This window comes from Haemorhous mexicanus, chromosome 4 (assembly GCF_027477595.1).
Source record: "Haemorhous mexicanus isolate bHaeMex1 chromosome 4, bHaeMex1.pri, whole genome shotgun sequence".
Taxonomy (NCBI): Eukaryota; Metazoa; Chordata; class Aves; order Passeriformes; family Fringillidae; genus Haemorhous; species Haemorhous mexicanus.
The window spans coordinates 19,326,808-19,581,257 of NC_082344.1; the positions used below are offsets into that span (position 1 = coordinate 19,326,808).

The 254,450-nt window shown below is 41.4% G+C and overlaps 3 protein-coding genes and 1 long non-coding RNA gene across 12 annotated transcripts; 1 reads left to right on the forward strand and 3 right to left on the reverse strand.

Moving 5' to 3' along the window:
• Positions 1–12,552: 12,552 nt before the first annotated feature.
• Positions 12,553–113,324, forward strand: ZNF827 (zinc finger protein 827). 3 transcript variants are annotated; one of them, XR_009486154.1, is made up of 17 exons: positions 12,553–12,806; positions 36,731–37,741; positions 38,508–38,594; positions 41,620–41,792; positions 51,969–52,452; positions 63,983–64,216; positions 75,496–75,735; positions 76,432–76,489; positions 80,972–81,075; positions 99,549–99,686; positions 101,224–101,395; positions 102,880–103,046; positions 105,961–106,152; positions 106,247–106,424; positions 107,677–107,821; positions 108,764–108,928; positions 109,197–109,334. XR_009486154.1 is itself a non-coding variant. In XM_059843972.1 (14 exons), exons 1-14 carry the CDS (start codon positions 12,764–12,766, stop codon positions 110,002–110,004), a joined length of 4,002 nt encoding a protein of 1,333 aa, XP_059699955.1. In that variant the 5' UTR covers positions 12,554–12,763; the 3' UTR covers positions 110,005–113,324. The 3 variants fall into 3 exon arrangements, 1 of the variants encoding a protein (XP_059699955.1); XR_009486155.1 differs by lacking the exon at positions 108,764–108,928; XM_059843972.1 differs by lacking the exons at positions 38,508–38,594; positions 107,677–107,821; positions 108,764–108,928 and having other exon boundaries at positions 12,554–12,806; positions 109,197–113,324.
• A 1-nt stretch (position 113,325) lies between these two features.
• LOC132326154 (uncharacterized) lies at positions 113,326–126,297 on the reverse strand. The gene is made up of 5 exons (XR_009486156.1): positions 125,576–126,297; positions 118,558–118,813; positions 116,519–116,596; positions 115,800–115,929; positions 113,326–114,360 (listed from the first exon to the last, which is right to left on the reverse strand). It is a non-coding gene; the product is annotated as an uncharacterized LOC132326154 (long non-coding RNA).
• A 6,739-nt stretch (positions 126,298–133,036) lies between these two features.
• MMAA (metabolism of cobalamin associated A) lies at positions 133,037–139,252 on the reverse strand. Its single transcript, XM_059843973.1, has 7 exons — positions 139,195–139,252; positions 138,125–138,601; positions 136,977–137,099; positions 135,676–135,846; positions 135,294–135,379; positions 134,784–134,933; positions 133,037–133,560 (listed from the first exon to the last, which is right to left on the reverse strand). The coding sequence occupies exons 2-7, from the start codon at positions 138,543–138,545 to the stop codon at positions 133,273–133,275; spliced, it is 1,239 nt and encodes a 412-aa protein (XP_059699956.1). The 5' UTR covers positions 138,546–138,601; positions 139,195–139,252; the 3' UTR covers positions 133,037–133,272.
• A 15,733-nt stretch (positions 139,253–154,985) lies between these two features.
• On the reverse strand, positions 154,986–198,384 carry SMAD1 (SMAD family member 1). Of its 7 annotated transcripts, XM_059843980.1 has the most exons (10): positions 198,199–198,384; positions 197,310–197,378; positions 184,856–185,082; positions 181,091–181,268; positions 177,424–178,047; positions 165,678–165,935; positions 162,986–163,102; positions 159,953–160,174; positions 157,732–157,988; positions 154,986–156,379 (listed from the first exon to the last, which is right to left on the reverse strand). In XM_059843980.1, exons 5-10 carry the CDS (start codon positions 177,821–177,823, stop codon positions 156,236–156,238), a joined length of 1,398 nt encoding a protein of 465 aa, XP_059699963.1. In that variant the 5' UTR covers positions 177,824–178,047; positions 181,091–181,268; positions 184,856–185,082; positions 197,310–197,378; positions 198,199–198,384; the 3' UTR covers positions 154,986–156,235. The 7 variants fall into 7 exon arrangements, with proteins under 7 accessions (XP_059699963.1, XP_059699960.1, XP_059699958.1 ...); XM_059843977.1 differs by lacking the exon at positions 197,310–197,378 and having other exon boundaries at positions 181,134–181,268; XM_059843975.1 differs by lacking the exon at positions 197,310–197,378.
• Between the last annotated feature and the right edge of the window lie 56,066 nt (positions 198,385–254,450).

Genomic DNA, 254,450 nt, shown 5'->3' on the forward strand with positions numbered 1-254,450 from the left:
GGTATGGTTCTGAGGCACCTGCAGTTGTGAGCTATGTGGGGGCCTCAGTAGCCTAACGCAATTCTGGATTCTGCCCTAAAGGTGAGACTACAAAAAGATCCATTTTTAAACCAATTTATTCTGTATTTGTGCCTTGTGTGATGCTTTCTGTCACATCCAAATGTGACTGCATCAGGAATGCTACTGCTATGACCATCTTAAAATCAAATTAAGAAGCAGAAAGTGCAGACCTGAGGTCAGTGGTAAAAGTACCGATTTTCTAGGTGCTCAGTATATGGTCATCAAAAACATAATAAAAGTGGTAGAACTAAAAACAGGCAAGTAGTAACAATTGAAAACTCAGCTTCTAAATACAGAATGAATTGGCAGAGTGAGTCCTTTATTTTCAGTCTGTGTCCTCCAATTCAGAACTTTGAAAAGTCACTGGTTTATGGTTGCACAGACTATCATAGGCTATTGAGTTACAATGGCATAATGAGGTAGCTAACTGTGTGTTTTTCTGCTCTCTGGCACTTTTGAAGTGAAAGAAAATTATTTTAGTCTAACACATTGTATTTGCCATTACAACAGTTGAAGAGGGTGTGCAAGAACAGTTAGGGAAGCTCAGCCACAATTAAGCCACAATTGCATACTATGTGGGGTCATCTTTATCCTTGATTTTTGTATCTAGCTCTTTCTCTGACACTGCTATGGAATGTGTGCATTTTTGCAGCAGTTATTCTCTGTGCTTGCCTGAGCAGGGGGAACATTCACAAATACTTTGTGAAGAAGGTCTGGGATAGAAATTGCAGAATCAGAAAACTTGTTTTGGCAGTTTGAATGGTTAACAGCAGCAACATTTACATATTTGACTAATTTGGGATTAATGGGTGAAATTCATAACTCCTTTGGAGTCTCATTCACATCTTCTGCATTAATAGTGGGCAGTTCCACAGCTAAAGCCCGAGGAAAATGGCCCAAGTGAAAGCCACTGCTCAAGTAGAACATCTTGTGGGATATTGAACTAGGGAAGCTTCTGAAATGGGGAGGTGTCAAGGGACAGACAGCAGCTTTCGCTTACCAATGATCTAGTAGAGTATGTGGAGAGAATTTAGAAGTGCAGGTGGATGTGCTGTTCCACTGTGCAATTTTCTTTAAAACATTGCTATCCATGTTATAGTTTAAATTAAGCAAAAGGGAAAAGCTGGCTGCTAAACATAATATCTTTGGGCCAATGCTCAAGCACAAAGTGAGCCATGCAAATACACAGCAAACCAACTTGGTTAGTTCTAAAGTGGCATTGATGAAATCTTCTGGCTTGTTGGTTTTTTGTGCCCCCCCCCTAATTCTCTTCTTAGTTTCACTCAAAAGCTGGCATTACTATATGGTAACTGAAGGCCTGCCTGAAATTTTGCTTTAATCATTGAATTTTTAATGATTTGGCATATTTAACTTCAAGGAGTAGAAACAGTAGTGCCACAGACCGCTGTGCGTGTTTCCAGGGGACTTGGTAGGTTTGGGGACAGTTTTTTAATGGTACTTCTCCTAAACACAAAGGAAACAAAGCATTTCCTTTGTTCTGAGTGGGGTTCCATCCAAAGCATGCTAAGAGTCATGGTGGGGTTCCATCCAAAGCATGCTAAGAGTCTGTCGAATCGGCGATTAGGACAGAAGTGAGGAAAGCTTCAGTTAGAACCGGAATCATCTCAGTAGGCTCCAATATCTCAACGGCAAAGCAGGGCAAACACATCCTTAAAATCGCTGCATGTTGTGTGTGGCAGTGAGGTGGTCTTGGCCCCTTCCTCCATCCCCGTCCCGATGCAGAGCGGCCCGGTGCCCACCCAGGGCGGCTCGTACGGCCGGGCCGGGGATGCGCTCCGGGAGCCACACCAGCCGCTCTCTGCAGCCCGCGGGGAGGGATGGGCACCCGCCTGCTCTGAGCGGCAAAGACAGGAGCTGCCCCCTAACCTTGGGAAAAGGATCCGTGGAGCCTCCCAAGCCTTGGGAGAGCAGCGCTGCTCTGGGTGCCCTGTCTCCTTCTGCTCAGGCTGATCACAGAGGTCTCAACAGGCTACTGTTGACATGTCTACTGTCTTGGCCCGATGGAATGGCAGGCTTGTCCTTGCTTAGAGAGATGCAAAAGTTGCTTAATTTGGGCAGGATTTTTTATTCCTCTGCCCATAAATAAGTCACTCTTATCTTCAGTATTGTTAACCTTATCACTAGGAAACAAGTACTGGCCTGTAACCTAACCTTTCTGCACTGGTGACTTTGCCATCCTCTGTGCATTGGCACTGGCTTTTCCCTCAGCAGACTTTCTCCCTTTTGGGAACAGGATTTTGGGTAGAGGTCCCGTCTTAAAGTGCTGGGGAGCAAGGCCTGGCTTTGAGATGTGAGCCATGAAAGAAGTACCTTCCTTCCAAGTGCCTGCTGGCATAGGTGCCTCAGCCTGGAGTCTGAGCAGGCACAGTTCCTTAATACAGACCTCTAAAGGCCCTAGAAGTTTCTTTAATTTTTTTTTTTCTTTCCTAACACTATGGCAAATCCACAAAATGGTGTTACCATTTTGTCTCTAAGAAGGCTTTACTGCACCAGTAAAAACCTGGGGACTTGGTTGTACAGGGAGCAGCTAAAAAGAGTATGACAGTAGTATAGGAAGCCTTGCTGGAGACTGTCACTGAGGTAATAAGGAGACTTTACAGGGCCTGGAGAGGAGCAGTTTGCCAGAGAAGGTCAGTTTGGAAAGAACAGTCAACCTGTTTTGAAAGACACTGGTCAGAAAATATGGTTGCAGTCATACTGCAGGAAGCTGCTGAAGGCATGGCAGTTTGAAGGTGGGAAAGATTTTGGTAAGGATGATTGAATTTTAGTAACAAATTAAGCTAGAAGCTTTGAATTAGATAGGATGGTCAATCAGAGGAAGAATATAAAGCTTAGATATTCTTGTAGGTTAGAAGAATATTCTGGGGTGGGATGAAGGGGAGAGATGTGCCTCAGTTTTAAAGATAAAATGTCAGCAACGGAGCATGACAGTCTTCACATGTTTATATTCTCCAGTGAAGAACATTAGGAGTTCTCAATGTTTTTAAAAAGTTGATGAAGTGCTATGGAAAAGGGAAAAGCAGGTGTGGTGTCAGACTTGACCCAACTTCCTTGATTAGCATACCCAGCTGGACAGCAGAAGTAATTACGTCTGACATGGTATCACAGCTGTTGGGACTGGAGGCTGGTATGAATCATAGGAGCCTGACAAACCCTGAATAGGAGAGTTTCTCTACTCCACTGTGCAGACTTTTTCTTTTTTTTACACAAGTCCAGAAAGATGTTCCACACTGTTTCTTCCTAATCTTGGCTCCATGGTGGTATCCTCTGCAATGCTGTTTTCTCTTGGAAAGCTGCTCTTGAGTATCTTCTTGGCCCACTTCTCAATTGCTTTGCTACTCAGATGATTTTTAAAGCCCCTGATTTTACTTTTTTCCCCATGTAAATGAAAGCACCACAGTGTCTTCCTTCTGAGTTGAAATGATACAGCTCCTGTAGGGTTCATGAGGCAACCAAAATGTTTTGTTTCTGGTTGACACTGTTCTTGGCACACTGGGGGAGAGGCCACCTAACTTAATGGTTATTGAGATCATGGAGGCTTACTCATGTTCTTAAAAGCTACCATTCAATATATTAGAATGAATAAAACCTCCAAACTTCAATAAAGATTTCCAAGAAACCCCAGCAATGACATCTTGAATCTTGCACGAGTCTATGGCCTTGCTGGATCTCTTCTCTAAAAGTCAGTCACCTTGATTTTTCCCTTTTATCTTCTCTCTGATGACCTTTGCAAGACTAAGTGGGAGACCCAAACCTTCTCTGGCTAGGCAGGGAATACTAACTGTTCAGGCTCCCACCTGCTTCCAGTGATTCTGGCTCATGCAAAATGCTCCATGTGGGAAATATGGATAAAAGTACTCCTCCCTTTAAGAACACTTAATCTTCTTTCTTCCCCTCTTGCTTCTTCAATACAAAAAATGTCGTTGTTTGGTTGGGTTTGTTGTTTTTTGTTTTTTTTGTTTTTGTTTTTTTGTTTTTTTTGTTAGGAGGGGGACATATACAAAGAGAGAGACTAGAAAGTATTTCAGTGAATCTCTGTATTCTTTCATTTTCAGACCCTCAATTCTTCATTCATACAGCTGCTTTTTGAGGAGGGAAGCACACAAAGGGGTAACCCCCTGCCCCACAACTCCTTCAACTGTTTGTTGCTTGAGTTGGGGGAAAAGAAGTGTGTGAGAGCGTGTTCCCTGGGACCGTGACTCCATCTGCAGGCAGGAGCATGCCACTCTCTACTGAGAGCCACCACGACCTCCGTGGCATCGAGCCCCTTAGGTCTTGAGTGACACCACTGAAATTCCCCCGGTGTTTCTCAGTGCACAGCAGTATCTCTGTCCCTCCCAAAACCCAAATGAGAGCAAGAGTAATAAGAAGTCAAGTTATAAGGGTACCTCATGAATTTTACTTTTGTGACCTGGGCACCTTTAGTGCAAGCAGACCACATATATGAGGAAATTTGTGTGCTTACTGGTGAAAGGAGAAAATAGCACTAAGGAAGTATGGCTGCAAGTTAGTGAGAAGAGCAATTAAATCCTGTGGCCACAGCACCTACATGTCAGGGATGTGTTGATGATAATGGTTTGCTGGGAACAGCAGCCTTAAAAGTCTTTATCTAGCTTTGTTGGTGAACTACCACAGGCAGAGCGTGTGTCCCCAGCTGAAAGGTGGAGGTAATGATGCTTTGCAAATGTCTAAGAAAAAAGGCAGCCAACTTCCAGTGCTTGCATTTTAGAGGGATTAAAAATACAGTCAGTCTTCTACCTGCTCTGCAGTTTCAAGTTCATTTAGTTTGTATAATCAGGATACTGAGGGAAGAAGAGTGCGGAATTAAAACACCAACCATGAGTTTGGAATGATTAATTAATGTTTTCCATTAAGTAGCTCATAAACCAGTAGCAGTTCTAAGAACAAGTATTTGGACATTAAAGAGTTCTGGATATCATAAGGGTGTGTTTGGTGAAGAGTCCTAGTAGCTAAAAAAGCCCGGTGGAATATTTGTGTTCTGTAAACTACTTCCATAAAACCAGACACGAATACTATGTTTAGGAAACAGTAAATGCTCATGTTACAATGCTTTCACTTATTGGGAGAGTCCTTTTGCGATATCCATTCCAGCCTCAATGCTCAAACAGGTAAGCTAAGTTGTTCAGGCAACCTCTCTGGTCAACCTGTGCCAGTAATGGTAAAAAAAATAAAAATTGTGTTCTTGTGTTCAGATGGAACGCTGGCATTGTGTTATTTGGTTTGGTTTTGGAGCGTTGCTCTGGTTTTTGTTGTTTTTTCCATTTTGTGCCCCTTACCTTTTTTCCGTCAATGGACACTGCTGAGAAGTGTCTGACTTCCTCAACCTCCTTCCCAGCCATCAGGCATTTGTACAAGTGGATGAAGTGTCTCTGAGCCTTCCCTTCTCCAGGCCAGACAGTGCCAGTTTTTCAGCCTCTCCTCATTTAGTATATGCTCCAGTCCCTTAATCATCTTTGTGGCCTTGTACTGGACTCGCTCCAGTTAAGTCCAGATCTTTCTTGTGCCAGCAAGCCCTGAATGAGATGCAGCATTTCAGAAGCAGCCTCACCAGCACTGAGCATAGGTGCAGGATCACTTCCCTCCACCTGTTGGCAGCTGTCTTCCTTCTTGGCTACAAGGGTGCATTGTTGGCTTGTGGTTGCCTTCTTGTTACCAGGATCCCAAGGTCCTTCTTGGAAAAGCTGCTTTCCAGCTGGTAGGTGCCTAGGATATGCTGGTGCCCAGGACTGTTCCTTGTTACTTTGTATTTCCCCTTTTAAACTTCAGGACATTCCTCTGCCCACTTCTGTTGAGATAGTACTTCTGAAAGGTGACACAACCATCTGGTATTATCAGCCACTCCTTCCAGTTTTAAATCATTTGCAAACTTGTTGAGGATGCAATCCTCAGCTTTTTTTGTATGGAAATGAAAGCTGCTTCTCTCCAGGTATTGCTACTTCTCATTTTTTTTCTACTCATGAAGTTTAGTGCTTCTCTATGGGCTTTTTCACTATTATTAGTCTATTTCTTTTGGACAAATAATTTGCATCTTACTGTAAACTCCAGACTTGAAAGAACATGGGTGGTAGGACTGCTGAAAAGTAGGGACCAGAAACAGTATTTCCATCAGTGTTAGCAGGGGTTGAGGAAGCCAGTCTGTATTTCTAATATCTCAAAAGACAAATAACCTTTTTCTTTGTGTTGTACAGCCTGATGGGGAAGTGCCAGTGCAAGGAGAGATTTCCTACAGGCTGCGTGCCTTCATGCTCAGCAGGCTGACTTGCAGCCCAAACCCTTCTGCCTGCCAGTAGGCGATGGCTGATCACTGAGAAAATGAAGCATGGTCAAGCATAGCTGAATTCCCTGTGAATTCATCACACCAGGCAGATGAACTCTGCTAGAAGCTTGATCTCTGCATGGTCCTTCCCTCCCTTGTCCCAATGGATTTTTTTCCCTTGGGAATGTAAAGTCTCAGCACCACCGTATTTTCTTGTCTCCCAAATGCCCTTCTATCTCACCCTTCTTTAGGTATTCCAGAGAGGGCATAGCTGGCATCAGTACCACTGCCATGCCCCTCTGTGCCTGCCTTCCTCCCGCTGTGTCAGAGGGAGATGTGAATGCACAGTCCTGGATGGCAGCTGAGCTCCTTGGGGTCTTGTCAGCTCTCATGGTCCAGCACAGTCTCGCTATTACTCTGGTGTTTGAACAATAGAAAACTAGCTAGTTAATTGAGAAACCAGAATTGATTTCCCTGAGGAATTTGCCACCTTGCTGGTGCAGCAGAGACTCTGCCTTTCAATGTAAATGTAACAAGGTGTTTAAAAACTTGGACACACTTCCATTTAGCAAACAGCTGTGGCTTAAAATGCTGTTGCCTTGCTACTTAACGAAGCTGCAAGACTTCTCACTGAAGTAGACAGGAGGATAAATACATTCTGTTTTGCCAGTTTGGGGGTGTTTTTTCCAGGAGGAGGTAATGCCTTAAACGATGGCTGGTGTTTGCTAATAAGGCTGTGCCTAAATCTTCAGTTAACCAGTGACTAGCAAACTATTAAGCAGAAGCAAAATGAGAGAGGGAGTTCTCTGGGACTTACTCTGATTTACCTTAGGCAATTCTTAGGATGGGGTAAAGCTATTGATTTCAATGCACTTAAATGTAGAATATAAAAATATGCAAAAAGATCAGGATTGGAGCAGATAATTATCCTTTTTTATTTCCACATTTGTAACTGCAGTAGCCCTGAGCTAAGTGTTTCAGTCCTCAGTTGACTAAACAAATTATTTTCATCAGTTCAGAAATTGCTTAGTATTTTATGCTGTAAAATATTAATTCATTTTTTCTATATTTAATCTGTACTGGGTAAGAGGTTGCTCACTCGGACTTGGGGGAGAAATTCTGCATTTCAGGTACCTGTAGGCCTAACTCAAATAGTCCTAGGGTCAGGTGAGTGGTTGGTTATTTTTGTTCAGGTGTTTGGTTGGTTTGGGGGGTTTTGTTTTTTGCAAAATAGGCTTACAGTAAAGGGATGTGAAGAGGTGATATATAGTATATATAATTATGTTATATGTAATAGCATGACATCATATATAAATTATGGAATTATTAAATTGAAAAGCCAACTGCAGTTATGGTAAAATAAGAATCATGAAACTTTTTGGTAACTCTGAAGAAGCATCCTATAGTATTTAAATAGCAACCAAATTATGCGGACACTAATATGTGGTCCTTCTTCAGACCATGAATAAACAATGTATTTCTGGCCTATGAAATCTAGAATTTTATATCAGCATGGGTTTAAGGCCACCAGCCTTAAAGTGTTGATTTTTAAAAACTGAATTTAGAAGATATATCATCTTTCCTAGGTAGTGTACTATTCTAACAGCTGAAAACTATGAACACCATGGTTTTTCTGGAGAAGTATTAATGTGTTAAATTTGCAGCTCAACTAAAAGCATTTTGTGCTAAAGTTTGTTGTAAAGTGATGATGGCTAGTTAATTTGCCAGGATTCACACAAGATTCTGAGAAAACTGGTTGTGTTTTAGCAAAGGGGCACAGGTCATATTGCACTCTTCCTCTTTGATGCCTCTCCATTTGGAGGCTTTGAGACTGTAGTGGAATTCTTGGTCTTCAAGAACATTTGTGATTCAATATGCCCTCCGCAAGAGTTCTTGCCTAGAAGTGGCTGTGTGCCTTTCATTTTAAGAAAGAAAAGGTTAAAAACTTTGTGGAAAGAGAATTTGGTAATCTTTTAAAAAAGCTGAAGCCTTGTGTCATTTAGGATCTGCTGGTTATGTGAGTGCATCTCCCACTGGTAATTGTTTGTTACCAGTCCTAGGATGACACTCATCAGACACCAATGGCTTCTGATCATTGCCATTGGCCTTTGTGGGGCCAGTCACTAACTTATCATTATTAATTATTCTTACAAACCTGTAACTTAATGTTTTTTGTTTACAGAGCAATTGCAAGCATGGATGATGATATCCATGAGCTGTTCTCCTATGGGCATGTTCAGCCATTTATGTTTGCCTTTCAAGTGCTTAAGAGCAAAGAGAAGTTTGTAATCAAATGGTGTTTGAAGGACTGATTCGTAGTTACTGCTGAGCAAGGAAATATTGGCATAAATTAAAGCCAGAGGAGTTTATGCTGTTAAGGGTAATGGCCAACACATGTGAGAGAGATGGTAATTTCAAATAAAACTAGTGGGCCTTGTTGTACATGTTGAAGATACAGAGGCTGTAGAAGGTATTTGCCTATGCTCAACAAAAAACTAACCCAAATACAAGAGCAACTTTAAAAAGAGCCTGTGGAGCCTGAATAACTCTCCACTGCATGCTCAGGGACACACAGAACTGACCTGGCCTTTCTTTTGGTAGGTGATACTTAAAGCAGAGGTGGCTGTAGTTTGGTTTGAGAGGGCCCAGGAACTGGTTAAAATGGTCTCATTTTTCCCCTCAGTGTATTTCTTTTTAAAAAATCTGACCCTGGGAGCAGAATTCTTTAAAGTCTCAAAGAATAAAACAAGCATGCCAGCTAATTTTTAAGTTTCTGTTTAGCAACATTTTCAAGGATTTGGTATGTTGCATAAAGACAGTTTGGATGCTAGATATGCTGCAAAGGTTTTAGGCATGTTACATCATTTATTACTTGTTAAAAACCTTATTTACACAATTTGTTTCATTTTTCTCATGTGTAAGTGAAGAAAATATTTACTTTGTTCAAAAGTGGTTTCTGGAGCTGAACTTAATTCATATGTGTAACTAGGTTTGGTGTTTGGAAGGTGCCATACAATCATTACTTATTAATAGCAGGACCTGCAGAAGCAATGCATTATTAATATTATGTTATCTGTGGAAGACTTGCAACTATTTTCTTGTGTTTGGACTAAAAATGTTCAAAAGTGTGGTCAGCTGACTTAATTTTTTCTTTTTGTGCTATAACATCAAACACATTATTGGAGATTATTTTAAAATGGCATTTTGTCCTGAGTCACCTTCCTTAAATCAATGTGTAAAATAGTGGGAAGTGGGGACTGCTGTGCCCATGGTTTCAGTGGGAAGGCTGGATACTATCTGTTGACCAGGACAAAACCTAGAGTAATGCACTTAGCCAGGATAGAGATGAAAAACCAAGTTGTTCCCAAAGAGAGTATTTCCAGGTGTCGGGCTAGAAACTCTTCAAAGCTAGAGTATATAAAGTTTCTCCCTGATAATTCATTCAAGCGTTGGGATTTCTTTCTCTGCAGAACACTCTTAAGGCTTGGCCCACTAAACTCCTAGGAAAACTGTTAGGATGTCTGTGGAAGCCAAGGTCACCCTCAGAGAGATTTAATGTGTGCCAGTCCCCATGGCCCTTTCAGAGAGCTCCGTTCCCGTGGTGCCTTTTTGCTGCAGCCACCTCAACTCCCCTAAAGGGGGTTTCAAATGATGGAGGGGAAAAAAACCCACACGGCACATTGTAAATTAATGCTGACAATGTCAACATTAATTTATGCCAGAAACACATGAGGAACAGAGGGTGGAAAGAGTGGTAGTGAAGAACAGAGTATTTCCTATGTCCTGTTCTCCTAGAGCACCTGGGGAAGGGCTGCCACAGCTGTGGTGGATCACAGCACAGAGCCAGTACTCTCTCCCTCTGCAATGGCTACTTTGTGGCCTCCTGCACAGACAGGATCGCTGGGTCTCTGCTCACAAAGCTGGCTTAGTTCAGCACAGTTGCCATTAGAATGTATTGAAAAAATAAGTAAGCAGGTCTGGCATTGCAACTCCTGCAGTGAACAAAGTTCTGTTGCTAGTCCCAGGCATGTAGAAATTGAAGGTTGTGAGCAACAGTGGAGAATGCCTCTGATAATTTTGGTTATCACTGCTAACACGGTAGAAATCACCAAAACCAGTATAAGCTGGAGAACTGAGGGAAAAGACAGGACCTAAATCTTCTGAGGGAATCCTGTCTCTGGTACTCTTGGTCATGAGTAAGTGTACGGCAGCTGTTTGGACTCATCCCTACCCCCGAAATCTCTGGTACTGACAGTTACACACTTTGGTTTTACCTCTGGACTAAAAATAAATCAATCTCTCCATGAGAATGAAGTATTTTAGCTGTGTTGTGAAATGATAAATCACCTGCAACCAGGAGAAATTTGTTTTGTTTCAGTAGATGTGTATTCTGTACATGTGGTTCAAAATTCAGAATTGCACAGGCATGGTAGTGAACCTGAGATTATCACATATGTAGTCTTTTAAATACTATTTAGATTTCTTTTTACTTCTGAAAGGCTTGGTGTGGCTGTAAAATGAGTAAAAGATTATGTGAAACCATTCTAAATTGAGGTAATTAAGAGTTTAAATTTACTGTTTAAAAATATTTAGGTTGCTGATTTCGTGTTTTGTGTTTTCCTAGGCAGCTGTTTATTTTTAAGAAATTGAAGTTAGGATGAAAAATAGTGTGACAAAATGATGAGTCAGGTTGTCAAAAGCCAAAAAAAATTCTAACAGGTATACATGCTAGAATAATGCGTATTTTTATTTTTGCAACATCTGACTCACAATCTTGATTATGTATTCCGCTAAGTTCAAAGTTTTCTTATACAAAGAGAGAGCTATATGAAACAACTATGCTTCAAATAATTTTACTTCAATTGTTGTAACGGGTTTTGGAGTTTAAATCATTAACAACCTCCGTGTGAACTTTTATCCAAATGACTGCAAGTCACAAAGAGAGCACTTCTCTTTCACGGAGTACCTTTTGTGCTTTAGTGAGACCCAATCCCTCTTCTATTTTTTTTCTCCACCTTCATGTCTGTCTTTGAAGAAAGATGTGTGATTTGTGAAGTAATGAGAGTATGTATCAGTTAATGAAAGCTGCTATCCTGGCTTCATAATGCACACTGGAATTGCTTCAGGATCAAGCTTCATATACCTGCATTACAGCAGGAAAAAAAAAAGTAAATTTCAGAAGTCCAGATTGCTGTGTGCACTGTAGACGTATCATGTAGCAGTTAAATCAACCATTAGGGGTGACCTAATCTTGATTTCCTCTCCCCTCCACACACTCACACACACACACTCTCAAGGAGTTGTGATTTTCATGCTGCTTGTATTCTTTCCACTTTTTAAAACCTGCACTAAAAGTTGTCAGGATACCAACTTGCCCACCTTTCTTTCTGGCTTATTTTGGGTGCTTGTTTTGGCCTGGAGGGAGTTGTGTGTAAAGCAGCCTCTCCCTCCCACACCGAAGTTTGGCTGCATAAACCCCTTCGGCCCCTGTGCTTTGTGAAGGGATAGCTGAGCCCATCCAAAAAATTCTATGGGGTTAGCTGTGCACCACCACAATTTTGCTTTTCTAACACAGGAAGACAAAACGCCGTAATTAAAAAAAAAAAAAAAAAAAAAATTGATGCAATTATTTTCATTCCCACCATAAACGAGGGGATTACAGTGCGAATGGTCGAGACCCACAAATTCACACACACACCTTTTTTTTTAATTTTTAATTTTTTTTTTAATTTTTTCTTTTTTTTTTTTAAGAGCGGATTGGCAGCGGGTGCAGGAGCGGGGCAGCGCATCCTCCGCCGCCGCGCAGCGCCGCGCCCGGAGCCCGCGGGGAGCGGGGGCACCGTCCCCTGTGCTCCAGCGGGGCGCGCGTGTGTCTGTGCGTGTGTCCGTGCGTGTGCCCGCCCGCCGGGGCTGTGCGGGGGTGTGTGCGGTGTCCCTGCCCGCCCGCGGGCGCGCCGGGAGCGCCGCCGCCGCCGCTGCCCTTTGATCCCGGCGTTAGTGTTAGTTAGGGGCCGGGAGGAGCGCGGGGCGCAGCCCTTGGCACCGCCGCGCCAGCCCTCGCCCCGGCACGGCGCCCGGCGCCCGCCCGCCCGCCGGGAACACATCCCCGGCCGCTGAGGGATACTGCGACCGGGGACAAGCCAGGTGCACGACCGGGTTGCGGGGGGGTGGGGGGGTGGGGGGTGGGGGGGAGAGGAAAAGAAAGAGAGAGGGGGAGAGGGAGCCCTTCGCGGTGGCTCCGAGAAAACCGGCTTCAAGCCCCCTTTCCCCCGGCGAAGAGGGAAAACCCGCCCCGGTTAGCAGCTCCCCCGGGGGCCCCGGCTTTGTGCCCGTCCGTGCCCCCCCCTCCCGGTCTTATTTGATCTCCCGTTAAACCAAGGAGGAGAATGTGAAAAAAGGGGGAAAATGCCCAGGAGGAAGCAGGAGCAGCCCAAGCGCCTCTCTTCACGTAAGTGCCCCCTCTTTTTGCCATTTTCTCCTTCCTCCTCTCCCCGTCTCCTTCCCCTCTGCAGCCGCCTCCGTCGTTTCGTGCATTAGTTTAGGGTTACAGAGGTGAAACTGACAAAGACACAGCCTGGGTTATTCCTCTTTTAGGTCTGAGCTAAGGCAGCCATGTTGGTGATGAACAGCCTTGTGCCCTTTTAATTTTTCCTCTCTCTCCTTTCCCCCCTTCTTTCTTCGCGTCTCTCGCCCTTTCCTCCCTCTCCCTCCCCTCGCCCGTGATTGTGCATTTGTGCTAAGGGGGGGGGTGAAGGGGGGGGCGGTGTGGGTTTCTCTTTGGGGCCGGAGGGAGGGGGGTCTGTTTTACTGGGGTGGGGAGGGGGGCTAAGCACGGGAGGGGAGGGCGACGAGAGGGGAAGCGGCTGCTGGCGTCTTGTGCGGAACCAGCCGAGAGGTCTGTCCCCGGCTAAAGGTTGCGGAGGGGCTGGGCGGCCCGGGAGCGGGGGGTAGGCGGGCAGCGGCAGCGGAGGGGGCCGGCGGGGCACCCCACACCGACCCCAGGGCCACCCCGGAGGGGGCCGTGGCCGCCGCCGGCGGCGTGGGAGGGGGTGGCGGGGAGGCAGACCGTGGCAGGCGAGGTCCCTGCAGAGCAGGGAGAGGAGGCGGCAGCGGGCTCTGGGCTCCTCCTGGCCGCAGTGAAATGAAGGGTCAGGCGAGCCAGGCGAGACTCAGGCTTCGGCGGCGCTGCCCCAGACGAGAGCAGCAGAGCACAGGGCTAAAGTGCATCCGATCCTCCGCCCGCGGGCACCCACTGCGCTCACGCACACGCACACACACACACACATCCCCACACACATCCCCTGACACGGCTCACCCTGCCCTGCTCCTGATCCCTCCCTCCCCCCTCTCTGCCTGTTTTTCCCCTCTTTGCAAAACAGTTAACTTTTCTCCCGCTCCCTCTCCCCCCCTCTCCATGTATTCAGCGCTCGGCAGCTATTGAGAGGGAGGCGGAGAGGAGGGGAAGGGACCTAAAAATACCCTGCCCCTGCATGGCCCCAGGGCTGCTTTAAGGAGAGCGTGGGGTGTATGGAGGGGTCATTTGTCTGTCCCCGACACATCTGCTCGGAGCGTGCCTGCAGCCTCTCCGCGCCGAGCTCGGGGCAGGGCGAGAGCTGAGACGCCGGTGCCGGAGCCGGGCTCGGTCACCGGGAGTTCACCGGGGCGGCTCCTGCCCCTGCCCGCGGGGCGCCGCTGCGGGCGGAGCGCGGCCCGGCCCCCGCTCCGCTCTGCGGGCGGAGGGGCTGGGGCAGCGCTCCCCGCGCCCTTCCCGCACCGGCACACGGGCCGGGATGGGAGATGTGGGCGCGGGGGGCGGCAGGCTGGGGGCGAGGGGGAAGCGCTTGCAGCCCCGCAAAGATTTGTCTCCCCTTTTCCTTTCCTGCCGACTCGAGGCAAGGGCATTAGTTGTGCTGGGCTTTGCTTCGGGAGGGTTGATGTGTGAGGTTGGTTTGGGGGGCTTCCTCCCCCCCTTCTCCCTTCCTCTTGCCGTTTGCCCCCGCACAGCCCTTTGCGGTGTGCTCGCCGGAGGAACTGAGCCAGCAGCCCCGGTTCCTCCCGCAGAGCGTGGCCGGGCTCGGCTCGTGGGGAGCGGCGGGAGCGCGGCGCCCGCCTCTGCAGCGCCCCGGCCCCGGCGCGGCCGGCGGGGGCAGGGGCCAAGCCTGGGCGCGCAGGGGCGGTTCGGGGGGCGGCCGCGGGGGGCCCGGCTCGGCAGAAGCCCCGCGGGGCTCCCGGGGCGGGCGGAGGCGGCGGGGCCGCGCCGGGCTGGCGGCTGACCTTGCCCTCGCCCCCGCCCCGGTGCTGCCCTCCGCCCGCCCCTGGGGCTGACATCAAACCTGGGCTCCATCTTAGGTCGGCCGGGCGCTGCCGAGCGCGGCGGCGGGGGCTCGGCTCGGCTCGGCTTTGCCGGGCCCGGCCCTGCGCTGCCCCCGCCTCCGGGTTGCGGCTGGGGCCGCCCGCGGCCCCGACCTCCTGACCGCCGCGCCGGGGGAAGTCACGGCTTTTTCTGGGCCGAGGAACAATTGCCTCCATTGTGCACATAGAGTTCGGCATGTGTTATTATTTTGATTTTTTTTTTTTTTAAATACACAGCCTAATTTGTACTTCTTTCGGATTAATTTTATAGTTCAGTATATGGGAGGAGGGATTTTTTTTTCCTGGTGTGTGAACCAACCTTCGTCCCACACGAATGCTACCTTTCGGTGGGATTTATTTATTTTAATTTCTTTTGCAACTAGATTGCACTGGATCAAGAGCTATTATCTGGCAATAGTAATAATACTCAGAATAATAGTGTTCTAGATTAAGGAAATACCTTGGAATTCAGTGTGCAGATGGTGTAAATAGTGATTTGGTTTGGATGGGGTTTTTGTTTGATATTTTTGTTGGGGTTTTTTTAAGCAACACGTTGCTTTAATGGGTATTCAGTGTAAAATACGTTTTTATTCTCTGATTCTCACTGGTTTCAGCAATACATTTCTTAGCGGGACAGAGGGTGTATTTCATGTTGAAGTATTAATGGTGGCAGAAGAATGTAAAGTGCCCCATGTGCATCCCAGAAGGAGCTGTCAGCTGCTGTGCTCAACCTTGACTCTGCCCCACTGTGGGCACCGCACTGTGATTCACTCCCAAGTCATGTTACAGGTTGCTGCTCGTGCGTGCATGCTCTCCAGGACACCTAAGTGATGTAGCATCTTCTCAAATCTCCCTGGGATATTTCAGCTTCTGTCGCAATGGTTTGTGAATAAATAGTTATGTGTGGATATGCAGCATAATTTGTGAGTGTTACAGCGTAACTGAGCAAATGTAACTTAGCTTGGCAAGTCCTTGTCGGCTCTAGTGCGGCTTGGCTAGGAAGCCCTGTTCTCTGGGTTTCTAGACCTTCATTAATTCATCATGCATTGTTACATACCCTACAGAGCACCTGAGGATTGCTGTCTCTGCTGACTAGCACCCTGATTTTATACTTCTGCCCACTGACTCCACTGGACAGCCCTCACCTACATTTGCAGGTACTTTCACTTGAGAAGACTGCCCTGCCAAAAAACATGTGATACTGAAGAAGTGCTCTGTACAAGACTTTGCTGGAGATGTACCAGGCTGCTGCAAGAGTTTAATTCAGTTCCAAGGGAGCTGCTAGATAGTGACATCTCAGTGTTTGAGGAGAGAGAGGGGTTGATATTATTAGACACAATAATAATGTGTTTGGGTGGCATCTGCTTAAAATGGCAGAGTTAAGGTTCAGCTTTCAGTCACTGGAGTTGTTTGCAACATAATTTAGTTTGGAAGGGTCCTTTGGAGGTCGTCTGGCCTAGCCCCCTGCTCAAAGAAGGATGAACCTCAGGGTTCAGTCAGATGGATGGGCCCTCTGAGGCTCCAGTATTTACACGTATTGTGAAGTTTTTGTGTCCAAAGAAGTCAAGTTTGGGGAACTGTTTAGTCACAGATGCCAGCAGAATGTCTTCAGTCACACTCTGTGAAACACAAGAGAAAGTGCATCCTTCTTAATTTAAGATACAAATGAATGAGGAAAGGATTTTAGATGTTCCTTGACAGACCATGGCTTGTTCATACCCAACCAGAATGCTTCAGTTGTGTGGACTTGGTTTACAATGGCAGAATTAAGTCTATAACTTAAATTTCTGCCCAGTACATGTGTGTCTTATGATTGCATTTGGATGTGGCTAACTTGGGCAAGTCAATTCACTTCCACTGGAATGTTTTAAGGAATTTTGCTCATTTCTGTGTGTATATGCATTCGGAGTTTTTTTCCCTTTCAGCTACTTTAGCAGTTAGATATTTGTTTCTCACTGACTCAGCATAAGAATCTGTAAAAATACGTGTAGAAACACAACACTGTCTTCTCCTTGTTGCCTCACTTTCCATTCTACCTCAGGCTGTTGTTTTCTTTACCAAGGATTCCTGAAAGTCTGCTACCTCTGAACTCATGTGACTCTGGAAGAGCTCAGCCTGAAAAGTAAAAGTTTTGGGAAGTCTTCAGGCACTCAAGTAAATGTTTAAGATCTAGAGCACTATGTTGCCTTAAGTGCAGCAATCGATACTCCTTGGGGTTTGGTTCTGTCTCAGAGGCTTGTCAGCAATGCAATTTGCGAATGAATGCCACAATTCCATTTATTCAAAGCTTGCATTTATTACAGTCTCAGGCAGAATTAAATGCTACATTGAGAAGTTTGAACTGCTGCTAGTTTCTGAGGAATGCTTTCAGTGCAGGACAAACTGCAGTGGCAGCTTCTGCTGGATTTGTTTTGTTAAAGGAGGAGATGCAGAATTGATACAGTATTAGTTTCCTTATCAAAAGCTGGATATCTGACTATGAGCAGGCGTAATTCTTCTTCCTTCCATGGTCGGGTACAGTGTTGGGTGTTCCAGATACTGTGTTGAAGTGTTCAGCTGTTTCTATACAGTAAAAAAACACTTGAACTCTGTGAAGCTTTTTATTATATTGTGTCTTTATTGCTTGATTATATCATCAGAGGAAAAAAATGCTGTCAAACAAGTAAATTAACAGTGATTTAGAGCTTCCTTCATTTTTTATTTCTGCAGCTCGCTTCATCTGATACTTTCTGATAGCAAGAGAGGATGCATTGGATGGGCTTTTTCAAAAGACGTCCCAATGTCAGGAGTGCTTTTGCTGTTTTTTGGTATTTAAGAGTTGCCTCCAAGACAAAACACTTTTGCCGGGAGCAGGAATCTTTCAGATGAGTTTTTTTGCTTTACTAGCACACATAGCATGTATAAGGGGAACCTTTTATTTATTCTTCTAACATGTTTTATTTATTCTTCTAACATACTTACTATTTTTGACCTCTTACCACTGCAGGGATCTTGATATGGCACATAGTCCACAAGAGAATCCACACAGGGAAAATTATTATTCTTGGTAGGATGAGGGTAATAATTTCAGTGCTCTCATTATGGTTGTCCTGGTGGTGCTGTAATGCACCTCTCAAATAAACAGCAGCCTTTTGGTGGATTGAGTAACAACCCCGTTACTCCATCTGAAAACACTTCTCTCATTTTGTCTATCTTGTGCTAATGAAGTCCTCACAGATTTTTCAAAAATACCTTCTCCCTTTATGAGGACCCTTTCTGACATGAAAAGTCTGTCTCTTTTAATTTGTATGCTGATTTGTTTGTTTGTTTGTTTGTTTCTTACACAAACTAAGTCACTTTTACAAGATCATTCAGTGATAAACGTCTAAAGCACATCAATGGTAGACTATGTCTTAGTGTTGTCTGACAGTACAAAATATGGATAAATCACACTGGAGTATAGATTGGGCTACCAAAGAGTCAGTGTTGTGCTCATTAAGTTAATTAAGTCTTTAGGATCTTATGAGTGAGATTTTAGAGGGGGTAGGGGTGCCAAAGATTTAGAACAAAACCACAAACCTTATAGTTGGCCAAACAGCAAACCAGCAGAGAGAGCAGTGGAATGGGAAATGCAAGAGCATGCGGACAGAACGCATTTTTACTTTTAAAATGGATGAAGAATGAGTATGACTTAATCTTTCTAGCAGAGTGATTGTTGTCTTTTTCATATGTAAGAAGGCAGGAGTAGGAGGAATTAAGTTTAGAAAAAAAAGAAGGAAGAAGAGGAGCCAGGAGGAGCTGGCTGTTCAAAGTGAAGTATTAGTAATTTCCTATAATTTAATCAGACCAGATCCCAGAGCAAGATAATGAGAGCATGACCTACAAAAGAGGACTTTTTGGAAGTTAAAAGGGTTCTAACATGAAGCTTCACAAGGCATGTGATTTGTCATGAAGCACTGTATAGAGGACTTTTTTTTTCCCTTTCACATTGCAAAGAAATCATAATACAGACATGAGTTCAGATGGTTAGGGAGAGCTGATACGTCTTGTGTCCAGAATCCTTTTATTATTGCAGCTTTTCAAGCATGACTCTGAAGTTTTTTAAGAGTATATCTTCTAAATAACAGTTTGGGGTTTTTCCCTAGTTTTTTGTTGCCTAGTTTGCTATTCATGGTACATGATTTGTATCATTTGGGTTTACACATACAAATCCCTCCAGGATGTTTGGAGGCTAAAGTACCATACACCTTTCAAAAATAATAATAATATACAAAATACCTGGACTGCAAAGTAGCCAGCAGTATGTAATAGAATCCAGTTTTCATGGGGACGGGGGGAGTTTTCTTCCTCTCTTTTTGCCCCCCAAAGTAAAACTTATTTTTTCCTACCTTAAATGTCTTCTCTGAACAATACATGCTATGTATTGATATAGGCATGAAGAATAATAAATTATATTGGGGTAAAGGAAAAAAAACCCCAAACCTTCAAAAAGGTGGATAATACCCCTTTCTCCAGGGATTTTCCTTTTTAAATGTAGTTAAATAAAAAAACTCAGACCCATACTTCATTTGAAGGGATATACGCTCTAGGGTACAGACAGCATCCATGCTGCACTTACACACTGCATTGTGGCTACTGCAGTGAAGGATTCAGCAACTTGTACCCTTAAGCTCACTTGAAAGCTTGTCTTTCAGGTTTTCTCTTTTGCAGACTTACAGTTACTTTTATGGTACTGTTATGCTTCCAAAGACAGTTTCTTTTTTCCTTGCTCAGTATCCTTCTTGGTCTAGACACCAAATATTTTGAATGTGCAGTTTGAATGTCCTGTCTAAACCTGGCAGTTTAGGAGTTAGCTCTATTCCTTGAAATGTCTCCTGCCTTTCAAGGGAGTTCCTTGTTTGGGGTGTAATTATACTGAGTATAGGAGTTCCAAGTTAAGCCTAACACTAAGATAAGGCTGCTCCATTTTGCAGGTTAAGAATTCACACAGAGTCCAAGTTAGGGTAATTTGGAATGACACAAAAGTCATGTTTGGGATTTTCTTCTGAGAAGCATTCAGTGAAGAGAGAAAAACTGGACTGCATAAACAGTCCTTTTCCTCATTCTTTTCAGTGCTTAGACAACAGGATTGGGAGCAGAGGGGAAAGAGTGACTAGTGCTGATAGCACAGCAGACCAGGAGAGAGAAGGTTGCATGTGAGACTGATGATTTAGTTGCTGCTTAGAATAAATCCCATTAAAAATTAAAGGGTTACCAAGTGGTAGCAGTCTTTTAATGAGTGATATAATCAGCAGTTTCAGCAAATGAAATTAGATTCCAAACATGTGCACTGGGGTTTTTCTTTCTTTTATTTGGGGTGCTCTCACTAGGATAGAAATGACATTTTTGAAGCAACTCAAAGCTGAGCTATTGTCCTTATCTCTTTGAATTCTGCATGGCCCTACTCTAAGAACTTGCTTCCTCAAGAAGGGCTTGTAGCTCTGCTGGCCCTCACCTGGGGTTTGCAGCTTGGATGTGGTTTTCCTCTGTTGCCGGGTTTTAATAATAAAAAAGTGTTAATATTTCTTTCCCGTATGGTGTCAAGTTTTATCTGAAAGTTTCTGAGAGGGAAAAGATTTGGCACAAGCTTTCTGTAAAGTTACAACTTCTTATTTTGGACATGTCCTGAATCCTGGTGCTTGTTACATTGTGTATCAGGGCAAGTAACTTTTAGAAAAATGCATTAAAAGAGCTGCTGGTTTAACTAAGTGTGTCTTTAGCTTAATGAATCATCCCCATGTGTGACTTTAATGAACACAAATTCTTTGCAAGCTTCTAGACTTCACTCTGATTTGTGTAGTAGGACAAATAATTACTCATCTCAAAAATTAAAATACGAACAGATCTTCCTCAACTAGATGATCATTATCTGGAGTGCAAAGTAAGGAACAGAGAGGGTGGCAGACAAGTGTATTTAGACAGCAGCTGGTGGTGTAGCTGTGTTTGTGTGCTTTCCTGAAGCACAGCCAGAGTCTCTCCCTTTATAAACCACTGTGCCAAATCTAGACCTGGCAACTAATGACTGAGGACCCATTTCTTTATGTGTTTAGAGCAGAACTCCTCTTACTTACCTCTCTGTTTCTGGCACTTTGAGCTGATGAGGAGCCCTTCTCAGGCATCAGAGCAAGCATAACAGCCTAGAGCTGCTCCAATTTCTGCTGCCCCCAGGCTCTCACCCTGCTCCTTGTTCTGGAAAGGAAAGGCTAACATAATCCTTTTGTCAATTCTGCATTGCCAAAGGGAGTTCTTTGCACAGTGAATAACTCTGAAGGGAGCTCTTCTGCCCACCTTGAGGTACTTGAACATTGCCCATAAGATCTAAATATGCTTCATCATAATTGTTTATATTGTCTTCAGCACAGTGCTGTGCGACACTGAGATAACAAAGCAAGCTCTAAATAAGCTGCCTTGTGTGCAGGAGGCTGTTATCACAGCAGTGTGCCCAGGTTAATTCAGCTCTACTACTTGTGAGTATATTCCAGTTGGCTCAGATATCACCACATAGCACTGTGGTATTTAGTATGGACACACTCTCAGGAGAATCAAAGTTGTTGTCTTTGAAGGCTTTTACTGGCCTTTGTAAAAGTTGTTGGTAAAGCCCATGGAGTTCTCAGCCAAGAAATGCGCTTTAGAAAAGTAAAATCAGATTTCACTACCACTGTCACACCTGTTTGTTTGTTCAGCAGAAAAAGCTGGGAATGGATTGGACATGAACATGAAACTTTATCTTCACTTCTAGCTATTCCCCTTTATTGAAATTTTAGGTGGATTTTACACAGAATGTCAAAACACGTTGCTGTCATTTCTGCTGTGCCTGTGCCCTAAATAGCCATAGTAGTAGTTTCTTGTCCTGGGAGCTTGGCACAGAATCCTGACTTTCTTTAAAATAAGATAAGGTCTGAGGAATGTCCACTTCTAATTGAGTGCTTGCACATTGATTATGTGACCTCTGAATTAAGGTTGGAAGCTGAGGTGTAGTTCATAAAACCATGTGTCTGCGAGTGGGCAGTGCCTGTTGCACATGGTCTGCTGCTGTGTGCTCTCCTACCATGATGAGTTGCTTCCTAATCCTCTCCTATCTGGCTTTGCTTGTTAACCCCAAGCAATCCTCTCAGGGACAGAGAAAGCAGCTGTCTTTGGTAGCAAACACGCTACGACAAAACACTTCTTGAAACTTCTCTTAGATACCTTACCGTAATATCATCCTTGTGGGAGGAATTAGAAACTCTGGGAATATAATTTGCCATGTTTTAATCTGACTTTGGGAGAGAGGAAAAGATGAAATTATAGGCAACTAGATTCCTGTGAGAGGCACAGGAAGGAATAATTTCATTATCTAAAATCTAAACTTTTTGTTTCTGAGCCATTTGGAAGGTTAATGACAACAAAACACCTTGGGTGAGTAATGGGGCAGAGTAAAATGGTAAATGAGGAGCCCGTTATTTACCAGAAATTGAGCAGGAGAAGTTCCTTAGAGCAAAAAATAAACAGAAACCAGTTAAAACAAAAAGGGATTTTTGTTAAAGCAGGTGCTCTGATTGTTGTCGCCTGCTGTGGTTGAATATTGCCATCCACACAGTTTGTGAGCTCTTCCCTTTTCTTTGTGACCCCTTGATAGGGGTTGTGAGCACAGGAGGGATAATTACAGACACTGTAGCACCTTGATCTGAGGCTTCCCATGTTCTGTTTATTGCCACCTGCATATTAAGATGACAGGGATTCCTAGTTGGCTTTGTTGTTTCTTTTACTTTGTTAATCCCTGGAACATCTTTAATAAATGTGTTTTAAAGCAACAATTTCACGTATTTTAAAAGTCCTTTTCCAGGAGTCAATGTTTTGAGAGCTTAATGTGCCTTTTTCTCTTTCTGTATGTTAGTAGAAGGGAAAGTTCACAGTGTTTGTTGTTGCTACCTTTCTGACTTCTATATTTAAAATTTAAGATGACTTCAGTGAGTTCCCTTAACATTATTTTTAAAATTGTACTTAATGTCTGTTATCAGAAATGGGCCATCTTCGCAGCCATCTTCTGATCTCCCTTGTGGTGCTAGGGTGATGCAAATGCTATGGAAGTTGCATTGGTCCCCAGATGGGGATTCTTATTGCATGGGGATGTTTCTAGGAGAGGAATAATCCAATTATTTCATACATCTTCATATCACTGCAGCTTGGAATAGGCTGTGCAACAGAGATGGGAAGGGTTAGAGATGAAACCACAGCTGGAATGCATTCTGATCTACTTACTGCTTGTTAAGAGCCATTTCCAGCTGCTGCTGCTAAGCTGATCTCCAGGCTGAGGCTGGGTTAGAAAACACAAGGGACAATCTGAACTCATGCTGTGTTCCTCCTTTGCCACATACCCACGTATGTCACAGGAGAGAATGTGGCCCTGCCTGGAAATCAGTCAGAAGTGTTGGCATTATTGAATATGTAGTGGTAACTATTCTTCTGAATTTAGTGGAATGAACTGCTTTTGCCAGGATGCCACAGGGATTGCTGGGAAATTGAGATGTCTTATTCATGCTCAGAGAAGGAAATAATGAGCTAGCCAAAACAGTCAAAGTAGGCATAGGTCAGGATTTACAACAGCACATCATCTTATCAAGACAGGCAAACACAACCAGTTCTTTGACAGTTTTACAAACTCCAGTGTGTCCTTTCTATGAAGAGCAGCCAGCCAGACACCTGCAGCAATAGAGAGACAGATAGAGAGAGTATGTTCTTCTGCCCTCCCCAGAAGCTACCTGGGTTAACCTTGTGCCTGGGAGGTGAAAACCTCCCTTCATAAACAAGATTATTTTTTTTTTTCTTGCTATTTTTCTGGTGCTGTAAGCTGTAATTGTGTTCCTTAAACAGTTTTGGGTCTAGGAGTTCTCGATTGCAATGACAGAGCTGTTGGGGTATGTGATCATTGTGGGGATGTTTGGAGGCTCAGCAGGATGGTATACAGACATCAGATCTCGCTGAGTGCTTGTTTGGTTGGGTTTTTTTTTTAAGTTGTGGCTCAACAGGAAGTTTTCTTTAGAGAATCTTCACACCTATGGGCAGAGCTTCACACATGGCTTTTTTCAGTTTTAATCCTTGTATAGCAATAGTGCACTGATGAGACCTATTTTTCTTCTTTTTCTCTTTCTTCAAAAACACTTGTGGTGTAATCACTGCTTTTGTTGCTGATAATTCTTCTCTTTTTCACTCTTTGTCAGTCAGTATTTATGATAAGCTTTCTATGCCATCTGAAGAAGATTGGTCAGGAAAAGGTAGGAAAGTAGAGAAAGAAATAGAAATAGCCATTTTTCATTTTGGCAATAGCAGTACTTTATCAGTGTCACACCCTGAGTGCTATTGGTGGTTTCAGAAGTTAATAGAAAGAGAAGTTATTTGGAACTGGTTCAAGAGAAGATACAACATGCCTTTAAGCATCGGAGAGGAGAGGAGAAGTAAAGGTTGCCATTTGTATCATCCCTGACATTTTTGGCCTGCCTTAGGAAATTAGAGACCGTAGTTGAAGAGAAGGCAGATCAGAAGTACCATGTTCTTCTGTAGGACTTCTGATTACTCTTTCAGCTGAATGTCTCCTGAATTTCTATTTTCTGTGGTAGCGGTATGACATCAGAAAATGCTCTTTAAGATTACCTTGTACATGAGAGACAAGGAGATTCTGTTTCCTCCACCTTTGTTGGTAGTGCATAGGACTACAGGCCAGGGAGTTAACCTGCTGTCCTAGGCACATATGACCAAACAACACAATAACTTCAGCCTAAATGACAGCCTGTTTTCTAGTTAGGTCCTGTAGGAAAGATACACTTACTTTCTTGGGGAAGCTGAGCTAAGCCATTTTTTGTGGTTGTGCATCTGTAGAGTAGTTGTCCCTCAGAGGAGCAGAGGTCAGTAGGGAAAAAGTTGAAAAACACGCTTCTTTAAAGGACTAGATGTGTTCTGGATGTTACTGTGTGTTTTGCAGCACTGCTGAAAACTTCTAACAGAGCTTTCTTTGAGTATCAGAGCTGTGCTAGGCTTACATCAGTCTGTCCCTGTACAAACCCTGTTCACAGTTTGTCACCTCTCAATTTCCAAACTTGACTGTGCCTTTGAAGAAATACAGGAAACCAGTTCTATTGCACAGTCTGTTGTGTTTAATAACTTCTGTGTGTAGAGGAAGAAGGATGATACATATAATCATTCTTTTGGTTTCAGCATCTGCACATTAGCTGTTTTCTCTTCTCCTGTTCTGGGAATCTCTTGCTATAACCAGTGAGAAAGAAGGTATGGAAAAGGAAATTTTACTTGAGATCATGTGCATCTACCTCGGCATAAGTTTAACCTTCCATTTTTAGCCCAGATTAGCTCACTGGCAAGGACCATGGCCTGTAGATTTTCAACACTTCTTCCACCTGTGAGAATTGGACTGTTCTTTAGATTCCCACCAGGGGCACTGAAGCAGCTCTGCCTTGAAGATGAAATCAATAATTGCAGTGTTTCAATAGTGTTTGTTTGTCTTTACTTTCCTCTGTACGTTCAAGATTTCTCCCTATTTTATAGACATGAAGTGAGTGCATGGCTTGGGGAGGAAGGTGATTTAGACCTCATAGGAGGAGTTGAGGAGGCTGGGAACCTCCTGCCCCGTGTTTGTGCTCAGCCAGGCAAGGAGTAGCAATGGAGAGACAGCAGCTGCTCTTGCTGTGATGTTCAGGTGGGCTGAGGCAGCTCTGAGGGTCCTACACAGAGCCAGAGTTAGTGTGGAACTAGCAGCCTCAAATAATGACAGCAAGGGAGCTTTATTTTCTGGAACTATCACTCTAAAGGTATTTAGAAACCTTTTTTAAACAAGCCTGTTGTAATCTTGTTTATAGTAATTAAGGATTTGCTAGCAATTTAAATAGTTGGTTTTGGCAATGTGCAGGTCATCTTCTTATAGGTATTGCTAATGTCAGGTTGAAAACATTTACACAAGAATAAAAGCCAAGGAAGCAGGTAATTGACTGATTTATCAACCTTAGCAGACAATTTTTTCTGATACATCGTGATGGCTATGGTAAATTTACTCTGGATTGCTTAAGGGCACAATCCTATATGGTGTGTACAACACATGAGGGCAACTCCTTGGAATGAATGGGTGAAAGAGCAGGTAATCAACCAGCCTGGTTTTGGTACCTCAATTAGCCTTTTGGTCAATGGCTTGTCTCCTAGGAAAGTTGGGAATTGCTATGCACAGCTCAGAACACAGGTGATTTACAGCTTTTTTTGTGGAGATTTTAGATCAATTTTAGTCTTTTGGGTACCATGAGAACTTTTGTAAACTTATGGCCATTCTCAGGCCATATGCCAAGTTGCAGTTGTGATCAGGGTATTATTTATTTTCATTGCAAATAGTCTATATGCAACAAAGTGATATGTTTGAACACTTTTTTTGACTTCTTTTGCCAGCTGCATTGATGCTTGCAACTTCTCTCCTTCCTTTCCACCTGTAAGGGTGACAAAAATCATGTTGCTGTGGTGACCCTGTCAGTTTTAGATGACAGGCCACACTAAAATGGGTCACAGCTATTGATGGTTAATCAGCAGTGCAATAATCTGGAGCACAAATGGATCACTTTGTTCTTGGCTGCCGTAAGTTGCAAGGAATATTTGAGAATTCCTGTGCCTTCTTTTTTTACTGTTGGGGTTGTGAGTGCTGAAGTTTGCAGTGCATTTCAGGCAATGAAGATGCATTTTGTCACAGCAAAGAGCTGAGACAGCTGTCACTGCACCCAGGTCTGGGGAGGTGGCAGGTCAGGGGCAGGCCTTAATGAAGATGAATTGTTGGCTGATGAAGGCACTCAGAGCAGGCAGTTTACAGATGTAGCTCAAGACCAGAGAACAGAGGTATGCAAAATACAGCAGACCACCAAATTTATTTGTTACGAGGTTAAATGAAGATTAGAAAGTAAAGCTTTCCGGTAGGTTTTTTTTGCTGGGGTTGGTTTTGTTTTGTTTTTTGGCACCTAGAGGATACAAAATGTGACCTAAGAAACTGTAGAATTCATAGTTACTTCAACTTTGGTATGAATGCTCCTGTGACCAAGGACTGAACTACCAGTAAGCACGTAGCCATTTGGAAATGAGTAACTGAGCCTTTGCTTTGCAGCTAGACTGTTTAAGATAAGATAGTTTTGTGTTTCTGCTTAGAATTTCCTAATAGAGACGCCAGTTCTGTGTTTCACAAGCAACTTCTTAAAGAAGGTTTCATTAATGACCTGCCAAAGGATATAAAATCTTATTCATGGAGTTAGATGCTATTGAAGGATGGCTTTAAAATATTATGGATTACTATACTGAATATTTGGCATTCATGTGATTCTCCCACAATAATTTGACATAGAGTGGAAACTAAAATTCCTAATTTAGGGACTTTTCTGGTTGTAGCCAGCTTTTGCAAATTGTTTGCTAGAATTGTTTGAGGTTTCATTTTCATTGAAGACCCATGTTATGAAATTTTGGAATATTTCCCCTCCTTTATGAGGTAGGCTGACATGATAAGTCTTGTCTCTGTATGCTAAAGATAAGAGAAGTCTTGAGAATTATCTTTAGCTCTTCTTATTTTGGAGGTGCCAGCATCCCTATTATCATTTGGTAGTTGATATTTTCTCACTGCAGCAGCCTATTGAGTTAGACATCTATCTAGAGCAAAACAAATGAGCAATCAAAGTCAATTTTGGCTAACTAAAAACAAGTTTAAGGAGTTTTAAAGCTTCTTTATAACTAACAAAAGGTAGAATTTTTAATTGCTGTGCTGAACTTTATGTGTGGGTGGCAAGCGTTCACTTATGTCAAGGATACACTGCCATTCCAGGTGCAGGGAATCTCTCTGGATAGACTTGCACATGAACCATTTAAACCACCACAGATTGTTAATACTGTTTCCCACTTCCAGCAGAGCTGTGGGAATAACATTAGAACTCCTGTTAATACAGTTTTTTGTCTACTTTATAATAATCTATCAGAGTCAAAAACTGATATCATAGCTGGTTTTAAAAGACATAGGGAAGCCTGAAAATCCTGATAAGGAACTTTAATCTGGCTCAGAAGTTGCTGCCTAAAAATTGTTTGGTTTTATAGGAAATGGTTTGTCATCTTCTCTGTTTACATAGGAAGAAGAGGTGTATTCTTTTGATATCTTAATGTACTGACTCCAGGTGTTAGGTTGGCCATATTCCTGTAGTGTCTAAGTCAGTCTGATCAGTATCTTGTGCTCTATGAAACATGTGCCTAGCCTCAACTACAGGTTACTATAGGATGCTGGTAAGGGCCTGTGGAAGAAACTTTCAGTAAGTCTGGCTGTGGTATTTTGCTCAGCCTCCACAGAACTGTTGCAAGCACATTGGTAACATAAAATAGGTTTTGCAAGGAACATGATTTTCTATTGTTTTACTGACACTTCATGTGTTTTATGAACGTGTCTTGGGGCTACTAGGCAGCCTTTGCAGCATAAGCTGACCTCAGAAATATTTGTTTCTTCTGAAAACCTCCATCATAAAAATCAACTGTCTTTGTATACCTTCTCTCCAGTTATTCTGTGTGTTGATCACAGAACCACAGAATGGGTCAGGTTGGAGGGGACCACGGTGGGTCATCTGTTCCAAGCTCCCTGCCCAAGCAGAGTCATCCCAGAGCACGAGATGGCACAGGATTGTGTCCAGATGGTTCTTGAACATGTTCAGCAGGGGAGACTCCACAGCCTCTCTGGGCTATCTGTTCCTGTGTGTGGTCACTGCACAGTAAAGAATTTCTTCCTTATATTCAGGTGGAACTTCCTGGGCATCAGTTTCTTCTGTTGCCTCTTGTCTTATTGCCCACCACCACTGAGCAGAGCCTGGTCCATCCTCTTGACCCCCCTCCTTTGGATACTTTTATACATTGATGGTCCCTTCTCAGTTGTCTCTACTCAAGGCTAAATGGGCCCAAGTTTCTTAGCCAGTTCTTGTAAGAAGGATGCTCCAGTCCCTTAAATGTCAATGTAGCTGGGCCAGAGCCCCACATCTCTCTTGTACTGAGGAGCCCAGAACTGGACACAGGCTTCCAGATATGCCTCACCAGGGCTGAGCAAAGAAGTTGGGATCACCTCCCTGGTGAGCAAGTTGGGTCAAGTCAGCTGATGGCAGCTTTTTGTGCAGGCTGTTCTTTTTTAGCGCACCTCCTGAGAGATGATCTTCAAAACACTCCTCTCTGAGGCTGTGTGTATTTTGTTTTGTTTCACATGCATACCTCAAGTTCTTCAGCTCACTGGGCCTGAAATACTGGCAAAATCCAGCTAGAATCAGCTAATTCTAAATTATAGTAAGCAAATATCATACATATATAGTAAGCAAATATCAAATATCATCATGCATTATTATACATGTGTACTATTTATATGTAATGTTGTTATTGATTACTTTATAAGACATACTGCTCTGCCCTCCTACTTTCATGGTTGCTGATTACTGTGCCTCACTGTTAAGGTATTATTTCTGGGTCTTTAGAACTCTTCTTCTCTCAGAAAGATGCTGCCTACCGGTTTTAGAGAAGAGGATTTTTTAATTAGGATCAGAGTGTACGGGGGCCAAGCCAGCTACAGATGTTACAGATGAGGCTTCTGAAGAAGCCTACATGACACTGACTGCTGTGGCCAGCCTGACTGAACAGGCCAGCTCTTCCCTGAGAGGTGCAGTATGTTGTGGAGGTTTGGGATGGGACAGAGAATCCTCAGTTGGTTTTCCACCGACAAGATGTGTTGTACTTTGTATCCCACAAGACTAGAGGAGATAGGTGGCTCAGATTGTTGATTCCACCTGTTTTCTCATTCCTGTCTCCTTTGCATCAATTTTTAGTTGATTTCTTGACAGAATGAGTGGTTTTCTGCCAAATTGGTGAGTTGAAATTGGCTCATGAAGCAGTCAAACAACAGAGCAAGTCTAAGGGAGGGCACGGGACCACCGCTTCTGTTGGCCTTGAGCTTGTATCACCTCGCTGCACTGTTAGGTGATGCCTGTTTCTTTGTAGCCGTAAACATCTGTGTCCCAGTGGAAGTAACCCTACTCAAACACTAATCCACAACTAGTCACTATAACCTCCTGCCTAGAACAGAAGAATAGCTATTCTTTCTTGGAGGAGAGATGTCAAACGTCTGTCATTCTAGGAGTTCTCTTTTGAGCTTGCTTTTGGGGGAGATCAGACTTGTCCTTGTAAGGTCCTATCTTGTGGTCTGTCAACCAGCCCATAGAACCTTCAACAAGTAGTGACAGCTCTTCTCAGAAGAAAAAAACCATGTGTTTCTGTCCCCTTCCATGGATGCTAGCTGGTAAAAGATGGATCTTTTTGGCAGCTAATGAAACACCCTTGGCACAATTATTCTGGGGCTTCTGGCTGAAAATAGAAAGCTGCTCCCTCTGTTTCCCATCTACGACAACTTCTCTCTCCTCTGAGGGGCAGGAAATAAATTTTATGTTGTCTGTGACAAGCTTTTTCAGTAATTTGTCCTGATTCCCTTTTTCCTTGGGAGAGTCCGTCACACCTGGATTCTGCCTTTGAGAGGAAACTGAGATACTGTACATGCATTTTGATAATCTATGGCTGTCTAGCAGTTTGCAAACCTGAATGTGCCCAACATTACAATATTTGGCTACATTCAGTTGTTTGTGTATATAGGCAAAGCATCTTGAAGAGTTCTAGTTACTGCAAAATAACTAACATTCTCTAATCTTTTTTGGCTCTGAGTCCTTTTTCAAAAAAAAGCAGTACTAGAGAAATTGTTGGGTGAATATTCTGGGGTTTTCTTGTATGTTGATTTTTTCAAAGTCACTTTAAGTTAGGGATAAAAGTAGGGAATGTATGCCCTGTCTTTAAAAGCTGTGCCTTCCTTTTCCCCTTTCCTCTTTCCCTCCAGTTAGGAAATCATTATCTTGGAAGATGTGGAGATGAAATACAGAGTCCTACCTAGGGCTTCTTTCCCTGTCTAATTGTGTGAGTATTTTCACATAACCTAAACACAGGGGAGAAGGACAGAACAGAAGAGCTGTGGCTTTTTGGCAGATCCTTCTTGCAGCTGTGCTGCTCTCTTTAGGTCAGCCTGCAGTACAGGAATTTGGTTCAAGCACCGGCAACACTACTAAACCATTTTGTGAGGAGGTCAAGAGTTGAATAATCATCCCGTTGATAAGGAGCGAGCCTGAAATTCCATTCAAAGAGGATGGTGACTTCCTGTGCTGCTTACCTATTATAGGTCACAGAAATCATGAAGGGAAAATGGGGGACCAAGGGCCCTCCAGCACATGACTATTTATGCAACTGTGACTTTTAAGTCTTATTTGCTGCTGTAGATATATTAAAAGGAGTTAAGGCAGGCCTTTGTGTTTTTATTAAAATCATGATTTTCTAGCAAGCATCCCTATGGGAAAATCAACACAGCTGCTGCTCTGGATATACAGCCTCATCAGATGTGGCTGTAAAGGCTTTTTAGAGGTGGAAACTGTGGGTGTGGGTGCACAGTATGCCCCACTTCTTGGAGGGGTAGTTTTACAGCACACACATCTGCATGGTTTGGTGAGTGTGGGAGCCCATAAAAATTGTTCAGCCCAGAGATATTACATTCAACCCTTTTTTTTTTTTTAATTTTATTTTAAATACTTAAAAATCAGCCTGAATGCCAAAAGGGTAGTTTGTAGGCAGGCAGCTAGAGTGAGCAATTTACGTAGGATACCACAGAATAGACTTTCCAGATAGGTCTGTCATTTTTAGGTCTGTGCCTTCTGATTTCTGTAGTACCTGACTGTGAAATAAGCAAGGGCTTATGTGAAGCTGACACTCAGAGAAAATGTGAATTAGAAAGTGATGTGATATTAGCAAGTGGTCTCTTGCAATTATTCCTTACCCTTGCTAAAGTGGTGCACTTACAAAGTTTACCTAGTTCACCTAAAGATATCCATTGTATTTGGTCTTTAGCTCCTTCATTCTTTTCTCCTCCATATTATCTGGTCTGCAGAGGTAAGATGGGGACAAGGGGAGCCTGTGCTGATCTTGAATTAACAGCCACCATGTGATGGGCAAACATAACTTGTTTGGATATGATGGTGATGACAAATCATGATGGAACCTGGGTTACAGCAGGAGAGGGTATACTGAATTGGACTGCCAGGACAGCAAATTCTGGCCTGTGGCCTGATTCCCTAGTCCTCATTTGAGGGTTCTAAGAAAACAATCAGGAAGGACTAGAACAAGAGAACTCATCCTAGAGGCCAGATATGAGCATTCCAGTTCACTACCTTGTCCGTGACTGGTTAAATCCTTTACAGTTATCCTTGCCTTTTAGTTCTCAACTGTTTCTTCTCTTTGCTCATTCCACTTTTCTTGCTGTCACTGATAAAAGTCACCCAAGGCTAAATCCTAGCTTGCTCAGGTATTGTCTCTGCCTTATTTTTGATGCATCTGCCTATTTACTTGGCCTTAAACTGATTGCTCAACCGAGCCAGTCAGTGTTTCCGCAGCACTCCTCTTGGATGGCTTCCTGCTTCATTTAAGTTTAATGCGTTCCTTTAAATTCTTTAGGTATCTTTGCAGAGCTCCTCAGTTCCCTAGTGTAAAGCTATCACTTAATCCCAGCTCTTTCAGTAGGCCTAGGTACAGGGTTCAGTGTAAAATAATCTAAAGGATGGTTTATGGTAGGTACTAGAGATGACAGAGTTGTTGGGGCAGCAAATTAGGAAGATGAGCTGGGTGTCAAATGGACAAAAAACGTAATTGTGACTTTATTTAGATTGATGCAAATTTGAATGATCATATCTGAAATCCTTATGCAAATCAGGGTAGTTGATATCAAGATAATAAAGATGAGGTTTGGCTCTCCTATGTCTTTAAATCTTGGTTCTGTAGGTTCCCAGTTTTTCCTTGAAATTTAAGTGCTGAAAAAAGGGCGATTTTGATTAATTTATTGCATGAGCAATTTTCCTGTGTGCATTTCTTTGAAATTATTTTGCTTCTACCTCCTTTTGCATTTGCTTTAATTTTCATTCTGTAATCCCATCATTACAATTTCTGTATGTTTCCTATCATTGCAGCATATGGATTTCTGTATTGAAGTTCTGTAATTTACTCATTTCAGTGAATGATTAAAGTAGAATTTTGTCCTGCTTAGCATGAAAAATCATTCTCAGGGGTGGGCTCCTTAGCTGTAGCCTCTTCTCAGATAATTTCTAGTGTTGCAAATGGTATTCTTTCCATCATGCTTGAGCTGCCCATGTCTGTTGCTCAGTAACACAACTTTGAGACTCTTCCCTTTCCTGGAGATCCAACTCACTACATTGATATTTCTCCCCTCCAAGTCCTACAAAGCGAAGCTGTGGATCATCTCACACTTGCCACTTTCTGGAATGGCATGTGTACATTGCAGTGTGTACAGTTAAAGTTTCCAGCATTTGAACTGAGTGACTCAGTGTATAAATCAACAAACATGTTTGTCTTTTTCAGTTTTCAGATATAAGTAGTTTGAGCAAGTTAATATTTACATTTCTATTGGTACCAGGGTCAGATTCTAATCAGCACTCTAAATAAAAGGGCAGATGGTCACAAAGTAAAATAACACACTTTGGGATCAATAAGATTTGTCTGTCAAACCGATCTCTTGAAGAGGAAAATGAACTTCTCTGTATTTGAAAGCAAGCAGATGAGTTGGCGAGGGAGGGAAACTGGCACTTCTTCAAACAGTGCTTTCTGCACACATTTGTGGCTTTGCCAGAGATGGGTACATGGGCTACAGCTGTAGCAGCAGTCACCCAGCAGTACTTTGGTGCCTTTTGTCATTGCTGACAAGAGTGGAAAATATTTTTTGAGGCTCCTGGGTGGTGTGCAATGTGATAGTCCTGAAACATGCACGCTGTCTGTAATTCCCAACTGGCCTCTGCCAGTGGCAAAGGGCTTGGGAAGCAGTTCTCAGTTCAGAATCGCTCTGGAAATCAGGAAGAAGCAGTAATGACAGGTCTTGACTCTTGAATCATGATGAGAACAGCTCCATAACTGTGTTGTGAGAGAAAGGAAAAACAAGTCATGCAGATTTCTGCCACAGATGTGAAATACAGCTGAAATTTCTTGACAGACATGTGGAGGTTGGGTCCTGCTTCAGACAAACCTGATCTGGGTGACCCATGAACCCCTTGGGTTCTGAGGGAAGCTTTTATATAATTTGAAATCATAAAGAAGTAGTTGGGTTGATTTCTCCTGGAGTGCTCAAGCTTGTTCAAACTCACAGGCTCACAAGTTAATGTGAATTAAAATTCTGCCCTGAAGGCCTTGAAAGGCAACTTTGCTTAGCAATGAAATTGCCAGGCTTCACTGTTCTGCTTCTAAACCAATTCACTGGTGTTTAAAGGGAGGCTTGACTGAGCTCATGATAAGACACTGATGCTGGCTTTTTCAGCATTAACCTTACAGCCTTCAAATACAGTGGGCTTGATGCTGCAGCAACTGGGAATTACTGAGAAGAGGAAAATTAGAACAGTGTCAGCAGTTAGAGGTCTGATTTCTGGCTACAGAAAGAAGCTGCACTGGTGGGAAAAAAAAAGTATCCTGCTGGCTTTTGGGATAGTGAGACTGGAGAGAAAATTTGCCCTTTATTATAGAAACTGCATGGAGCTTTGAGAGGCCTTGAGTGGTCACAGGTAGATTAGCAACAGGAGAGGGAGCTCTCTGTGTGTTACCTAAAGAGGAGGGAAATCCTGATCTTGGGAGCAAGCCTTAAATGAAGAATCCTGCTCTCCTGCTGCTCCCTGTCAATAACATGGTGGTGGCTGCCCTTTTGTGTAGGCAAGACCAATGGGGAATGTGCATGTCTGGAAAAAAGAAAGAAATTGAGGTACACAGCAAGGAACAGAGAAGTTTGGGGGGTTTGTAAGCCATAGATTTCTCTAAAACAAGAGTCCACTTCTTCTTAGATTCATTTGCACTTAAATATGCCTCAGACTGTAATGTTTGAATGGCTTTCTGAGTGAAGGGAAATGCAATTCTCCCTCACTATGAATGGATGGGAAGTACAGAGACAGAGGGAGCGGGGTTTGCAGGGGGTGAGGAGAGATTGTTTCAACAGACAGATGAGTGGTAGGAAGCAGGCTAGCTCTGGCTCCAGAGCTGTGTAGTGGGCTGAGCTCCAGGCTGTGTCCCAGAGGATGTGCCCTGCACTTGGTGTATGAGTCCAGACAAAGTGCCAGTAAGATGCTTTTTTGGCTTCCAAACTTGTTTGCATCTGGGATGAGGGAATGGATCTCTCATGTGAGTGCACCCAGCTGTACAGACACGCTCAAGTTACTTTTTTAATGTTCATGGGGTGAAGAGGGAATACATTCAGTTCTCCTTTAACCTGCATAAGTGCTGGTTCAACTGATGAGCATCTCTCTCCTTTATTTGAATGTGCATGGTACTTGGCCTTTATGCACATGTTATTGCTGAGCCTGTGTTGTTAACTTTGACAATACCAAAATAATTCTAGATAAGAGCTTGGATGTTTATTTGGCTTTTGCTTGTTTTGAAAAGGGAATATGCTAACCCATTTCTGCTTGAATTACAAACCTAAGGTAACTGAGTTTATTGCCAGCTTCTAAAATATTGGTGATGTTTTTCCAAAGGCTTTTGAATAAAAGAAACTTTTTGTGAGACTGTGCCTCATATTCTATATAACATAAAAAACTACAAAGTCTACTTTCAGAGTGTACATTTGTATCTCTATACTCATGATACGTTTGTCTGAGCTTTTCCTCCTTAAATTCTTTGGATCAAAGCAATAATAGAAATCTAAGTTTTATTCATTAACTTCTCTCCAAGTTTTGTAATTTGCTAGAATTAAATTGGGAATCTGGGAATAATACGTGATCATAGACACAATGCATATCATGCAGGCTTATTTCCAGAATGTCAGTGGAGGGTTATATTAAATACTTTGTTCTTGCTGTAGTGTGATTACAGAGATGCTTGTGCAGCTTGGAACACTGTATCTAAAAGCAAGAAATGTGAGATGTATCTGGCAAGAGAAGATAATATGAATTTAATTCTAGCATTGCTGTTGCTCTTTACTGTGTTTTGATTGGGCAGGAAGATATGCTAAAAAAAAAAAAAAAGAAAGTCTTGGTCACATCTGTATGACTTTGAATACCTGTCAGGAAGAGGGGCAATCCAGGGTCACAGTGCTTTAAACGCTGCCAGTTCTTAGGAGAGACTCGTGTGTTTTGCAGTTAGCAGAAAGGAGAAAATGTAACTTAACCGCAGTGGAACCAACACTTTACCTTTTTTATTTCTTTTCAGCTAAACTAAGTTCAGTTTAGGATGATCTTTAAAACTTTATTAAACAGGGACAAATAAATAAGAGCAACTAGAGTCTGTATATGACAACACTGTGTGTATGATACTCCTTTCCCAAGTAGTTGGAGAGATGAGAGCTTTAGCCTGCATTCATGTATTAGTCAATACAGCTATTCACGAATGAATTGTTAATTATTTGTACAAATTTATTTTATTTTATTTTAGATAGGGGTCACTGCAGGATTGGTCTGAGATTTGAGTAGCTACACACCTGATCTGCCTTTGAAGGCACACCTGTGCTGGCTGTACAAATGGAGAAATAGCCAATAATTTCTGATCTGTTAAATCCCTGCCTTATACCAAAGAGTTCATAATATTTGGCAGGGTGTACAGACTATGCCAAAAAAGAACTGTTTGCAATATACGACTATATATTATGTTTATAGGTATTGTTGCAGTTTTTGCCACTTTAGTTATACAGACTGAAAGATGACAGGTTTGTCATCATTATGTCTTCTAAGAAAGATTTATTCATTTTGAAAAGGTCTTTTTTCTGGTCACTGAATCCAGGCTGATTCCAAGCCTGTGCATTTTAGGGGGGTGTGCTAGGGGACTATTCAGGAGGGTCATGCAGAGGTCAGGCATGCTTCATGCTAAGAAACTGCTTTACACAGATTTGGGAATAATGCTGTTGTACATGGTTCTGCACAGATGGTACCAGACAGGAAGAAGTGGAAGGTGAGCTCAGTGAAGAAGAACGCTGGTTTGGGAATTCTTCAGAAACTCCTTCGGAAGCATCATATGGAGAAGTCCAGGAGAACTTTAAGTTGTCTCTTGAGGACAGAATTCAAGAGCAGTCCACCTCCCCCGATACCTCTTTGGGAAGTGCAACGCCAAGCAGCAACACAGCGGAGCTGGGGTCCATTGAAAATGAGGCACTAAGAGACACACTGCAGAGCAAGGAGCACCTCTCTCCAGATGTGTCCTCTCTGGGTGAAGAGGAACCTCCTGGTCCAAACAAGCCACTGAGCAGTAACCTGAGGCGGCTCCTGGAGGCTGGCTCCCTCAAGCTGGATGCTGCTGTTACAGTCAATGGCAGAGTTGAGTCCCCTGCAAATCTTGGCTCAAACATCTCCTTCTCTCCACCTGCTCACCATGCCCAGCAGCTAAGTGTGCTTGCCAGAAAGCTTGCTGAGAAACAGGAACAAAGTGACCAATACAATGCAGGCAGTCACTTTATATGGAATCAAGGTAAGTGGTTGCCAAACTCAACCACCACCTGTGGTTTGTCCCCTGATTCAGCTATCCTGAAGCTGAAAGCCGCAGCCAATGCCGTTCTGCAGGACAAATCTTTTTCCAGGACTGAGGACACGATACGATTCGAATCCTTTTCCTCGCCCTTTAGCTCTCAGTCAGCCAGCTCCACGTTAGCAGCTTTATCTAAGAAAGTGAGCGAGAGAAGCATGACTCCTGGGCAGGAGCACCCGCCTCCAGCCAGCTCTTTCCTTTCCCTGGCTTCCATGACCTCTTCAGCTGCCCTTCTCAAGGAGGTTGCTGCAAGGGCTGCAGGCACCCTCCTGGCTGAGAAGAAGAAATCACTGGTTCCTGAGGATCCTCTGCAGCTTTCAGAGATGAAACAAGAGAAAGCAACTCCACCGCAGTCTTTGGAATTACTGTTACTACCAGTCCCGAAGGGAAGAGCATCCAAACCCACTAGTACAGGTATGGATACAATCTGAACCACAAAGTAGAATGTATTTATTTTGCTATAGGCTTATATAACATCTCTTTGGTGGGTCTGGATTTGGTTTGATTCCGTGTCTTATGAAAATAAGAAATAGATACTTTAGGTGAACAATAGAAAAGCTTTTTGAAGTACCACTTTGAGACCAAGCTGTCACAAATGTTTCCCTATTTTAAAGGTGTCAGTGTACAGTTCAGTACATTTTTTTCCCCCTTTTATTCCATACAATAGTATTTTCCTCTCTTACCAAGTTTAGAATGTGTCCACAAAAATATTTAATGGAGAAGATCAAAGAATCCCTGTGAGGGAGCTCACAGTATCAGTGAGCATGTACAAAACTAGTGCTTTTGAAATATTGGACAAGGGAGAATTCTCCCTCCTGCTGTCTTTGTCATAAATGGACTTTTGTATAATCGCTTACTATCCTGTCCTAATTTACCAGAGTATATTATTGTGTTGCCACTTTTCATTAATTTTTTTTTTACAATACTTTGTTGTTAACAAAAAAACAAAATCCAACTAAACTGCATTTCTCTAATTTGCTCAACAAGAACCATTTTACGTATCTGACTTTCCTCTATCAGTTCCAGCTGTTGATAGTCAAGGAATCAGGTTTATAGGGAAGAAGAAAAAACTGTCTGGGTAACAAAAGCTTTAAAGAGCTGGCAAGCCATGCAGGGGAATTTAAATGATCCATCTTCAAAATAAGGAAAAATAATTTCTTTCATCTCTTTCTATAAAAAGTTCACATCACAGATTCAAATTTCTGGTGGAACATACGGCTTCAGGTGTCATCAGTGTTCTGCTGCAGAGGAAAAGGAAGCATGGCAGGTATCTTCATGGGATTCGCAAAGGGGTTTAGCATATTCCAGCTTTATCAGGCTGAGCTTTATCAGGAGCACTAGCCTGACTGCACAGGTGTAGCAAGCCAGTGTACAAATCTGAAGCCTGACAGGCATGTTGTGTAATTGCCCTGCTGGTTTTCTGCCCTAACCTCTTTGTTTAGGGGTATCCTGAGGCCCAGTCTGTCCCCGTGCAGCTCTTGGTCAACACTCTTAGCTTAGAAGCTATTGGATGGACAGCAGTGCTCATCCCTCCCTTGGAAGACGAGGAAGAGGGATGCAATGAGTAACAGCCAGTACCAGTTTTTGCTCTGTGTTATACATGTGTTCTAGAAATGCTTAACTGCTGTATTTTGCCAAAGCAGTTAAAGTGGCAGACTATTCTTGGCATGGGCCTGGCCTAAGGTTTTCATTAGTTTAGATGAAGTCCTTCTTGGAGTAACATAAGCTAAAAGCTGAATGTGTACATTTGCCATGAAAATAAATGTTACATATTCCTGATTCCTTTTGCTCAGAGAACCTTATGGCTCAAAAAAAAAAAAAAAAAAAAGGAAAAAAAAAGGTCTATAATTATATAATGCTTTATCTTGTTGTGTCTGTCTGGTTGTTCCTTGAGACTTTTTTTGTCTTGTTCCCAGACAGAAGTATCTTTTCCCAGTAGGTATAGCTTGAGAGGTCTTTTTCCCCATACTCATACATTGAACTTTTACACTGATGAGTTTGCTTTGCTGTTACGGATCTGATTCACTTCCCCGCCAGCAACGTGTAGCTTTGGTTATGAGATCAATACTCAGTGAGATTAATTAGATGTAAGTAAGGAGCAGCAAGGATGGAGGCTATTTAAAGAGGAGTAAGTTAATAACAAGAGCATGCCTGCTGCTCTTTTGTCCACCACGTTGAGCTATTTGCTCAGAATTATTTCAGGCAAGAAGCTGGAGCCATGGCTTATCAAAGTATAGCTGCCTCTGAAATGGCATGTCAGGTTTGGTCAACCTAATAATGACCTGCATGTTTATTATAATAAACTGATACAGAGGAGATTAACTTTTCTATCAATCTGTTACTATTGCCAGTTTTATAAAATGCTTACACATTTGGGATGAAATTGAAAAGGAAGCCTGAAATATGTTAAGTGCTGGTTGTTTTGAAAGAGTGTAGGTAACCTTTCTTTTACTGACTGAATACTTATTTGGTGTAACTTAATGCCTGTGATGCTTGTAATTTTGTTATCAAAACTTCTTTGGGAAGCACTGGCTTATTCTCTCCTCACTGGAGTACTAATGTGATATGAAATAGACATCAATATAAATGAAGGAAACCCCTGATTTTCTTTTTAGTCTAAGCTTCATGTAGTATAGAGCTAACATGGTTGAGGTCTGGAGCACACTGGCACAATTACTGAGTAACACTAATTGTCACTGTTATTGGTGAGGTCACATGCATTCATCCCACTTGTTTGCATATTTTGTAATGTGCTAGATCACTGTTGATTCATGTTGATTGCAGATTTATTATTAAGGGGGTCAAAACCAGGTAATATCTTGTTACATATTTCTCTCCTGGGTGATAGCCAGAGGCTGAAGAAAAGATGTGATAGAAGGAAAATGCACGATAGGTAAAAAAGCCACCCATGTATTTTTTCTGTGGTTTGTCTTTCTCCTGCTTTTTGTGAAGAAAAAAGTAAAAATATTTTAAAACAAACATAAGCAGTTATGACATTGGTTTTGGCCTACTCTTTAGAGAGGCAGAGAGGGGAACAAATTTGATATTTTAAGTGTGATAGAATATTTTACAAATAGAATTTCTGAACTTGCAATAGTACGTGCTTTGACATTATGTCCCTTTCTGTACTTACATAATGACTGCCTAATCAGTTGAATTACAGTGTGTTTGTTTCCTGCTTAATTGCAAGAATTGTATTTTGGGACAAGACAAATCTTTCTGGAGGTTTTTATTACTTAGTTACTCATCAAGGGAATATGATGTTTGCTAGATTCTTATCAGTGATAGTAATGAGATTAAACAGTCTGAGAGAATTTTTGAATAGCAAGATGCACATTGCTGAGCTCTGGATATTTGAAAACAGTCTTGTCTTTTACAGTGAGGAAAAGGACATCCAGTTCCACTGTGATAGTAGGCCTTCCTTTACAATAATGAGAAGAAATTGTTGTGAGAGGATGGATGGATGGAGGTTAGTTGTGCAAAGTCAGCAGCAAGGAATTTCTCTCTCCTTCAACCTTGTGATGGTTCTGCACCAGGAAGTCTAACCATATTCTCCTGATCAAAGCCACCAAATCCTTTATTTAGGTGAATTGGGGCAGTAAAGCAGAGTGCAGACATTTAGGAAGGCAGTAGATTTAAAGCCCTGGCAATTAGAGGAGCAGAAGGAAACCTATGACCTGAAGACCTTTGATGGCTGGTGCTGCAGCAGTATCTGCTTGAGCCATAACTAAACAATTTCAGCAGCAGGACTTCCAAAGTCTTTCAATTCTGGTGTTAAATATATCTGCCATGCAATACCACCATTCTTTTCAGTTAAGTTGTGGGTTCTTCCATGCTTTATATCCTGCTTCCCTGCTGGCTAACCATCACATGTGGAAATGGATCATTTTTTTAACAGTTATGCATATTTTCCAGACTCTGCTACAACCAGCCTTTGGTAGGAAATGAAGCTGAAAAGTGATGATTATGAGAGGCATTCATCTCGGTGCAGTTCAATTATAAGGAACATTAGGACCCAGGTGAAAGAGAGGAGCATCCCCTACTGATTAGTGAAAGGAAGTTTGGAGCATTAACCTTTATAAATTATGATGACCTTTCTTAGAGGGATAATGACTAGATCCAGGGGATCCAAGGTATATGCAGGGGGGAATGGAAACTTCTGGTACCTGTTGTTGTTTAACCAATGTCTCTTTACAGATGAAACTTGAGAAATTATAATCTTGAGTATGTTTACAAGGGGAAAGTATTTGACAAGTGGCTGTAAAGGATCCTCTCTTTTTCTTCCTGCTAAGCCTCAGAAGAAGAAGGGGGAAAACCTTTCCAGTGTCCCATCTGTGGTTTGGTTATCAAGAGGAAGAGTTACTGGAAAAGGCACATGGTGATTCACACAGGTTTGAAGAGCCATCAGTGCCCACTCTGTCCTTTCCGCTGTGCACGCAAGGACAATCTCAAATCACACATGAAGGTAAGGGAAACCTTTACTGACAATCAAAATACCCAAATCATCAGTCAAAAACTGATAGTATAACAAAGCTATTTCATTTGCATTTGCAAGAATAAAATTTCCCTAGTTGTACTACAAATGATGCCTGTACTTAAGTAAAGAGGCCATAAAAAGAAAGAAATAGCTTTCATTCCATTGCTTGCCTTTCCATTTTATGCAACATGGAAACTGCCTTGGGTTATGTCAGTTGGGTACAGCACAAGCTGTGGTGACGGATTCAGTTCCAGAGCTGGAAGCAGCAGAAGCGGGGATGTTGGTTGGGATGTGACACCACACAGTCCTATCAGTGCTACTCCCAGGATGCCAGCTAATAACCGTGCATGCCAGTGTCTCACTGTAAGAGGGCAAACCAACTCTAGCAGGGATCTCTCCATCACTTTCTATAGAGAGGCCTGCAGTTTTAACTTTTTTCTTGCTGTAGCTTTTAACTGTGGGCATTTCAGAAGTGAATCATCCAAACCAAAATTAATGACAGATCATACTGCAATATTTTGTTTTCAAGTTTAAAGTGTATTTTTAACTCAGCCTAAGTTTTGGGCTTAAGCTGAAAATGACCTTCTGAAGGAAGCAACATCTGTGTTGATACAGAAAAATATAAAAACATGAAGAAACTGATTGTCTGCTTAGCTGAAGTACTACAAAGTGCTGAGTCTTGCAAGCTGTAGAATATTCTTGAGAAAGTTAAAATGGAACCTGTCCTCTTAGCCTTTTGATTGATAAGCTGAAGTGAAAACATTTCTCTTGTTATTGCAGTTGAGTTTTATAATAATAGTGAAATGTTTTATTATAGTTACCATTTTGTCTGTTTTAGATGAATGTGTGTAACAGGGTATCAGACTGGTGTGAGGGGGGAACAGAAATGCCTGTTCAGGTTTCATATGAGCTTACTGAACAAGAGTATGGCCATGCGTACACTCAAGAAGCTGTTCCCTTCTGTGTAAATTATTCAGATTCCTCTTGTCACAACATTATATCTTACTATGGTTTAAGTTTTTGCTAGGTCTTAAGTCATGCCCCTATGGTCTGAAGGCTCATTCCTTAACACTTCTGCTGTAGATCAGTGCACTATTCCCAGGCATCGTCAGTGTATCATGCTAATCCTTATCAAGGAAGTTCAGTGCTTATGGCTCTCTCTTTTAGGACTTGCTGTTCCATGTTGACTAGAGGGCACAGATGGCCAACCTAAGCAGAGGATGAATAGATAGGATGGGAACACAGCATGGAAAGAAAGTGTGGGGGTTTTTGTTTGTTTGTTGTCAGCTGCTGACAACCTGCACAGAAGTGTGCATCACCTAGAAGCTCACTACTCCCTGGCAAAGACCTGTTGCTGTCCCCTGCTTTGTAAAGGACATCCCTATTGTTCCCTGCAGAAATAATTGTTCTCTGCATTTTTCTGCCTTACTGGCAAAAAACATTGTTTGAAGGTTGAGGATCTATCCCTTCCTTTTTTCCCTTCTGCATGTGGTCACAGGTAGGATGTTGGACAAAATGAGAGACTTTTTCACCATCTCTGTGTGTTCTCAAAGTGATGGCTTCCTGAGGCCCTTGTGCCTTTTTCTGCTCCCCTCCCAGCATTAATGCTTTCATTAACTGAGCCTGCATCTGCTTAAAACATACTTCCTTGTACAATCATGTAGCATGTAGTGTTAATTACTTGGTGATACTGTGACTGTGACTGGGTAATGCTCAGTTAGAAACCCGAGGGGTCGGAGTCAGGCCTGCTTAACTCAATGTAAGAGATTACAACCACCTTCAGCCTCACTGTGGAGGCCTGATCTGAAGTCTCCTCCATCACTGCAGTCCAGTCATAAAGGTCATGATGGACTTGGGCATCTTTGCTGGCAGAGCTGTCCTTATTTGAGGTGAAAGCAATTATCTTACAAAACCAGGTGCTTTGCTTTTATTTTTTGGTCTTACAGATAGATGCAAAGAATCACAAGCACAACAATAGGAGATAATATTTTACCTTAGTTTGAAACAGTTTCATACACTTTTCTTAACTAAGCCATTAATAAAACTATTTTCTATCACATCAAAACTAAAGCAGGTGAATGAGGAAGGGACGTGTTAGTCTTGTGTCCAAAAGTGTCAAACAGAATTTGAATTTCTTTTGGTGGAAGTATAAATTGATAACAAGATTAAAAATAAAAGAAATACCGGATTTCTTTTCTCATTATTAACAGTGCTGCCTTAAATCTATATTAATATGATATTATAAACACTGGAACATATATAAGCCAACAGCATTCGAAATGGACTGAATGCACACCAGAAATGGTACAGTACAGCTGGGAGCTACTTAGGATGCAGTGTTCTGGTTATGCCAGCTGGGTGTGTTGATTTTCTTATTGGCTTAGTATCCTTTGGGAGCTACCTGGCCTTGTCTCCTTTCTGGCAGGCAGCCCCTGAAGGTAGAGCTGCTTCTGCTTCTCCACCTATTTCTCCCCATGTGGCAGCTGTGCCTACAGGTGAAGACAGATTTTTCAAAACCAAAAAGGCCGCTCAGAACTAAGGTACTGGGCTGGTGTTTGTCATTCATTACAAGCCAGCTTTTATTCCAGGGTGCTGTAACAAACCAAGCTTTTTTCCAGGAGCAGGTAAATCACCTTAAAATCTTTGTTTGTGCTCTTTGGTTTTCAGGGGTTTTTTCTCTGTTGATAAGAGGCAAAATGTGTTTTATTCAGCTGCTGTCCTCAAAATCTGATTATTTTGCTTTTGCATCCTCCTAGGCAACATAGCCATGAGCTTGAGCCACCTTATTGGTTTTTCCTAGCTTCTTGTAGGCATTCTCCACTGAAACTGGTTATTTGGAGATTTCATTTCCGTGAGTAGTCTGTGTGTATCCATATGGGCCTTCCTTACTGTGTCCTTAGGCTAATGACCCATAACAATATAATATATATACACTGCGTAATTTTTATGATAATTGTAACATGTCTAAGTGACTGACCCAGAACTCAACATTGCCAACATTTTTGGTGTCCTGTCTCCTGCTATGGAGGAAATCTTAATAGAGAACTGGAATGGTTCCAGCCCTGACCCACATTCGGATCTGCTTGTGCTACCCACCACATGGATGAAGCTTTCTTCCACTAAGGGCACTTTGCCAGGGCCAGCTCACAACTGGAGGCGAGGAAGTGAAAGGAGCAAGAAGGAAAACAGAAGGAAAGTTTCCACACAGACACACAACAAACAAGGGGGGCTGAGTAGCCTGCCTTTTAAGGCATGGAGTGTTAACTATAATTGTTATATTGTGTTTAGATTCCACAGTGATAGGCACCCTATAAAAATCCTAAAATAGATGCAGTGCAGAATTTTATTAGGTTTTTTTTGGAGGCAAATTGTAGTGCATGCATAACCATAAGTTTGGGCTCTTATTCCCAATAATCTGGGGGGAGCTGATTCTGGTATCACAGTATGGTTTCTAGGGATGCTGAGAGCACTGAACTGAAAATTAAGCTGGACAAAATGAATGGGCAACTGAGAGAGATGTCTTGTCCAAGCAGGCAGCAAATATTATTCTTGAGTCCTTCTCTCTGTTTTTTGAAATATATGGTCAGTTAGAATGTATTTTCTTCTTGAGACAGTATCCTGTGTACTTCTTCTTCAGAAAGCAATGGAAAGTTGTGATGTAATTCAGCAAGATGTAGTCAAGCTTTTCTGGTTTTCCTGGTAGGGATTACATTTTCCTCAGAGCAATACCACAAGCATCAGTCAGATTTTGGCCAATTGCTGCCTTTAGATCATGCATATATCTTCCTCAGCAATATCTTCCTCAGGTGGACAGATAGGCTGTGAGATCATACAGATATGTTCCAAGAAAGCAACAGGATATTAGCTGAGCACTTGGAAGGGGGAGTGAGGAAGAGGAGCTTATGGCCAAAAACAATATCTATAAATGTTCCTTGTGTTGCTATATAGGCATTAGGCAGGAATGGGTGAGCTATCTGTTGTAGCAGTGGAAAAGAAGTTTGGCCTTGTGAACATGTGGTGAAACATGAGGGTTTGATAGAAAATGAGGGAAGGGAAGATGAAGCTTAACAGGAAGGTTCAGTGCAGTAGTAGGCAGGTCATGGGATGCTCAACCACAGGATTTTCCTGCTTGGGGAGAGCAACCATCTCAGTGAGATCCAGATTAATGTTCTTGTCTAATACAAAGAGGGTTATAATCAGCCTTGCAGTTAGGGAGCCTATTAATGATATCACAGCAGGAATCAGGAAAGGTCCTGAGGAATGGAGCCAGGTGTTCAGTTCCCCTTGCCGATTTGCTTTTTCTTCTTTCTTCCTCAGCTAGTGCCAGATAACTGTATAAGCTTTCCTAATCCGTTCTGGTGAAGTATAGGACTGGTTCTTTTTAAAGCATCTTCACCTCTTGGAAGAGGGAGGTTGAATGTGTCTTGTGGGAGGGGGTTTTGTTTAAGTAAACTTGAAGAGCCCTGGTGTTGTATTGCACTGAATAGTTTATTTAGTTGTTGTTGTTGCACTGGTGATGGGCAATTTCTACTGAGCATGTTGGGTCAAGTAGATGGGTTTTCCCCCTCCCTCATCACATGGTCTCCCCCTCACACCCCCCCTGTTACACACATGGTCTGTCCCATAGGTAATTCGCCCCCCCCTCCCCAATGGCATCCCATTGGCTCCGGTCCTCTCTCTCCCGCCCCCATCTCCTAGGGTATAAAACCTCCTGTGTGAGAGTTCCACGCCCTCTTTTCTACCTGGGTGGCCCTGTCACCTGTGTCTTGCACCAAGCCAATGAACAAGATACTTGCACCCACGTGGAGAAGAGCGCCTCTCGTCTTTTACCTTCGTCCAAGCGGGTCCGTGTGGGCTGGAGTCTGAGCTAGCCGGATTGGACTCATATAAGGCCCAGGAAAACCAGGGATTACCGCACCCTGGGAGGCACCTGTGGTTCCATGACCTCCCCAGCAGCTAAGGGGAGCTAATGCAAACTTGCACAGCTTTTCAACACATAAAATCTGTGCCCAGAGTCTCAGACAGGCACCACAAATGACTTCAAGTATCTCCCTATTAGTCTCACTTTTTGCATATGAGACAAGTATAAGAAAGGACCTTAAATCTTTTCAAAAAATAATTTTTTTAACACCTAATCCAGTCCAGCACTCAGAGAGGCCTTTTTCCCCCTTGTTTTCAAGCAAAGCAAGGAAATACTTTAAAAAGGGAAATACTATATAAATAACATCTGTGTCTTGAAGGGAAGGATCAGATCAAAACTAGCAACACAGCACTAAACTTTTGAAAAGGCAGTAAGTATTTTAAGAATGAGGGAATTTGTTGGAAAAGAGCATGAAATGAAAAAGCAGAGGGCACATGCTCGATGTTAAAATGGAAAGTGTACTCAATTTTTAAATAATCCCACAAAAGAAACGTGAATGCCTGTGTCTCATAAGCAGAAAGTAGAGTCTGTGCAAAGCATTACCCAGCTTTAGGGAAGAGGAAGGGAAAAGATCAACCTCAGCAGTACCGCAGAATTGCAGGACGTGCCTGTGTCACCTTTTTCCTCACCCCTACTCTTGTTTTACCCTGTTGGGTGGGATCACATGTATTTGTAACTGTGGTACATCTGTATGGCTGGTAAATCAGCAGGGATGTTGCTTGTAAGTATGAAAAGATGACTTAAGAACTGTCTTATGATACCAGGAAAGTTACAATGTCCACAAAAAAAAAAAAAAAAAAAAAACCAAACAAAACGACAAAAGTAACAGAAAAAGCAGCACATTGATACAAATTATGTGATATGATAGGGACATGTGGTTTCTGTAAAAGAAAATCATGTGTTCCTCTACTAAGATGTTCTGAGCATGTCAGGAAAATCGTGGACTTTAAAATCAGTTAAAATTTATTTTGTCTATAAAAAAAGCCTTTGGCAAAGCTTCTCACAGAGAAGCTGCCAAATAAATTAAGCAGTGTGATGTACTATGGCAAATTAGAAATTCACCAAGAGACAGTAAAACAAAGGATAGGAAGGAATTAGCAATTTTAAGCATGACAAAAGGCTAACAGAGGGGTGTTCCATTACTAAAAGTGAAATTGTGCATATTTTAGCAAATATGATCTACACAGACTGATGTCTGTGGGTAAGAGAATTATAGATGGTGCAACCTTATGTGCATGAATTGAGATTAAAAAAGGCAAAGCTTGAAAGGGAACAAAAGGAGGCTGGCTGCCTGATAAACAGGGGGCAAATGAAGTTATTGTTGACAAATAGAAGGTACTGTACCTTGGAAACCAGAGTCTAATAATGCACCTGCCTGTTGGATATAATGAACTCTAACTGCTCAGGAAAAAATATCTGGATATTGTTATAGACGGTTCAATGAAAACCTTTTCTTGGCATGCACAGCAGTGGTTAAAAAGTACATTAGATATTTGAGTGTCTGGAGAATAAAACAGAAATAACACTGAAAATGTAACAATGTTACTATTAGCATATGGTATGCTGCCACTTCTGGTCACTGCATTAGAAAAGACATGAGAAATAGAAGGGATTTTAAAAGCTGGTAGTGAAAATTATTAGTGGGATGGCAAGAAAGGACTGCCTTTGAAGAAAGGAGCTGAAAAGAATGGGACTGCCAGGAGGGTGAGAGAGGTGTGATCAGAATAATGCTTGATAGAGAAGATGAACTGAATGGCCTCTTTTTTTCTTTCTTGTCATGTGAGAATGAGAAGGCAGCAAAAGAAACTGAGAGAAATAAAAAATTTAAAATTTTGACCAAGAGATAACTTGTACCCAAGTCTGCAAACAAAGCCTAAAGTTTGTAAGGGCACTGTAATTCTGTTGAAAATTACTGCAAGTGTCATAGCAAGCACACACTGAAAAAACTGCAGAACCACAAAATATCATTTGAGACTGGGCAGGCTGCAGGGGTAGAATCAAGAGGATACAAGTCCTTTGCCCAGTCAAGGAGAACATCCCTGGTTAAAGGAAATAAACTCTGAAGCCAGAAGCCCCTAAGTGGTTCTGGCATAAGTCAAACAGCAGTTTTATGGGATTTTGAAAGAAGCATTGTGTATGAGCAGGTTGTGCACTGTGGTTTGTTGCAGTGTAATTCAGAGAGATCCAAATCTGGCAGCAGCTGGGCTCAGGCTGGCACTTTGGGGAAAACCTGCCAGCTGCACTCTTGTCTCCTCCTGCCTGTGGTTCTTGAAGGAAGAGCTTGTTGGAGTCTAAAGAAGACATCTGATGCTTTGGGTAGCATTAGCACAGTATAAGAGCCATTCTTTGCCTCATGGAGGGAGCAGGCAGCTTTTTGGACCATAATATTGCGTGGCCTAAACCTCCCCTGTGGCTTTCTGTGTAGCTCTACGGGGTTTCTTGTTTTTCATTCTGCAGCAAGTAGTTCCTGCCTTGACTCTTTCCCCCAAATGGCAAAGAGTGGCAATTCTTGGCTCTTTTAGCTGCTGCTGAATGAGAAAATAAGGGCTAGATTTTCCTTTAGAGGGATTTTAGCTTAGCTTTAGTGTTCAAATTTTTAAATAAATGTTATTGATTTTTTGAAAATAAAATAAAAGTTCAAATCTTCTGGTGGGAATGGACTCTGGATATTGGGGGGCTTTATGGTTTTTTTTCATTTTTTCTTGGTCTAAAATTTTTCCTTTCAACACTCAAATGATTTGGGTTTGAACTCTGTCGTTCCTTGGCTATGAGTTAGAAATGCTCTTCATTTTATGAGAAATCCATTGGTGATGAAGTTACTGGTTTTGGGCAGGAGAAAAAAAATTCAAATCGAATGAATCAGTGGCTCTTATTTTCATCCATTCTCAAAAGATATTGCAGAGGTGGCATGCCATACTCCTGGGGAGAGGAGGTGGGCTCCCACACAGGCTCTGTCACTTGCCTGCTGCAGTGACAGCCTTCTGAAGGCATGGGATCGATGGTTGTGATAAGGAACTCTGGAAGATGTGGTTAAACACATCGGCAGGGAAATGCTGATTGAAGGGGATCCTGGAGAGAAACCCTGGCACACAGAATCTGTGGGTGTAAGAGATAAAGTTGCCATGGTGAGGGTGCTTGCTGCCCTGAGTACATCTCGGTGTTCTCTGTGAAGAGTGCTCACACTGCTGTGCTCACAGACCATCCTGCTTCCACTAGTGTACACAAGCAATCTGGTTGGCATTTTCATTGTAACCTGCTAAAATTTAGAATTTATTGTGTTGCTATTCTTCTGCAAGGTTGTTTTAAATAAGTGTTAGGTTAGCACTAGCTTCTTTCTCTTTTTTTTTTCCTTTTTCTCCTTGTCAGGTGCAATTATAAAATTCCAGAATTGCTTTGTCTGTAAATGTCATGCTTAGACAGTGTTGAGAATGTCATTCTGGCCAAAAGAAATTTTGTCTTGCTATCTGTCTAGCACGTCCAGAGCCACCAAAGAACCACTGAATGAAAAGTTACACAGCAGTGGTGAAATGAGTCTTCACTGAATGCAAAAAGTATGAGAAGAGTACATCGGGACATCCCCCAGCTTCACATATCAGCAGACCTGAGCTGAGGGTTTGTGTAGAACTGGAAATCCTGGATCTGAGCTCATGACTGAATTCCTCTTATAATATAGAAAATTAATCAGGCCAAGTCTAGCACTATGTGGAACTCCAGCCTGAATTCTGACAGAGCCTTTTTTGGGAAATGCTGCTGTTACCCTGGAGCACTGTGGTATCTGCACCAGGACCCTCAGGATCTAGATCTCAGCTCTGCAGGAGACTGGAAAGTGCTCAAAGCCTTAGCTAAAGCTAGGTTTTCCAAGCTCCCTCGTGTAGATCTGCAGCCCTCAGGGCTTTTGGACTCCTAAGCTGTAGCAGCAAACCTTAAATCCCTGGCACAACTGGCTTCTTCTGAGCCAAGCCCAGGGAGCAGGGGGAAGGAAGAGTGCCTACTCAGTAGTAAGGGAATCACACCTTGTTTGCCAAGAGTTCATCAAACCTCTCCATGTTTCAGGTGAAATATTTTGCATTCAACAAATTACCATTTCCCAACAAAAATCTGTCTCACTGAAATGTTTCCAACCAACTTGAGTCACAAGTGAAAGCGAATGTGTGGAGCTCAGCTGGTGCCAGTGTGTCCTGATCACATGTTCATCCATTAGTAAGGAACAAATGTATGTATTTGCCAGCCTTTTTGCAGGGAGTAGCCTGGAGTGCTGCTGTCAGGATTTTAAATTTATTTGTGAAGCTGTAGCAAAAAGATTTTTCAACAGCCTTGCTGCTATTATGCTGAGCTCAGTTGCTCCTTCTCTTTAATGAGTACTGTATGAAGCAAGAAATTGTATAATTATATGTCTGTAGTTTATATAGTTTAATGAGTGTGTCTGTTCCTATAATATGTGAGCCATTGTGTACGGATGGATGGAGTTCCCTCTGAAAGGTAATCGGGATGGAGCCTGGGGATGGCAGGCATTGCATTCATACTGGAGCATGCAGGCTCCATGACAAAGAGCCTGCAGTCCAAATATGAGGATAGTAAAATTAACTGTGATCCTTAACTGACTGATAAACTAGAATAAATGGCAGACACCATCTCTCATGTTTCTATTGTATCATAAAAGAGCTGTTTGTTTTCTGGTAGAATTAATTTGCAGCAAAGTGTTTCAATAGCTCCTTGGTATTGCCAGGTGCTGTGTTTTTACTCTAATGATACATAAATCAATGATGGACATTGCTGTGTTGGTTGGGGTTTTTTTAGCTGCTCTGAACAATTTTTATTAGTTAGTTTGCACAGAGTGATGTTTGTTTTTTAATCAAGAAAGCTATTAGTTATAGCTTGGAAGTCTTTATGCACTGACAGGTCATCAGGATCTGATTCTAAGGGCTATTTGATCCGAAGCAGATATCGTCATTTCCAAGCTACAGAAACAGATGTTCCTGATTTTTTTTTTTTTTTTGTTTTGTTTTGTTTTGTTTACACTTGAGTCCGATGCTTAAGTACTTTGACTTGTGTGAAAGAATCCTACTGTTCTTGGAGTCTGACCACTTTCCCAGTGCTCAGAATGAACAGTTCACTCATTAGGTAATATTTTCTTCTGGTTTTTTTTTTTTTTCAAACAGTGTGAGAAACAGAATTGAGATTTCTGCAATTGTATTAATCTGCCTGGCTTAATACATGCTTTTGTCTTTCACCTCTTGAACCAGGTTCATCAGCACCAGGACAGGGGTGAGACCTTCCAATGCCAGCTATGCCCTTTTACCTCCTCCCGCCACTTCAGCCTGAAACTCCACATGCGCTGCCACCAGCATTTCCTCAGGACAGAGTCTAAAATGAAGGAGGAAATGCCAGAAACTGAGGTGAAGGGGTCACCACAGCTAAACAGTGACTCCTGCCCGGGACCACAGAGGGAAGGAGTTGGGCCTGAGCTCCCAGGATCGGCATCTGTAGCCAAAACACCCGATGTGGCTGGGCAGCCTTCTGGGGCTGTTCCACCTTTGCTGGTGAAAGAAGAGCCCAAAGACGACACTGGTGCCTCAGCTGCACCTTTTGCCCTTAGCACTGTTGACAGAGCCCCAAACAACGCAAAGCTGAAAGACTCCTCTGACTTCGTGGCCAATACAGCATCAGCACTATTCAGCCAAGACATCTCCGTCAAGATGGCATCAGATTTTCTTATGAAGCTGTCAGGTAATTGAGCAGCAGCATTGGCTGCTCTTTTATGGGCTAGGAGACACTTTGTCTTGGTTTTACTAAGTCAAGGAATTGCTAGGAGCAAAACATTGTAGCTTCTTAACTTATAATTTCTTGTTTCTTTTGGTAGCAGAGGTGTATGGTGAAGGGCACAGGGGGAACAGTGAGATGAAAGAGGGGTTTTGCTGTTTAATTGCTGGGATTAGGAGTGAGAACTGTTTATCCAGGCTTTCACGTTCATTAGCATTTACCTTGGCAAACCTCTTTTGATGCATTTTCCAGGCATGCTGAATACCTATAGTTCCAGTTTGAAATCACTGAGGGTCATCTAAATGCTCAGCATGTTCAAAAATTCAGTTTTTAAGTTTTCTGCCTTTATCCTCCTGTTAAAAAGGACCAGTAAAGGATTGGTCACCTTCCTTTCCAAGCAGTATTTGAGGCCTATGCTGTGAATGCATGGAAAGTGTGATTGTTACTGCTTTTGGGTTTTGTTGCTAACACTTTTAAAAGAACAGCAGTCCTAGAAATTCATGTACAACTTTTAAAAATTATTATTATTTTAATCAAAATCCATATCTAATGAAACACATATTTAGTGCTTTTTCACTGTTAGAATATTTCTCAAAGAATGATATTCATGTGTTAGACTGAAGTGTAGAATCTGTTTAGGGTGGATCTGTTATATTTTATGTGCTCTTTTATTGATTTGACTGACTACTTCAGAACAGTTGATATGCTGGTGAGGTGTTCTATGCCAAATGCTTTTGAAATTGGCCTTGAATTTTTTGAAGAGAAAGAAGTCAAGAAAAATGTCACTCAATGAGCTTCTCTTTCGTAAGGAAATCTCGGTCCCCATGGGAAATTTTAGGCTTTGGAGATAGAAGAAAACCTTTACAAGAGAAAATAATTAGTCAGCTTTCTCCTTTAAATGGAAAGTAAGTTGTCTTTGAGCAAATTTTGTCAGATAAATGAAAGAATTAGTTCTGTCTTAATGTCCAGCCTGGGTGAAACTACAGCCATTTGTTAGGAAAATCTTTCTTTCCTCATCTTCCCAGATCTTTATACCTCTGGGATCACAGTTCTGTGAGGAATTGAGTAGAATGGGTTAATACAAGAGATCAAGACTGAGGCTTCATGGAGCCAGCCAGGAAAAGAGAAAACAGCTGAGGGCAAGCAGGAGGTGAATTGGGCTGGCACAAATGGCTTGCTGTGTTGGTTGGAAGAAGCCACAGGACCTCCCCCTGAAAAAAATATTAAACAATCTGTCAATATAAATGATTATTCTGACTGACAAAAAGCGGGCAGGGTGAGTCTGTTTGGATTTGCTTGTACATTTCTTTGGTTGAGTTTCAAATTGGGACTTGATATGCAATCCATCTGACTGTCCAACAGCTGTCCCACACATGTTGTTGTGCCGATATCGATCTTAAACTCGGGTTGCTGTGCACGAAGAGGCTCTGCACATCAGCAGGGCTGGCCTGGGGAGGGTGGTGCTCGTGATGGCTGCATGGAGCAGGAATGAGAGCAGAGTGCAGGGGGGGGGGGGGGGAAGCCTGAAAGCTGAGAGAACATACGACAATTTGGTGTGTGTCTTTTCATGTAGCAGTTGATGGGAAGCTGTTCACAGTTTGGCAGACGGTCATGTTTTCAGTGTCTGCTCTGCTGGCATCAGAGAAGGGATACAAATGTACATTATTCATGCAAAAGGCCTATGCAGTTATTTTATGGTGACTTACTAAAGGTCTTGAAACCTGACTTGTATGCACTGTTACCTAGCAACATGTTATAAAGTCGCTGGGGGAGTTAGATGTATCAGTAATTTTGTATGTGTGCATATTTGGATTAAAATGTACTGCCAGTCACCAAGTTTGCTATGCAGGAAGAGCAATGTCAGAAGGAAGGGAATTTCTTTTCTTCTGAGATTTATGTTGTGTTACATACATTTGGTTCATGCTTTCCTCTATACAGAGTGCATAAATTTAGAGTAGAAGTAATTCTCTTTTAGCAAGTTGGCTGAGTATTAGCTGCAGTTCTGATGGTTCAGCTCTGATGAACAAAGTTCCTTTGAGTGATTTCTTTATTACGACAGTCTTGTTAGGCCCATCAGAGCTTCAATTATTTGCCCTACCTTTCCAATGATCTAAATCTTTTGACATCTCAAATTGTATATGCCAATTTTTAACAGCCAACACAGATTTTTCGAGACCAAATTATGTCAAAACAATCTAATTTTCTTCTCTGACAGGCCTTGTGGCTAGGAAAGAAGCAGTAAATAGATATATAGACTTTTTGAATTTGGCATTTATTCTTATTGAATATTGATCTTCTAAATGAACATTTATTTTCGCTTGCCAATGTTTATTGCTCCTCTTCTTGCTTGGTGTCAATCTGTGTACCTCCAGTTTCATGGGAAACCTGCTGATGTCCGTTCATCATATCCACATCTCTCCAGTTCAGAGACAAAGGGTGTCACATGTGACAGTGTCAAATGCTTGGCACAAGTCTGCTCTGCCCCTGTCCACCAGTGCTGTAGTTCCACCAAATTTGTCAGGCATGATTTGCCTCTGATGAAGCCACGTAGGCTGTCACCAACCACTTCTTTGTTTTCCATGTGCACAGTTTCCAGGAGAGTGGAGATTAGAGTAAATAATCATAATATTATTGTCATTAGGACAAAAAGTTAAAGGATTGTTTCACCGTAGGATTTCAGTTAGTATTAGGAAAATCTTTCCCAAGCTGAGGTATTTATACCTCTAGGATAGTTTGGCTGGAGAGATTGTGGCATCCCTGCCACTGGGGAGATGTAAAAACAGCTGCCTGTCAGATATGGCTGGTCACATATGAAGCAGTAAGATGGACTAAATCTTTGGATCTCAATCAGTGGACCATAGGAATGTCAGAAGCAGTGGCAAGAAATGTTATCTGAACTAAAACAAGCAGCAAGATGCAGAGATGCAAATTGAGGGAAAATTCACAGATATTTGAAGTTTAGACCTGATTTGGAGTGGGCCAGAGATGAATTATGGTGACACTGCCCAAAACAGCCATTCAGGTTTTTTTCAGAAAGGTTCAGGGGATCTTTAGATTTAAAGAGATTGAGAAATACTGGTGGGTGACCTTTTCAAGACCACTTCATGCCTAATTCTGTGCCATTGCTTGCCAGAAAGATCTTTAGTTACATGTTTTATGAAATAAGGCATAACACAAATCACCAAATGCAAATCTAAACCTCAGAACAAATCTTGATTATTTTTTCCCCCCTAGATTCAATCCTCTAGGTCCTAGTTTAAGGTAGGAGAGGATTTTAAATTCACAAGAAATTTAAAAGGGTTCTCTGACACTTTATTCAGAGTTTTTAGTAAAGACAATTAGCAGATACTCAACACATAAAAAGAAGAATATTTAATCATGGGCATGTTTTTAACTTCAAATCTTGCTCCTCTGATTTCAGTAGGTCTGCTTGTACACTTTAAATTTTTCCAATATTTTGCTGTAGCAGTGCTTTGTCAGATTGTTTTCCTCCCCCAGTCCATTAATTCCATGTTAAAACTTTATAACAGCATTCATGTCTTAATTTAAAGAGTATTTGATTTTCCTGTTTCAAAGATTTCAGTGGCAGACATTATACAACACATGTCTTTAAATACTGGTGTCCTTCCACCCACTTTTCAGGCTTGAGTTTTGGTGTTGGTTTTTTTTTTTTTTACAATGAAGATTTCTTTTACAATGATCCAAACTACAATGGCCAGTGTACCCTAGTGATGTTATTACTGTGCCTACGTTATGTGCCGCAGTAACTTTTAACATTTGGAAATAAATGAATCCCCACAAAATGAATGGGATTCTTGCACTATTGCTCTCCATGGGATTCTGTGTGGAAACAGTAATTGGTACACATCTTTCATTGCTGGCCTCTCTCCCCCACCTCTCTGGGTTTAAACTAGTGCTTTGCTCCAGCAATCAGGTCTCTTCATCTTGTGGAGTGGTATCAAGTGTGCCCTGCCTCTGCTGGTTTTTTTATGTTCCCCAAGTTACTTGCATGGAAAACCTTAAAAGAAGACAGGAGAAAGAAGCTAAAATGCTGAGGGTTTGGGGCTGGCTGTTAAACCAATTAGAAACTGCTTTCTCTCAGTTTGTCGTGTCTGCTGTCACTGTCATGCGCGGAGTCAAGTCTTTATTTTGGGAAATAAAGTCACCATGGGACTTTGGTGACTATCCAAAATATTTGGGCTTTTCATTCATGTTTTATTAGCTGATTCCATTAATGGAATAATGAGAGAGTAAATCATCAGACAGCTACATACAGCATATTAGTAGAAAAGCTAACTAATCATTTAGATTATTTGTTCTGTTTGGCTCTTGAAAATTACTGTGTTCCTTAAAGGTAACACAAGCAATTTGAAATGTTTTATCATTTGCCATTGACTGTGCTGAACTGGCTGGCTTGAACTTTTCAAAAAGCTATTTTTAATAAAATAAAAGCATATCCAATTTAATTGCCATAATTTATGTATTTGAGTAGCAAGTTCCAAAGAAAAGACCAGGCTGTCTATGTTTGGGATTCGTAGTTTATCTCAGAATGTAAAATTTAAATTAGAATATGTAAGTGCACAGGACTGGCAATTATTGAGCCATGTCCTTAACTTAAAAATACTGTGGATTCCACAATGCTGCTGTCAGTGTAAATACCCCTCATGTCATCAAGTTCTCCCTTTGAAGTCTCTCCAGATTCACATTTTCCTAGTTTCCATATAGACCTTTAGCTTGAAGTAAAATTCTGATATGCAATAACACATCTACTTGGGCAAATAAAATCTTGTTCTTATCTTTGCTACTGATATATCATCACCCTGATAATCTCTTTTCAGCAATTTCTAGTCTTGCATCTACAATTTTCTAACGTCCTTAAAATCACAGCGTCGTGTTTTACACCTTGAAGGAACATGTAGAATTTAGCAAGATAAAGCAGTGTAGTCTCTGTTCTAATCCAGCAATTTAAAATGCAGAATAACAAACACCTTTTCTTTGTGTGTACTCAGTCCAATACAACTTAAAAAAAGCCAGCAATATAATTCTGGACCAGGTCTGTGCTTACAATTTAATGTCTACACAAACTCTTACATTAGGAGTATAGGACTGGACTAGGCTAATGGCTCCTCTGTTTCCCTGAATACACCATTACTCTGGGCAGAAGTCTGAGCTCACGAGCCTTTCTCTCTCATCTATCCAAAATGGGATTTGAAAACACTGTTAGTTCAATCATCTCTGATTGTTTGTTTTGTTTTTTGTTTTGTTAAACAAATATAAAGGCCGGTCTGGTGATATTTCTCTCCCCTGTTTTTGCTCCTTTGTAGAGAGAAGACATTCCAAAATTGCAAGTAATTCTTTCTTATCAGCAATAAATTCCTTCTTGCTTTTTTCGCTGCTTCTTCTCTTTTCTCCAGTGTCCTCAGAATCTTACCTGTTCCGCTGCTATTTTGCTTTTCATCTGGAAAGGAGGAAATGTTTTTTAGCAGATGTTACAGCTTTGTTTACCCTGTGGGACTTTGGCTCAGCAGCAGACATCTTGGGGTGTAAGGAGGGATGTGTGGTTCTGCTCCTGCCTTAGCAATTTGCCTGATTCCTTCATTCCACTTGGACTAGAACACAGGGAGATTTTGAGGGCACAGCAGCAGGATAGTCATTCTCCTTTGCTATGTCTCATTGTGCTTTGCTCCAGCTTTCTAAACACAGAGCAGCTTTAAAGAAGATCAGTTTACTTAGCTGGTCTTTCTTAACCTAGGCTTGCAGTTTCTAATGTACCTAAGCAATATGGTTTGGAAGACCTCATGTTTTAAGTGATCTCCTGAAGCCCAGGGGTGCTAGGTTGTGGCATCATATTTGTGGTTGTCTATTCTGCCATTGCACTGCTTTGATAAAAAGAATTGTTGTCATGCTGAGCACCCTTGAGTCAGGAGTAGCTTTTTCATTGGTAATGCCTCTTCTGTCCCTTATAGCCCTATAGGTTAGTTAGGGCAGAGTAGAGAGCTTTAAAATTCAGGTGTAATTGACTGAGAATTCCTAGAAGGGTTGGGTAGCATGAAGTGCTCTGGAACATATTAATACTCCAGGGCAAAAGGCACTAAAAGGAACTGGTAGACCAGCTAGATGTCCTGCCAGAAGAAGAGTATTTCTCCTTTTGGGCCACCTACCATGTATGCAGCCTCTCTGGTTAATCAGATGAACATAATTTATCAGCCCAATTGGATTTTAGTCTGGAGGTTCTCCAACAGGTTCCAATACCATAGATTTTTCTTGCAAAGCAGTTAGCTCACTGGGGGCTGCTTCTGCAGTGTTTGTGGCCCTCTCCCAGTTCTTGAATGTCATCAAATATAAGCCATGGTCTCCATGCAGAATGCCAATTCCTACCTGGACGTTTCAACTGCTTGAGAATAGAATAGTAAATTACTCAAGACACAGCCTTTATTGACCACAGCTGCCTTCAGGGTGATGTGATGCCCACTGTCAAGGGACTTTGTCCTCCAAATACAGCAGAACTGATCTGTCATAGGCCTTTGGTTCATTTTAACCACCACAGCTCAGAGCTTACTGTCTGGGATGGAAGTTTCATCATAGTTCCTTTCAACACAGACTCTGTGGATGCTGTTTCTCATGGCCTTTTTTGGTGGCAGAATTTTTGTTGTGGATTCTGGTTTTTTCTTCATGTTTTTCTCTCAGGCAGATGGAGCAGTGACCAGCTTCTTGCTTATTGTGACTTGTAAAATTGAGCTTGGCTTGGAAGTAATCAGGCCATTTTTCCTCATTCAGTTATAAACATTTTGAGCATTTAGAAATCCTCTTAAGTGGACTGATGGAGTTACTAGCTTCTACCAGAGTGTTTCAGATTAGTGGCAGATGCCCAAAGCTTTTCTTGTGGCATTTGGCAGTTTCAGGAAAGTGTTATAACTTTCATCATCTACTTTTGCCAAATGGCTCAAATGGTTCCAGTTGCCAGGAAGATAAAAATCAGCAGTCTGGAATATTCTTTGATCTGTGTTTTTTCTGGATATGGAATAGAACAAATGGAGCATTATCCACTGTGCTTGAGAGATTCCTGCTTGTTGGTTTCATTTGCTATGTGGGTTTGTTTTGTTTCCTTGCTGTGTATTTCAAAATTAAATTGCTGGGGTTTTTTTATTCAGTGTGCAGACAACACATCCTTCATTCTGTTCTCACTGCTGTTCAGAATGAATGTAAATTAAATACAAATTAGGATATGTGTGTGTATCTATTTTTGTATGTAGATAGAAGATACTCTTCCTTCTGGGGAGTAATAATTTTGTCGTTCAAATATATTTTAATAACATTCAACATATTCTTTTTAATTCTTAAAGCCTAGTTCTAATTTTTTTTAAGGATTCCCCAGTCATGGGATTTTTAAAAACTGGTCATAGTAAAATTTTATTTCCCTTACTTGCAATTTCTTTTCTTACATCTGTTTATTGTTTTCCGTAAAATGACGTGGATGCATCACGCTTGCTATTCCCCATGTGTTAGCAATTTTGTCCAGAGTTGTGGATCCAAGATGGGACAGAGGCAAGAGTGGTGGGAACTTTTTTTGTTTAGGGGGTCTTTTTTGTGTTGTGGGTTTTTTCCCCCTCTAGCTTTTATGTATGAATCTGATAAATGAGACAACCTGCCCTTTTTCATTTGTCCTTCTGTTTTAGCTTCATTTACATTGGACTCTGCTTTAGTATATTTCAAGAAAGAGTAAAAACCATATTAATTGTAGCAATTGCCTTGAAACTGACCCAGTAGTTGTCTGATTATGATTTTATTTTCTGGGGGGAGAAAAATGAGGCAAATAACTCTTCTATTTTTGTGATTTATCTACAATTTAAATGTTTGGTTTTTAGAAAACATCATCAGTTCAAGGAATGTGCTGCCAGTTAATTAAAGAAATAAGACTCTGCTTCTTTCCTAATTTATTAATTCCTTCTTCTGTCCAAAACAAAGCAGGTAAAGCAGGTAGACTAGGCAGAATCAGTGACATGGGTAAGAACAGCAGTCTGGGATTCTCTTCCTTCATGTAATACTGCCAAAGGCAGACCTTCAGGGCTTCCTCTGCATTGGGGCACCCTGACTATGTTATTTTTCTCATTGGTGAAGCATTGTAAATACACAGAGTATTAAAATCTCATGAAGAGCTCATTTAGATTATGTCTGATGCTGTGCTGGTAGATTTGATTTCAACATGGTTTTATCATTGTTACCCTGGATGATGGCTCAGAAGTGTGAGGAGGCAGTGTCTCCTAGCAGCACATACTGACACTGCAGGAGGGATCACATGTGGGGTAGGGACAGAAAGGGAAAGGTGTACAGGGGAAAGGAGGGAAACTTGATTCATTCTGGATCTATCACTTCATGGGATCAGTCAGCTTGGCAAAGACCTCTGAGATCATTGAGTCCAATGCATGACCAAGCACCCCCTTGTCAACCAGGCCATGGCACTGAGTGCCACATCCAGTTTTCCCTTAAACTCCTCCAGGGAAATGACTCCACCACCTCCCTGGGCAACCCATTCCAATGTCTCATCAACCTTTCTGGAAGAAATTCTTCCTGATGTCCAACTTAAACTTCTCTTGATGCAGCTTGGAACTATTTCCTCTTATCTTGTCTGTCTGTCTGTCTGTCTGTCTGTCTGTCTGTCTGTCTGTCTGGGACAAGACAGACATGGCTACAGCCTCCTTTCAGGTAGTTGTAGAGTGATAGTGGCCCCCAAGCCTTCTTTTCTCCAGGCTAAACACCACCAGTTTCCTCAGCCACTTCTCATAAAACTTGTGCTCCAAACCCTTCCCAGCTCTGTTGCCCTTCCCTAGACTCACTCCAGCACCTCAATGTTCTTCCTGAATTGAAGGGCCAAGAACTGGACTATCACTAAACTCTTTAAACTCTGGAATGATCTACCTTGAAATTTTGGTCCTCTGAGCTATTAGAACTTGTCTTCATCTTAGTAGGGTTTGAGGATACCCTGGGATGAAGAGCATCAAGGCACCACCTTACACCTGCCCTTAGACTGGATCACACTGGCTGCTGACTTTTGACTTGGTGATAAGAGGGTTTAAAAAAAATGCTAATTTCTTCCAAAAGCATTCCTTTTGATCTTTTTTCTTGTGATAAGGTAATGCAATAAGTATCTGCCACTGCATACTATAGCAACTAACTCTTGTAATAAGTACCTTGCTTAAGTCTGTGCTATTATCTGAATTCTGTTACATTCTGTTTGTTTATGGATGTTTTTGCCATGGCATATGGTTGCAAACTTACACTGACCTATGCAAGTTTAATATCACCTCTATTTTAAATGGTGGAAGAGTGTAGGCTCACTCAGCTTGTAGTGCTTGCTCTACCTGGCTCATTTTCTGCCCTGGTTCATGGCAGAGACAAGGCTGGGTCCACAGGTTAATGGTTGTTCTCAGTGGGTCATCTTTACCTCTTCACTCACACTCATGCTTCCTTTATTTTCTGGGACAAATTTGAATTAATAACTTTTTGAAATGAATAAATTCAAAAGACCTTTTCTTTCCCCAGTGTTCTCTGAACAGTTCAGGCAGACTGCTCTCTCTCAGTTGCATTCAGATCCTGGTGGAGGTATTTTTCATATCAGCATAGCAGCTGGAGTGGCATATTTTAAAAGCAAAGGACAGCAGAAGGTAATTCAACAGAGAAGGCTTGGGTCTCTTTGTTTTTGTGACTGTTCATCACCCCAGGTCAAACCCCAGAATAGACTGAGGCCAGGATAAAGAAGACAGATGGAATTTTTTTGTTAGTACCTTAGTAAAGTTAAGATTGGCTTGAGAGCTCTAACTTGTGTTTTTATGGTTTAAAGCATGTTTTAATGTTTCATATTTCTGCTTTCACTCTTCTTTGTAAAATAAAAAAATGCAAAAGCAATTCCTAATGCTGGTAAAAGCTCCTATAGGTTATGTTAAAAATTCCAGATATAAGGTAATGTAATTTTTGAAGTGATTGGAACTAATGTGTATGTGCACATTGCTTATGTGTGCACTCTTTATACCAATTGCCTTGATCCTGTTCTTCGGTAATGGCTTGCCCAGCAACATGGAGGAAAATCAAACTCTGAAGTACGGATTGAAAAGATGCATTGTGTTACAGAGTAATGCAGTAGCTCTAAAAATCATTAGCACACCCCCAAAGACAAACATAAAATATTTGACCTGTGTGGAAATGAACAAAGCCTCAAAGTAGCAAATGTGTCTGATTCTGATAACAATGGCAATTGTACCTCATATTTTAGAGTTCAGGTGTCTGGGAGATGGTGAGCACTTCATGGTAGGATGCAGGAATTTGGGTTCTCTAGGAGTTTTGGGGGAATTGCTGAGAAGGAGAATGTCTCAGGAAATAAGCCAAAAAAATGAGGAGACAGAGTAGGTAAGAAGCTGAATTGGAGGAGAAAGTAGACCAAGGGTTTAAGCAGGTGAATGTTGCCAGATTTTGTCTTTTGTGTTTGTGGAGACAGAAGTTTAGAGAGGTAGGAAAAATGTAAACTTGCCAAAGTTAAAGGCACTCAAAGAGTCATCTGCTGTGTGTTACTGAGAATTTAAAGTGACATTTTGACCAAGAAAAGGTCACGAACAGAGAGGGAAAGAAGTATCTCTTCATGGTTAAATAAAAAAAAAAATAGAAGATTTACTTGAAGAATAGTGCAACTTCTTTAGCTTTCTGCTTGTTGTGCCTCTGCCCCTGAATTTATGTTGGCTGGGCTTGGAAGTATTGTTTAAGAGCTGTTCTGATTTTATCCTTTTAACCAAACCCCGTGCAGAGGTTCTGCTGCTGTCAAGAGGTATCAGAAAGACCCTCCAAGCATTGCTCACTGTGTAGATCTTCAGCAGCTCCCCATGGTCTCCTTACCCTCCTCTGAGGCTGTATAGCTGCTTAGGAGGAGTATTCAAAAGGAGTATTTTAAACTTACTCTCTTTCTTTTTATGGGTATAGAGCTTGGAACAGTGCAGAGCTGTCTTCTAAAAATCTCTTAGTTCTCTTCTTAATACAGCAACTTTTAGGAACTCAGAATTTGCTATCTTTTCCCTTTCACTTCCCTCTTAGGTTTTCCATCTTCCCACTCTTCATATCTTGCCTGTCTTCCATGTGTTAAAACCTTAGTATGTCATACCCATGGGCTTTGCCAAATTTGCCCTTAGGTGAAATGAGGTTTTAAACTTCCACCAAGCCTGTAGAAAACCTACAGACCAATGACAAGGGAAGAGCTTTTAGGAGGAGCAGGGGGGAAAAAAGTGAGAGAATGTTCTTCTGAGCTTTGGTACATGCAGTTGTTGTGTTTCAAAACTGCCCCTTTGTAGAAAAGGTGCAGAAGTTTGTTTGTCCCTTGAAGCATGTTTGAGCACGGTTTGATGTGTCTGCTGCCTGTACCTGCTCTAGCATTTCTCAGGTTATGGTTTCTTCCTGTTACTAGCTGTTCCAGGAATATGTATTACACTAAGTCTCACTTCTTTCCTTCTCTTAACAGCTGCAAATCAAAAAGAGCCCTTGACTCCTAATTTTAAAGTGAAAGAGGAGCCTAAGGATGAAGAAGCTGGAAGTTCAGCCGTGTCTCAACCCAGCTATGTGTTCAGCCAAGAGTCTGAAGCCTCAGCTCCAAATGTCCCTGAAGAGAAACTCAAGCCACAAGAAGCACAGGCAAATGTGATGAGGCATGACATGTCAGTCAAGGCAGCATCTGAGCTCCTCATGAAGCTCTCAGGTAGATATTTCATTTAATAATACTGAATTTTAAATTTTTTTTTTTTTTTTTTTTTTTTTTTTTTTTTTTTTGTGTACGTGAGCAGAGTTACCTTGCAAGAAGGTAGGTTCAGCTTTAGTAGCAAGCCAAGGAACAATTGAAAAGGCATGTCTACAAAGTGTCACGTATGTGAAATATCTCAGTTTGGTCTGTAGCCACACTATCTAATTATCTCTGCTCTGATTTTCAAATTAATGACTATGGAATAGGTCAAAAGAAATGATGCCTTAAAGCTTTTAAGTGCTATAATTTTTTTAATGTACCATGTAAATTTAACCATGTTAATACCAATTTATTCACAGGTGTCTCTTCATTAACATCATAAGAACATTTCTGTACTTTACTATACCTGACATAGCTTTATATAATATGACTTTTAAAGCTTTTATTTTTTTCTGGCAATACATTGTACTCAAAATTATAAGATACACTGTTAAAAAAAATTGTGTAAACTGAGCCAGCTTTCTGCATTTAGCAAGACCACTTGAACTTGCTTCCATTGCTTCAGGGATAGATTCTTCTGCCAGACAAGTAGGCAGTGTACACATATAGGCAGTGTTAAAGCTGGAGGGAGTCAAATAAAATGTATGTTCTGCTAATTATGATTTGTCTACCTTTCAGAATCAAGGTTTAAGAGAAAGTAAAAGGGTTGAAGTCTTCCCACTGGGATCAGGTTAAGTGAATGATGAAAAGGCTTTGAATTTCTAACTGACCAGTTTTTAGGACCAAGACATGAAAGTCGGTCTGGCAGGCTGGGTTTTGTGCTTCTGCACCTGAACTGGAGCTGGATCTGATAGATTTTAAGTCTTTTCCAAAACTGGACAAGACTTGTTTTTTTAATTGTGCCAAAGTCATGCAACAAATGCTGGTGGGAATGCTTACAAGTTTAGTAACTTTTGAGATCCCTGTCAAACCTACCTGAAATCAGTTGTCTTGATTGGACACTGTCAGCTGTGAATTTGAGCTCAAACGCAAAAACTATCTGAAAGCCTTGAGCTGACTAGGATCTCCCCCATAAAACATGTCATTAATTCACTCCTCTTCATGTCTTCACATTTTAATTTGCAGAAGAATTTTAATCAAGCCTTCCATGTTAATGGTGCAAAATTGTTTCCCAAGTACAAAAGCCAACCAGAGCACCAGTTTCCAGACTTTTTTTTCTCAGACTCCCAAATACAAACCACTTGGTTATTGGTGTAATTCACAGTTGCTGCTGGTAACTGGTTTGAGTGAGGTGTTTTGGTAACAAAATTTTTCAGCCTAATGAATGCTAAGCTGTGACTGTTTTTCTTGGTGCATAAAAATTTACGTAACTGTTTTTATAAAGAAAGAACTCCATAATTTAATGTTTGGAAAGTACTTCAGAGACACAAGGGTTCTGGATTGTCAGTCTGGAGTTCAGTTCTATTGCTGCCTATTATGTTAGAATATTTGTGCCTTAAACACCTGTTTATATGAGAGAAATCCAGCATATATTAAATCTTGGTCAAGTCTTCAGCTCGTGTTGGGATCTCCCAGGCTTTAAAGGCTCTAATAAGAAATACACCAGTGTATCATTTCTCTTACAAGCTCTTAGGGACTGAGCAGTTTTTGCTGACAGAGGTCTTTTTAGCTAATGCATAGATTAGGATGTGAAGAGTGACTTGGATTTATGGAGCCGGTGTTGCTGCCGTGGGTATTCCCGCATCAGCCAGGGGGTGGTGGGGTTACACCCAGTTTGTCACAGACAGTTTTCAACCTGCACTTCCCTCAATTACCATCTAAGGCAGAAACTGGAGAGGAAAACACTGAGATACAATTTAATGTGGGACAACAAGAGGAAACTCTTAAGATGATTAGCCTCTTTAGTGGTTTATTTGGGGTTTTTTTGAATCTTTACCTTATCTGGTAGAATACTCCCATATCACTGTTGACTTCACAGCCTGCTGTAAGCAATTTTGACTTAGAACTTACTTAAGCAACTTCATGGAATCATAGAAGGTGATGCCTTAAGTTTTAGCTTTCATATTATCCAGATTCTGTACTGCCTTAGTATCTAACTCTGAACTTCATATAAGGTGTTAGCAAGTTCTCCTCACAGTTTAGTTCGCTAAAGCAATCCTTTCCCAGCCTGAGAACCAAGGGCACCATTGCCGCTTCAGTGCAGCCAAAGTGCTGCTATCTTGCAGCCCAAAAAGTACAAACAAGAGCAAATGTGGAGAGCAACTGGGAGGATGGAACTTCATAACCTGAAGCTGTATTTGAACAATTAACCCAAATAAGTAAATGGACCAAAACTTACAAAAGCATGAAAACATGTGACCCATCGTCCATCCTGAGTGTAGCCTCAGCCAGGCTCTTGTGCGGTTTGAAGTGCATCCTTTGAAGGCGTTTTTAATAAATACTTACTTTGTTCCTTTAACACTGTCTAGACTCACTTCTAGGTAGCCTCTCAAGGAATCAAGGGACCTTAAAGATGACAAAATCATTTAGGCTGGAAAAGGCCACCCAGGTCATTCACTCCAGCCACTGACTGATCACCACCTTGTCCTGGGCCACAGCACTGAGTGCCACATTCAGTCATTTCTTGAACACCTCCAGGGATGGTGGCTTCACCATCTCACTGGGCAGCTCGTTCCAATGCTTGGCAACGCTTTCTGTGAAACAGTTCTTCCTGATGTCCAACCTGAACCTCCCCTGGAGCAGCTTGAGGCCATTTCTTCTTGTCCTGATGCTGGTTGCCTGGGAGAAGAACTTCCCCAGCTATAACCTCCTTTCAGGGAGCTGTAGAGAACAATGATCTGGTTCCAACCCCCCTGCCATGGGCAGGAACATCTTCCACTAGAAGATATTGTTTAGAGCCTCATCCAATGAGGCCTTGAACACTTTTAGGGATGAGGCATCCACGTTTCTTCCTGAGCCATGTCTTGAGATTAAAAGGAAAACAAGAACAAACTTTCTCCTTTTTCATGGTACTGGAAAGGAAAAAAAAATGGAACAAGTCTGTCTTGATGTTTTACTCTCTGTGGGAAATCCTCAGTCAAGTGCCCTTGTTAGATTTGATATATTTTATAATTGGGTTTAAGTCAAGTCCCTTCAGATTCTCTGTGCTTGGTAAGGACTGAATGGATTGTGTTCTTGCTTTGTTCTTTTCAGTTTCTTCTGCGTAATGCTAATCACCAAAACCTGCATCACATACAAATTCAGGAAGGAATTTCCAACATAACAGTGTTGTGCTTCCTGCATTCCTGGCATACATGCTGCTGTTATCCTCTGAGCAAGAGTACTGCTGATTGTTTCAACATCATGGGTGGGAGCCAACTGGGATTTGGGCATAGACCTTGCTATTTCCTTCCATGCAAGGGATAAACTGGTTTATATTTTTCACTGGGAAATCTCTTTTCCCAAACAGAAGTGCTGTGTTGCCAGCTCTTAGCTGTACAGGGTAGTGGAAGGCCCTTCCATCTCTGGAGCCTGGTTTGGTCTGGTGCATACTGTAGGGTAGGTTTACTCCAAATCACCAGGCCTTTGTCAGCCCCCATTTCTCAGCTACTCAGAAATTATTCTAGAGCTAGGAAAAGTTAGAAGAATAAACATCATTTACTGTACTAGAACATTAACAGAACATTTGTTTGCTTTCATTGTAGAAGCAGGTGGAAAGAAGCAAGAGAAGATCACACACAGCTATTTTAGGTCTACAAGACAAGACACTCTATTTCAAGCTGAAGGGCTCTCTGGACAGTTGCTTCTAGCAACATGGCCACAGTTTGGGATCAAGCCCTTGCCTTACACATTACTTTGGTGGAATTTGACCTTTTACACCAGTTCTTTCTCTTCCATGTTCCCCTAGGATTCAGGTCTCCTACCCCACAGTTTCTAGACTTGATACCTACTCACACCTCTTCCAAAGGATTATCCAGGCTCAGAGGGCTCATGTCTCTTGGGCATGTCTGGGCAGAGCCCACTTCCCCCCAAACAGCCAGGACAAAACCTCCTAACAATCAAGCTGCTGTTTCAGAATAAATCAAACACCCATTTGAAAGAAATGATGTTTGGAAGTCAACAGGCAAAGTTTGAGCAGATTTTTAACCTCCATTCTACAGAAGAAAATAAAATTACCACTGTGATATGTATGAGTGCACAAAGGTGAGCTGGGAATTCTGTCCATTGCTGAGTCTTGACTGAGACTAGGTCCAATGGTAAGCAAAGAGATTTAAGGAGATAGTGGAGTGGGGCAAATTGCTCTCATCTCTGTTTGGAAGGGTGCCATCCCTGCAAGATTTTAAATTCCCATCAAATATTGTACAAAATCAGTTAGAAGAAATGGGAGTAACGTGCTTCAAATACACCCTTTTTTTTACATTTTTGCCAGTTCTCTTTCATGGAAAAGCTAATTTATTGCTCAAAATGTTTAAGTGGCACCCTCAATGATTCCTGGTCAGTTTTATACACTCAGTCTTGTAAATTGAAAAGTACATTTCAGAGGAGACTGAAATTAAAAATAAATATTTGCATTTACATGCCATTGTTAGGGCTGAAAAACTCATTTTCTGCTGAAATAGTCATGCTGCTGATATGTTTGGGGCATGTATTAACTTCTAGAAGCATACAATGTTTTGTCTTCTTGTCCAGAAATGAGTGTCTAGGTGGGAGAGTATAAAATCTATCCCAGGTAGTAGCACTTTTTAAGTAATGTTTTGCCCAGGGACATTAGTATGTCCTTGTCTTTCCCAGAAATGTTGTCTGAATCACATTTACCTTTATTTCAGATGTATCCTATTCTTGAAATGTGTTCATTTTGCATATAACTCAGGTTGTTTTCCTCCCCTTTTTTTTCCATGGGTCAATTCCCAATGTATTGCACATCTCCTTGTTAGCCCAGGCAAGTGCATGACATTTGTACCCTTTGGTTCCTTTGGATTTTTTGTTCTTCAATCCTCAGGTCACACAGTGTTTTCTTGTAATACATCAGTACCAACAAAGTGTCTTAATTTTGGGTTATCAGCACATGCAATTAGTGCAGACTTACTTCATGACCTCAGCACACAAAGTGAGGTGCTGCTTACAACTGAGTCCAAAAGCATTCCTGATCAGCTCCATTTATAACAGCTAATTATATGATACTTCCTCTTTTAGAACAACTGGTTATTACAGGGGAGGGATGTGATGGGGTTTTTGGGGTTTTTTTTATTAAGTCTATCTCCACTTCAAAATTTTTTTGATAATTTTGTATTTCATGCCTTGTCATTCTTTTTTTTTTTTACATTGAATCATACGTTTAATTGAAATCACATGGATTAGAGCAACTATTTAAAAAGAGTGAAACAAGGAGAAAAGAATGATAGTACAATTTTAGCATAAGGTGAAGATCAGAACTAATCTTGCTGCATGTTTCTTTTCCACAACATTGTGGACTGCTCTGGGAAGTGCCTGTATGGAGTTAGGCTGCTGTCTCTGGAGATCCCTGTTGCTGGTACCTCGTGAGAGTCCCTGCTGCTGGATTGATCGCAGGAGAGCTGTCAAGGCTTTCATCCCTACTTGGAAAGCCTCAATAATGAGCAGAGGAGGGAAAATACAGGGAAGGCTTTTGTTCCTTGGGGCTTCTGTAGGAGCCCAGAACATAAGTGGGGAAATGTATGAGCCAAAATATACTTTTTCTTTGTGGGAGTTAGAGAAATGGCAAACCATGGCAAGTCACATTCCCAGATTAAACCCTGCTACTAGCCAAGTAGGTTTTGTTGGGGCTTTTTCTGGTTTTGGTTTTTTATTTTAACCAGGTTGTTCAAGTAGGGTCTTGCAGGTAACCAGCATCATCCTACCATTTAAATGGAAAGGGCAGCAGATGTCTATCACAACTCTAATTAGTCTATGGCTTCAATTTGTTCCATTTTTTTTCCTTGGATCACATTTCTGTGAAGCAGCTTGTAGTTGCAAAATTCTCTAACATGGGAGTGCAGAGGTTCCACTTTAATAAATATGAGCCACTTCATGATTTTTTTTTTTTTTTAATGCAGGATCCTGTTACATTGATTCATTGACATTGTCTTATATAAAACAGCAGTTTGAAAAAAATACTAGCAAAATAAAGCATCAAGCACAGCGCCCTAGGGAGCGTCAGATGTTCCTTGTTGTGTCTCTGTAGCAGAACCTTCAGGGCTTGCCAACTGTTCCCTACCTCTGAGGTTTTATTTAAGCTGTTTTAGGGCATGTTTATTTATAGCAAATCAGAACAATTAGCATAACAAAACGCCTGATTCTCCGTGCTGAAAGCTTTTGAAGTTGGTACAAGTTGACCCACTATTTACCCCTGTCTACTTCATTGTGGAGACTGGTACATGAGTCCAATTTATGAGACATATGGGAAAGGCTTTCTTCTCTAAGTTGATTCATAAAGTTGATTTGTAAAGCTGATGGGCATTTCAGCAAATACGAGCAACTTCGAATTTTAGTCACAGGGTAAAATTTTAAGTAAAATGGTGGGAAGAAACTGGAATGGTTTAACAAGTATTTATTTGATTTTGGCAATGCAAGGATATTGGACAGCTGTTGTGTCAGCCAAAGCAATATTTACTGCATGACTTGTGTTCTTTATGAAATATATCCCTTATTTTTGACTTCTATCTCAAATAATGGGAAAAGGAGAGTGTGCTGTATTAGGAAGGGTTCAGGGTTCCTTCCAGAGCATGAGTGCTGCATGGAATCACAGAATGGTCTGGGATGGAAGGGACCTTTAAAGGTCATCCAGTCCAACCCCTCAGCAGCAAGCAGGGACATCTTCATTAAGATCAGGTTGCTCAGAGCCCTTTCCTACCTGACCTTGAACAGTTCCAGGCATGGGCCATTTACCACCTCTCTGGGCAACGTGTTCCCATGTTTCAATAATCATATTGTAAAAAATTCTTCCCTTATATATAGTCTGAATCTACCTTCTTTTGGGTTAAAACCACTGTCTCTTAGGTCACAACAGGCTAAACAGTCTGAACTCAGCTCTCTCACAAGCCTGCTTTAAGTACTGAAAGGCTGCTGTAAGGTCTCCCTGAAGCCTTCCCTTCACCAGGCTGACCAACTCCAGCTCTCTCAGCCCATCTCCACAGGGAAAGTGTTCCAGCCTTCTGATCAGGTCCATCAGGTCATGGTTTCCCTGTGCTGTGAAGCATTGGGGGAGCTGAGCCTGTTCAGTCTGGCACAGGGGAATTAAAGGCCAATCTAATTGCAGCCTGCACCTACCTGAAGGAAACTTGGAAAAGAGGCAGATGGCAAAAGAAGGGGTAACAGCTGCCAGATGCAGTTTGGGAAGTTCAGAGTGGACATTAAGAAAAGTTTCTAGTGCTGCATTGGAACAAGTCTTACCTTCCTTTTGAAAGTTCTGCAGGATTAACCTGCAGCTGGCCTAGTGCTGAATGTTCATGAAATAATTTTGTTTGGAGGGGACCTCCAGGGTCATCTATTCCAGACCTTTGCTCAGAGCAGGTCAAGCCAGGCAGGCTGCTGAGGGTCTTACCAAGTTTAGAATGTGTTCAGGGATGGAGAACCCAACTTCTCTCAGCAATGTGTGTCAGCATTTCCCCATCCTGATGGGAATTCTTTTTCCTGTGTATATAAACAGAATTTTCCATGTTCCATCTTGTCTGTTGACTCATACAGTCGTTGTGCATTTATGAGAGAAATCTGACTTGAGCTTCTCTACACCTTCCCTTTATTCCTTAGGGAGCTGTTGACAGCAATGAAGTGTCCCCTTAGTGTTGTTTTCTTGAGGCTGAACAAGCCCAGTTCTCACAGCTGATCTCCTCTTCTGTCTTGCAGCAGCCTTCTGACAACCTTGGTTGCCTTCTACTGAACATGCTCTGGGGATGTCAGTGTCTGTCCCTTACTGGGGGAGCCCCAGATAGGGCACAAAACCTTAAATGCAGCCTCATAAGTGCAGAACAGAGGGTAAGAATCCCCTCCCTCTGTCTGATGGCTGCAGATCTGTTAATGGGGCCTGTAATAGAGCTGGTCTTGGATGCCACAAGGGCACTTTGCTGACTTGTGCTCAATTGGAGCTGGATTGTGATAGTCCCAACTTTCAGAGAGATTGAATAAGGTCTTTCTAGAACTTGCCAGCCTCTGTTCTAGGCTGTAGAACGGTGTTGTCTGAGACTAAATTCCAGAAGTGCTCTTACTGCTGCACCTTATAGAGGTGACAGTGTCAGGCTTTCAGGGATAAATGTTGTACCCTGAGCTTTTAGGGCTTTTAGGCTTTACTCAGCACAAGTGTTGTTCTACGTTTCTGCTATTCTAGGGGTTTTTTAGCAAGTATCACTACGTTGTGATTCCTTACATCTGTGGAACCTGAAAACTGTGGAAGAAATTGCTTCCTCCTGGAACAAGCCTGTCCGGTACTCTATTTTTCATATCTGACGTGGAAAATTGTCTCAATGTGAATAGGATGGCATTCGTTCAGGCTTTCGTAGATGAGATGATTAAAAGTTGCACAGCTCTGTAAAGAAACAGCATCTCTGTGGCTTGATAAAGTACATCCATGTATAAAATAGTTTCCTCTTATGTTGTTAAGGTGTTTCTGTATCACATAGTTAATAGCAGGAAAAGACATATTGGGTGATTTAGTTCATCTTTTGCCCTGTGAAGTGTCTCAGCACTGCCGTGCTCTTATTCTGAGCCTCACCCAGGTTAGTTTTGAATGAATAGCAGACTGTGTTTTGGAGATCGTGGTCTGGATACTTCTAAGCTATTTGAGTCTCTTTAGCCCACAGATTTTGCTGTACTATTACAGAAATCTGACCTGAAGAAAAAAACCTGACTCTCATATACTGACTTCATATTCTGATACATTGCAGATTATTTAACAGCTCACCTATTAGGTCTCCTATAAAAGTCACAGATAAAATTATTTAGATATTTAAGGCAGATGACCTCTTAGTGTACCTGTACTTGACTTAAAAAACTTTAGCTGTGCTATAACCATGTGAGATATCTATGGAAAGAAATAAGGGCTATCACCTTACTCCACAATGAACAGCACAGAAGGGAAAATAATCCTCAAGAAGCTGGAGTTAGACTGCCTATATGGTGAGACGGGTACCGGCATAACCTTAATTACAGTATTTTGCCAGCACAAGATCTAGCACAGCAGGATTTTATGCCTATGACTGCTTCTTGTGGGACAGATTGACTGTGTTTCCCTTTCATTAGCTCTTGTAAAATTATCAGAAACCCTCCTTCAGTCTTCTCTTTGTGTGTTTGCTTTGGGGATTTAGAGTACGACAGAATTCACATTTGGCCGGGACATTCTGTCAGATCAAAAGGGTGCAGCTGGAAAGATAAAGGTCAAAGGAAATGATCAAATATGTAGATGTAGTTAAGGCAATTGCAGTGCTTGCTGATGGTGAGGGAGAGAAGGTCACTGGTATTGCTTGACTCTTGCCTTAGTTGGGGTCCTGTCAGTTTGTCTGATACAAAAGCACTTGCAGGACAGGGAATTAAACTGTGTGGAGCAGGAACAGAAATAGAAAGAATATTTTAAAAGCAGAGAGAGCAGCAAAGGTCAGCTTGGCTCTACACCTAAATTTGGCAGCTGGGTGCAGAGCTCAGTCTGTCAGACATCTGAAGAACTCATTTGTTTGTGGAGTTACCTGAGCTTTTGATTGACACTGTTACCTGATGCGTTCCTTTGCTGCTCTGTGTTCACTTTCAATGCACAGCATGCTATTTTTACACTTTTTAACACAGATGCAAGCTTCTGTGGTTTTATAATAAGAGAGCTCTAAACAAAATTTTAAAAAGAGAAAAATCTTCTTAACAGAGCAAAAAAAAGGCATTATGATATTTCTAACTGGTCTTCAGCTGAGAATTCACTTTAAAAATTTCTGAAGTCTGAGATATATCTGTGGATAGTAGAGGGTAAAGATTTTTATCAATGTTTAGATGTGTCTTTTAAAGGTCAAGAAATGTCATAAGAAAAGATTGAAAGCACTTCATGTAAATTGTTCCTGGAACATATCCAAGGGGCATTTATCTCCTGGCTTCAATTTTTTTTTTTTTTTAAGAGCTGTAGGAAGTAAAGCCACTTTTTCTCTACTCCAGGAATGTGGAGAGAGGCAAAAACAAAGGTAATGTAAAAGGACTTGGTAATACATATTAGTTTAATTTTAGGTAGAATGCTTATGCCTTCATGATAAAGGGATTCTGTCCATGTTTTGCTGAAGGTGACAACATGACACCAACCAGCTGAAGATGCTGAAAACATGTTTGGGGATAACCAAACCATGTTTTGGTGCCTCTGAGATCCATTGGAATATTAGGTAATTGAGAATGAAAGGCCTGAATCTTTCACACTTGGAATAAAATCTGTGAAGCTGACACACTCACATGTGAATTAGAGAGGATGGGAAAACTAGTACAAACAAATTTTGTTGGAATGATTCCTTACCTGGATGGTCTTTCTGGTATTTAACTCTGTTCATGCATTTATTTATGTTCTTGGTTCTCCAGACATATTGCCTTTTTTATGCTGTCTCTGGAGTTTCTAGAAATTGGCTTCTAGACTGTGGTTTTGTTTGCTAGCCCTGGGACACTGGAGAGGAAGGCAAGGAGGGGATGATAGGGACTTAAGAAAACTGTTCATTAAGGTCAATGGACCTTGTAATGCATGAAGGAATATCTGTTAGCCTTGAGAAAAGCATGAGCCCCAGAATATTCCTCTCATCTAGAAAGCTTGTGCAGGTGTAATGAACAGGTTCTTCACATGGTTTTCTGGAATTTTCCATAAAAGAGAAAGAGAGAGAAGATGAGATTTCCTCGTCTGCCCCTATTCCCATACTGGTACTTCTGACTGTTGGTGCTGGTACTTCTGCTGAAACAGTGTAATTTGGAGTTTGTAAAGGGCCTTCAATGCCCACCTCAGGAGAGCTGGGGCGGAGTTGCTATTTAATTTAGTAAATATAAACAAAGCTTCACTAACTTGTGTGTCATCACACACACAGTATTCATAGAAAGTGATGTAACTCTCATATTTGCAAATATGCAACTGTTTTTTGTAAAATTATTTTCAAGAGCTTGCTTCTATTTATAACAGCCAGAAGAATACTGAGGCTGTCAGCTGCTTGCTTCCCTTCCCATTTGCAGGGATGCGGTACACAAATTATAACTCGGTAATTGTGATTTCTGCTTTGAGCACTCTGAAAAATTACAGCCTAATTAAATAATTATGGCAGTTGTTTATTTTTTTCTTTTTTTCTTTTTTTTTTAATACATATTTGCAGCTGAGAGTTTCAAGGAAGCCCAGATGGTAAAGATAAAGGAAGAGCCGATGGAAGTTGACATCCAGGACTCGCAGGCTTCGGCGTCGCCCAGCCAGAGCAGCGGCTACAGCACTTTACTGGGGCGTGACATCGGCGAGCGCAGCCAGAAGGCACCCGAGGGCCGTGTGCTCCCAGAGAGAAACCTCTTCAGCCAGGACATATCAGTGAAGATGGCATCTGAGCTGCTCTTCCAGCTATCAGGTAAATTCAGTGCAAACTGCTCCGTAGCTGAAGTTAAAGAGCAAAATCAGATTTTTTTTGCGTGACCCCAAAGTTCTATGAAACTGTGAGATCACCAGGGCTGAAAACTAATAGGAACCTTCCAACCCTCACACTTGAAACACAGAGGCCTTGCCAAATGTCCCCCATAGTCTGCATGTGCTTTAAAGCACTGTGGCAGCCAGGTCAAGCTCACAGTATTTCAGTTGAGTTGGAAAAGCCAGAGTTCAACTCCTGTATTTTTGAAAGCTAATTAAATAATTTGTGACAACTGCTTTGATCCCTGTAGAGGGGAATCTGCAGATGGCAGTTCCTGGCCTAAGTGGCCAGTGGCTGCAGGATGCAGCACTCCTGGGGCTGCGCTGCCCACTTCTCTTGGCAAAGAAGGTGAACCTCATCTGTCACACAAAGGCAGTGGGACCAGCACTGTGTTCAATGAACACTTGCACTGCTCACTCTGCATGGAGTTCTAACACCGACATGTGGAGCTGAAAAAACTTGTTAGGTGTTAATTTAAATAAAGTCATGCCCATTCTCTAATAATGCTGGAACCATTTAGCCTAAATTACCCTGGGTTATGCTGTTACCTGAAAGCATTAAAATGGTTCTGCTGAATAAAATTTGATAGAGAACATATGGCATATGCTAATCACAAAATTCATGTGTGTTCCTCTGCAGAAAAGGTGAGCAAAGAGCACAACCACAATAAAGATAACACCATCAGAACTACAGCCAGGTGAGTACAGCCCATGGTTACAGCTGCACTGTAAATAGCATTGCCTTCTTTTGCCTTGTGAACTCAAACCTGTCTCCTGATAGTACAAATGTAAGATACTTCCATGAGTAATGGAGCCCATATCTGAAAAGCCACAACTATAGATATGATTGCTTAGGGTTCATAAGTCAAAAAGGCCCAGGGGCTTTTGTCTGTTCTCCTCTGATCAAGTAGTCACACATCATTTTAAGAATTATTTATTCTATTATTTTCAACAAAAACTGAAACTTACAAGAAACTGCAGGGTATATGCAGTGCTTGAGGGAAGACCAGGCTGATGACTGGATTTTAAGGCATGGACCAATGTAAGAAGAGGGGATTTTGATTGTTTTATTGTCTAGCTGGATTTCTTTAGAAAAAATTCAATTTAGTATTTATGTCATCTCAATACATTCTAGAGATTAATTTTTAAAAGTTAGACTGTAAGACAGTGCTAACAAGATGTGTTAAAGATTACAATTACATTATTACAATAATTTAAATTAAGCAGGAGTTAAAAACATGATCCTGTTGTGGCCTGTGCTCTTAAAGAAATGTGCACTGTACAGCACTGTGGCTGCGAAGAAGCCCACAAGGTGTGTATGTGTCCATGAGCAGCAAGGTGAAGTGTCCCTATGGGAAGATTTAAAGCTTTTGTGCAGTAAGTGGTATCTGCAATTGGTAAAGGCTTAGGAGCCCTTGGCAGGGTAGGAGGAGCAGGCAGGAATTGACAAGGATGTATTTCTCACCTGAAAGTTCCCTAATTGTTGTGGATGGATTGGAGACTGAGCACACTGAAGTGATGAGAGTTCATTCAAAGATAGAGTAAGAGCTTCTTGCCTCTGCAGCCCCTTTACAGAAGTTCTCAGTGCTAACTTAAAACAACTTTGCCCAGACAGAAAAGCATTTCAGTTGCAAAGAAGAGGTCTCTGAAATACATTGTACTTAAATTTCTAGGCCTATCCAATTCATTCATGGTAGCTGCAATAAATAACTTTTTTTTAATAAACTGACCAGCTCAGTAAATGTACATTAGGGACTTTTTGATGTTACAAGTTGAAAGATAATTCAATTGAGCTTTTGGCTTCTGGTTACAGTGAATGCTTCCCATATTTGCTAGTGTGGAAATTTATCGGATATGCAGCCTGCACAGCCTTTCTGTGCTGCTTAAAAAGCAGAAGGCTGAGACACCAACAGAGAGCAGTGCACATATTATCCAACTACTCATTAACCATCCAGGGTGCGCTGCAGGGACGGGCTGACAAATAGTTGAAAATAGATTTCAGTGTCTCATGATGTTACCAGCAGCACTGGTGTGAGAATCCAGAGCTACTTTTGGATCTATCAAAGATAATCCCAATTGGAAAGGTTGAGGACAGTTCAAAGATAACTTGCCCTTCTTTTGGCTGCCAACTTTTAAGAGGATGGCACAGTTGGCTGTTGTCAAACTCGTGTTGAGCTTTACTGAGACGTCCTTATAGTGGCTGCTACCCATCAGGGCATGAAATGCTGAGTGCCTGGTTCAGTTTCTCTGGGTACTTTTCTTATCTTGCCTATTTATCAGCAGAAGAAGACATGAATGAGGAGAGCTTCTTAAAGAGGGGAAGTGAGTCAGTCTACTAAATCCTGTGAGTTCAAACAGATTGACTTGAAAGACCTTGCCAAAAAAAAAAAAAAAAACCCCACCCCAAACCAAATAAACAGCTGGAAGTCTTTACTGGTGAGGGTATGACGCCTTCTCAAAAATAGAATGTGATGGAGCGGCCAGTGGAGGATAGAGGCACTTGGACTGCATTAAGAAAACATGTGGCTTTGCAGTTTGGCTCACCAACCCACATCTGGAGTAATGACAGAAAGGCATTTGAATCACAATCGTTGTGTGCAATGTGCTGACAGCTGCAGGGAGCCAAGGTGAGGTCAGTGTTGTCCACCTGTGAGTAGCTGGGAAGCACAAAGATTTAGCTGTGTCACTGCTGAGGCTTAAATCAGCAAACCCCAGCAAGATGGGTACTCAAGCACTTTTTGCTGTCTTATTCCTTATTAGCATTTCTAACTGTCCCCTATCTGTTGCTGTTCCTCATGTGAGTATTCCTGGACTTTGCCAGCATATACTTCCATATGACTTTGCTTAAGCAGCCAGAACTGGGAAGGATCCTCACAGTTCAGTGGCTGAGTGAGATGGTAGAGCCTGCCATCTGTGATGAGAAGACAGAAAGTGGAGAAGCGAGTACGCCAGCATAAGATGCCAAGATAAGTTTCTTTCATCTAGAGAACTGTGTAGCCATGAAACTGGAAAAGTGCAGCCAGAGGAAAAATAAAAAATATCCTAAAGCTTAACCTTCATCAGAAAGGACTTTGCACAGTGATTGAGGACTGTGTAATTTCTTGCTAAGAAGCAGGAGCTCCTCCCTCCACACTTTGCGCTTTGAATCGGAGGACAGATCTGCTGAAATAGGAATAATAATAGGGCCTCCTCTGAAGAGACTGCTGCCATTCTCGAGGAAGGCAGAGAAGAGGCATCCAAGAATGGTTCTGTAATTCACCAGAGGCCAGTGGAGGAGAGGGAAATCCTTGGGATATGACATGATGTGGCCTTCAACAGCACCTGCTCATGATCTATGGCCTAACCTGAAATAGATAAACCCTGCACCATCTGTTTTGCTTAGAAGCAGCAGTGAGCAGTGTCCCAGTGACTGAATCTAAGACACAAGCGGGAAGGCAACATGGAAACCCGAGCAGATTACAGGATTTTGAAGAGTTACAATAGTAATAAAACATTTTTTATTGCTGTTTTTCTTTCAGATCATTATTAAACCAGTGAGAGGAATGTTGTAATAAATCATGGCGTATTTTTATAAAGTATCAGTCTGTTTTGTATTATGTCACCCCTGAGTGGGAGTGTGAGTCTTGGAAGAAGTTAAGTTTTGCACATGTGTGTTGGAGCTGTTTTGGTTTATCCTGGTCACTTGTTTTCTGGAGTATCCTGCATTGTTCAGCTATTGGCATTCACCAAACTGTTCAGGTTTGGGGCAATTTCACACCTTCCCCTTCAGCACAGCCTAATGCTGACTGCTTATGGATGTGTCCAGACTTTTGTAGAAGACCAAAATACCCCATTAACTGTCAAATATGGAACAGCGCAAAATGAATAGTGTCCAAAAAACTTAATAGGAAAGTAAAACAACTTGGTTGCCAAAATTGTTTCACAATCAAGTCAATTAATTACCAGCAAGTTTCCCTGAGGCAGAAGAGATCTGACTAAGAATGCAAGTGACTTGGTGGAGACACCTTGTTCACTCTGCAGAAAAACTGCATGAGGGAAAGCATAGACAAGTGATGCCTTTTGGACAGAAACTTTGGGTATCTGGACTGGTGAGGTCAGCTTGGTGCAGCTGGCACGTACTTTGAGTCTGGACTACCCCCTCTGCAACAGCTTGTAAGGTCTCATAGTAGGTCCTTTATCCTGAAAAGATTCTTGGATTTTATTCCTGAGTAAGAAAAGGCTGCAGAAATGGTCTGGCCTCCTGTTCTGCACCTTTAAAACACCCACTGTACACCAGCCTGTTAAGGATTTTCAGTCTGGTAAAGATCAGATTTAAAGTAATTCTCACTTTGCTTGGAAGAAATTGATAGTTTGCGTGCAGGTGGAATACGTTCCCTTAGAAAGCATTTTTCCAAGAAAGACTGTAGTTTTCAATTTTGAATGTTTTTATGTACCTCTTGCTGATGTCTATCTGTACTGCAGACAAGGAATTCTTATTTCTGTTATGATCTTTAATTGAGCAGAAAACAAATACTTTGGCAGAGATGCCATTTCACTATTGAAATTAACTTTTTAACTTTCCCTGGTAATTAAAACTAAAGCAAAATATTCTTTCTGGAATCATGGAGCTGGTAATTTTTGTGCTTTGTGCTCTTTGGGATACACCTGTTCAATTTATGAATTGTTTCCTGCTTTAAAAATCAAATTCATGGGGGCAGTTTCATTCATGGAAGGCCATGTCAGAATATAACTATTCATATATTCAGAACATAACTATACCATAATATTTGAAAAGTTCTGTTTTAAAGATGACTACTGTATGCTTCAGATTATTAAATAATTATATTTTTTACCTTTCCTGATTGCCCTCTTCAGGTATGACAATGGATTTGAATGCAAATTTTTGAAGTGTTAATTTTAATGATCCATGTTGTATTGTGATATAGCAAATGTGAGATGTTGAAATGCAGCTAAAAGCCTTTGGTGAGGTATTCACTTTTCACTCTGAAATGCAGTTTTACCAAAGCACGTTGCCTCATGGTCTGCCTATTTTTCAGCATGAATTCTGTAAGTGAAACCATTTCTTTAACAAGATGGTATTTCTTACACTATTAAGATGTTGAGGTCAAAATTCATGTTTACTTCTTCTTCTGTTAACTGCTGTTTTCTTTAAAAAAAGGCATCTTGTTTTTTTCCTATAGCCCTTTCTTTTCTGAAGACACGTTTAGACAATCACCATTCACTTCCAACTCAAAAGATCTCCTGCCCAACGAAACTGCTCTTCATGGAAGGACGTCTGCACCAGGTCAGATACCTTTTTCTTTCATTACTTCCAGTTAACAGATATTTTTAAAATTTTCTTACTGTAAACTCCACCACCTGACCAATGCTCTTAAAATATGCTTTGCTTTGTCAAAAGGTAGCTATTTCTCCATTATAATAAGTGCTGATTATTTAGAAGAAAAAGAGAAAAGTTAAATATCGCTGGGCCATTTGTGTTAATAGTCTTTAGGCTGCTGTTTCTATGAATTGTGCAATAGTCTATTGCAGATTAAATTTAGCAATATCAAGAGAGGTGAGGGGTTTTTGTGTGTGTGTGTGTGTGTGTGTGTGTGTGTGTGTGTGTGTGTGTGTATCTGCTGCTGTACTGATGCTGAATTACTGTCTGCTATTCTCCTGTTCCTGGCCATTTCCATCTCCAGAGTACAGATGAAACCTTTGCAGGACATGTACCGGGGTGGCTGAGCTTGGCAATACAATTTTCCTGCCTTTAGCAGTAATTTAGAACCTTTCTGGAAGGATGTGGAGTTCTTCAAATGTACTGAAAGGCCACAGTGTCTGTGGGTGCCTTTCCACTGATTTTCTGAACTAGTTGACAGGCATTTTATGTCCAGATATAGCTTGGGTTATATTCTGCATTAAAATGGAAAATACAGGCATGTAATAATACTATTCAAGGTCGCACTGAACGCATGCAAAAACTTGATATGTGCCTTCACTATCCTGCTGAAAAATAACTCGTTTGCTAGTTCACTGTTATCTGCTCTTAAATTAATAGCTCTGGGGTTCTAAAGGTCAGTAATTACACAGTCAGCTGTAGGGGGGGTTATTCACCTTTTCTTAGCAATCAATAAACTTTTGGGCACGTTACTGCTAATTTTCAGCTATAGACTGTCATTTAATTTACAACTTAACAGACCCTTCATTTTTTTTAATGCTTGAATAGTCATTTGACAGCTTGCAAAGTGGTAGATGAGGGTAAGAGCTAGATGCTGTCTAAGGGTAAATATGCATAGCAAGAAGAAAAAAAATTGTAGGATAAGGACAAGGGTCTCCAGGCTGTGCACAGACACACTTCTGCAAGGAAGCAGTGGATTCCGTACCTCCGGGTGAGGAGAACCAGATCAGGTGTGGAGCTTTTCAGTATTAAAATGTAAACCAGGTTAGCACTTTCAATCCTGGCTTTTGACCTTGGCATAACATGGAATATTCATATGCCCAGATGAAAGATGAGAATTTACAGACTCCTCAGGCAGGGCTCAATACCTCAGAGGACACGGCCTCTAGCAGCAAGAGTCTGACATCATACCGAGATAAATGCAGAAGAATTTGAATTCTCTCTAAGACTTCACTTTCAGCGAGGCCACTAGAAGTACGGTGTGTTTTGGTGACATGTTTGATCTTCTGCTTAAATGATGTAAAGAATCTTGTTGGTTAGATCATCCTAGAGTGGTAGAAAGGCTTCTGAGGAACTGGGTTTTCATATGTTTGTGCTGCTCCATAATCTGTTTTGTGGAACCTTGATAGGTCTGTGGTTATAAGAGGGATATATAATAGTAGCAAGTATACTGAAAATTTTAAAATGCCAGTTTCTGCTCCATTTTTATTTTTGGAACAACTCTTATCATTCCAAATATATTGATTTTTATCAGCTTCGCAACAAATTCTTGGGCCTGAAGTACAACTTCACAGTGACACCAATGTGATTTAAATTAGTAATCAATTACAAATATTATATTCATGTAAAAGAGCAGTAGAATACCCACAGGTAAATTTCCTGTTAGTGTCAGCCTTGCAAGAAGAAATAGCCTATGTACTGCTATGGATAGCTCTGAAAACATTTTATCCCATGAAGGAGCAGAAACAAGCCATTGTGTGAGGCCTACAGAAAGCGTTACAGAAAATGCTGTGGAAGCGTGTATGTGGTCTCCCACATAAAAATGCTTTTGCTTGAGATTTGTTTTGTGTTACTCCATCCCTGAAACAGGACAGTAAGAAGTAGAAAAGAGCAGCAGAAGAAAATGATAGGAAATTTCCAGTCCAGTGGCCCTGGTGGATCCCCACGTACGCGGTTGCCGCTTCTCAAGTGAGCACCAAAATGGGCGCTGTGTCCCCAGACTCCTGCCAACTTTCTGTCTGCAGACTTTTTGGCACCCTAGCTGCAGAGGAATTGGGAAAAGTGACAGGAACATAGGACAGTAAGATCTTTCATGTGTCAAATTCGATTCTTTTCCGTACTAGGTAAAATTATGCAGTCTTATTCATTACCAAGCTCCATCTTAAACCCCATCATCCTTATTATTTTTATGAGGATGCTGTTTCAGAAGCTCACCCCTTTGAAGAACCAGGACCACTCTCTTTCCAGCCTGAATTTATTCACAGCAAGTTCTACTTTTGTTATCTCACCAGTGCTGTCCTTCAGCTTTGATAATTCTTCTTCCTTGAGATGTTCACCATCTGATGTGCCATTCCTTACATTCCTCTAATCCTGCCTTCATTTTGGGAAAGTGAGCCAGCCAGTCTTTTGGGTTTTTGAAACGACAGGGTTTCCATTTCCTAGCCTTTTTATGCCTCTGGTTAGGGGCATTAATTTCTGCAAATATGAGTAGTCAGTGCTATATGGGCTCTTTCATAGGAGGTTTTATCCCTGACTTTTTCAGCAGCCTGCAATCTTCTGAGTGCATATTGGAAATGCCTCTCCTGATTAATCACAGCTTTGTAACTAGAACATGCTGGTGTCTCTCTTGCTGGTCAAATAGTAACATATTTTTCTTTTCCTTTATAATTTCAGCTGATGATTCCAGCATGCAACAGAAATTCTTGTTCCTACACTCTTAGGCATATGACCTTGTAATTTGAATTGTTTCACTTGTTATTCTAGCTCTCAAGATGATTTCTTTAGTGCTCTGAAATTTCTGCATATTGATATTGCTTCCATTAATGCTGTTCTGGTTTGTTTGGGGGTTTCATGTAAGTGTGTGTGTTGAAGCTATTAAAGAGGATTTTTAAGTACAATGGGTCCAAAGTTCAGTCCTTGAGACTTAAGCTTAGTGGCCCCCTCAGCACAAACCACTTCACTTTATAGCCAGTTTATAAGAAAATTGCAAATTCGGGTCTTTAAGTGGCAGAGCACTCTTTGTAGGGCATTGAGTAGATAAGATCCCCCAAGGAGTATGAAATAATTAGGGAAGAATATTAAAAGATGTGTGAATGCAATGCACTGATCAGGGCATTTAGTGGAGGCGAAAAAAATCCTAAATAAATCAGCAGCAGTATCACAGGCAGGAGAGTTATTTTAATTCAGGTATCCAAGGAACTAACAATGAAATCTCCACCAGCTGTCAGAAAGGGACTCATCAGACCCACAGAAGTCATGGTATCTCCCTGATAATCTGTGGTGAATTCCTAATACTGAGAAGGGAAGACAGAGTTTTCTAGGGTATATAGTTCAAATTTACTGGTTAGATTTGGGGAATTGATTCTCTCACTTTTTAAGGTATTTGCTATGTTAATAACGATATTATTATATTGCACTTTTCTGTATTAGTTTTATTGTCCAAATAACTTCATTTTTACTCAAAAATTGAAATGAAATAGTTTTGATATCTACATCAACCAAACACAAATTGCTCAAAAGTTACCATGTATCAAAGTAATATCTATTACAAAGTCATCTCCAAACCAATTCAATAATTTCAGCTGCTCCCTATAAGAATGTGGCCTCTTTTAATCTAGCAAAAGGTAGGGATAAGAAATTAAAATTTCTATGTCAAACAGTCACTTTAAAAAAGGACGTTTTCATCTTCTGTTTTATAAGATTCTTCTTTTGACAGAATAGTTTTATGTCAGACTATATAGTTCAGTTCAGATCACTGGATAAATTAAAAACTTGATCTTATGCTGCTTTTCCTGACCCTTAGTCAGTCTTTAATGTACTTTAATAGTTTTCCACCATCTCATTGACTCATTCTGTAAATCAAACCTGCCTTCTTGGAAGCCAGATGAGTGATATTCATTATTCCTTTTCTGGATGTTTCATTAATATTGGTGAAAACCTCAGCCATGGCTTTTTGGGATTTTTTTCTCCATGTATATCTATAGTGTAATAATATTTAATTATTTCCTCTCCTGTTTATCAAGGACCTGGTATTCTCCTTCTTTTCCATTGGCAGTACCAAATATTGAAATAATCCCATCTGTAGTGGATTAATTTTTTTTTTTTAATCCATTTTTTGGTGAGAATTTAGTACTACTTGCAACACTGCAATTTTGATGGTGGTAAATGAATTTCACATGGCTAAAATAAACTTTTGGAACTGGAGGATGTAGGTCTTAGGGAGTTGTAGTCCAGGAAAAGTCCTCTCTTTTTAAATTTTACCACAGCTTAATTTACTGGGTGTTGGTCTGTTTCAATGAGATAAAGCCAGTAAAGCTCTAGTCCCTTTTTGAAATGCATCAGACCCTCCTCTGCCATGTGTGTCCACACTCTGCTCTGACCTGTAGGATGACAGACAGGATGTGCTTCCTCTTCAGGATTGTCCAGAATCAGTAGCATGGTGCTTAGTTCAGTAGAAATTTGGAAACATAGTGCAAAAATTTTGCATTTTGGCAGTGTCAGTTGTTTTATTGATAATGTCATTAGTGGGATCAGCCCATTTTTATGTTTATGGATTTAAGGTAATCTGTGGAACAAAGATTCCAGTATGTTTGGAACTGCAGGACTGTTCTACAAATGTGCAGGTTTCTCCTGCTCCTGTTCATACCCACACTGGCCTTTTCTCTAGAGCAGTAATTCCACTGTAAGTTCAATAACACCAAAAGGTGAAAACCTGCCTGCTCCCAGGGCCTCATCTCTGCACACTCTGTTCACAGCAGGACTTACAAACACCAGTGTGGCCACAGCAGGGCAAGTAGTGAACTAATCTCCTTTTCCTCACTGGTTGTTTGTGGGAATGGTGGGATGTGAGCAGGATGAAGGGAGGCTGTATCCTTCAACCATGTGAAATTTCAGCTTTTGGCTGAGATTGGCATGCCCATGACCACACTTCATCTTGTTTATTTTCTTCTGTTACTGTAGCTGGGAAAGAACTCCTGAGGGTTTAGAATTTTAGCTTGAATATGATAAATAGTCATGGTGGTGGTGTTGTGCAGATACCACATTCTTTAGTATGAGTTTGTATGTATCTTCCTGCCTAATTCCTTTTCAAAGATGCTTTAAGGCCAATGTAGCTCTTGATGTTGTATTTTTCTGTGACTCCAAGCATCTAGAAAGTAGATAGCAAGAGCTCTTTTGGTCCAGCCAACAGAGGTGCCCATATCCACTCTTTTCTGGTAGTATTTGTGCTCTGTTCTGATTTCCTGTGCTCTGCAGGAAACTAAACTTCTGCAGCCTTCTACAGCAACCAGCTCTGAATTTTGGGTCATCACCATGAGATAACTGTAAGCACACTGACAAACAAAGGGACACCTTGAGGGTTTGATTTCTGTGTGTGGGATCACTGCTGCTTCTGTCACCCTGGAAAATGGCCTTAGGGGACTACGAAACACACAAACCCTATGAATTTCCACTGAAGTGACCGGCAGTGAAATGCTGGCATTTAAATTGCTCTTGTGTAGCATCCCTGCTACGTACCCATGGAGTTAATTAGAATGATTCACACCTTCTTACTGTTGTTTGCTTACATCTGCTAAAAAGCCTCTAACTCCACATTGTGGGTAATCCTATTTGCTGTAGGAAGGCTTTCTTAAAATGTTCAAATGTTAGAATTTGTAAATGAAAGCCAGGGCTTAAGAGCATGATTACAAGCAATCGATTTTGAATTTATTCAGGACAGCAGAACCCATGGATTATTATTTTTGAGAGAATCACAGAATGACTGAGGTATGAAGTCTAGTTCCAGTCCCTTTCTCAGAGCAGAGTCATCTTGCTCGCAAGGCTTTGTCCAATCAGGTTCTAAATATCTCCAGGAATGGAGACTCTGGACAATTTCTGAGCCAGCTGTGCCAATGTTTGACCTTGCTCACCATAAGAAAAATTGTTTTCTTATGTTTAAACGGATTTTCCTGTGTTTCCATTTGTGCCTTTGCCTCCTCTCCACTGGCATCACTAAGAAGAGCCTGGCTTCATGTTATTTCACCCCATCAGGTATTTATCCGGGTTGGAAAGATCCCACCAAGACACCTTTTTTCCACACTGAGCAGTCCTAGTTCTCCCAGGTTCTCCTTGTATGACAGCTGCTCCATTCCCTTAATCATGTTTGCTGGACTTCAGACTTTTTTGAAAGCCTGAAAGAATATTTCAAGACCCTGGCAGCTGTTTCTGTCCCTGTGACGGAACAGCAATTTTTATGGCCAGCGTAATTGCAGGGGGGGAGTGCACATGCATGTGAATTGACTTCCACAGTGCTTTTTCCCCACCTTGCTTGATCCCATTATTAGTGCTCATGATCATTTTATCTGCTTTCAGTTTTGGTCTGAGTTATGAGCTCTGCTCATCCAAGACATTGGATACCTCCTTCAGTTTCCTGATGATGGGAGTCCCTGACCCCTGCTGGCTTCCTGTCAGGGTAGAAAAGTGAGAGTGGCACTTAATTCACTACCAAGGCATGTTCTATCAGGCACTTGGTCCTGCTGTTCATTTCGGTCTTAGAATTTCTTTGAAAAGTGCTTGGGGAAAGTGGTGCTGGAAGCAAATGCCACACAGTCATTGCTGCCTGCAGGGTACAATTGTAGGTACTCCCTAAGCCATGCAAAGTCTGCCTCTCTCAGCCCTCAAAAGCACCCTTTTAATTTTTTTTTTTCTTCTGGTGCTTGTCTGGGAGTAAGATTCAACCAAATACTCTCCTCTCTCTGTGTGTGTGTGTGTGTGTGTGTGTGTGTGTGTGTGTGTGTGTGTGTGTACACGGGGCTGTGCATGTGTATGGCTGTGTAAAAATCCACTCAGGTGCATAAAAAAGGGTCCAGGAGAGATGTCCCTCTAACAAATCCAACCTGTGTAACAGCTTCCTAGATGGTAGGAAAGGGGCTTTTTTGTGACAGAGTGGCAGATAGATTTTAGTAACTGGTTGGAGTTCCTTATCCCCAACATGCTAACCCTTCCTACAAAAAGAGTGTCTTGTGGGTACAAGTGCCTGGTGTGAGCTCTCTGGAAGGCCAGGGACTGTCAGCCACTGGCGTGGCTCTGCAGTCTGATAGCAGGAGACAGATAGCTGGCAACTTGTGGAAAGTCATTCTAGGAAGGTGAGATAGTTGGACTGCTAGAGAAGTGGGCTGTACTTGGCATAGTTCTCCAAAGTCAGACAGATATTGCAGAATTTGTTCACCATCATTCAGTGCTAAAGTGCCTGATAGCGGCTCTGGCACGTTTTCCATCTATCACATCCTGCCTTAGATCCCCCTGCCTGCCTGCAGCCTTCTCCCTGTGCTCTCAGCTGCCTTGACAACCACTTTGCACCTCAACCATTCAGCAGAGGCTTCCACATTTCTGGTTCCTTCCATGGGATCGTAGCCAAGGCGGCTTCAACTGATTGCAGTGTGTTCTGGATCTGCTCCCAAGCAGGTTTGCATCTCCTGCACGTGTGGTGCAGATCAGTGGTGCAGCAATAGAGGCTGTCTCCTGAGCAGCCACACGGTTTTCATTAGTAGCAGAGTCCCTTTCAGAGCTGAAAATATCATTTATTATGCAGAACAAACAATTTCAAATCAGCAAATTTGAAAAAAAACATGCTTAAGCATGTGTATGGTGTGTTTTCTGGCTAAAGCAGGACAAGTGAAATGTGCAGCATGTGCATCGTTGTACATGTCTTAGTTTTTCTTAACCATCAGTATTTACTGGGCAGGGAATGTGATCATATCCTTCTGAGCAGCCCAGCAATTCACCAACTCCTGGTGAATTGGCCAGCCTCTCAGGCTAAACAGCAGGACTTTGCACAAATTGATGTGGCCACATAGATTCCACTTCTTTTCCCTGTGAACTCACTGCACTGATTTTTTTGCCAGTTGTTTACAGGACCTTCTAGATGGAAGGTGTTAATTAAAACAAGAAGAGTTCATGTCTAATGGCTGTCTTGAAAGGCACTTGACATCTATCTGAAAACTTGTGTTTCTTGTTTTGCTATGGGCTGCCCTTATACAGGGTAAATTTTATTTTCCAATATCGTGCAGTGTTCTCATAAAGGCAAAAATACTCACTGACATCTCTTATTATTTTGGCAACTCTTATTATTTAACTTACCATAATAAGTTTGCTGAGTAATAGTTACTCAATAGCAAGTGATTTTTGAAAAAGTAAAAGCATTCCTGCCATAAATATTCTTAACCAGGTAACACAAATGGAGGTCAAATCTGAGAAGGGTTTTTTGAGCAGCTACAATCATTGGAAGTATTTAGTGTGAAATGTGGGACTTTGTCTACCATGTATTATTCTGGGAAGTGAATTTGGGACAGCACAGGGCTACTCAGCAAGTTCTTGGGAGCTGTCTTCTGATGCAGGTGATAGAAGACAGCTTGGGAGAGAAGAACACAAAGTTGTAGAATTGGTTTCGGGAAAGGAAGAAGGGAAAACAGCAAAATTAAGCCTGTTGGCTTCAGGAAGGGCAACTGGAACCAACTTTGAGATGCATATGGAAAAAAGCCTAACAATAGTTAATGACCTCTGGGCTTGAGTGAAGCTTCTGATGTGTCCTCCCACAATATGCCCATGGTGAGCAGGGAAAGCCAGGGTAGGTGCAGCTCTAATTAAGTCTGAGGTGTAGCTGTCACAGCCCAGGGACCAGGTGGGGTCTGCAGGAGGCTGTTCTTGCTCTGGCATTCACTCATTTCATTAACGCGGTGGATGATGGGGAGAAAAGATGTTTATTAAATGTATGCAGAACACCTTGCAAGGAGGTGCTATAAGCACTTCAGAGGACAGAGCTAGAGTTCAGACTTACCTTGAGGAACTGAGGAAACTATGAAAAATAGCAGCCAATGCAGTGAGATCAGAGTTCTGTGCCTGAAGGAATGGTGAGTGCCATGAAGGAAGGGGAGGGATGAATGCCAGGCAGTGCAGCTTGAGGCAGGGATCTGGATTAGTGTTGGTCAGAGACTGTGTTAAGAGGTGGCATTGCAGAAAGGACAAACATCTGGCTGAAGTGTTGGGAATGTTGTCTGTAAGGCACATGTGGTAATTCTGCTCAGCAGCTGGAGCCCAGAGTTCAATTTTTGGCTCTGTAATCCAAGAACAATGTGGAGGAGACAGCAGTGGTCAGAGGTTTAGAACACATGAGCTGTGCATGAAGGTTGAAGAATTTCATCAATTTCTTTAGTCTGGGGAAGAAAAGAGGGGAGATATGATAATGGCATTCAGATATGTAAAATGACAGCTTTGAGAGGAAAATAATAAACCTTGCCTGCGTTCATGTGAGCAGAATAAGGAATAACCAGCTTAAATGACAGCAGAGGAGATTGCAACTAAACACCAAGTGAAACTTTCTAGCAGTAGAACACAGGGGTGCTTTTGCACTGGCACAACTGTCAGAGGAGCCTTTGGAGCCTCTGTCACAGGAGGGTTTTTTAAAAAAATTAGTAAGAAAAGAATCTGTTGGGACTGATGGGTAAGTTTGGTGAGTGACTGATGTGCCTCTGGGTGTGGGAGAGACAAGCTGGCCTCTGGGAGTCCCTTCCTGCTCTAATTCTGAGATATAAGTTCAGTAACAAAGCTGCAGTGGTGATTGAACAACTGCCTGAAAAAGATTTGATAGATGAGGCATTTGGCTTACTGATACTCAGCATGCTGTGGTTTAGAATTTGCATCTCATTCAAACCTATCTCTGGTTTCATATCCTCTTTTGTCTTTCCTAATATCAGAATCTTTTGTAAATGTGAGCATCAGCACTGAGTCAAATTGTTTCCCAAAGATGAAACTTTTTCAAATACAAGCTCAACTTGAAATAGACAGATTTTAAAATTACTTTTTAGCTGTGCAAAAGGAATTGGAACACATCATTCCTGACATTTCTTTTTAGAGTTACCTTGAGACTCTTCAGTCCTCACCTATCTTATCTTGTACAAGTTTGTCCTCTATAACCTTTGTTTGCCTAAGAGTAGATTAAATGCAAAATTCATCAGCTGTTAGGACAGATGGATAGATAGACATTAAGAGTATTGTTTAAAAGTAATCTAAGCAAAGCTGAAGACAGGTTTGGGGTTTTTTTCTTCTACAGGATGATTTCAATCTGAGTACAAATTTACCCTAATTTTTTACTGTGTGTTGAGTTTGGGGCAGTTGTGCTCACTGGTGCCCTGCAAAAGCAGAAGGCAGATGGGAGAATTATGCAGGAGAGGATGGTTTACAGGTAGATGCATGGGCTGGTGATAGGAGAGAGAGCAAGGAGAGATGTTAGTATCTTTAAAAGAGTGAGTTAAAGGCCTCAAGGAAATGGCAGCATGACGGCAAAATGATTCAGTGTTTATCACTTGGGGAATCTGCAATAAAAGCAGCACAAACGTTTTCTTTCACAGCAGCAATCACAAGCACCTTGGGAGAGGTGACTCTGGCCAAATGTTTGTGGTTACTTGTTCATCCAGTGTTGATTATTTTGTGTTAATTCACTCAGCTCAGGAACTCAACCTGCGTTTGGTGCTTTATTTTATTTTTATCCCCCACTGAGGTTTCTGCTTATCAGCTTCTTCCAAGTACAGAAGATTTTGCTTCACCCCAAAAGAGGCAGAAAGCTAAAAAGAAAAATATAATCTAAAGGCCAATTTGTCTTTATTTGTATCTGAATACTGGATGGGGAACTACTAGTGTTAGCCTCTGCAAAGTGCCCTAGGTGTGTCTATTATCTTCTCTATAGAAAAGAAACACCCATATGTCCTGTGGACTCACAAGCAAAAATTGTCACATTGACAAAAACAAAAGCAAAAAAGGAAAATTTGTATGCCCCTTAATGGTCCTAATGTGCACAAATGATTGAGTGATTTTTAAAAGTGTTTCTTGGAAGTGTGTCTTAAGCAGAATTGTAAGGAAAAAATTAAAAAGGTAGAAACCTGTTGACATTATGGAAATGACTTAATTTTGGTTTAAAAATAGCAATAGGAGCAAATTATACTTTCATAAGTCCATAGGAACTCTGTGTTGGAGCTTCCAAAAGAAGTGTTGCAAGCAGTGTAAATGCTGGGCATAGATGTGAGGGCCACCTGCTTGGGAGTGAGTTAGAGGAAACTTATGTAAGTTTATTATGTACATCTAACTGTTTTCATTAATATATTTTCAGAAGGATATGAAATTAAATATATTATGCAAAGATAAGAGAGCACATTACCAGGTTTTTATCTGACAATAGATGCAGGATTTAAACTTAGCTGTTATTTCTAAATAAGAAAAAAAATAGTAATGGTGATAGAGCCTTTTGCTACTTGAAGGCTCAGTTGTTCTTGGCCAACAATGATCAGGTAAAGCTTTGAAAAACACTTTTTGGGGAGCAGATTTGTTGGTGCTTCCTTTGCCTTTCTTGGAATGTCTCAGCACCCTCAGTGAAAAACAAAAATGCCATTTTTCATTTTTCCTCTGGGCCATATTGCATTACTTCATCTGCGGCCACAAAACCCAGCTGATGTTCCCTGTGCTAACTGTGAACGATGGAGGAGCCCTTGGAGCCATGCAGGGAGATAAAGGGATTCTTCCAGGACTGCTACTTCTCAGCCAGCAAATTCAAAGCTTGGGGAGGGCCTGACTTTGCATCTGTTGTGAATTTTACATTGTTCTATTCTTTCTTCTTGTGTGAGGGATGCAGTTACCACAAGCCAGTCCTGTTTGTGCTTCATGCTATAGCAAGGCAGTGGGAATACAAGCTGGGGGAAATAGAGATTGTTGCCCAGCATTATCCTCAAATTGATGCCATGATGTACATGTTGTAAAAGTAGTGTTCAAGTAATGACTGCAACATTATTGTAGCTTTAAGATTCCTCAAAAATCTGCAACTTCAGCCGCCTTGCACAGAATTTACTGGATTTTTTTCTCTCTTCTTGGTTGTTTCTTAAGTTTTGAGTTTAATGCAGAGAATAAAAGCAAATCCCAGAGCTTTGTAATGCAGATGAAGGTTATGACAAGTTATCTCATGGTTTGCTCAGAAGTAAAAGTGAAAATAGGAGTGAGATTTGATGCAAAGGTAGAATGTGGGAGTGGCTTTGTGTTTTAAAGTCAGATGTTTTCATCCCAGTCTTTTCTTTGCCATGATTTTCTCCTCTGCTTCTGATTGTCCATTTTTGAGCAATGGGCTCAGTCTTAGCAGTGAAGGGGCTTCACTTTTTTTTCCATGTTTCTCTATGGAGTCAACTTTAAAGTTCATATTTTACCTGTTTTTATTCTTTTCCCAAACCCTGGCATCTTTATGGTTTCTCAGCAACCTTTTCAAGTGCTGCTGTCTGCTGTGCACTTGGACTACTTCTGTGCACAATATTAATGTTTCTTTTGGTGGCCTGTGCAAGCACTTCACTGAAGTATTTCCAACTTTGATGGTTGCTGTTTTCAGCAAGAGCAGCTTAAGTACTGTGCTACTGATAGATAAAATCACTTGGGTTCTACATTCTTCTGTATCGAGGATTTAAAATTATCATAACATTACTGCTTTTTATCAAGCTCCATAGTAGCATTACACATTTTCAAAGCTTTTGAGGGGAAAAAAATAAGAGCATTAATTGGCAAAGTTTTTGTATTGGAAAGTAGACTTTTCTGCTTCCTCTGTGCATTTGTTCTGTCATTCTGGTTGATTATGTGTTGATTTTTGGGGCTTATGAAACAAAAATGACAAGACTTCCTCACATGTGGAACTAGAGTTTTCTGTCTTCTTTGTATTTTTGTGAGAAATATAGGAAAATGTTATGTCTAGAAAGCAACTGCTTATCTCAGTTAATAGTGGATGAGTCTGCTCACAGTAAAAGATACACCCTGAACCAAGAGCAGACAGGATGCAGCGATGCAGGGGGTGACAAATTAAGACTGCAGGGCCAATCAGGATCTCTGATACCTTAGATAAATTGAGAGATACCTTCCTTAGGAACTACAGTACCTGGAAGGATTCCACTGTTTATTTTAACTGACTTACTAGAAATGAGGATTCTGGCCCTACAAATAAAACCTTTGTGGAAGCAAGTTGGAAAGGGAGTAAGATATATAATATTTGGAGCACTGCAATTCTGTATAGTCAATATATTTTTGAGCTTGGGAACCTTTCACAGGCTTTTGGCAAACAAGCTTGCAACAGAGCCATAATTACATATTTCATAAAAGGAGTTCTCAATTTTTAAATACAGTGTGCTTGCCAGAGGTGATGGATGAACATGTAAGGGGAAGACTCCAAAGCAATAAAATGCATCTTTGATGATGGGAACACTGCAGAAATAGGAAGACTGTATAATAAGATAGATAAATGCAGACAGAAGAAGGAAAGAAAATTTCTTTGAGCAAATAAATGTTTTTAAAGCAATGTTTGCATGATTATGTGACCTTAATACCTTGTTTCTGAATAAATAATTTCTTGAAGTTTTTGTCTTTTAGGCATAACCAAACAGAAATAACCTTACAAATGGAGCAAGCTTTTCTGACATTCCTGTAGAGATGCATGCAGTGGATTTACCTCTTGGGTAAATGTGTGGTACTTCACAGATCTCAAAGGAAAAACAGCAGCAATTCACCTCAGGCTGGGAGCAACCAAAAGTTTCCTGATGATTGTTTAGTGTCCCAAGTCTTTCTGAGCAAAGTGAGATGCCTTCCTGTTGGACATCTGCACAGGAGTGTTCATCCTCTTGCCATGAGCTCACAGAACCCTGGTTACCTTGTCCACTGTTTCTTAGTCAGTTTATTAATTTTGGTTTGGTGGCCTGCAAGCAGCATTTATTAAAAGCACTCTAACCACCACTCTCTGTTTTCACAGGATTTCTCTTCATTTGATTTTTTAAATTACTTGCCTGGTTTCTCCTTGACCATTTGTGTGGTGTCAAAATGTCTGAATAACCCAAAATATAACCCTGACATACACTTCCAGAAGAATGGAGAGAATAGGAATTTTGAGCTTCCATGTTAAAGCTTATCAGCACCTCTCAATCCCATCTCTACCTGGAATACTTATTGCAGAGAACAATCTATTTCATTTCTATCCATGGGATTCCATCTGACCATAAGGATCTACCCTTGTGGATTTGGTTGCTTCCAAGGTCTATGGAGGTGTGAGGATAAAACAGAGAAGCAGCTGTTTTAAGTGAGTTACAGGATGTGACAGCAGACAGTAAAACCAGCAAAGGTTATAAATATTAATTTATCTTCTTTGAATGATACCTCAGCACACTTTTTGTTTGTCTTCCTAGGCTTGTCTTTTTCACTTGAATAGTGGTTTCATTCTTTCCATTGTTTGTTTAAAGAGGTAAAGTTGGACAGGGCATTGGACAGCATATTAAAACATAATGTAGCATGAAACACTGTGAAGCAGTAATGGACAAGTACATCAAAGTAAAAGAAAATAAATAATCGAAATCTGAGAGTCCAAAGCCAGTCCCTGGGGAGTTCTTGAGCCTGACAGCCACCAGCAGTCACAAGGCTGATTGGGTGACTCCAGACAGTCACTTTTGTATTCAGGTCACATCTCGTCCTCTTCTTCAGTTACAGCTTCCACCAGCTATGGTGTCCTCTCTCCAAGCATGTCCTGACAAAAGTCAGGATAAAGACTTTTCAGAAGGGGTGGTTAACACACTCTCTGTATTGATACCATCAGTTGGAGAGGAAGAGGAAAAGGTTGCTTACTAAATGTGAAAACTGAAAGTACATATGTGTTCAGAAGTATGCCCAACACCTCAGGAAAGGGGTAAATGGTGACTCTTTTAGGCTGCAGTGCTTTGTTTGCCAGAAATTAAATCTATTTGGAAGGGGAAAAGGAGGCACAGAACAATGTTTCTGCAATTGATGTCCTCATCTCAGAGGAAATACAAATGGTGGCAGTTCCTAACCTTCTTGGATGATCAGCTCCACACAGCTACTCATTATGAAGCTGACTTGTGGCTAGAAAGGGAGTGATGGGAGGGCAGGAAAGGTGTCCATAAAGATGTATTTCACTATATTTATTAAGTCTTACCTTTACATAAGATTCTTAGCTCTTAAGTGTTCTACACAAAGTTATTTCAAAATAATTGTATCACTAGCTTTGTAATATCCTGAGTCTTAATCCTTCTGTTTCTTTTTAATGTTGCACTGGAGAAATTGGAGGCCTTTCATTTTACTGAGCATATTTTGTTTTAAACTCCAAAACACAGAAATGCAATCTGTTGCTTAATAATTTCAATATTACTTTGTCTTGTATGACTTTCTAACATAAGAGTTTTGGAATTTGCTGTGGACATTTAAAGCAGAAATCTTGTATCAAGTCCTTTTGTTTCCCTCTCTCTTTTTGTTTTCCTTTTCATTTTAGTATAGGGGATGTCATGGTGAACAATGGATTTCTGTGAGACATCTTTCACAATGGTGATTTATTATTTAACATTAGTTGCTCTCAGTCCATCTTCTTCCTGGCCACTGTGTAAGGTGTTCTTTAAGGCTAACAATACTGGCTGCCTGGGAACAGGGCTTAGGCGTGCACAGAGAACATTGTGCACAGCCCAGTGTTGTGGTCCTGGAGTCACTGGGCCTGTACTCACTTCCCAGAAAACACCGTTCCCTGGAATTAATTAATTAATTAATAAGTTAGAGCCAGAGCCCAAGGAATGAATGTAGAAGTTGGCTCACGTGACTCTTCAGGTCCCTGGTGAGGTCAGGGGCCAGGCATGTTCTGGGAAGATTCCGGACCACTGCATGGACGCAGAGCTTCAGTTTCCAGCATGCAGCCAGAGCTTGCCCAGAGGGTAGGATGGGTGGAAATAGGTGGTTTCCCTTGGAGCTGGGAAATCTTTCACAAAGTGCTGAGGCTCCTGTTGCAAGAGACCAGCTCTGGTTTGCCATGAGCAAGCTAAGAAGCTGCGGAATAGGAAAGGCACTTTGGTGCAGAGAGAAGATTCAGTCAGAAGGAAGAAGCACTGTAGTTATGGCTCCACAAATGCACCTTTCAAGTAAACAGAAGGACTTTCAAAGCACCTCAGTGTCTTCTTTTGCATCAATGAAAAATATGCAGCTGCTTTGCAAGGGACTGGCTGTCACCAGTTTGACATAATCAGAAAGCTGCTATTTTTCCAGCTTCCCATGAGCTTCCCAGGACAATCCCTCATAGGGAAAAAGATATTATATTTCTTTTTCTTAAGAGATAAAAGAGGGCTGATGACTAATACTGAAATGAATTGTTAAGAGACTTATTTACTTAATTGAGCCTGCTTGTTTGGTACATGTTCCAATTAATTCATTTTTTGTTGGGACCATATTGAAGCAACCTACACCCTTGTGACCTTCTCTTATAATTATTACTATTTTCCTCATTTGAAGCACTGTTTTGATTATGTACTCAAAAAGCTCTGCTGAAACATCTGTAGTGCTACCACAGAGTCAGATTTTTCCATTGTTTGGAACTCAAGGGTAGCAAGAAAAAGAATCCTTCTTTATTGAAGTTCTTAGAGGTTATGGGTCACTTACAGCCCTTAGGGGATGGGGGATGTCTTCCTTTTTAATTTCACAAAATGAGTGTTTTGAATAAGCAGAACTTGTTTTCTAACTAGAATTTTTTTTAAGAAAAATGTGTTGTTGGATGGTAGCACTCAGAGGTGGCTCAGAATTCCTCTGGTGTGAATATTGTACATATTTCAGGGTCACAGGAGAATGAAACAGCAGTAAGTGAAGAAGGGGCTGGCGAGTATGGCCAGCCCTAAATTTGCTGAGATTGCTATGTGGACTCTCTGCCCCAAATGAGGCATTGTTTTTATTATTGCTTAAATTAAATACAGTATTTGACAGCTCTTTGCCTAAACCACAGTGGAGTTGTGTGAAAATCTCTCTCTGAAGGAGAGAGTCTCTCAGCCATGGTAGTTACATCTGCAGTGGTAGCTGACTGTCAGTGAGAGGCTGCCAGTGCGGGGGGGGGTTGTTTATTCTTCAAGGCTTCATGGGATGAAGATTTTGCTGTTTGTGCCAAACTCCACCATGTTGACTTATGCTCACTATAATGTGTTTTAAGTCCTGTCCCCAGCTCCTCTCCCCCCATTTACCTGGAAATGCCAGCCAGGTGGTTTTCCTCCATCAGGGCATGTCCATGTTCATACACAGTGGTGGAGCTTGTTCTGGGCAGCAATCCCAGAGGCAGTGTTGGTTTGGGGAAAGTGCTCTGCCAGTGCCATCCTTCCTTCCAGTGGAACTAGAAGAATTACACCAAGCTCCTCACTACTGGCTGCTGTGTTTAAAAAGTACCCTTGTAGGTCTGTGCACCTCTTACAACAGCAGTCCCTTCTCCTCAGGGAACAGGGCCCTTGCACAGAGTATTGTTTCACTCAAGACTTGCTGGTGCTCTTTCTCTTATTGTTTTAAGTAGTACACTGCTGTCCCCAGCCTCTACCTGCTTTTTGATCCATCCTGTCCAAGTCAAAACTGGCCATGCTTTCAACTTCTTGAAGCATTGTGTAACCTTTTTCCCTCTTCTTCATTCCCAGTCCCTTTCTCTTGACTTCCTTACAGAGTGCTTTCATATCTGTGCTCTATGCTCTGTTGGGTTTCTTTTTTTCTGTGTTGCAGACTCGGTCTGTTCTTGAAACAATTAAAACCACTTATTAAAAGATAATAGCTCACTCTGGGTCACAGTTTTTCAATGGCTCTCTAAGCTGCTGGGGATTTTGATGGCAGAGGACAGCAGTGCTGGGTAGAGCTTACCTCAGATGTCAGCCATATACTGGGGTGCTGTGTCTTTTGTTTTAATGTTTGTCTGAGCAATCTTCTGGTCTTCAGAGTCAGACTGCTTATGGGTGTGTGTAGATTTGGCACTTTAGAGCATGGCTTTAGTGATGAACCTGGCAGTGTTAGGTTAATGGGTGGACTTGATCTTAGAGGTCTTTTCCAATCTAAATTATTCTGTCATTCTATGTAGCAAGAATTCCTGCCTCAGGAGAAAAGAAATTATCTGAAAATCTTTATTCAGCTTTGAATAATAATCCAGTGTTAGATAGACCATCTCAGACCAGGCTTCTTCTTGCACCAGGCAAAGGTGGGTGACTGAAAAAGCCAAAGGAGTAGTTGTTCCACAAAACCATAATTAGAGGTTAATGCTTGCCCTGCTCACTCTTGACTTTCTCTCTGTACATAACCTGGTTCAACTCCTTGGCTGTGCCTATGTCCAGAACACTTTGGCTCAGTAGTCTGCTTTAGAGTGTGTATGAAAGATCCTGTATGAAAGATTCATTTCCTTTCCAGCAATGGGAGTTTCCTTTCTAAATGAGCTCATGTGCCAGATCACACAGCACACCGCCAAAGTGCTGCATTTTATGTGACGCCTACAGGGCTCTACTGAATGAAATCTGCAAGTCTTCAGAGTTCTGAAGATGGCTTTGTGTTTTTTGGCACAGAAACAGAAAAGCTGGGGCTGGAGGTGGGAAATGGATTGCCATCTTGGAAATTTAACGACCAGCTGTTTCCCTGTGACGTGTGTGGAAAAGTGTTTGGTCGCCAGCAGACTCTGTCCCGGCACCTCTCGTTGCACACAGGTAAGGCAGGGCTTGCATGTGCTGGTCACAGCTTGTCACTTGGGAATTCTGTGGGGTTTGTTTCAGGGAGGAGAAAGATGGTAAGGAGAGGAGTGTGTGAGCCATCCTCGGCTCACCTGGGGCAGAGCCAAGCACAGGAGCAGGACACAATGTCGGAGCGGGCTGAGGGAGTGAACATTTTATTTCTTTGCAGCCTACGTGAAACTTCTCCTTACAAAACCTGTCGATTCAAGTTTGTCCAGGTTTCAGCAGATGAGACTGTAGACACCAACTGATAACCAAGCTTGGTAATGGAGTTCTGAAGAGAAGGCACAGCCTTTTTTTTGGACAGATTTGCGTTTTTTTTGACAGAAATATCATTCACCTGATGAACTTTTCAGGTGTCACTGAACAACAAAAGATTTGGCTTTGGTGTTTTAGATCTGTGAAACTGAAAGAATTGGATAACTCGTTCATCTTTGCTGTCATCATACAGTTCAGAGAGGAACAGGGGCTGTTCTACCCCATATCAACTTTCTTGAAGTGAATCTACTTCAAATCAGCTGAGACAAGAGTTTTTATAAGGAAGGTGTACTCTGTCAGCCTGCTGAGGTGCACTGCATAAAATAACACTTGGAAGCAAGAATTTCCCATGTAGTGCTGAGAAATCCTGTTGGTATAATGCCAGTGTATGTTGAGCCATCCAGCAGATCCATCCTGAAAAGGCTCAGATCCTCCATGGTCTAGTGGGGTTTCCTTAGTCCTAAGCTGCTTTATGGAATGCCTTTCCCCTCACACTTATAGCATTATATTTCAATTTTAGAGGAGCAGACCCTCAAAGGAAAAGGTTGTAAAAGCAGACGTAACGTTTGGTTATTTTAATCAACCCTTTGCAAAATGCAGCCTGGTGCATGCACAAAAACTGTGCTGCCGGGATCTAGAAATTATTAATTTAAAATAAAAAAGAGGAGTATTTAAAATTGTGAAGCATCAGAAACTCATGATGAATTAGTTTATTTGTTTCCACTGTTCTTTGAGTGAGCTTTTTCATTAGTTCATGTTTAGAACTGGACTGATGATATACAGTGTTCCCCTACCTCCTACCATCAGATTTTAATTTAAAAAATCATCAACCATCAGCTTTCTGCAAGCAATCACATGGGCAACCTCAACAATAAGTCCAAAAATCAAATAAAAGATGCTGGGTAAAGGAAGTAGTTGTAGACTATTGACCTGTTTCTCCACTGGCTTTGCTGCAGCTCCCAGAACAGCAGTTGCCCCAGTTTTCCAGTTTATAAAGTTTTATATTATCCAACTACAAATGGTAGAACAAATTAAAAAAACTTGCCCTAAACTACTTTCAAATTAGTTGGGTTTTTTTTCCTGGGTAATTTCTTTGGACTCCAATAAACTTCTGAAATGTCGAGCTTCCCAAGTACCTCATCCTGAAAGCCTCTTGGAGAAACCCAAAGGAATGCACGCTTGGTTACTGGCAGCTTTCAAAGCAGCTGGCTTCAGACTGAGGTATACACTCACATCTTTCTGCTCCTTTTTTCAGAAGAGAGAAAATACAAATGCCACTTGTGCCCCTATGCTGCTAAGTGCCGTGCTAACCTGAACCAGCACCTGACTGTGCACTCGGTGAAGCTGGTGAGCACCGACACGGAGGACATCGTCAGCGCCGTCACGGCCGAGGGCAGCGACGGAAAGAAGCACCCTTACTACTACAGGTGAGCACCCAGACAGGGGCTGGGCACCAGGCACTGCCTTGTGTGCCTGCTGAGGACGTGGGACAGGGCCACCCTTCTGGTGCTGCGGGCTTGGAGCCATGACTGCAGCATTTGTCTTGCCCATATCTGGCTTAGGATGAGCAGCGAACCCCGGCTGGCTGCTTCGTGCTGTTTGACTTGGCTGGCCATTGGGAAGGACTCGGGGGGTTTCCTGTGGGGTTGGTTTTTTTTAAGAGGCTTTGTGAGCCAGCTGGGCTCTTAGAAGCCCCTCTAACTTTTTAAGCAGTGTTCCTTTAAGTTTTGTGTTTGGAAACATCCTGTCAGGTACACAGATTCACAGTGAATCTAAAGCTCAGTGCTTCCAGTCACCTCTGATTGTGCCCTTGTCTTCAGCCGAACCATGAAATCAAATAGCTTAAAAGTGTTATCAAGAATTGTTATATCAATCTCCACATTTCCTCTCTTTCCTAGAGGTATATACTTTCTGTGACCAACACGGTGAAAGAAAAAAAAACCTTCAGGAGAATTTGCCTGACAAATTGAAAGGAATTGCCCAGATAAAATGGATATTTAGACATTCTTCTTGTTGTATGCACTGTTGTGCACTCTGCAAACTGTGATGTGCACTCTAGTGGCCAAGCAGATTACCAAATCACTCTTACTTTTAGTCAAAGTGCCAAGAGCAGATTTAATTACGAAATCATAGAAGTAAGAAATAAATGAGACCTGCTGGATTAGATTATCTAGTGCTTCCCCTTGGGAAAGCAAAATAGTGCCCTGGAGTATGTGCCTTTTCCAATCTTTCTGGCTTGTTTTAAATGTTAATGGCCTAATCAAAGCAAGAGGAGGACTCTGCAAAGAAAGTTAAATTAAAGGGTCCTTTCCACTGCCTCTCAGTATCACTCTGTTTATGTGCTGGCTGCAAAATCTGTATCCCTGCTAATTATTTGCATAGCTGAAGACTGCTGTTTTCCAGTCAAGCATAAGAAATGTTTGAACCCATTTTTACTTGCTTACACTGAAACTGCCAGGCAGTTTTGCTCAAGATCCCAGTTTGGCATGGGAACCATTCCAGAGCTTGAAAATCACTCCTGGAGTGTGCAGCAAGCTCTCTGTTTGTCAGTGTATCAGCTGTACTAAACATCTTGGCAAAGCTGCAGTGCCTCTTATTGCCCAAAGGAATCGGTTAGGTGATGCACAGCATCTGGAATCTGTAGTTTTTAATTAACTTTATGATTATTTAGCATCATTATAGCATGTACAGGATTGTTGCATTGTGCCTGCCCTTAATCACATTGGCATGGCCATCAGTTCAAAGGCAGTTCAGCAGACAAAAGAGTTTTGCAGTGAACACTGAGCAGCGAGGAAGAGCAGAAAACTGTGCTGTGAGTTTCCTCTTACAAATTCAGGGAAAGGCAATAGGCTTCTGTTTCTGATTTGGTTTTTAATGTTTATTTTACTTTTGAATTCTCTTCTGCCTGCAGCTGCCATGTGTGTGGGTTTGAGACAGAGATGAATGTCCAGTTTGTCAGTCATATGTCCCTCCATGTGGATAAGGAGCAGTGGATGTTCTCCATTTGCTGCACGGCATGCGATTTTGTCACTATGGAAGAGGCAGAAATGAAGGCTCATGTCAACAACAAGCACACAGGTGATGATCCCTCTCTCCCAGCTGCAGTGATCTCTCTCTTCCTTGCTTTTTAGGTGCAACCTTCACACTTCCCATTAGCACTCTGCTTTCAATGAAATGCTTGCTAATTAAGGCCTTATCTCTCAAAGTTGAAGTGAATTGGACTCCAGCCAGGCAAATAATCTGGTAGTGCAGATCAATTTTCAAGCTTAGCGAAGTAAATGAAGGACTACTTAGCCCTTCTTCTTCCTATTCCACTTATCCCCCAAATCCCCTCTCCTGCTGGAGTCAGTCAAATATTTCATTTGTTTTTCTGGTTTACTATTTCATCAAAATCCTGCTTTGACTTCAGCGATGATAAGGTGACTTTGAGGGCTAATTGTGCATACCTGGCTCTAAGTCTGAAATAAACATTATGTTGAGCTTTGCTCCTCTCTGTGTTTGCCCCCCAGTCCATCAGTTTGGAATTTGATGCTGGTGTTTAGTTGACACTCTGATTCAGCAATACCATAAATGTACTTTATATTAAATCGCAGAACAAGTCGTGCTCGCTCCCTGGTCCTGCTCGCTTAATAGCCAGGGATAAGAGCAATAGCAGTTTTCAAACAAGCTCCATATGCTTAGTCCAACTAATGAAGTCTGGCACAATTTAAGGAGAAGAAAAATGGAATCTTCTTAATTAATTTCTTTTATAAGACCTGGAAGAAGCATTTTTGCTGCCACAAACTACTCACAGTTGTATTTACAATACCGAACCTGATTGCATCCAGCACAACTTTTCCACCACTGAATTGCTTTTCTTGTCCTACCAGGAATAAAATTGGGAAAACAGGAGGGATGAAGAAGAGGGGAGAGAAGAATACAATTGGTTATGTTCACAGATACATAAGTTAAATGGAACCACAGAAATATGAACTACTGGAAAGCTCTCAAGGGATTTTATGCCAGCGTAGTTCTCAGCACTACTTCACTTCATAAAGAGGAGTTCAAGGCAAATGAGAAACACCACCCATAGCTATGTGAAAAGCCTCAGAGCTCAAAAGTGAGCTGTGCTCTGCTGTATTTTCCTATTGTGGCTAAAAGATTGAAACTGCTACTTGTCTTTTGATGATAGGCAAAACCCCCTTGTTCTTCCTTCACCCTGCCCAAGTGAGCCCCTCAGCTGGTGATTCAGCCAAATGTTCACACATATGGCAAATACAGAGTGAAAAATAGAATAGATTTTCTGGGTCACTTGACTCCAGTTCCTTATCCTGTGATGTTACCAGGTCATAAAGGGACTGTGAGGATATGGCATATGCCTTCAAAGAAGTATCATTGTTTTAAATGAACTATTTCAAGAGACAGGCTGCTGTAGACTTCTTGCATTAAAGATCAGGGACCTTTTTAAAATTTCCAGTGGTGTCATAGTGATAATCAGAGTACACATACATTGTTCTTGTCCAGAACTGCCCTCTGTCTGAAACACCAGTCCTCCTTTTTCTCCCTCCACCTTTCATCCCTCCTTCCACAGTATTTATTCCCTTGGTACATTTCTGGAGAACAACATTCTGCCCTCTAAATGTATACTGAGCCTTTTCCTATATGGAACACAGTTTCCCTGCTGTACCAATCTCTCACTGCATGTGTTCTTGTTGGAACCCCTGTTCTAGACAGATGCAATCACAGCTGTACATGCTGAAATGAAATAAGCAGTGGTGGCAGTACAAACCAGATAACATTCTGTGATCACATTTACCTTTCTTGAAGGCTCCCCAACACTGATTGCTCATATTCATCCCTTGTTCTGCTCCAATTCTGGTTTTGTTTTCCTTGACTGTTTCCAACTTAAGCTCTTCTCATTTTTAGCAAAAACTCTTGTTACTGGCCCTTCAGGTCATAACCTTGTTCTCTGTGCTATTAAATTTCATTCCATTTGTATTACTCTTGTCCCCAAGGTCAGTGAATCTTTCTGTATGATATCCAGTCATCCTCCCTATTGGCAGCTCGGGTCATCAGATTTCATTAGTCCATTCCTACGTTTTTATCTTAAAGGTGCCACTCAGTTTAAAGTTAAGTACACAGGTGCTGGTGTTTGCAGAGGCCTTGATCAGGGGTTTGTATCACATGGAGAATTTGAAGTTTAAGTGAAGTCTCAGCTTTTAACACAGCTCTCATTGAACCAGGACATGGATGGGAGGGAATAATTTGCCCATCCTTGCCTCTCTGGCTCATGGCAGTTCTCATATGGGAACTCTCTCTCTTGTTAAGTTCTAGTGTGTGATAAGACTTGGGACTTGGACTTCACACATTTATTGCACACATGAGGAAGTGCTGATGCTTTCTTTCTTTCTTCCATAAAGAAGCTCTGTCTCTAGGTCCAGTTAAATAACATGCTTTTCAATTATCTTTGAAGGAGATCCTAATAAAAACATATAAATCTTGAGTCCATGCTGTTACCTCTGCAATGATTACTGAGGATGCTCTTCAGTGCAGTGAGGGAGATTATTCTCCTTTACCCTTCATCCCAAATTTACTCACTGGATCCACATAAATGGAAAGGTGGGGGAAGTTTAGCTTGGACCAGTAGGTACTTTTGGTTTCTGCCTCTCAAACCTACAGAAATTCTGTTCCCTTTCTGAGTGACAAGTTTTTGAACGCAGAGTAATCAAAGTGTTTTCTTGGGATTTTTTTCAGTCCAGTCATGAAGTAGAATTGTATGATCCCTTCCCTCTACCATCACAGAAGCACTCAATTGCAGCATAAACTGAGAGATGTACTGTGGTTAAACACTGATAAAAAGGAAGGAGGCCCAACAGTGTTTTTTTAAATCAGCTCAACTAATTTCAGATTTGTTTTCAATTAACTCTGAATGTAAGTGCTCCCTGAAGTTTAGAACAGAATCATGGAGACTCCATCTAATCTGCTGAACTAGTTATTATTCTTTGTTTTTCAGCTGAAGAGAGGAAGACACCCAGTGAGACTAACAGTCCATCTTCATCTTCGCTGTCAGCACTGAGCGACTCTGCCAACAGCAAAGAAGATGCAGATATAACCCCAAAAGCCAAGGGGTCAAACAACCTACTGGTCATTTCTGTAGTGCCTGGTAGTCAGACCTCAGTGAACACTGAAGAGAAGTCAGAGAAAGGTAAAAATATTGTTTAACAAATACAAACTCTCACTCTCTATGCAGTCAGTCTGGCCACAGTGTAAGTACTAGGTTCTGCTGTTCTGTTTTTCAGGCTTTGAATGTGTTTTCTGTAACTTTGTCTGCAAAACAAAAAATATGTTTGAGCGTCACCTGCAAATCCACCTGATCACACGGATGTTCGAGTGTGACGTGTGCCACAAGTTCATGAAGACACCTGAGCAATTACTGGAGCACAAGAAATGCCACACTGTCCCCACCGGTGGGCTCAAGTAAGGAAAGCAAGTACACAAACTTTTACTGTGTTAAGCACCTTAATACTGTGGGGATAGGACAAAAGGAAGTCAGTCAGAAAGGGTTGGTTAACTAATAATCCAGATTTGGGGCTTCCTTGTGTTCAGAAGACCCAAGGCCTGTCCTTCAGGCTTGCATCATTACAGCAGATTGGTAAGCGAGCAGCAGAGGAGCTCTAACAAGCTGTGGTCCTTTCCCCGTTCAAGTCAAAGAGGTGACAGTATGTGATGGGTCCTACAGAGAATGAGGCAGTACTGCAAAGAGCTTTTGGCAAAATAAGGGTTTTTTCCAAGGCATCAGAGCAAAAAGAAGCTCCCAGCACTGGCTCAAAGAAACTAAGTCCTGTACAGCCTCTAGGTATGAAGTTACAACCTTAAAGGTTATAGCCTTTGTATTCTCAAATCCAAAGTCATATCTCTCTAAGAATGAATAACTTGAATGCTTTCTGCTTTGTTTGCATGCCCCACAACAATCACTATTGTATAAATTAACATGTAATGAGTAATACAGTCTTTTAAGATAAAAGCCCTTTGGTTTTGGCTGTGGTGGTATCTTTAAGGTCTTTTGGTGCAGAGCAGTGTTTCAAGAGAATGAGTGTGCCCTTCTGTCAAAGTCAGACCCCTGAGGGAAGGAGGGACTGCTGGAGCCATACGCTTGTCTCTGGGCAGGCAGTGGGATGTTATGAAAGAGGCACATCCCTGGCCTCTGTCTGGTCCAGCTGCTGCAGGAAAAAAGGCTGGAACCACTGGGAGCCCAGCTAGGGTTGAGCACAGGGCTCCCAGCTTCTGCTGCTCTTGCTGAGCAGGCTGATGTCGGTGTGCTGTGGCTGGGACACGAGGAGCGCACCGCGTCCAACGTTACCGCGTGCAGCTTTGGAAAACTGGTCCTGTTTGCCAGGCAGTCTCTGGTCTCCAGCTCAGTAGTTCCACAGACTGGGATCTGTGGTCACTTGAGATGACTGAATGTGGAAAGAAGACCAGATTGAGAAACAAGCACTGTGTCAGAACGATGGGATGTCTGCCTTGGAATACAGACCAGTTGTCTAATGCACATTTGGTTTAAGCTGCATAAAATCTGTTCTATTTACCAAGGGAAAACCATGACCATAATATGACTCAAGTCTTCCCGACAGAATGGGTTTCTCAGTCTATATTCCTGCCCAATTCAAGTAATAATTAGGTACCTTGAAAGCTGCATCTAAGAAAAAGCTCTGGTTTATTTTTTTTTAAGGCATCCAGAAGAGCCTGAAGAGATCTAAGTAAATTGTATTTTTCTGTCTCCTGTTTGCTGTGGGGGAAGAGAAAAAAAACATGATTCTTCCAGCTCCAGGTCAAAATCTGAGATTCTGATCCAGAGAGCACCCAGCCCAGGAGAGGTATGTGTGCATTGACAGCTAAGTCCTCTGGTGAAAGAGATAATCACATTAGAAGCCTCAGTGACAGGCTCCCTCTCTGGATCAGAGTACTTGATGTACATCAGGAAATGTGTCCAGGTGTTTTTGTATCTCTTTGTTCTGTTATTACTCACTTTCCTCAAAAATCTCTTGATTAACTTGTAGATCATTATTATACCTGTATGTGCAACCAGACGTAGCAAGGAAAATACACGTAGGGAGAGAGAGAATCTCAGCTTAGAAATTCTCCAAAATGCCAGAACACGATTAGCAGACCTGTTAAACAGCGAATGCAGATGTGTGGCAGCTAGGGATGTTGGAAGACAGCAGCCAGCTGCCTTAGTTGTAAGTTTTTATCCAGCCTGGCTCTCTGAGCTCACCAGTTCCATGTGGAAGGTGCGTGCTTGGTTCAATACAGCAGAGACCCCTGGCAGGGAGCTGTCCCCACCAACTTCATCTCAGCTGCACCAAGCAACTGTTTTGGGTTTGTTTGGGGTTTGGTGGGTGGCCAGGCTTGTTCAGCATGCAGCTCAGGCTTCTTTCCAAACTTTCATGATTCCCTTCTCTACCCTTCTTGGCCTCTCCTGGCTCAGGAACTGGGGTGAGGCCCTTTGCCATGTCCACCCCAGGCCGGATGCTTGCTGCTGTGAGTAAGAAGAAGCCACATCCTGTCCCTACACAGGAGCAATTCCTGCCACGGCAGAGGCAGCTGTAGGCAAACACTGCCAAGCACACACCCCTTTCAGCATGCCTAGCTCATCTCCCAGAAATGGAAGTCCCTACAAATCATCCTAGCAGCCTGGCTTTTAGCTGCTCCTAGCAGGATACCCAGCAAGCTTATTGTTCATGGTCACATAAGAGGGAATTCCTAAGCTTTTGCTGTACGTGTGGTATTACAAGTTTATTCCATCTTTACTTAAACAGCTGTTTTCATACTCATCTGTAAACACTCACTTTAAACCACTTCTTTATGGAAAAAAATGGCCAAAGTGACTTCGTGCAAACACTAGGAATCGTTACACAAAGTACCTGTGCATCAGTCACCCACCCTGCACTCCCCGGCCTGCTTTGGGGGAAGAACCCGTCAAGGTAAGCCAGAAGGTTAAAGGGATGCTCCTTCAGAGTGAATCAATGTTTTCCTAGGAATGCCATTGAATGGGCAAACCTCCTTTAGGTAGAGATGTGTCAAGGTGAACCAGATATCAGAAAGAGGCTTCACAGGGAGAACTGAGTGCCTTTTTCTCCTCCTTAGTAGGTCAGAAAGGGGCTGAGTGCCAGGGTTGAAGCAGGAAGGCAGCTCTGCCAGCTGAGTGACTCCTCTTTTCTTTGTCCCTGCCCCTCCTTGCTGTGTTGCCAGGTGCCCATTCTGCATCTACTCCACGAACCGCCCTGCAGCCATGGAGTGCCACCTGAAGACTCACTACAAGATGGAGTACAAGTGTCGGATCTGCCAGACAGTGAAAGCCAACCAGCTGGAATTGGAGATGCACATCCGAGAGCACCGTCTTGGCAACCATTACAAGTGTGACCAGTGTGGCTACCTGTCCAAGACGGCCAACAAGCTGATCGAGCACGTGCGTGTCCACACTGGCGAGCGCCCTTTTCACTGTGACCAGTGCAGCTACAGCTGCAAACGCAAAGACAATCTCAACTTGCACAAGAAACTGAAGCACGCTCCACGCCAGACCTTCAGCTGTGACGAGTGCCTGTTCAAGACTACCCACCCTTTTGTCTTCAGCCGCCACGTGAAGAAGCACCAGAATGGGGACTGCTCTGAAGAGGAGAAGAAGGGCCAGTATTCAACCTCCAAGGAAGCCAGTCCGCTCCTCCCAGTGATCAGCTCCAGGAACCTTCTGTCACCCCTCTCAGTTATGTCTGCCTCCCAGGCCCTGCAAACAGTAGCTATGTCGGCCGCACATGGCAGCGGGGCAGAGCCAAACTTGGCAGTGAAAGCCTTGGCCATCAACGGCACTTCCCTGTGCTTCGATAAATACTGGAACTCAGAGTTTGCCCACCTTATTCCTTTAACAATGTTTTTCCCCAAAAACCACTACGATCTCACATTCCATCCACCCAGACCTCAGACTGCACCGGGAGGTGCCTCTTCACCTAAACACTCCTTCCTTGCCTACCTTGGACTAACAGAAAGGGCAGAAACTGTCTGAGGGCAGTTGCATTCTGTACCAAAAATCCCCCGACAAACCCAGCAGGTTACACATTGCTGCAAGCCGTAGCCCCGAGAGGTAACGAACACTTGTACCATATCATTAGTGAGGTTTAGCAAATGGCTCTGTGTGTATTCTTATTGCATTGACATGAAAGCTGCTTTATTAAATCTCCAAGAGGTGACCTACTGCATACTTCTACCTTCAGAGGCATGTTCCCAGTACTCTTTATCTAAGAAACTATTTTGTCTTGTTAAGCTGAAAAAAAAAAAAAAAGAGTGTCCTTATTGGCAATCAGCACTTGTAAGATGACATATTGATGCATTTTATTTTTGGGCTTTGTGTGCGTGCGGGTGCGTGGAAGAGAGGCTGCCTGTAGTGTGCCATGACATTGCTTTTGCACATCCCTTGGATTGGCTTCTTTAATCATCCTTCTTTTCCTCTTTCCACACACTCGCTCCCTGCCTTCCCCCAGCCTCCCCCTGAACCGTGGAGCTGTTCAGGAGCAATGTTTGGGGCGGGGCAGGGGGAGAACTGGTGTATTATTTCAGTGCTGTTTGCAGCTTCCTTTAATTGTTTGATGCCTTGTATTCAGTGGTCATGGTCTGAGGATTTGGGGTAGAACCGGTGAGGAAAAAAGTTGCTTTCAGCACTGCAGGATGAGAGCCTGACAATAGAAAGAGTGTGTATGTCCACACACATGCAGTGTGTGCAGCCTACACACCCACACAGCAGGCCCAACTCTCAGCTCTTACACAGGTGTGACAAACACCTGCCTCTGGGCCACAGCATACATCTTTTGATTTAAAAGGGCATATAAATATTATATATATATATATACTGTATTATGCAGTGGTTACCTTTTACTTTGCAGGAACAACTTGTATAACTAGAATTCTATGGTGGAAAAAAAAAATCCAACAAGGGGATTTAAAAAGGGTATGGATAAATTCTGGGTATAAATACTCAGACTAAAAAAAAAAGGCAGTTTTGCACAGTGCTTTAGTCTTGCACTAGTTTGTTTCTCACTTGCAAAAAAAAGAAAAAAAAGAAAAAAAACAAATTGTGGGCTGAAGTTAATAAGACTGTTTATTTGAAAAGGTACCAGTAACTTCTTTGAAATATAAAGCTATAAAAGATGCTTTTGGAACCATAAAGTTCTCTTTTATACCCTCAGTATTTCAATTGTACTTGCAAATTTGACAGTCCTCTCGCTCCCCTCCATGTCATCAGTAATACTTTATTCCTTTCTGTTGATGGCAGATAGAGTGTGTCCTGTTAGGAAGCTAACTTTGTACTTATTTAATGCTCCTACTTGTGGTCATTAAAATGACATGTAATATGTAGCACTTTATTGCAGGAAGAAGCAAATGCAGATTGGTTGTATAACCTTTGTTAATCTCAAAATGCCAAGAGTGATCTTAATGCAAGAGAAGCTAACTGACCATTAATTGATTTCTATTCCTTAGACAACTTAATATGTGGGAAGAAAGACTGGGATTAAAAGCACTCTGTTTTACAATTGGAAGTATAAAATGTGAAGCCTTTCAGAATGATCATGTGATGTACAGGAATGCCTTCACACTGAATTACTGTTTTCCGTGGTGTCTCTTGGATTTGGACCTGGCTGGCTTTTACCAGCTATTAGAAGTGTCTGACCTAGCTTTTGCCACAGTCCCCTCCCTGTCCAAGCCACTGTAGGAGGTGCCCTGAGTCACATCTTTCATGCTATCTGCCCACCCTCATGCTGTCCTGAAGGAACTTCCTCTACAGGTTGTTGTGGGATGGGGGGATCCAACCACCCCAGCAGGAAAGCAATGACCTGGTTCAGGAAGGCATTTCTTGTCCACAAGGGCTCTTAGCCATATGGACAAGTAGAAATGTAACTCAATCTTCATTAGTTCTTAAATGAAGCTTGTGTAGAAAGACTTTCTGGATGCAAAACTTGCATCACTTTAACCTATTTGCAAGATCCCTACGTTTGTTTTGTACTGAGATGGCCAAACATTCTCCACTGTCATGACCAAATTATTCCTGTATGTGGAGGACGTCCCAATCTGCGCACTCCTGTTACCATACTGGAAGTTAGTTACAAGGGGGAAATATCCAAAATCATAGCAGGTTATCCTTTGGCATTATTAGTTACAGGACAGAGAAGTCTCACCATTTGTTTACATTCCAGCAGACAATTTTGGTTCTGATGAGCACTTGGCAGGTCTGTCTATGCAGCAGAGAGAACCCAGCTGCTCCAAGCTGCACGTAAACCTCTGTAAACAACTTATCTAACTCAGGGCCCTGCTCACCATGCTTTACTCCATCAGAGCTCCTGCTCACACCTCCCTGGGAGCACAGACTAAATAGAAAATACTGTGTTGGGAAGTACCCAGAGCATAAAATAGTTACTATCTTGACAGCATGAAATCTGCAATCTGTACCCAGCAGCTCTACCAGTTCTGTAAAACACGCTCCACACGCGCGTCTCTGACCACACCACAGAAAACCAAATACTCCCCAATCCAAAAGCTTGTTTTTCACACCAACTCCAGGTAAGGTACAGCTGTCCAGGAGGAAGAAGAAGGAGGAATGTTATAATTGTAGGCCACTGTACCTAAACCAAAGGGCAGTTTAAATGGGGCTGGAACTTCCAAGAACGAGCTGCCCGTATGTGACCGCCACGTGTTTTGACCGTGTTCCACTGCACCAGTACCTGACTTGGCAATGTTTAGTGTACCTGGGAAATTTGTTTAGCACTTTGGAAAGGATAAATTCATCCTTTCTGGCAAGTTATAGAAGTTTTCTCTGTAAGGAAAAGTGTGTTAGGAGGTTTTTATTTTTTTAAGAAAAAAAAAATACCCTATTTATCAGAACTCTTGCATATTAAAATAATTTGTTTGCAGTTCAAGACTAAAGACAGGAATGTTCTCCAGAGGTTCCCCCTACTGATTAATGACCAACAGTTCTGATAAATTCCCCCCACCATAAAGGTAATTTCATACTGGTTTTCACTATGCATTCTTTAATGAAAGCTGGCGTGTTTTTCCATTCAGCAATTCAGTTAAAGTTCTCAGCACTTTTTTCTTTCTTCTTTTTTTTTTTTTTTTTTTTTTTTTTTACTTGTTGTATTATGTTCAAATATCATTCTGTCAAGGTTTGTGTACATTAATAAAAATTTGTATTGTACAAAGCTTTTTGCATTATAAGGCTGTACAGGGTCATTTTGACAGTAACTGGTATATTTCTTTGCATCTTATGTTGCATTGCCAATTTCTAGTGTATCCAGTTTGGAAGTACAATATACTCTAATTAAAAGGTTGGCTATATTCTGGTTTCTTTTGATTTTCCTTCCTCTCTTTTTTTTTTTTTCACCTTAAGTATATTTTAGACTTGATTTGGAGGTAGGGATAAAGGATTCTTCTACAAGAACAGAAGATAATGTCTTCACTTTTTTTCTTCTTATCAATGATATTAATCTTCAATTTTGAAACTGAAAAGTAAAGCTCTGTCTCTCACTCCTGATGAGAAAATACAGCAAATAGTCCAAGGACAGCTCCAGGACTTCACTCTGTGGGCTCTGTGCTTGTAGCAACCTTCCAGGTCAGTTCTGAAGGGGGATAATCCCTCTTCTGCACACTCTGCTCAGTCAGGCATTTCAAACAAATCAGATCCTTAAGCAGTAGTTTGGTGCACTTTTTCTTACTTGGAAGTAAACCAAATGAAGTTAAGGATATTTCCTTAAAGATGAGCTAAGCAGTGAATGAAAGAACACGGTGCACTAAAACATTGTCAGGAAAATAATTTCTTTTTAATTGTAAAAATATTGTGTATTCATTTTATCAGCATTTTAGAAAAACCTGCTTTTTTAACCAGAGATTATTGGAACAATTAAAATGCACAGAGCACACTAAAGAAGGAAACCCTAAGAACAGACAAATGTCCAAGAAGTTTCTATTGACTCCACTGAACAAGAAAAGATACTCAACATCCTAAAAGGAAGTTAGACTACCTAAACACTAACCAAGGAAAGAAAATAATCTGGGTGCTCATTAGATAAGAATTATCCTCAGATATATTAATGTTAACATTAAATACATCTGGACTGCCTTTTTCTTGCAGTTAGGGCAGTGTTAATGTCTACTCAACTGAAAAAACTTCTTACAGTAATTTCTACTCTCCTGAGGTGTGAATCTTCAGGGCCTTTGTCAGTACCTTGTACATGTTGCTGGGTGTTGGAATTCACTGCTCCTCTTCTGCTGCTGACTCCTTAGTTGAAGGAAAAGCTTTGACACAGCATTGGTAAGTCATGGTGTCTCTCAAGAAGATGCAGTGTCTCTCTCTCTCTTCCTGCCCACACTGTAGCTGTAATAGAAAATATACAGTGAGACTCTCTGTGGAATTTTTTGCACTAGACATAAATAGTTATCCTAGCAATTAAAAGGCAATCATGCCCAGAGCAGCTGTGGATGCCCCATCCCTGTAAATGTTCAAGGCCAGCCTGGAGGGGACTCTGAGCAATCTGGTCCAGCAGAAGGTGTCCCTGTCCATGGCAGGAGCGTTGGAACCAGATGACTTTAAGGTCAATGCAAACCATTCTGTGATTCTATGAAGAAGTGGCTTAATTGTTTAAAGAAGTTCTAAACCACCAAAACCAGACTGAAGAATTACTTAAAATAAGGTGGGAGGGGCCTGAATTATCTCACTGAATTATCCTGACTGCCAGTCTCAACCAAAACATAAACTGTCTACAATCAGCCCCTGTAGCTTTAGTCTGACAGAAAACCCCTGTCTTCACCCAAACGGGGGTGTTAGTGTGGCATGCTGAGATGTGATAAGGAGCCCCTGCCCTTTGCAGCGGGAGGCTGTAACAGCCTTGTAGACCTGCATGATTTTAATCAATTAGCTCAGATTTCCCTAGTCTGTATTTCCTGATAATATTCCAATATGCATGTCTGATTACAGAAAACAGCTCCAGTTGTGTACTGACTCTTTCAGGAAAACAAGAAGTGCCCTGCTTTCATTCTGAATCGATGCACATTTTTAATCTACATTTAAAAAAATAAGCTTAAAATTGCCATTTTTTCATAGTTCTTTCTTACAATCCTACACATGCCATAGCCATCATGAGCCTAGTAGAACAAGGCTTTAAGAGAGAATTTGTGGGAAGGGAAAATAAAAAGCCAAACCAAACTAAAACAACAAACCTACAATTTTCTGTAACTGTTCACTGTCGAGAGGGCTTCTCTACAGTGGAGGGGATGGCATCATTTATGCAGAGCCACGTTTTAAGATCCTTGTGTTAAAAATACATCAGTTATGCTCCTAACAGACAGACATCTGCATTATATCATCCACCATCTTATCTGCTGCTAATTGGCCTCCTTGTTGACAAGTCTTAGCAGCAAGGTTAAGTGCTGGCTGTAAAAGCAATGTAGCCTCTTGCCCGAGGGGTCAGAGCTCAGGCAGACTGTGCTGGAGCCTGCATGGCCTCTTTCCCTGCCATATATTTTCTGGGAGCTAATAAAACACCAGGGCAATCACTCCTGCCTGGAGTCTGCCAGCCACCACGGTGTCTGTGGAGCTGCAGCAAATGGAACATCATCTGCCCAGTGCAGAGCACTCAAGGAGTCTGCAAAGGAAAAAGGCATCTTCTCCTGCACCAAAGTTTTAAAAACTCCCTGAGATGCAATTAAAAATCCCTGAACTAACAACTAGCCTTGAACACAGCCCTTGGAAAAGGGATGGGGGCACACCTTGATTGAAACCACAGGTTCCATTTGAACCAAATACTGGGATTTTACCTGGCTGCTGGGCTCCTTGCAGAGCTCTTGGGAACATATCCTAGAAAGCCATCTAGGTGGATGCCAGGCAATACATCAGGAATGCAGCTGTTGGGCTTCCACCTGGGCACAACACCTGCCTTTGACCAACCTGGGAAAGGGAAAGGGAAAGGGAAAGGGAAAGGGAAAGGGAAAGGGAAAGGGAAAGGGAAAGGGAAAGGGAAAGGGAAAGGGAAAGGGAAAGGGAAAGGGAAAGGGAAAGGGAAAGGGAAAGAAAGGAAACTTAGGGCTAGAACTGAGCAGTAGCAGGGGTAGGGGAACACACTGCCTGGAAATGTTTCATTAAGTCAAAAAAAGAAAAAGAAAGCATCACCCCAAAAAATCCCAACAACTGTACAGGAGAAGAGCAAAGCAGAGCATCAACTGATACTATGGCACTATTTTTGCAGGCTGTGGCAGCCTATTTCCCTATTTAAAATGGGGAAGGGCTTTCCCTGCTTGGTTTTGCTTTGTTTTGGTTTTCTTTGTAATTGTTTCATTTCCTGCCACCTTAATCATGATTAAAATCAACATATGGCACAACTCTAAAAAAAAGTTAAATCCCCCCCTTTTTTTTTTTTCCAGTTTAGGCTATAGTTAATTTTTAAAAAACTTCAAGTTTCTGTAGTAGAAGTTCCTTTTCTGTTTGCATTTAGTTCTGCTCTACTTTCCTTTTCAGACCTCTACTTTCTATCACATACCTTTCTTTTTCCAGCACTTCTCAGACAGCATCTCACTGGAAGTATAAACTTTGGATTGTTACTCTTCTGGGAATGGGCCTGTTTAAATAAAGAAGAGGAAAATGTTCTCTCACTGAGCCCCTAGACCTTCATGCCAATGTTTGCAGCACAGCCTAAAGTGACCAAACCCAAAAACAGGCCTTGCTTCCTGGCTGGTCAACAAAGCATCAAATACTTTCTTGATTCTTTCCCTGCTAGTTAAGCCTGGAATGTTCATTCACACACCAGGCCGAAGAACTTGCTTTTTAAGAGGTTTACCAGGAAGCCATGTGGGAGGGTCTAAGCCCTAACTAAGGTGCTCACACATGGGTGAGCAGGACTTTGGAGCCATAGGTGCTAGACTGCATCAATGAACAGGAGCAGGTTTGCTCTCACTGCCTCAAGTTGCCACAAATTACCACATGAGCCTGGTCTAGGCCCTGCTCAGAGCTAGAATCAGAAAAACAAATGAAGACAAACTAAACTATCCCTGTCTGGTGTTCCTTGACTGCAGGGATTAACACTTCCCTGGCATCCAGACTTCCAGTACACAGTGTGCAGCTGCATTCCAGCAGAGTTAGAAGCAGTGCTTGTTTTAACAATAAAAATCACTGGAGCTTTCTTTCCTGAAACAGAGAAAAACATTTTAAATGGGACAGGAATGTAAGTATAGATAAATAGTTGCAGGAAAGCTCCTTCCATCAGCAGGGTTCTGAAGTACTGTGAATACATTGGTGGCTGTCACTCATGGCAGTGACACTTTTAAAATGTACCAGAATAGCTCTATTCACAGGTGTTACCAGAGCAATGCCCACTTGCACTTGAATATTTAGTAAGCAAGCATTAAGGCTTCATGTTTTTATACTTAGCTCCCTATTTTTAATGGGACTGCATACCCAGAACTTAATGAAAATATCTAAATATAATGTCAGTGTGATTTAAAAATATACACTGCATCTTTTAAGTTGACATTTCAATTAAAAATAAATAAGATCCATTTATATGGTGATACTGTGATAAGATTGCATCAGTCAAGTTTCATTCCTACTCAAAGTGACAGATTTCTCTAAGTCAGAGCCAGGAAATTCAGTCCTCCAGCAACTCCAACCAGGAAAATATAACTGAGGGTGAATTTAAGCACTTCACAAAAATTAGGGTATCATGTTTCAAGGATAAATGTATTTCACAGAATCCTATCATCATTAAGGTGGGAAAAGACCTCCAAGGCCCTCCTTTTGTTATTAATGAATTTATTAAGACACTTTTTCTATTATCATTCACAGGGAAGGCCAGATTGAGTTGCAGCTGAGCTTTCATTTTCTAATTTTCTCTCTACATGACCTAATGATATCCTTGTACTTTTCCTGAGTTGTCTGCCTCTTCTTCTAATTGTCAGAAATTATTTTTCTTCCCTGAGTTCACCAAAAGCTCCCTATCCAGCCAGGCCAGTCTTCTTCCCCATCTTCATACTGTTACAATACTGTGGCTAGTCTATTAAAACTAATAACTGCACTCAACTTTTGTATTTGCCATTCAGCCCAAGTCACATGAGAGCTGTCATTAGTTTTTTCTGTCACCTAATCAACAGCTTGTCAAGATCCAGGCTCTTATTTGGTGGTAGAAACTTCAAGAATCCTCCACATTTAGAGAGCCAAAAGAAAATGCATGAGGTGCGGTTTTGCACTGTTCAGAAAATCTGTTTCCCATTGAACTTTTTCAGTTTCTTGGGCTAGACTAAGAGAGGAACTGAGACAAGTCAATAGTAGCAACCATTTATAAATAAAAAGATCACCCAAAACTGTCACTGGCAGCCAAGAGGCCAGGACTCTGAAATGTCTAGTGGGAATGTTTCCTGACCCGCCAGAAGCTTGCATGGTTCAAAGCTTGCTCTTGGCACTGCCAAATGACCAGGGACTACCTCCTCCCATGTCATCTGCCAGTTCATGACAGCCCAAAAAGTCAGAAGAAATCCCTTAGTTCTGCAGCTCTTTCTAGAAACCTCAAAAAGCCAGACTACTTACCTCTGACTCCTCTGAGATCTGCTGTCTGTGTATGTTGACATTGAATTCACTGAGCAAACACTGAAAGCCAGAGAACTTCCACCCCAGCAGAAGTGCACAGACCTGCTCTGCTCTTGCACAGAGCAGACTGCTTCTTGTAACCAGTTGCAGTGTCATAAACTCAAATCAATTATCTTGCTTCCACCGTAAGACTGCCACATCCCTCACATCATCTCGTCACAAGCTTTCTGAAAGGGACTTTCTGAAGACTCTTTTCCTGTAAACAAAAAGGAAAAAGCACAAGCCCAAGAACACAATTAATATTGTCAGTCAAGCCAAGTGAAATCTGACATCTTACACCATCCCAAGGATGCATCCAGCTTGAATTCTGACGGTTTCCTTGTTTACCCTTTCTCTCCTGGCTATAAAGAGGACAGCCAGCAAAGAAAGCTACCCTCAAGGAAAGATACCCTCCCACCTCTTTCAAAGATCTTTGGAAGGTCTCCCAGCAAGGTGAGAGAACACAGGGAAACCTTCCAGCCACAGACAGAGACTGCTGCTAAGTGCAGGGGAAAGGTCTCATCCTCCTGGACTCCAGCAGGCAATCTGGGACACTGGGCAGAGGCAAGAGAAGAGAGCAGCCTCTCCTCACACCATCCATCTGCCCAGCCCTATGGATCTTGGGGGTTCTTGGCAATTAGCACAGTTACTCTTGCTAATGAACCATCGAGCATGTGCCAAAGCCCATCCAGTCTTCCGCTCTTTAAAGGGAGGACCTGAGACTGGCAATAAAACTCTCCAGGAATGGAGAAGCAGGAGTTCCACACTGTAATTAAAAACCTCTTGGAGGGACCTGAAACCAATCCTTTCTCACCAGCCAGCTCAGTATGGCTGTGCCCTGACAGGGCCTGCAGGTGGTTTTGGACATGAGAGGAGTCAGAAAACAGATTAATGCAGCTTCACTAGGAAATGGGTAATGCATCCTCCGTGTCTCATAGGCTGGCCATGAAGACAAGCAATCTTTTTTTTTCTTAATTTATAAAGCATGGGAGTTAACCTTGAGGTACTTCAGTTCGAAATGTGGTTCTTTTTTCCTGATAATGATGAAACAGAACACTGTAATTCCAACCCACATCCCAAAAAGGTGAACAGCAGCCAGCCATACCAAGTGCTCAGGGCACCTGCTGCCAGTGATCTACTCTCTCCCTTGAACAAATAATGTCAGAAGATGAACACCTTCTTTAAGTAATTCCCCTTCCTCACCCCCTGCCTGCACATCTTGGTTTGTCTGTGCTCATAGCACCACGTACACCTTCAACTATTCAGGATCCCTTTAATTCATAACATGAATTACCATAATTACACTAAATACCATTGTGCAGTAACTTTTTTAACACATCAAAAATAATATTTTCATTTTTTGCAGGAAAAAACTGTAGACAGCAGCCAGATTAAAACAAACCAGTCTTTCTGAACAGAAGGTGCTCTTTCTAGAGAGTTGGGGTCATTCATTATCTCCAGATTTAATGAACTGCAGATTCCTCAGCTTTAAGGAAATACAATTTGACAGTTTGTAGAGGAAGATTGATTTTATTTATACACGTCTATAAATAAAGGCTCCATACTGTGGCATCAGCCAGTCAGATGCATGATATAACTTCAGCATCTCTTGAAGAGAAACAGCCTGGATTTTGAGCAAGGGACTATAGTGTGGATCATTTTCTAACTCCAGATGAAAAATGCATTTTCCCTCATCTAACAGTGGTGAAGAGGGCTGCACCTGTCAGGTAGCCTTGCCAGCGTTGCCCTATCAGGCCAGAAATGTCAAACAACTCAGAAGACAGAGATGCAAAGATACAGAGTGGAAAGAAATGAAAGAGAAGTGCTTTGCAAAAGTGGGACTTTGCCCTTAGTAATTAAAGGTAGCATGGATTTCACCCCAGCTCTAGCAGCTTTCCATCTACAGGGAGAAATAAGGAAAAGGAGAACAATACACAATACAATTTATTGTGTGAATTATACAATACACCTTCAGAAGAATCTAAAAGTACGAGCAGAAGGAAGCTTTGAGAAATTGATAGTTTTAGCAAGGCCATACCACATAAACAAAGATATCCAGGCAAAAAAAAAAAAAAAAAGGTGTTTGTGAGATGATCCAAGTGGATTTTATTCTGTTTGGGCTACAGAAAACAGGTTTCCTGACTAAGAGAATGCCTTGAACTACTTAACCACAAACAGGCCTCTTCAAAAAAGTTATGCCCTTAAAGCTATTTACACAACAGTTGTGACTCCTAACTTTCCCAGCCCTGCTTCTTCTCCAGCAACAAAACATTTTATAGCCTCAGTAGCTCTTGCCCATTGCGAAGCAGTGAAAAAACCCTTGCCAAAAAGGGTCAGACGTGCAGAACCCTGAAGGAAATGAGACCTGAGACAACTGATTTAGGACTCTGCTCACCATTTTTTAACCCCTGGTTCTGGGTAGCCCAATACACTTCCGAAGGACCATGGAGCAGTTTGACACATTGAGGAGGGGGGAAAGAAAAAGATGGTAACAAGTGGTTGTTCTTTTTACCTCAGCTGTAAATCTGTGCACAACACCCAGAGCACAGCATCAATTCCAAACAAGTGCAGGCAGATATACAACGTGCTGCTTGCCCTGATCAGGCCACAGAGCAGCACAAAAAAATTAGGGCTCTCTAGCAAGACATAAAAATACTCAAATCCATTGTAAGCAGGAGTTCAGTTTTAAGGAGGTCTAAACTCTCCTTACTCCAGAAAAACCACACTAGACAGAGTAAGCCCACCCACAGTCCCAAAAAGAATTCCTATAGCAGACGCAAATTTCAGCTGGTAACGTGAGCATTTTCAAGAAGCAATGTGGTGCAAGAAGGCTAAAGACTGGGAAAAAAACATATTCAAATCAGTTCAAACACAATCTTTGATAGGGGCAACATGATAATTATACCCTGTTGAGTTTTTAGGGAAAATTAAAGAGGCTCTGAGGAAGCACAACTGTCCCCATGAGAACCATCCAGGAACTTTATGGTGGGCAGTCTAATCACCAGCACCATGATTGCTTTGCTCCAAGTCCAGCCAATCCAGATGGGCCACAAACTCTATGGGCTGTTCCATGCCATGCTCGGTGCTTTAATCCTGGATGTTGGGACAGGTTTGTACAGGGAAAGCTGAGGACTGACAGCAACTCCCTGAGCTCCTGGAAAGGATTCACACTGTGAAGAACCACAAAACCATTTGATGCCAGAAAATACAAACCACACAGACCTTGAAACCTCCCTTTCTGCCACAAGAGCTCAAGCATGCTCCAGACCAGGAGCATGAACTGAGACACTCTAGAGAGATCATTTGTCTCCTTTGGTACAGGATGTTTTACTGGGTCTCTCTTGAGTTCCCTAGTAGGGAAGGCAGATGTAGTCAAGCTGAAATTATGTATCCTGTAGCATTTGCCATGAATCATTTGGCCCAATCACAAGAAGAGTTTTTTGTCTCTCCCAGAAAGTGAACTGGTTTTCCTTTGTGGCACTGCTTGACTACATCTGGCTGACTTCATCATCTGCAAGAATGAAAGCAGGGTGCCCAATCAAGTACCAAACTTCACTCAAAACCACTAACATTTACAATTCAATCTCTAATCAACCAGTTTCAGTTGTGAAAACTCAACTGTAGTTCAAAAAAACCAAACCAAAGCACACAGATGGGTAAAAAAAAAAAAAACTCAACCAAACTTCAAAACTCTGAATCCACCAGAAGATAGTTTAAGAGATGAATTAGTAAAACAAGAGCAAAACAAAACACACCACAATTCAGCACAAACAACAACCTAGATGAGGGCAGGGAACACTGACATTGCTTTTTCAAAGCAGTGGCTAATTATGACTGGTACCTCTGAGAATGAAACAGAGCAAGCTCTCCAGTGCTGTGACCTCCAGCAGGTCCTGTTCACAAGTGGGTGACCTTAAGAGCCAAGCTGGCATTCCCAATGCCCACAACAATAGATCCAATTACTTCAACCAACAGGCATTAAAAGGCACATGCAGCACATACAGCTCACATTGCTCTGTTAGCAATACATGGATCCACAGAAGAGGATGAAGAGGAGAGAACAGCACCCTTGCCATCTCTGGATGCTGCTGTGCTCTGCTTAACTTTCCTTACACATTTTGGCTTCCACATTTCTTTCCCTGGTGTTTCCCTGTTAGGAGATTCGTCACCTAAACTCAAACCATAATGAGACTGAATAAATTGATTCAATACCTATTTGCTTTGTCATTCTTCCCAACACTATTCACTGCAATTCCTCAGAGTTGGCTAAGGCAAAATACCATTTTGTTCTTCTTTCAATTGAAGATGCACAGATCCAGGTGCTTGGTGAAAAAATAAACTTGTTTCCTACATAGGACTTTAGAATTTGCTGAATAACCTAGCAGGTCAAATAATTCATTTTGAGAAAAAACAAAATCCTTCAGTAAGTACACTGCTGAAGTAAAAGAGTTCAAAGGGGATCAACAGCATTTTATAAAAGGCAAATTGAAAAAAAAATCCACAAGATCCAACAGCAGCCACCAGATACCCCATCCCCAAGGTCTTTTGAGAAACAGCTGGGACCAAATCTCAATGAAAACCTCTTCACAAGTATCAGCACCCTCTACCCTGTCCCACTGGGTGGGAATGGGGTTTGCCTGCCTCCCTGGGAGGCCTAAGGCCATCACCAAACCTGGCAGCCCTGTGGGCTCCCATCCTTGAACCCCAGCTCCTGCACTCCCAGGTATGACTGGCACCAAAATCCTCTGTCACCTCTGTTCTCCTCAGGCAGACAGAGCTGTGCTCAGTGGCTTCCAAGGGGCAGAGGAGCTGTGCTGACCTGAAAGGTGAGCTGGATATTGCAGTTTAATGTGGTTGCTAATCAGGAGGCTTTCCATGCCTACCAGGTAAATGTCCCAATTTACTTTAAATAAAACTGTGCTAGAAGAGCCAAAACAAAAATACCTACCCAGAGTAAAGCAGACAAAACTAACTGTGAAAGTGATACTGCTGCAGAAAAATATGATGTAGCCCATTTTGCAAGGTTGCTAAATTATGTATTACTTAGAGTGGCACACAGTCGCCTATTAATACATCTAGAGCCCTTTGTTGCCCTATTATCAATAACAAACCTTCTGCACTATTTTGGGAAATGACCTTTCTCCACAGCCTGGTGTAGCACGAGCCAGGAACCTCCTGAGCTGTAATTCCAGCTCTGCCATTGACTTGCTGCATGGTGAGGGAGAGTTGCTTTAACCTCCCAGGTGCTGTTTCTTTTTCTATAAAGCTGAAGTGACACTGGCCTCCCTCTCAGCTCAGTGGAATGCCTTAGTAAGTTCAAATATTGGAGTAGAGCTTTGGGGATGCAAAATGCCAGATCAGTGTGACACATTGCTGCAGCTGCTTAAGGATATTAACAGTGCAGAAATTCAGCTGCAGCTGGAAGAACATATTGTGCAGAGCTACAAGGTTCTCTTTTCACAGGTGAGAATTTATAGCCACCAGGTTTAGGTTACAAATCACCACCCAGTAACTTGTCAGTGTTTTCAAGCCAGAGTTTCTTTCTCAACTCACAAGAAAGAAAATCTCAGTGCTTGGTCCCACCTACATGGCAGCAGGATTCGGGTAATGCTAACAACCCACATGATAGTAAAGGCTACACCTAAAATAATAGCACACAGGGACCACAGGATGAGAATTACTGGGACAAGAGGAACACTCAGCAGATAGCCTGGGACATTTCAAATGTCAAAAAAAAAAAAAAAAAAAAAAAAAAAAAAAAAAAAAAAAAGCTGGGTTATAGGAAGTTCCAGAGATTGGAAAAATAGAGCAGAGAGAGTGGAGACTGTAACAACACCAGCTCTTTCTCTCTCACTCTAAATAAATAAAAGTCATGACTAAATGAAGTCATTCTGAAAACACGAATTATTTAATTTACTTTGGCAGAATATTCCCAGGCTTAACCCCCTCAAGCTGCAGGAACAGGTGGAAAACACTAACAAAATACAGGAGTGTGCAAAAGCACGCAGTGGAACTATAGGAGGGCTACAGTCCCAACTTAGAAAAAAACCAGTCACATAACTCTTTTCCAAGGGGCAGAGATCAATTTGTTTTCAACACCTCACTTCTCTCCTGTGTTGTTACAAAAGATACCATCGGTATTTTAGAGTAGTCTAATAACTCTCCTTAGTAATTTAACCAACATTTTCCAAATAAAATTTACTTTGTAGCTTGAAACCCATCCTGCTAGAGGAAATTCCATTTCAATTCCATTGTAATTGACATCACAACTCAAATTCCTAAATCTGCATCCCTAATTCTTCAGAAATGAAGAGAGTTACACAGCCTGGAAGATTTAACCTGAAAGCCACACCACCACACCCATATTTACATTAGGAAGTTCCCAGGGTAAGCACTATTCTTCCATCAGGATGATCCTCAAATGCCCTTTAAAAACTCCTTAACTATTATTTAAAAGCCCTTTGTTTTAGAGACCGAGAGCAATACATTTGGCATGGAAGTTTAAGCATGACATGATTCAAGTTTTTAAGGATTAAATTACAGCAGCTATTGAAATCCATGTTTGAATTTAATATTTAATACGTCTCTACCGACAGATTTCATTTATTCATCCTAATTAACAGTGCCCAGAGACTGCTTTTTCACCTTCCTCAGACTGAACTGTGGCCAAATGTTGGCCCTGAGGTGGGGCACAGGCATCCCTCAGGCAGCAGAAGCGCCGGCGGGCCGAGCGCTGCCATGCAGCACCATCTAAGGGCTCTCCATCAGTACTGCTGAGGGGATGGATGGAATGAGACCTATGGATTAGTGCTCCCAGCCAGCTGCCAGGCTCCCAGCACACCCCAGTGTCACCACAGCAAAACTCTCTGAGCAACTGCTTCCTCTCTGAGTCGCTCACACTGATTCATCAGGGACCAGCTGGAAAAGGAAGTTACCAAGAAGCTGCCCAAGGAATAATTTTCAGAATAACAAGATTTACCTCTGTCATCAGCAGCAATTTGTTTCTTTCTGTGGCAATCTCTTGGCATGCAGACAAGGTGGTTTGTTACAAACACTCTCGATTAAGCACAGGAAGAGAAAATATTATAGCTTCAAGATTTAGAAACTGAAAAACAAGAGTAGCTTTAATTCCATCCAGCTTGTGCAGTACTTAAATCTCTATTTCAGCTTTTCCAGGCTTTTTTTTTTCTTTGTAATTTATACAAGTCTTGCTCATAAAAATATCTTCTTCTGAAATGGTTTCGTGATGCAATCTACATAAGGAAATACCACACTCACCTGAAGATCCACTTTCTTCAGCCTTAATCTCAAGGAACGCCCAATAAAGCAAAAGTATTCCAATTGTCCCACAGAAATGCCTTTGCATGTTAGATGCTCACTAAGGTTCAATGTTCCAAAATGTTAGATGAGACCTATTCAGACTAGACTAGTTTACAAGATCTGTGCCTGTCTCCACAGCTATGTTTTCTGAGATGAAAGAATTGGCAATGGGCCAAACAAGATTATTTTAATTATCCCAGTTTCCCTCTGAAATTTCCTGTCTCCTTGCATATGAAGTTTACCACCCCAAAAAAGGAAAACTGACCTGCCCAGCAGGACAAATCTCAGGCAGCCTTTATTCTAGGACCTTATTCCATCACGTGTAGGCACATGGTCCACTGCTGACCTCTCCTGACCTCAGGGTGTGGAGAAGCAGCAGCATTTCTAACATGGAAGGAATTGTTGAGTGGTGAAAATGAGTGTCTGGAGCAGCGTCTCCAACTAAACTGAAAGTCACATGCAATGTGCAAGCCATGAAACTGGGACTTTCAATACATCACAGTTCAAAATAACTCTTTAATGTCAGTACAGAAACAAAGCATTCAGTGGCTTTTAGTCATACTTGTGCTGTACAGTAGCCATGCTCTGCTCCATTGCTGTAGGTGAGGAAATGGCAGTACTAAAGAGGCCCACATTAAAGACCCCTTCATTTCTAAGAACGTCACATTCTAATGGTTAGTGAAAAGGAAAAGTGAAGGACAACAATATTTGAAGTCTGAAACATTAATTTTCAAATCTAATCAGTTTCTATTGCCACTGCACACAGAAAGAACCAGTCAGGTTATACATGCTGCATTGTACCACTCATAAACAACAAAAAAGGGTTTTTTTACTTTTCCTGAAACTGTTTCTAAAAGCTTATTGATCTTAAAAAGAGTTCCCCCTTCTCCGGTAAATCAGAAGTTAAGAACATTACTTCAGCCCCTTGTTTTGAGTCCTGCAGATATCAGATATTGGCAGCTGTTGTTCAGTGAAGACAGACAAATCACACTCACAGCTCAAAATAAAGAAATGCTGTTTGGGTGAGCACAATTTGCTCTGTTCATCAAGCAAGGGCATGAAAAGTCATTTCTCTCAGCCTCAGAGAGCAGTCAGGATTTCCAGGTAGATAATTTTGTTAAGATTCATGCAATATAAATAAAAAAGAACAATATTTGCAATGTAATTCCCATTCCCATTTGCTGATTATTTTACTAGATTGAGCTCAGCTAGATACCATGCACTTGCCATGCTTTGGCCATGGCATATAGGGCAGAAACCAGTTTCTTATGTAGCTGCCTGTTCTGGAATGAACATCTGATCTATCTGATCTCAGTTTTGCAATTACAGCAATACTAGTCCTCTCCACGAATTTTACAAGATTGGGATAGCTGAACAGCAGAGCTCCTCTTTAAACTTCAGAAGAGGAGGGACACCAGAGCATAACAGGCTTGTGCAACACATGCTGACCTTTTAACACATTGACCTGTAGTGCTCTAAAAAGCCGGCAATGAATAGAGGGGAAAAGTCAGGGCTGGAGGTGACACGGTGGAGAGGAGAAAACCACCACACTGACAAGGTACAGTGACCTAGTGTCCATGAGCATTGTCCATGGCTCAGGATAACAACATTTCTGGCAGAAAAAGTATACAAATACTCAGCTGTTTCTTACTCAGATCTAGGTGTAAAAGACAAGCATCTGAGCAACAGCAAAAGCTCCTGGTCCAAGCTTCTGATGTGGTATGGCACATTAAATGTTGCAGCTTCTGGTGTCACTAAAGAGCCTTTGTCCAGTCAGACTAACAATTTACAGTTTAGACTTAAGGTGAAACAAGCAAATTACTCCTTGCTCTTATTTTACAGGCTGGCTTTGCCAGATGTGATCAGATAAAGGCACGCATTCAGTGCAGACCCTCAATCATTTTCAACCACGTTCAATACCACTTCTGGTTTAGTTTGTGAAATCTTTTCTAAAAGACGTAAACCAAGAAATTCTTAGCATCCTAATTTCCTTTTCCCCTATGGATTATTTTGCCTACTTTGAAATACTAGGAAAGCTTCTCTAAATAAGAATAGACCTTACTGATGGCTGAAGTCCTTCTCCTTCCATGAGAGGAGGGTCTGACATCACAGTCTGGGAACCAGCTTAGCTCCTTTTCCTGAAAAGAGGCAGGATACATCTTAGTATAGTTGACTTGTCCCTGTATTTCCCATCCTCCAAATCTTCCTAGGACGGTGTCTGCTGTCTTCTAAGATTTGATGAGAGAGAGAGAAAGAGGAGTAAAGGGCAAAGGCAACCAAGAGGTCAAGAAGGGATGCTTTCCCTCAGACACTGCTAACAAGGCACAGCACAGAAGTTTCACACGGCTTCAGAAACCCTTGTTCCCCGCTGGTGAGCTCTGTCCAAGCCCGGGTTCACCGAGGTCACAGCAAAAGAAAAGGTTGTGCTTTTGTTGATCAACGCTGCTAAGCAACAAGTCATAAAAACCGACATCACCCTTGTCTTCTGCTGGTTGCAATTAGAGAACTACAAACAGGATCACAGATTCAGGGCCGAGAGAAAACCTTTAGCAGTGTGAGCGTGCACCGCTCCCAGCCACACAGCTCGCGCAGCAACTTCTCATTAGACACACACCGGCATCCCCAGCCATTGCAGCCTGCACAGGGCAGGTCAGCCCAGGCCTCTGAAGCTGTAATAGCCTTTGGCTTCTCTTAGGTTGTAGTCTTTAGGTTGTAGTGGTCCCTTTTCAGTTGAAGAAACAAAGCAGAAGTGTTGTCAGCCCCTGATTAACTTCATGAATATTTGAGTCATGGTAAAAAGTGCATAACTAAAGCTTTTATAGGCTACTCTAACAGTGGAAGAGATGTAAGAGGAAATGAAGACACAGTGACACAGAGCAGGAACTCACTTTGCCACAGTATTTTAAGGAAGAACACAGCAATCTTATCATGCATTCTGAAAGGTGAAGCCTTAAAGTTGTTCCAAGCTTTAAAGTTGTTACAATCTTTTACTCAAACTACAAGAACTTCTAACTATTCCCCACTTCGAGCACAATTACAAACAAACCCACCCTTGCCAAAGGACAAGTGTCACATGGTCCCATGCAACACACAAATCCCAAAGATAGGAACAGGTGTTGAATTTATAATTTTTGTAAGCCTCACACAGCAAACACTGTCAGTCACATCAGTTTCTGTGGCTTCACAGTGAATTATCCAAGATAATTCTTATGCTCCCGTAGGAGGAAAAATAGAGAAAAATAGAGAAAAATATGTATTCCTCTTGCTGCTCCCTAATGTACCTTGTCCATACACTGTCATGAATGTCAGCCCTCTTCTTCCTTGTTCATCAGCTGAATCATACCATAGCATGACAGGAGGGAACAGAGTATGTCTGTCATCCTTCCATTCTGAGTATGTACTCTAATTGCTTCTGAGTTTTTAATTTTGAAATATTTTTTCTCAATTTACAAATATTCCATTATGAGGGGAGTGGGCTAATTTTAAATAAACTGTAAGAACATGACTGTGGAGTAGCTGAACTGGTTTTTGGAAGAGGAATCTGGTTGCTAGTCAGTCTGTGCACTGATGCCTGTCCAACTCTTCAGGGGAACACAGTAATGTTTCCTTAAATACATTCTTTACCAACTTTTGTTCAATCTTTCATCAAATTATAATGTTTTAGAACAGTCCAGCAGGAATAGTTACAGAAGCACTAAACTCTGTAAAGATGTTTTTCTCATTTTAACTCATGGAGTATGTTACTTATTGACTGTGCATCCAAGGAAGAGCAACAGAGCACTCTAAAAAAGGAAAATAAAAGAGAAATAAGAATGTTTGTACCAGTACAGAGCAAGTCAGTAATTGAATCTTGCCACATTATGAAAGAAAACTTTAAGAAGGGAACTGCATACAGTTAAAAAAAAAAAAAAAAATTTGTATTCTTTAGCTTTAGTTAACTCCCATGCCCCAAAATCTCAAACAGCCAACACATTGCAGATTTCACAAATAAGCAATATATGTGAGGAGAACATAAAGGCTGAAGCAGCATGCACAACAGGAAGTAATGCATTTACAGAAGGCGAGGGCAGATTAGATATCAAAGGAAAGTTTTTTATTACTTAAAGCAGGACATTACAACAGAACAGTAGTCAAGAAGGGGTCACTGGGTCCTGTCACTGAAAACAGAGAGATTAGATATGAAAGGAATAAGTCACACTAAGAGCATGAACTTGCTAAGAGCATTTTTTCAACCTTAAGTAACGTGGCTGTAAATATATGTGGGGCTCAGAGTAAAGACGATTGAACTGTAACCCTTACACTCTCTGACCTGTTTCAGAGTCCTGGGTAAATCACTTGATCTCACCACACTTGTTCTTGCCAGCTGTGAAACACCAGCAACATCTATTACACAGGGACCTGGGGAAAAGTTTCACACTTGCAGACAACTGCAAGACTTCGTAGAAAACAACTTTGTGCATCTAAACAGTTTATTCCTTACCTCCCTAACTCATTTGTCTAACAGTCTGTCATACCTCCAGCTACAAACCTCCTCTTGCTATTGGCTTCTCATGAAGTTATATTATTTTCCCATACTATTCTGCAATAGCTGTGGGTTTAAGTGTTAACATGAGAGCAGCTTGACAACTCCAGAAACTAAGAATATGGCAACATCCTACTCAACAGATTTGTTTACTATCTTTTTCCAGAAGCCTGTTTACTTGAAAAACAATATTTTAATGCATTTTAGCCAAGTTAATCCCACAGACCTAAAGATTATGAGCTGGAAACGTTCTTCCCGATCTTGGGACACAGAGGATGGTTTATGGTGTTATACCTGACCAGCTGAAGCTGTGCAGTCCTTCTGAAGACAATGCATCTGCCCAGCCCATGAGAACACGAACAAAACTGCACAATAAACTGAGCGGCAGCTGGCTCCAAAACACATCACAGCAAAATTTTACAGGCTGTAAAACAAACTATTTCATTACCACATGGAAGGCTCAGTTCATAGTTTGCACAGGACAGCTTTTCAGTTTGGTAGGGGAATGGCAGAAAAACAAAACAGGCACCCTCATTTACTGTTTCATTTCCAAAGACTCCTTTCAATATAAGGATATTTCTCCATCTACTGAAGCATGAGGCATAACTGAGCACATAAAGAAGGCAAATCAGATTTTCATTTAATGCTCTGCTTTAAAAGGAAAATGCAGTTTGAAGAACCTGCTTAAGCCATTGTACTTCTGCTGAGTTCATTTGTAAATTAACAGTATCATAAAAGAAGCAACAAAATGAGAAAATAATGATAGCCCACAGCTTGAGTGGATCAGTAGATCTGCATCCAGAAAATAAATACTGAAGAAGCTGTAAAACACATTCTGCTTGAGCAGGTGTCGTTTAAACAAAGCTGCAGGTTCTGTTTTACTTGCTTGGCAGCTCATGTATGACAGACAAGGAAAACAGCAGCCCTAACAGAAGAAGCAATGACCATAATAAAGGTTTGATCTGACAGATAAACACAAATGAGGTCACCTCAAAAACTGGCACCTGAAACAAAGGGACTATCAAAAAATTGAGAACTCACTGGTTAAAATGCTGCTGCTCTCATTAAATTGTTCCCCACCTGACTGTCATTTCTTCTACCAAGTATCATAAAATACAGTCAGTATTTAAAGCTGAAAAAACACAAAGGACACAAGAAGTTGCTTTTGGTTCAGGGCACTCTCTGTCATATTCAATAGAGGTTGTTTAAATAAAAAAGAAAGTGTAAGCACTGCATTTCTCTCACAATTCAGCATGGTCATAACAAAGTCACTGTGCTTCTGCCACTCCATACATTCCTTCAGCTGCCTCTTTGCAACTGATTGCAACAATCCCAAAGTAGTGATTAAGAAACAGGAGTAAGTGGTCAGAGCTCAGAAGTTCTGACAATTTAGGTGGTGGAAACCACTACCACCAGCTACAGCAGTGCAAACTTTCTTACCAAAGAAATTCCTCAGCTGTATGGCCCCCAAAACATCACAGCGCCCTTCCTTAGTGTTTCACTGCAGACAGTGCCTAGCAGGCAAAAGTTGGGATCATGATGTGACAACTGGGACAAGGGGAATGAAGAGGAAAAAATATTTTGAGGGGGAAAAAAACCCTGAACAAAAACAAACACCATGAAGGTAAAAAGAGGATTTAAGTAACCCAGTTCTCTGCTATACTGGAATTGGGTTGCCAGAAGCCAAACAGGGGAAACTGAGCTAAAGTCAAGATGCTTTTTACATACATGTCCAGAAAATCAAAACTGTGAAAATTATCACTTCAAATATATTTCTTTAAAAAATAATTTATCTAAGTACCAACAGGCTCACAAATTCTCTTGTTTTACTGTCACATCTTCAAAAATCAGCACTTTTCCACTTTATCCTTCATATTTAGTGGGTACCAGATGAGCTCTGCATTCTAGAACATGGATCAGGAAAATGTTTCCTCCAGATTTTTCTCAAAGGAAAATAGAAAATAAAAGTGCTTTTTGTTGGAAGCAGTCCTGTCTTCTGCAAGAGATAAAGAAAAAATACCAAACACGACCGGCTGTTTTGTTTGAATCCAAAAAACATAAGTCAGATCAGAAAACCACAAAACATTATTTTTAGAGACAAAGTATTCTAGTATAAAGACATTTGCTATTAAAACATCATGGGTAACATTTGTCTAATCTGATGTCTGCATGTAAAAAAAAAGTCTAACTACATTTTGCTTTTTAATAAAACATCTATTTTGAAACTGGGATGCTTAAAATTCCCTTCTCCTACTGTACTGTGTGTAATAACTAACTACAGCTTCCAAACAGGGACCAAACACCACTATGTTCTATTTATACGCATACAATTTATTTAAAACTAAGGCTGTGGTCTGGTGCTGTCAGGCAGTGCAATGTTCTTGCTGTCACTGAAGGTGAGGAAAGAAAATGCAATCCATTCTGGCAACAGCTGCTGCTATATTAGAATGGAAAGCTGCAGTGTCAACTGCTCTGAGATGACCCCACAACCAGAATCCAACCCTGCACCACCACAAACCTCGCTCTCCTGCCCTCCCCAAACCCAATCATTTTACACGGGCATCCAGTTTTTATCAAAAGATCTAAGGCATGCAGAAATAGAAGATTTGGAAATTTATTTTTTTCCAATAGGGTGTAGTAATCTCTTAGCAAGTATTTAGATTTGTCGTGATCGCTGCATATACAGAATCCAACAGAAATCTTCTGCAGAGTACTGGATAGGTTTTCTATTCATTTCCACTGTAGCAAAACATCTGAATCCACACATAGGAAAAGTGCATTTAATGTTCACGTTTACATAAAGCACTCATCAAGAACAGAGTACAAAACAACGCTCAGAGACCATCTTTGAATGCCTTCAGCAGCAGGTCAGCTGCCAGCCCAGGAGACAAGACCCCTCTAAGAACTTTTTCCTCCAGAAGCGGGATCTTATCCTTGACCGCCAGGTGAGTGCGGAAGTGCAGCAGCATGTTCTCCTGGATGAGGTTCCACATCCACACTTTCTGCTGTTTGCGCCGTTTGGCGAGCAGCTCGCCGCTGCTGAGCATGAGGTCCCGGAACTCGGCCATTTTATCCCACATCTCCGAGATGCCCTCGCCGGTTTTGGCGGAGATGCGCATTACCTGGTGGGTTCAGAGGAATGGCCAAAGCCAAGTTACCTGCTGGCCTCGAGGCTTCCAGGACCGGATCAGGTAGATTGCATGGAAATCAAGAAATGTGTGAGGGAAGCTTCCTTCAATACTTGCTTCTCGAAGCTCTAAGAATTTCTGTGCCTTCTCCCCCAACCCCCCAAAAATCCGGGATTCTACTGACTAGAAGTAGACCCTGAGATCCACACTATTTGTGATATTTGTCCAGCTGCTTGTTATGAGAATCATTTTTAGTAAGTCCTTCAAGCTAAGAGGCACATTATTGCTCTTTTACTTAAATGTAGAGTTAAGTGCATATTCTGGTAGCTATTCTTTTGCACTTAAAATATGCCAGAAACAAGGTATTTATAATTTTTTTTTTAATCTTTACTTTCCAGACCAGGAATTAATTTTGCCAATAATATTTCAGAAATCCAGCATAATCTTCAAATTGAACAGCCTGGTTTTTTTGTTTTTTTTTTAAAACAAGGCTTCTCTCCTTTTCCACACTTAGAAAAGAAAGGCTAATACTCAGGCAGCCCAGCTGACTTAAACTCAGCTTAATGGGTCAATTTCAATTTCAACACCAGGGTAGAACAAACCTCCTTTACAGATAGTTTCCACCAAAACCTTTTAGTAGATAAAATACAGCATTAAAACTGAAGACTCACAGGATGACAATTCCAATTATCTAGCCATCTTTATTATGTGAGAAACTAAAAAAAAAAAAAAAGGCAATAAAGCAAGCACATGAACTAGTGAAAAACCAAAGATAATCACAGGCTTCAGAGCTATAAGAGAGGGAGAAGTAGACTAAGGGACATTTCTAGATATGCACAGTTTACAAAAGGCAAGTGAAGTTTGCACCACTCCTGATGTCAGTAATAGCTCTGCTAGTGCAGAGATTGTAGCTCAGGGCAGGAGTCCTGGAAGGAGCACTGGCTTTGCAGTGTTTCATGTGGCACACCTCGAGACCAGAGGTGAGGCACAGACAGCAGCAATCACTTCTCCAGCACACTGAGACTAAACAACCAACTGCAATTTTTAAAAAGAGCCCAGGGAGACTAGGACAGCTAGGTGAGAAGATACCAATCTTAACTCATTCAGCACGTTCTCTGGGGGGAAAAATACAAAAAAACCCCAAACACACCACCAAAACCCAAACAAAACCAAACCAGACCCAAAGAGCCCCATAAAGCACAGGGAAGTCCACAAACCTTTGGCCTCCAAACCTTTGAACGCTTGCGAAGCAGCTTCATAGCACTGACGTACTCAGCCTGGATCCTCCGGGCAGGCACAACTAAATCACCATCAGCCTTATTGATAGCAACCAGGTCTGCCATCTCAATGATGCCCCGTTTGATGCCCTAAATGCAACAGGGACAGCACTCAGGAGTACCCAGAGGGGCTGTGACACGCTGATTCAGCACAAAAAGCAGGTCAAAATGCTTTGGCAGTTTCTGGTTTTCTCCCCCAAAAAAATATATAACTAGTAAACATGTCAAAGTTAAGCCATAGAGTATCAAAAGTTTACATCCTAATATTTTTAAAATCAAAAAGGGAGCTTAACTGTGCAGTAAGTGGATGACACTGAAAAACTTAATAATAACAACAGTATAATGGACAAAACACTACTGATATGGACTTTCTGCACAGATACTACATGCTGAATTTAAGTTTCTCTTTCTAGTCCCAGGTAGTAATCAATAAGAGAAACTGAAAAATACCTGTAATTCATCTCCACCTGCAGGTGGTAGCAGTAATATAAACATATCAACCATATCAGCCACAGCAAATTCTGACTGGCCCACACCTAAAAAATTAAATTCAGAATTTACCATTTACTACAAACTTTCAGTCCCATTAATGACAGTAATTGTGACAGATCCCAGCACTGCCCCACAAACAAATCCCACTAACAAATCAAAGACAGGGAACACAGTTAAGTAAAAGATATACAGGACTAGAAAACAAGACAGAATGAGATTTGTGTTCAAGCAGTGACCATGTACAAAAACACGGGCAAAATCAAGGCAGGGATATGCAATTATTAGCACAGCTTATTTTCATATCACAACAGGACAATCAAAGCAAACCCTAAGCACATACCTACTGTTTCCACAAGAACAACATCGTAGCCTCCTCCTTCACAGAGCAGAATAGCTTCATTTGTGGTCCTTGTGACACCTCCCAGTGTACCACTGGTTGGAGATGGTCTGATGTATGCATTCATGTCTCTTGATAACTCAGTCATCCGTGTTTTATCACCCAGCAGGGAACCTTAATGTTACATTATTTCAGAAGTGCAACACAGCCAAACTGCCCCTTCTCCCCCCTCCCCAGCAATAAATGAGTGAGGAAAGACAGATCTCTCGTACAAAGTCAGTCAAATAAGAATATCCTAGTTATAGCTGCTCAAGACTTAGCTGAGGACTAGGAAGCTACTGTCTGGTTCTTCTGCTTCTCAGAAGCTGGAAAGGCCTGACAGGCAGACCTTACTGCTACCAAACATGAAGAATCTGTGCTAGGTCAGAATGAATTCTACAACTCCTGAATGTTTTTTATGAAGCCTACACACATCAGGCCACACAGATGATTCTTGTCTGCTCCTGCCCAAAGGGACAAATCTCTGCATTATGGCTCTGACACACCTTGAAGCTGAATGATTTGTTTTAAGAGAGCTGACACGTGTCCCTGCCTTCCTTCTACTCAAACAAACTGCAAATCAGATTGAGCGAGATCTACGCACTCAACACACACTCCAAAAGATGAGAGATGCTCAATTCTTCCAGCTGCTGCAGTCTTGTGCTGTCACATTTTGCTATTCTACTGATGCATCCTGAAGGCATGCATCAAAGAACACAGACCATCTTAGCTCCATGTCATTGCAATGCTCTAGTTATTTCTTTATAAATAGTTACACACCTCTAACAGCACAGAAGCTGGAAAAATTAATGATGCTGCCTGGCAGCTGCCCCTTATGGAAAGATCTAAATCAAGATTGTATTATTTGTATCAGAGATACCAAGAATCAGGCATGCTCAGCTTGTAATTTCCCTACAATTTTTTATTGGAGAGTTACAGATCACAGGCTGTCATCAGTAATCCTGCACAACTTCAAAAAATTCAAATTTAGAAAAATAAATTGTAAGGCAACATTTGAACACTGCAAAAGAGGAAATCTGAAAGAATTACAACACTGATACATATTTTCCAGTTTTGTATCATAAAGGAAAAAAAAATATGAAAATTTGATTTCTTTTACATTTCACAGGGAAAAAAAATGAAAACTTGATTTCTTTTACATTTTACTGTTATAGGCACCAAATTTTCTTCCACTTGGCCCAAAGAGATACTTCAGTAGTTGACAAGATATAAGAAACTTAATTTAAACTCTAATTCACACTCACCACCACTTGTACTAGAGGAAGGGTCTACAGCCAACACAGCCACTTTGTGGTTTCTTTCCGTAAGCATCTTCCCAAAGCATTCTATGAAGGTCGACTTTCCAGCACCAGGAGGACCAGACAACCCTAAATAATCACATTAGGAAGAAAAAAACATTTTGTTAGTCAAATTAATAATACATCTCATGAATACCATCAACATCTAGTTGACAACAATTAATATTCTAACACAACATCACAACAAAAGCAAATAAAAGCTATGCCAAAACAAAATAGGAACTTGGCAACACAGCAGCACTTCTCCACCCCTCATCCTATTGACACCAACATAACATTGGGTTTATCCACATCTATTTCTTCCCCTCCAAATAAAACTACTTGTATGGTATGACTTATCCTTTATAACTTTCAAAATGTTATATATTAGAACTGGATTTTTCAGATTTACTACAAAAGAAACACTCCAAAAGGAAAAGCAAGCCTGTAACTTGAAGAGCTGTTCTTTCCAAAAAATGAGGCCATTTATTTGCATGTCAAAGCTCACAAACTAAGATTAGCACCAAACTTTTCTCATTCCCATGCCCCAGTTCTTGTGCTTACTACCTTTGTACAGACAGGAGATGACAGCTGGGCATGACACATGTTAGCAGTCCTTCCCTGTAAGGGAAAAACATTTTACAGCCTTCAGGAGAAGCAGGTTCAAGTCTCCTTCAGCTGAAAATCTGGCTGCTTAACAGAGGGCCATAAAACAGGAAGGTGCATGTTTTTCCTTCTGTAGACTAAAAAAGGGATTCAGGAAGTGTCCTAAAAACACCTTTAGGAAAAGACCAGGTGTGCTTGAACACATCTTTCCCTAAGTGTAGATAACATCTGCATCAATCTGCAAACTAAATAATGTTTCACCTTATAATGGTTACACAACCGACCCTGAATAACACTCCCAAGAAGCCACGATAATTCCTAAAGCATTTTCAAAAGTATTTTTCACCTCAAGCCATAATTCCACTGGACATCAGAAATAATCTAGATTGGTTTTAAAACCACAAAAAAATAACAATGCAAGACTACAGACCACAAGCAACAGTGATAATACAAGGTGAGGACAGTAAATACATGTAAGCAACTACTAGACAAGACATAAAAGGACTAACCCACTCTAAAGGCAAGTGGCTTTCCTTGATTTAACTTTTCTTGTTCCCTGTGGTAGGATAATACCTTCTGAAGGAGCACCTGGGCTACTTTCTTCTTCCTACTCTGAGTTGATTCTATGAGTGTAATGGATTCAGCTAAACAGGCTCTGTGGCCCTGGATTAGCCCCTGGTAAAGTCTGTCTACAAGTCTCTGCTCCCGGTCAGAAAGTGCCTCTGCTTGCTGCTCGGGGGCTGCTTGCTGGCACAGCTCTCTGCTCAGAGCGTTTGATGAACAAATCCATTTTGTGTGACAGTGAAGAGCTGGCCCAAGAGACTCAAGTCCCAGGAAATCTGCTCGGGAAGCGAAGCGAAAGTTCACGAAGTAAGTTCTTCTGGAGAAATAACAACGAGGGAATCTCAGCAGCAAAGAGGGGATCTTCATCTTGTTTGGAACTAAAAAGTACCAGAGTTGTCAGACCAATTCTGTTTGCAGACACCCTAAAGAAAAGGAAAAACATTTTAACTTTCCTCAAAGCACTTGTGAGGACGCAAATTAAGTTCACGTACACCCCTGATCATCAGCTTTGATTTTATCTGTGCCTGCTGCCTTTTCCCATCAGACACAATAAAAACACGCTATAGAATCAAAAGCACAGCATCTCTTTATTATCATACTTCATAAATGAAAATATTTTTAAAAAGTACTTTTAAATAAGCCTCTGAGAGCACACGCAGGACACTACAAACGCAGGAGCAATCAATCCTTACGCTTACGGAAATGGTGATACATTCTAATTTGACGGGCTATTTTAGGGCTGTTTTTAACAATTATTCGGAACGAGGGAATATTGGCACTTATTTCCATCGGAGAGAGGAAAAAAGGGGGGTGGGGGAGAGTTCAGACGCAAGAACATTTAGAAATAAACAGGAGGAGCTGAAGCCTCCCCGAGGCGCCCGGGCGGCCCCAGCCCCGCTCCCGCCGCGCCGCCTCGGCCCGCGGCGGCCGCTGAGGGGAGGAGGGCAGGGAAAAGCCACCATTCCCGGCCGCTGCCCGCCATTCCCGGCCGCTGCCCGCCATTCCCGGCACCTACCGGAGCCGCCCCGCTCCGCCCCGGGAAGTGACGCCCTCAGGCTGAGCCGGAACCCGCTGCCCCGCAGGGAAAGGGCCGGGAAAGGGGCGAGCCGGCCGGGAGAGGAGGGTGCTGAAGGGGCAGGGAGCTACCCCGCCATTGCCCGGGCCTCCCAGAGCGGGGGTCCAAGGCTCGGGTCTGGCCATTCCTTGGGTACACAAACTTCCGTGGCCGTGGAGTCACTGTCTCCCTGCCTTGGCCTGACAGTGATGGATGTTTCAAATCGTCTTTTCCCTCCTGATTTAAGGTATCCACTCTGAATCCGTGCATGGCGATTTACCACTGCTCCCCCTTCGTTTCATACCCCAGGAAGGGAGAAGAAATGCTTAAATCCCCACCTGTGTTTATTAAATCACGTTTATTTTCAGCCTTATTAAACCTCCTCTTTAAATTTAGTTTTCTGTCGTGGAATGTTGGTTTGTCATAAGGCGGGGTTTGTTTTGCTTCCTTAATTTTTTTTTTTTTTAACTGTTATTATTTCTCCAGTCATCTCACAACCCTTTTTCTGCCCAGTGCCTTGCACTGTCCTGCAAAGACTTTTTCACAGTGTCATCACATGGACAGTGAAAGTGACAGACTATTAAATAGCAGGAGTTTTGTTCTGAACTGCTGAATGCACAATTTAATCTCACTGCTGTTATTCCGGTCCAGAAGATGGTGCTACACGGAGAACTGTAAAAGAGAACAGGGCTAAGGAAATATGCAATTTTGTGTGCCTGTCAGCATGGGATGAAACCACGGCAGAAAGAGACAAGAAGTTCCATTTCAGAATAGCCTCGTGAGGTCTTTCTGTTTTACCAGGTCTTTATTCACCAGAGTTAGCCTGGATCACTCTTCATTAACAAGCTTTCTAAGGCTCTCTGTTTCAAGTGCTGCACTTACACCTAGGTAGCACATCCCCACTACTATTTTAATAGCAGCAGAAACAACAACACAAAAAAAACATTCTACTACTGCTTAATTGATGCTTCAGTTTATGTTCACAGCTTTGCGTTCTCCCAAATTGAATACTTTTGTCAGTGACCTTGATGAACAGGCATGGAAAACTGCACACTTCATCAATGCTGAAGAGGAGAGGGGATTGTTCCGTTCTCTATGATAATCTCGTGGACCAGAATAATAGGAGTGAGATAAGTGTGCACTCAGCAGTTCAGAACAAAACTGCTGCTCCTTTATACAGCCCACCAGCTGTATTGCCAATCTGATATGGCCACAAACAGGCATGAATGTGCTATACAGTCACCTCCCTGCAAGAACTGTTTTCAAGATTTTGCACGCTGGTGAGATCTGGAACTCCAAATTGCTCAAGTCATCCTCTTTTTTTGTTCCCCTTTCCCCCCAACTCTGTTATTCAACAAGTTTGCTTTTCACCAGTCAGAGGCTACAGTCTCCAAATGCCAGATATGAGAGGAAGACTTCCTATTGCCTTGTCAATGACATACACCCTTTCAATAGTCTTTTATATATGAGAGATTGTATAGGTGTGCTAGAACTATGTGCTCTTCTACCACCTCTGATTTTCCTTTACTATAACCACATCCAAAATAGGGAAAATACTCCCTTATAGGCTGGATGATATCTAGAGTCGTCTTAATCTACATCCTGCCATGCTATACAGTGTTCTTGTGTTTCTCCTATGGTATTTTAATGTATGCAACTAAAGAGGGGGAGGGTTGGGTTGTTATTACACACAGCCCAATAAATTTTGTTCAGATTCAGTGTATTTGTGCTTTTTAATCTCCAACATACAGATTTCTCTTGGCTTCTGTATTCTTTATCCATTCATCATTCATTTACTTAACATTGTTGCTGAGCTATTCAGGAGGGTAATTCAGCTTTTTGCATCAAGCTCTGTTTCTCCTTTTTCTTAAAAGTTATCTTTCAAATTTGGGGTGGGGGGAGTGTGTGAATTTGAGAGGTTTTTTATTTCAATTTTACTGTGTTCTCCTTGCTTCTTTTCCCCAAGAGTGTCAGAAGAATAAAAATGCACCCCCATAGTTATTCCATCACAGTCTGCAAACTTCTCCAAGATTTAAGAAAATTATCTATTTTAACCTCCTTGCTGCAGATTTATCCAATGCTGAAGAAAAGGGTACTGCTGGTAACTCAAGAAATAGCAGTCTTCCTCTGAGCCAATACTAAATCAAACATCCTGTGAAGAGTTATAAATACTGTGCCATGCCATGAGCTAAAGGTGCAGGGAGGCGCAGACATTCAGGCAAAATGTGCAACCAAATCCAGATCATTACAAAAGAATAGAAAAAGACCCTTCTGTAACTTCTCACAGCAGGAATAGTATTAACACTAGAATCTGCCAAATTCAACTGTGCAAATTTACATTCCGTCTAACTGGCTTCCCCTTGCAGTTTTAGTTGGATTAGCTCATTCTTTCTTTCTCTGGCAACGCTGATTTCCTTGCTCTGTTCACCTTCTCTTTCAGAAAACCCAAAGTAATCTTTGTGCACATAATTAATACAAGGATATTTAATATCGCCATAGACATTTCCCTACAGCAATGTACTGTAAAGGCCATTACAAAACCACAGTCCCTGCCGTGGTACAAACTGAAACTACAGTGGTGGCCAAATGACCATTTGCCCTTTTGAGGCACCTCTCAATTCATTTCAATTTTCACAGAAGCAGAGAAGTTTGATCCAACCTCCTCTTTACAGCAAAACACGAAGCAAGGTAACTGCTGATTACAGCCTTCCTTTCAAGAAGAAAGGCTAAGCTTTTCAAGGACAGTCTTAGCACTCTAGACAAAATATACCTCCTGCCTTATCTTAAAAGATAATTGGACACCTGAAATGAAATCACTAGAAAGCATATTGACAGCTGAAAGTTTGCCTGTTGAAACGCAACTTCAGCCCAGGCCTCAGATCTGCAGTTACAAGATTTCCTCAGGCAAGGAAACACCAGAAGAAAAGGCCAAGTCCCCAAAAGCTCTGCAACTGCTATCCCAACAGGTGTCTGCTGACTGTGAGCATCCCAAGGTTTTTCTAGAAAGGCCAGGACAGAGCAGCAGGAGAGCTGCCTGGCTAGGTGTGGAGAAAAGAGCCTTTCCACAGATTGCCAGGGTCAGCCACCTACACAGGAGAAAAACTCCATGGCTGAGCAGATTCTCTGTACCTGTGCTGGTGAGGAACCATAAGGCTGTCAGGGCTGCTGGAGCCTGAAAGCCTGGAAAAGGAAATTTGCTCTTTGAGCTTTGGCTGAGACCTACAAGAGAGCATCTGAAGAAAGCAGAAGGAAAAATGATCTTAAATAATTATGGTTTGTATTTGTGTAACATTTTTATAAACAAGGGAGCTGAAGTGTCTTCACAAAACCTTAGAGCAGTGATTTCAGTGTTTCCTTGTTGGTATGAACTCAGCAGTGATTACACATTAGTGAGAAATTACATTAGCCATTACAGGAAAGTTTTCTACTGCTTATGCACAAGTTTTTTAATTGTTAATGATGCACTCCCTGATGTGAAGTGATTTTTAAAGGGGACAGATAAAACCATCTTTTCTTATAAAAGCAACTATCTTTTCTGTAAAAAAAAAAAAAGGAAAGACATTTACTATATAGGCAAACCTCCAAACATTATTCCTATACTACTACTGTTTGTAAAAGCCATTTAAATAATGTTCTCCAAGGCCGATTAATTGTTAAAATTATAAACCTGGAAGAGCAAGTCACTTGCCAGTAAAATAATATTTCTTTTTCTTTCAATTAAAAAAGTATTTAAAAGCTTGGCTTAAAGAGTATGTTTTTCTCCATGGCCACCAATGACTCATGATATCAAAATATTTCTCATGTAGTTCATCATTACACAGCTGAAAAGGAGATCATTAATTGCTTCCTGCTGTTTTTTTTAATACAGCAATGAAGCCATACTAAGCATATTAGTAAACATAAAAAATATAATACAATCTGACACCTGACTTTGCTGAGACACCCTCATTCCCAGCTAGTTTTTGCTTAAGGAAAGGCCTAATTGGTTCCTTTTTTTAAGTTCTGTAGTTGCCAAAAGCTCAAGCTGGAAGTCTCTGTTGCGTGGGTATTTGCTTGCTTACTCTCCAACATGCCCACAAAAGCAAGACTTTGGTCTTACAATCCAAAGTTGTGTGCAAGCTAAATGTCCTATTTTTCCAGGCAGCTGTAGCAGATGGGTGTGAAAAGGACAAAAAGGGAAGATTTTGCTAAGATTCAATGCTGTATGATCAACCCATCTAGAAATAGAACACAACAGCATTCTAAAAGGCTGACTGACTCAGAAAGGGCTTGCTAAAAAGCCTGTTGGATCATACTGTGTGTCATTGCTTTACACCACAAAGTAAACAAACACCTTCGTGTAAGTACACCCTACATTTACAAAGCTTAGCCCAATGATACAAAATATTGTACCACAGAATTAAGATGAAAGAAGAATCCTTAAATAAGACAAAAAGGGAATCAAAAAACTCTAACATCCAAACAACAAACCCCACTGCAATCGTAACTGATGCAGTTGTATGGGGAAGATTAGCACAGAGCAAATGCAAAGAAGTCAAATATTTGTTTCAAGGACCAGCTAATAAAGATCTAGAAGGGAAATTTAGAACCTTTTTGTTCAGTAGTTGGTATTTTCATCTAATTGCTTTCCCAACTAGGTCCATGTTTAGAAAATAATTCTACATTCAAGCAGCAACCCCATCTCAATATATCATTATATTATGTTGCAAGAATCAAAGCTGAACACCTGCACTTGCCCCCCCACTGGAAGTTAGCCATTCATTTTTTGTCTGAAAATTTGTGTTTATCTTTAGTGCAGAGGAATAAAATTGAGAAATAATTCCCGAGACTCTCGCCATGAGGCTTCCCTTACCTCTTCTGGCCAGGAGGGGAAGCTAGTGCTATGCGGCTGAGTCACACAGCCCGGATGGACTCTGAACACACGGGAATTCAGCTCACCATCGCCATCGAAAATCTGCCCTGTTTGGCCACGGCAGAGTTTAACTACCTGAGGAACTTAAATATACTGAACATTTATTGAGAGCGCATCCAGGAGGCTTCAGAGTGTAAAATACAAAAGCCTCTCTGCAAGCGTGGGTTCCATCACGGTTTGGAAAATTACTCACAGAAGACCAGCAGCAAGTGGCTGTAACCCTGTTTAGGAGTCCCTTACAGCGAGTGTCTGACTTCCCAGCAGGATTTTGCTGCTGCCCTATCTCTGGTCACTGCAGCAAGTCAGGGATCTCTGGGTACCATAAGGCTTACATAGAAATGTCATCTTATTTCCCCACCTAAACCAGAAACAAAATACAAGGCATACATTTTAACCAAAATTCTGCTACTGTGTTAAGACACCTGCTCAGAGTATCAGTGTGGGAAACAAACAGAAAACTTTATAGGACACATATGAATAGTTGCCTTGTTGCATTAATATTAAAGGTTTTTTTATTCTTTAGAACGAAGACAAGAAATCTGCCGTACTCTCAGCTCAGATGGCTTGTGATTATCAGCATACTTCATCCTTTTCAGAACAGATTCAACTGAATTTTAGTATGGAAGGGGATAGACTGTGGGGTGATTTTTTTTTTCCTGATCAGCTATTCCATTTCAGTTTCTCAGCATTGAAAACCCAGCTGTTTATTTGACTTAAGCTAATCTATCAGACATGTTAGATGGCTCTTTCCACAGGGCTGTGGAAAGAAGCAGCAGCAGTCAGATGCCAAAAACTAACTAGGTCTGTCCAAAATTTCTAGTTTTGTATCTATCTGCATGTCTCTAGTCTGGCCTAGACTCAGGCTTTCTGCCATTTCTGGAGAGAAACTTCCAGGAATACTTCACTTCTAGGAACTTCCAGGAATGCTCTCTCTTGCTCAGCCAGAGACAGACTATTCAAATTGTCAGTGGATGAAACATTAAAAAAATGGACATAGAAAGTCTTGAATACAAGTCTGGGTTGCCATTTATTCCAAGAGAACATATCCCTGGTGCTACCTTCTTCTCATGAAGCAAGACAGATACTAAAACAGATGCTGAGTATGTCAATGAGTGTGAAGTCACCAACAGTGGAGGTCTGACAGAAGGTCTTACAAGCCCATTAGTTTTTTAAAATAGTTCAAAAGGATGGATTAAGCAAAAATTGATAGCATTGCATTAAAAGTATTCTAGGAGGCCTCCTGTGTTGCAGTCTCTCCCCATCACAATCCCTTTCTGCTGATAACTTCTTGTATGGACTTATTCTAAAAAAGACAGAATGAGTGGAGACTGAAAGGATTAAAACAGCAGTTACTTGCAAAATGAGATGTTTCTTGAAGGTAAGGGATATGGATTTTGTCTTCTTAAATTTTATACCGAACACTGAAGAAGCTATAAAGAATTTTCTGCCAACATCAAAAAATGCAAGAAGATTACAGCCCAAGTCAGAGCTCTCAGCTCTTACTCCATGTTTCAGAATCACATGGCAATGACATTTCACCTTCCCAGTGCTCCTGTTCCAGTGAAGGAAAAGTATGTAGTCATTCAAATCCATAGTTCCTTTAGATGGTGTTCTGGAAAAACAACATTTCATATTTTAAAGTGTCATGATCTACCCATCTAGTTGTGGGAAGCATAAAAATTCTGATACCATCTCCTTAGAGTGCATCCATTCTTGTAACTAAGTCTATGAAAAGAATAAAGGTGACATCAACAATCTGTTTTAATGACAGTGTTTGTATCATTTCCAATTACACAAGTAACACTTCTCCAAAGTCATTAGTACCCTGCCATTACAGCTGTCACTGCTTCTTCAGTCTTGCTCCTCTGAGAGCAAAGACTCTGTAGGTTCCTGTTAGGAATATTGATAAGCTTCAGGAAAAGCTCTTTTCCAGATGGTCTTGTATGAGGCATTCATACTCCAGCACTCCCAATGATGACTAAATTCTCATACAGAACACACTCCTGAGCGGAAGTGAGGTTTGTTACAATGTTTGTGCAAATCAATGCATTTTTTAGCTGCAACTCAGCCTTAACTACACAGGCCTATGGAACAAGGAGAAGAGGGGGAAAGTAGTTTTGCCAGCTTTATATTAAATCACTGTGTCTCAGTAGGTATGAAAATATATTCAGGTGCCAAAGGCATCCTCAACATCTCTCACAGAATTCAGCTCTTCAAAGTTCAGCCCAAGCCCTAAATGCAGCACACAGTAGGAAAGCATCAAGAAGACCTTTGCTATTCCTAATATGCCTTTTTCTAACCTGACATTGACAATCTACAATGACCAACTCTGCAAAACCTATCCAGATAACTTGTTAGTGTTTATAATCTTAACTGACACAAATTTCTTCTCCCTGCCCCTAGTATTAGACTCAATTTTATTCTGTGCAGTTTAAGACTGCTATTTCTTGTCCTATTCTCTGCAAAGCAAATAGGAATTTAACTCTTCTTCCCCAGAATAGCTACCTGCACATGCTTCAAAACTTCCAGGTTTGACCCTTTCAGTTAATTTTAAAGCACATTTTATTTACCATGATGTTTTAGAACAAAACTTAGTAAGCAGGGAGTTTCCTCACTTGATTCTGCCACCATGCACACAAACACTCCTGCATTAGTTACTGATGACTGCAGTGTCTCAGAGGCTCAGACAGCAGGGCAGCAAATAATTCAGCAAAGGTTATTTCTGAAAACCCTTTGGTCAGCTTTTCTGGAAGAAGACTACAAATATCTAATGCTAGTTATCTAACCACATACTTTCTTAATTAATGCATTCTAAATAACAAAGACCACATTTTAAAGTCTGACCTGCAAAAGAAAATTCTTTGTGTTCCTTTTGATCTAAGAAAAAGATGACAGCACATACATTTTTTTCCATTGAAATAAGACAAGAATTAAAAAAAAAAAAAAAACAACTTTTGCCTCCTCACTTTAAGGCAATTTTTTGAAATAGTAACTCTCAGATGCTTCCTGGATAAATGGTTTAACTCTTATTTAAAAAAGAACAGTGAATACCTAGCAAAGAAAAGGTTTAAGAGTTTTAGTGTTAAAAGATATCAGAGAAACAGTCAAAAAAGGAAAGGGCAAGAACAAAAATAATAGCTTAATCTAAGGGGATAATCTTTGTCAATTAGTTTAACTAATCTTTTCTGAGCACTAATCTGGTCATTCCACATAATCAGTTTCCAGGAGATATAAAATTTAAACTTTTTAGCTCAAATATGTAAGAGCCCTGAGATTAGACCAACTTTTTCCTAGAATCATTGCTCATTCTCACAAGAGCCTTATGAAAGCATCATGAAATGAAGAATGCCTCAGGATTCCCAGGAAAACATGATGGAAACCCACTGTATTCCTGGTGGAGTGACAATCACTAAAGGCAAGTGCAAAAGACAATAAAAAATAAACAGACATAATACATAACTATAAAACAAACCCATTTTGTAGAAGGGCAAACTTTAACCAAATAGTAGAAGAAACATTCTAACTACAAAAGCGATTAATAAGTGGAACAGAGTGTGTAGGGAAGCTTCAAAATGCCTTCTAAATTTTACTTTGAACCTACAGAAAGCCCTTCTGATCATCCATACACCACTGAAAGGATGCACGATGCAGCCAGCCCCTCGCCTGACCAGCATTTACTGCACTTCTGCATGTGCAGAACATGTACAAGGCTCAAATATGCTTCCAATGCATCATTCCTGAAAGAGTTTCTTGAAAATCTTTATGCACCCATAGTGATGTTTTAGTTTTTCAAAGTTATTTTCCCCTCCCCTCACAGTCCTCTGGCTTTTAGATTGATTCTTTCAGAGGCTGAAATTCATAATTCATCTGAAGAACACAGCATCTGTTCCATTGTGAGATCTCTCCCTGTGGCTGGGTCAGCTTTAGCCAGAGGGAAACCACATGGAGCAAGTCCCTCCAGATTTTTCCCTTTCCTCCCATAAAACTACAGAAGAATAATTTATTTTGGGGAGGTGGAAGGGAAGAAAGTGAAGCAGATCCCTGTACTCCCCCTCAGCAGGTATGATGGGGTAAATTTCTCACCTGTTTTCATCCAGCTTTCCATAAAAAACACAAAAACCCAACCAAAACTATTCCTTAAAAGTAGGAATAATTTCTTTAAAAGAGAATGCCTTCTCTAAAAAAAGGGAATTTTGAATTATTTACAATTCTATAATTTGTTCCTTAGTAACAAACCTGCAATACCAGGTTAACCATCTCAGACTTGTAGTCTGGAAGCTACATTTCTAAAAAACCCACAAAAAATAAACAAGATACTTGAAAAATGCTCAACGACAGAAATTAAAATATCCCCCACACAACTGCTTGTTTTTCCAGGTATACACTAAGTATCTTCTCATGGTATCACATGAACTCATGCTCTACTTTTTTCAGTAAACAGCCCTTTTACTGTGCTCTCCAAACTTCTGTAAGTATGGGGAAGAAAGGTTGTGGAAGGAGGAAGCAGGCTACAAGTATTGAGAGGTAGGAACTTCACGAGGAGCTTCTGGTTCTGCATTTGGAAAACTAAAACCAGACACAGGATATAATCATAGCCCATAAATTTGAAAATATGGAAATTAAGAGTGCCTAATTATTACATATGCCCTAAGAGGATATCATCAGTCTATTGTTACATTCCATGGTGTTCTTTTGGAGGAAATGAGGCCAGCTTTCACAGACATACTAGCCAGCACTTAGAAGTACACTGCATTCCACCTCTGACAACTGCGTATTTAATTTGCTATCTCTTGGGTTTTTACTGCTTACTGTCATCAGAAACTTCTGATGACCAGAGAAACCTCGACCCTGCTTCCAGTGGTGCAGGTCCAGCCTTGTTCCTGTGCAAACACCAAAACCTTCACATGTGCAGGCTTTCACCCACAAGTGCTGTAGACAGAACATTTGTGTCTCAGATGGAATTTAGAGGGAAAGAGTTGAATGTGTAAGGCAACATCTGATACCCGCCATTCATCCCACATGTGGAAGCCAGTCACAACCACGCTTTCCAAACTTGTGTGGCACTGAAAGGTTCCCAGATGGAGACGTTATTTGGGTTAGGCTTTCAGCTACGCTCAGTCCCTTACAAGGGCTGTTTCCTGTTTATGTGATGGGCAACGTCACATTTTTCAGGCATTTCACCTGTGTCAGGTGGGGTATACAACTATCAAAGGAACAACAGTGCAAGACCACCCAAACAACTCTGAAACAACAGTGAAACAAACACCAAATACAACAAGAACACTCACAGTGTGGTTGGGATCCTTTCCCCCCATTTTATCCAACAAAATGCTCACATGCAAGACCAACCTCCATGCTCACTCAGCTGCAAAGTTCCAGGTCTGACCATGCTTGGGATTGTTCCATGTAATGGCACTGCCCCACCCCTGTCACCCACCCACTGCTGCTGGCACAGAAAATGGGCATTTCCTGTACTTCCTCAGGTGATGGTAAGAAAACCTGGCTGTGAACCTTCCCTTGCCACTGTACACACATGGATCTTTTTCTGCTGCTTCTGTTGATTACTCACATATTGGCCCATATGGTGCCAATAGATCCTGTGAGGGAATGGATGGCCCCTCACTCAAAGTACACACTGACAAATCAGGGTCCCCAAGCTCGAGGCTCCCACCTTGAGGTGACAGCTCAGACTGCTGTGCCCTTGCCAATATTAAGATATCCCAGTGCTTTCCTAAGAATCTTTTTGAAGACGGTCAATTTCTAGAGAGTTCAGTGTTTTATATTTTGATTGTAAGCTGCTTTATGCCAGTGTAAGATCAAATTCAACTGAAGATCTACCACTTTATCTGTTCAAACTTGCTTCTGTGACCTGGGGAAATCACAGGGACACCTGAGGTAATGATGTGATTCCTGAAAGACCAAGAGCAACACAGTGGGTCAGAAAACAGAATGGCCCCAATGCCCAGAGTGTATTCTGAATTAGAGCCATATCAATCATTAGCAGTAGGGGTACAAAGAAACCCCAGACTGCAATTCAAAGCTACCCCATGAAAGAGTATTTACAGAACTGCTCTCTAAGCACAAGATAAAAACCCAATTCCTGAACTTTTGAGTCTCCAGTGCATCCAGATCAAGGTAGCTTCTTTCTGTGCTGCTTGAGAAAAGAGCATGGCCGAAATCCAGCATACAGAGGGATCAAGATGTGTTTGAGAGGTTTGAAAAGTGTTTGTAGTCAAACCATGGGCTGAATCACGTTCAAAACGAAGCCATGCTTGGATCCAGTTTCTAAATAGTGCTGTTGCCAACACTATGGCCTATGGTGATTTTGACTTGAGGAGACTGGTCCACAAACTTGGAGAAATATCTGATGGGACAGCAGCCATCTTTCAGTCTCCACATGTATATCTGAAAACACTCAGGATTACCAATCCCTAAAGTATCAACAGAAGACAGAAGTGAAGGGCTCAGAGATGAGACAGACCCTGCTCTCCTGCCAAGAACCAAGTGCTCCAAAAAAATAGTAAAGTGTAACTGCAGCACTACACACATCCAGTCTCATTCTCCTGCTTGTTCTAAGCTTGGCTCAGTAATCTAAAGGAACAGCAGACCGAGAAGTTCAGCATTATATTAGGAGAAATGGGAAGGCAAAGTTATGCATACCATTTTTCTTTAGAGAAAAGAATGTTTTTACATGTTACAGGGACACTGGGGAAAGCTGCAACAGGAAAATCAGAATATGTTTTACAAAGGCAAACTGTGCTCTGCCAGCACGTCTAAGCAAGTGACTGCTCCACATAACCAAACTCTTTGAGCAAAGAAAGCCTGTCATATAACTATAGCTCATTTTCTATTTACTGTAGTACACAACTGTATGTGGCAGGTTTTTAGCACTACTATGAGATATCTTAACTCCTGTCTACAATCTGGAGTAAGTGACAGTGCTTACTTCTTCAAAATTAAACTACAGCAGCCTCCTCTGAGCTTTAAAGATTTAGAGTCTCAGATGAGCTGGCAGGATCATGAAGAGAACATAGAGATTTTTTAATTTATGCCTTAGCGGCAGGATAAAAAGGGGAAATCACAAGCCAATTCTTAAGAAAAAAAAGATCAATCTGCACACATTAGAATAAAAAAAATCTTAACATTCCTTAAAGATGATTGAATCAAATTCCAGACTTTTGGACTGTTTGTAAAATTTGGAGGTTTGTTTAACACTACTTTTGATTACTTCAGTCACACAAGATCAATTAAGAACATACACTGAGGATCATTTTTAACTGCAAGGCATTCATCAGACCTGCACAAACACTGTACCCATCTTGACCATTCCCAGCAGTAGACCCACTCAGCTCTGTAACCACATCAAGCCCAGTGGATGCTTACATTGTCAATTTTACTGGAGCCACTTCTGTGTTTGCAACAGGCTTTGATCAGGAGGCTGCCTCTCCATCACCCCTGCCCCATGAAAAACAGTTCACCACACACCCCAGGGGATACAGCCCTCCCAGCTGAAGGGACTGCAGGTGGGGTGAATGAAACAGGAGCCACCTGTCAGACACCTCAATTAAACTGAACAAAAGTGGGGAACCAGAGCACTCTTTCTCAGCAGCTCCCAGCACGTGAAGACACACAGACACATGACCCACAGTAGCACAGGGACAGCACGTCCTGGGGATGACAAAAAGCAATTTGCAGAGTTCAGAAAAACAAGGGAAGTTATCCAGAATATAGAAGTCAGTGAGGGGAGCTTAAGGAACAGAGAGGAGAGAACATCCCCTGAAGGACAACATGGCAAGGGTGTCTCTCTTCACTAAGTCAAGGACAGAGTGGGCCAGAGGAAAATACAAGCCACTTTCCCTTCCCTCCTGCACAGAATCACAAATGTATTGAAGAAAATAAACTGTGAGATGATGTGTGTAAAAAACGTGCTGCTCCACCACTGTGGTGATGGTAGAGTTATGTTGTATATCTAGGCAAGCGTCCAGAAGAAGGTGACTGCCAGTTCATGGCCATGAATCACAAATCTCAAGAGCACACTGAGGCTACAGTGTGCTTCACAGAACAAACCAGCAGCAATTACTAAAGAGAGCACCAAATCACAGCTAACTTCCAAGGGGTCCATCAAAGACACCTTGTCCCACCCTAGAGTGGGACAAGGCAAAGGAAAAGCCAAGGAGATAGGCACACCAAGAAAGGTACATATCAATTTCAGACACTTCTATGCCAATTTGTTGTCTTCAGACAATGATTCTCACACCTGTATTGCTTAGAGGCTAAAAAAGCCACCTATAGTTGTCTTAGGACCATAAAGCACAATAGCTACAGTAGCAAGAACAGTGATTTAGCAGCAAATGGCTTTAACAAGGTAGCCAGCAATGCCAGGTTAGCAAGCATTAAAAGATCAGGCCCATGATTATGATACAGGATATGATAAAACATGAATTATTTTTTCCATACCTTCCTAAACACATACAGGTAAGCATGACTACCTCTCTTAGCCTTCAACAAATCTTTTAAGAGTTCACCAGATCCTCCTAAATGATTAAAAAGTCATCTCCACTCAGGGAGAATTATTTTATTTCCAGCACTCAAAAGCCAAAGCAGAGATTTCAAAACACATTCAGCTCCATGGAATTATTTGTGTCCACATAAACTTCTTTTCCTGAATACAGATATCCCTGTCTTTTCAGTTTCTCCTAACAGAGACTCATCTTGGCTTTTAAGTAGCATCTTCTGTGTTTAACTCTTGTTAGGAGGTTAGATAGAGGAAATGAGGAAATAAAAACAAATAAGCAACAGGAACTTACCTGGTTACAGAGCTGACACTGTAGGCTCTGTCCATGTTTTTAGTTCTCAACATTCTCTGTTTTGTGAGAGGTCAGCAAGAAACTCTTTTTCCTTTCATTCTCGTCATTTGCCTTTAAAAGCTTTCTGACTCCAACTGTCCAAAGCAGGGCAAATCAGAAGGAAGACTTCTTCAAAATACTCCAAAAATTTTCACAGCAGCCTGAAGCCAGCAGTTGCTTCTTCCCAGGTAAGTTCTGTCCTACCTCCTCTGTTTCTGGCTGATAGTCTCCTGTGGATTAGCCCCAGCTGGTAACTAATCACCACTCAGTGGCTGCTCCTTCACTCACCCCAGGTGGGATGGAGGAGAAAATGGAAAGTGTGAAAGTAAGAACACTTGTGGGTTGAGATAAAGACAATTTAATAAGCAAAGCAAAAGTTGCACACACAAGCAAAGCAAAACAAGGAATTCATTCACCACTTCCCATAAGCAGGCAGGTGTTCAGCCATCTCCAGGAAATCCGGGCACCGTCACACATAACTGTAACTTGGGAAGACAACTCCATCACTCCAAACACCCCTCCTTCCTTCCTTCTTCTCATTTCCCATGCTGAGCATGACTCCATAGTCACAGGGTGTATGTTGGGTCAGCTGGGGTTGGCTGTCCCAGCTGTGTCCCCTCCCAACCCCTTGTGCACCCCCAGTCTCTTCATGGGTGGGAGGCAGAAAAAGCCCAGGATCTGTGCAAGCCCTGCTCAGCAGCGAGGAAAACATCCCTGTGTTATCAACACTGTCTCCAGCACATATCCAAACCAGACCCATACCAATACTGTGGAAAAAAATGAACCCAGACTAAACCACCTGAGAATTGCAGGTACTACTGCAATCCACTCATCTTATTTAATGAAGTGCACCTGAGATACTCTGTGCCATCATATGAAGGTACACTTTTTCCTTGTACCTAATATCTCCACACCACAAGCAAAAAGCTGGATGACAGATAATGAAAGTATTATGTACCCAGCGCTTCAACAGTATTATAAAAAAATTGACAACAGAAGGAACTGAGAAAAACTGGGATCCTGCATGTCCCACTTAATTCAGATTACTGCTGAAAGTTTCTGAGGCACTGCAGAGCTACTGTTTTTTAATTTTAACCCCTATTTAGGAAAAACAGAGAGGCATTACAGCCCAAAACATAAAAGACAGCAACATTCAAAGCAGTCACAACATAAAACTGTCTTTTCTTACTCCAACGTTTTTTCAAAGTGTATCAAAACTTGCACAGGATCATCCAAATAGGAAAACATCCAAGTAGAAACACTCCTTAAGACTTGCATGATGGATGGTTACAGCACTAATTAAAAAAGAAGTCACTACCTCACAGCTGCATGCCATAAAAAGCAATGAAACTGTTGGGAACAGCTGGGAGTTTATGTAGCAGGGGCTGAAGATATCAAAAACAAAGACAGTGCCTGAGCAGCAAACAGCATTCTTCCACTTTTTGGTCATCTCTAGATTTTATTTAATTTTAAGACTTACATTTGTGCTATGATCCTTTCTTTATGAAAAAGATATGTCAAACTGAATCTGAAGAGAAACCAAAAAACCTATTATTGGAATGTAAAAGCAGCAGGTTCTTCTCAATAGGGAAATTGTAAATTATGGATTGTTTTTCCCCTGAGCAAGGAGAGAATTTTAAATTTTTTAATTTAAAAAAATGTATATACTGAGCCAAGCTGTGGAATGAACTTTAACAAAAACACCAAAAAAAGGGGGGAAAAAGAAGAGAGAAAGGTGGCATTGACTCATACTCCAAAAAGGGCTATCACTCAATTACTCATTACAGAGACAAACAGATTAATTCTGTATCTGGCTGAACACACAATGAGCTCTGCTGCTTAGCCTCCCCTTGCTCCTGAGTTTAGCAGGGCTACAAACCTGTACTAATCATTACATCTAAGCTCAGCACATCTTCATTTCTAGTTGTTCCTCCTCCAAGACCACACCTTTATCAGGTTTTTTAAGAGTCTGCTAAGAAGTGGACAAGACAAGGTTTTAATCAAATGTAAGCAGTAACAACAGGTTTTATTCAAAATTTCCAGTAAAGAGGACCCACTAGTTTTGGAATAAAAGTACTTGAAAGTACTACAGCTTACATGAATATAAAAGAGAAAAGAGAAGAAAATAAACCAAGCAAAAAAAATTAAAAATATATATCTTTTTTTTAAGTTTGAAATAGAGCCCCCAGAGGGATACTGAAGTCCTCCAGACAATTAACAGTTAATAGGTTTGGCAAAACAAGATTCTCTCACAAAATTAAAAGCCTACTTTAGTTACATAAACTGTATAAAACTGCTCAATAGTTAGAGAGCACTCTGTACAAATTTGTCTTGAAATACATAGAGCTACAGCCTTCAAACTGCAGTAATTAATAATTTTGTCCTCTTCATGGGTAAAAGAAGCTGCACAATTGCTTTGGGGGAAAAGGAAGAGGCAAAAATAGTCAGAACTAACAAGATGAAGCCACTATGAAAACAAAATACACAACAAAATTCAGACCTCAGTTTAAACTAACACGCTATGTTTACAATATATTCTACATTTCAGCTGTCATTTTCCCCTCCCACTCCCACCTCCCCCCATTCAAATATTCCTAATTCCTTTATGGTCTAAATCTAATTAATTTCTAAACTTTCAAATACACCATACATACATTTAGCAAAAGAACATACCTAACATTCTTACAGCAGTATGGTCAGGACACAATTTCAGAGATAGCACACAGTTACTGAGATTAAACCTTATGCTTTCTTTTACTTTTAAAGAGAACAGTGTAATGTTTCCAAGAAGTACTGAAGAGAAGCTGCAGAAAGCAGACTTGGCCAACATCCACTCTCAGCTCCAGGGGACGTGGGGGAAACCAGTGAGTGCTGAATGTAAGGAAGGAGAACCTTAAGAGTGACGGCTGCAGGAAAATCCTTCGGGAACTCTGTCCAGCACACTGAGTTTGGCTTTGGCTCTGTTGTCCCTCTTGTACTAAGCCCTGTAAATCAACTCCACAACAGTACATTACAATGTAAACTAAAATTCTTTATACCAACAGTATGTCAAAGGGGTTTATTTATCTTTGTTTTCTGAACCCAGCAGTTGGTCACAGAAGTCAAGTGTTTTCATGGCTCTTTTTCAGCTGTTGCCAGCTGAGGGGAGGGGGGGGGTGGGAAATAAAAACGTGTGTCTGACTCATACATCTTTCAAGTACATGCAAGGCTCAACTGTTTCCAAAATGCAGGAGCTTGGGACCTTTTAAGACACTGAAGAAATAGGATTATGAGGAGAGCCCATCTGAGTAAGTACTTTATCCAGCCACTGAAGGGGACCATGGAGATGTATCTCTATCCAGCATGGAGTGCTCGTTACATCCTGGCGATGATATTCAGCTCCCCAACCCTGGAAACAGAATCATAAGTGGGGAAAGAAAAAACAAATCACCTTATATTATAATACTAAATGTGTGAAAAGCATACTTCTTACCAAAATAGCTTTCAACAGTCATTATCAGCAGGGTGGCACAGCACCCATAGCACCCACCAACTATTATTACATTTCAACAAACAAATCAGAAGCTAAAAAAATCATAAATGTGGAAAAGTATCATTTCAGATCTCTTCAAATGGAAGTCTTTGAAGACAAAACCTGTAGCCGTGCAAAATTTCCCCATACATCACTGCCAGCTGCCTGAGGTCCCTATAAAGCCTCTGAAGAGGGGGATATTCAAATCTTCTCTGCCAAGACTGAAAATAGAACAAATTGGGTGGAAATGCTGCCAAGCAGATCAAAAACTTAAAAGATTAAGTGATAAGACTGATGTGGAAATGGAGGTGAGGCATCTGTCTAACAAGAACCAAAGTATCACTCTCAGGATGGGGATGATAAATGGAGCAGTAAGTCAGAAGCATTCCTCCTTGGAGAAAGAGGGCATGGTCATCCCCATCAGGCTGTTTCTCTACTTAAGACAGGTTTTGTTTCAGCTCATACCTAATTCTGTTACAGTAATTACCAAAGATATGAAGAGATATTTAAAAGCATTCAAAATTGTTTTTGTAAGCGAACCTTTTTTGCGGCAGGTCTGAAGAGCAGACTATGACATCTGCAGGTACAGTTTGCTCTGCTCTGTATTAATTTAATCCCTAATGAAGGGATTTCCCAGCTCCCAGCAGCTCTGAACACTGTGTAGTGCAGCTTCCAATACACAAGAGTTCCTGTTTGACTGCTTAGGCAATGGATGCAGAGCTGTAAACAGACTATTCCATTTTAGGAACCCCTGTCTTAACACATCTGAAAGTTCTCCTCCTCCCATCATGGAGAGGACGGCAGCATATCACCATCTTCATTTGATTACTTTCATTTAAGGACCAGACCTTTCATATCAGTACCTATGCTGACACACAACAGCTACATCACAAATCCTGACCTTGCATGCCTTCCTGGAATAGAAGGGTATGGCATATTATTCTAAATAATGACTGAAGCTCATAATTTGGGAGTTGCTGGTCAAGACATAGAGGACTTATGTGAAGAAACATCTTCTGTAAGTCACCTCAAGCTTTCTAAGTATGTGGGTCAGATGGTTTTTTGTCCACAAATACTTCATTTCACTAAGATCTGTCTTAGACTTAACGAGCAATTCCATACTTAAAATGGGCTGATGAAGGGACTTACTGGACCATTCAAAATCACTGCACTAAGAAAAAATAGTTTACTTTGCTTACAAAATAATCTCAAGCAAATTGCCCACATACCTTTACAAAACTCATCCGGAGAGTGCACATCTTAGTAAGCTCATACACTGTCTCAAAGCCATGGTTCACAGACTGAGCCAGGAGCTGAGCAAACTCTTGATTATTGAAAATCTTCAGACTGCAGCCACTGGGGATTTTGCAGACCGTGGTGGGATGGAACCCGTGGTGGTAGTTGCAGTTCCGACTTTGCACAAAGATGCTGCTGTCACTCAAACACTCAGCGTACACCTCCCCTCCAACATAGTAGAGATGGACACCTGCGAGGAGAAGGTGGCAAATTCACACTCTGTGTCTGTTTTCATGCTCTGTCTCCACAGAGATAGGCTTCTGTTCAAAGAGATAAACCTTAATTACATATCAGAGTATCATCTGTCTTCAATTCTACTTTTCTCTTTCATCAGCAGGCAATCTGAAAGAAGAGTATGCATGTATGCATGTATGGGGAATCAACATGTTGTATATTCAACAACACCAAACTAGCAAGCACAGTAGTTTTGATGCCTTCCATTGGACAACGTGACCACTTGAACTTTTTCTCATTATATTTAAGTGAAGCAGTAATTGGGAATGCAAGCAGAGAGCAGAAACCTGCTGCATCATTTGTAGATACTAAAGCAGCCCCAAATTCAATTCTTTGGAAAAGTCGTGAATGCTAATTTGGGTAGCCTGAGTTGGGTCAGCTAGCTTTAATTCCAGAAAGCTAAGTGGCAAAAAAAAAAGGCCTTTGAATTTCTCAGACCTATCTGCCAAAATGAGGCTACACACCAATTTTACAGTCCTCTCCCCACCTAGTGCCTGCTCCTTCACCTGTCATCCACAGCAGCAAAGCCCCAAAAAAGTAACAGACAGAGAACCTTTGTGTCAGTAGGAATCAATTCTAAACGTTTTGAGAAAGCAAGAAAATTTACCTTCTGTGTGTAAAAATGGTTTATTTGCTACTTAAACCTTTCACCTCCCCCAATGTCACAAATCACAGAGGTGAACACAGAGAATTAGAAAACTCGACTGCAGTCCAGTAAGAAAGCCTTGACTGTGCTCTGTCATGTAAGATTTTGCCACTGACTGTGTGGGTAGATACATACGCCCACCTGATCTGCAAAAACATTTATGGCTATGTCTTCAAGTTTGGGATTTACTTCTCCTTTCTCAAAGACTAACAGTTCCACATCACCATTACTTGTACACCTTTACTTATTGAACTGCATCCTTGTCTCTCCCACGCTCTGCTTTGGTACACACGCAGTTAAGTGCTTCAGCAGAACTCTGCCTGCAGCTGGGTTACTCCTAACAGGAAAAATGAATGAGGTGTTAAATAAATATCCTGATACTTGGGAAGATGGATGGGGAGGAAAAGAAGGAAGAAGTATTAACACTTGAGTGGCACAACACAAATGTGGTGCACTACTGAGAGCTGCACAAGTTCTCATTAAGAGAAAAGCTCTCCAGACTGGGGGCTCAGACTTGAGGATCTGACAGTTCTCTTCAGCTTCAGTTTTTTTCTCCTCTTCATGAACTGGCACATCTACCCCACTGCGTGGGCATGCTGAACTGTCTCAAAAAATTTACAGTTTACTAAAAATGTAAATAGCTAAAATATGTGCCTAGCAGGAATGGCCCACTGCAGGGGGCAATGTCAGCTTTGCCTGCCATTTGCATTACAGGTGAGCTCTCAGAAAAGAGGACTGTATTAAATAGTCAGGTATAAAGGTGAAGATTTTCTCTTTTGCAAGACTGTCACAGACACAGAAGAGAAGCACAAAATTTCCACTGAAAGAGTCACCAGCCTGTGAAAAATGCATTTGGAATAAACTGTTTTAGCACGTTATCTCCCAAAATACATGTTAGGATAGCTAATTTGTTAAAACTAAGGCTAGCTAGAACATTTGGTGCCAAGAACCACAATTTGGATTTCCATATACAGCAATAATCAAGATAAATCAAGACATTTCATTAGACAAACTGCCTTAACCTCTAATTTAGATTTCGATAGCCTTCAGGCAAATAAAAATTGATTAAGGGTAAAAGCTTCCTGTAATTACAAACCAGGTAGGAACAATACTTTGTTTAAAAGACTAGGCCAGAAAATTATATGTTTACCAACACAAGCACCTCTCCCACATGCTAGGGAAGAGCAGTTTATTCTTGAGGGCAGTGGCCCAGGTTGTCACGTCTCAGGAACCACCACCCCCACCCAGAATGGATGGCCAGATCCCAAACTCACCTTTGCCAATGTGCCGCCTCGTGTTCTCAATGGTGGAGTTGCGGTTGACGTTGGAGAGCAGCCCCAGGCAGAACCTGTTCTTGTTGTTGGAGGGGTCAGTGAAGCCATCCACCAGGATGCTGGTGGAGGACGCGTGGAACGCCTCCCCGACGCGGTTGTTCAGCTCGTAGTAGACGATGGAGCACCAGTGCTTCGGCTCTTCGTAAGCAACGGCCTGGACATCTGCAAAGCCACAATGGAAACCTTACAGCCTAACAGTGCTGGAACACAGGCTTGAGGAGAAAAGAGTCCTAACCGGCAGATTTGGGCTGCATAGGGTGAAATAATTTCAACTCAAGACTCAAAAGAGACAAAGGCTGGTACAAGGTATGAACAGAAAAGTATAGAAAGCTCCTGGGCACACCCCAAGCAGTGCCCCAGTATCCTTGCCCCATTTTCTTACATGATACAGTGCAGGCCAAGACAGCAGAGAAATGCTGTAACTCTACAATTCAGCTTTCTTTCCTACTCAGTAGACGGATTTCTACTTCAGTTCATTTTACTAACTAACTTCAAGTCACCTGTTTGCTTACTGCAAAGTTGTACTGCAACAGGAAGAAACAGCATCACACGACTGCATCAAAGACCATTTCTGACTTTACAAAGAAGTACAGCAAGGCAGCTTAAATATACAATCAGCAGATCAATCTTTCAGCATTCAGAGCATGACCAAATCTTTCTCCTGGAATTTTGGGAGAACGGTAGAAGACTTCAAAGAACCCAAGAAAGATTGACGTTTGCCTGCAGAACATGCATGAAGCACAGCCCCAAATAAAAGGAGGCTGCTGAGGGGTTGTGGTTGCTTTATGTGTGCCTTCTTTTAAATGAAGGACACTATTTCACTACTAAGACTAGAAAAGTTGGACTTGCTGCTGAAACACCAATTTTGCAGATCCCACTACAGGGCAAAGTGCTAAAATGAAAATCAGACTGGTCATATGGGAAAACTTGTTTTTTCTGGCCAGAGGTTTCCTTCTCCCAGCTCCAAGATTTTACTGATATGAATCAACTAAGATTAGTGTTCACATTTTCCTCTGTTCACAGATCACACCACTATGAGTTTCTGTTACAAAAACAAAAAACCAAAGTCCCCCACAAACCAGCAGTACACAGTAGATACAAAAGGTGGCAAATAATCACGAGCAGGATAACACATCCTACATCACTGTGGCAAAACTACTGAGAATAGCGTTTATTGCTAATAACTTGCTTAAAAACACTGGTAAAAAGCTGATCTTTCCTGATAATCTGGCACTTTCTATCCCTTCACATCTATCCCTTTCACTGTTGAAAGGAAAAAAAAAAAGAAGAAAAAACAGTCTTTAATTATTAGTAAGAGGTTGCTACATTTTTAATTCCCATAAAGATGCCAGCAATTATCAAAGCTGCAGCTTTGCCCCAGTTCTCAAAGTCAGGAAGAAATCTTGCCAGCTGGCCATTCTTACAGAATTAATCATATCTCTCTCACACAGATTTCATACTGACTTCCTCACATTTGCTTTAAGTCATGCAGAGCAGGTGCGTTTAGTGTCTCTATTCCCAGCATGGGCCAACAATGCAAATTACCCAACTTCATTGACAGGATGCAGCTTGTTCAATCAAATCTCTTAAGACTAACAAATCACCATGAAGAACACGCTTCTACAAAGTTTGCAACAAAAAATGATGCAGTAAGTTCACCGTAAAAACTTTTCTTCAACCTGCAGCAGATTTTTTAAAAGTAGTGCTATCACAGCATACATATGTGATTAATAAACATGTGAAGGTATCTAAAAGTCTTTCTTTTTAATGAAGGGACAGAGAGGAAAATCCATTGTACTAAACTACTAGAAGAGAAAAATATCAATAGACAATTTCTATTTTGAAATGGCTGAATTATAAAGAGCAAGAAGAACAATACAAACCCGCTTTTCTTTGTCATCTCTCATGTGTTAGAGGAATTCTATGATATGCATTTTGGGAGAGACACACACATGCACAGCTCTGCAGTTAGGAATAAAGTTTGAGAAATGTATTTTGGGACAGTAAATTTCTGGCCCAAAATTCCTGCAAACTACTTATACCCTCAAAGTATAGTCTGTGTGATCAGCAAAAAATGGAAGTGCTACAGACTGAGTTTATCACACGCAAAACTCATTCCAAGCAGAGTGTAAATAGACTAACACAAAAGTCATCCAAATTGTGCTAAGAGAGCAGATATACTTCCTGAAACAAGACATTGAGCTTAGCAGCAAAACAAGTACCAAAAAAAAAAAAAAAAAAAACAACCCCAGAACCCAAAAAACCCCACCAACACCAAAAAATCCAAAACACAACAGTTCAATTGTTCATATGCTTGTGATCTTGATAATCGTTCTGGCACAGCATCCAGCTTGCTGCTCTTTCTTGGCATGGGCCACAAGTGTGCAAGCTGAAATGTTCTCTGAAGGGGTCATTTCTCACAAGGTGATGATGAATGCACCGAACCCTTTGCTCAGCAGCCACAGCCGCTGCTGCAGCTTTAACAAGCAATGTGTAAAAAGACGTCTGGGTCACAGTACAGAAAGCAATAGGCCTTTATTTCATACAGAATTTTAAAATCTGTAGCAATGCCACACCTCAGGCACATTACTCTGTATTCTGCAGCCTCAGAGGAGCTCTTTCCATTCAGAGATTAGTGGAAGTTCCCAAAAGAAAACATAAAATTGCTTTGGTCTTTGAGTTGGCTGGGAGAAAGAAAGTAATAAACTCCATATATTCTACATTTTTAAAGAGTCATGGGATGAATTCCTCTCTTAAATAAATATTTACATTTATAAATAATCTCCAGCTTTACTATTTCATCCCTTACAACAACAGAAGAAAAATTACATGTCCCTTTTTTTTTCTTTTCCGCAGAGAAAAATTTTCATGAACAACATTGATCCAAAATTAAAACTCAGTTATTACTTCTAAGTTCTGGAGGTTCTTTACTCTTAAGAAGCAAAGCAGAAAACATGAAGGAGGCGTTCTTACCTCCTCTGTGCACGTCAGGGGGAATTGCAGGTGCCATCATGTTGGTATCCATGGGCTGCGAGGTATCGTGTGTCATCGGATCTTCCGGAGGCAGGTAAGTGGGCGGGGGAGTATCAGCTAAATATAGAAAAGGCAGATACATGAGTCCTTTCCTCTCTTTAAAGCACATCAACATATCCACATAAACAGTTTGAGCCTGGAAATGCTTCCAGCCTAACTCAGCTATAAACTTCCACCCACCAGAAATCTGAAAAAGCAATCATGGACCTCGAATAAGGAAAGCAAAGAATCACTGTGTATATTAAGCACAACTGCAATAAAAACAAGTCACTTCACCCCCACATAAGGCCACAAAAGAAAGCTCAGCTGTGTTTCCAACCCACAGTTCTGCAGGCTGAAAGTGCCATACAAACATCAGGGCACAAAGAGGTCTCAGGGCACAGCCAGCAGTAGATACTGAATATGTTAAAAGTGAACAGAAGCTTTTCTGTTTCCAACACAATTATATCAGCAAATTATTTAAACATCCCAGCTATATCCAGGGCCTTATCATTGTCAGTGCAAAGTATTAGCTCTGTTTCCCTAGACTGGGAATAGCAGAAAGTGTTCAGGAGCCCAAATCCTACAAAAGTGGCCTTGTGGGTCTGGAATTTCTGTCAGTGTTTCTATCCTGTCCCACTCAGGGCTGCATCACCAGCACAGGAGCCCATGCACATGCCCACACTCATTAACATACAGCTGTCAGCTCTGTTTGAAGTGTCCCAGACAGCATTGCCCTTCAGCTGCCTATTCCACACCTGGGAAAGCTTCCCAAAAGATTTCCTACAAGCTGCAGTAAGTTGCCAGTGTCACCATTCCCCAATACACCAGAGGACACTCTCCTCCAGATCAATTGCACAGAGGTACATCCAAGAGCTAGAAACCCTTGCCTGATTGCTGCAAGCTTTTGCTGCAAAAGCTGGGATTAGATTACCACTGTGATGTCTCTGCTGCTGCTCATCCCACATTTATTTCCATTACTGAGAGTATGGATTGCAAACTACCACAGCAAATAATCACAGGGGATTCCAAAACTCTGAAAACCAAATTAGCATCAACAAAAGGCAGGAGAATGCTCTGTAAGTTTGGGGGGATTTTTTGTGGAGTGGCAGTTTTGTTTGGATTTTTTTTAATGTATTTTTTAAGAAAACATATGTTCATGAAATTTATTAACTAACTTATTGTTTAGCAGGTATTTTGTATTTTACATCTAATGCTGGCAGGTGCCTGGCTAATTCTGTAACCTGAACACATTCAGGATGAGAAAGCAGCAGAGAAAGGCAGAGATGGCAACAGGGTTGCATTAAAAGCTTAACAAACTGCACTGGATTTTGAGTCCCATGTTTTACTAAGCCTTAAATGCTCATGTGTGTGCAAACATGATGTTGGTCATGCACAAGATTCCAAGGCCAGGGGCAACAAATTAAGCAGTATCTAGAAAGCTTTCAAGGGTAACTGCTTTACTCCTTTGTTTTTGTATTTTCCAGATGTCAGCCTCTTTCCCCATTAGTGCAAGATGGACAACTGTCCAGGGCTAAGCATCAAGGACATCAGTATCCTGACCTCCCCTCTAACTCAATTTCTTCACTGCAGCTGCAGACATTAAGGGCATGTGGACAGAACAGACCTTCAAAGATCAAGTGAACTTCCACAAGCCAGCATTCAGGAAGACCTTGTTAGGTCTTTATCTCTGCTGGAAGAGCCCCAGCCACAGCAATCATGAAAAAAAAAAAAAAAAAAAAAAAAGACAGCTGGTTTCACAGCAAATTCTCACATTTTTTAGAAAAGCCAATACAAACTCTTTCCTTCCTTCCAGCAAATTCAGTAGTTTTCACTCACCAGAGAAAAATTTGTAACAATTAGCAAGAGAAGAAATCTATGGATATTAATTTCATGTCATAGGAAACAGATTTTCACAAATCTGCTGCTTTGTTTACACATACCCTCCCCTCAGCCCCTGAAGGAAACAGGCAAACAACATCAGTAAGCATTTGTACTGCATCCTTCTCCCAGCATTTAGATCAAGAAATGCACCACAGATTGCTTCTGCAGTATTTTTATCCAGCTGCATGTAAAGAGCAAAAAACAGCAGCTGCACGGAATTTCCTACAGACACCAGTCAACAAAAGAAGGCTATTCTCTGACTGTAGGTAGTAAAACAGCCTGAAGAGTTATTTTAAGAGCCTGATTTTCAGTTGAAGCTCCTTGGAATTACACCACTACGAGAAGAAATTGTTTATCAAGTTTAGCAATAACGTGATTACCTTGAGAAATATCCCTTTTCTGAGGAAATAAAGCCTTGTGCTGAACTTATCATCATAAGCAAGGATTGTCTCTAGCACCACACTTCTGGTGCATTGAACAATACACTTTGTGGGCTAAACAGCTGAACTGGTCCCCAAAACATTTTGGATCCCTCCCCACACCTCACAAGAGTTCTACTGTAATGTTTGAAGCGTGTTTGAAAGAGGCACAATTCTAAAGCCTTCAATATTACCAGATAAAGAGATTCTGTACTCTTTATTACCTTACAAGTGTTAGCTTTCTATTAAACACAAGTGTTGGCTGATCATTTGGTGTTATTGAGCAAAAAAGTCCATGACAGCAGTGATACTCAACCACCTTCTCCCTTCTCAAGGGAAGCTGACCCTACCTGGCATCTGGAAAGGACTTCCCGGGTCTGAGCTGGCTGGAGAATGTGGGTAGGTGCTGCTGCTGCTCCCAGGCGAGTTAGGGTAGCTGCTGCTGGGCGAGTGGGGGAAGGGGTGACTGCTGGGCTGCTGGAAGGAGTCCGGGAAGGTGGCGTTGTGCGGCATGTGGGGCTCGTTCTGTCCCAGGTTGCGGAACTGCGCCAGGAGGCTGTGCTGGGGGTTGTACTCGCTGTGCCTCGGCACCAGCACCGGAGGAAGAACTGCAAAGGGACAAAGAGAGAAAAGCCACAGCGTTAGAGACTCGGCCCTGAAGGTGTACAGGGGAAAAAAGCCCAGGTTCTTCCCCCGCCCCGGCATATCCGCACATGCCTCAGAAACAAGGTAGTCAAAGCTGGGAGCACATGTCCAAGCAAGAACTCCTTCCTTCCTTCCCTCACATCCGGATACTGCACAGCTCGAACCCGCAGCTCCCTGGATTGCCAGATGGGAGCCTGTTTTCACACAGGGCCAGCGAAGAGGAGCCAAGAACAAACCACAGTTCTGTGTTTCGGTCTCACTCGCACGAAGAGGTGCTGGGAAGAGCCTGACAATGCTGACATGCAGATCCTCCTGCTGCACTTGTCATCTGACTAATCACCTAATGGCCTGTAACCCAAACCCTTGCTAATAAGAACACCTTTTTTTTTTTTTTTCTGAAGACAATACTAATAAGCCTTGAACTCAGTCTGGTCCCAACAGCTGTAATTTTATTTTTAACCTAGACTATGTTCTTACAAGTTTCTATTAAAACAGTTATTAACTCTTCAAGTCAGTTTACAAACTGTGCAATTTAAACAAAATTATGTAGTTCAAAAAAACCAACTGAGCAGCAATTGTGCTGCAACTATGTGCCACTATGGGATCAGAGAAACATCAGAAACTACGAGTCTCACCACACTTCTGAAGCCTTCTCAGCTGTGAAACAAAGGTCTCTTTCAAACTGGGAATATGAACATGATACCAGATACACTAAGATAAAAGAATCAATTCTTTTTCCAGTCCCTCAGCTTCTATCTTTGAATGCCTCACAGCAAAGTCCAAGCTAACCGAAGGATTAAAAGCTCTTCTTTCCACAGAAATGTTTGGGTGATGGATAGGAGAGGAGAGACAAGGTCAGGGAGAGGGAGGTCCATGCACAATGTAATGGAAGAGAAATAAAAAAATCAAGTCCTCTTCACGTCTTCCCCCTTCGGAACCGCTGTTTCCCAACTCCATGTCTGAGCAGGACTGGAAGAAACCCCCCCCAGATAGTCTGCCTTCAAGAGAGGGTGCCAAAAACCCAACAAAACCCACAAAAAACAAGCCAAGGCTACCACCCCCTCTCCTTGAGACTCCTGCTCTGGCCTCAACGCCTGGGCACACAGAAGAGGAACAGGAGCATGTGTGGTCAACAAGCCTACACAGACATAGCTATCATTCAGATTAAGAAAGGTGTTTTGGAGACAGCTGCTTTATTAAAAGCCTGAATTACAAACTAATTGCCAAAAAAAAAACCAAAAAACCAAACAACATTTTCTTCACATGACAAACAGGTTCTTCCAGGACACTGGGGCATCTCTCCCAGCATTTTGCTATTACAGAAACAGTGCTCAGGTATTTACTTTAGTGTCCCGGAGTCCAAGAGTACCAGCATAATCACTCGACACATAGACCAGGTCTGAGGTCTAGGTTCACACTTAAAAGGGATATAAATGAATGTCAAAAAACCCCCTCACTCTCACTAAAAACATACTGTCTATTCCTAAAGTCACAGATTAACTAGAAAGAAAAGAAGTAGGTTTCCCTTACTCAGATTTTTTTTTTTTTTTTTGCATATGCCTAAGAGAGTAATTAAGCTCCAGTTTTTTCCTGCTAGTGGCATTAATGCAGGAGCAGTCTGATCCCAGAAAGTTTCATTGAACATACACTGAAAAAACCCCAAACCCTCACTACTGAAATTTAGGCTGCCCAAGCAGAAGCAGGTTTTAAGCATTTAATCTGATCTCTCGATTTCTTAGAGAAACTTTGCTGAGATTCCAAGAGATCTCAAATATTTGAGGCAGATGTCACCCTTAAGTAGATTTGTTTAGATGTCAAAAAACCCAACTCCACTTTACAAGGCATAGACAAAGTTCCTAATTATGGTGTTTTCTGAAACAAAACACATCTATTTATCATTCTGTGGAAGTTCTCAATTGCAAAACACCCCAGGAGAAGCTGTATCTCCCCCAGCTGTGCAGACTGTTTCTTGCTCCAACACAACCATTCTGACATGCCACTGGAAAAGGCTGTCATAAAAAAAGTTACTCAGCATTCAGGTGGACATCACAAATCCCTCATCCTCAACATGTCAGTGCCAAGCTCTCTGGATATTAGGGTTTCTCAGAATTAAGCTTGTTCTGTTAAATCAAGCAGTCCTTTTGCAGCTAGGTCAAGTACTATTTAATTGTCATAGTCAACATTTGCTGGGATATTAAATTACCAGTGAAAAAATTAACAATGAGATCATGTGTTAAAATGTATTTTCCCTTTCCTGTCTTTATGATTCTTCCTTTCTTTTCTAAGCATTAAAAACACAGCTTTCCTATCTCTTCCTTTCCTGTGGATGAAGGTCAAACCATTAACTTTTATGGAGTTAATTTGTGCAGAAAGTACATCACCTACCTTTCCCATCCCCTACCTCACATTAAACAATGACACACATGACATCAGAGGAAGCCAAATGATTTACAGCATTTTAAAATAGCAGGAGAACAGGATATTTTCTGTATGTTTTCTGTAATTAAATTAATGCAGTGCCAGATTTTCCCAAGGTATATATACATGTTTTCTCCTGTTGGGCAGAACCACTGGCAAAATTTAGAAGGACTTGAGATAAAAACAAGTCTCCTTTTCCCAGGTGACCTTCATGCAAACCCATGCTTTTTGTCCAACTCCGCCAACCTGAAGTGAATAAATGCCAACTTCTTCAAACTGCACATGGAAAAGGGGGAAAAAGAATACAACTGGTATTGATACAACACAAATAGTCTCAAAAATATCACTGCAGAATTTATATTAAGTGCTGCCCCTAATTCACATCCTCCCTGCATACACAAAACCTTCAATGAGGAATAAAAGCCCTGAAAGGCCGCATCAGGTAGGACAGAGCCTGCAGTGCCATAATTAGTCCAGCTCCAAGTCACTCACTGCCAGAACTTGATCTCTCTGCAGCTCCCAGTTTTTTGCAGGGAAGCTGCTCCCAGTGGAGCCACAGAGGAGTTAATTTGAGTGCTGCTCACTCAGGAGTAAAGACATGAGCAGGGACTGGGCCCTTTGGAGCATGGAAGGCTGCCAGGAGTTCAAACCATAAAGGGGGACACACACCCTTCTTGCTCCCCTCGCCCCTGCGTAAGGCGCTGAGCTTCTGGTCAGGTTGCAGACCTCAGCCACATGGAATAACAAATTACTGAGGCTCAGTGCAGCAGGGGAGGAGGCTGATCTCTGCTGCAGCTGCCAGCTCCAGGAAGAGGTATAATTGAAGGGGAGAGAGCATGAGAGAGTTATTCGGTGCTAAGCCAGCACACCTGTTGCTATGAAATAATGAAGCAGTGCACATCTTTGCCGCGCAGATCTCCGCAGGATGTGGCTCTGACCATTTGCAAACACAATTCCTCCCTTCCTCTTCAGCGGAAGGGAACACTGATACAATAAAAAATTAATTTTCTTTCTTTTTTTAAAATGTAACATCAGTATCATCAGCATATATTTAAAGGAAACAAAATATTGAATACACTGTTGTCTTAAAAAGCTGCTGCAACAGATTTGCCAACTCAAGCTCATTAAAGTTAATGGAGTAGAACCACAAATCATCTGACAGCTTGATTTCTGTAATTCTTCAAGCACCAGATTAAAAGGTTTCATGTGCTATATTGTAGCTAAATTTTGCTCCCAAGTTTTTCTATCGATGTGGACCTGCAGTTGAGAGTTAATACAGGACTACTACCAGTAAGGTTACTAGTAAGGAAGAGGGGGAATAACCCCCAGGAAGCAGGCTGGGTGTGTTTGTGGAACTGTAGCTGAGATCCCGTGCCTGTCAAGCCAGCCTGGCAATTGGGGAGCTTGTTTTTACCATGCAAATAAGACCAAATATGCCTGTACCAAACAAGAGGAGCTATATTAAAGAAATTAGAGCTACAGGGCAATTTAACCCACAGGGCTATTTCATCTAGGAGCCAAGAATGCCAAAAATAAAGAAGATAGACCAAAGGCAACCTGGCTGTTCAGATAAATGTTCTGACTAACCACACCAAGGAAGAAATGCTTTTATGAAAATGTAATAGTGGCCTTTGAAGAAACTAACTGATCTCTACTCTTTTTATCTCCAGTATGTCACCCTGTTCTTCTTCAGAAAACTAACAGCTGTGCTATCCTAAAGATCTTCTTACTCTTCTTTTTTGTTCTATTTTCACATTCCAGAGATAATGATTTTAGCAAACACAGAAAGTATCCAATTTATGAACATAACTTCTTTTTTTTAAGTTTCTCTATGAAAAACCTCAAACTAATCCAATCCAAAGGACCTGCTGTACTTTCAAAGAGGCATATTTTCTATCCAGATGGGTTTTGATTACTTTACACAAGGCCCAGATGACAGCTAGTTTCCCTCAAGGGCTCATTTTTTCCACACCCTTTGCATGTTATGTGAAAATTTGGGTAGGTATCTCTCTTTCCACGTATGGAAATTGAAAGACCATGTAAGGAAATACAAGGGGCCACATATAAGAAAACAGACTTTAATTCACTTTCCTTGCCAAAGCAGATTCTACTTCTTTTGTAAAAAAAAAAATTTATAAAATAAATGAAAAAAGAAAAATATAAGCAATTGGTGCTGGACTTAAAAACCTCGACTTGGTTGACATATGTTCTGTAAAAGGGTTTGCACCACAACAGGGCCCTCAGTACTAATGAAGACCTGACAACACTATCATTAGACAGAGTGCTTTAATTTCCAAGCATTACATAGCTGCATTTTCATCTGAATTTATGCAAAGCCACGTATGTTTTGCCAGAAATACAGAACTGCAGGTTGGGAAGAAGGAAAATCCTAAAACAAAAGTTCATGCTGTCTGGAAATAAGAAAATCCTGCAAAGACTAAATTTTAACAAAAAGAAAGATATAGGAGAAGGGAAAAAAAACAAACCCAAAAGCAACAAAAGACAGCAGCATTGTTAAACTAATAAATTTGAACCCTCCAGAAGACTCCCAGCTTCATTTCCTGCCTTTGAGGTCACAGCAGCTGAAGCTGGCTGTGGCATCCTGATGAGCACTCCAGTCCCACGGTGGGAGGTGGGAATGGAGCAGGTACCAACACATGCTCAGCTGGACGTGCTGCTCTCTGCAGCACCAGGGGGCCACTGAAGCATTCTGACTGCCAGGCCTTGCCAAGATCTTGCTTGTAAACAGTAAAACACTGGGTGGAGAGAAAACCTAATGACATGAAAAGTTTTCTCGTGTTGCCTGAGTTATTCTTGGTTAAAAACATACAATTAATAAGCACTGTGTCAAAAGCCATCTCTGAGGATCGAACTACTTAAAGCTCGTCCAATAACCCTTGGCTGTGGTATCACAGCTTTGCTTTGCTGGTTTCTCAAAAGGAGAAATTCCAGTCTTTGAGACTTTCACTCCAAACCTCTGTTCTAGTAATTATAGGTCTTCAGTAATCTGTTTTGGGTGACAAAAAGACAGACTTTCTACTCCAGGAGAAAGCTGACAGCTGTCTTGTTTTCCCAACCCTTAATTTTATTTTGCAGTTTTGGGAGACCCCAAAGCTTGATTTGGCATTTTGTGCAGTTACAAATGAAGACTGTGTGTCTTGTTAAAAAAAAAAAAAAAAAAAAAGGCAAAACAGTTGTTACTTTACTGACTTTGCTTTTACATCAGACATCTGGTCCAAATGCAGTTGACAAGTAATATTAGGACATTTCCTGCATTACAATATTCAGCTAACATTAGATTTTATTTGCGGATGCTCTGATAAGCTGACATTCTGATTAAACTGACATTTGCCAAGGTCAATTTCAGAATTTAGTACTAATTGTATGCACATTAGTGAGGCAGTCCTTGTAAGCAGATTTGGTGGAGGAGCAGTCAAAGTGATAGCGTGTATTAACTCAGACATTTACACAGACCAGAGTTCAAATTACCTGTACCAAAGCCACAGTCACCATCCTACTGAGTAGGTTAAAACTTGGAAGCCTGGTCTTTCAAATCAGAAGAAACATCTGTGTCTGGTTAATTTTGAAGAAAGAAAACACACACAGAATATGACAGAAACATATCTTTCTTAAAAACTTTCATCCCTCTATTGCAGTTTCTTTTTCTGACATGTGCTGAGGCTAGACAAGGAAAGCTCTGCTGTTAGACCATTCCCTCCTTCCACCTCCTCATTTCAATTCCTCTCCCCCAGCTTGGCTCTGGTGGGGAATTTTAGAACTGAATTCTGCAAAGCCAAAATGAAGGAAGTTTTATTCTGCTTGCCAAGCAAACTGACAGTTGCTTTTGCTATTTTGAGGAACCATCCTATAATTGTGCCCACCTGTTGTAGCAATGCTATTTTTAAAGTCACACCCAAGTGCACACAAGGCTGCACAGCAAAATTTCTCAGGGATGACACTGTGCTCCCTCATCCCCAGCCTGCAGAGGTGCAGAAATCCTGCTATGGGAATCATACAGGACAAGGACTTTTGTAACTTGGTTCTACATATTAACTCTGAAGAGATGCAGCAATTTTGCCCTCCCTTACACCCCAGAAGCAGCTTCCCATTCACCTTTTCCACTCCTCCCCCTCCTCTCCCCTTCTACCAGATGCCTGGCACTGTTGGCATTATCCTCCAGCAGGCCTGGTTCTGTGAGAGCCTGCAGTAGGTGTGTTGCCTTTCAGAGCCTCACTGAGAGCAAAAAGCAGAGGAGATCAAAGACAAGTATGAAAATAATCATGTTAAAGTCATAGGCAGAGAGTCCACACCAAGAGCAAGACCAGCATGACACACCCACCACTCTACTCAGAGCCTGGGGACCTGGCCTGCTCTTGTGGCAAAAAGCAGCTGCACACACAGGCAAAATGGTTCTGGCCAGCAACAAGCTTGCTGAAGCAGACACACACTTTGAATTCATGGTTTTAATTGAAAGGAACATCACAGTTTTCAGCCGTGAAAATTCAACTGTTATGACACTGTTATTTGTCTGCATCACCAAAAAGCCACCACTGCTTGCCCCCAGTTTGGCTGGAACATTGGCACCATCAGCTTTGTAAAGCCAGCTCTCTGAAGAAGAGCATCTTAACAGAGGAAAGCCCTTTATATCTATGTTTTATTGGTAATTGCAAAAAAATGGGGGATAGCCATCTACAGAAACACTGCACCTTCACCCACTTCCACACGCTAAACATGAAAACGAATTTCTCTTTTGCCTCCTTTGTAACATATTATAAATTTAGAACTTAGCAGGATGATTGGGCAAACACAGCAGAGGCAAACACAAATCTGCATCAGAATAGAGGAGAGCTAGTGTTCACTAGCACTTTAAGAAAATTAAATATTCAGTTTCTTCATCTTCCTTCCTTCCCCTTTAGCTAAGGCAAAACAACTGAACCTCCTCCCCTAAAGCCACATTAGAGGTGTGACTTATTATTATTATTTTTAATAGCAGTGGCAGTTTAGCACCTCTTCGTCCTCCTTGTTCCATATTCCATTCCTTTTGTTTTGCTGTTAGAGCAAACAGGATCCAGGCCTTTTTTCCCCCTAAAATCCTGGATGATAGCTTTCATCTGCTCCCATTGCCATAACTGAGGACAGAAGCAGCAGCAGAGGCTGTATCACCACAGAAACCTGAGGAATAAGAGACTGGAAGGAAGCGTCTCAGGAGGGACACATTCTCCAGCAACCCTGAGAGGTCATCTGCGGCATTTTCAGAGGATGAGAAACATTGTATCAGGTTTTTCCTCCCAGCCTCTGTGTATGCAGTACACCTAATTATTTAGCAAGTCTTGATCATTCTTAAGGATAATCCCAACTGGTATCTCTAAAACTGAGGAGAAGCAGCAGATTCAGCCAAGCAAGCACCAGTTCAGCTAAGTGTGCCAGTTTTTAAGAGGCATCAAATTCAGACCTTGCTCTCCTTAATTAAAAGCTTTGCCTTGCCTTGCCAAGGGAGAAATCCGACAGCCATTAACTACCCCGCTCCAGAAATAATTCTGCACACAATAGACTAGGGAACAGCAGCAGTGAGCTACTTAAACCCATCTTGAGGAGATACTTCCCCCTGGCACTCAAAGTGCAAGGCTGCATTCCCACTCCCAGCAACAAGTCTCTACTTTCTCCTCTCATGGAGGAGGTCCCTCCACCTCCACTCCTTCCCAGATGTCCTTCACAGGGCCGTGTTGGAACAGATGTTCCTGCAGCCAGAAGGAAAGTCCCTGTGCTGCCCTGATCAGCCTGGAAGATAACACAGCAGGCAGAGGACAAGTGCCTGTGATCTAGTTTAGCACAAGGGAACTGAGGGCTGGCACAACACAAGGAGAAGGAGCAGCCCTGCCATGGAGCACAGCTCCAGCGCTCCATCAGCTCGCTGCTTCCAGGCTGAAAGAGTGTCACAGTGTCACAGGAGGGCCACTCTTCCTCACCTCCACCCTTGGTCCCCATGCTGTTGTGCCCCCATCTGGCTCCACATGAGCGAGCTGAGAGCACTGACCTTGCCAAGTTAACTGTGCCAAAAAGCAGTTTTCCGTGAGTTTAGTTTTCTTGATTGATACACTACAGGAAAAGACAGACCCCTGTGCCTGTGCAGAGCCTCCTGGTCAGGTCAGGCATGAGCACAGTGCTATCATGTCACACCCATGTGCCTGCCAGGTGCCACACTCCCCTCCTGTGCAGGGACACTGGGAGATTCCCTCTTTGAGACTGCTGATAGTTTTCTGCCTCCTCTCAGTGTTTACAACCTCTCCTATCTAGGCTGGCTAACAGAAAAATCTCACTTGTATTCAGATGTAGCTTTGTGGCTGGCAGACACACCACAGAGTGCCAGTTCTCATGCTTTCCAAGCTTATCTTCACAAGCTAAACAGTGAGGATGGAATAAAGCGTCAAGGTAGAAAATCCATTCATGCCTCTGGCACTGTGGAAACTGAGATGTATCCACAGCACTGACTTCCCAACAAAGAGCACTACCTTACTTTACATATTTGAGGATTTACCACTAATCCATTCCTCAAACCTTACACAACACTGAAACAAATCACACAACAATCAGCAGAAGAATGAAGGGACAGATGCCATCCCATACAAGGATCATACCCTTCAGATCTCCGGCAACTGGCTCTGCACACAACAGTTAAACACAGAGACCACGCTGTCAAGCAGAGCCAGAGCTTCGAGATGTACCTTGCACACAAAACATGTATCATATACAATCTGAGTTTCCAATTTTGCTTTGTCAAGAGAAAGCACATGTCTAAGCCTTCTGGGAAACACGAACCTTGATATCTGCTTGAGTCCATAGATTGTTGTAAATGGTGACTCATGCATGAATTCCCACTACCCATTAATCTCAAAGTGTAAGCACTTATGTGACAATAATGGTGTTTTAGCGTCCTGGCAAAAATGGGAAAAAATGGTTAGCAGAATTTGGGAGTGACTGTCACGAAATGAAGATAAAGATCATGTTTGGAGGACAGCAAGAACAAGAAAGGGACAGGAAAAAAGAAGTCAGAAGTTATGGAGCACAGCTCTCAAGCCAAATGGGAGTTCAGCTACTCCCTGTTTCCAAAAGCTGTTTTCCCACTCAGCTCCCTGCAGTATCCCTCAAAACAATCTGTGGCTGACTAAACACAAACCCCTCCTACATTACATACCCAGCAGAAAATGTACATTTCAGTTAGACATCTTTACAAAGTTTTATTCTGTCTTGCATAACTCATTGAGGTGAACACAGAATATGGGCAGTGTCCCCAGCTGCACCGGGGGAGGATTAGGTTGGACGTTAGGAAGAATTCCTTCACAGAAAGGATGATCAGATGTAGGAATGGGCTGCTCAGGGAGCTGGTAGAGTCACCATCCCCGAAGGTGTTTAAGGAAAGACTGAATGTGGCACTCAGTGCCATGGTCTGGTTGACATGGTCGTATCTGGTCAAAGGTTGGACTCAATGATCCCAGAGGTCTTTTCCAACCTAAGTGATCCTGTGAAGTGACAGGATATTTACAAACACCTGGTTTTAAATGTGACATGAATGGTCCATATGAGAATGTTCTCAAACTCAGTAGTTGTTTTCAATACTAAAGCAAAATGAGTTAGAACATGAAATCTGGCATTACAGTAAGAGCCCCACTGTTGCTCAGTCTGATAGAAAGAGAGGTGCTTCAGGAATCTTCATTTTCAGTGTTTTGGAATACTGAATGCCAACAACCAATGCAGACATATGCACACAACTAGCAGTAGAAGTACATGACTATTTTATTATCTCTCTTGTACTTAATGTGAAACTGCTGAGATTTTTTTTTTTAATTTTAATTTTTTCAGAACTGTTTTTCCAGAGCTGAGTTCCTTTGTTCAAGCTGCTGCTGTGTAAATACATACATTATGGATATTGCATCTGCCATGATTTCCAAGTTAATACTAACATAGCAAAGGGAAATATTTAACATCAAGATATGCACTGTGCATTGCAGATCCAAGACAAATGCAATTTCCATCCACAGCAAAACAATCTTGCAACAACCTCATTTCCATCATGGTTCTGTGTATCCTTGCCACTCAACAGACAGCTGCAGAGTTTGTGAAATGGCTAACACTGATGGACTTCCCATACTTAAACCAGGGAAGTCCACCTGTACCTGCAGTGCATTTCTGCAGCTGTACACCCTCACGAACAGCTGGAAACTAGTGATGACAAGTCCAAGCACGGTTCATCTTAGTCCCTGGAAGTATTCCCTGATAATAAACTTGCATGAGTGAAATTAAGCACGGAGTTATCAAAAAGAGGTGTGGCCCTTGAAGAGGAGACTGGAGAGAAAATGGGTGGCACCTTAAATAAAGAAGTGAGGCAGTGGGTAACAGGTAAACAAACTGTGTTTGCAGAACAGCTGACAGTAGAATTTCACATACAATCAAACAGTGCTATCAAAGTTCAAAATGAGGGGATTATAACCTGCTGTCTAAACTCAGAATCTTTTTAAAAGGCAACAATTGTGAGAGACACGATAAACAGTATTATTTTCTGGAGAGACTGAAGTGATAAAGTGAAATAATAATTTGAAAATACTACTACTACTAATACTAGCAGTATTACTACTGCTATGCATCAGAATGGTTTCCAAGCACAGATAATGCAAATAAATCCTTTCTGTTAGCCTGCAATGCTTCATACAAAATCACAGACCTGCACAGTTGAGTAAACAACGAATTAACTGAGGGATAGTGGGCACCAACATTCCCCGATGATACCAGGCCCAGCAGCCTGAGACACATACTAAGGCTACCTCTGTGTAGTGCTACAACATTTGTGCAAGTGAAGCATTCGCCCCTGTGAAAGGGAGAACTGCTAATTAATGCTTACATCCAGATAAACTGCAGAGGAAGAATCTGACATGTGCAAACAGCCACTTTTGCTTATTTAAGCCGATGAGTCACATAATTAATTGCCACACTTTGCATTGTTCAGATAAGGTGTAAAGGTACAAACAAGGAAGAACCTACCAGGACTTTCCACCCGCTTGTAGTGGTAGGGATTGATGCAAACCTCCTTCTGTTTTGACCCAAAGGGGAACTCGCAGCATTCCAGAGGTTTCAGTTCGTGGTGGCTCTGCAGGTCGGGCCAGCGCCACACTCTGCAGTAAATGACGTGCGGGAGCCCCTTCCGGTGCGACACCTGGAGCCGGCCGTCCAGGGAACGAGGAATTGTGACACAGTTGCTGGGCTGGCCAGGACAGCTTAGTGCTTTCTCCAGCTCCTCCATAGCACCTTTCTTCTTCTTCAGTTTTTTCACTAATGCATCAACAGCTTTCTCTGCCCACTTCTCTTCTTCATCCCCTTGTTTCCACCCCAACAGCCTCTTCACTGCTGGGCTGGTGAAGGAGAATAAACTTGTTACATTCATGGTGACCCTGCTGTGGTGATACCACAGAACCAAGCAGGAACGACTGCCCTGTTCTCCCACCACCACCAGGGTACAGCAGATTGAGTCAGAAGTCAAAAGCAGCCTGGATCAAACAGTTCTGGTCCTTTCTCCTTTTCAATCCTCCAGTCCCAGGAAGGCAGTGTTGACATCCCTCCTTGATGGTCACAACCTTCTCATTATTCTAAATCCTTCTGGTTGACAACCTAAAGGAGAGCATCAGAAAGAGGAGAAAAAAGGATTTTACCTTTAGCAGTTAAAAATATCCCCCACCTCAACCCAGAGGAGTGGTGTGATCAAAAAACAACCAACAACAAAACAGCAACAAATGCTGAAAACCTCCAGGACTGGACTCAAGAAATCTGATGAAAACTTAAGGAGCAGGACCTGCTGCTGAATCCAGTACACCCCTATATGAGAAATGTAGTTCACCTTAGGTCTAGCCTAAAACAGTCCCTCAATTTGAATTTTTCACTATTAAGTGTGAGGGGTGCTACAATCTGCCTGTCAGCTGTTGCAACCTTAACCAGCAAAACATCCCAAGGAAACAGTGCAGGACCACTAGTGCTTTTTTTATTATTTATTTTAGAGAGCAGCTGGAAGCAATATTCCTCAATAGCAATGTGCTGCCCAGCTCTCTCCAAAACTGCCAGGCATGAAGTTCAAAAATCACTGCACTAGACCTGAGCATAACTCAATCTGAAAAAAAAAAACCAAAAAACCAGTTTTACCTACTTTGAGGAACAAGAAAAAAAAAAAAGGAAAATTAAAAAAAAGGTGAAACTAGAAAGATCTTGTCTCTCACTCACTCACATGAGAAAGAAAACTGCATCTGCCCACCCCACCCAAGAGCCCTCAAGCCCTCAGAGCTCCTGAGCAGCCCAAAAGGGAAAGCTATAATGAACTTCACTGATTATCCACTGATCCTCAGTGCTGCAATGTCTGCCTGATATACTCAAGGACTCATGAAGGAGTGGGAAGGATAAGGAAGTCCAGATAAGAGGATTTTAGACAGCACAGTAGTCCTCAAGCTGCGAGACAAGGAATGGGACTGAAGAGATGGGTCAGGAGGGGGAGGAATGCCACATCTGCAGGAGTCCCAACAGTGAGCAGCAGGTTTTGTCCTTGTCCAGGCTGGGAGCAGGCAAAAGGCTCTGGCAAGGGAAACAGAGGAGACCCAGGACTGGCAGGGGGTGGAAAATGAGACAAAGAGCACCACACCACTGATTTTCAAATAGACAGACAAGACAGGAAACATATCCTGGACTGGATACCAACAGGTTGCAGAGGAAGGGGGAAGGGGAAAAGGATATGAATGTTTTTGTTGCCATCAGAACAACACAAAAAATACCCAACCAACCAGCAATCTATACACACAGAGAATAGAAGGTGTCAGCACACCCACATCAGACAGGATTTCACAGCTACACCAAGAAAAGATTGTAGACCTTAAAACTGCAAATGCCATGGCACACTTACCCTCTTCACTGTCATACACTGCAATGGTTTCATAGTATACCACTATATTTGAAGAACTTTAAGCTGAAAACCATCCACTTTATTCAAATTAACTTGTCACAAGAACAGTTACCTAATTGCAGAGGTTCATTTTTATTTGGCTGACTGCAGAAACTACATTTATGTGAATAATGATTATGGACTAAGACACAGGCTACATCTACCTACACTTCAAACTGGTACATCCCATTTCTTTTATGCTAAGAACTGTATTTGAAATAATAATGTCAATGCAAGGGAAGATTTGCATGAGCCTGGGGCAAATTTAAGAATTTGTTTTGTTACATGGGCATGTGCTATACTGTTAAATGAACTGAAAACTCCATTACTGTCACTCCAGGTATACTTTATCCTTACATGCACTGTAAAGTGCTCTATTAAAATGCTGTGCTAATTTAAGAACTGAATTACCAGAACCCCAGTGCATGTGCTTTAAATGTTTATAACTGAGTTATTCCCAATTCATATATAGTCTGTATCTCAATCAATACTCTAAGTATCTTTTTTCTGCGCTTTTCAAACAAAAGATACAAGTTCCACACACAGAAATTACAAGTTCCAGTAGTTTATCAAGTAAAGCTTTCTCCTTCACTTCCATTTGAATTAAACAGAAGAGATTTAAAAGGCTTGAGTTGAAGCTCTAATAAAGGAGGAAGTACAAAGTCTACATTTCGACCCGAGCTTCATTCAACATTGATATTTGCAGATGTGGCTCTACCTAGGCCTGACCCATTTTTCACCCAGCTACTTGCTGTGAAAAAGGAAAAGTCCTGTCTGCTAAGACTGTGAGTTCATACCAGTGCCTGAAAATACAGCCCTAACACAGGCTACTACACGAGCTCTGCACAGACTAAGACGATGCTCGGATGCAGCCCCAAGCAGTCAGACCAAAGGAACAGATTCTCTGAAGTTTCTGGATCAAATCCTGCAGCACACACATATTCCACTCCCACAATCATGCACTCCAAAACAAGTTTCACCCTCACCATCAAAGCTATGGTGGCATCTCTGTGGCAACAGCTGCTGGGAGCAGGAGGAACAGCATTAGGCACAGTGCTTGGAGGTGAGCTTGGAAATAACGCAGCTCAGCAGGACCCAGCTGGGCACCAGCCTGCAGCCAGGGATTCCTGCTGAAGTCCTGCCTCCAAAACAAAGCCTAAGCACACCCCAAGCCCTGAACAAGCAGCAGGATAAGGGAAGGGGGACAAAACTTACAGGCTGCTGTACACTAGTTTCTCTAAGCTCCAAAACTAATATTAAGCAAAAAAAAACCCATAAAACAAACAGACAAAGAAAAAAACAACAACAAACCCAAACAAATAAAACCCAAACCACAATGTATGTGGAGATTTTTGTTTCCAAGAAGCAGAGAGCTTGTCTGCAGGGCTGAGCCCTTGCCAGTACATTCCATTTCCCTTTCTGCCACTCTTGGTTTCTGCACTGCATCATTTCCTGTATTACTTCTGCACAAAGTGGCCTTATCAGCTGGAAGTGCAAAATAAAGATTAAACCACGAGTCAGCAGATGACACAGTCTGTGTGTTTGTTCCCCAAATCCACGTGCCCTTCTGGGAAAGTGGGAGTTAGTATTTCCAGCAGTTAAGTGACAACCAGCCCTGGACGGGTCTGTTTATTCACAAGGTAGGGATGAGACAGAAACCTGGGCCAAACAACAGAACACTCTCCAAAAGGCATCTGGCATCAGTTTAAAGGAAATTGAGTTGTTACCCACTTTTCAGACGCTCTCTACACTTCCAAACCCATGCACTTCTTACTATGTGTTCTGTCTGCTGATGGATGTGTTGGAATCAACAAACTCCTTTCAAATCCCGATGTTGTTTTATTTGTCTTCCTTCTCTGCTGTTGTCTTTTTTGTAATCTTTGGATTAACACACAAACCTGTACGCAACCTATAAAAAAATAAGTGAACATTATATCTCTATATATATGTCTTCCGACAGCCTTGTATTTAAACAAACATACTTACAGTGAACTCCTATTTTTCTATCCCTCAAAGAAAATATATTTACTCCATCAGCAACATGAAGCAGACATTAAAATATTCAATGAGAGTGCTTTCAAATTCCCACAGGAGATCCCATAGGAAACTGTCCCACTTTGCATAAATGGCTGTTTTTGATGGGTGGAGAAAGGGTTTGGACAATTAGATGATCCTCTCCCAGAGGGGTGGATGGGGGAGGAAAACAACTTCTAGCCCAAGTTTCAGGCAAACAAGAAATGACTCTAACTCTTCTACTAATTTCATTATTTGTATTACAGGTTCAGTGATGCAGGCAAAAAGGATCCTATTAAATATTTTTAATATATGCTTAGCACGGTTAGACATAAAAATGGGCAGGAACCGCAGTGAGGATAATTGTTAATAGTGAAAACTGTCTAGTCCATGACTACATTTTAAAAATCCAATTTATCTTAGTCAACATACCTCTTCCCAGCATCCATTACTTAGTAACACTATAAAGAAATAACACACAGAGAGATTTTAATTTGCTTCTTTAAAAATATTTAGTCATTTACCCTCTCTGAGAGAGACATATTTTCAGCAATTCATGTAATCAGTACAATATTTAGACCTTTTTTAAAAAAGAAACCAACCCAAACAGATTTTGGCATAGAAGGCAGGGAGCTGTCTCTTTATTCCAGCAGGAATAAATACAGTTTCCATGTATTACTAAAAGGCATGAAGTCTAAGCAGCTGCAATGCTAGAATGTGTAACAACATATTGTGCATTAACTTAATCTAGCTCCCTATTCTTGGAGCAAGTAGCAAAAAGTTTCAATTTCTTTCTTCAAGTAATGTGATTAGTGAAACAGAAAAGTCCAGAGTCTTCTGCTGAATTACACTTCTTTTAGTCAACAAATTCTTTCTTTGCAGCTTCTTATGGCAGAAGATCAGATCTTGCTCAGCTTGGAAAAATGCACTAAACCTGGTAGAAACCTCAGTAACATTACAACACAGATGCAAAAAGAAAGCACGTTTCACATCAGAGTGCTGTAGAACTTGTTAGAGAGCTGACAACCTGACTTGGCTTCCTCGGTAGGTTTGGAAAACGACAAAAAGAAAAAAGAAAAAAATTAACTCTTTTATGTTGTCTTAGCATGGCAGAAAGAATTTAAAAAAACACTGAAATATGCGATCCTGTGTTCTGATATACAACACATCGTTCAAGGAAAGAGGAACACACCACTGTTGAAAATACCTCATTGTACCTAACAGAGTAGGCAAGGTTTTTCCTGACACTGTATTGGACTCCCTTCCTTACCTGGACCCAGCAAGGGCCAGGAGGATGGGTATCTGCAGCCTGTTCTGTGAAGTAACCTCTGCTCCAGCCCAAAATACCCACTCTGTCAGAACTCCTCTTGGGCCATCCCTTGTGCTATTTGGCTGAGGCACTGCCCTTCCAAGAAAATCTCCCATGTATCACTGTACAGCCCTCAGGGAAAATCCTGTCAGATGCCCACAAACACCCTTTAGTTCAGCAGGTGGGGGGAGAGCAAAATGAAACCGCAGGGGCAACGTAGGATTTACCAGTGGAGGGGAGGAGGGCAACAAAAACCCAAAAAGCCCATTGCCCTGTTAGTCCAGAGCATGAAGGGATAACCTCACACTATCAGGATCTGCCAGCTTCTCCCCAGTGGTCCCCAAAGTTCAAACCAAGAACACAGTGTTCGGCCGGTTTCTACAGTGAACCGCAGCTTTTCTTCCGCCCGCCTCCGCGCTTGGCTTCTGGCAGACAAGGCACTGCTCCTTGCCCTTGAACATTCAACTATCATGATTGCAAGAGTAAGAAACAATAGCAATTCCTTACAGGCTTTCTGGATTTGAAGGTACTAGATTTGCCAGATTTACGGTAACTTTGCTGTTGCTTCCCAAGAAAAAATACCCACTTTCCACAGATATTAGATACGAATCGTGTGTTACAATGTAACTAAAATGGCACAGAAGTCTTTCTAAGCAAGTATAACACTGTGAGAAAAGAACATGGCAAAGGTTCTTTCCCAGTTTTAACAACAATCAGATCTGCCCTTGTCCTGGTTTAGAACAGCTCTTCCCAATATCTTTGCAACTGTTTTGACCCACTGAAAACCATACTCCTGAAACAAATTTAAACACCATATCCTTCATATGTTTTATCTCTACCATGTTTACAAAAACCACTAACACTATACAGCCTCTTAAGTGATCACCAGATCCTCAAATCCTGCCTTTTTCACCAGAGATGAGAAACACACTGCTGAATTTTACTCATTCTTGCATTCAGATGCATGTGAGATTCCACAAAGTCACAAAACACCAGCTCTTCCTTTACCGCCTGCTGGTCTCCTTGCCATGCTTATTTTATATATATTTTATACCACCAAGACTACAGGAAAGAACTAAAACCAAGTTTGCCAAGATAGTTGTTCAGGAAGCTGGGTAAGCCTGGTGCACAGCAGGGCTAGTACAAGTAGGATAGATCAAAACATCCACCCAGGTGTGCACAAACCCCTTCTGGTGTCGGTGAGCAGCCGGACTGAATCGGATGTGCTTTCAAAGATTATCTCTAAAACCGCAGCCCAGTACTTTAACCAAGGTCAGGAAGGAACTGTAACTTGATGATTCAGTCAAAGCTCTGGCACAGATGGGACTGCAAAATATGAACTTCACTAAAATAACCTATAGGATGAACACAAGGCTGTGAATCACAAAACTTGCCAGAATAGTGTTCATAAGGTGTTGGGTTTTTTCCCTAAATGCTATGCAGGAAGAGACTCTTCATTCTTCACTGTCTCCAAGTTAAAGACCTCTTAAAGAAATCCTCAAACTATGGCAAGACATTCAAAAGAAAAACATATCCAAAGAAACAGTTGTCAAGAGACATTATGAATTACCAGCCACTGCAGTGGGTATTTCATTGTGCATCTTTGGGGCAGGTTTATTAATATCATTTGTGCTCTGTTGTATTAAACTCCACACACTGTCCCACCAGGACACTAAGAGCACTCAGGAGTACAGGAGCAGCCAAGGATCTCGGTCGGCATTGTTAGATGACACAGACCAAGTCCCGAAAAATGCAGGAGAACCTCTAAGACCAGTCTGCAGCACTGGCCATGGCTTTATGAACATCCACCTATCAAAGTAAGTTAGAAGACCTTTTCTAAAAGGTGAAAAATCTGGGGAAGACAGATTTTTTTTTTTCCCCTTTCATCATAAAACTCCTGTGTAACTCCCTTTTTCCACAAAGACCATCCCCTTTCCTGACTTTTTGAACTGTCTTTAGAAAACAGGTGTTGTTTACAACAATAACAAACACACATCTGTGTGGGTGTGTTAATACACACAAAGGCAGGATAACTGAAACCTCTTCCTATATTTAGATCTGTCTGGTCAGCTCTAATTGCATAATTTAATCAAAACCCTCTCCAAGGGAAACACATCCATATTCATCACAGGCTTCAAAGGAAACATCTTTACAAACTATATCCTTTTACAAACCAACACATGGTCCCACATCACTTGTCCAATTGTTGAATTCCTCCTTTGGGAAGGGCACGGAATTTTATTTCTTTTTATCAGCTGAAAAAAGCATTTCCCTCCAATTCATCAGCACAGGGCGGGAGGAACTTCCTTCACAGGTGAGATGCGGAAAATTTACTGGCATGTCACTTTCAGGGGTTTTTTTTTAGGCAGTTAAAACATACATCTGCAGCATAAAGGAAAACCTTTAAAACAGAAAAGAAAGAAAAATGCCCATCACCACTCAGACATCAAAATTTTTGAGTAAAGCTCATAAAATGCAAGATGTGTTTTGTCTTCAGAGAACAGGACAGTCTAGCACAGACTGCATGAATTTAAAAAGGGGTTTGTCAGCCCCAACCAGAGCAGTGCTCCAACAGGGTATATTTTAAGGAGGGGAATCCCACCAAATGCACTCCAGTTATGCTCAGCTGAGGCAAGTCACTGCTCCTACAAATGATTCATTTCACCAAGAGCCTGCACCAATACAGTTACATCAGCTGCATTTAACCACTTCTAAAGACTGTGACCCAGACCTCATTAATCAGAGATTAAGTAAAGATGTTAAATTACAGCTCAAGATCCCCAGCTTTAAAGCAGAATCCTTCACCAAATCAAAAGATGACAAAAACTGAGAAGAAAAATTACTTATTCACTATTAACAGAGTTATTGGGTCAAGCCTGAGCAAAGCAGAACAAACTGATGAAAATTAGACCAAAAAAGTAATGCTGTTAAATTAAATAAATCTTTCCACAAATTAGTCCTCCACCCACCATTTAAGCACCTTAAATAAGAATAGTCAGTTTGCCAACGCTGAAGAAATTTCTGGGCATTTCATGAGAAGCACGCTTTCTTTACTTTTTTAAAGGATTCTTCCAGCTTTCCTAGTTTTAAAGGATTCTTCTGGCTTTCCTGGTTTTTGCCTTATCTGTAAAAACTAAAGAGCTATTTTTTTGCCTTTAAACAACTTTTAAAACACTGTACCTTCTTCATGTCTTTAAAATGTCCATGTTGAATTTCATCAAGTGACCTGCAATTCACAACTACCATTCTGGACAGAGAAAGTGTTTCAGGATGACAAAGCTTTCCAAGCCAAGTTTAGACAACTCAGACACAAACACCAATATTTGCCAGACTTCCACCTCCAATGAAACATTATTTAATTACAGCATGCCACGAGTGGCCCACTGAAAACAGGGACTAGACTTCAGATGACACAAAGCCCAGTGTGCTCCAGGTCCTCAGGACACTGAGGAGCAGCTGCACAACCCCACCACAGCAAATACTCCCTGGCAGCTCCTAGGAATTTATCAAGCCATCCTAAGTCACAGACCCTTTATAAATGGAAGATCACAGTGTTTATAGATGCTCCTTCAGCTTCCACACAAGACAATTAAGCTCTTTAAAGTTTACGACTTACAGGCAAGTACAAATCAGGGATCCTCTTGACACCAAGTCAAGGACACTTTGGGTTAACAAAGTTCAAAATACACCCACAAACACACATAAAGGGTTGATTGCAGCCTTTACCAGCACTTGAGGTACAACTCTGAGTGTGTCTACACCAAAAACAGATCCAGAAGTCACAGACACACCTTTCTCCTCCCAAAAGGGCAAAACAAGGGTGCAGACATTCATGAGGAGTCAGAAAGATCCAAAAAACTGCGGGATGAGGCAAAAGCAGCTGTCATAGCCCTGTGCCAGAACATCTGCAGAATCTCACGTCAAACTGTTTTCTCATATTCTTGAGATCAAGGCTTTGGAGCATTCTGTACAAAGGCTTCAACCCACAGATAGGAGCTGATAGTTAATACAGCAGTTGGGAACAGCATAGCTTGAAAGGAAGTGGGAGATATCCTCCTACACTGCTGACTGGGAATACGGAGGTTTTACAACAGGAGAAAAGGGCTGTAATCTGTCTGACTCCCTGGTTATCTGTAAGCTTTTCATGACTTTTGGAAGAGGAACCAAGCCACAAAGAATTACTCAGTACCCTTCCCTTATCTGCAAGCTTTTCTTCTTAACAGAGCCTGTATGACTGCATATGGCAATAAGACAACCTATTAATCACTCCAGCATAATTTTTTGAGACCAGTTTGAAGTTTCAAAAGTCAGGTTTTGCAAAGCTGCAAGTCTCTTACAGCTGAGACACTGAAACACAGCATTTTCCAAACACCCCGTGCTCTGCAAGGTCAGCAGCAGGCTAGCTTAAAACAGCCATAACGCTTCCAAATTTTCCACTGCTGCCTGCTACTGAACAAACAGTCACAGCTGGCCTGGTACTGAGGATGGACAGAAGAACTCCAAGTTCCAAAGTCACTTGCCAAGACTACTTACTTCTAGGCTACGAGCTAGTGCAAGGAAAGAAGACACAAAGATTTCAGACTCCTTGTCTTTTAGCTATTCCATAGATGTCTTTAATTCTGGGGCTGAAACCAGCACTCCCCAGCTCCCACGATAAGAAGCCTTTAGGCTCAAACAACCCTGACTTCTGGCTGGCCTGGAAGATTGAGAGTCCTCACGTCCCAAGTCAGTGAAAGCAAGAAAGTAGGCAAAGGTGTGACAGAAAAAATCAGGAATATCAGACTTGAGCCAAAGCAGCCTGTCACCAGCACTGCCTCTTCTCAAGTTCTCCCTGCTCACACACCAGAGAAGATGCATTGGGTCTGACCATGAGCAAGAGTCATTCCTGACAAACTGGTAGGGAGAAGGGCAAAGGGAACAGCTATCCAGTCAACTGCAATAAATTGCCCTGGAGCCTTTATGCCAGTTATGCTGATGCTTTCTACAAAGAAGCCACTAGCCAAGTCAGAGATAAAAATGAGAAAGATGTTACAGTCAGATTCCCATGTTCTGTAGAGTTCCCCAGCACAGCAGAAGGCTACAAGGGAATTCCGTGAGTACCTTATTCCAGCACTCAGAAAAGTAGTAGCTCCTGCTACTAGGGAAATACCTACAGTTTGTATTTTAAATCTGTAGATAGTCTAATTCCTTAAAGTTAAGAAATATACTACAAAGATGCAAGTAACAAAATGAGTAAGGGCTCTTAAACACATTTATCATATAGCACCAAAACAAATGCTTTCTAATTTTCTTTTGAGAAAAGTGGATCACAAGCCAAAAATTTGAAAGTGATTTATGCAGTGGTGCAGAACCCAGGAAAGCTACAGACACTGCACTGGCTCACAGCACAGATCAGCTTCAGGTGTCCCAGCTGTCGTCACTGGCAGTGGTTGCTGGTAACACCAATCTGCCTTTACAGAAGGGTTTTTAGCGGATTTAGTATTTGCCTTTTCTCTGATTTCTTGATAATGCTGCTAACTGTACCCAGTTTGCCAATTGTTTCAAGTTATTTCATCCTCTAAAGAGGAAAATAAAGTTTCTGCTACCAAGAAGTTAAACTTGGACATTCTTTTCCTCCAGAGGGAAAACACAGTCCTGTCTCACACAGCACACGCACTAGATGTGTTCTGCTCCTGCAGTTGCATTAAACTAGAAAAACATCTCTAAGACAGCTTGCAGTTTATACTAGCAAAACAACACTTGACCAGGAAAGCTTGTTGAAGTGTTGCTCTCCATCGGTCCTCCCTCACCCCCCATAAAAGATACTGCACCATTAATCACTGTCGTTTTCCTGCCAGTAGAGCTACACTGGGGCTTTGTGGCTGACGTAACTGCTGGCAGCCAAGTCTCTCCCCGCTAATCACCAACATAAGTATCTGGGAAAAAAAACCCTGTAAATTAGACCTTTCCTTGGCAAGCACTTTAAGGAAGTCTTCATCTGGGAGTGCTCCAGCACTGCCTGGGACTGGCTACCTCCAGCAGCTGCCTTGGGCCAGCAAGGTCACAGGTCCACAAGCCAATGGGCAGCCCCAAGGGCTCACTCCCACCCAAAGAGAAAAGGTTTCCCTTGACTCCCTTATGCCAGCCTTGGTACTGCAACACAACTTCCCCTCTACCTGCCAGTCAGTTCACCCTCCTAACTTGGCAGAACCAACATAAACCAAAAAACACCTTCTGTGGGATCAGCTCAGAGCACCAAAGTCACCCAGGCAGCCCACACGAAGAAATTCATGCCTGGGACTGAGAGAAACCCAGCTCTTAAGAGTTCTTTCCATCTCAGGGAGCTGCCACCCTCAAATTTTAAGTGATATCCAGGTCAATGATGAGCTAACATTCAGACATGAGTACTTCAGCTGATTTACAAAACCTGTTCTCATCCCCAGAGCAAGGAGCCCTGCCTTAGCTGGTTCTGAATAACCAAACCCTTCCGCAAGGAATTCAAGCCCCCTCTACTGCCACTGCCTTCTGCTCTAGTAACTACAGCAAAGTTGGGGAAAAAAGAGCAATTTCATATCCATCTACCCAAAAATACCACACACTGCAGAGCTTTAACCCAAGAGCATTTATAAAATATTTTCCACATGAAATATAACACGACACATTTCAGAAACTATAATTGCATTAGCCTAAGTTTCAAGCTAATAAAGACAAAGGCTTTTCCTTTGGCTACTACATCCAAGAGAAAGCACTTAACACTGACACTAGCTAGCATGGATAATAAAGGGCCTGTTATTAAATACGCCAGACTGTAAAGCCAGCAGCAGGCAAAAATGCAGAACAGGAAACTGCAACAGTCAAGATGGCAACCTATATGTAACTCAGCTGTTTCAAGACATTCAGCAAGGTCAAAATTCACATTTTTCAGATTAGTATACTTCATCACTGCATTCACCAGGTAATTAGCAGAACTAAGATGATGACATAACCAAGGTCTGTTCTATCTATCTATCTTTCTATCTTCTGGGTGATAAAAAGAAAAAAGTGTCTGACAAGAGCAAAGAGCAAGAGACTGTGTGAAGGGAGATAAAATTCTGGTCTTGAATGCTGGAGACTCATGGTAAGACCTCAGTAAAGCCACCCAAGTTGGGTCTCTGTCTTTCCCATTTCCCTCTTGCCTCCCTGTACAGAGAAGCAAGCACATGCTTTAGATGTGTTTGGGATTCCTGGAATACTACCACACCTTTGAAATGAACCAGGGCATACAGCAATCTCTGAAGACTTCATGTACATGTTGGCAGGTCTTTTGAGGTTCAAAATAATTTCTAATTGAGTTTATTCACTGTTGGGACAAAACAATAGAACGGTTGTCACACAACTGGAAAAACAGAAGTCATCCAGAAATGGTCCTGGACAACTTATTGTGGCCATGATTGAGCAGGGGGCTGGAGCAGATGAGCTCCAGAGGTCCCCTCCAATCTCAACCATACTGTGACTCCGTGAAACTCCCAAAACAACCACCTGCCAATTAATTTGGTCACACTTCAGAAAAGCAACTGCTTCAAGAAAACCGGATAGAACTCCACTTGCCTTGGCACAACTACAACGTCTCATCACTGAGGTAGGGACTGAGCTCTGCCTGCTGTGCATAGGCAGACACACAAGAAAGCTGCTTTCTCCCCGATTTTGACCACTTCAGAGAATCCAGAAGCCTTCTGAATTGTCTCACTCTTCCTCCCTTTATGCTTGTACCCTTGAAGTTTGGCTTCATGTATGGCTTTGTCCAATTACAACACAAGTCCTCATCACTGCCCCCTTGCTTCACAAACAGCCCTGGTAAGAAGCCACATTTCCACCCCATTTTTCACTGCTTGTGAGCTACTGGAAGATTCTGATCTACAGAGGTTCCCATCCCATGCTCATCACTGTAGCACCAGATACCTTAAGCAACCATGACTAAGCCCTGTCATGTTCACATCCTGTTTGTCTCCCAGCCCATCTGCAAAGGCAGGATGGATTATTTTATTACACCTGGAATTAAGTCAACAGAAAAAAAAAATCATCTTGTAGTCTGTAGTTTTACTAACCTGAATAAAGCCCTTCCTAGATTAAAATAAATCCAAACCCACCTTCCTCAAGGTATATTTCAGCCCAGAAACCATAACAGTGGTAAAAATATGTCAAATTTCACACCAGAGCATTTAGGTACCAAAAGAAAGACCCTTCATCAAACAGGACTGTGTTTTATTGACGAGCCAGTTTTAGTCACTTCTCAGGACCTGGGAACAGAATCTACACTCCTAAGCAGGTGCTAGTGTGTGGCCTAACTTGAAAGTAAATTTCTTGCTTCATGCAAGACAGCTCAGAAACCCTTGGAACAAAGACAACTGGCCAACAGTGTGCAAGGGTGTTCTGCCAACTATTTTGTCCTACCAAACCACGAGCAGAGTTTGTTTTACAACATCTTGGGAGGGCTGGAAAGAAAAGGACAAGGAGTTAAAAAACAACGGAGAACAAAAAAAACCCAACCCATACATTTTTTGCTATTCTTCAGGATATAATTCTGGATAAATCACAGGGACACCCCAGAAATTTAAACCATCAACTGAAAGAGCAGGAGATGTCAGTTCCACACCACCTTCCTCGCTCACTCTTACACATATTACCATGCTTATCTTGGTAAAATTTTGGGAGCCCTCTCTCCCCTGCCACGGAAAATATGTCCGATTACAAGCTACATATTTTTCCCTCAACAGATCAGTTGAATCAAAGTCTTTCCTAGTAAGATGCATGTAAGACAACAAGGGCACTTGATTAATTCCTCCCACATCAATATTCAAACGAAACCTAACAGATGCAAAGGTGAAATACACTGGCAGAATGAAGTCAAATATGTAGCTCATTAACAGCATCTGACCAAACAGCAGATGTTTCCTCCTCCTATCACCCTTAGGAACACATTTAAGGGGAAGCCACAATTTGTTGCAACATGATTCTCCAGTTATTTACTTCATCTTTAATCAAAACTGATTTCAAGCACTTAAAGAGCATTTAAGTATTTATATATAAATAGTTATTACATACACAGACCTCGATAAATTTACAGTCTCAACTATATATAGGTGTAGCCTACCTTTATCTGATCCAAACAATTTAGCATTCAACAGCAGTGATATTGTTTTAGGTATTCATTTGTGCACACACACATACACATACCTATCCACTTGAAGGATCCTATATACACACCATTGTAAGACTAAAATATCTTTAAGAGTCTCATGCCCTGGTTTCAACATGCTACACCAGACAGAATGCTGATATAATTTTCAATGCCTTAAAATGCTTGAAATCACAAGTCTTAAATTATTTACAAGAAAAATTTCTCAGTAATTTAATCTTTCATGTCAACACAGAAGAATGAGATACTGGTTTGCAGTGTTGAACAAAGTGAGAAAGAAAACCAAGTAGAGGTATCATTAACTATGGTCACTGCATGTCCCAATCAATCTGAACATACAAGATTCTCTGAACTCATGGGAAACCTCTCAGCCTGCTACAGAAGTGGCACGTGCATGCACGTATGCTTTTTTTGCTTTCATCTACTTAGATATGCCCTTAAACATGTACATCAGTCTTGCCACCTCTGTAGAAGAAACTCTGTAATGCTGCAAACCCTGAAATCCAAGTTCTACTCAGGGATGAAATCTGTATTGAGCAGAAATCTATATTTTCAGCTTCCCCTCAAACAAGATCCAAGTACTGAAGGAAGCAAGTCCATCAGTCAAAACTGGAGGGCAGACAAGATTCTTACACCCATGCTGGGGAAAGACACAAGGAGACAGCGAAAACTCTCATGATTCAGTCTATAATCACTTCAGCACGACAAAAATTTTTAATGGGTATCTTATTTTCAAGTTACCCAATTTTGGATTGATAGCCCATAGATCACTTTGATGTGGATTGGCATTTTAGTAGTTTTAATGACAAAAACATGCAACAAGTGATATACTTCTGAATACCATTAAGTGCTATAATTCAGACTGTCTACACTGGCTTAGACAGTCCCATCTGCTGCCATGTTGGGAAGAGTGTTCCCTTTATAAGTACAGAAATATGAAATATTGCTTCAGAAATCACTGGTGAACCACATTAATCACTTGCTTACATGCCAACTCAACATAATAGTTGGGTTTGGATGATACTGCTTTGAACAGTGCCTAAATATAATGACTTATATAAAGACATGTTTAAAAATAATTTGTTTTTCTCCGTGTACTCTAGACTTTGTCTGTGCATGCTGGAGAAAGGATAAGGGAAGAACCAAATGGGAGAGACTGGTGACATCTGCTCTAATATCACTCTCCTGAGTGGATAACACACATTGGAATAAAAGCGACGTAGTCCAGAACAATTACAAAATTATGTTAGAACAACCAAATTGTGCAAGTGCTCCGAATAGCGATACTGGTCAGCTTCCCTACACTGGAAAGTCTAGAGACAGGAAGAAAAAAGCTTCAACTCTTGATCTATACTCAGCTTCTACACAGTCTCCCAAGACAGCAGTCACCAGAAGAGTACAACTGAGCAAAGCAATCCGTGCTTGCAGAAAACCCTTTGGAATCCACTGATGGCTCAGCCCAGCTGCTGTCTGGCACTACAGCCCCACAACCCTTCCACCAGAGCAATCCCACTGCCACAGCTCCCCACACATCCTTCCACCTTTCCCAAAATAAAAAAGATAAAACAAAAGGACCCATCTCCAGAGCTCGACGGAGTTCGGCGTTTCACGCGTGGAACACTTGGCCTCACACAGTCTAATCAGGAGTACTGTGCTCAACCTTTGTTCCCATTAAACTGGGAGCAACTTCCAGTGCCAGCACATGCAGGTGACAAATGGATGCAGAGAGAGAATCCTGTATGATCTGGGGTCATTCTAGAAAATGGTTTCATTCCTTGAAATCAGCATACTTTATGAAACATCTGCCTTCTCCATCCCATTAAAAAGCACGTGGGGCATCCCCCACTCAAATATACAGCAACCCGAAAAGCTTCTGTAATGCAAATTACCATTTGTCTGAGGAGAAGGATAGGGATCTTTGTGGCAGCCAATAGCCAAGGCTGTCCTCACCCCTAAATCCACTCTCTGTAAAGCTTTCCACAGAAGGCCCAATGGAACACTTTCTCTGGTTATTCCAAATCTTGAAAAGTAGCAACATTCTAATGGAAACAGTTATACCCCAGACTGCGGGGATGCAACACTAAAACTTTAAAAATATCAATTTACAATACCTTCCTTCCCACCCCAAGCAAAACCCCACATTCTAATATAAAAATTCTCCCTGCTGTTCTACAGCTTGAGCAAAATAGCTTGAGAATTGCAAGATGCCTGTGTGGATGAGCCTGTAAGTCACTAGCACTTCAAACCTCATTTGCCAAGCTGGGGTTTGTAGTTTAAACTCGAATTTTCCACTCAGTACATTTCAAAGGAAAACTTCTAGGAACTGCATATCATCTTTTAGTTATTAAGACTGGTATGCATTCAGCTTTATACTATACACAGAAGAAAGGCCAGTGAAAGAACATTAGTCTGCTCTTACTACAGGGAAAAACAGTGAAGTTTTTATGGGCAGAACAGATTTTTCCCCACTCTGAAAGCAAAACTGAGCGAGTTTGTCATGAAAACCTAAACCAGAAATTAAAAAAATAACCAGAAACAAAACCAACAAAAAACAAAAGCCCCACACATCGGTAAGATCACTTCACCAATCATAAAGCAATTTGTGCAATCTGACTTTCATTTTCACAGATTTTATGGCTCTCTCCAATACGGCAATTTATTCATCTGCACTGACACAGCAGAAGACAGCTCCACATCCACGTTTTAAAAGCCACTGCACTCCAAAGTGAGCTTTAATTCTTTATCTGCCACTCAAAAAGCACCTTAGCTAAAGCACATACTCTTGAGGTGCAACTGAACTTGGAGACTAATAAACCTCTTACCACTAGTGACCATTTATTCTGTCTGCCTCACTTGCATGTCTCAAAATTATTTTTTAACTTATATTTATGACTAAAAACAAGGTACATTTGTTTCTGGGCTGAGAGAACCTCAGGAGATTAAAAACTCACACCACTACAGGTATGAGGAGGTGGTTTAAACACTAACAAATGCAAAACTCTCAAATCCCCAAGCAGCAGACTGACTAGCAGAAAGAAGAAAAAAAAAGTCATTTTTGCAGAACTTTTCCCAAAACACATCATAGTGATTTTAGCAGCAGAAACAGCAAGACCTAAGATGCTAAGTATTTAGCAAACATTTTACTACCTGTGGCATGCTATTTTCTAGGGCTGCTAGAGGAAAACACAAATCTGAAGCCTCAGTTGTCTTCACTAAGAAAAGTGACCTATGCCAACTCATATACAAAATTACAGTCTCTGTTCTCTGGTCTAGAAGTTTGGCCATATAGTTCAAGAAATGACTAAAATGTTCCATCTTATACAAGTACTCAGATCTTCAGGAATGTTTTAACAGGCAGTTACAAACTTCTGCGGGATAGAAATACTAGGATGAAAAAATCCAACCAATTGGCTTGTTTGCCTGTTTGTTCCTTTTGATATCTGATAGCACAGTCAGCAGGTAAAGTCTAGCTGATCCTTTAAAAAAGGATGTATAAATTTCAGAGATTCACCCACAACTACTTCCCCACTCATACATCCCATAGCTGCATGTGCCTTTGTCTATCTCAGCTCCTGCAAGGAAGAGGATGAGACTTAACCTAAACTGGTTCAGCTTCTACTCTTCACAGGGCCACAAACTTTAATTCCAACTACTCTTTGCATAACTTAAATAACACACACGGTGCTCTCTTTATTTGATTCTTAAACCAGCCATATCTGAAGCACAATGGGACATGTCACAGACACTTGCTTCGCTGCCCTCATAATATGGTTTAATTATGATGACTGAACTAACAGGCTCACATCATAGACTTTTACAGGTTGACCCTGTGTCATCCTGATGTATCATTTTGCACCAGTTCAGTGCTGTAAATCAATTTAAGATCTCCAGCAGGTTGAAAAGGCTGGTAATGATGCTTTCTCTGCAGTCTCTGGGGACTCCACATTATACACAACTTACATTATTTATAAAGCTGAGATGATGCCTCCATTAGGCCTGTAAGACTACTCAAATGATATTTTACGCACACAGCTTGGGCTGCACAGAGCAGAGTACTGGCAATATGTAATATCCAGTGCATTCATGCTTTAATTTAAAAAAAAAAAAAAAAACAACAAAACAGTCATAACCCCTTCATTTTTAAAATTTAAATCTTTATAGTAAGCAAAGATATTCATAGTTTCATCTGAATAATTTCCCAGTACTCAGAAACACACGTAGCACTTTTATTAACCTTTGTATTGTTTTTCTTCATGTTCAACTCTTTACTTCTGTTTTCAGACTACAGAGGAAAAGCAAACACCAAACTCATCAGTTTTCAAATATTTGATTTGATAGTTACTATTTATATGAAAACAGAAAGATCTCCATCTGTTTACTCAGTCACTTCTCTCAAATGTATCAGATCATCACATCTTCAAGGGTACACAAAAAAGCCAGTTGAACAGAATAGAGTAGGAAAAAAATGTATTTGATTACATACCCAATGGTAATGGGGTCAAAACAGATGCAAGGACAAATCCCTACCCTTAGGGTAACCTGATCATGCCTTGAACTGATCATTTCTCATTGCTGTGGAAGCCTTCTGGATCACCCAAATCAAGGGAAATTTCTCTCAAGTGCCTACTTACAGTCCAAAGTAAATTGCAAGACTTCAGCCCTAAGACCACAGCAAGGACTCAAAAAAGGGTCAGATTGCTCTCATTTTCATACTGATGTTCTTCCAGTCACAACAGAGAAGGGAGCACTCAAAACCTGCACTAAAATCCAATGAGAACCTTGAAAAAGCTTCACAGCACTACTCTCTGGTTTAAGGGGGAAATTAAGCATTAATCAGCTGCAACTAAAAAACTCAGACCCTGTAATTCAGGCAAGTCATTACTCACAAGTAAAAGAAAAAAATAAGCCAAACTTAGGTTCCCTCACATGATTTGTTCCTATTGTTTGAAATGACAAGGTTCATGCAGTAAGCCACATGAAGAATTACAGACACACACCTGCAAAGAAAAGTGTTCTCCATGGGCTCCACAGTTTTAATTCTTACTCCTGAATGCTGCTTAAAAATACACATAACTATTGGAAGAAAAGATTTTAAACAAGTTTTCTTTTTCTGACTTCCCCTCTGAGTGCAAAACAGATTCAAACTATCAGCTATGACAGCTCTTTCCTAAGAAGCCTGTTAGTTTTAAGGAGCAGTATCTTTGAACACTGACATCCATTAAACACTGACATGTTTCAGGCAATGAGCTTTTCCATTTGCCTGTATCTGAAATACACATCTACTTTTACTCCTCCCCATCTGGCTCGAACAATACTGTTTTTATTAACCTCTGTTGAAAATACCTCCCCAAATAAAACTGTAGACATGCAGTGAGCATCATGTTATCCTAAAATACACCGAAATAATGATTAATTTTCAGAATAAGCTGTTATCCAGATACTGTAAAAGCAAACTGTAAGGTCGGACCACGTACCTTCTTCAGATTGATCTACTAACAAAAGAGCAATCACAGCAACCCTGCCTCGGTCAGAACTCGCTCTGACTTCAGTTTATATTAAAAAAAAAAAGAAAAAAAAAAGAAAAAAGTCAGCATTTGGCCCAGATCGTTTCGAACGCATGACTGAATATTTCCACACCAGTAAATTTTAATAAGCTTTAAAGATCTATATTCAGGATAAGATTATTTGGCTGTACTAGTATATGAAGCAACTATACTGAAGAGGGGGAAAATCTCAAACATCCAAACCCTCTAACAGGGAAAAGAAAAAAAAGTGAACTTTCCTTGACCTCTAAGCACAGATTTGTCATTAAAGAAGAAAGAAGGGGAGGGGAGGGAAAAAAAAACAGGAGGGGAAGGGGCTGCGGAAAGAAAGGAAGGGGGAAAAAAGAAGAAAGAAGATAAATTAGAGGGAGAGGGACGCGGCCGGGCCGAGGCGGGAGGCGAAGGGCTGTTCCCGCACACACAAAGACGGCCCCTGCCCCGGCCGGCGGGGCTCCGCCGCGTCCCCGCGGGCCACGATGGGGCCGGGGCCGGGGAGGAGCCGCAGGACGGCAGCTTCCCGGCAGGGAAGGGCTCTGCCGCCCGCCGGGCCCGGCGCGGCACCTACCCACCAAGTTGGAGCCGGGAGCGGTGCCCGCCGGGCCGCCGCAGGGACGCCATCATGCCGGGGAGGAGAGCGGGAGCGCAGCGCTGCCCGGAGCCGCTCCCGCTGCCGGGGACCACCGCGGCAGCGCCGGGCAAGGAGCGGGGAGGAGGGGGAGGAGGAGGAGGAGGAGAAGGAGGAGGAGGATGCGCGGGCACAGCCGCCCGGCCCCGGGGGCAGTGAGCGGGGAGAGGCGCGGGGGGGACGCGAAGTTGTTACCGGCTGGCGGACGGTGACGGGCGGCCAGCAGGCAGCTCCTCCGCGCCGGGATCGGGATCGGGATCGGGATGGATGTGGCCCGGCTGGCGTCAGGCGGCCGGAGCCGCCCCGCGCCGCTCACCGGCACACTCGCACACACACTCACATACACACACGCACCGGCCCGGCCAGGGATCCTCCCCAAATTCCCGCCCCCGCCGCCGCGCCGCCGGGTCCCGCTGGGAGCGCTGCGCCCGCCGCCGGAGAGCGGCCCCGGCACGGCACGGCACGGCACGGCCGCTGTGTGCCCTAACCCACAGCACGACCCCCGCCCCGGGTGTGAGCCTCCTCCGACATCCTCACTGCGGCTTAAAAGGTGTTTCTACCCCGCCGGAGCGGCTGGGGAGCTCCGGCAGCGGAGTTTCGGGGACAGCGACAGATGCTGTCGGAGTTAAACTCAATTCCTGATGGAACAGGATTATGTCCTGCCGCTTGCCACAGGTGATTCAGCCTTGACTTGGTCTAGTCTTAATAGTGAAGTAATTGCAGTAATACCTGTCAATGACAGCGCACTCTCTAGCCCCAGGTGTTTTACACGTGGACATCCTCCTGCCCATAGGTGTTGCTGCACTTAGTCCTCGCTCATGCGAGTAGAGCCATTACAGTGCGTGAGGCTTCTTGGGCAGTCACAGCCACAGTAATGAAGCCTCACGCCGCTGTCCCTCTGACTTGAACTCCATTGGCACCTGCAAGTGTCAGCTCCAAACTGGAACTGGCTGAAAGTTTGGAGCCCACATGCGGAAGGGCAGCCTCTCCTGCCTGCTCGCAGGATCTTTACAGCAGGCAGGTAAGTGTTGCGCAAGCAAGATTGAACTGAAACTGATTCTTTAACAAACACTTTGGCTTTTACCCAGTCATCGTTCCTGGAAGGAGATTTGTAGCAACAAGTGCAAGATATTTCTACATGGCAAAATATTCTGATACAGCTATACACATAACTATATCCGTATACTTAGGCCAGTAAATTTTCACATGTATAGGCAGTTCTGGTGTGACTTTAAACTCATTTTAAAATCCAGTAACACTGAGGCCTGGAGGACTTAAGGCCCTGAGAGTTTTACCAGATGAACAGTTGTCCTGTCCACCCAGGTGCATTATGAGTCTGAAGACACAGAACTGGAATGGCTTGACCAAGGTCACAGAAGCAGCAGCAATAAAAAATACCCAGGTCTATGCCTGTGAGGGTATCAGCACTTCTTTCTAACTTCATAATCTAAAATTCATCCATTTCTTTGCCACATAAATTGCAAACAGGTGAATTGTACTATATTGTTAGGTATTATGCTACAACAATAGTAGAGGATCTCCCACACAGGATGATGCCATAATATTGATGGGGAAAGCCTGGAATAAAATTACTCTTTTACTGCTTAAATTTTGAACCTTGAATGATTCAAGATGAGTGAACTTTGGTAATCAGCTTTAATGTGTATTTTGTGCTTGCACTGTACACAACTACACTTAGCAAGTAAACTTTTCTTTTTACGTGCAATCACAGATACAAGTGCAGCACTGGACTGCAGATACAACTGGTAAAGTTCATCTCAAGACAAATTGAAAGGTCTTTAAATTTTGGCAGGGTAATGAAGACATTTCAGGCAAGGTACAGAAGAAACATGAAACTGATACTGGCTTTTGTACTGTGGTAGTGCTTAATCTGGATCCAGGTGTCCTGGATCAAGAGTAGTGAATGCAGCAGTAGTATCTGCCCCAAGAGCTTGGCAGTCTCAGTGATCCAGTCTCACACAGAGAAATAGATGGAAAAGGCCTTTTGTGTGCCTGAGTTCTGCTCTGCACCCTGACTTGGCAGGCACAAGCTCCATCCACTGGATCCTGGTTGCTGAAGTATCAATTCATGATTCACACTAAACAGATATGACAAGGAGATAATTAGGGAAGCACTGCAGTTTGTCAGGTGTCTTGTTAGAACCACATTTTTACTGCTTTTGTTGTTGTTGTTAGGGTTGACTGGTTGGTTGGCTCTGGCATGAGAGGCTGAAATTATTTTCTACTTACATTGAGGCTGCTTTCCCTAAAAAAGGCTATAAAACAGCCTAGGAGAGTCTTTCTCTGATGTTTAACAACCAGAGTGGTTGTCCTGGAGAGGGCTGGGTAGCCTGGCTTCAGACAGAGCAGTGGTGTGAGAAGGCCAGGGGACAAAGCAGAACAGCGTCAGATCTGCCTCGAGGCTTCCCTGGCTGGGCTGTTCTGGCACACTGGCCAGAACAACACTTCAAGTTTGCCCCCTGCTTTAGGATGTGCAGGTAGGGGTGGCTGTCCAAAGCCATTACTCTGTGGGTGAGCAGTATCAGCATTGTCCTACTGCACACTCACCACTTCTAACTCTGTTGGCTACTTTAATACCCTGAATCATTAACTTCTTCCTGCCTTTTCTGAATAACATAAGAAAACTGAAAAAAGTTTTGTGTACACCTGGGTATCAACCTTGATGCTGCTCTGCACTGGGCTGTGCTATCTCAAGAGACAACAGAGAATGGGTTTTTTCTCTTTTTGCTCTGCAACGACGTGATCATTCGGACTAGTGCAAGGAAAACAGGCTGTGAGGCTGGGGCAGTGAAGAAAGAGAAGAACCATTCCTTCTGTAAACTGCCTCGCTTCTCATCAGATTAGGTGCACAATCTGATGGTATCATCAGTCATAAGGCCTGTGAACCTGAATTTTAATGGAGTTGGGGCACTTAGGCAGATAAATGTCTAATATGATTCTCAAAGGAATCTTTAATCTCACAGACACTTTCTAACACCTCACCAAGCACCTGCCCAATCGCCTTTAAAATCTGTGTCTCAGAAACCGATTATCAGAAGGCTGAGTGCTAAAAGACATTCATTATGCTGCATATTTTATACTATTCTATTATGTAACATGTATTTAAGAAATACTACTGCTACTAATGCTGTGGCTACAACAACTATTGGCTTTCGCTCTTCCTCCAAACTCCAAGTTTATATGTAGATTATGATTTGGTATTTCTTGTTAACTTCAGCCAGGCTTCATCTGGCTTACTCAAGAGGTTCCAGGGATGGAGACTGTCTTCTGGAGACAGTTTAGCTCCAAAGACAGTAACTTTGCTTCACCTTCATGTACATTGGGTTTCTGCCAGAAATTAAGAGTTTCATGGATAATTAAATAATTAAATTCTATCAAACAGACGACTTACCATTTACATTAAAATCACTGGAGTAATTTTCTTTTCAGCCATTACACTGTTGCCCTAGCGTGGGAAAATACCAACAGTATTTTCAGAGAGAAGAGGCAGTTCTCTCAAGAAGAATAATAGCTTCCTAAGGATACTGGATTTCATTATTTCCTTCTTTCTTGAGCTGGCTGATAAAATTTATCACCCTCTATCCTTCATGGCTTGTCTGCTTCGTCTTTGAGTAGGTGAGGTATCAAACAAGCCTCCCACCTCAGCATTATTAACGTAGGATATGCAGACTGCTTAGCAACTACATAGATCTGTTTGGGAAAGGTGCCTCAGGCAGGAGACAGCATGTGGGAGAAGGTAAGGAGCATTTTAGGAGGTCATCATAACTGTGAAACACTGCATATGGTTTTCCAAGCCCATCTGGATACAAGGTCCTGTATAGCCACAGGACAAGCCGAGGAGAAAAGGAGCTAAGTTGTGAAAGGCCTTGAAGGCAGCACTTGTGACACGAGGGCTCTCTGTAGTCCTGCTTTGGGGACTCTGGCCATTTTCTAGAAAAAGCCCTGCATTAGTTTGACTCTATGTAGAGTCAAATATCTTCTTGGGACCTGCCTTAGTGTTCTGACTCACTGTCATAGGCAAAAGAACAGAGAATTCATTTCTCTCTCAGAAGTTCTTCCTAAACTGGCGCACCATGATTAAGTGGGATTCATATACAATAAATGTGGAACTTGAAAATTTTACAAGGTTATTATGTGTATACCTCTGTTATATTAAATAAGGCTTCTGCCATAAATCTATCTGCAGATACTAGAAAGGTCTTTGATCAGATTGAGTAGTCATTCATCTTTTCCACCATTGGGATGATGGGAATCAGACCTAAATTCATTACTTTCTCAAGATTAATGCACCCAGCTAAAGCTGCCAAGATCCTTATTAAAAGTTACAATTCCAAAAGGTTTGGGCTGAAACAAAGTATTAAGTAGGGCACTCCCTTATCTCCTTTATTGGTTGTTTTCTGATCAGACTCCAATGTAAGGACTTTGCTCCAGCAATGTTACATTTCTGGTAAAGAAGGGAGGTTGCCCTCAGTTCTGACAGCTCATCACGTGCTTCCACAAAGCACAGTATTCCTGCCCACTGCACTGCACCAGTATCGTACTTTATAGAGAATGGAATTCTCCCTTTGGATCTTGCCTGAATGCACGTAGAAGCTTTTGAAGGTAGTTTCACTTTCTCCTGGCTATCACCTCAGTAAGGGATAATGGACTCAGTGCAATCAAACATTATTGGTTCTTTGAAAATTAAATTTCTCTTCAGTCATTCAGCTTAAAAAGATTTACATAACTGGAATAACCTAGCTCTATTGCTGGTTTCTTGGAAGACACCACTAAGATTAATCTTATCTCCCACTTTAATTACTGTTTTCAAGTTCTTACAGTCCTTGTCCCAGTTACATCTTGTTGCAAAAACCACCAGAGGATGATATATTAAAATTTATTCAGACAGGTGGCAGAGACAAAATTAAAGCTAATAACTCTATGAGAAAAGAAATCAAAGGTGGTTTGGCAATCCTGAGGTGTTATTTCTTGGTCCCTCAGTTGCAGTGGCTGCACAAGCAGGGTCCAAATGCCTGGGCTGTGCGAGTGGCTGTGTGCCACAGCTTGCTGTGCCGGACTCGGGACTGCCATGGTCACCCAGCCACACTAGCATCCATGGGATAAGGAGCCTTGGAGCAGGCCTGCTTGTGGCAACGTGTGAAGGCTGGAAAAACCATGGTAATTGTCTCAACAGAGGGTCCTGTCTCATTACACCCAAAGAGGAGACCACTATATCACACCACTGGAAGACTAATGAAATGACACATACTGCATCTAAAAGCATCCCTTCACTTCCATGTTTTTGTTGATGTTTTGTGACAAAATACTCAGCCTATTTTATACGATGATTGAAAACATAAAAGGAAAAGGCTCTGAATTATAAGTCAGGTTGCCTGAGCTCAGTGTCACTCTTGGCTGAGTAAGTCAGTAGTGAACCAGTCCCACCCTCCCTCCTCCACAAGGGCTGCTCAGCCCTCACCCCGTGTCGCCCACCCGCTCTGTGCTGGCACAGTTGTTGTGCAGCTGTGAGCTGAACAGGCCTAGGGAACTCAGATGGCTGGGGAGAGCAAATGTTTCAGGGGCCAAGCTCATTTTTAATTTGGATCAGTTTCCTGATCTGGCTTGTTGTGTGGTTGTCCAAATCCTTGTGCTGATCTTGTGCAGAGGCAGGACTGAGGTAGGAGGAAGGGTGAAACTTATCTTTTTGATTGTGTTGTTGACTTCAGCCAGTTTAAGGTGGTTATGAAACTTAGTGATAGACTAAGCGAGCTTTTTTTTTTTTTTAAGCTGAGGAAAAATACTTTATCTTTGAGCATAACTGCAATGTTTTTAGAACTGCACTAAACATATGCACAGGGCTCACTGGTGAATAACAAAAGACAAGGAGAATATGTGACTGGACTGAGAAATTCAGTGAGCTGATGTGATCACTACATATTAGAAAAGGCAGCTGTTGGACATTGCACTACCTGGTAAAAAGAAAAAAAACTGTTGCTCTTTTGCTGTTCATGAACCAACCAGAGGCTAAAGAATTGCAAGGATCCCACCAAAAATATTAATTGACTCTTCAAAAGGCAGTTATTCTCAGCTGGCTTAAAAGAAGCCGATAGCTCAGCAGTGGGTATGCCTGCATTCCCATGGTTTTTTCCTTTCCCATGTTCTCCAGAGTCTTCCTTTGCTCTTTGCTTAAGGCGTGGAAGAAACTGAACTTTGGAGAGTAAGTAAATCAGATTTAATTAGTCATCACAATGCAATGGGTTCTTAGTGAGAGTTCTCAATAGCAGACAGCCCTGACAATGAATGTATGCGTGTTACATTAGTTTCCTTTTGCACTTTGAGGAGGAAATTACCTTGCAGGTTTCAGACAACCTGGCAGTTCCACAAAGTGTTGGAAAAGGTTGCTCACATGACAAAAGCTTTTAGACCAAATTTAAATGCCACTATTTTCTTGCTTCACCCAAAATTGTCAAATTTTTGACAAACAGGTTTGAGCAGCTTTTAAATAAAAACCCTCCATATTTCATAAAATGTTACACAAATCACATTGGTAAATCCTGTGTATAAGTAAATTAAAAAAAAAAAATTAAGTTAAACACTTGAAAGTTGCAACCCATCCAAATTAGCATTGCTAGTATAATCTTAGTTAAGAACTCAGTTTGAGTGCATCCTGGTACCTGTCTTTAATTGAGTGCTCATTTATGTTCCTTCCTAAAGACCCTGTCTTATTCAGTGAACTGAACAAATAGTGGTCAAATAATGGGAAATTATTTTGTTTTCTCCCCAGGTTCATGCTGGAGCTAGTCATTATGAACGCTAGTTTTGCAATATTTAGTTGCAAAACTAAGACTGCCTTGCGACTCACAGCTCATTCTCAACACAGTTCATCCCTCATCTTCCCTTTCCCTGCCAAATTTAAGCTCTCTTCTTGAGTGAACAGGAGCTTTAGAGCTTCTCAAAAAAAAAAAAAAATTCCCTTGTATTTTCACCCCTGACAAATAAATGCATTATTTTTATCCTCTTTTCAGATACACTTAAGCTATTTCACTGACATTTTCTACATATACTCTGCCCAAAGCACACACCAAGTACAATTAATGTTTGATGATGTTCTAAACACATAAAATCAATATTGTCTCAATGGGGGATGTACTGGGCAACTTGAATTACAAGTGATGATCTCAGTCCACTAATAATATAGTTTAAAGGACCAAAGTATTCAGTCCACATCCAGATCCTGCTGTTATTGGAGGGGTCAGAGAGAAGGGAAAGGTTTACATGGCTTTAAATACCACAGTCAGTGGCTCTTCAGAAAGGGGTAAAAATAAAAAAAAAAAAAAAAAAGGCGCATTTCAGAAAAAAAATAATAAGGCCCACTCTTCAGACAAAGAGTAGCTTTTAATGTGAAGCATTTTATCTGGATGTCTAAAAGTACCATATTTTTACAGAAAGGGATCAAACATTCAGTATGGACATTACCACAGAAGCCCCAGAAGAAAACTGCACATAGCAAGGGATAGCAGTGGTGCCTTATTCTGTCTGAAAACTTGGAGTCAAAGAGGCCTCACCAGTGCACAGCTGGTCCAGCTGCTACCATGTACATTTGCACAGAACTTGACAGGATTTTGGGGGACCCTGCAGCTACTCCACCCTGCTCATGTGCCCAAGGCTGCAGCACCTGGCAGACAAGGCTGATGGACCACGTTCACTTGTCAGAGAGCAACCAGATGGAGGATTGCAATTTATGGCTTGCAGGCTTGCACTGTGATCTAATCAAATCTTGCACAAAATAGGTCAAGGTTGGTCAGTGTTCAGATGAGATACACTCTAGGGAAAACATGGATACTGTAAGAAACAGTTAAGGATTCAGATTTAGGATTCATCTGACAGAGCTCCCAAGGCACGGTCCCAATTTTAGGCTGGATTCCCAGACGTCTGCGGTACCCAAACAGGTCCCTGGTCTGTTATGCAGAAGGGGCACTGTACTGCTGGAACCACATTTCTCATTTTTCAGACCAGAAATAAAATTACAGTCATGCCTTGTGATTAATTAAATAAATCATGCTTGTCTTTGCTTGTGGACATGACATTTTCAGAGGCAACATAAATGGAGAAAAGGAGCTTGTTTGGTTTCTATGATCCTAGTACAACCTGCTAGCCTTCTCTCTGCAAAATCCCATTTTAAAGCTTTTCAATACTATCGCACCAGACTCGAGATATTTAAATTCCTCTAAGATTGCAAACACCATGAGAACTTTTGAGCAAGACACATGCAAAATAAAGCAAATTATATAATCTGTTGTTTACAGATACATTCCTTTTCCTTTACATTCACATTTCCCATCCATTCACACTCCCACCGAACAGTCTTTACCTCAACTCATTTCCCCAGATGCTAGTCTAATGTGGTTTCATTTTTATAATTATTTTCAGCTCCTTGGTTTCAATTCTGTATCTTTTTCTTTGCCTGAAAAAAATAGTATTATAGCAGAATTTTGTGGATTACTATTATTCTCAAAAAAACCATGCAAGTTCTTATCTCCAAATAATCAAAGATGATGACAAGTATGTTACTTGGGAAATTAAGTAGTCAAAATGTAATTGAAATCAAACTGAAATTTAGCCAGGACACTGAAATTACATGATGGGCTAAACAGAAATATGATCCTCAAGGATTTAGGTAATTTCAAGTGGTCAGGACTCATTCTACTCCCCAACTGCCCTCTCAGCAGAACACCTCCTGCATGCTGTTTGGTGCAGGATGCTGCAGAGTAAATGCCAAGGCCGAAATTAATTTATAAAGCTTGCATTCTCTCTATGATTTCATCAGTCTACAAAAGAATTAATTTCTAGATTTTTTTTAGTCTGCAAAGCATCCCCATATTATGTGCTTTGTTTTGACTTTTGTTTTTCTTTGCCTTATGGTCATTCATCTTTGCTGAAAGTGAATCAGAGGAGCAATGCCTGCCTTATCGTTGGTTTGTGGTGTGTAATCATGTTAAGGACAGATCACTGGTCTCCTCCTTGTTCTGGTGCCATTTATAACAGACAATTACCCCTGCATGGTGCAGTTGTCAGGATCTCAGGATTGTAAATGCTCATTATCAGTATGGAGACATCTGAATGCAGTGTTTCTCTTTAAAGCTGATTGGATTTTCCAGAGCTGTCTGTCATCCTGGAAGTTTTTCCTAGTGCAGTTCAGTTTTCCATCTATAGCCAAGTAAGGTCCTTTTGATGTGAAGCATGAGGGGCAGAATCTGGGTACTGCTCCTGCCTATTCCAGGGAATGATGACTGTCCTGAGGAAAGAACAGCAGTGTGTCTGCACTGGGAGATCTCCAGCCAGTATGTTGAGTTTAAAGAAGCCCTACTGATGGCAGTGACCATGTGCAAATGCCAAAATAAGGGGGGCTGGGGGTTTGAATGCAGTGGCATTGCCTACAAAAAGAAAACAACGTACCAAAGCACTCTAGTTGGTTTTAAAATTAGGTGGGGAAGACACAAGGAGTTCTAAGTATTAATGACCTCAGTTCTGCAATTTGCCACTAATTAATTCTACAGTGAGTAACTGGGAACAAAACAAGGAGTGACAGACTAGGTCAGCCAGTGGTTTGCCAACCCCTTGTCTTGCGTTTCCTACTGGGGCTTTTATGTGATAATTCTTGATTGTGTATACACTGTCTTTCCTAGTAATCAGGAGTGAAATTGCATGTGTTATACGCTGTACAAACACACACTGAAACACTGCACTTGCTCTTTGGTCCTGGAGAGCATGGCTAATATTTGTGCAGCTCTTTCTGGTGGGCATGCACATGGTTTGGGTTTTTTCCCTGCCAACCATCTCTCTGACTCCTGTTGTCCTAACCCAGTAAGCCCCATGTTTGTTTCTTCTGTGTGTCTTTCTGCAGCTTACATTTTGTTTATGCTCTGGAACTACTTTTCTGTGTCCCTGATCTCAACCCTAACATTTTGTTCTTTCTCTCTCTCCTTCCCACACAATGAAGATTTCATTAATTCTGTCAAAAGAGTATCTTATTTACTCCATTTCTATTTTTTCTGCAAGTTAACTATGTCTTCTCAGAGCGATGCACACACATACAGCATGCTGAAGAAAGATTACTGGAAGCCTCGAATATTCTATCACTCCCAAAAGCCTCATTCCTCCTTAAAATCCATTAGGCTTCCTCAGACCACATAGGATCTGTACTTTGAGGATTCCTGGACATGTTATGCATTTCTGTATCCAGAGCAATTGCACATACCCCAGTTCAGCTTAACATATGTCATGAGCAGTCAGTCAGCACTGAGAAACTGGAACACTATTGGTTTGATGAGAAAACTGTGGTGCACAGCTCCCACGTCATCTGGAATTGGTTTGTATTCTGCTTGCTAGGATTTGCCATTTGAGTTTATCTTGGAGGGAGGTGCCTTTGTGTGCCTTTTTTTTTCCTTTTAAGACTCATCAGCTCGGTGGCTACCACGAACACAAATGCTGTAGGAAGGATATTAGGAGCACCGTGTGTTATTACATCACCGGGGATCTGGCAGATGCTACCTCAGCATCCTCACATTAATAGGCTGGATAGAGAAACATCCCAACCCTAGACCACTCCACCACCAGGTATTATTAAGGTGTACAAGCTATCAAGAAGACAGTACCCTGCAGGTATGCAGGTGTTGCTTATGCAGGGGTGGGGCACAGCTCAGCAACAGCGCTTAGAAAAGGAGGCCAAGGCTCTTAAAGGGACCATGCTCCTCTCACCAGTGAAACAGTAAAACCCATTAGTCAGTCAGTCTTTTTTTTTTTGTCCATTAAAGGGATTTCCATAGGTAGGAATGCTGTAGTTCTCTTCACACCATTAGTCTTTATTTCGTTTTTGATAAGTGCTTTAATCAGTAGGTACCTGTTTACCAAGCTGTGGGGAGCTGGGAGGACTTCAGCCCTTTCATCTGGCTGGGCATTGCATAGCTCTCCTTCCATCCCTGTGGGGATTAGTCCTATGTTCCTCCCCACCACACACACCTTTTAGCAAGGTTAGAAAAAATGCCAGCTTCATTCTCACCTCCTGGCCATCTCTACAGAGGCACACATGCAGCACACACCCTGCTGACAGAACATTTTTCCCCCTTTTTGTGAGGAAAGCTGTGGCAACCTTCGAGCATCAACCTGCAGGAAAGTAGACTCAGTTACACACTCTAGCCAGCAATCTTGTGAACCCAGAGCTTTGCTTTCAACAAGACAGGCACGATAAAATCTTCCCTCTTTCTTCAATAACATGACTAATAAGTGTAGAAATTCCTTTCTCCTCTCTCCCTTTGCCAATATCTGTCTTATCTCCAGTTCTTCCTTAGACATAATTTCAAACATGAAAGACATGTCTATGCTACGAGCAGGCAACCTTGATTCTGGCATGAGATCCATGGCGTGCTGCAGCTCAGTGCTGGAGAGCTGAAGCTTAGGATCTGGCATCTGCAAAACCTGGTGACTGGAATTTCTGCTGCCGGGTGTGATCCTGCGCCTGGGGTTAGCCTGCTCTGTCTTGTGAGGGCAGCACCAGGCTCCACTGCAAATTTCTTTCCAAAGCAGGTGCACAGCTGAACAAACATGGCAAGCATTTAAGAAATGAGCTCGCCATTAAACACTCTATCCAGCAAGTAAAGGGAGCCATCATGAAGCCTTCCTGGAATTTTGGCAGCATTTCCAAGAGATCATCTGCAAATTGCTCGAGATGGGTATTACATGTGTGCTGTAGGCAATAAATAAGAGTGATTTTAAGGGGCAGTGTATATTGACAAAGTAACACCTCTCAGAATAGAACACAACCACTGGCATAAGCAGTAGAGATACACTAACAAAACCAGGATCTAGGGAGTGCCTTAAATATGTATCTGATACAAATACCAGATAAACACCAAAGTCCAAAGAATGCAAAAGGTTACAACCCACTAAATCCACTCAGTTAACATGCTGGTTCATTGTTACTAAAGATCATAGAAACTATACCTTAACTTAAGCACCCAGAATGCTCCCAAACTCCTGGATGTGCAAGCCAGCCACGTTACACCTTCATCTGAGTGAGACAGATACATTCATTCATCAGGCTCCCACTTTGCCTTCCACCACAGGGGGAGAAACACAGACACAGAGAGGGAACCATGGCATGCTTTGGCCAGATCCCTGGTCACTGAATTACAAACAATAACAGTCTACTCATATTTTTCCCCAGATATGAATTTTGCAAAAACTTTTGTTGTTGTTGTTGTTGTTGTTGTTGCTGCTGCTGCTGTTTTTATTGTTGTTTTCTCTTGAGACCATACATTTTTCCTCTGACTTTGTCTCTTAGTTTCCAGCCCAAGTGGCTACAAGGAAGGAAAAAAAATCCTCTGGCACTGCCTTAAATGCAAACACTGAACCTTTGTTGCACGTGGAGGAAAACCTGCAGGCAAAATTGGTAAGGAGAAGAAGCAAAATAGCTGTTTCCATCACCAGGCATGAGCACCACAATACTGTGTGTTGTGACACAAGTCATAGAGTCACAGAATGGACTGGGTTGGAAGGATCCTTTAAAGATCATCTACTCCAACCCCCCAGCAATGACATCTTCAACCAGATCAGACTGAACAGAGCCCCATCCAACCTGACCTTGGGTGTTTCCAGGGATGGAGCATCCACCACCTCTTTGAGCAGCCCTGTCCTACTGCCTTCATATATCTAGTCTGAACTTACCATCTTCTAGTTTAAGACCTTTGTCCCTTTTCCTGCTGCTACAGATCCAATTAAAAGTCTGTTCCCAGTTGTGATCATGGGCCAAGACAGAGATTCTACTGTGAGGAACCTGGTGTTTACGTGCCAGGTGAGGAAAGTTTTAGGACATATATTTCACAGACAGGTATTCATCTCAAGACACAATTAAATTCTGTGTAATAATATCAAGAAAACTATAGCACTGGTACCATTCTTAGCCTGCCCCAGTAGGTTATGACATTTCTTTTGGTACTCTTTTCCAAACCTGAATCAATTCCTTCCCAAATGAATTCCTCTTGCTCTACTCCCTGAGGCAGTAGATTATTTGCTGGTGCACTGACCTAATCGGATAGATCCATTCAGCACTGGACAATGTGTGCGTGGGGTGATCTCTTCTAGGTGCAGCTACACAACCTGTTATGTGCAGATGAAAATTGCTCCTGCTCCATGCTCCAAGCTGAGCTAAAGTCCTTCAGCTTCATGACCGTGGTACTGAGCTGGAACTCGTAAGAACTGCTAAAAGTGCCGGGTTAGGGCAGCTCTATAACTTTGCTGGCTGGTGCACGGCAAAAAGGCAGATACCTGCAACATTCCATGTTGCCTTTCAAACCTTCTCCCTGAAGGTGGGATGCTTGTGCTTTTTGAACACCCCGTGATGTTTGACAAAGGTGGGAAGGCTCCTCCTAAAATCAGAAGGATGCCAGAAGGGACTTTCAGACTTTTGAATTACCTCCACTAACATAGAATCTTTTAAAATATGATTTAAAAATTTAAAACTAACTTTTTATTTTATGGGAAAGGCAGTTGTCCAAGCTAAATGAGATAAGTTTATGGTTTAAAAATAGCTTTTGAAACTGCATCATTACCCAGCCAGCCACAAACATGAAAGTACTATACAACCACATTACCCTGCTGTGAATGACCACTAGCTAATGCCAATTGACTGCAAAGCAGCTCTTTTATTTTGAACTACCTGGGGTCATAGCAGAATGGGAATTTGGTACGAATTTTAGATGGATCAAAGGGAAGAGAAAAAGAGACATGAGTGTTCAGAATTTGGCCAGTGACAAAAGAAAACTAGAATTTATTTTCTGTTGATTGTTTTGCCCTTCCGAGCAGAAATAACAAGATGAAGGTAGAGAGGAAATGGGTTTTGCAAACTCTTGTAGATATAAAAGATCATCAAGCCTTGAAATTCTTCTGTCTCAACTTTTTAAAGTGAATTAAGACTACTCTCCTTGCCCAGAAAAAGCAACTTCATGCTAGAAGAGGCCACAGATGGGGAAACAGTTTGATCAATGTGGGAGGGATCAGCCCAAAATACCAGCAAGATATATTATACAATCAAAAAATGGCATGTCTGGAAGGAAAGACTTGAGCACAAATTAATATTGACCTTAGCCAGAACAACTTGCTCTCTTCAACATCTGCAGCTGTGTGGTTACTAGGGAGTTATCTGGCATCATATGCTTTTTCACATCTGTCTACTAAATCAGAGATAGAAACACAAAAATCTAGCACTGAGGGACATTATATGGATTTGTGACACTCCCAGAGGGACTTAAGAGTCTTTAAACTAACAAAGATATTACAATGGGACACAGGTACAATATTGGACTAACGTCGTGTCTGCTCCACTGTGCAATGGAAAAACTACATCTATTTTCCTCTGAAGAGCTCTCTAAAACTTCCAAAGATGGATAAACATGAACTACAGTATATATGAGACAATAAGTTTGGCATACATACATGAAACTTCATACTTCTGGGATGAGCAAAATGAATAATCTCAATTTATATTAATTGCCTTACAACACCATGTCTGAGGGAAAACAACAGTGGGAACAGACTAAGAGAGGACAGAGAGATTCACAGCTTAGTTCATATGGTATTTTCATCATTCTTCATCCTTTTCAACCTCACTAGGAACTTCCAAGGACTGAGCTGTGAAGCCTTAGTAGAAATGGGTATGACAGGGTTATTCAGACAGAGTAACAACATTATTCAGCATGGTGCATGTGAGTTAGTGAAATGAGTGGTATGTTGTATTTTCCCCGCCTGCATCATCTCAGGTTCTGTTATGGTCCAGTCTAAATGACAAGGTGATGAAATTGCATAGGTGTAATGTGCCTTTATTTCAGCAGCATGCATGACACCAAGTACTAAAATCCCTGAAGTATAACATGAATAATGGATCTAAATTTTCAGGTGTCAGTGGGGTATTTGTATGTTATTGCCCCATGCTTGTAAAATATGGGAGTTGTTCTTAAATTATGTTCTGAGGGTGTATAAAAAAGGTCAACCAAATAAAAATGCAATTACACTTGCCCTCATTTTAAATAGTGGAACTTTTAATTCATAAAATATTTGTATTCCTTTTTATCTTTATTGTAGCATGAAACTACATTTAGGTTAAAAAAAAAATCAGTGCAAATTGATGCAATTTGAATATACTAAGAGACTGGAGAGCACACAGCCATAAATAGGTAACCAATATCAAATAAATATATGCATGAACAAACACAAATAAAAAAAAAGTAAATTTTAATTTATAGTCATTGGACAAGTTGAAAAAAATGCCATGTGATTTCCTCTGGAGAGCCACAAATATGAATTGAACCTTACAGAAATGGAATAATAGAATCGTAGCAATCACAGAATCATAGAAAGGCTTGGGCTGGAAGGGACCTTAAAGATCATCTCATTCCAACCCCCCAGTCATGGGCAAGGACACCTCCCACTGGATCAAGCTGCTCAGAGCCCCATCCAACCTGGCATTGAGCACTCCAGGGATGGAGCATCCACAGCTTCTCTGGGCAACCTGTGCCAGTGCCTCACCACCCTCACATAAAGAATTTCTTCCAAACATCTAATCTAAATCTCTCTTCTTGTAATTTAAAATAATTTTCCCTTGTCCAAATGACATTTTCATATATCAAGAAGAATTGAGAAGGGGATTATAGACAAGCATATGTAGTGGTGACATGTTAGGAATAGTAGAGATACTCCTTATGTGGCAGAAAACTATTGAATTTACTTTCTGCTGGATGAGCATAACGGGGCAGCTCAGACAGATGTCAGCACTAGTGCAAAGGAAGGGCTGCAGCAGCAAGATTGGTTTAGATGACTGAAAAAAGAGCTGCTGCTTTGAAGGAGATGCTTTTTAAATAGCTCTAATACCATGAAATATGATGTTCTTAATTATCATGAGTGATGTGATAATAGGGGCCTGTCTCTTGATATTTCTTTCTGGAGTGAAAAAGTTTTTCTCTTCTTGTTTCTTACCAGAGAGTGGACTTTGAGCAAAGATGGCCTGTTCCTAAAAGCATTTAATAGCATGCTAAAAATCTGTGTACATGGCCAACTTGGCTCAAACTGATACTAAGTGGAATGCTCGTGGAATGAATATTTTGGATTTGTATTTACTCATCCCAAGTTTTGACTGACTTTTAATAATTTCTTGCATTTGATGGTAACTATGGCTCTGACTCTCATAAAATACATCTTTAAAATGCTCTGATCTCATCTAGCCTGTCATTCTAAGGGTTAATTTGAAAACACACACATTCAATTAATGGAGCATATTACTTAGAGCAAGGGAACTCAGAAGCACAAAATTATTTGCAGCACAAATTTGTAATTGCAGCACAAAAATTAATATAAATCTAAAGTGAATTCAGATTTTAAAATTAGTTTTATTCATCTTTTACTTGACCCTTCTTTTTTCCCCATGAACACTTGTGTATACATGTATACAGAAAGGAAATTTCAGTTGCAGAAGAAGCTCAATTTACTTTCACAGGTAGAAAGAAAATAGATAAAAGAAAATTCCTGCACATTAAAATAGCATACCTAGCTAATAACAGCCAGCTAAACACTGGCATAAAACAAATAATAAAGAGCTTTTTAAATGTGCAAGCAATGCAGTAAATATGCTGTAATGTGGAAAAGTGAGGGGTTTTCTTCCCAACCATAAATAAAAAAGCAGTTGCCCTAAAAACATATAAACAAGGTCACAGCTGGAGATGAGGTTTCGCTGAAGGTGGTGTTTGGTGGCAGCCTCAGCATAGCCTCACACCCTCCACATCACAATTACTCCCTCTCCCTGCAGCCCACCAACACATCCCTGCAGGTTACAGCCATACAGATGTTCCTTTCAGGGGCCCAGCTGTTGCACCATTCCTCCTCCAAGCCACGTCATGAGCATTCTGTGGGGCAGCTTATCAGGGCTGTTCTTGAGGAAAAGTGTGATTGTGCATTGAGCCCTGCAGCCAAAGTGTGGGCTACACTCCCATCGCCACTCCAGCTTTTCCATTTTTGGCTCTAGCCTCCTTAGACTTGTGTAATCTAAAATTCAAGCTTTTAAGCTTCAGCCATTACAGCCAACACTAAAACACATCCAACAACCTCTTAATATCTATGAAGTTCTTTCAAGTAAATCCAACATTTCTTGAGAAGATAAAACTGGTTGTTTTGTGATGATTTGGAACTGAAAACAGACAGCCTGGGTAACTGGAACTTAAAAATGCAAAGTTGACAGTGAATCCACTTTAGCTTTTGGCCTTGCATTGTGTTTGTCTCAGCAGTAATAACAGTTATTATGGTTTAAAGCAAATATCTAGCAAACAAACAGTTAAGATGTTAAAAAAGTGAAAGGCAGTGGTTTTTTTCCCACTTGTTTGACAAGGCGATTCATTTCCACACTCCTTACTAAATCATGGGGTGATTTTAACAGGAGGAGAAATTTGGGATTGCCTGACATGGATAACTGGGTCAAGTTACTCTCTGGAATAAGTCAGGGAACAAAATGTGAAACAGAGGAATGCACAGCCTTTACCCTCTGAGCTTCATGCAAATCTGCTCTGGAAACTTGGTTATGTCTCATTTTCTAGGGCTTAACCACAGCAGCAGGCCTGCAGGGATGTACTTTCACCAACACCTTAAGCAGCCTCTGCTGCTGAAATAAAACCCCAGAGTCTTTTCCCTCCACTCCCATGCCCCACTCTTCCTGCCCCTTGCCATTCATCTGTGAAGCTGATCTTGGTTAGAGTTGAGCAATTGTTTGGCTGGTGTGGCTTTGGAGCCTGGCACAGTTCATCAGCTGGCTGTGCAAATGCTGGTGCTGGCACAAGGAGGGAGGTGGGGGGGAGAAAAAACCAAGAGCTGTGTGGGACTGCAGCAGGGTTAGCTCTGCTTCCAGCTAGAAGAGGCAGCCAAGCCAATTTACTGGGTTGCTGCTGCCAAAAACATCAGTCCCACACCCTCCTTCCCCCTCTCCTCTGCACCTGTCTGCAGCTGTGGAGCCAGGTCCTTCTTGCTTGTGCATCCCTAAAGTCCAAGTGACCTTGCACTGAGCCAGCTCAGCTCATTAAACCATGGGACACTGCTGATATGTTTTAACTGCAGTGGAGCTGGAACGGCTCACCGAAGGAGCGGAGGAATACAGAGCCAGGGCAAGAGAAGTGGAAGGAGTGCATGGCCAGCAGGCAGGCAGACAGGCTGAGGAGAAGGACAGAAAAATCTCCCCCTTTCAGCAGCAATGACCTGTTAGTTTGGCTCAACTGGACCTTCTAATTCCACTCTTGCACTATTTTGGGCAGCAGTGCTGGCTTATGTCAGCTAAAAGTATTGTGAAATAACATCCTATGTCTCCTTTTAGCCATGCACGTAAACAAGACTTCACATACCTACAGTTAAGAATATGCTGATACACATTTTGCATTAAAGCCCTATCTCAGGAACCACATATATTTTCACAGGAAGCCCAACAAATGGCCTTCAGAGAGGTTTGCTGATCTGCATTTCAAAACGGTGGACCATTATGCCAGTAGTAGTTCTCTCCTGAATAATAGCTTTAAGCACTTGTTATTGATTTAAATTTTGAACTAGTTTGTTTTGATTCAAAACATCATTACACCTACAACTTCATTTGTGCTGAGTTACTGTCCAAGCCTTCACATAAATTACTTCACCAGCTTGCCAGAAGTCCCAAGGCTGTTGTTCCCTGTGCAGACACCGAGGCTGCAAGAACTCTCAGCATCCCCCTTCTGTTTGTCCCAACCTCAAGCTGCTGCATCCTGTTCCTTCAGCTTTGCTACTTTTTGGGACTATGCTGCAAAGTGGATATCCAAACTCAGGCAAAATAAAAATATTTCAGCTGCCTCCTTTTATTTTTGAGGGGAGGTAGTACCCCAGGCTGTAGCTTCAGCAGTAATACTGGTTTGCTGTGTAGCTGAACAATTCCCCCTGCACCCATACACAGAGTTTATACCTGTTCAAATTTCACTTACAGCATCCTTCCCCTTGTGCCAATGTGCACAGCTGTGCCTGGGAATGGGAATAAGGGACCTAACCAAGCTGTAAGAAAGGAAAAGAACTAAAGGCACTTAATTCCCTTCTCTGGTTCACAGCAAAGCTACACAGATAGTGTGATATGCTCATCTGACTGAGGCCATAAACAGATATTTGAACATATTTTCCCTACAGAAATCCCCATTGTTCTTTTTGCTTCCCCTGGCGTATTCCCATCCTTGAGCATCTTCCTGCCTTGTGCCAGAACACAAGCAATTTGATTTCTGTGTTAAAGTCTCTAATAGCAGATAGCTTTAAGAAACAGAAATTCTCTGTCCGCTTCATTATTTATGCAAGCATTTTGTATTTTTAACCAAACCAAGATTTAAAACAGTTCTAAAACTCACCCAAACAGTCACAAAACAATCAATGTCATCCAAATCTGTAGCAACCTTCTTAAGAAGTTCATCTAGCATGGAATAGAAAAGCTACTGAACAAGAGCAAAGCACCCTCTGCACTACCAACAGGCACAACAGGCTGTCCTGGGTGCCCCAGGCACTATTGGCTTTGGCAGAGCAGACCATGCCAGATCCAAACCAGTTAAACTGGCTCCAGAAGCGGCAAAGGAGCCCAAAGGCAGGTAGTTGTTCACCTGACTGGGACGGATACAGAAGTAAAAGAGTGTCAGAGGTTCTTTCCCACTGCTGTTGTCAGTTTTGGTTACTGGGGTTGCTGGGTTGACAAATAAGACTGGAAAGTGTGTGAGCCTTGGAGATGGCAATTCTGCCATGTCCAAATATCCCAGGCCTGGTGAAAACTGCACTGTGGTAGGCAGGTTCTGCCTAGCACTGATGTGTTCACTGTGAGAGCCTGAGGATGAGCTGGCCAGCAGTGTCTTGGCAGTGTGTGTGAGGTGAAGGGATTGCAGTTATCCGAGGAGCGCTGCTGGCTATGTTGTGTCTGTGATAGTTTTGCTGCTGATGAAATAGGGTTCCTGGTCTGATAAGGAAGAGGTGGGCTATGTAATTAAGCAACCAAGTAGCTGGGAGCAAGTCTTGGGGTATTTGTGTAATGGTTCATTGGGTGGACTGTACCTGTTTGGAAGAAACAACTTCTGCTCTTTATTAAACAAACAGTAAAGATAATTTACATGTCAACACCGTTAACTATTTCAGCAGTAGGCAGGAGATAAAGTCACAGACTTGCCCAATTAACTGTGAGCAATGTCTCATTTTGGTGCCACAGTTCAATAATATTTGGAGTTACCTTGATTTCTGTCCCTCTGAAGAAAAAAGTTCAATTGAACTCAAAACATATTCAAGCCAAATCAAGATGCCCGGGCAAGCAAAGCAGCAACTCAACCTACTGCTTTTTCATGACCCATGTCAATAGGGCTCAGCTTAGGAGAGTCTTAGAGTGCTCAGCTCGTCTGTGGATTCCACTGCTGTCAGAAGTCTTTGCTTTGTTAAACCCTCCAAAAATGTTCAGGCGGTGGAAATGAAGTTCACAGCTCACCACTGCTGCTCACCTGGCCTCCCCAGTCTTCTCACAGCAGCATGATCACTCTGCTCACCAGCTGCACTCTTCAGAGATTGTCAGACCCATTTCCTAGGCCAGTTTAAATCACCAATAAGGCAGAAAAGGGATCCAATACAGAAAGGAGGTGTCTAGACTTTTGCAGGGCAAATACTTTGAACAAAGAGTGCAACAGCATGCAGTATAGATCAGAAGTGATTCAAAAGTGAGGTCACAACACATTTGAGAGCCATGGAAGTGTGGAGTTAGTTTCCAACAATTATCTTTCTGTCCAGAGCCTGTTAAGATGTAGGAGTCCCCCTTTTCTTTTTATCACATGCTCCAAACTAGTCAAGTTTTACCTTCAGTGCAATAATAGCGTGTTTATTTTGTTGCTTGTTGGTGAGTGAACTCTAAAATGGTCTAAATTTCTGATAGTGACTAGGCAATTTCATTTGGTCATGGGATTTAGATGATAAGGCTGAAGCTAGCTAACATGTTCTCAAAAATTAAGATTTTATCCAAGTCTAGACAAGCACATTTGAAGAATGAGTGATTCTAGAGGCTCATATGCTGACTTTACCAATAAACAGGTGATAATCCACTGAGTCATGCTTTTGCATCCTCAGGCAGGTATTAGAAAGTGATCAGTGAAGGTGAGAAAGGAAATTTGCAAATTCAAACTGATGTCAGTAAGAGGGCAGAATTTTAAGGAACTTGCAAATATTCTAACAAAGCCGCTGCAGAATAGGATCCTAAATGATACAGATTCAAAGAACTATGTGAATTTTACAGAAACACAGGCATTAAATTTTCCTCTGCTCCTGCCACTGACTGTTCCTGCCACACCACAGTAGTCCGCTGAGGCAGGTGGAATATTTGATCTGTTTTAAGTAACACAAATGCAGATCTTGTCAGGTATTCCAAAAAGCTGCATTTATTTATTGAGCTGCCTCACAAGAAGGAGGGTGTCTTTCCTAACCACTTCATATCACTGAAAGACAACCTTGCAATCAAGACAAAGCTATTGCTAATATTGAACAGCAGGACACATTGCTTACTTGAAAGGTTTTGTGACTAAGTACTTAAAATGACCAGACATAATTTCTGGAGAAACAGAAATAGGAAATTCTTCCATCCCTAGCTAGCCAGAGAGATGTTCCACTTTTCATTCAAGGTGGTGTCTTTATCTCCAGCCTTGCTTCCCAGAACAGTCTTCACAAGCTGCTAAAGCAAGAGGAAGTTCAAGGCTGATACAATGTTTAAGTAACAACCAGTTTAAGTAACTTCCCAGCTTTGGGAAGTTCTCGAACTCCTATTTGTTTTTTTAAAGTACCGTTGGCATTTTCAGTCCTTTTGTTAACCTTCTTTGTTCCATTCCTGTTTACTCCTATCTTCACTTTCTTGCCTGTCCCAGCCCAGGTGTTTCAGTTCTTCAAGTGAAACACTGCCCACCTTCTGTTCTCCCTGCCCCAAGTCTTCGCATGAAAAAATATATAGCAGAGTATGTGCAGGCTTCATCCAGGCAATCCTGCTGCCCAGTTTCCAGCAGGAGCCCCCAGCACCTCCAGCTGGTTCTCTGCACTCCTCAGAGCCTCATCAAAGCACTGCCTCCGGGCCCTTCCCTTCATTTCCCTAATACCTGCACCTTCTGCTTGCTAAGGCACCTCCAGAGACAACCACCTCTTGCCCTCCAGCCTTGCCCTTCAGAGCTGCCTTCCACAGCGGCCGTGCCCAAACCGGTGAGCCTGGGCTTGGGCAGCAAAGGAAGAACCACCGGGCTGCCGTGGCAGCAGCTGCTCACCATGGGCCAGCAGAGGGAAGGGCACAGAGGAGGAGAAGGAGGCAGTGGTTTGGATGCTCTTGAAAGCGAAGGCTTTTTGTGTGAGCCGCGTAATTCCCCAGTTTCAACTTACTGTGCTATCTACTGCCATACCTTCTCCAGTCAGCTGCCTTTCCCTCGTCTCTCTTCCCACTTCTCTCCCAGGATACGCATATTATTTTCTCTCCCTTTTTAAAGCTTCTTCAAACATTAGGCAGACCTCCCTGTAGAGGTGATACCGTGGCCCAAAAGAAGTGCAAGACTGAAATACACAAAACACCACTGTCCTGCTGGGAATATGCATTGGTGCCCTTAGCCAGACAGTGGCCTGGCACTATGAGATTTGTATCACTTTGTCATAATAATTTATCTTTTATTAGCAGAAGAATATCCTTTTTAAAAGGTCCCAGTCAAAATCAGAAAAATGAAATAGGAATATAACTTTCAGTTGCTACAGAGTTTTCACTGCGCCAGCAAAATAGTAATTCTCTGCTGGGTTAAGTGAAATGGAAATCACCCACCTGGAAAAGGCAACTGCTTCTGAAAACTCAAGAGAAATACTGCTTTTAACAAAAAATGCTATCTACAGAACACATCTTTGTTACAAACTCACTAAATTTACAGGAGTCAGACTCCTATATTTCTTCATGGGTTGGAGGAGAGATGCTACCACAGGATTTGAAACCATAAAGGTGAATGCCAGGAAATGTATCAGTAATTAATCTTCCTTCCTTTCCTCCCAGGTTACAATCTCCTCTCGTTCTTCTGTGCCAGCTACATTCCTGATGCTCCCAACAAACTTCTCCCTTGGTTGTATTTCTGTGTTCCTGCAGAACATTAACAAAATGTCACGCTTTTCCTGAGAACACTGTTAACGGTTAATTACTCATGATAACTACTAACTGGGTGAAGTGTTTGCTTTACTAGGCTCTACAAAGATACATTTTAAATGCTTTAGGATAATCTAGTTGCAAAGAGAAGTTTGTTGTTTGTTTGGGGGCTTTTTCTAATCAATGCTAGAGTTTGGATGCTGTGGAATGCAATTAGGCAGATAGGTTTAGCCTGGTGAACAAGGAAAACCTGAACAGACTATACCCATTTCCCCAAGAAATCTATTTTTAAAGCAAAGAACTATGGAATGTTATTTCTTGTTAAAATAATGGATAATAACTTAAAATAATTTTTAAATCAAAATGAATAGTGTATGCCCCTGTCTTTCCAGCCCTATGACAATATTTTTCACCCATAACTGCCACTAGCCTTGCTAGAAATCACAGAATTTTTTTGCATCCTGCAGAAAGTTATCCTCATAGGGCAGCACTTCACAACTCTTACTCTGCAAGTCACCAATCCCATCCTACAAGATAGCAGTCACGTTGATATCAAAAGTGTGAGTAAGACAAGCTTGGCTCTCCTATTAAAGACAAAAAACCCACAGGAAAATTGTCAACTCCTTACTGTTCTAGCTCAGAATATATTCCCAAGTCTCAGTCCACTGACATTCAAAAATGTTTGCAGTATATAATGGTACAATGATATTTCTTGTAATATAATGTGAGATAAATATTAATCCTTTTTTAACATAAGGAACATATGTTATATGTTTCTTATATTGATCAAAACTCACACACAGCCTCATCAGATGTTATTCCTGAGGTGAGATGTTATAAACGCAGCAAGTGAAGTAGAAAGACCAAATGATTTGCCCACAATTATTCATTAAATCAGTTGCAGAGTTGGTGTTGGAAAATAAGATCTTCCTGGGTCCCAAAAACATGTCCTAATTACAAATCATGATGACCTGCCCATGTTTGTCATGTATGAATGGTATAACCATGCAGATATAGGAAGTCACCTTAACCTGGCTGCAAAAGAAATAGAAGTAAACCTTTCCCTGGGGAGTTTTCAAATCACGGAAGTTTCCTGCTAAAGCTATTAATCCTTTATATTAAAAAAAAAAAAAAAAAAGAAGAAGTTCTGTAATGCTGTACTATATCAAGGTAAAATGGTAAAATTAAATTAACACAAGCTTCATTTCCAATGCAACAGAAATACAGTTAACATGAACCTCATTCTGGTCACCAGGCTATAAACTGGTGCAATGAAACAAGATCAGATTTATTTCCTTTCTGCGTTTGTGGTTTTTTTTTTTTTTTTTTTTTTTTTACTATACATCTGCCAGGTATTTGGTTTCCTCTCTAAAAAAGTTCTGATCTTTTCAGACTCTTATTCAAAAATCTCTCCATAATAGCCTCTTGAATTCCATCTATTTCTGTTATGCTTTGCAATAATATAAACCAAGGTTTGCAGGAAGAGGTAATGCCTTTTATTAGAACAAGTGTTAGGGATGGGAAAATCATCCATGATTTCACATATAAAAGACAGGACGTCTTTTTCATGTTGACAGTATTATAATTGAGCAAAGGCTCCCAGGTGAGTATCAATGAGTTAAAGAAGGAATTAAAATATGTTTGCTTATTGAGAAGCCTTGAATTACGTTTTATTTTAGAAAGTTTGTATGTAAGCAAGCTTTCACAAAAGCATTAAGTAGTGTGAACTTTACCAACACTTTTTGTTAAACGCTTAATCCACACCCACATCAAAACAAAGACAGACTGCTGAGCTCTTTACATATGAGAAGGTGGCTTTTCACACATAGCCTTAACAGTAAACCTTTTGCCTTTTTTTCACGGAAATACAAAGCTCCGAGATAATAAAGTTGTCTTAATTTACATTTCTCCAAAGAAGTGGAAATTACAAAACTACAGACAACAAATACTGGCTAATCAGTCTAGGGGAAAAGGTCCCAAGGAAGAACTCAGAAATGGGTTTGTTTAAAAGCTACAATAGGCAGCAAGGACGTTGAGCTACGAATGCTTTTGTTTTGCTAATCTACCTAATCTTCTATTGAAAAAAAGAAATCCTTGAATGAATGATTCTGACTTTGTTCTAGCGTGAATTGAGTGGCAGTTTCTTTAAAAAATTCCAATACTTAGTTTGTATTTAAACAATTCTTCCTGAAGACCTTTTCTCAAACAGGTCTTTATATGGGAAAAACAACTGTTGATTTTGTAGTCATCATGTGAGTAACTTTAATAAAAGTCAGCAGGGCCTTGCCTACTGTGAGATTTTTTTGAACGTGTAACCCTTAATCAGGATTGCTGTCAGCTGTAGAGCCTGAGGAAGCTGTCATACAGACAATATTCAAATGTACCCGTGTTTTTCCCACAGCGCTGTTGGAAGGAAACCCTTTTTTGTTAGCAAAGCCTGAGATACATCGGGATCCTGAACTGGAAACAGAGTGAAGAAGGGTGTCCCAGCCCGATAAACACTTTCCAAGTGCAGTGTGTCCCCAGAGCTGGAGCTTCACACCACTAGCGATTTTTTAATATCTTTCCCAAATATAAGTTAGAAGCGCTAAGAATTTGTGGGAAAGTTTTCCTTCGGAGTAGGCCACGGCTTAATGTTTATTCATATGCTGTAGTAAGCAAATGAGAAACTAAGCACTTTGTAAATGCTGCATCATTTTGACTGCTTGATCCACTCCACTGACAGAACAGTTTGGCATAATTGCTGGCATACATAATATTTTCAAATGACAATTCTCCAAACAAGTCAGGGCCTGAGCTAACAGCAGTGAAAGGTGAGGTGATGCTGCCTACATGTTGAGCTGAATTCTAGACTATTAAATGCCACAGACAATTAAGATTTATAGTTGATGTTGTCCACATCATAAATGCATTCCTCTGCCTTCAGTACTTTCAGTTCCACAGCAAGTACTGGTATCTGTCTTCAGCTGTAGTTTTACATGTGAAGGCTAATTTCTCTGCTCTACCCTTTCCCTGCCATTTGACCACAAACTGTTTTGAAACAAGCTCCAAATGCTTTCAGTGCTGCCTCTGCCAGCAGTTCTGGTTTCACATTGGTAGTACCACTCACGTTGTTGCTTCTGAGTCATGCCAGGAGTGGAGCAGCTTCAGCTCCAGGCTGCTGTGTATCTCCTCTTGTAAATCAGGCAGGATTACATACAGGGTTGCTTTGCTACTGAGAAAAACACTTCATCAAGAGTGACTGGCAGAAAACAATGGACAGCACTTTAAAGAAACTTAAGAGACAACAAAGTGTGGCCAATAAAGATGGGCTAGGGCTTTCAGCAACCTTTCAGTACTACACTGATGCTAGGACACTGTCATGGGATTAGGATGGACATTTTCAATCATAGCCTATTTTGTTTTGGCATCTCAGTGTTTGGCTATCAAATTCCCAACATTTAGCTGCCACCACAATTAAAGAGCATCTTTTGTAGAAGCAGCCAGACAAGCAAAGATACAGTGACAGCAGCAACACTGAGGCAAGAGGGATCCACAGAGCAGCATGCTGGTCAATTCACCTGTAATGCCTGCAGATTCTCTGGCTCAGAAAAAAAAACCAACTACAGCTGAGTGTCAGCATGTCAGCTATGAGCAGCCTGTAGTTGCATGAGCAGCAATGTGGAGCTGGTCAGAGTCCCTGCAGGGATGAGTTGCACAGACACCAGGGAAAGATATCTGTCTGTAAAAAGGAGCCTGCACAGCACAAATGATGAGCTGTTCTTAATGTGTCTGCTTATACCTGCTTTCAGAATAAAAGCTTGGTACTGAAAGTATTTTTCCTATTGCCAGAAAGAAGCACTTTTCATTTTGGCCCTAAGTCTTCCAAAGGTGTAAGGCCTACAGAATTTGCCAATACATAAAACAGGTTCTGAAACCTTCACTTTTTTCCATAGTAGGAGAAGATCCAGCTTTCCTATCCTGTAAAGCTGTTTGGAACAAGAAAACCTTGTAAGCAGTGATACCATAACACCACCATGCAACACATAATACAATTTTAGGTCCTTTGAATGTTTGACCTATATTACACAGGCCAGCCAGGTAGTTACTATCAGTGCTCTCTGCTCCACCTGGTCAAGCTACACCTTGTGTTATACTCAGATTATCCTTCCTGATACCTATTAGGGAGTTTGCCACAGCCTCTTGCTCTGGCTGATAGCATCACAGATTGCCTTCCCAGAAAATTGTGGCATACAGGTAAGTTTTTCTCTCCAGATCTAAGTTTCTGACAGAGAACCACAAATAACCTATTAAATCTCAGAAAAATCTGTGACCAGCCTTCCACTTGATTTTTTTTTTCTTTTTAAATCATGCTATATTTTCAAGGCACTCTTCATAAGGAAAAAGACCAGAAGTATTTTAAAATTTCTTTCATCTTCCAAGCCTCACAAACTGGAGAGGATAGGCAGTCACAGGCTTTGGCAATCTACAGAATGCTAGCCTTTACTTGCAGCTGATACTTTATCTTCTTACTTTGACTACCAGCAAAGGTAATAGCTGTGATGCTAGTCGTAATGATTTTGCTGTCAGACAGAAAAAGCTTCCACAGCAGCACATCCAGTTTGAAGACCAATATGATCTAATCAATAATACTTGAAAAAGATACCTATATGGCTAAAAAAAGACTAGGATTGACAGCTTTCTAGAGATGTCTTCCAGACTGTATTCTTTCTTGCCCAAATTACAAATAAAAGTCATGCTATGCAGCAATTTCTCTTAAATAAACAGCCACTGACAGTGACACCTTGAAAAGCTCTACCAGCACCCCTATACAGAACTCAGAGCATGCACATGCCCTCTTTGTTAACTCCACACCCACTGTTACTCCTAGGATTTAAGTACAGCAGAGGAATCAATGGGATGCACATGGAGCAGGGGTACTCCAGATGAGCGCTGACACCCCCACCTCAGCAAAAATACATCTCTCCTCTCCCTGGGGTTACTAAGCTAAAGGCACATTAGAGAATGGGAGCTCTTTGTTTTAGCACAGTGATGGAATTCTGGTTTCAGGCTGAACCACCCTCCTCATGTAAGCTGTGATTATTTTGTGACAAGGCCCATTTTGGAGAAGGTAAAGGACAGGCCTGCGGCATTAATGCATATGAGATTTTCCCTTTATCATTAGGAGTTTTGGAAGGCTGAAAAGTCACTGAACTTCTTAAGAATAACTAATAAAATTTCTCTTTATTTTTTGTCCTAATGGAAAAATCATTATAAATCCCAGTGCCTCCCTGCCCATTTTTCTGTCAACCTGAATACCTTTCACATCCATGTGGCTGGATTTGATAAAGCACAGAGATCTCAAGGCAATCAGATTCCTACAAAGTTTTATGCAGAAAGGGAATGCACAAAGGGCAAGCATTCTGAAAATATTTCTCTATGCATGCCTAGCAGGTATGTGTCAGGGAAAGGCAGAAGCACAAAATTATTAAACATCTGGGAATCCACAGAGTCCTCCTTTACGGATATTGTCCTGAGACTATGAGAAAAACAAAACTCAGTCAGACCTTGCACATTCTTGGACACTCTGTCAAACAACAGAGTGAATACATCCCTAGACCAGCCCATCTCATTCTAGCACTTGGCCTACATAACAGAGTCCTTGCTTTCCTGGGTTTTGGCCTTGAACAGTCAGGTTTATCTTACCGGGTTCTGTTTGGCCTTGGCACACCAGCTGTCTGAAAGAATTTCCAAATCCAGCCTGCAATGACTCTGTTTGTCCTGGCACATGAGACCCTGACCTAACATCTGAATGGGGCAACAGGGGTGAACTGTTTAGAATGCTCTAGTACACTGATGCAAGGGTCACCTAAATTTCCAGCTCCTTTTGAATGTGATGGCACTCAAGCTCAGACAATTAACAAGCAGGTAGTATGTCTGTAGGCTTATTGTCTTTATCCTAAGCATTTCTGACCGCCCATTGCTGCTCCAAAATGGAAGTTAAGCTACACAGATTCATGTGTCTTCATGTGAGCAGTTCTTATGTTCAGGTATTCTAACTGTGTTCTAAATTACTTCCTAGCTCTTCATCAACTAGTTTTAGCCACACTGTCCAGAGTCTGTGTCATAAGCTGTGGCCAGCTCTGGGTCCCCCAACATCAGAAGGCCATGAACCTCCTGAAGGGAGTCCAGAGGAAGGTGATGAATGTTATCAGAGGGCTGGAGCATCTCTCCTGTGAAGACAGGCTGAGAGCTGGGGCTGCTCAGCATGGAGAAGGCTCCAGGATGATCTCATTGCAGCCTTCCAGTCCCTAAAAAGGGGCTTATAAAACAGATGGAGAGCAACTTTTTATGTGATAGTGATCAGATAGGGAAAAGGTTTTACATTAGAAGAGCAGAGATTTAGATCAGTTGTAGGAGGAAATTCTTTACTCAGAGGGTGCTGTGTCACTGGAACAGGCTGCCCAGAGAATTGTGGATGTCCCATCCCTGGAAGTGTTCAGGTGTTGGATAGGGGCCCTGAGAAACCTAATCTAATGGGCAGCCTCCCTGCCCATGACAGGGATGGGTGGAACTAGAAAATGTTCACGTCCCTTCACCCCAAATCATTCTTCGCATAATTGATATGTGCTTCATAAAAAATACTGCCACTGTATGTGATGGTGGCAGTGAGGAGAGAAGCGCCTTTCCAGAATGTCACTGTTTTTAAATGACCAGGCTTTGAGTTAATATCTGTTGCTAGCATAAAGAGATTGGGACTTTCCATTAATATATCTCTTCCTTTTAAAATTTACTTTATGCAAGCAAGTAGAAGCTTTTAATCAGGCAAGGCAATAAAACATGGGCAAAGCATGGACAACACTGCAGGACTGCACAGGAAAAGCAAATAGTTCAGCTGTTCTGGAATGGTGGTGTCAGCCCAGAATGACTCCCTACTGTGACATTTTTATTCCACAAAATCATTGATTTATTTTGGATGACAGTTCACATATGCACAATTATTCTCAAGAGCTATTCTGGCCAACGACAGCAGGATTTTCAGAGCCATAGGCAGTTTTATTGCTGTCCAGGTCACTTCAAAATCTGTGGGAAAATCATGGTTTCAGCCTCTCAAATCCCAACACAAGCCAGAGCAGTGTAAAGTATTTTCATTTATGTTAACAGAATTTTATTTCAACTTCTTTAAAAACATAAAAGCTGTTCTAAAAACATATTGGTTTTAAATGCAGATTAAAACCAAGAGGACATAAGATGGAAAACATTCACAAATTTTCCTCTTCATATTTTAACCAGCTAAAGAATTAATAAAACTTTTATAAACTTCCATTAATGTTTTATACTGAAAAGTGATTGTGTTTCTGCATGTGTGAAAGAGTACAGATTTTCAAGACCACTTAATCTTTCTGAGTTTTTTCAGCAGGTCCCTGAATAGGCCTAGAACCTTGAAAAATTTTCAGCTGCTGAGCCACAAAAATGGCTTGGAACTTGTGTAACTCAAGATGTCTCTGGGTGGCTTCAGAGGGTCATGGAGAGATAAGGAATTAAAACCAGCAAATGAAAGTTTGCTGGGCAGACAGCTGCACTGCTATAAGGAACACTTGGTGAATCTGCAAACAGGGAGGCTGATCTAGACTGTTATCAACAATTAAAGAGGAACCATCTGTGCTTGTACAAGGTCCATGTACAGAAATATCTGGAGAAGTTTGCAAAGTCATTGTTGTGTGCTGGCCTTGAATCCTATCTGTATCAATTAATATATCAATATTGTTAGAGACCTTATCACTACTACAGTTAGCAGTTTTACTTGGGACATAACAAAATTTTTTACTGCTTATTCAGAAAAGGGAACATTTTGGACTTTAACCTACAGGGTTTATTCTTTCTGGGTTCTAACACCATATAGACAATGAGTTTTAAAAGCCACATGATTAAGTTAAGGGTTATATGTTCTTCTCAGAGGCCACAGACATATTTATACCAGAATTTCTGTGACTATCAAACAAGTTACATCTCTTTCACAAATATTTGTATTCACTGGTTTTGAAAAAACGAAATAAAGAGAAAACGTAGTAGCATAGTAGCAGATGCCAATGCCACAGCTAGGAATAAACTCCTCTGTACTTGGGAACATTTTCAAAGATGCTAAGCTTTAACTTTAAAACACTAGAATGGTTATATTGTTTCCATTACCTGTGGCACATAACCAAACCTCAGCAGTAAGGTTAAACCTGTGAGAGAAAACCAGGCATTCTAATACTTTTAGATGCGCAAACAAAATAAAAATAACCTCAAAAATCTCTTACAAACAAGCAAAAAAAAAAAAAAAAAAACAACCCAAAACCCCCACAAACCCCAAAACCACCACCACCAACAACAAGAGTTATCAGGAGTGTGAAAGTGGATTTTGCACAGGATTAACGGCTTAGAAAGGCTCAGAGTGAAAAGCATATTAATCCTGATGTAGCTAAGAACTCTGTCTCCTATTGAGAAAATCATTTAAAAACCTGTCTGAGATCAACTGGAGCTAATGCCCTTAGATTTAAAATGTTTATACTCAGATTCATATTGTTTTCTGAATTGGCATCACTGATAGCAAGGGAATTTGTTTAAAAGGGAGTGAAATAAACCCTACAATCTTTATGGATGCAAATCCTGTCTGCAGCTTACCTTTCACTTGAGCTGAATAAAGTGCAGAATAACCCAAACCTTATTGGTGCAATTATTGAAAGGGAGCAGTGGTATCAGAAACACACATCTAGAGAGAGAAATAGCGGTCAAGTAATTTTTCTGTGTCGTGTAGAACTCCTATCCATACGTTTTTAATTTTTTTTTTTTCATAATGATAAATATTCTTTGAAACTCCTTGTTTGGAGGATAAGAGGAGACCTTGGCCCTTCTGATTCCAAACAATTTAAAAAGTCACTAGACTTTGTTTCCACTTTCATGCAGCCATAGGAATAGCAATTGCTAATAATCTATTCTACTAAAATCTTTCTTGCAGCCACATTGTGGTATTTCAGTCTATACAGAACTTAGATACTGTTTTAAGAAAATTCTTAGGTATTCTGGTTTAAAGAAAATACCTACCATATGAAACAAAAGTCTGTATTTCTGGTTGTTTTCAGACTTGTCAATTTATCTCTTTCCTCAGTGTAGTTCTTTTTCCAATAAACACTTCAGGTCTTTATTTTATGGCAAATATATTGCTATTCTTTAGCAATTATGTAAAAATTAACATTAAGAAAGGATACTGATAACTGGGAAGCATACCTAAGGAACTGTGTACTACTGCCTCAAGATACCTTAGGCTGAGCATTGGTTCTAAATCTCAAAAATTGCATTACCAGTGTTAGTATTTTTACAAGATTTGTTATACATTGATTATCTGAGTAGAGCTGGAAGCCACTGAAAGAGGAGCTAGAAAGAAATGTTATTGCATCTTCTCTAACTCATCAGCCTCCACGTATCCCTGTATCTCTTGACATGCAGAGCCCTGGAAAAGGCAGTCCCTTTGAAGAAAACTGAGAACATATGTACATGGCATACTGAAGAATGATATATTACTGTATTCAGATGGGAAAAAAACCCCAAGACGTTGTAGCACCTAGACAAAGGAAGTTTTACAACCACAGATAACATACACCCAGATCTATGATACATCTAAACATTTGTTGCAGGTGCAACAAACATTATGTTTGCAAGACAGAGAAGCTCCACGGAAAATTCAGTTTCTAAGGACTGTAGACTAAGTACAAAAAACAAAAATGGAAAAGGTGGTATTGCTAGCCAAAATGTGTGGGGCTTGCGGTCTCTCTAAGACTTGACACAGCAGCAGTGGTGTTAAGTAGGGGGCTGTGATGCTCCCCATCACATGTAAGTTCCACTCACACGGTCACCTGCTCAGAGCTCTGGTTCTCCAGCGACACCACCCAGGGTCTGGATACCTAACAGGCATCCTGGTGGGATAACCACTTTCTGCTTTCTAGGTGTTGGAAAGGCTGAGCTAGGCCTTCATGGCTAAGTAGACAACCTCTAACACACACCAGACTGTTTGACATCTGTTTTAAGAAAGGAAGAGTATGGATGCATCTTTTCTGAGTGACTTGTATATACAGCAAATTCTGGCTTAACCCAAGTGCTCCTTCTGTTATGAATTCCAGTTATTTGTCTCACTCACTAAAGTAAGCTCTTGATTTTCTCCTGTTAGCCAAGACTGACTTGCAAGATAGTTGCTTTATCACAGAATTCTTGAAAATACAAGATGTATTTTCATAGTCTTTTTTCAGAGTAGCAGCCTACAATAAGGAATCAGAGAATTTCAGAATCTATTAGGTTGGAAAAGACTCTTTTTTCAGAGTAGCAGCCTACAATAAGGAATCAAAGAATTTCAGAATCTATTAGGTTGGAAAAGACCTCTGAGATCATCGAGTTCAACCTCTGAACACCACCATGTCAGCCAGACTATGGCACTTTTCTTAAACAGCTCCAGATTGCACCATGTCCCTGGGCAGTTTTTTCCAATCTTTAATCACCCTTTCTGTGAAGAAATTCCTCCTGGTGTCCAACCTGAATCTCCCCTGGTGCAGCTTGAGACTATGTCCTCTCATCCTGAATGAAGTAACCCACACAGGTATATTTAGTTTACCAAGTGTGTTACAAGCAACAATAATATACTTGCCAGTTAGCTCAAATATCATCATTTTCCCAAAGCATAGTCTACTCCAAGCACATGAATAGACTTCATCTCTGGCCATGTTCAAATCTCACTAAGGGAAAGCAAGGAAATTGTCTATTTTGTTAAGGACACCTGGAAGGTCTGTCATACATAAAAAATCAAAAAGCAAATTTTGAAGAAAAATTTTAGACTGATATCCTTGAGGGGGGCATATTTAGTAAGCAGCACTACCACAACCTCCTTTATCCTAACCAGTAGGCCCCAATCAGAAAGATGAAAGCACTTTGCACTCTCCTAGACTCCAGCTACATCTCTCCTCTAACATAATCTGTCCCCTGATGCGAGAAAAAAAAATTACCTTGTGCTCATGTGCTCAAGTGTCTCTTGAAGCTTCCTTAAAACTTAAGCTCCAAGAGACCCTTTACAGAGATAAGAGATTGCTAAAGAGATACTTACTGGGCTTCCCTCACAGCAGCAGCTCTGTCCTTCCACCCAAAACTATAAAAAGTGCTGAGACTTGTGTCCTGACCACTGCTCTGAAAGTGAGGCCAATAAATAGCCCCTGGGATTGGGTTCCTGATGAGGTAAACTGCTGACACACAGCAGCCCTCCCTCCTCACACTGCTGGGACGCACACAGACGGTGAGGCAAAGTGCTTCCAAATAGCAGCCTTGTGCTCACAGACTCCCTGCTTTTCAGAATCTATTTTCCCTCAAGAATAAGGAGTTTTTTAAATACTTGCAGCTTTCCTATTTGAAGGAGAGCATCAAGAAAGCCTGTTAGCAATTCACTTTGAGGACAGAGGGGAAGGGAATTTGATTTTTCATAGCAGATTATCACCAGCTATCATACACTTTATGTGCCGGCAGGTATCAGGCTGGAAACAAATTAGTGTTATTTTATCACAGAGCTCAAACTCAGCTCCTTAACAATATGGCCCCACTGATGTAGCTGCTGAATAGAAGACCATGATTCAGACTGTGCCTATTAGATTTTTATATATAAGCAATTCAGGACAATAGGAGCAAAAACCTGCTTTCTGTACAGCTACTTGGTATTAGCTGCTTCTATGCTTACAGAAGAGAAAGTTGGCAGAGCAGTAAAAGCCTATCTGCGTACATTATTCATACACATTTATCTGTCAGCAGATACAGTCAAAATCCTCTCAAAAACCACTTTCAATATTGATTAAAATAGTATGGATGTTTTACCATAACTGGAGACAGTATTTTATGCACTCAATAAGCAACACTTGATAACTGACCAGTGATATAGACAAGTTTATTTAAAAGACAGAGCAAAATTTTGGCTTCCTTGACGTTACTTTATGAGCATCATAGAAATTTTACTTCTAAACTGCCAAGGTGCTGGAGCTCCATACTGACAAGTCTCCAAATTCAAATTCACTAGACCGTATTTATTTGGTGTGCTAAAGGAGACTAATGGTTAAAGCACTCACGTCTCATTGTGGCTGAGGGAAAGCATCAGAGCTCTATACTTCACAGATTTCTGGGAAGCTAATAAGATGTGTGGCTGAGGCTGTAAGCCAAGAAGTGGGCAAATGGCAGCAGAAAATCATTTCAAGTCACTTCAGGATCTTTGCTGAGTCATATCAGTTTCAGTGTCTGTGTGAGCAAGTCTGTGTGGATTCCACACCACATTGAAACTACCAGAAGGGATTTTTTTGCCTGCCTTTAATATTTTTGTAGATAATTTACGACATCTGCCTGAAAAAGCACCAAACAGATTGAGAAATGCAGATTCAGATGGTGTGTTTGAATATCTCATGTAGCCACGATTTGACAGATTCAAATCCAATTCCCTTGTACCATTACTGAAAAGCATTACTGAAAATCATAATTTTTGTCTGTATGGTAGATGGTGAAATTATCATCAATACAGACAGAACCACTGTAGCATAAAATTTCTGCTAATTCCTTTCCATTTTTTGATGCAGCAGCTGATGAGTCTGTTATTCTCATCCATGCCTCACCTCTTTTAGGCCCAGAGAGTGGCCAAAGGCACTTCCCTTCTACAAGGTGGATGGACAGAGTTCAAACTGATTTATTCATCAGACAAAGCACTGAGAGGCACTTTCACACAGAGAAATGAGTTCTGAATCCCATTTTTCCTCCCTGCTCTCTTCACTGCTCCATGAAAGGAAAAGAGACCATGCCTACCAAACACCAAATTATAATAACCATGCTCAGTTCAACAGTGTTTTATCATGGATTTGGTTCATGGACTTGGTCAAAAGCTCAAACCACTCCCATGGAGAACAAAAGTGGCAGATCTGTATCATCTGTGACAGAAACAGATACAATTCTCACCTTGGCTTTGCCTGCTTCCCATGGGCCAGCATTGCCCCAGACCTATGTCTAGGTAGCTCTCACCTGTACTCAACCAGACAAACTTTTCCACGGTGTGAAATGGACAGGAATAAGCCTTGGCTTCACTGGCACATCAAAGCAGACCTGCAACCCACCTTTTTTGCTGCAACCCTTTCAATAAATTCCAGTTTATGCAGTTAGTGGATGGACAGAACCAGCTCTGTCACTGTTATGATAGAGATGTGTTATGTGGTTATTTACAATATCAGTTCTGTAGGGCTTTTTATTTTACTGTGACTTTTTCTTTTTAAAAACCAGTATATTGAAAATTTATGCTTGGAATATAAACCACTTTATGGGATCATAATTTTAAGAGAGCCCCAAATAAAGTTTTGCCAATGGAAAAGAGTAAGTCTATCAGGGAGGAATAAACATATTCTCATGCTCACTGCTACCATTTCTATTGTCAGAGAGCTTCCTGTATCCGTAGATCATAAAGACTTAGAACGATATAGCCCAGGAATTAGTGGCTAAAAGATTTACTATGTCATCCTACTTACTACAACAGTGTGCTTTGTTCAGTTTAGAGGCTTCTTCCATTTCACTCAGAATATATTGTGAACTAAAATAACTCAGAGTCAAGAAAAAAATACTAGACTGTATGCTGCAGTTTATCCCATCTGTTTCTAATTTAATCATCCTAATTAGCTGAGCTATCATAAATACATTCTCCTTCTGTCATCGCTGTTCACATTCTCCATATTTATCTGCAGATGCCAGGAGCACTTATTTGTTCCTGCTACACGGTAAACATTGTTGTGTCAGGAACCCTGCTGTGATAAAACTTCCCTGACAAACAGCCACCCTCAGGGAAAAAACCAGTGCCCAGCTCAGTAACAAGTGGTAACAGGCTATCAGGTGGTGACAAACACTCCAAGATTTTACATCTAACACTTTGTCACACTTCAGCAGTTCAAAGCAAAGATTTTCAGGAGCCCAGGACTAATCTTAACTATTTTAAAATATATTTATTGGCATACGTGGTTTAATTCTGTGTTATCTATTATGTGAAGGGAAATAGCAAATGCTAGAGGGAATGTGATTACATATGGTATTATTTTGCAGCCAGGTAGAGAAGAACAGTAAGAACAGTGCCCCTAAACTCTTGGGATCACAGACAGGAGCTGCAATCAGTCAACAACAATAACAAAAAAGAACAAGAATACTCTTAAAATTTTGACAGTTTGTTTAAAATAACAATTCAGTGACATCCGGTTTCTACACAACAACATCTCTTAAACATATGATTTGTTTGGATACAGCAGTCATAAAATTTAGCTTGAGAAACTTCACAGGAAAACATTTAATTTCTATTTCCTATTTCTCTGTTGATATTTCATAAACTATAATCAGGGTGTCATAAGAATGCCTGTTGTTAAAAACGGATAAATAAATAATTTAAATCAAACGTTCAATGCCAGATTTTGAGTTTTTATGCAGTCCCACTGTAATCCGGGTCATGGATTTAGAAGATACACTTTTCTAACAAAGAAGTAGATTCTGCATAATTTAGAAGAGTTTTACCCAGAAGTATATTCTCAGATGGATAAGGATGTGTAAATTCCTCAAAATCAAAGGGAACTGATACCCAGGAGGGCAAAGCAGACAAAACAGCCCATCAGCAACTCAACCACATGAAAGACCACAAAGAAGCTCCAAAGCCACCCACGCAGCTGCCTGAGGAGTCTGTCAAGGAATGAGAGGCTCTTGTTCAGCTCATCTTGCTGCTGGAAATGTGTTTGAAGAGCTTGGCAATACAGTCGGATTTTACAAGTGGCACACAAAGATGAGAAAAATGAAATCAGATTGAATGATGTGCTGCAGTACACTGGCAGTGTCACATCTCAGCTAACTAGAATGTAATTTAATTTACAAGATAATGGAACGATCTCCTGCATTTGTTACTTCCAGAGGGGCAACTGACAAACATCCAGAGTGTAAGTACAAACTTAACTAGACAGTCACCTAAAAGGCAAAGAAGATGGGATCCTTTTTCTAGTATATTAAACTGTATTTATTTTTTACCTATTCTAGATACCTAGAAAGCCTCCAATAATGAAAAATGAATACCAGGCCTTGAACATCAGAGATCTATAAAACCAGAACAGGAAGGGTGAAGAATCAATCCCTTTTTTTCTGCATCCTTCTGAAACTACCAGCACTTACTGGTAAAGTAACAGAATAACAGTTATTGTATCACTTGTTGCTGCTTTCTACCTCTTTGGTTTATATAAAGCTGACAGAAATGTCCCATCTTACTGTCTTTCCACCCACAAACCTGGAGATATCCCTTCTCAACATTCTGCTTTCCTCAGTAAGGAAGAAAGATGGGAGAGACCTAAATTTTTAAAATATTTGTCAATAACCATTCCAAATAACATATCTTAAATTTTGTTCTCTACTACACCAACATAGCTAGCCCCGCTGAAATATGAAGAAAGTTTTTGATGAGAAAACACTTATTTTAAACAAATTATTTTAGATGCCTTCAGTTTGCTGCAAGGAGTTGAAGGGAGAGTGAGGCAAAACCTGGAACACTGAAGGCGTTTGTCTTCAACACTTGTTAAATGCCGCCTTGTTTTGTTCATGTTGTCACTCTATAGTAAAATGTCCAGGATCTTAAACACACATGGTGAAGACTGTGAACTCCTTATTCAGTCTCTGTTTAATCTTCCACAACACTTTTTGTTTAAGTTTGTGAGTGACTCATAGCAGTGGCTTCAGCCAAGCTTAGCACAGACAGACTTTGTGCGTGCCCATACAAATACTGATGAGCCTGTTCCCACTGTTGGCTTGTAGGATTCCCACTATCACTATCTTGAGCTTTTTGGAGGAGAGATTATACTTTGCATAGGCCTCTGCCAAAGTGTCTCCTATTCTGGTGTTGGGAGTAGTTAGAGACAAAAGTGCCCATATGTTAATTTTCATTTATGACCTAATATTGCAGATAACTGTTTACATTAACTCAATTGAAACATTTAGCCTGTGAATTATACTTTTATAGGCCTCTGCATAATTCTTTTATTTACAGTGCCTCTTAAAAAAAATTATGTTGCAACAACATTCTCAAAAAAAAAGAATCTATTCATATGCCATTGCTCATTGTTCCACACAGTAAGGGGACTTCTGTGACTTCCCTCCTTACCAGACTGGTGCTCCAGACCCTTTCCCAGCTCCCCTGCCCTTCCTGGGCTTGCTCCAGACCCTCAGTGACTTTCTTTACTGAGAGGCCCAGAACAGGACACAGAGCTTGAGGTGAGGCCTCTCTAGGGCTCAGAACAGGGGGACAATCCCTGCCCTGGTTCTGCTGGCCACACTGTTGCTGATCCAGGCTGGAATGCCATTTGCCTTCTTGGACACCTGGGCACATCTGGTTCATGGTCAGGGGCTGTTGAGCACCCATAGGTCCTTTTTTACCAGGAAGATTCCCAGCCTGTATCTTAAAAAGCCCATATGATCATTACATGATAAAGAAAAGATTCTATTCCAGCTCACTTTTTTTTTCTGATGGATTCTTCTCTTCTAGTGAGACAGTTTAAAGCCACATCCATTTTGTCATCTGGCCTATTTCCTGGCTGCTCTAATGCCTATGTCAAGCCTGAGGGAGGCTGTGGAAATGCACACCTCGGGGCAGAGTAGGATCTTTCCTGTTGGCACCAGCCCTGAGTTTAGATTAGTGCGAGTGATCCAGGCGCCACTGGTGTGGATATCTCTATTATCAAAGTGCACCAGCAGTAGTGAAGTATAACAGGGTTTGGTTGTGCTTGAAGTTTCACAGCAGTTCAGTAGAGAGCTCTGAAACACTTTTATATTTAAAGGTCTAAGAGCCAACCAGTCATATACTGAGGCACCATGGGAAAGCAAATACACTTTAGGATTGGGATAGGGTTGAATTAACCAAATTTGACATAAAAATTGAGATGGGGAGTTGGCTATATTGGAATATCATTCTAGGAGCTTTTGCAAACCCTGTGGTTTTTTTACTGGCTTTCTATTGCATTGAGCTGCATCTGATAACAGGATACTTCTAGCTCAAGATCTGCCTCAGTGAAAAGCAGACTTGTTGAGTTTGTATTCAGGGAATTAATTAAAGTCAGGTGTTTTCCTAAAGAAACTTGGTGGTGACACCTCTGATTTCAAGTTACATGTTTCAGGACTTTTTTCTTGGCATTTATGCAAGTAGAGTGGGGTTTTCCTTGTCTATAAGACTACTATTATCTATAGTGGATTTGGAGAGCTGAAGATTTTCCTGTGTTCAGATGCAAGGTCTAAGGAAGACAAATTCTGAATTGGTAAACCCTAATTTCTGATCCTCACTTCACCTTTTTTTTAAAAGAAGGCATTTCTTTCTCAGACTTCACATAAGACTACTATAATTATCTCTGTATTTACAAAGTCTCATTTTTTAAATCCAAGTCATTCTAGATAACCTTTAGTTAAAATTCTTACTTTAAAATCCTACCCTTTGATTTCATAACCAAATCAGGCTGATGTGCTCTTTTTTTTTTTTTTTTTTTTTTGTGCACAGCTGAAGACTTCACATATACCAAGAGATGCATTTTACAACTGACCAGCTAATTAAGATCTTTGAGTGTATGGTGTCAATAGGTCAGGCTAGACCTCAGGGCAGCAAATATGACTCATTTCTCTTCTGATTATATCACACTTTTTCCTGTTTTCAGATCTATTTCTACAGCAATCTCATTGACAAATTGAGTAAAATTAGGGAGAACTTAGTATTACGTAAGTTTAAATACTACATAATGTACCATAATTTACAGCCAGTGACAGTCAGAGAAGTATCTGGAAAATCTGCTTAGCTCCTCCCATTTATTGTAATCTATAATGCAGTGCCAACATGTAAAATGAGAGGTGAAAGATACTGCTGCCCAGGGATGGAAATATTTCTTCTGTTCCTATTCTGGTGTAACCCATTAAACACCAGGACAGAACTACAATTTAGATGTTTTTCACTGGCAGCTATGATGGTAAACAAAGTGGTTAATATCCAGTTCCTTTCCTAGATGTTTTTGAAATAAATTATATTACAGATACTTAAATCTATCCTTTTATTTAAACTTATGATGAAATTTGGCAGTTTCCACATTGAAGCATCCTCTAAGCTTCAGAGTGGGCTGGAAGAAGTTCATAATACTGTTTGCTGCTAATGCTGTAACATTAAATAAGTTCTGGGCTTCACATCAGCTATGATGTCTCATCACAACAATGGGGTCTAGTGAAAGAAGAAGTAGTTTCAAATAATATTTGGGTTCACATGATCCAAATGGCTACCAGATGGGGCTCTGAGCTGCCTGGGGATCTGCCTGGGGGGGTGGGAGTTGCCCATGCACGGTGCAGAGGGATGAATGGGCTCTCTGTGTCCCCACTGCCCTGAGTGGGAAATGTGGCTGATCACATCTGGTGAGAGCCCTGAGCCGGGCTACTGGAGTAGACATCAATAGGGAACCCATGGGCAGAGGGGCTGACAGTGCTTCCCAAGCTGTCAAGCTGTTCCTTAACTGTCCCTTTGACATGATTTATTAATTCTCTGGCACTAGGCAGCAAGCTTTGCAGCTGGAGGGAGGAGAATATTTTCAGTAGCTGCATGGATTTTAGTGCTATTGGCTTCAAAAATCCTTTCTCAGTCAGAAGTAGAGTTACAACAAAAGGAACGTGAAATGAAAAAAATTACTGAAATGTACATATTAAAGTTTCCAATTATCAGAATGCATCATATAAATAGAAAAGCACACCAAATTACTTATCTGTAATACAGGGAATTTTAACAGTAGCTACAATATTTGTATTCTTGGTGTATCATACAGCTAAAATTACAGCTAATTTTCTGATACTTGAAACATTTGTTCTCAAAGATGGCAAATGGATGTTTACCAGTAGTGAACTTAAGAAGCAATCCCAAATTTATACATTAGGCTAAATAAAATCTATAAAACATCCTCTCTACAATTCATACATTAGTCATGAATCTCAAAGCATTGGAAAAGTAGAGCTCAAAGCTAATATTCACTCAAAGCTAATATTCACAGCTTTTGTGTGTGAAACCAGCTGTTCTAATAAGCTACATCATTTGGAAATCAAATCTACTTCTGTATTATTGCACAAATTGAAAAACAAGTATTGAAATTGAATTGAATTGAAATGTGATAATTTTTAGCTTGTAGAATGGTATGCAGTGTGTTGTTTGGTTGTTGTGAAATATCTCATTAAGTGTTTGCTATTTTGCTTCTGAGAATCTACCTTCTTGTATATTCCTAATACTGGCATTGGGTTAAGAAGTCCATATTGGACAGAGAAAACATGATGGGATGATTTGGAATGGTTCTCAGGCGCCCTAGAGAGATGCTTGAGAAAATCGTGTTTCTCTCTCTGAGTTTCAGTTTCCTTACTGCGAATACCTTTGCATGATTGAGCTGGACACTGTATCCCTTGTGTCCTGGCCTAGTGGATTCCATGTATGCAAGCAGGATACAGGTGGTTCCTTACCAGGAAAAGAGACAGCTTGTAGCACTCTCTGATTGAAAGGAAGACAAATAGGGACAATCTGGCCTGGGTAACTGTATTCCATTGAGCTGAACCTCACTTCTTTCCTAGCTGTCCCCCAGTTTTGCTCTGCACTGATACCCAGTAGCCACGATTAAGCTCAGAAGTAGCTGCCTTCTAACATTAACTGTGAAGACGCTTCATGTGTAAATACTGACTTATCCTGAGAATTGTGTTCACTGAAACATGAACACAAAAGTGTCTGACTCTTGTGGTATGTCAAACAAAATGAAACAACAGAGCACTAAAGTCATGCAAGATGTTGAGGTTTTCAGTCTGATTTTCAAACGAAACTGTTTAGATTTACTTCAGAAACTAATTTAATCTGGATTCTTACAGGGGAAAAAAATCCAGCTGAACTCATAAATTTTATGCTTGAAAGAACTTCTCCTCTTTTTATAGCAACACCAGAATTCCAATGACTTATATTCTTTTTTGGACTGTCTTTTACTATGTAGTGTAAGAGGCAGCAAGCAGTCTCCTAAACAGGCAACTAACTCCAGGTTGCATGGCAGGTACTTCAATGTCAGATGCTTTTAAGAAGCACGTCCTCATCACATGGTTCTTGCAAGTCATTCACCAGTTTATTAAGCATTGACTCCAAAATTTCAAATCAAAGAGGGGAAAAAATCCCTTTAAAGGATTGCTGCAGCTTCGAGAAAGGAAATGAAGCATGGCAGTAAATGCTGAAGCAGGACTGAAGGGTACAAAAGCAGCCTGACCAGTGCCTTGGAACACTCTACTTCTGCCCCCGTACTATTTTTTTTTTGCAGTAAAAAAAATTTTGCATTCAATTCACCCTTCTTGGGCCTGATTTTTTTAGTGGAACTAAGTAAATCTACAAAACAAGTGCTTTTTGTAAGAGATGTGGAAACATCATCCCTTTTCAACAAAGAGGTTTTATGTCTTTTCCTTACCTGCTGCACTATGGGAAAACAAACTTCCATTCACTTTGTGCAAATTGTAATTGTCTGTACTCTTGTTTTACTGTGTGCATTGCTGCAATTATAGAAATTTCACATTCTCTGAAAAGATATATTGTAATAAAAAAATGCATATATATACATATATACTTCTGAATATTTTGCAGGCTGAGAGAGGGGAAAATTACTCACTGGCTTGTCAGTGTAAGGGGCTGATTCTTTCACTTGATGTTGCAGTGCACAGGATAAAACAGACCTGTTCCAGAATTTATAGAAATATATCTACACAGGCAAAGACTAGACACAAACAGTGAGGAAAAAAAACTACTTGGACAACTGAAATTAATAGGAGGAACCAAATATATTTTCTTCCATTCTATCTTATACTATGGAATGGAAATGTTTATTTTGTTGGTTGATGTTTATCCACTAAAAATAGCAACAGACAGAAATTTTATAAGATGTGATATATTTGTATGAAGGTTAAGAGTGAGCTGAATAAATCAATGACTAATATAGTGATGAGGGACATAATGGCTTATTTCTACCCATACTTGACATCATGCATTAATTTTGTAGAATTATTCAGGTCTTGAAATAGGGCAGAGGAACAATCTTGATGCCTCTCAAAGGAAATGGTGAGGAGACAGCTAGGAGAAAGAGAGCTAATAGAAACAGAACATAAAAAATGTTTATGAAATGTGTCAAGGCAAGCATTGTAGGCTCCAATTAGTAAATCTAGAAGAAACATCCATATCCCAAAAATTCAAGTTTAAAATGTTTTGTGATGGAAGTGATAGAAGAAAGATGTCCAGTTAAGCATAAGAGAGGAAGATGAAATGTCACTGCATTTTAATGAGTCCAGTTCAAATTTTAGTAAGCAAATGAGAATTTCTGCATGTAGGATTACAGAATCACAGAACTAATAATGCTGCAAAAGGCTTCTAAGATCATCGAGTTGCACTGTTAAGTCAGAACTGCCAAGTCCACCACTAAACCACGACCCTAAGTGGCACAGCCATATGTTTTTTGAGCATTTCCAGGGATACTTCCACGACTTCCCTGGGCAGCCCGTTCCACTGCCTGGAACCAATGCCACCTCTCTTCTGGGGAAGAAATTTTTCCTAATGTCCAATCTCAGGCTCCTCTGGCACAACCTGAGGCTGTCTTGCTGCTTGTTACCTGTGAGAAAAGGCCAAATCCCACCTGCCTCCAAACTCCTCTCAGGCACTTGCAGAGAGTGAAAAGGTCATCCCTGAGCCTCCTCTTCTCCATGCTAAAGATCCTCAGCTCCCTCAGTTGCTCCTCATCAGACCTGTGCACCAGACCCTTCCCCAGCTCCATTGCCCTTCTCTGAACTCGCTCCAGCCCCTCAATGTCTTTCTCACAGTGAGTGGCCCAGCTTCCACTAACCCCAGTTGTTGGTGCTTCATTCCCACAGATAACCACAGGGACAGATGACAGGCAATGCTCAAGTAGCTATGGTACCTCCTAGGCTGAATACAAACTGGGAACTCTTCTGTTAGCACAGTCCAGCTGGGCAAGTCCTGAGGGTGGTGCAGACCTCAGCACAAATGTGACAAGCTGCTCCAGCTTCCAGTAGGAGTCAGCTGGGAAGAACTCTCCACAGAGCTGCATATCTGGCCCACAGATCAAGCCAGCAGCTCACCGACTTCACCTGAACTCCCAAGAACAGCACAGGCTCATTCTGCAAGGGAACACCAGTGAGAGCCAGAGTGCTACAGAGGAGTCGAGGTGGGCTGGGAGCTGGGTCAGTTCTTGTGACAATGGGGACATCAGTGACAACGTGGGGCAGCCTGAGGGGGGCATCACTACCCCTGGAGGTCAACTTCTCAAATCTGAAACGTTGTAACTACTGCTTACACAAGGGTCTGCCTGTGTACATGGGGGCACACACATGTAAGTCTAGTTTGGGATTTGTAATGACAGGTGGTTTAGCTAAGGGGGAAGATCCCAGTGTTAAGACCATATTTGGAAGAGAAATGGTTTTCAAGTTTCCTTTGAAATCCTTGATATATTTTTAGTTCAAAAATTTTTATGAAAATTGACTTCTCTAACTGATTTTATGAGTACAGAGCCAAACACTGAAATGAGAAAACATTATTCCTACTTAAATGAGAAATTTATTGTTACCCATAGAAACACTGCTCCCACAGACACACACACTGCCAGCACAAAAAGGGAATCCGGTCTCTTGCACTCTGCTCCTAGTACTGCACTCAGCAAAACACATAGAAACACATGTCATTTTAAGCACATGCTTAACCCTTTCCTGAACTGGAGCCTAAAATGTTCCCAGTATTCCTTCCAGCCCAGTACAATTACTGGATGAGATACACAAGGAGAACAGCGTAAGGGAATGTGCCTATTCTATGGGACAGACAATTTATTTTAGACTTTCCACACACACACACTGTATTCTTCCTTGTCCATTCCTGCTTCATTAATATTAATAAAAGCTTGTGTATTCAAGACATTTGTAATACTGAATTACATTACTCAGTGGCTCTAATTATGTTATTTCTTGAGTTCCAAATTGACTCCCAGCAGTACTCATATTACCAGGTATAAATAAGAATATGATTCATCATTTACAGAAAGCACATTACATAAGTCTGTTACACAGTTGCACAACTGAGTACACAGACTGTCTGCATTGAAGGTACAAACAGGAATAGGAATGGAAATAGAGCAGATTTTCTATCCTTAGTTTGAAATCAAACTTAGACTACTGTACTAATCATGTGAGCTCTGGCTGAAATAAGAAGAGAAAACATTCATCACATGTTTTAGATATTTCAAACTAATAATAGTCTGGGACCGGTTTTCAAAGAAAGACATAGCTGTGCTTAGGAAGTGTGTGAATCTCAAGTACAACTGCTGTGAATAAAAGCTTTGTTTCTTTGATTCTGTCTGATTCCTCATGAGAAAAATTTACTCCATATGTAGTACATATAATGGTTTTGCAATTCTAATGGAAAGTGTTAGCTACAGGCAGATTATACAGCATCCAAACTCTGCTACACTCAGCAGTGTGCTGTGGCCTACAGATGTGGCTCCAATAATAGTAAGTGAGCTCATCCTTAGTGTGGAAGATTATTCATTAGGGAGAGAATAATGTAAGTGATATGATCATTACATCACCTTTTCCTGTACATTATTCTCACTACAGCTGACAGGGACAACATTTCTCAGTCTAAAGTTACATTATTTTCAAATTTTGCAGAGTCTAGATAGAAGTGGTGTTTGAAAGTATATGTAAAGATTTATTTGATAGTAAAGAAGGGCTAGTGCTGCAGGGTTGAATTGCTTGTTCATTGTTTCTCTTTTCTTCATATAAAATAGTTATTCCATAGTGTTACATCCCATATATATCAACTGTAGCTATTGGAATTTTTAAAGGATTTTTAGATTTTTTTTTTAGAAAAAGGTTTTTAAATCTATATGATCACAGAATCACAGAATGAGGGCTTTTAGTTGAAATAAAGGGCCAATCTGATCACTGTGTAAAAGAGGTCTTAATCTTAAACTCAAAATTGCCAGAAATTATGATTCAGGGAAAATTATGTTCCGATTGCAGCAATCACATATTTTGATGAGGATGGAGTCAGTGAAGAAATATGAAAAGATTTCTTAGCTTTTCTGTGCTTTTGATAATAATGGTTTATATAGCTATGGTCAAGGATAAGGAGAGAACTACATTCATTATGATTAAGATAAAATTTGCCATGATAGTGTGTTTACTGCATAATGAAGAGTAAGGTAAATCAAGAGCAGAAGTCTTCCTAATTTTGAAATTATGCATATTTTGGTCTTATTTTTCCAAATGGACTGTTGTTCCACACAGTTCTCAGCAACTGCCATCAGAAGGAAAATTACTATCAAAAGTTTGTTAGAGCCTTAGCCTAGCCTATATTAGTACAGATATATACATTTTTATGTCATGGCCTAGTTTTTCAAGTTTCCACTAAATAAGTTTCCAGTTTCCTCACTAAGTCCATTGTGAGGACTTAGAATGCTCCTGTGAAAATCTTAGCAAGCATTTCTAGAACTGAACTAATGTAGCAAAATAATACCAGTTTCAAAGTGCAAACAGTCGTCCTATTTGTGCAGCAGACATTCTTCAGATAACTAATGAAGTTTTAAAAATAAAACCCATTCTCTCCATTTAGTGTATTTGATTGAACATTGAGGTGAGAAACAGGAACAGACTTTTCATTCAGTTCCACTGCTTTCCCTGGTGAGGACCTCTTTGCATAACCACATGCCACTGTCAGTGTTCATAGAAAAGAAACACGTTGTTGGCTTAAACTCAGGAGAGTGCAACTGATCCAAGTACCTTGCTTAAGGAAATCAGCACAAAATATTTACCCTGGTTTTGGCTTCTTTGCTATGGTATCTACCTCATGCACTCGTTGCATTCACAAGGATTTCCTGCTCTTGTGTGCACCAAGCTGGTTTACTGCAGGTGTTTCTGCTTCTGTACTATATTGTTTTTCCTGTCCAAACAGTTACCAAGCAATGCAGTGTCAGTCACCCCACAGTGTAAGTGCTACAACACCAACAGACAAGCCTCCCAAATGAAATGAAATTAAATTCTGGAAACCTGCTCATAGAGAGAAAATTCCTTTTTTCTCTCATTCCTCTCATTCCCAGATGTGAATGGAATAGAAAATGTTTTCTCTTTTTTTAAACTTGGGTATTTCATACTTGATAACTATGATTTATAAGTTGTCTTTAAATGGAAGATTTTTCTGATAGAAATCATTTAAAGATTATTACAGTGTACTACCAGTAACAAACAGTCTGACTGCAAAGGGCTCACTTCCATAGAAAAATGGAACAAAATAGGTATTATCTATATAACCAGAACACTTTGGCATCACCTCTCAGAAGACTTGTTAGATATGCAACCCTATATAAAAAATGACTGTTTAAAAAATGTTTGCTATGACCTGGGGCAGGAGCCCCTGGATGCCACTGCTGCTATGTCACGAGCAGAGTGGTTGGTGGCTGAGGGCTGCTGTGGTGTGGGAAGTTTCACCCAGAGTAAGGGTTATGTTTTGCCAGCTTACAAACTCGTGCGGGAACATGAGGCAACTTTGCTTGGAAAACTTTGTGGTGCAGCTGAGGCCTGAGGAAATGAGGCTCTCTGGTTCCAAGGCCACTTCTCACATGGGCAGAGCTAAGTGCTTCCAGCCCCCTTTCCTCATCCATGATCACTTGCATGCCTGTGCCCACGCCCTGTTTGTTCTACTGAGATTGTCTGTGGAGCTGAGTAACAAACTAGAGCAGAGAGCTGATCCAACATTAAAAGCTCTCCTCCTCCCCTCCCCTTTTTTTCCTATTTTTGAAGACATGCTGTTGAGAGAAACATCCACAGAACCAAGAGCTGCAAAGCTAGGAACCAGATCCTTATAACATCACTAAGAAGCCCAAAGGAAATGAGATATCTAATTAAATCTGTGAATCTGTCTTTATATGACCTATTTAAAATCGTGAGAATCCAGCTCTTTGGATTCTGGCAGGTTCTTCAGATTCTTCCCTGGCACCCTAAAACTCAGTTAATCTTCTTTTTAATTTATTTCATAAATGGTATTTTAATCTGTTGTTTTCTAGATGCTGGAGTTACATTTCACAAATATTTCACTAATTTAATTTCAATGGATGCTGGAAAATGTACTAAAAATGTTGGCTTAAGTCCTAGCTGAGGGATATGCAAATGTAACTGTATTCCAAAGATATTTACATTAAAGATCTAATTGAATTAACTGTTCACACAGCTTCTACAGTCAGCTTGTCATGGTCTCCTTTCAAGCTTGACTACATCCATTTTTGATAGAGAGATTTAAAAGGTTTTTTTCCTTTCTCCTGGGATTAAAGATAGGGATGAGCACTAATTAGCCACCTGCACCCACAGCACGGTGCTACAGCTTGTTTACCTTACAAAATCGGCTGCACCCCTGGGGAAAAAATTCAGTGTGGTGGGTATTTTCTTTTAAAGATTTCAAATTCAGTTTTTTCAAGAGAGGATTAACAGTTTGCACAAGATTTAGCATTACTAGGAGGAGTAAGAGTGCCTGTTTCCCACACTGCAACCTGGATTCAGTAGAAGAAATAATAAATACCGGGTTTTTTTCTTATCTATTCAATTTTTCTTATTCATCAAGTGAGTCACACATTTGGTGTTACCTGCAGCACTTTGATGCCCATAACATATAAAATGAGACTTTGAAAATAAAAGTAACATTTAGCAATCACAAGAGCTCTACTCATGTTAGCATGATGTAGAATCCACTAAATAGGCAATTAAAATACAAGAAAAAAACCAGAAATAAATAAAAGAAACTTCTTCATAAATCCTTTAATGTAGTGATGCTTAAATAGCTTTTTAATTTTTTTTAATTGAATGAAGCATATTTAGGACTAGCAGCTGAAAGAGTTGCAATTTAAACTATAGTCTGATTCTTTTTTACTGTTTTTTCTTACCTTGGCATTTTCTGACTAAGAATGGTAAAAAACTGTTCTGCTTTGTTTGTCTTTTATAAGTTCTGACTCAGTGGCAGGCAAGTACTACTTATGGACCTGATGTAAAGCCTAGTGAAGTCAACTGGAATGTTTCCAATGACTTAATTAGACTTTGGATTGGGTCTGAAGTGCAGCAATTTACTCAACTCTGGAGCATAAATTACAGACATAAAAAACAAATTATTTGTGTGTTGCAGGATTACTGACAGCAAAATGTATGATGTCAGAAAAATAATAGGCAGAGATAGCCTGCACAAGTTGGAAAAGCTTAAAATATAGCCAAAGATAGGGGAATACTCTTTGGCAGGAATAGAGACAGTCTCAGTTCCAGTGCCAGTGGAGGAAAGTTGAGTAATTTGACAGACAATTATGTGATTAATCTAGCAGGAGAAGACACTATCTGTCTCCCTCAGTCATCACTCTGCTGCATGAGTACTGGACTAATATCTGGATGAGATGATGGTCTTCTGGTCATCAGGAAGGGCTCCGGGTCTGTGACCCCTGGAAACTCCTCTGGAAATGTTAAAAATGTTAAAATGTTAAAAAACTCTGGCCAAGACTCAGAGCAGAAGTGAACAGTGCCAGCCAAACACATCAGCTGAGTTTGTTGCTAGAGTAAAAATAAGATAATGTTGAAGAGAATGGAATGTGAATATTACAGAACAAGAAGTCATGCAATCTCCACCTGAACCAAAACATTTTGTTGTAGAGAAATATCTCCCAATTATGGTTCTTCTAAAATTCCAAACTACATGTCTCGGTGAGTTAGGAATGATACAATGAGCTAGGTAGGTCAGTCAAAACTTACATAATTTCCCCTTGTTTGAAAACCTTGGGATGCCAACATCTTGCCTGAGCTGCCCTAGAAAAACAACTAAAATATTTGTTACAAAGGGTTATTTGTATACACCTATTCTCAGGTAAGTATTTTGTTTCAGCACACAAGAACCTAATCAGTGAAGAGGAATTCTACTTTGGAAAAAGATTCATTATTTTGGAGTAAACCGATCATTTGCTCTGGAAAACCTTCAGAATTGTTATCCTGGAATTATTATTATTTGATTATGCAACAGCTATGTCAATCCATCTTGGAGTATATATATCTTTGTCTTTCCTTGATTAGCAAATCAGGAAGGATTTTTATAGAGAAAAAGTATTTAGAGCATTTTAGAGAAGCATTTACATGAAAGTTTGTATTTTAAGAAAGTGAAAAGAAATATGAAGAAATGTGGCTAAAATACCTTTACATCAGTAGCTAATACTACATTGTAAGCCACATAAATGAAAGACACAGAATTTGTTTTAAAAGTTGGTGTGCAAAATAAAATGGTATTTTTCAAAGGACACAAAGATGTTAGCACAGCTTTAACCTGAGGTGTATATTTTCAGTTAATAGATTTTGTCTTACAAAAATTTATATGCAAAATTTATTAATGCAGTAGCATTTTTTCATTTGTTTTTAAGTAGTTTTGCTATTAGAAGTTATCTCCCTCTCCCAAAAGCAAACAAGCCCCTCCCCACACCATGAATAAATAAGAAAAAAGTTTTAGCATTCCCTTTCTATTCAACTTTCTCCATATTTTGTCTCCATTTGTTTTCACCATTTGTTTTCAGCGTTGAAAACAGAGGATGGGCAGAGAAATTGGACAGACAAATGGAAAATAAAAGTCAAGGTTTTGGGTTTTTTTCCTGTTATTACATCAGGTGATACAGCAACAAACACAGATAACGTACTGAACAAACAAATCTTTCCTCAGATCACACCTGTGCCTTAAAGTATGGTAATTTTTTACCACTCTATCAGTCTAATAACCGATTCTCCTCACAAACCTTTCCTCACTTACTGCCTCAAACTGTCATGGTCATCATAACACTTTCCCAACTGGAACAGAAGGAATGGGAAAGGAAAAAGCATAGCGAGAAGAAAGTCTTTGAATAATAGTTGGAAAGAAAAATTGAGAGTAACTGGAAATAATTGTTTTTTAAAATCATTGTACAAGAAAAGATACTTTCTGAGAGAATTCTTTCCCTACACTGGCAGAAACTGTTGTCTTTTTCTAAAACAGCATCTGTTTTCTGCTGGGCAGATCAATACAACACCACCTCACACAGACCTGCTTTGGCCCAGTAAAACATGCTCAACTTCTCCTAGGTATACTCCGTGTGAATTACTGTCAACAGATAATAAATTATTTGATGCAAAGAGTTTCTTTAACATTATTAAAACAATTTTGGTAGCATTCCCAGGCAGGATTTTTATACTAATTTTCCCACATAAGAATGGCAATTAAACAGTATGAAAAGTGACTTCCAGTTCCCAAAGTTTTGTTTCATTTGGGAGCCAATATGATTTAGTGGCTAGACAAGTTTAAAAAACAAGGAGCCAGAGGAGTTTAACATTTTCCAGGAGTTTGATCAGTTCACTGAATCACCTTGGGCTACTCAGTTAACTGTTATGTTCTTTAGTGAAACCATCTGTACACTGGGTGAAAACACCCCCAAATCCCCCCCAAAATACCCAACCTCATTCAGAAACAGATGCTTACGTCTGGTTCTCTTCTTTAAAGCAAACAAATTACCAAAAAAAAAAAAAAAAAAAAAAAAAAAAAAAAAAAAGGGCAAGACAAATATGGCATGAGAACAAGACATTCCTTTAGCAACCTTACAAGTCAAGCTGAGACATAGCTGCAATGAAAGCCTTCTCAGCTGCAGTGCTGCATATCATTGATTTAAAAGCCAGCATAAAAAACACTCTCATGTCTACTTGATTATTAAATGCTTACTTTGAAACTAGAAGGCAAAATTCAGATTTCACTTGTATAGTTGCAGCCTCACTGACTTCAGAAAAAATAGTGGAAGTCCATGGAGTAGCATCCTGTGAAGTCTGAACTCCGTGCTCACAACAGAAACTTTCAAGTCGAGGAACAGGCATTGCATTCTTTGTTGACACATATGCTTGCTTGAAAGCACTGCACATTTTTATGGTACTTTATCAAAGAGAAAACAGTTGTCATGGCCATTGTTCTAATCTGGACACCAGCTCAGACTGTCTTGTGAAAAACAGCAACACCACTGTTACCATATAAAGCTGTACAGCAAATGGAAAAATTAATGTGGCAGTGAAGGCACAAGAATAGAGATCAGGAACCCACCCAGGCTTCATTTCCAGATGTATCAGACACTTCCTGCATGATGATGTACATACCATCAAACTTTGTTGTTCCAGTTTCCTCATCTACAAAATGGACAGGGAAGCTCTTGTTCAGAGGTTCTGTGCTTTGGGACTGAGAAGAAAAAAATACTTAAAAGATCTGCAGTTAAGGAGGAACTGCACATTGTTAACTATGGCAGCCTTACTTAATTGTTTTCCTTTTCAGTTAATGCATTATTCAGTTAATTTGGCTTATCACTGAAAACATTCTGCAGTTAGAGGCATACACAGTTTAAATGCCCCTAAGTGTCATCATCAGCTGGATTAATACTAACTCTTACACAAAATGCACATGACTGTTGCACTTGAAAACGTGCAGAAGGCCTGCATCCCACTGAAATGCAACACAGCATGTGGGAAATCTACAGTTTCAAAGAGCATTGCTTGCAGTCACTGACAGAACCTAGGATCATAGTGGTATTTTCAGTAAAGCAGTGTGCTGTCAGTGGCACTCCTTCGCATAATCCTAATCACAAGCAGATACTGCAATTCTGTCCCTGCACACATCAACAGTAGGACTTGACCTTGCCACAGCACAGGGAGCCACTAATGCATACAAAGAGCCTCTGGTGGCATCAAGCCAACAAGAGTGCATTTCTGTGCCTGTGCTCAGCTGGCAGTGGCACAACAAATGGGAGAACAACCTGGCAATCCCCTGCTGCTTTATTTACACCTCAGAGTTGTTGCAGCACAATGGCTGGGGACAGACTGAGCTCAGAGAAATGGACATTATTTAGCCCTGTGTTCTGGGGCCGGGCTGCACCCTTCATTTTCAGTCAAAAACGTCTTTTTCTTTTCCTGTTGTGGGGTGGTTTTGGTTTGTTTCGTTGGGGATTTTGGGGGAGGGGGAGGGAGATTGTGTTTGGGTTTTTTTGGAGTCGGATAGCGCGCATGGAGAGCGCTGCCTGTGTCCCACTACCTAAAGCGCCAGTCCGAAGTCCCTGCACTTGAACACGTCAGAAAACCCAGAGCCCGAAATGCCCGGGGAGCTACCGGCATCTAACGACCAAAAGCTGAACTACACCCACGGCCCCCGGCCCTGCCAGCCACCCGAAAACCACTGCCCCTAAACGCCGCAGATTTTCACTTGTTCTGGGGCTCAAAACGGCAGAGGCGACAGAAGGCTAGAGCTGGAATGCCAAAACACAAAAATAATTATTACTCAGCATGATTGGCTCCTACAAAGTCCATCTCTTTGTATTTTTTTCTATTTACCACTAGATGTCCATTACTAACATGACTCATTCTGATTTTATTAATGAATACAATTTCATGCGCTTGCACTTACTTTAAACAAAGTTGATAGTGCTACGAATTGCTGCCCCTTCTAAAACACTTCAAAGAACAAATATTCTGCTGCAATATTGGAGATTTATATATTTGAATGATATTTTTTCCTGCCTTGTTAAAAGACAGGCTCCTCCATCACATACAGAGTCCATACACATGAAAAAAAGTACCTGGATTCTGGAAGATTCTAAATTTGTGCCTGATTTAAATGCAAGGCAAAAAAATGGTTCTTCCCTGGTAACTTCTCTGGGGCTCTAAAATAAAATAGTAAGAATAAAATCAATCAGGTTGGTTGATTTTAAAGTTTAATTTTAAACATGTTTGCTTTGCAAAACAAAATAATAGTACTAATACTACAGAAGTAGCATTATTAAGCAGTATGGACTTTCTGTTCAAGCTGCTGAAGGATTAATCTTGGTTTGCTGAAGTGTTGAACCAGTTTCTGACAAGCATCTTTTTCTGCAAGCAAGGTGGCAGTATTTCCTGCATTTCTGTTCATTCAACCAGCTCACTTAAATGGATTACCTCTGCTGATATTTTTTCATTCTTTCCATCCATAAATAAAAAAGAGGTGGAGATTACAGCATGATCTCTACTAGTTCTACACACTAGAATGACTGAGAGATCAAACCAATCACATTCTTTTCCTGAAAGTATACTTCCATTTTTGAATAAAAGCTTTTTCAATGCAAAACATATTTAGAGAATCTCCTTAAGAAGAAGGATCAAATACATTTATCTTATTCCACTAAAAGCAACTATAAAGAGGGGGTTTTTTCCTTATTATGTTCTTTCAATTCCTATATTTATCCACAGGGAGTTTGGTATGAACCACAATTAAAAGTGTAACATCTACCTAAGGGGAAAAAAAAAGAACTTAAACAGTTCTCATCTTCGCAAATAGTGAAATGTATGTACAAATTAAGATGTTGTGTTAAAGCCTAAAATGTCTCAGATGTATGTAACTATACCACATCCTCTTTGCTAGCAAAAATAAATGGTAAATTATGCATGAAAACCATAATCAGCACATTTTAATGACTACCAAACAGTGGAAAATCAGTCTTTAAGACACAATACAACTGTAATTTAATATAAACAATCATTTAAATCAAACTTTTCTGTTCACTAGCTTAGGACTAATTTTCATGATGACTGATTTAAAGCACTCCTCCAAAGTGTTACTGTTTACTCATTCCAAGCTACAGGAAATATTTTTTCTGCAAACACTGCTGCCAGACTCCTGGCTTTTTCTAGCTGCAGTCACACAGTTACTTCTGTAATCAGGATTATGGCATTGGTTCCCTTGGACGCGTGGGAAGCTCCTGGCAGCCCCTTGCAGAAGGCACCCCTGTGGGCCTCCTCTGCCAAAACCTTGCCACACAAACCCTATACGAAGCTCTGGTAGCATAAAGAAACCGTGAAAAGAGTATTTTTTTAGTACAGAGTACCTACCCATTCACATTACCTAAAGTGATAGCCCCCAATTCACAGCCAATTACTCATGTTCTGTCTTTACACCACTAAAAATGCTGCTTCAAATTGATATGGTTCTGCCATCTTCCTCCTGTGCTTATAGTACCACCATTCAGGAGTTCTGAAAGATTTTAAAAGCCTCACTTACCTCAAATACCTCCTTGCCTCAACTCTCAGCAGTTCTTGACTCGAC

What these genes read in the sequence shown, in the direction of transcription:
- ZNF827 (XM_059843972.1), top strand. Translation starts at nt 12,764, where the DNA reads ATGCCCAGGAGGAAGCAGGAGCAGCCCAAGCGCCTCTCTTCAC. An exon ending in TTTTCTTATGAAGCTGTCAG is followed by an intron (nt 52,453 to 63,982) that starts GTAATTGAGCAG and finishes TTCTCTTAACAG; the next exon opens with CTGCAAATCAAAAAGAGCCC. An exon ending in GCTCCTCATGAAGCTCTCAG is followed by an intron (nt 64,217 to 75,495) that starts GTAGATATTTCA and finishes ACATATTTGCAG; the next exon opens with CTGAGAGTTTCAAGGAAGCC.
- MMAA (XM_059843973.1), bottom strand. Translation starts at nt 138,545, where the DNA reads ATGAAGATCCCCTCTTTGCTGCTGAGATTCCCTCGTTGTTATTTCTCC. An exon ending in GCCACTTGCCTTTAGAGTGG is followed by an intron (nt 137,100 to 138,124) that starts GTTAGTCCTTTT and finishes GTGATTATTTAG; the next exon opens with GGTTGTCTGGTCCTCCTGGT. An exon ending in CAAAGGTTTGGAGGCCAAAG is followed by an intron (nt 133,561 to 134,783) that starts GTTTGTGGACTT and finishes TGAACCCACCAG; the next exon opens with GTAATGCGCATCTCCGCCAA.
- SMAD1 (XM_059843974.1), bottom strand. Translation starts at nt 177,823, where the DNA reads ATGAATGTAACAAGTTTATTCTCCTTCACCAGCCCAGCAGTGAAGAGG. An exon ending in AAGTCCTTTCCAGATGCCAG is followed by an intron (nt 163,103 to 165,677) that starts GTAGGGTCAGCT and finishes TTCTATATTTAG; the next exon opens with CTGATACTCCCCCGCCCACT. An exon ending in GAGGCGGCACATTGGCAAAG is followed by an intron (nt 157,989 to 159,952) that starts GTGAGTTTGGGA and finishes TTCTCCTCGCAG; the next exon opens with GTGTCCATCTCTACTATGTT.